Below are 288,358 nucleotides of genomic sequence, written 5' to 3'. Positions count from 1 at the left end.
ACACACACACACAGTAAATCTCTGTGTGCAATATGGCCAAATGCATCTGCGCTCAGGGCAGCTGCATGAGTCCCAGCATTTGTGGGCTAAATGCAGGCTGAAGAGACTTCCCGTCATCTCTCCTGGTGGCACGGCACGCAAGCAAAACACAGCTACTGAGGGAGGAGCCTCAGTCCTCTTCAGTAAAAATGGCGCCTCCCATGTAGGAGCTGAACGGCCTCACTCCGCCTCCAGTGATGCTGGCTCCTATGCTGTTGTTTCCGGGATTCCTGGTGGGTGGGCAAAGGTAGGTGTGCTGTTGGTGAAGGCTTCCCAGGTGCCACAGCGACTCTCTTGGCCCAAGGAAAGTTCCTTGCAGAAAGTGTGGCAGTCCTCAGCAGCGGGGCTTGCTTCTCTGGTTTTAGCCGCCAGAGCCCACACCTCAGCGAAGACAAACCAAGTGCTCAGCAAACACTGTCTGCATGAATGAAGCACTCACAGTGTGCTGGACTCTCCGGGCACAAAGTGCTCACACTCACTGGCTCAAGCACTCCCACAGCTTAGGAACCAAAACAAAGCGCTCCACACGCACTGACTAAAAAGAGGTGCAGCCACCATGAATTGTCCCTTGGTAGTTGAAAGTGGCAGGAATCAGAATCCCAAAGGACAGCTGAAAGTAAAGCAGAGTCTTTAGGTTCGGGCAGACAAAGAAGTGCTCACAATGCGCTAGGCAGGACACAGTAAGTAAGTAAGTAAGGGTTTTTTATAGCGCTCGATTGTCGTGGCATCTTGGCGCTGAAGGAAGCACTAGAATGAAATGAAGCCCTGAAAGATCAGATCAAAATGCTAAATTGGAAAGAGCCAGGTTTTTAGTAGGCCCTGGAATTTTGACTGAACAAGTTGGCTATACAAAGTTTTATGAACCAGGCACAAAGTCTTGAATTCTATTCGCTCCTTAACTGGGAGCCAGTGGAGTTTCCTAATGGCCCCTGATATATGGTTGAATTTAGGGATGTTTTCTGCCTGTCAGGAATTAAGTAAGGAGAGCCAGCGCGCTGTCCCGAATCCCACTTGCCTTCATCTGATGCGTAAGAACTAAGTGATTCACACAGGCAAGTCAAAAGCCATGAAGAGCTCCTGGGTTACAAGAGCAGGGAGAAAGGCAGCTGGCCAGCACATCAGATAGCTGCAGAATGGTAGTCTCTCTAGCAGCCAAGCAGGCCTGTAGGACAGCACAACAAAGCAAAGTCCAAGTGGTGGTCTCTCCTGACAAAACCTCAGTCCCTGGCAATGTGCAGTATTTAGAGCCAGGAGCGTCTGGTTACAAGTCCCACACAGTGCCTAAAATCATGGGGTCAGAACCCCTGTACTTATGCTCATAATGTCTTTGTTTTGGACGTAACTTCAAAACAACTTTGAAAGTTCACAACACCCTCATTCAATCCCCAGCCCTGGCTCCTGACAAACTTCAGGGGGGAAAAGTCGAATTGTGAAAGACAGGCACAGCCCTATTCAGGTGCAGGTAACAACTCCTCCCACTATTCTAGCTCAGGAAGACTTATCAGGATCTGTGGGGCACACCTCAGCTCCCTTTGTGACTGTCTAGAGTGAATGCACAAATAGGCCACTGTCAGTCAAAACCATATGTTGATTGGAGTCAGGCTGCAAAGCACGAAGAGTCAAAAGTACACACAAATGCTCACTTTCCAAAAGTGGCATTTCTAAAACATTAATAAAAATCCACTTTCACCACTAAGCAGGATTTATCACCACTATTCCAAACATACTGTTAGACCTGGCACCATTGGCGTGGGTCTCCCTTCCATTTTTTGCTGTTGCCTCATGTATTCTTGCTGGTATTAGATGCTTTGGGCACTGTGCCACTGCTATTCAGTGCCACAGTGCAAGTGCTCCCTATTCTAAATTGATGGATGGATTAGTGATTCCATGTTTGACTACTTTGGTTTACTTGTCAGACCCTAGTGTAGTGCACTGAGTGTGCCAGGGCATGTAATCCAAATACTGCTGGTGGGCCTGCAGCCCTTGTTGTGCCACCCACAGAAGCAGCCTTGTAAAATGTGTCTAAGGTCTGCTATTGCAGAGCCTGCGTGCAGTCTGGTACAGTCATGCTGACTGGGCAAGTGCACCCACTTGCGAGTCCCTAAACCTTTCCTTTTTTTCATATCAGTCACCCCTATGGAAGGCCCAAGGGCAGGGTGCATTGTAAGTATAAGGTAGGACAAGCCCTGGTGTGTGTGGCATGTCCTAATAGTGAATTACAGCCATTTTCGTCTTTCACTATTGCAAGGCTACCTGTTCTCCATAGGCCAGAATGGGCTGTTAGAATTGTTACATTTTATAATCCTAACAGGCTCATAGAACATGGTAGAAATTCGAGTTTAGTATGCCTGAACTCAGAATAATAAAATACATCTTTTAGTGAAGTTTACTTTAATATTCTGTGTTTGCAAATACCACTTTTAGAAAGTAGGTATTTGCTTGTCTAACCATTCAAACCTGCCTCTGCTAGTTTGTGTATTCCTATGTCTGGTTTCTGTGAGTGAGAGGACTGGGGAATTCCAGGAGACAGGCTGAGTCACCCAGTGGTGAATAGAGAGATCTGTATCTAGATGGGAGGGAGGAGTGCACCTGAACTCTGAATAGGGCTGTGCCTACCTCCCACAATGCATTGCTCCACCCCCTGGGGAGTGGCTGATTCCTCTGCCCTGCACACTGAAAGAAGAGAAGGAGTCCTGCCAACAAAGTGGTCCAGGGCTGTACTTGCCTTCCACAATGCTAGCTCCACCTCCTGTGAGGCGTCTGATGTGCATGCTCTGCACTGTGAAAGGAAAGGAGAAGTCTGGTAAACAGAGTGCTTCAGAACTAGTTTGAACTGGGTAAAGGCCCCTCTCCCCTCAGAACAAAGGAGTTCTGGGTATAAATATTAGGACCCTGATCCCATGAAATTAAATAACTTTTGGACTACAAGAAGAAACCTTTACTGAGGAGAGGAACCTGAAGAAACGGAGGAGAGACTATTCCCAAGCTGAAGGCCTGCATGGGGGATTGGCCTGCAGTGGTTGCCTTACTGCCAAAGGAAGGAGAAAGGAACTTTGTAACTTTGCTTTCAACTTGTGAAGGCTCTCCAAGGGCTTGGAAAAGAGCTTGCCTCCTGCTGAAGTCTCAGGGACAACAGACTTCACCACCAGAGTTCTTTTGGAAGTGCCTGCTGCTGTTTTGGGCCTTCTGAGGTACTGCGTGTCGCAAGGAGCTGGAAGCGCGACTCAACGAGAAGAAGCGCGTCGCCGTCACTGTGCCTGCCGTCGCAACTCCGGAGAAAGGAGGGTGTCGCCGCTGGAACTGTCGCACTGCACCGTATCGGAGAGAAGCGCGCTGCAATGAAGAGGAAGCTTGTCGCCGTCGCTGCTGCTGCTGCCGCATTTCCAAAGAATCTCGCAACGAGGTCGCAGCGCGTCGTGGTCGCTGTGCCTGCCGTCGCATCTCCAAAGGAGGGTGTCGCCGCTGGAACTGTCGCATTGCACCCCATGGACCAAGAGCACCTCGCATCCCCGAGAAGTGCGCCGCCGTCGGAGCTGCTACCGTCGCATCTTGGATGTCGCTGCTGTAGTTGTCGCATCGAGCGGAAGCTTCATGCATCGTGGAGAAGAGCGTCACTGCTGGAGCTGTTGCCGTCGCATCGTATGGGTGTCGCCGCTGCAGTCCACGCATCGAACCGAGGACTTCTCGCATCCCCGAGAAGGGTGCCACATCTGGAAGATCTTTACGTCTTTATTTCTTGGTATCCGAACTTTGCCGCATTTCCCATCGCTGCAACATTTCTTGTCGTGGAAGCGCAACACACCTTAAGGTACATTGACGCAGAGTGTCGCATCTAAGAACTGAACTGAACTAAGCTTAATCTACCATCTTAAAGTAAACATAGAGTGTATTTTTGTCGTTTATGGTCTTGTGGTAACTATATAAAGTCTACTTATTTTTTATATAAAAGCCTGTGTGGTGTCCATTTGTAGTGTTGTCACTGCATTTCTGTATGTGGTCACAACTGTTTAACTTACAACGCCTCTGAAATAGGCCTTGACTGCTCGCGCCACGCAACCTAGAGGGTGAGCAGGGGTTATTTTAGGTGTGTAATCCCCTTGTCCTGACTAGAGGAGAGGGTCCCTATTTTTCACAAGTACGTACCTGTGCCAACCAGAGACCCCCAAATCTAACATATACCAAACATGGCAGCGCTACTCCTTTCAGATTAGAAATTACTACTGAAACATATATCAGGGAATTTTCAATGCAAACATATGAGAGGAACAGCCTCACAGCAGTGAGAAAACAAATGGGCTGTTGTTCACTACCAGGAAATGTCACACAGCAAAGGCACATGCCCTACCGTTTACCTAAACAGCACCCTGCCCATAGGGCTACCTATTGCCTACATTAGGGGTGACCTACATGTAGTAAAAGGGGAATTTCAGACTTGGCAAACACTATAAATTCCAAGTGACTGTGGCAGTAAACTACACATGCAGGCCCTGAAGTGGCAAAGGCCTGAGACATGTTTAAAAGGCTACTTCAGTGCACGGCGCAAGTAGCGCTCCAGGCCCTCTAGTAGCATTTAATTTACAGGACCTGGGGATATGGGATACCACTGTACAAGGGACTTAGGGGTAAATTAAGTAGGTCAAACAGGTGTAGACCAATCATACCAAGTTTACAGAAGAGAGCCCATGCACTTCAGCACTGATCAGCAGTGCTAAAGTGCCCCAGGACCCTAACACCAACAAAAACAGTTCAGAAAAAAATACAGGAGGAAGGCAAAAAGGTTGGGAACAATCCTGCAAAAAGGGTGAGGTCCAACAGTGCTCTAGGTTCCCTGAGGTATTACAAACATTGGTCGGAGCTAGATAGGTCTAGTTTGGGCAGTTTTGGTGGAGCCCAGAAGCATCTTTATATGATCCAAAATTTACACTGGTAGAGCAGCATGGATATGTTGTAGAGTTGTGTGTATTTTACTTTGGAGAACAGGGGTCTTCTCTCTTTCATCGCTGCCTACCAGGAGAGAACATGGTGTAGGCAGAGCAGGAACTATGTGTCAGTTACCTGTAGAATATATTAATTAAAAGAGACCCTTTTAAAGAAAAGAGAGCGTACTGAGAATAAGGATTGAGTGAACCATTGAATGAGGTGGACCGAGAGAAGATGATGGGAAGATAAAGTGGTGAAGGTAAAATAGGAAGTGAAAGGAAAGATGAATGAGGAAAGGTGATACAGAGAGTTTAGGAGATATTAAAACAGGATGAGGAGGGAAGGGTATGGATGAAGAAAATGGATGGTGACCATGAGATGAAGGAGGGACGTGGGTGGAGATATCAGGTGATTGAGAGAGACCACACGATTAAGAAACAAGTGTGATTGGCAGCATTGCTTAATTTGTAAACTAATAAGTGGCGGCGCTCAGATGCCCTCGGCCGTAGTTATTCAATATTGGTGTGCCAAATAATAAAGCTGTGTAGCTTTCAATTCACTTCAGACCTCTTTATTCAACTGCAGCACAATCCCTGCCCCTTTATTTCTCTCTAGCATTTTCCTTCTTTCGTCATTTGTGTCACATTTTCTATCTTTCTCCTCCTTCGTCTTTCCTCTTTGTATGTTTTCCCTCTTTTGCTCTTGGGTTGTGTCTGATGAGGAAAATAGGTGGCAGCCCTCAAACATGAGTGCCAGTGGGCCCCGCCAGCATCCACCAGTTCAAATTTAGCACTGGGTGGCAAAGTCAATTGTTCACATGATCAGGGGGAAGTGGAGAGAGTTAAATGGCAAAAGACAGGTGGTTTAAGGGACAGTGTGAGGGCATGTCGACAAAGGGGGAGAAATAACTGGCAAAGACATTGGTTTAAGAAGAAATAGTTAGCTAAAGGAAGAGATGTGGTTAAGAAAGGTAAGTGATAAATCAGATGGGAAACAAAACGTGGAACATGAATGGGATGATAAAAAAGAGGAAGAAGAGAGATATATGGAGAAACAAGATGAAAGGAGAACAGTGGATGAAATGAGAGTATGTGATGAAGACATAGATAGAGATGAGTGTGAACAAGGTGGCAGTTGAACATTAAATTGTTTGAAAAAATGTTGAGAAAACAGATGTGTAGGTAGAAAAAGAAACAGAATGGCAGGGAGAGAAGTTGGTGGTGGAAAGTGTGGCTGTATGACTTAGAGTTAGATATAAATAGTTGTAGAGAGGGCAAAACAGAGCCAGAGATCAAGATGGGGAAAGACATGGAGCTGGAGACAAGACAAGTACGAATGATGAGGATGTTGAAAGTTAAAGGGTGGAGGTAACACATTTTGGAAATACAGGATGAAGAAATACAAGCTGAAGAACTACAGAATGAAGAAATATAGGATGGAGAAAATAGAGAATTAAGGACTGCAGAATGAAGGACTCCCTATTATCTACAAGGAATTCATAAAATGCACAACATCCACAGAGAATGCCATCGCATTCATGGAATGGAACACCTGTATCTAAAGTTGCAAATTTCAGAAAATGTCTCTCTGAATGGAGCCCTCACATACCGACTACCCAAACCATGAGCCACATTTACCAACCTCATCACCAACTTCATTGCTCTGCTTACCATCGACAACAGAGTCCACATTCCCCTAGAGTGACCTCAACTTTAACCTGGAAGACCGAAACATCCACTGCTTCACAACACACCTCGGAAGCTTGAGTTACATCTGACTCATCCAGCTCATCCCATAAGTAATACACATACTGCAGCACAAACACACTGGACCCCATCTTCAGCACAAGCGATAGCATCAAATACAAATCTACCACACTGCTCACATGGCCCAACCACTCCCCCATCCACTTCCAAATTAAAACACCTCAAGTTAATACCCCTACCAGGTTTAGCATTCCAATTCACAACTGGGGCAAAAATCACAGAAGAAGACTGATCAGCACCCTTAGCGGGGATCAACCTAGCTCTACAGACACCTTGATAAGGACATCAACAACTTCAATAGCTGGATCAAAAACTAAGCGTACTCCCTCACACCATCGAACCAAACAAGCATAACAGAGCAAACAGGCAGGCCAGCTGATACACAGAAGACCTCAGAGGCACCAAAAAAACACTGTAAACAGCTGGTAAGGAAATTTATAGCCAGCCACGGCACAATTGACAGAACTACCTACAAGGATGCACTCATACACTATAACCAGCAAATAAGAGATACCAAGAAAAAAGCATCAGTGGACCACATTGAAGGAAGCTCCAACAGCTGTAAAGGGATCTTCTCGATCATCGAGGATTTAGGCTCATCCTCACCAACTGTCAACAACTTCACTGCCACCCAACAAATCTATGACAACCTGTCTATCTCCTTCCACAGCAAAATCACAAACATTTACAGCAACTTAGCACACCAAACCAACACTAGAGAACGTGTTGCTAAACTACCCACCACTAACCAAGATTGCCTCCTGAATGGAAAGCCCTCACCAGAAACAACACAGCAGCAATCATGCAGACCATCTACTCAGGGGCCACAATGGACCCCTGCCCCCCTATGTCTACAACCTGGGAACCTTACTGTTAGAAATGGTGTCTCTAGTTGGTAGTGTTCAGTAAGGGAATCACACAGCTAAGATAAACCCTGCTCGTCCCATTGGTAGCTTGGCATGAGCAGTCAGTCTTATCTGAATAAAAGAAAGCCAAAATGACAAAAATCCAACATACACAAGTAAAGATATCACTTTTCAAAGGTTAAGCAAATTAAGTCTATAAAAATCTATAGATGTGTCACCTTTAGCACAAAGTACCTGGGAACGCAGCAAAATTCAAAGATGAAAACAGGCTCAGGGGAGGTGAGGCATCGGAATAACAAAATGATGCATCAGTTCCTTACTCCCAGTGGAAATAATACATCAGTTCCTTATTGCCAGGTAAGGTGTTGCATCTGTCCATTACTGTCAGGTGGGGTGATGTCTTGGTTCCTTTCTGAAAGGAGAGGTTATGCTTTGATCTCCAGACACGTGGCCTCGGATCCTTACTGCTGGGGAACGTCGATGGTGACAGCATTGAAGTGCAATGCTTCGAAAATCCAGACACACCGTGTCCATGTGATACAGCGAATCAGGCGCTGCATTGATTTCACAGACGTTAACAAGACAATGTGCAATAGCTGGAAAGCAGGGGCTTTGTCGGAGTCAGAGCAGGTACCACAGATGTCGGTGACACTGTGCTCGGGACTGGGGCTGCAGTGATTTTCGCTGCAGGCACTGCATCTATGCTTTGGCCGAACAGCGGTGATGCTTTAATTCTTCAGCTACTCAAGAAAACGGGCGCTGTGAGTCTATGCATGGATTTTCTCACTAGTTAGCACTTCCAAGGGCCCAGGAACTGGGTTTGGCACCACTTGGCATGTCATGGCTCTGAGCAGAAGAGCCCAGTTATTGGTAGATGAAGTCTTTGATGGCATTGGGACTTCTTAACAGGCAGCAAGCACGCATATGCCATTGGATAACATTGGAATCAGGATTCAGAAAACAAAGTCCAACACAACAAAACAAGAGGCAGAATGTCAATCCCTCCTACAGAAGCTTGCTTTTCTTACTGTCAGAACATCCTTTAGTCCTGAAGTGTTTTGATTTGAGAGTGTCAAAGGTCCAGTACATCTACCCCTTTCTGCTTTTAATGTAGGCAAATTTCAGAGGAAAGTCTTTGTATTGCACCATTCCTTTCCCTGAACTTGCTCCAGACACACTGCAGGGAGGCGGAGACAGCTTTGTGTGAGGACAGACACAATCCTATTCAGGTGTCAGTGTCAATGGCTCCTACCACTCTAGCTCAGGAAGGCCCAACTGGCCCCTCTCAGCTCCCTTTGTGGGACTGTCTAGAGTGAATACACAAGAGCCCAACTATCATCCTAATCCAGACGTGGATTCTACAGACAGGCAGAGAATGGTTAAGCAAGAAGGTGCCCACTTTCTAAAAGTGGCATTTTTCAAAATGCAATTTAAAAACCAACTTCACCCAAAGATGTGCTTTAAATTGTGAGTTCAGATACCCCAAACCACAAATCTCTATCAGCTCCCACTTGGAAATTACACCTGAAAGGTATTTCAAAACAATCCCCATGTTACCCTATTGGAGAGATAGTCCATGTAATAGTGAAAAACGAAATTAGTAGTATTTCACTTTTAGGACATGCAAAACACAGCAGAAAATGTCATACTTTTTAGATACACTGCACCCAGCCCATCGGACTGCCTTGGGGCCTGCCTTAGGGATGACTTGCATGTAGTAAAAGGGAAGTTTTCAGCCATGCAAATGGGGGCACTTGCCAAGTCGAAATAGCAGTTTAAAACTACAGACACTGCAGTGGCAGGTCTGAGACATGTATGAAGAGCTACTCATGTGGGTGGCACAAACAGTGCTGCAGGCCCAATAGAAGCAATTGATTTACAGGCCCTGGGCACACCTGGTGCACTTTACTAGGGACTTACTAGTAAATCAAATATGCCAATCATGGAGAAACAAATCACCAATGCAATTTATACGGGTAGCACTTGCACTTTAGCACTGGTCAGCAGTGGTAAACTGCCCAGAGTCATAAAATCATCAGAAATAAAATGCAGCACACTGTCAAAAATAGTAAAAGTAAGTAAAAAAAATCTTTATTTGGATAAAAAAAATATACTCTTAAAAGCATTACAAATTGAATCCACAAATCGGTACATTGTAATTAAAAAATTTCAAAACATATTTCACCACAATTGAACAGTAAAAATTGATCAACATATGTTACTCGCGTAGCACCTTAAAACTTAAAACAATTGTGGGATAGACAGCAATAACACTTAGTGCAAGAGCAGAAGAATTTGATGTACTGACATTCGGCAGCTAAAACTCATCATTTCATTTTTCTCTTTGTCTTAAAACTAAGTGCTAAGATGCAGCTTGGGTTGGGCCTCTGGGCGGGACAAATTGGGGGATTACTGCTCCTTCCGCCTTTGCTGTAAAAATGCGGTAATATATGTTGTAAAGGCGATATTTAGAGCAATGTTTTCTGGGCACAGGGAGGTGATAATTGCCTGTCTACAAGTCCGAACGCCCAACCTGTTCCACTCTGCTCTGAGTCTACGTTGGGCCATAAGTGAGGGGCATAAGCAAACCACGTGCTCTAGCGTGTCACTTGTCTTGCCGCACCCCCTACATGTTAGGTCTTCCGAGGTGCGGAGCCAAGTGGGCAGATCTTTTAAAAGTCGACAAACACCCAATCTGATGGCCAGAAAACTCCACTTTAAGTGCAATGAATAAGTACAGGAGAGATAGGTAGCCGGAGATATGCGCCCGTAGGAGTTCATGACTGACCATGCATGAATGCGTCTGCGGAGATGCACTTTATCCATGAGGAGTGAACACATTCTGACGCTTTTTTTAATACATGTTTTAAATGCTGTCGTGCTGGGGTTAAGGGCCCATAGGTCGCCAGCAGCTATTTCATGGAAGGAGTCTGTAAAAAGGCGGTCGTACGAACCCCCAGGGTTCTTCTGACTAATATCCAACCAAACTAGAGACTCTAAGGTTCCTATAGCTGCTTTTCTAAGTTTGTGACAAAAATTTAAATAAATGCCGGTGTTAGAGGCCTCGAGATTTAATAAGCCCAGTTCTAGCCTGATCTGGGCAGCAGAGGCAGATTTGGGCAGATGTAAAACTTTTTTATAAATCTTGGTTACAAGTTGTTTCAGAGTTGTATTTAGCTTACCCCTAAATATTTCGATGCCATACGTTAGGGTGGGTCTGATTTTTGCTCTCAGAATTTCCAATAGGAATGAGAGGGTTGCTTTTGAGAGGCAAGATGGCTGCCGTGGGGAAGGCTGTGTAGGCAGCTAGCTCCGTCGCTCCTGGCGTTCCATTGTGAAGAGAAGGAAAAATTTAGCCATTCTCAGTGATTAATTGCGCGAGAGCCGACTATGGGGTTCTTTGCCGATTTTGCGGATAATTTCAATTAACGGGCTCATCTTACCTGGCGACGGTGACCTTGGAACACGCTGGTCAGTTCCGACCGGCTACTGCCACTACCGCTGCTGTGGAAGCTGCCCCGGGCCGGGCTGCTTGGAGAGACGGAGACTGAGACGGAGACGGAGCTGCGTGGAACCAGAAAGGCGTTTACCGTTTCCTGATCGGAGGGTCGGATGCGGAGCTCCGCGGCGGCAGAGAGGCGTCGACCATTTCCTGAGTAGATTCTGGCATTGGTGAAAGCGTCCGATAACTGACACTGACTAGACCGGTGTTTGGCTCGTGCAGGACAGACAGAGCCACGGAAATAGAACGTATTAAAACCGGAGAAGAGATAATCACACCGCGCTATACTAGCATATAGCAACAACAAATTGCTACAAACTATCCCTGCGACAGGCGGAGTTCACGAATGTTGCTAAACTTTCTTGAGTTCAATCGGCGGTCCCTGCTGTGGCGTGCTACACTTTGTCTGTGTTGGGCACAGAGTAGCGTTTTTCCCGGCAAAGGTGGCTCACGGAAGAAAAAGAGGACGCCACTTCCACTTTCCATTGCCACACGCAGCAACAAGAAAAACGGCCCTGGGTTCGATTTGAAAAACGTGGAGCAAGAGAACGAGGAGATCGAGATGGCAGAGGCAACACCACTGATCCCTGGTAAAACCATCACCAAGCAGGGTAAGAACCTTAACAAGGGGGCCGCTATTAAATCTAATGAAATACCTGGCATAAAAAGCTCTGCGCTACAAACATTACCAGATTTGTTTGAAAAGCACGCTGCAAAAAAGAAAATACCTGATAATGATCATCAAAGTACTGATATGACTGTAACACAATCCTCTAATCAACCATCTGCAAGTGGTGATAATCAGAATAATCAGAATAACTCTAATAATCCCTCAACTCTGATACCTACTCTGATACCGATCGACTCTCTGAGGAAGGGTATTATGGGAATTGCAGTTCCAGTTCCAGGTGGAGCTATCACCAATAGAGCATGCTCTCTTCCATCGCTATCATTACTATCAAATGATTTGTTAAGCGATTCACGAAATGTAAAAGAAACCACTGTGCAACAGCATAATCAGGAGCTCCCTGAAAATTTTTACTCACTATCAGAACTTTCATCCGATGAAGCGACGGGTCTAAATAAAGACTGGGCAGACTTTAGCTGTGAGAGCCTATCTTCTGAGGGTGAGATTAGTTTGAGCCCTGATAATACCAATGCGGTACCATCATAAAAAAGAAGCTGAGGAAGAAGAGATCTCTTCGTGCAGACCGCTTCTAATTCACCAAACGACACGAATCTCCTATCTTCTAATCTAATATCTACCGCTTCTGTTGCCAATGATACTCCGGGGCCTAGCCATAACTCTATACCTGATCCAACTCTGCCACAAGATAACAATGAAGAGATCACATTGAAAACAATATTTGACACCATGATGAATCATAGGGCAGAAAGCAAGGCCGAGAATCAACGCACGCAAATGACATGTGCCAAAGTAAAAAACGCAGTACGACGTGCAATTAAACTATGCTCAGAGACCGCTGACAGGGTCACTGAAGCAGAGGCCAGGATATCTGTGCTAGAAGAAGAATGCATGGCCCAAAGACAAGAAGTGGGAGATTTCAAAGCACAAAAGGAGGATTTATCTGACAAGCTAGCTAGTTTGGAAAATCAGGCCCGTAGAAGCCACTTGCGCTTTTTGGGGATCCCTGAAAATAAAGAAGGAGGTGACCCGAGGAGGTTCATCATCAACTTATTAAACAACGCTTTTCCCGAAATTACTGATTGGGACTGGGCTCGGGAAATACAACGAGCACATAGATTCCCTTTCACAGCGAGGAAACCACAACAAGGTCAAGAAAATTATCCTAGGGCCATTTTGGTGTCATTTAATAACTTCCTTGCCCGTGAAGCGATTTTTGTAAACGCAAGACCAGATAAGAAAGCGGATGGTCTAGGCTGTCAGTTCTTTGTACGACCAGACTACTGCCAAGCTACTGTGGCTCAACGATGGCAATTGAAGCAATTAATTCCTGATTTTCAGAGGAAAGAAGTAGCAGTATTTCTTCAAGGTCCTGCAAAACTAAAAACTATATTCAAAGGCCAAACAAAATACTTTATCTCTATAATTAAAGCCAAGGAGTATTTGGATTCTCCTTGAATAATCATGAAGAATTTCGATGTACAGTATGATAAATTTAGAATTCGCGTGTAGTAATTATATTGTTTAATAATTATTTAAATGCAGGACCATTATGCTTCTCTATTCTATACTTTTCTTATTTCTCTTCTGAATTTTCTCCTTCTCTCTCTTTTTTCTTTCTTTTTTTTTCTTAGTAAGGACGCTATGGGTTAGGGACACGGCATCCATACGCTTCAGGAACTGAAAGTTCCTGTGCCTCCTATAGTGGGGAGGGTGGGGGGAGGGGTTCTGGGAATAAGGGTGGGGGTGGGCAAGGGTAGGGGTTGGTGGTGGGGGTGTAAGGCAGAGGTGTTCAACACAGGCATTCAAATGATAATACCGAAGAGCAAATGCTTGTGATGATGGTCAATAATTTTTTTCTTCTATTATTTTCGATATGTATAAAAAGGTAAAAATATGTACTATTAATATTAATGGTCTTAATGACTTAAAGAAGATTGCTATGTTTCGAACAATGCTCCAAACTCTGAATATCGATCTGCTATGTATTCAGGAAACCCACATTTCATGGGATAAACGTTTTCTTTTGAATAATTTGGGATTAGAAGTTTTGATTACATCTAAACAAATGGGTATTAAGAGAGGCGTTGCAATTTGTATGCGAAAGGGAGTAGGGAAATGTTTAAAAACATTATCTGATAAATGGGGCAGATGGGGGCTTGCTGAATTAAAAATTGGAAGCTGCAAATTTACCTTACCCAATCTGGACGATGCCGAACTGTTTAATACCATGAATACAGAGTTATCCATTTGGACACAACCGATAATAGTCTGTGGAGACCTAAATATACATATGTCAGCCGATTGGAACATTAAATCAGGGAAAAGATATACGGGTCGTAAGATCAAAACTTATAAAGCACTTAGAGACCTGGTACTAAGTAATGGGCTAACTGATGTCTGGAAAAAATTCCACTATAATGACCCCGGATATACTTTTTTCTCTATTCCTCATCGAAAATTTGTCCGTTTAGATTATTTTTTTGTATCCTCAGTTTTTTTGGAGAAAATTCGTATTGAGATATTACCACAAGTCATCTCAGATCATAACCCCATAATTGCTGAGATGCAATTTCCTACTGATTGTCAAAACCCCACTAGATCCTGGTCATTTCAGAGAAATTTATTACTAGATGAAGATTATCTTCAATTTATGATTAACATTATTAAAGATTACTTTCTAATAAACAATGATACTGCCTCCCCACAAGTAGTTTGGGATTCTTTCAAATCCATTGTACGGGGCGAGACAATCAGCTTCGCAAATTATAAGAGGAAAAAAAACCAAACAGATTTTAAGGATAGGCTAAACAAGATCAGGCAGTTCGAGCTGGAATTATCTACTGCATGTAAAAACAATGTTAATATAGAGGATGCACAAATACGATTAACCATTGAACGCTCAGGTCTTCGTACACATATTGCTGATGAAGTAGCTGCAAAATTTAAACAATACAAAACTGAACGTTACGAATTTAGTGAACGTACGGGAAAAATTTTAGCACAGCGCTTACGACAAAAATCTTCTTTTAACGAAATACAATGTGTTAAAGATATAAATGGGGTCTCTCACGAAAGTAAGGAAGGAATATTAGAGGCATTTCATGGTTTTTACAAGATGCTGTATAACGATCATAACAATGAAGTTGATAAGACTCTTAATCCCATAAATTATCTACAAAACACTAACCAACTTTCTTTGTGCACAGATGATATAGATTTATTTGCTAGGTCAATAAGCTGGGAAGAGATCGAAAAGGCTATTATGAGTCTTGCTGCTGGCAAAGCCATGGGGCCCGATCAGATTCCCCTTGAATTTTATCGGACATTTAGACATTTGCTGAAGCCAGCGCTGCTAAAAATCTTTAATGTAGCATTCCAAGACAAATCCCCTGATTCTTGGTCCACTGCCACTATAGTTGTTTTTGTTAAAAAGAATAAGGATCCAAAGGAATTAGGCTCGTATCGTCCCATTTCCCTTATTACGGCAGACAGTAAGATTTATTCTAAAATTCTCGCAAATAGACTAAATGATGTTATGGCAGGTTTGGTTTCGCACACTCAACACGGGTTTATTAAACACAGGGACACTACAGATCACGTTAAACGTGTTATTGCACTGTTGGATTGGGCTCAAGCAAAGGAATCCCCAGTCGGAGTGATCCTACTCGATGCTGAAAAAGCGTTTGACAGAGTAGACTGGGGGTTCCTTTGGTCTGTATTAAAATGGAAGGGTTTTCCATCACAATTTATTAAAGCTGTACAGTCACTTTATTCTAACGCAAAGGGTGTAATAAGACTAGGCATGGATATCTCCAGACCATTTTCAATCACTAGGGGGACCAGACAAGGTTGCCCCTGCTCTCCACTTTTATTTGCACTTTATTTAGAACCCTATCTGAATAGATTAATCACAGAACCTGGCATCCCACCTGTCCGACTTCATGAGGTAGACCACAAAGTCTTAGCATACGCAGACGATGTGGCCATTGTAACCTCTGATTCTTCTACCGCCTTACCTAAAATAATTGAAGTTGCTAGTGAATTTGGTAAATTCTCTGGATACAAACTAAATATTTTAAAAACCCAAATTGTACATTCTAAAACTGGTACACCCACTGATATTCCATTAAACTCTACTGCTACATACCTTGGTGTAACTATAACATCTAAAATAGATTACATTGTTGGACTAAATCTGGATCCTTTACTTATATCCACTAATAGAACTCTAGAAAGGATAAATAATTTACATTTATCTTTATTTGGACGGACTAATGTCATTAAGATGTTAATCTTTCCAAAGTTTCTTTATTTTTTCCGTACCATTCCCCTATTTTTCTCTATGTCCCTTTTCAATAAAATAGATAGGATGTTGTCCAGATTTTTATGGGGGTATCGCCGCTCAAGAAGATCTTTAAAGTGGTGTACCCTCCCGCAAGGGCGTGCTGGGTTGGGATTTCCGAACTTCAGAATGTACTATTGGGCTATCACTCTTAAAACAATTAAGGTTTTACTATTTCATGACCATGTTAATGAAACCCTTATGGCACCATCCATTTTCGAAATGCTTATGGGTGCTCATGTGCGCCAATGCTTATTGATATTTATGGAGCCGAGTTATTACAAAAAAACAAAATTTAAGGTTCTTCTTTCTGCTTTTTTGGTTTGGAGACAAATTAATAAAGCTTTACGGATAACTTCAAAATATAATTTTTATACACCTATCTGTTGCAATATTTCATTATCTGGGATTTCTCAAGATATCCCCACCCATCGACTTCGTCTGGGACAGATTCACTCAATTGGGCAACTGTACCAAAATGGGGTTCAAATGTCCTTCTCCGAACTTCAAGATACATTTGGCCTTTCCAGAAACAAATTTTTTAAATACTTACAAATTCGTAGTTTTCTGGAAAAAAAAAATCTCTTATACAGTGACGCAATGGAGACTAATGATATCTTGGAGAGTGGTAGGAGGGATAGCCGTATTGGCACAATTTATCAACTAATGGTTAACAGGCTGCATGATGATCTCGATCAACAAGCCCAGAAATGGGAAAGGAAACTGTGTATAGAAGGGATAGATTTGGCAAGGGCGTTCGAGATTAGCAGCAAAACACTAATCAACAGCTCTCTCAAAAGTCAACATTACATGGCGTCTTTAGATATTTACTACACACCGGCTAAACTGGTTAAATGGAAAGTTACGAAAGGCATCAATTGTAGCCGTTGTGGAACCTTAGCAGCAGACTCATGTCATATGTTCTTTAGCTGTTCTAAACTAATTGTATATATAAATAGGATAGAAAAGTTTTTGACCAATTTGCTTAATGTTAATATCAAATTATGTCCATCTGTGATTATTTTTGGCATATATTTTCCATCCGAGAGTTTATCTGCTGATCAAGAACATTTTCTTTTTATTGGAATGTCCATTTACCGTTTTTGTATTACCTCAAGATCGTTAGATGTTGATCCACCATCATTCGAGCAATGGTTGGGAAAGCTGTTAAATGTTTATAGAATGGATAAAGCAGTGTACAAATTGAAAGGACATAGAAAGAAGATATTTGCTAGGAAATTATGGTCTCCTATTGACAATTGGATCTAATTTAATAACGACCACATCTGTAAAAGAGATATCTTACGTTTTACATGTTTTATCTTTTTATCTTCTCTTCCTTTCCTTTATTTCTTACTTAGTTTAGTTATTAATGTATCAGCAACCATGCGAATGATTGTCATTGACTAAATGCTGTCCTCATCCTTGTATTTTGTATGCCTCTGCCATTGAAAATAAAAATATAAAAAAAAAAAAAAAGGAATGAGAGGGTTGGACCAGACAGCTCTTTATCAAGATTAGATAAAGTAACCTGAAGGGTCGTGGCTTTTGCTACAATTTTGTCGCGCTGCTTGGAGAAGTTACCCCTTGAATCAAAATGAACCCCTAAGTATTTGTATGAGCATCCTGTTGTTAGCTTATTATTGTTGTATGCCCACACACCACCGCCATTGCGTTTCCTTCCAAAGGACACAACTTGGGTTTTCTTTAAGTTAACCTCAAGTTGATTCTTGATTGTGTAACTGTGCAGCCTGTCCAAGAGCCTTTGAAGCCCGACCCGGGTAAGGCTGAAAAGAACCAGATCGTCGGCGTAAAGAAGATTACTTATTGCTACGCCTCCTACCTTTGGGGGGTGACTGTTTATTTCATCGAGTGTGATCGGCAAGTCTGCTATGAACAGGTTAAAAAGGAGGGGAGCCAGCACGCACCCCTGTTTGACTCCTCTGGTTGTCATGATTTTCCGTGAGAAGTGCGTGCCGGACCCCAGCTTCACCTGAACCCAGGTGTGTGAGTGAAGTTGGATTATCGCATCAAGTAGTTTTCTGGAATCCCCCATTTTTTCAGTTTAGCCCATAGAGCTGCCCTTGGGACCCGATCAAACGCTGCTTTAAAATCAACAAAACAGCAGTGCACAGATCTTGATGATAACAGTGTTTTGTCGATGATTATAGACAATGTGAGCAAGTTAGTCTGAGTCCCTGAATTGGCAGTAAAGCCTGTTTGGTTCATTGGTAGCAGATCGCGCCGTTCCACCCATGCCTTCAGCTCCTTCAGAAGAATGCCTGCGTAGTGCTTTGCCTCGATGTCAAGGAGGGCAATTAGTCTGTAGTTGCTTGGGGTGGCACGGGAGCCTGATTTGTGGATTGGGTGGATTATTGCTCCACGCCAGGAATCCGGAACAGTTGAAGACCTGAGCACAAAGTTAAACAAGATGGTTAAGTGCCCCGACCAAAGAGCTATGTTGGATTTAAACAGTCTCTGAGGCAGGCCGTTTGGGCCCGGGGCCCCATCCAGCCTTGCTTTTGACACGGCGTTGGCGACCATTTCTTCATTGATCTTGATATCGTCCGTACATTGACCTACGACCTGTCAAAAATAGGTAAAAAGCAAAAAGACAAGGAGAAATCATGCAAAAACTTTTGAGGTCTAGCAATCACGAATCAGCACCACCCTAACCCACATCCTTAACACCTCCATCACATCCAAACACTTGCCCAGATGAATGAAAACTTGCAGGAATCAAGCCCTCCTCAAGAAGCCAACAGCTGACCCAAATCAACCCATGTCCCTGCTCCCCTCCCCAGCCAAAGGGATTGAGAAGGCCATCAACAAGCATCTCATAACCACCTTGAACTTCATCTTCAACAACACTCAATCAGGATTTAGGAAGAACTACGGTACCAAAACAACACTCTTACCGGCCACCGATGATATTCAAATCATCCATGACCAAGGAGAAACAGTGACCCTCATCCAGCTCAACCTCTTTGCGGTCTTCGACACTGTCTCCAATAACACCCTCATCAGAAGACTCCTTGAGATGGGCATGCAAGGATCTGTACTCAAATTGATCTGTTTATTTCTCACAGGAAGAACCCAAAGGGTAAGGCTGCTACCCTCACATCAGAGACCAAGAAATTGATATGTCAAGTCCCACAGGCATACTCCCTCAGCCCCACCATTTTCAACATATACATGACACTGTTCGCCAACATCATCTGATCACAAGACATCACGTCATCTCCTATGCCGATGACACCCAATTCTACTTCTCCCTGACGGGTAAGATGGCCATCACCAGAACTAACTTCACCAACTGTTTGAGCATGGTATCAGAGTACCTGCAGACCCCTACAGGCCTGGGGACTACCAACTCCCTGGAGATAACATAAACTTTAAAGAGGGGTCCATGCGGACTCCAGGCCTCAGGGACCACAATCTCCCTGGAGCTTTTTTGTATTTTTTAAAGGAGGGGGGCCATGTGACCACCACATCCCTGGGGCACGCCCTTGAAAATCAAGGGAAGGGGGCAGTGCAGCCCCCTCCTGGAGCCATCTATGGCAATGGGGACCGCCAATCCATGGCCTGCCCCTGCTATGTCCCAGGGTACCGACCCCTGGGAAATAGCTGTTTGTTTGTTTGTTTGCTTTTGCTTGACTGCTCCCACCAAGCAAAAGCAAACACTCAGCTTTCCCAGAAGTGGGATCTTTCAAACCGCTCCCACTTGCTGGAAGTGGAGTTTTCATCTCTTTCCCTGCCAGCAGAAATGCAGACATAGAAAGAGATGAAAGTATTGCTCTTGCACGCAGGGAGAAGCATGTGCAAGAACAATGCTGGCTCCTGCAGGAAACAGGGAGCCAGCTCGGCCCATGGGGGCCTTGAGGCTCCCCCATGATCCCATGCAAACTGAGTGCCACGGGTGGAACCAGGCCACACAGGAAGACATAGCCGGGCCCCGGGCATGGGGTCCCCAGGGCCGAAATTGATCCAGAGAAGGGGGCTATTTGCCCCCCTCCCCCATTCAAATGTGGCTGGGCCCATGGGGATGGGAACCCCAGGATGGAAATCAGCCCAGGGAGGGGGGCACATGGCCACCTCCCCCAATAAGTCTAGGTCGGGCCCCAGTGTATGGGGTCCCAGGGCCATTCTGATGATCATTTCACAGAAATTAAACCTCACAGGAGGCACTTGCTAAAAATATGTGAGGTCTTAAGTAGTGCATTGCGGGGGTGTAAGTTATAGTTTTCTGGGGTAACTATAACTACTGAAATTCTATAGTTTTGTACGAGTGAAATCTAAGCCTAAATAAAGCCGGGCCCCAAGGGATTGGGTCCCCGGGGCTTTAATCAGCTTGGGGAGCGGGTCACATGCCCCCTCTTTTCTAAAAAATACCTGGCCCTAGGGGATGGGGTCCCTGGGGCAAAATTCGACCTCCCCTTCACTTATAAGTTTAAAAAAACAAATCAAAAGCTACCGTACAACGCTGGAGACCCACTCCCTTTCTGCACTACTTTGCAATCGCACCTCCCGGCGCACTATTGGTTGGGGGATTAAGTGTCCTTGGCTACTGAGGGCCACAGGACTTTAGTGGTCTTGTTCCCCCAACCAGTAGTGTACCAGGAGATGGGTTTGCAGAGTGGTGGAAAAAGGGGACATGGACACCACAACTACTTAGCAATCCAGCTGTGTGGGGATTACTGCAGGTACCAGGTACCGTAAGGACCCTAAGGAGTAGAATAGACTTCATCCCTGACTAGAAGTGTGCCAGGAGGCGTGTTTGCAGAGTGGTGGAGAAAGGGGGTGTGGCCACCAAAGACCCCTCAGCCATCCATCTGTGTGGTACTAAACTGAGGAAACAAAAGGGGTAGTTTGCCCCTTACGGACCCTCAAGAGTCAAAGTGACTTCCTCTCCCAACTAGTAGTGCACCAAACAGGTGCTTTTGTAGAATGGTAGAGAAAGGGGGCGTGGCCAGCAAAAACCTCTCAGCATTCCCACTGTGTGGGACTTACTAAAGGTAACGGGAGGGTAGCTGGCCCCCAAAATCCCTCAATAGTCAAGGTGACTTCATCCCCTACTAGTAGTACACCAGGAGGTGCATTTGAAGAGTGATGGAGAAAGGCAGCGTGGCCTCCGACAACCTCTCAGCAATCCTGCTGTGTGGGATTTACTGGAGGCAATAGGAGGGGTAGTTTGCCCCCAAGGATGTCCTTGGGGGCCAACAACCCCATCTCTTACCTCCAACAAGTCCCACCCACTGGGATTGCTAAGAGATCTTCAGAGCCCATGCCCCCTTTCTCCATCACTTTACAAACGTGCCTCCTGGCACACTACTAGTTGGGGATAAAGCCTACTTTACTCCTGAGGGACCTTAGGGGCCAAGAAGCCCTCCTGGTACCCCCTGTAAATCCTACGCTTCAGAATTCCTGAGCGCTGGTTGGAGACCCAGCTCTCTTACTCCACCACTCTCCAAATGTGACTACTAGTTAAACATGCATTTGCAATGCAATAGATCTCGCATTTGTAAGAGTTAGAGATATTGGCATTATAAATGTAACCGTTTTTTACTAATGTTTTTTGGAGTGGAGTGGATGTACGTTGTGTGTAGTGGAATTATGTGGTATGTTGTATAGTGAAATTATGTGGACAGTAAGTATGTTGTACTTAGGGTCTTATTTATGAAGGCCTTGCGCCACCGGTGCGTCACTTTTTACCATTTTAAAAGTGACGAACCGGCGGCGCAAGGCCTTCATAAATAAGGCCCTTAGTGTTTAGGAATTATGTGGAGTGGGGAGGATGTGATCTACGGCTAGAGCTGCCGACCTCGAAGCTGGGGAACTGGGGTCAAGTCTCTGCAACGACGCTCAACATTCTGAGATTCTGGGCAAATCACTTAATCTCCCTCTGCCTAACAAAAATTGCTGTGTCCTTCTGTAAAGAAAATGGTGCTCATGTAAAGCGCCTTGATACCTGATATCTTTGGGTCTAGATCGCGCTACATAAAACTCTTTAAAAAAATGTGTTATTGAGAGTAATTATGTGGTATGGTAGTCTGTGTTGTAGCGTGGAAACCTCAGGTTTAGTCTTCCTTGTTTCTATTGAAGCTCAGCTATAAACTCAATGAGACACAAAAAAGCAACCACAGAGGAGCACTTCTGGACCTTTTTAGAGGTATGAGCAGGGCCACTGGAATTATGCAACTGTTCGGCTGCGACGATTTTCACATAATTATACATTTTCCGTATTTGCCACATAATCCATCATCGGCCGCATAATATGCAGATTTGAATTAAAAAAACTGTTTCTAGCTCAAATGGCACAAACATTGCCAAAAATGCAGCGACCCGTGTTACAGCATGGTGGAAGGCCTTTTGTAAAGCTGGAATGGTAATCTATGACTTATTGTTAAATGTGGATGTTAAATTGGTGCTAATGGTGCACAAACCTCTCTTGCTTCTTTCTGTGCCTGTCTTGCTTTTTAGGCACTTCTCTTGCTTCTTTCTGCGCCTTTCTTCCTCTTTCTACACCTCTCTTACTCTTTCTGCACCTCTCTTGCCTCTTTCTGCACATCTCTTGCATCTTTCTTAACCATTCTTCCTGTTTTTTCACATTTCTTCCTCTTTCTGCACCCTCTTGCCTCTTTCTGCACCTATCTTTCCTCTTTCTGTACCTTTCTTCCTCTTTTTGCACATTTCTTCCTCATTCTGCAGTTCTTGCATCTTTCTGTACCCCTCTTGCCTCTTAGTGCACCTCTGCTGTTTCTTCCTGCATCTCTCTTGACTCTTTCTGCACCCCTCTTGCCTCTTTCTGTACCTCTGTTGGTGCTTTGTGCACTTCTCTTGCTTCTTTCTGCACCTCTCTTGCTTCTTTCTGCATCGTCTTCCATCTTTCTGTACCTCTCTTGCCTCTTTTTGTATCCCTCTTCCTTCTTGCAGCACCCCTCTCACCCTCTTTCTGCACCTCTCTTGTTTCTTTCTGCCCTCCTCTTCCCTCTTTCTACACCTTTCTTCCTTGTTCTGCATCTCTCTTGCCTCTTTATGCCCCTCTCTTGCCTCTTTCTGCACCGCTCTTGCTTCTTTGTACACCATTCTTGCTTTTTTTCTGCACCTCTCTTGTTTCAATCTGAAACTCTCTTGTCACTTTCATCACTTCTCTTGCTTCTTTCTGCACCTGTCTTGCTTCTCTCTACACTTCTCTTGGTTCTTTCAGCACTTTTCTTCCTCTTTCTGCGTTTGTCTTGCTTCTTTCTGCATCTTTCTTCATCTTTCTGCACTTCTATTGCCTCTTTCTGTACTGCTCTTGCTTCTTTTTGCACATTTCTTCCTCTTTCTGTGCCTTTCTTGCCTCTTTCTATACCCTTCTTCCTCTTACTACACCTCTCTTGCTTCTTTCTGCACCCCTCTTGCTTCTTTCTGCACTTTTCTTGCCTCTTTCTGCACATTTCCTACTCTTTCTGCACATTTCTTACTCTTTCTGCACCTTTCTTGTTTTTACTGCACTTCTCTTGCCTGTTTCTGTACTTCTCTTGCCTCCTTTTGAACTCAAATGAAAAGTACAAGCTGTCAGGTTTAAAGGTCTGCGTGCTCTCGTGACAGAGGTATATGTCTACTTGTATATGTATTCTCACATTTGTTATGCAGCTGAAGATGGTTGCTTAAAAAGTGGGTAGCTTCTCCTATAGGTGGTAAAATCTTCTCAGTTCTGCTATGTCATTCTGTTTCACAGGTAGATATGTCTTACGTATGTAGGTGTTATAGAGCCCCTCAAATATACTATTGAATACCCATGTGCCTTGTATTATGAGCAGAAAGAAATACGTACACCTTCTTATACACAAATTTAGAGAGTATGCTATTTGAAACACAGGTATTCAAGTATTTGTATGTTTATTTTTATGTAACATGTCTCTAGGTAAAAGCACAGACACACATGTATACCATCACAAACTTGGTGAGACAGTGATATGGTTAGGATTACTGATTTACATTTGGTAGGCCTAACATTCTGAGCAGCCGATGCATAGTGAACTTTGAAGAGAAATCTGAGCTTTAAGATATCTTGGGAGAAGGATTAGTGATTAGGCTGCTTTGTATGAGTCAAAGTAGGCCTCTTTCTGCATATCGGTTGCTTCTTTCTGCACTTCTCTTGCTTCTTTCTGCACCTTTCTTCCTCTGTTTGAACTTCTCTTGCCTCTTTTTGCACTACTTTTGCTTCTTTCTGCGAGTCAAAAACAGATATATGGGAAACACTCATTGCTTATGATGTTCAATCTATATACGACTATTCAGAGAAAGCCTGGTTTTTAAAATTCTGAACGTCTGTTCCAAAACGAATGCCCTACTATGGACAGCTTTTATCTGTATCAAACCCCTGACAGTGACTGGACCTTTTTTGAGAAATTAAGTTAAGATGACTTGAGAAGTGAGTATTGTAAATAGTATTCACTCTATGGACAGAGTTTACCCTGCACCACACTGTTTGCAGACAGTGAAACTCTCATGAGAAATACACAACAGTGTATTAAAAATTAAAAAACACCTAGCAGAAAAGATACTATTTGCTTAAAATAAGCAATGTCTTATGGTGCTAAAGATTGTACTACCTGCAGCCTTCATACAGTGGTTTACAGATAGCCAATCTTCTGAAGCAAAACAAGCACATGTACACAGCTTAAATACCTGGTGCAAAGTCTTCTATGTTACATAGAAATTGTCATGCTGAGACAATTGGCTGCTTACAATACTTTGGGGTCCATTTATGAAAAAGTCACACAGTGCAGGCAAGCAAGTCACCTTGATCAACTGCCTGACAAGGAAAGGACTGCACCTTATTTAAGGCAATATGGTGCATTCCTGCCTTTTCCACTGTGCTGGTGCCTTTTTGGCAGCCTAGCGCAGTAGAGGCCGGTGCTACAGAAGAGTGACAAGCGAAGCGACAGGGATGGAAAGGGGGAGAAACACATTTTTTTTAAAACTTGCCTGCAGCCAGTCACGTTGCGCTCTTCTGCTCCTCTTCTCACAGGCACAGGCTCACAGACTCCACAGTGGCCAATCCTGATCTCCTGTCATTAGAGCAGCATCAGGATTGGCCTGAGCGCTGAGGATTTGCTCTCCTTAGGGAGACTGGGATCCTGTCCCTGCTGTCTCCAATCCAGCTATGCAGCTGGGTTGGAAAGCGTTTCAGTGCGCATGACGGCTAACCTGAGACGGCCAAACAAACCATCATGCACCCTGAAGGCATTGCACTACCACTCCTCCTATGCCTGTCATCCCCCATGGCCCCACACCCAAAGACTGAACAGGAAAGGAAAAATAAAACAATAATAAAAACGTGTTTATTATTATAATTTTATTTTTATTTTCTTGCTGTTCTGAGGAAGCTGGCCGGGGCGAGGCTCCTCCGCCATAGCAGAGGAGCTGCGACTGGCCTAGCACCAATGCAGGCACAGCCTGCATTGCATTCAAGATTGTTTTTGTTCCCAAAGGGACACCTTCCTCCACAAAAATAATCCTGAAAGGCATATTCCACTATGTGTGCTGAAAAATGTAGTACACATAGAAAGAGGGAGTAACAAGGAGAATAATGATATTTCTCCTCATTGTGACTCTCCTGGGAAGGTGTATCTTTTTGTTATGTTATGTTATGGGTACTATCAGGCACTACTTGCTCCTGAAGGAGTATCTCGGCACTGCACTGAACAGGCATAGTACAGACTGTCTAGAGCAACCATGTTTTGAGCATCTTCTTAAAATTCATGAATATAGAGATGAAGACTGTTCAAATGATCAGGAGTCATATATGAGAAAGCTCTACTGCCAAACCTGGCAGTACGGATATGTGAAATCTGCAGAAAGTTCTTAACTATCTCCAAGATAAATAGGAGCTCAGGTTTGAACTTTTTTGTGGGCAGCCAAATAAAAGTTTTTTTAGAATGGGATCCGGAGATGACCACGTAGGTAAGTAACAGATCAACTGGGCAGCACTGTTCTGAATGACCTGTAGTTTACCCAGCAAAGTGTAATTTGCTGCAACCAACAATTGCTTCTCTCTACGCTTCTCTTGGTTCTTTCAGCACTTTTCTTCCTCTTTCTGCGTTTGTCTTGCTTCTTTCTGCATCTTTCTTCGTCTTTCTGCACTTCTATTGCCTCTTTCTGTACTGCTCTTGCTTCTTTTTGCACATTTCTTCCTCTTTCTGTGCCTTTCTTGCCTCTTTCTATACCTTTCTTCCTCTTACTACACCTCTCTTGCTTCTTTCTGCACCCCTCTTGCTTCTTTCTGCACTTCTCTTGCCTCTTTTTGTACTTCTCTTACATCTTTCTGCACTTCTCTTGCCTCTTTCTGCACATTTCCTACTCTTTCTGCACATTTCTTACTCTTTCTGCACCTTTCTTGTTTTTACTGCACTTCTCTTGCCTGTTTCTGTACTTCTCTTGCCTCCTTTTGAACTCAAATGAAAAGTACAAGATGTCAGGTTTAAAGGTCTGCGTGCTCTCGTGACGGAGGTATATGTCTACTTGTATATGTATTCTCACATTTGTTATGCAGCTGAAGATGGTTGCTTAAAAAGTGGGTAGCTTCTCCTATAGGTGGTAAAATCTTCTCAATTCTGCTATGTCATTCTGTTTCACAGGTAGGTATGTCTTACGTATGTAGGTGTTACAGAGCCCCTCAAATATACTATTGAATACCCATGTGCCCTGTATTATGAGCAGAAAGAAATACGTACACCTTCTTGTACACAAATTTAGAGAGTATGCTATTTGAAACACAGGTATTCAAGTATTTGTATGTTTATTTTTATGTAACATGTCTCTAGGTAAAAGCACAGACACACATGTATACCATCACAAACTTGGTGAGACAGTGATATGGTTAGGTTTTCTGATTTACATTTGGTAGGCCTAACATTCTGAGCAGCCGATGCATAGTGAACTTTGAAGAGAAATCTGAGGTTTAAGACATCTTGGGAGAAGGATTAGTGATTAGGCTGCTTTGTATGAGTCAAAGTAGGCCTCTTTCTGCATATCGGTTGCTTCTTTCTGCACTTCTCTTGCTTCTTTCTGCACCTTTCTTCCTCTGTTTGAACTTCTCTTGCCTCTTTTTGCACTACTTTTGCTTCTTTCTGCGAGTCAAAAACAGATATATGGGAAACACTCATTGCTTATGATGTTCAATCTATATACGACTATTCAGAGAAAGCCTGGTTTTTAAAATTCTGAACGTCTGTTCCAAAACGAATGCCCTACTATGGACAGCTTTTATCTGTATCAAACCCCTGACAGTGACTGAACCTTTTTTGAGAAATTAAGTTAAGATGACTTGAGAAGTGAGTATTGTAAATAGTATTCACTCTATGGACAGAGTTTACCCTGCACCACACTGTTTGCAGACAGTGAAACTCTCATGAGAAATACACAACAGTGTATTAAAAATTAAAAAACACCTAGCAGAAAAGATACTATTTTCTTAAAATAAGCAATGTCTTATGGTGCTAAAGATTGTACTACCTGCAGCCTTCATACAGTGGTTTACAGATAGCCGATCTTCTGAAGCAAAACAAGCACATGTACACAGCTTAAATACCTGGTGCAAAGTCTTCTATGTTACATAGAAATTGTCATGCTGAGACAATTGGCTGCTTACAATACTTTGGGGTCCATTTATGAAAAAGTCACACAGTGCAGGCAAGCAAGTCACCTTGATCCACTGCCTGACAAGGAAAGGACTGCACCTTATTTAAGGCAATATGGCGCATTCCTGCCTTTTCCACTGTGCTGGTGCCTTTTTGGCAGCCTAGCGCAGTAGAGGCTGGTGCTACAGAAGAGTGACAAGCGAAGCAACAGGGATGGAAAGGGGGAGAAACACATTTTAAAAAAAACTTGCCTGCAGCCAGTCACGTTGCGCTCTTCTGCTCCTCTTCTCACAGGCACAGGCTCACAGACTCCACAGTGGCCAATCCTGATCTCCTGTCATTAGAGCAGCATCAGGATTGGCCTGAGCGCTGAGGATTTGCTCTCCTTAGGGAGACTGGGATCCTGTACCTGCTGTCTCCAATCCAGCTATGCAGCTGGGTTGGAAAGCGTTTCAGTGCGCATTGAGGTTCCGTGACAATTGTAAGTGGTGCATTCGACTCGCACGAATATGGTCGAGTCTGGTATCTATGAACCGCAAATGACGAGTTTAGTAAGTGTGCGCAGTTTCACTGTGCTAACTTAACCCGTTCGTTTGTTAGGTGGGTTTTTCATCTGTACCCACGGGTTCCATCTTAGATACGGCATCCATTTTGTCTCTTGCCCTCAAGTAGCCAGCGGACGGACGTTGTCCGCTTCGCGACCCTGGGACTCCCAAGATATTTGCGGAAGACACATGTTCTTTGTAAGTGTCTTTATGACGAGGGGGATGCTACTGTAAGGCAGATGACGCCGCTCGAGGCTCATCTTGCTGCACGGGCTTATTGTCTCAGCCGTGCATCTCATTAGGCACGTCCCTTTGATGCCTGCATCTCGTGTTTCCCGTTACCTCCCCTTTTACACCCTTTCCGATCTCCCCACTGTCTTCCTCTTCCTCTACACCTGTCTTTGTTCCTATTTCGATCTGTTTTACTGCTGATTGGAATTTGCTAATGGTGGGAAGATGGGTTTTCACAGTTGGGAACCGCCAAATGTTTCCGCACTTATGTTTCGGACCTCATGTGTTTCAAAGTGACCAAAGCGACCCCTTCGAGGGATAATTGTGGGAACCGGGTTGTAAACTTTTGTGTTCAATGTTATCCTATGGGTAAAAACTGTATAAAAGGAGCGATCCACAGAACCAATTTGAAGCAGTCTCCCCAAGTTGCACGCTGTGTACTTGTCGTGATCTCTGTGTTCCCTGCAGCAAATAAACCTTGAATCTTTGACGTCGAAGGAAGTGTCCCGTGTCTCTGTGATTCGTATGCCGGAGCAGGTTACCCACGAAGGTTTCAGGTGTTGTGCCCTGGCACCGCTGGGTCCTACAGAACCCAGTCCTTCAGTTGGCGCCCAACGTGGGGCTGCATCAGTGGTACCGGTCCAAGCCCGACGATCGTGAGGAACTTTGTGTGAAATCTCCGAGGGAAGGTGCACTCCGCTTCATCGATCCTGTTGTCGAAATAAGTGGCCCGAAGACTTTTCCCGCGAAGATTCCCGCCTCCGGACGGCTGTGACGGACTGCTGCCCTGACTGTAGACCTGTTTTGGCGCCTGGCGTAGACCTTGGTATAGCGAGACGATTGACGGGCCTTCCTGGTGACGCCATCGATTTTTGAGTTAAGTATTTGTGGGTCGCTCCCATAGCTCTTGGTTGTTGACACTTTAGCAAGTGTTTTTTGTTGTACACGCTGTGTGAGTGTTTTTGTCGGTGACACTTTGCTAGCGTACTTTGTTGTGTTGTTTGACGACTGCAGCCGCCAAAACCGAGGGTTTTGTTCGTTGCTGGGACTTGGTAAATCCCGTAACCCTTGAAGTTTGTGAAACTCGGCTAGTGTGCAAGATGCCTGGTCGCAGTACTTTGTTTAGTTGTTTCAGACCTTGTGGTGCGGATTCCCGACTGGAGGACTCGTGTCCGATACCTCCGGTTGGAACTCCTACTTATGATCTATATAGCAAACATGGGCTAGGCCCAATTACCTTTAACGATTATTGGATTAAATATACAAAGAAGGACGGCGATCTTCGTTGGCCACCTCACGGTAGCTTCGAGGCGTCAATCTTAGATAATCTGGAAATGAAGTTGTTCGAACGAAAATCAAGGCCGGCCATGTTTGATGCCTTTCGGTTGTGGCGCAAAGAAGCCCGACAGAAAGAAATCAGACAAAATAAACGTAGTCAGCGAGATAATGTTGCTACCATAGTGAAGAAAGCTGAGCAGTTCCAGCGTGATAAGGAGGATAAGGATAAGAAGTGTTTGAAAGACTACAGCGTATGACCATAGATAAATGCTATCCTGCTTTGCCTACGGAGTCGGATAAGAAGGAAGAGGTAGTTGAGGATCCTTTAATGTCTTATCTTATGAAGTCGCCACCTCCGTACGTACAGGGTACCGCAGCTCCTGTGGTCCCTGCCGTACCTGTTCCTCCACCTGTTCCTCAACTTGCACCCGTTCTTCCGACTGTTCCCGCTCCTTTGTCTGTTTCTATTCCTACTGCTCCTCCGCTTCCTCATACTCCTGCTCCCGCTACTGCTCCTGTTTTGTTAACCCCTGTTGCTGCTACTGTTTCTACTCCTTCTCTTGTTAGCCCTGTGTCTTATTTTTCTCCCTCTACCCGTAGCCGCAATTCTCCTCTTGCGGCTAGCTTCTTTCATTCGCTCGGACCTGTTCATGGGTCCGCTGGTTCCGATGGTCCTCAGAGACGAAGTCAGCTTCCTGGAAACAGAGAACGCGTTGCGCTATATAATATGGCGATGGGTTGGATGGTAAATCCGCAGAGAAATCCACCACGTGTTGTCCTCGAAACGTTTTGTCAATTCAATATACCAACCCAGAGATACGTGTTTGATGAAATGTGTAAGTTCCTTTATGATCAGATAGCGGCCGATGCGCCTGACGAGGTGCTGACCGCCCTGTCTGAACTTCGGCTTCAGTTTTCAACTGGGCTGATAGTTGATACTAATGTTCGACGTGCTATCGAGCGGTTGCTATCTTTTCGCCCCGCTCCGATACCTCATGCATTGTTTGTCGAGGATATTGAAAAACAACCAGATGAGTCTGGCCAATATCCCATGCGTGAAGTTCCGCCGGTTTGGATACCGCCTAATCCTAATGCCGCTCCTCCGACAACAGTGGGCCATTTCGAGAGAGTGTGGATACACCTCCCGTGGAAACGTTCGGAAGTGTTACAGGTGAAGCAATCTTTGCCTGATCCACGCAAAAATCCTACTGGGTATTACAAAGAATTATCGCAGCTTGTAGACGCTACGGTAATGAATCTATCCGATATCGATATGTTGTTCGGAAATGTCGTACCGCAACCGGTATGGGCTAAGATTCGCCAGCAAGATCACGCAAATGAATTGGGCGGTGATTGGGCTGCCATTTTAGCGGCAGATGCTGGACAAGTTGGTGGTGCCAAACCCGATCAGTTGATAACTGCCCTTCCCCAAAGAATTATAACATTAATGAAAACTCTCATGCCGGCTATGAGGGTAAACTGGGACAAATTGTCAGCCTGTAAGCAAAAGAAAGATGAGAGTGTTTCCGACTTCTTTACGAGGTTTGAGGAAGCATTCATCGACCATAGTGGACAGGATATGGGTACTGAGGGTGGCCAAAGGTTGTTTGTGGATAAATTTGTTTCGAATTTATTGCCCGATTTGAGCAATAAATTGAAGAATTCGGAAAGTGCATGGGCCGTTTCCACCTCAGCTCAGATATTGGCTACGGCACAATACTATGAAAACAGAGAGAAAGAAGAGAATGACCGTGCTGACAAAAAGACGAAAGAGCTGAAAACTAAAGTGTTGTTGCAACAAGCGTATCCTCCGCGGTCAAATCAGAATAATTCACAACAGAATCGATCGCAGTCGCAATCGAATCGGTCACAGCCGCGTAATGATTCCTCCTCCCAAAGATCATCGTTAGGGTACAATCAATGTGCTTATTGTAGACAGGAGGGACACATTAAATTTAACTGCCCTGTTTTGAATGAACGTAATAGTGGTAACTCATCTAAAGGAGGTCGTGGTGGTTCGCAACAGGCGTCACGTGGTAGAGGTCATGGTGCTCAGAATGATCGCTCAGACAACTCATCTAATTCTAATAATTGTTTCGATCAACGTGGATCGTCGCAAGGACGATCTGCGCAGTACAATGTAGACGATTATTACGTCGATCAGGGAACTGACGATAGTAATTACTAGGACAGCCAAAGACAAGGAGAGGGAGTGGTATCAGTTCCGGTTGATCAGAGAGGGCCTTACGTCGCAGTTGCTACATCGGGCGTCGTTGAGCCTTTTCTGTTGGACACTGGTGCAGCGAAAAGTTCTATCATGCATTCAAAACTCCCTGGCGCACCTTTGTCTGGCTTAACAAATGTTTCCGTTGGATTCTCTGGCGCCCCCGTTAGCAATCCAGTTTCGCGCCCTTTGCCCCTTCAAATTGGGCCACGTGAGCTAGAAGCTCCGTTGATTTTAACCACGGGTTGTGGCGAGAATCTTTTGGGCCTGGATTTGCTTAAACGTTTGTACGCAACTTTGTATTGTTCTCCTGCGGGTGTAAAGCTTACGTTAGGAGAGAGGGTTGTCGCTCCTATGTACTTGTCTCTTGATAAGCTTCCACCGGAATTGAGTTCTCTTCCTGCGTCTTTGTGGGCGACGGGTCCAAATGACGTGGGCCTACTTGATATCTCCCCTTATGTTGTTCAGTTGAAATCTAATGTGCGATTGCCACGTATTCCCCAGTATCGTATCTCCCTTGATGGTGAACGAGCGCTGTTGGCGATCATCTATGATTTGATCGAGAAAGATGTCATTGAAGAGACTCGGGGAAACGTGTGCAATAGCCCTGTACTGCCTATTCTTAAACGCACAGATCCTACAAAACCGCCTGTTTATCGTTTTGTTATCGATTTACGGGAGGTGAATAAAATTGTGGTTCCTCAATTCCCTGTTGTGCCTGACATCACGGCGCTCCTGACTCTGATTCCAGCTACTGCATCATGGTTTTCGGTGATAGATTTGAAAAATGCGTTTTTCAGCATCCCGATTGCCGAAGAGAGCAGGGACCTTTTCGGTTTCTCTCTCGGTGGACGAAGCTTCCGGTTCAAACGCGCTCCTCAGGGCTACTGTGAAAGTCCATCGATTTACAGTCAAGCCTTGAAGGGTCAACTGGATGAGTTTAAATTGCCGGTCGGTGCGGCCTTGATCCAATACGTCGACGACTTATTGGTGGCTGCCGATACTCAGGACATTTGCAAAATTGCTACGGTGTCGTTGCTGGAACATCTCTGTGAGTTGAATCACAAGGTGTCCCCTTCTAAACTCCAATATTGTTGTCAAGAAGTAACCTATCTAGGTCACTTATTGTCAAAGGAGGGAAGGAGATTGACCCCAGAGAGAATTGCAGCGATTGCGCGAATGGCTGTGCCAAAATCCCAAAGAGATGTGCGTGCCTTTCTAGGTATCACGTCATACTGCAGGCAATGGATTCCTAATTTTTCATTGCTAGCGAAACCATTGGTGGCTCTTACGTGCAAGGATGTTTCAACCCCTTTACCATGGACGGAAGAATGTCAGAAAAGTTTTTCTGAATTACGTGATTCATTGTGTTCGGCTCCTGTGTTGGGTACTCCTGACTACAGCAAGCCGTTTACGCTATATGTTCACGAGAGGGAAGGTTGTGCTTTGAGTGTCTTAACGCAACCTTTTGGTGGTAAGCAACGTCCATGTGCATATTTTTCCTCGACCTTGGACCCAGTAGCTAGAGCATTGCCGAGTTGTTTGAGAGCAACTGCGGCAGCTGCGGTCTCCATCCGACAATCAGCAGGATTGGTCATGGATAATATGCTTACGGTGATGGTTCCGCATGCAGTCGATACTCTTTTAAATCGTACGAAAACTCAGCACTTGACGAGTGCGAGGTTGTCTGGGTACGAGTTGACGTTATTGGCAAGCCATATTCAGATAAAACGTTGTAATGTCTTAAATCCGGCAACTTTGTTACCAATTAGTGCAGAGTCAGATGAAGTAGTAGAGCATGACTGCTACTTGAGGACTGAAGAGGAAACGAAAGGTCGAGTGGACCTTACAAACACCCCATTGGAAGACCCGGATGGTACTTTGTATGTGGATGGGTCATGTTTTAAGTTGCCGAATGGTGATGTGACTACTGCTTATGCTGTGGTAACGTTGAATACTGTTGTTGAGACTGCAAGATTGAATCAGAATTCTGCCCAAGCTGCGGAATTGATTGCTCTTACTAGAGCATGTGTGTTAGCGAAAGGTAAACGTGTGAATGTGTTCACCGACAGCCAATACGCTTTTGGCGTCGCGCACAGTTTTGGACGATTGTGGCGAGAGAGAGGTTTCTTGACGTCGCACGGTACGAAGATTCAGCATGGCCAGCTTGTGAATGATCTTCTGGATGCATTGACTTTGCCTACGCAAGTAGCGGTTGTTAAATGTAGTGCGCATCGTAAAGTGACGGATGATGTTGGTCGTGGTAATGCGTTTGCGGATGAGATTGCTAAGGAGACTGCCCGGAACCTTAGCACTCGAATGTATGTGACGAGTTCGGTTAGGTGGCCTACGGAATCGAGTATGTGTGAAGACACCATTGAAAGTGTGAAAGAAATTCAGAATGAGGCCACCGAGACTGAAAAGGCGAAGTGGAAAGAAAGTATGGGAAAGTTGGATGCTAGTGGTTGTTGGATTGATTTGTCGGATCAGAAAAGATGGTTGTTGCCTGATGCGTATGTACTGGCCGTTGTGACAATGGCACATGGGTTAGCACATATTAGCGTGAAAGGCATTTGTAAATTGTTGTCGCCTGTGTGGAAGAATGATGGAATTACGAAATGTGCTGAACGGTTGGTGAAGAATTGTATGGTGTGTATGATGTACAATCCTGGCAAAGGAACCCCAACTCCTCCTGGCAGTTTTGCTCCCCCTTCGTATCCCTTTGAGGTGATTCAATTGGACTTCATCCATATGGAGCGATGCAATAACCTGAAATACGTTTTAGTTGTGGTTTGCGCATTTTCCCGATGGATCGAGGCCTATCCTCTCAAAGACAATACTGCTTTGTCTACTGCGAAAATCCTATTGAAGGAATATTTTCCTCGGTATGGAATGCCTAGAGTCGTGTGGTCAGATAACGGAAGTGAGTTTGTTGGAAGTGTGATGAAGAGTGTGTGTAAGGGCCTTGGAATAAATCAAAAATTCCACAGCGCCAATCATCCCCAGTCAGCTGGATTGGTTGAAGGGTACAACGGCACCCTTAAATTAAAGCTAGCGAAGATTCAGGCTACGACTGGTCTTTCGTGGCCTGATGCTTTGCCCTTAGCACTACTGTCAACTAGGGCGACTGTACACTCCCGAATAGGGCTTAGTCCCTACGAAATAGTGTTCGGCCGTCCTGCGAATGTGTGGGGGGTTCCTAGGCCAGGAATGTTTTCTGATCTTGAGTATCCAATGTTGATTGACTATTTACATGACTTGACTGCTAAACTGAGGTTAATTCACCAACAGGTTTACGACGCATTGCCGACGCAGACGGAGGGTCCAGGCCACCAGCTCCAGCCTGGAGACTGGGTGGTGACACGCAACTTTTCACGCAAGAATAATCTGGACCCGAGGTTCACCGGACCTTACCAGGTGCTCCTGGCCACGAGGACTGCCGTTCGTCTTGAGGGGCGTAAAAATTGGGTGCATGCCACCCATACGAAGCGAGTCCCTATCCCTTTACCGGCAGACCCGTGGGTAAGGAAAGGCATTGCGTCAACAGAAACAGAAACATTGCCGGCGTTTGTGCCTTTTAGCGACGCACAGCTTGTTGACGAATCCTCAGCGCAGCAGAAAGACACTGTCGAACAATTGTCAGCAAAAGACTCAAGACCAGAACAATCGACTGATCAGCAGGACGCTGTCTCTTCAACGGATCCTTTGTTCAACGAGCAGACACGTCCCGGGAAACACCGATATTCTTTGCGATCTCGCACTAAGGACAAATAAAAATATTTTGTTTTGCTGAATTAACGACTGCATTATCCCCGTTTCCCGTGATCAGTTTTGAGCATACGTATCACTATAATTTTTATATATATATATATATATATTGAGCTTCCTCCCTTGTATCTTTTTACTTCCACAGCCGAGAGACTTTGTGCTTGTATATACATATTGTGTATTGAAGGCCGTAGGGCCGCGCGCGTACTTCCTTCTGGATAGTAGGTCTTGACGCTAGGTTAAAGGCCGTCGGTTCCTAGGAACTCCTAGGGATTGACTATTGCTACACAGAACGAAGTGCGTCAAGAAACGTTGCGGACGGTCGTAGGGAATGGCATTCTCGAAGCTGAATGATTTGGAGGGAGCTAAGGCGCACAGACTCAAGCTGCAGCAACTCAGTCGTACCAAATGTTTTATATTCCAACTGTTTGTGTTATTTTTGACTGCTTCTGCATTATTGGCGGGTGGGGTGTACTATACGATGTCTTACTTCTTACCTGCTACACCTACTTCTACTCCTTACCCTAATCTTACCTCTACTGCTTCTCCCCATTCCTTTCACATGTTACCGGAACACGAGCAGGCTAGACGTGTAGAATTTCGCAACAATTCCTTTATTCAGCTCCTCCATCAGCATCAGTTAGTGGTTAACACTACTAATTGTTGGGTGTGTGGGTTGATGCCACCTACTACGGATAAGGGAATTCCATATCTGGTGTTACCGTATAGTTCCCAAGGGTCAGCTCGAGCATTCCAAACAATGTTTCGAAGCGCACTGGGTTTCCACCCCATTCGAGAACCACGTTCCCCCTACTCTGGTCCTACCTCGTATCAGAAGCCTTTGTCGATAGCCATAGAGGATTTAGATAGCGATATCTATGATCCCTCGCTTATTCCTGAAGAAGAGGTACAAGCCTATAGAGTCCTAAGTAGAGGCGAATATAGTGTGTTCACTAGCGAAAAGCAGCTTAAAAGCTCGCCTCCAATATGGGTCGTACCCCACACTGGTAATTTTTGTCTTATGGGTCGTGGCCGAAGATCGCAAGCCCGACTTGGAGCAAGTGCTTGCACTGAAAATTACATTCTGCCGATGTCCTCGTCCCCTGTGTTTCTGGCTGCCAAGGGTACATACTTTATTTGCTATGATCGTGCATATGCATGGTTGCCCGCTGACTTCATGGGCTCATGCTTCATTGCAAATCTGTTGCCTCCGACGTTCACTGTAGATGCCGATTATCACAAGACTAGAGTTGTGCGAGGCGTAATTAGCGAAGAGGATACTGCCGGTCAAGAGGCAGGAGACTTTTTCAAGGGTTTCCTCCCGTTTTGGGGACCTATGGTTAACAGTAGGAACCTGAGACAGTTGACTCGAGTGGTAGAATCGACAGCTAATATTACTGCCAGTGCCCTTGGTAATATCGCCACAGAACTTCAGGCGGAGAGACTTATGACGTTACAAAACCGTATGGTTTTAGATGTCATCTTAGCAGATCGCGGTGGGGTATGTAAGGTGATCCATTCGAGCTGCTGCATTTTCATTCCAGATAATGCTCCAACTGTCTATCAAGCCATCTCGAGGTTGCATAAGATCTCCGAATCCATACACGTGGATGTAGGGGGTTGGACGCTGCTAGGATGGTTTTGGGGCCTGATGTCGACTTGGGGTTGGAAAATTCTGATGATCATCGGAGTTGTGGTAGTGTTCCTGTTCACGTGTTGCCTTTGTGTGCAGTGTGGTCCTGCCTTATGTGGCCTTTGTGCTACAACGTGTATGAGACAACCATCTGCTACCGAGGGGACTCGGTTGGACAGAGCTATGCTACAGCAACATCTCGATGGTCTGATGAATATCAAATATGATTCCGACTAGTGCTTGCCTACATGAGGGCAAAAGGAGCGTCTGAGGTTCCGTGACAATTGTAAGTGGTGCATTCGACTCGCACGAATATGGTCGAGTCTGGTATCTATGAACCGCAAATGACGAGTTTAGTAAGTGTGCGCAGTTTCACTGTGCTAACTTAACCCGTTCGTTTGTTAGGTGGGTTTTTCATCTGTACCCACGGGTTCCATCTTAGATACGGCATCCATTTTGTCTCTTGCCCTCAAGTAGCCAGCGGACGGACGTTGTCCGCTTCGCGACCCTGGGACTCCCAAGATATTTGCGGAAGACACATGTTCTTTGTAAGTGTCTTTATGACGAGGGGGATGCTACTGTAAGGCAGATGACGCCGCTCGAGGCTCATCTTGCCGCACGGGCTTATTGTCTCAGCTGTGCATCTCATTAGGCACGTCCCTTTGATGCCTGCATCTCGTGTTTCCCGTTACCTCCCCTTTTACACCCTTTCCGATCTCCCCACTGTCTTCATCTTCCTCTACACCTGTCTTTGTTCCTATTTCGATCTGTTTTACTGCTGATTGGAATTTGCTAATGGTGGGAAGATGGGTTTTCACAGTTGGGAACCGCCAAATGTTTCCGCACTTATGTTTCGGACCTCATGTGTTTCAAAGTGACCAAAGCGACCCCTTCGAGGGATAATTGTGGGAACCGGGTTGTAAACTTTTGTGTTCAATGTTATCCTATGGGTAAAAACTGTATAAAAGGAGCGATCCACAGAACCAATTTGAAGCAGTCTCCCCAAGTTGCACGCTGTGTACTTGTCGTGATCTCTGTGTTCCCTGCAGCAAATAAACCTTGAATCTTTGACGTCGAAGGAAGTGTCCCGTGTCTCTGTGATTCGTACGCCGGAGCAGGTTACCCACGAAGGTTTCAGGTGTTGTGCCCTGGCACCGCTGGGTCCTACAGAACCCAGTCCTTCAGCATGACGGCTAACCTGAGACGGCCAAACAAACCATCATGCACCCTGAAGGCATTGCACTACCACTCCTCCTATGCCTGTCATCCCCCATGGCCCCACACCCAAAGACTGAACAGGAAAGGAAAAATAAAACAATAATAAAAACGTGTTTATTATTATAATTAAATTTTTATTTTCTTGCTGTTCTGAGAAGCTGGCCGGGGCGAGGCTCCTTCGCCATAGCAGAGGAGCTGCGACTGGCCTAGCACCAATGCAGGCACAGCCTGCATTGCATTCAAGATTGTTTTTGTTCCCAAAGGGACACCTTCCTCCACAAAAATAATCCTGAAAGATATATTCCACTATGTGTGCTGAAGAATATAGTACACATAGAAAGAGGGAGTAACAAGGAGAATAAAGATATTTCTCCTCATTGTGACTCTCCTGGGAAGGTGTATCTTTTTGTTAGGTTATGTTATGGGTACTATCGGGCACTACTTGCTCCCGAAGGAGTATCTCGGCACTGCACTGAACAGGCATAGTACAGACTGTCTAGAGCAACCATGTTTTGAGCATCTTCTTAAAATTCATGAATATAGAGATGAAGACTGTTCAAATGATCAGGAGTCATATATGAGAAAGCTCTACTGCCAAACCTGGCAGTACGGATAGTGAAATCTGCAGAAAGTTCTTAACTATCTCCAAGATAAATAGGAGCTCAGGTTTGAACTTTTTTGTGGGCAGCCAAATAAAAGTTTTTTTAGAATGGGATCCGGAGATGACCACGTAGGTAAGTAACAGATCAACTGGGCAGCACTGTTCTGAATGACCTGTAGTTTACCCAGCAAAGTGTAATTTGCTGCAACCAACAATGCATTTCCATAGTCAAGGCAACTAATTATAAGCACCTGGACCACAGTTTTCCATTATTTGTAAGGTAACTAGGGAAATACTTGTTTTAACAGCCACATTGGGCATAGCAGGTGCCACATGTGGCATTAACCTGGCCTCTTAAGTATGCCCCTGTCCGATCAAGTTTCACTCCTATGTTTCTCACCACTTGCTTAGAAGTGGGGGCTAATCCAAGATCCGAGTGCCATCAGTCAGCTGGCCAAAGCTGAGCATTTTGGAAACACACTCTCAGTTTTTTCGCTAAATAGTTAGAGATAGTTATTGACTGTCCTGTCAGCGATCTCCCTCATGCAGTGCGCAAATTATTTTTTTCACCATATCTGGGTCAGGACTGAATCAGATGAGGCGTTGAGTGTCATCTGTGTATGACACGATCTCTAGACCGCAGGATCTCACAATGTCTGCCAGAAGTTCAAAATAGATGTTATAAATAGTTGGGCTTAAGCACGAGCCTTGAGGAACTCTGTTGTTCGAAAGTATTTTTCTTGATTTAAATGGAACCAAACAAACCTGGATGGTACGGTTGTCTAGGAAGTCCCTGAGCCAGAGTAGTGCCCTACCATGGATATCTGCTTCATGTAGTCTACGGATGAGAATGGGGTGGGAGGCCATGTCAAATGCAGAAGACAGGTCCAATAGAACCAACATTATTAGGGTTCACGCATCAATAGAGAGTACGATGTTGTCAGTCGCTGCCACCAGTGCTGTCTCAGTACTGGTTTGTGCTGTAAAACCCAGTTGTGAATGCTCTAGGTTCCGATGTTCTTTTTGGTAAGATATGAGCTGTTTGTTAATGTGGCTGTCTAGAATTTTAGTGAGCAAAGATAGTAGCAAGACATTTTGGATTAGCAGAGGGCTTTTTGAGAAGTGGAGATACCTGCGCACACTTCCAGTCTGATGGCAGTTTGCAGAAGTTAATGAAAGACGCATCAATGATTTTACTGAAGGAGCCAGAGAGCCAGCTAGACTGGCTATTATCCTAGGTGAGCAGAGGTCTAGCTGGGAGCCTTATTTTGCCACAGTTACCATTCTACTCACCTATTCCACTGAGCAGGGTTCAAAAGCCTCCAGATTAGATAAGGCAACAGGGTGAGGCTGACTGAGATCCAGTGCCGTATCTGACGGTTCTGGGCATACACAAAAGCTTTTATATATGGCATTTATATTATTTTCTTTTTTTTAAAAAAATGTTATTAAAATTTTTATCCCATTTTTACAATGATTTCCAATATAGCACATAAAGCATTCAATACAAAAACAAAACAAAAAAAAATCATATTCATATTCACTTTAGTATTTTCTACATACCGTTATCAAATGTGATGTAATCATACTATTAATATTGCTTTCTAACTTTCTACTCCTTTCTACTCGCTCCAGCCATGAATACCCTTCCTTAATTCTTACTATTCTTCCAACGAGCTAGAGGTTGCCAAATTCTTTCACCCAATGCTTTCGCCCTCCTGCCCTTTCTTTCATAGATAGCTTTCTCCAAGTTATAGGTAGAGATCAACCTTGCTATCCAAAGTTCAAATGTAGTGGGGACCCTGTCAAGCCATGTTCTTGCAATTCCAATTCGATACACCGCCGTTATCATAACCAGAAATTCTATGTGGTGGTCCTCTGTTCCTCCCGCGACTCCTAGGATTATTATATCATCTGTCAATTTTCTTTTAATTCCCAATGAGTTTACCAAAAAGTTCTTGATTGCCCCTTTTAGTGTATGTAGTTGTGGACATTGAGCGAACATATGAACAATATCCGCCTCTCTTGAGTCGCAGCGTGGGCATGTGATTCCAGTGACCCCACCCCATTGTGCAATTCTGGCTGGCGTATAATATAGGGAATATATTGTTTTGTAGTGTTGCGATTAGAATGTCGCAGAGCATAGAACTGTATGCCCTAAATCCAAGGATGTCAGTAGATCCTCCAGGGAGGCGCCCACCTTTTCAACCCATTTGGTAGCGAATTTATCTCTATCATCGATTTTTAATGCATACAATTCTGCATAAAGCTGTCTAATTGTACAACGATTTGTCTTCTCTAAATATTCCATAATCCTACTATGTTCAAATCCTATTAGTCCACCTCTTTCATCTGCTAGATAACTTCTTAGCTGTAAGTATTTAAAAAAATTATTTCCCATTATACCATATTTCGTTTGTAAGTCCTGAAATTGTCTAATTGCCCCTCCATGTCCAGTAGGTCCCCTATCTTTTTAACCCCCTTATTGTCCAAATCCTTCATAATTGTATCCCTGAATATATCCCCTGGCAGTGAGTGATTATTGTATAGTCGTGTATAGTAATTATATCGGCCGATACCCAGTTTTTTTGCCACCACCCTCCAAACTTTATATGCTGCTTGTAGAGTCTTAAACTTAGTGTGTTTAAAATAATTGTATTCGACTGTTTTCAGCAGGCCATTCTCGGCTTCCTCCCGACTAGTGCTCTATATACATTTGTGTCCTGATTCTCGTTTCCCCCTCCACCTAATAACCCCTGTGTATACTGCAAAACTGCCGCCCAGTAATAAAGTCTAAAATCCGGGGCTCCCCATCCCCCCTTCTCCCTCGGAAGTACCATGTGTCGATACGCTCTTCTAGTCTTCCCTTGGGCCCAAATTAGTCTATTAAGTATTAATTCCAGTTTCCTGAACCATGATTGTTCAAAGAACAATGGGATCGCTCTAAATAGATATAAGAATTTTGGGAAAGTGACGTTTATCCTCCCCATTAACGTCAAATGTCAGTTGTGAATCCTTTCGGTGTTTCTTTTTACTTTGTCTAGTAGTGGATTCATATTAAGTTCTACTAACTTTTCTAAGTCGGTGGTCACCTATATCCCTAAATATGTGGCTTCGGGAACAATTCTATTATTTTGATGTATTGTGTATTTATTCTGCACAATCTGGGTTATGCCTTTATTAATTGAATATCCTGCAATCATTCCAAACTTCAAAGCCTCCTGCTCTATTTCAGCTAACGCTCTCCCTGGTTCTGGTGTTATAATGGCCACATCATCTGCATAGGCGAATAGCTTATAATCTCTCCCATGCAGTGTCACCGGGTAGATGCTACTATTGCTATCTAGTTTTCTTAAAAATGAATCTAGATATAAGGCAAACAGCAGGGGCGAAGCTGGGCAGCGCTGTCTGGTCCCTCGTTTGAGCTTCTATTTATTCTTAATCTTGCTGTTGGTACTTCGTAGAGAGCCTGAATTGCCTTGATGTAGCCCTCACCTATCCCAAACCACTTCATAACCCTCCATAAGTAGTCCCATGAGACCCTGGCGAAGGCCTTTTCAGCATGGAGAAATATGGCTGTGACAGGGTCTCGTGATACCTCCGCAGCATCCAGAATAGTTATCATTTGTTTAGTGTGTTGGGTCGTACCTTTCCCAGGGATGAAACCATGCTGAGAAGTACTAACTAGCCCTTCAATAATTTTGCTTATTCTTTGAGCTAATGATTTTGAAAAAAAATTTGTGTCTGCATTTAAAAGAGTAATTGGTCTGTAGGACCCTGGCTCTAATGCTGGCTTGTCTTTTTTCAGGATCACTATTATGTCTGCACCTGCCCATGAGTGTGGTATCGATCTACCTGCCTGTACCTGTCTAAAAGTCTCTAACATGTCTCCCCCCAGTTGGTCCCAAAAAGTTTTATAAAATTCAGCCGGGATCTGATCTGGTCTTGTAGCTTTCCCGCCGGTAAGTTTTTCACGGCCTCCCTTACCTCTTGTAGTGTTAATGGAAGATCTAGTTCCTCCTTCGCTTCGGTGCCTAATATGTCATGCTGTATCCCTACCAGATAATCTGTGATTTTTTCATCCACATTTCCTACGATTGATTCATATAGGTTGCCGTAGAAGCTTCTAAAAACCTCCTGTATCTCCTCTGGTGTACTAACCACATTACCTAACCTATCTTTAATTTCTTTTGTATCCCCTGCTGATAGGTTTTGTCGGGTGCGTATTGCTAGTAGGTGTCCAACTCTTTCGTTAAACTCATAACTCAGGTAATTCCCTGCCGCCTTCTGTGCCAAGCTTGTCCCTGCCTCTGCTTTATTTACTTTTATTTCTAATAGTATTTCCTCTAGTGGATCTCGCCTATGGATCGCTATAATTAATCTTTCTTCTAAGGCCCCTAGTTCCCTCATCCTGTTCTCTATATTGATCTTCTCTTTCTTGGTTCTTTGTAGTGTATAGCTTAATGTTTCCCCCCTGATTCCGGCCTTAAATGTGTCCCAGGTCATTTTAGTCATTGCTGTATTCATGTTATCTTCCCAATATTGGGGTATCCATTCCTGCATATGTCTTATATATCCCGGTTCCCTCAATAATCCTCTCTCAAATGTCCATATGTTGCTTTTACTCGTACTCCTATTGACCAATGGTAGATTTAACACCAATGGATTATGGTCCGAGACCACTCTAGGCCATTTTACTAATTTAGAATCACTTATAATTGATCTAGATATAAAAAAGTAGTCTAATCTGGCTACCATCTTATGTGGGGCTGAATAAAACGTGCTCCCTGTCCCTATTGGATTCTTTTCCGCCCAAACGTCTACTAGTGCATTATGCCGCTCCATATATTATATGGCCTTGCATGTTTTTTTCTTTCTTCCGATATATCCTCCTCTGTTCAACAAGCTCATCCCATCCAGCCCATTAATGTTAAAATCTCCACAGCATATTATAGGTTCAGGCCATAATGCGAGTTCTCCATCTAGCATTTCAAAAATTTCTGGTTCATCATCATTTGAGGCATAAACTGACACCATTGTATAACATCCACCTTGTGTTTCCACCTCCACAATTACCCATCTTCCCTCTTGATCTTCTTTTTTCCTTTTAAGTTTAACAGCCCCTGTTTTAGGTAATATTGTCACCCCTCTTGTTTTCGTTTCTTGCCTTGTATAGGCAAGGATGTCAAACCCCATTTGTTCCAACAGGAATTTTTCTTTTCCTGAAATGTGTGTCTCCTGCAGACATTTTATCATTAATCTAAGCGATCTCAACATGTCGACTTTCTGTCTTTTATCTCCATTGTTCAACCCATATACATTCATGGAGATTATCCTTAAGGCCATTTACATTTTCCTAGAATTTCCCATCTCCAGTGACATGCTATTTTCACTCTATCCATAGAAGCTCTTACTGATACATCCTTCTCTCTATTGTGTTCTTTTTTCACTTTTTCCGCTATTTGTGCTATTTTTCTCCATCTTTCAACCACCCCTTTCCCCACCCTCCCTCCCCGCATCCCTCCCCCAGGACTCCCGGCCCCCTTCTATCCCCCCTTTCACACATGACCTATATGTGACTGCTGTGTGGTGTAAAGTCGCGTCCCTCTCCCTCCCCTTTTTTCCCAATTTCATTGTCCTCCCTTTCTGGCCCTGACGCCTTATGTTGCTCCTCTATCCTGGCTTTACCAGTTGATCCATTATCTGTTTCCTCTTCCCTTGTTTTTCTCTGTCAGCTCTGTTAGGTATTCTCTGGCCTTTACCTCCGAGAAAAACATCCTAATATGACCGCCGACAATGGCCTTCAGTTTTGCAGGAAACATTAAATAAGCCTCTGCCCCTTGTTGCTGAAAAGGTGTTATCATTTGCCTAAGTCGCCACCGTCTCTCTACTTTTACATGACAAAAATTTGGGCGAGCAAAGAAGGTTACTCCCTGTGCCCTTTTTTTAGCATCTGGTCTGGCTTTTTCCATTATTTCTTGTCTTGCCAAATAGTTACCACAGAAAACTAACATAGCCCTAGGTAAATTGTCCTGTCTATCATCTTTCCTCTTTTTGTTTAACAGTGGGAACCTATGCGCTCGTTGTACTTCTAATTCCCATTGCCATGGTACTTCAGGGAAGGCCTCTTTCAGCAACTTAATAACAAAACCTCTAGGGTCCTGCCCCTCCACCCCTTCATCCAGTCCAAGGAGTCTCACGTTATTCCGTCTCTGCCGGTTCTCAAAATCTTCAATTTTCCACTGCAAGTCTTCTGCCACTTTAGTCTGTTCCATTTTGAATGCTTGCCATTCTGTAATCTCATCCTCGACTCTGCTAGTCCGTTCCTCTACAAGCCCAACTCTCTCTTCCACCTCCTCGTATTTTTTGTTCATTTTCCTAATTGAGGCTTGAATTTTCTTAGTATCATGTCTGGCTCTTCTGCTCTCTGTTCTTGCTTCAGCCTGCATTTGTTTTAGGGTATTAAACAACATATCCATCGTAGCGTGTTGTGAGTAAGCATGAGCGGATTTTGCGGATTGGCAATCCGCGAATTTTGCGGATTTGCGGATTCGCAATCCGCAAAATCCGCGAATTCCCGCGAATTTGCGGATTTTTTTTTTTTTTGTGTTCGCCCGTGTTTCTGCCAGTTCGCGAGGGTTTTTACAATTTCGCAATTTGCGAACTTACCTTTCGGGTCGCAAGTTTTGCGAACTTGTTGTTTCTACGTGTCCAGCCTGTTTGGGACACTCTTCTTCATCACTGCCACTCTCTGTCACCACTGCCACTCTCTGACTACTCATGCCACCCTCTGGCCCACCCATGCCACCCTCTGTTTCATCACTACACCCTCTGGTTGTCCAGTGTACATTATTTTCGGCAAAGCAAAGCACACCTTCCCTGCCTCAAGTGACCTGAATTAATTTGGGGCTGATTAATGTGTCACAGAATATTTTTTTAGCTGGCACCTGCTTCCTTAGTGCGCCCTGATTAGTGATCTTTTGCACTTGCTAAGTGCTTTCATTGTTGCAAAATTAGTTACAACACCTGCCCTGCCCCAACTGACAATAATGAATTAGGGGCTGATTAATGGATTTTAACTTCCAGCCTGGCTCCTGCTTGTCTCCCTTAGCTGTAATTCAGGACCTTTGTGGCATATGTGTAACTATTCTGAGGTTCAGAGCAGGGTCACATAATAGTTTCAACTGGCAACTGAACTCTGGAGGGGCCCCTCAGGAAGCACTACAGGAAATGGCTACTAATGATGTGCCTGAACTTTTGAACCTGGTAAGTAGTTACTTTCAGTTTTGCCAAGATCGTATTTCTGCAATTTTGCACTTATTCGCGGGGCGCGAACTCACGCTAACAGTGCGAGCAGTGCGAGCAAAATCCGCTGCTCGCGGATTTGCGGATTTTGCGGGAAATTCGCAAATCTCGCGGATTGCGGATTTCCCGAAAATCCGCAAAATCCGCGAGCGGAACGGATTTTCCGCCCACGCCTAGTTGTGAGGTTCCAGGATCCCCACCTCCTACTGCTCCACCTTCCCCTGATATAGTCTCTTGATAGGTACTTGCAGTCGCTGAGTAATCCCATAGCAGTTTTTTATTCGTCTTGTCTGGGGAACCTCCTCGCCTTACAGTCGGTTTCCTCTTTTTTTTGTATTTCTATCCCCACTCTCTTCTGTGTCTGAGCTAATTTCTGTTGTAGATGTGCCTTCCTCATCACTAGAAGTAGTGTCTGACCCTTCATTTACCGAGAAGAATTTATCCCCCTCTCTTTCTCTTAGTGATTCAATGCTTGCCAGGCTACCCCACTTTGCACAGTTAATCTGTCCCAAATTGTTTGTCATTTCCTCTTCCACTTGCAACAGTGCATCCAACATCCTTGCATTGTTGTCATTTCTTACCCCTTCTGCCTCTGTTATCGGCACCTGGCTCTCCTTTTTGTTCGAGCTGCCACATCCCTCTTCCAGCTCTCCTGACGCTGCTGCTCCCGCTGAAGCCGCGCCGCCCGCGTCTGAATTCCTTCGTTGCTTGGTTACCGAGACGCTAACGTCCTCGAGGACGGCTCCCGGCACCATTGCGTCTCCGTTGGCGTTCTTGCTGCTGCTCTTCTCCTGTGATTGTTCCTCCGGTGATTTTGCTGCTGCATTCGGTGCGGACCTTGCACTAAAGGATTCCGGCAAGGTAGGCTGCCTGAGGATCGCTTCTTTACCCTCTTTTGCAGCCGCTATCCTGTTGCTTTGATCGAGTGCGTCTTTACTTAGCCCAGACGAGGTGCGCTGTAACTCATCCCGCGTAGCAGTGGGTTTTGTTCCCATTTTCTTCTCCTTATCGACTTTACGTTGAAGGGTTTTCTGAGCCATAGTTAAAGCTGGTACTGGAGTCCCGTGTTTGCCTGGGAAGGGGATTTTAGGAATCGTGCCTGTTGCCTGTAGCTTGTTTGTATTACCCGCAATAGGCGCTGCTTTCTCTTTGTCTTTGTCCTTAACGTTCTTCTCTTTCTTTCATTTCTGAGACATCGTGGTATAGAATTCTTCCCAGTAGCTTCATGTAGTTTTAAACACTATTTTGAACGCTGACAGATCATTTTTCTAAGATTCCTTTCTGTGCTCTTTAGGTCACTGATCTCCGCCTTAGTTAGCCACCAGAGCAGCCTCATAACCGGTGCCAGAATTTCCTCAGGGCATCATCCACGTCGTCCAGGTCGGGAGAGGGAGTAGATGCGACTGACCACTACACCACACTGGCGGCCATCTTGCCCCCATGTCCCTCTGTCCATTTATTTAATTTTCTAAAATTTTTGCTAGGGAATCAAAGAAATTCTGGGATAACTGGGAAGTAGTAATGGAGGCACAGGTTTTCTAAAAGCTGTTTAGCATTTTTTAAAGCTCCTTAGCAGAGTTGCCCTCAATGTTGATTTTAGAGATATTATGTACTTTACGAGCATCTCTGATCTTGTTATGATGATTGCGGAGAATAACCCGGCAAGATGCTTTATCAGTGGAAACTTTAGTGGCCCGACTATGCCATTCTAAGAGTTTAGATTTCATTTTGTCCTGTTGCAAGTCATTGGAATGCCAGGGTGCCTGCTTTCTCTGAGAAGAGAGAGAAGGAGGGAGTTTCTTAAAAGGGGATATTTGATTAAGAGTATCTGTTAGAGATTTATGATAAACCCCCATAACGGCATTGATTTCCAAAAAGGATGACAGAGTAGCCACCGTAAAACATTCTGAGAAGCAGGTGGGAGTGACCATCTCCCCTGGACCATAAGCGCTGATGAACTCTTTCTTAGTTTTTGCAAAATTATTTTTTGTTAAGTGGAGAACTTAATCAGATAAACCTGACCATGTGATTGGGAGAGGTGGATCACTTGTCACATCAGCTACATATGTAAAAATAGGATCCAAGGTATGTCCTGCCCTATGTGTAGGGCCAGTGACTTTTTGTTTCAGCCCTAAGGTCTTCATATCAGCTAGGAACTGGGACACTCCTTGGCCATCAGTATTCTCCCCATGGTAGTTAAAATCACCCAATAGGAAACATTTATCAGAAGCTAAAATGTGGGGTGCTATAAAACCCGTTAGTACATGGACAAAATCTTTTTTGGAGCCAGGTGGATGATAAAATGTAATGCCCCCCTCCAGACTTTAGTAGTGGATATTGAGAATTTAAGGAGTCAATGATTGTAACTTGTACAGAATCTTAGAAGGTAATGGCAATGCCTCCTCCCAGGCATTTTTCACTATCTAGCTTAACCAGAGAATACTGCTCTGGTATTGCTAGTGAGGTATTAGGGAGTGCAGTGTCACATAGCCATTTCTCGGTAATGAAACATATCGTAGGGCAATGAGAAGATATAAGATCTCAGATCTCTATAGAGTGCTTTAATATAGATCTAATGTTACAGTAGAGCCCCTCTATGTTTCCTTTGCCGTCCTTGCGTGAACCTGATTTAGCCGGAGTTAGCATCCAGTTCTGGTAAATCTCGGAATGGGTCAAAAACTATGAAGTTCCGTAGGAACACGCAAACAAAGCCCATGGAATGACTTCACAGGGCAGAGTAAGGCAGCACAGTAATTTGCACTGTGTTGCGTTACACCAGATGTATTGGGCTACTCAGAAAGTGGCCTTGCATGGCTTCATAAATCTGACTTACGGTTTGCGTCGCTCTTGCACCATGTTGCATGGTGCAGGAGCGTCGGAAACCAGCTTGTAAATAGGCCTCTTAGTATGTTGAATATAGATTCTTTGCCCGGTTGCAAACTTTTTCTTCAGAGCCTACAGTCTTGTGTGGAGCATAATGGACACAAGTTGTCAACTGCCACATGCACACAGGGTTACTCTTCTATGCAAATATTCATAACATCTTCAATACCTTTACACACCTATGATGTGTTAGGAGCACATGCATTTTGAAAACACTCATACCTATTAGCTGACCCAGGCTTTACAGGCTGTGCAAAATTGACATTTCACTCGAACAAAACCATTGAAATTCCCACGTTATAGTTAGTTGTATCAGTGACGTTATCAGTGATGTCACTGACCATGTCATGAATGATGTAATATGTAACATCATCAGCAGTGGATTGCGGGCGCGCGAGTTATAGTTAGTACAACTAACTATAACGTGGGAATTTCAATGGTTTTGTACGAGTGAAATGTCCAACTAACTATAACATGCCTGAAACCTACGGTTTTTTCAGTGAATGTCTAAGGTTTTTTAAATGCTAATTCCTAACTATAACAGGCCTCAAACTTATGCTTTTTTCAGTGAATTTTAAAGGTTTTTTAAATGCTAATTCCTAACTATAACCTGCCTCAAACCTATGGTTTTTTTCAGTGAATTTCAAAGGGTTTGTAATTGACAATTTTTAAATGTATTTATTGTTATTTTTATTTTTTTAAACTGATTTTCTACATTTTTTGAAACTATTTATTTTTAGATATTTTATTTTTTTAATTACATTATAATTACATTATACATTACATTACAAAATATACTTTCTCAGAATGAATTACTTTAGTTTAAATACTTTGCAAATAGGCAATATACTTTTAAGTACAGTAGTTACAGTTGTTGCAATGGGCAACTCAATTTCATACACAATGCAACATTGAGGTCAATGTGAATTTCTAGTTAAATGTAATTAATTAATTTTTGGATTACTTTTATAACTCCAGGACTGGATCCTGAATTCAGTCCTGAGGCAACTGTAAACAGTTGAGTAAAAGTGTGTTGGTTACAGTAGTGATTTTTAAGAAGTTTTATTGTATTTCAAAAGATGACAGAAACTTTTTCACATAGAATCACCAATGTTATACTATCGGAGGAAATTCAGTTATCAGGTAAGTAGTTTTTAGTTTGTGAAAATAGACACTTAGAAACTTTTCTGGTGAAAACCACACAATGGACTCCTATGGAAGGAAATACAAGTTACTAGAAAGTACGGTTAGAATTACTTTTCAGGATAAGTACTGGGCTCAAAGAAGCAGCACTGAGGTCACTCCTGATAACAGGTGATTACATCGGAATTCGGAATTCTGCTGATTTTATTGGCATTTTTTAAAGTTCAAAAACTCCACACTTAGAAGAATTTCCAAGTGAAACCAGTCAATGTTCGCCTATGGAAAGAAATTCAAGTTAATGGTAAGTATGGTTAGAATTACTTTTCAGGGTCATTGCTGGGCTGAAAGATGCAGCACTAGGTTCTCTCCTGATAACAGGTGAGTAAATCGGAATTCGTAGTTCGGCTAATTTTACAAGAATATTTGTACGTTTCAAAAATCAACATTTGAAACTTTTCTGCTGAAAACCACACAATGGATTCCTATGGAAGGAAATACAAGTTATTGTAAGTACGCTTAGAATTACTTTTCAGGGTCAGTGCTGGGCTAAAAGATGCCACACTACGTTCTCTCCTGATAACAGGTGAGTAAATCGGAATTCGTAGTTCGGCTGATTTTACAGGAATATTTGTACAATAGTGAAGGAAGGGGGCAGGGCCTGAGATGACATGTGTGCAAACACGCTCTGTGGCACGTTTTAAGTTGCAGGATTAAGTGCCCTTAAATCCTTAGGTCCCCTGGGGGCCAACTAGCCCACCAGATACCTCTAGTATGCGCCAGATGGCTGCGTTGCAGAGCGGTGTTCTGAGGCCACGCCCCTTTTTACAAAACTCTGCAACGCAGCTATATGCTAGTGTGTGAAAGTTTTAATAAATGGATACATACTGCATAATTGTCTAAAGAATGCATTTGTCATATATGATGAATGTATAACTACAGAACTATAAGGAAGTGTTGTGCCATGACACTGTAAGCTCTTTAGCTACATCGTGCTCAGCTACTTCCGAAGTCCACAGATGCAACATATGAATATAAATATGTTAGAAGTCTGTCCTTCCCTCTACACTGCTGATTAAACTGCAAGAATGTGGTGGGTGAAACAGGCAACCTTGCACCATGGTGTAGGAATATCTGTCTCGTGTGGAGTTTCTTTTTGTGCAGGAAGACAAACCTTCCTGCACACAAATGTTCAGTAAAGGCATTTTTCTCCTACAATGTATACTGCTCATTGTAGCGTATATTTGGATGAAAAAAATGGGAACTGATGAAAATCCATAAGACCTTTCTTTTCGAATGACCAAAGCTGCACAAAACCCCCCCACAAACTCCCCAAGCGCCTGGAAACCCTCACGGGGGAGTAGTGTCCTCTATACATCCCTGATTGATTGATTCATAGCCACCACAGTGTGTCTTTGAGTGTTATCAACAGGCCATGCCATTTGTTTGGCTGTCTGTAACTCTTAAGGGTAGTGAAATGAACAGTGGTACCTTCTTTATTATACACAGAATCTCAGAGATGGCTTTGGTTTGGCTTCACCTCTGAGAGCTACTTTCATGGCGCTGGTGAACTACCAGTAGCTCCAAGGCTACTAGTTGGAGTCCCCTGGTATGGATAGTGACTGGGGAATTGTAGTCCTGAAGCACAAATATGAAGGTCATTACACCACTACATGCATAATGCATAGAACTTTAAAGCACTCCATTCCCTAAAGCCTGGCTCACTGCATGAGTACATGCTTACTGAGTGAATGATTACATATATATAAGTAAAGACACTGAGTGAATTCTTAATTGGTTCACTTTTACTTTACTGAATGAATTACTACATGGTACAAAAAGACATTTTTAAATTGCAACAGCAGTCACACTATATTAGCAGGAGTATATAGATACTGACCTGATGGACAAATGTGAAGGTGGTTACACAACTATATGCCTGGCTTACTGCAAGAGTATATATACTTATGTAACTGCAAACACATCTACCAACCAAATCAATCTCTCTCAATTTTCCAAATGGATACTGATTCATAGTGTTATTCTACACAAATAACAGTATCCCTTGTAGTGTATAAAGAAAGATTAAAAATATTAGATAAATAAATGTATTAAAACTCGTAGTAATGTAATTAAATAAATTAATACTCGGATATAAATTAGAATACTCAAAGTTTAATAGAGAGTATCTGTGGCACGGGATGTAGGGAAAATAGGGGTTTCGGGTAATGAAGAATATTAAATATAGTTTTATAAAAAAAGGGAAGTTACTAGAATAATAAGTCGAAAAAAAAGGGGAATGAATGTTAATACTCGTATTACAAAACAAGTAACCTATAGAAATGCTTTAATAAGAAAAACAAGTTTAAATAAAGCATTTTAGAAATTAAACAAAAGTTAAGAAGTATGGAAAGAGGCACATTTACATAAACACGTGACACACTAAAATAGTGCAAATGAGAACACCTTTCAACTGAAAAACGTGACTTAAAAGTGGGAGGAGCAATACATTGATCCCATAGACTGCTAAGTAACCAAAAAGTATATAAGCCACACCTGTGGGATAATTAGTATCGTTTCAGAGAATCAATACGGGTGATGAAACTACGAGCAAGGTAATGATTCGGGACTGCAGAAGCATCTAGACAATATAGGTAGCTACATCGGCCCTTGCACGTCTGCATAGAGTTATGTCGCCCAAACATCCATCGCGCACTACGCGGAATACAAAAAACTCTGCAATGGCAGCAGCAGCGGCGGCGGCCGCCCCCTCTATTTCTGTAGCCTCTACTGCCTTGGCTACCTCGGCCCCCGCGATAGCTGTATCAATGGCAGCACCTACTACAACAACCCCGTGGCGGCGGCAGCAGTGCTGGCCCAGGTGAATTTCATGGCGAATCCTGCTTCTTCCTTACAGCCCCTATCTTCGGACAACGCATCCCAAGATTCTGTGATTCTGAAGGGGAGTGACAGGAAGGCGGCAGGTAAGACGATTCTGCGCCCTCCTGTACTAACAAACTGTGGAACAATACCAAAAGTGTTTGCTCAGAAGGGCGTTTGTGCTGACACTGGTGATGTCTCAAAGACTGGGGTGGCTTCGGGGAAGGTATCAGCCCCTCCGCTTAGTGTCAGGACACAAGACACTTCCATAGCAATAAATGATGAAACTGAAACACAGGCGCTATCACATCCACCACCAGGGTTGTCTAAGGATGGAACCGCCCCCACCACAGAAACAGGGCCAGCAGCGCCAGTCCCCCCAACTGTGCCATTATTGGATAAAGTCAACTGCGATGACTTCGCCACTTCTCCTAGGGGCAATGAGACTCAAGGGACCCAGGAGATCCTAGAGGACCCTGAGGTAACAGAAGGAGCTAATGCGGAAGGGGGGGGGGCTACCCACAGTAGAAACTTCCACAATGTTGCCCGGCGCTTACGGGAATTCTAGAGGGACTCTGCTTGATATCTCTACGGCTACTGCCACAGCTTCTGCGTTGGGGGGCCCAATAGGCACAGGCACAGGCATGATGGAAGAAGATACTGGACTTGGGGTGCGTCAAACTGACGATTCCTTTCTGGAACTGGTTGAGGAGCAGCCCTCCTTTGAGGACCTTGATGATGAGACGGAGGAGGAGCTGGATAAATCTACAGATAACTCTTTGATCAGGTTGTCCTCACGGAGACGTAGAGGCAAAGCCAAGGCAAGCTACAAGAAGAGGGGGAAAGTTTTGTCTAACCTGACGCGTCCTGCAGGAGTAGTGCCCCTAGCTGCTAAAAAACTGGTTATTGACAAGAGTCCGCTAAGGAAATGGATTGAGGCCAAGGGGCTAGTCAAGAGCATGGCGCTAAGGCTTTCAGGGGTAACCCCACAGATAATGAGACATCACAGGTCCCCATACCGGGGCCACTCAGTGCGCAAACCCCCAGGAGCACTCCCTCTGAGTCAGCCACAGGAGAGAAGGATCATTTGTCATCAGCTGCAGGCTCTAATCAGCCGGTTTTTGTAAATATAAATACAAACCCAAATAAATCATCTGATGAGACACTGAACCCAACAGAGGGGACTGGGACGGGGAACACCGACCACTCCCAGCTGGATACTATATTAAAACTTTTGATTAGCCAAAGGGGAGAATCGGAAGAGCACTATCAACAACTGAAAAGTGACAACGTAAGACTGCAAACTTCCATATCAGATCTAACCTCCAGCTTAAGGGGCGTCACACAGGAGATAATAGAGCTTCAGCAACGCACAGTCGCGGTAGAAGAGGAGACATCACGGATAGGTTTCACTGCGGAGCGTCATGATGCCCAGCTAGCCCAACTACAGGGGAAAGTCGAGGACCTGGAAAACCGGCAAAGGAGATCCAACCTTAAAGTTTATGGAATTCCGGAAGGGCTAGAGGGGTCTGACCCAAGGGCATTTCTGGTGAAACTGTTACCTCAAGCCTTTCCAGAACTCTCTGACTGGGATTGGGACTCCCAAATACAAAGAGCACACCGACTTCCACTCGGCTTAAAACGGCAGGACAATAAATTTCCACGCCCGTTTTTAATATACTTTGGCAATTTCCTGCTCCGACAAGCCGTTTGGCAAAAAGCCAAACCTAACACCCCAATAACTATTGGCAATCTCTCCATCTTTACCCGCTCAGATCTTAGTAAAACCACGATGGACAAAAGATGGGAAATGCGAAAACTAATCGATCCAGTCAATAAATTGGGAGGTCAAGCATACTTGCAGGAACCCGCCAGACTTAAAGTGATTACGAATGGGCGTACAAACTTCTTTAGTGACGTACACGAGGCACAGGCATTTTTGTCTAGCATCAATAGGAGCAAGGACTGAAAAATTTTTTTTTTTTTTTGGGGGGGGGACTTACCCCTACTTTTCGCATATGATATAAGTATGTTAGACAGATAGAAATGGGAATGTGAAGGGACACAGGAAATTCAAGGTTGAGGGGGGGCGAACTGTTAATCACTAGGTATCACTAGGTATTACCAGATAGTGGTGAACTTACAATTTATTCTGTTAAATATATCATCATGGCATCATAGTTTGATGCTGCATTATTAATAGCTGCAACTTCAGGGGGAGGGAGACTCGGACTCTCTGCTGCAGGCGCTGCCTCACCAATGGCAGCAGATGGTGAGTGGGTGTGGGGGGGTGGGTCTCCGCAGACAGGGGAGGGTGTGGAAGGAGTGGGTATGGGGGAGGGCGGGGGGAAAAATGAAAAATATTTTCAACCTGGTAGAGGGACAGAACGTGAGATTTGATTTTGTAAAAAACTTTTTTGTCTCTGAACAGTACATGAAGAACAATTTATATGGCTTAATAGAGCTGATGGAATGGAGGCTGTTTATTGTAATTTTGCTCTATATCAGTGATGCATAATATTAAATGCTTGGCATGGAATGTCTCAGGCCTAAATAACAAACGTAAAAGGCGTTTAGTCGCAGAAGAGCTAAGACTCTATAACCCCCAACTTAGTATTCTTGTCGGAAACACATATCACAGATAAAGACAAGAAACTGCTGAATCAACTGGGATTGGAGCTGGTAATAAGCTCAGCTGTGGTTTCCTCAACAAGGGGGGTAGCAATCTTGGAAGATAAAAGATTTAAAGCAGAAATAATTAAATCAACTCACGACAAAAGGGGAAGGTGGGCGATCACTCAACTCTGCATCAACAATACGAAGTTTGTAGCCTGTGTTGTATATGGTCCTAACAAAGATGAACCCAGAATATTTGATCAGCTAAATATAGCATTACTAGACTGGGAGGGAGAATTAATAGTTATGAGAGATTTCAATTGTATCTTAAATTGCCAAATAGACACTACTCGGCCGGGTAATCACAAACGAATGTCCAAAACTAGAGCTTCTATTCTAGATCTATGCAAGATGCACAATGTCAAAGATGTATGGAGATATTTACACCCAAATTCTCCTGGCTACACATATTATTCAGCACCTCACAAGTTATGCTCCCGACTAGACATGGCCTTTGTTTCAGATTTCTTGATGAACTCTGCATCAATAGTAATCTACCCCCGCATTTCATCCGATCATAACCCCATCATGGTGGAATTTTCTATTTCTTCGAATCGCAAACCTCCCAGACCTTTTACGTTCCCTAGGAATTTAATATCAGATACGTCTTATATTTCGCAGTTAAAACATCATATAATAGAATTTTTAGACATCAACAGAAACACTACTTCATGTTTAATAGTATGGGACACTTGTAAGGCAAGCATCCGAGGGTTCACGCAATCTTATGTCCTGAAACAGAACTCTGAAAGACGTAAGAACGATGCAGCATTGACATCTGATATTGCTGCTGGAGAGATTCGGTTAGCACTAGCCTTAAGAGATAACTTACCTACTCTGGAAATCTGCGCAAATCTAAGCCAGCTAAAATGTAAGACCAAAGAAAAACTTCTAAAAAAAAATAGTCCTCAGATACATAAATATAAATTTTCTAATTATGAGGGTGGAGACAAAATAGGCAAAATTTTAGCCTTTAAAGTGGCAGAAGATAGAGTGGATTCCACGATTACTCAAATAACAGGACTTGACAACAAGAAATATAGTAAACCAAATGATATCACCCAACAGTTTGCTAAATATTACGAAGCTTTGTACACCCCGGAATGTACGTCTAACGGTTCTGTAATTGAGGATTACTTAAGAGAAAATCTAACGAACCAGCTAACGGCGACTGAAGTAGATGCTCTGGCCATAGGCATAACGAGAAAAGAACTAAAAGAGGCTATACTATCGCTGTCTGTAGGGAAAGCCACAGGTGAAGACACCATTCCATTGGAAATCTATAAACTATGCTTAGATGAACTAATACCTTCTCTTTTAGAAGTGATATTACATATTGGCAGGACAGGACTGACCCCCAGCTCCTGGAATAAAGCTAAAATAATATTTTTCCACGAAAAGGGCAAACCTAAAGAGGAGATGGGTTCATATAGACCCATATCCCTGATTAACACAGACGTAAAAGTTTTCGCAAAATGTTTGGCCAAAAGACTTGCACCACTAATGCCCAGAATTGTAAATATACAACAGCACGGGTTTATAGCAGGGAGGGACACATCAGCCCATCAACACAGCAATAACAGCATTTGACATAGCAGAGGTAGAGGCCACCCCTCTTGCTATGATAATGCTTGATGCCGAAAAGGCATTTGACCGGGTGGGATGGGACTATTTATAGCGCACACTGGGATCTTTGGGCTTTGAAGGGGAATTCTTAAATGGGATCCGTGCACTTTATGACAAACCAACGGCACACATTAGTTATGGAGGGCTTACTTCGCCGTGTTTTTCAATCTTGAGGGGCACTCGTCAAGGGTGCCCTTTGTCACCTTTATTATTTGCCCTCTCACTTGAACCGTTCTTAAAGGCCTTGGATACCCAACCTGGAATAACACCATTCAAGAATGGCACACATAGCCTAAAAATTACTGAATATGCAGACGACATTGCTATTTATTCGTCTGAAGTAATCGAGTCCCTAAGAGCTATTAATCTCGAAGCACTTAAATTCGGCACAGTTTCAGGTTATAAACTGAATACACATAAAACTCAAATAATAGCTAATTTTGCCCCCCCCGACACCACTACCAGAAATCTGTAAGGTTGCAACCTATCTTGGAGTTAAAATCACCTCAAACATTAAAGAACTTAACGCTATTAACTATAACGATCTAACGAAAACTACCATCTCGACTCTGAAAAAATGGCATCGACTTCCACTAAGTCTAATTGGTAGAATAAATTTGATCAAAATGAAAATCATACCTAAATATTTATATTTGTTTAGATCAATCCCTTTGATACTGAATAGGCTTTTTTTTTAAACAATTAGATGGGATTTTTGGTAACTTCATCTGGGGGTACAAGAAGGCTAGGAGATCATTAAAGGTATTGAAAAATCAGATCGGGTCTGGCGGCCTTAATTTTCCTGATTTGAAATTATACTTTTGGGCATCATTTGTAAGACGCATACGGTCATTATTAAATATTGAGGATACGTTATTTTACCACCATTTATTGCTAAAAGGCGACTCTAACCAATTTTTACTTCACATAACAGACCCAAATTACTACAAACGGGTCAAGTTCAAGACCGCACGTGACATAATAAGAGTATGGAAGGATATTCTCGATTACTGCAAAACCACTATATATCACTCTCAGCTGATTCTATGGAACAATCCTGGCCTACCGAGCATATTCAGCGATGGAGAATCCCGTAGATGGCAGCTGAAAGGCGTAACAGTTTTGGGTGATTTGTACAACTCTCAAGGCATGCTAGACTTTCCCACTCTAAAACACCTATATGGTCTGTCTGAAATACATAGGTTTAAATATTTACAAATCTATGATTTTTTTAGTGCTCAAAAATAAAATCAATAGCGTGTCGAGCGGTGGTATCTGGGATTGCTTAAATTCTAGGAAAGAGAAATCAATCATCAGCTCGACTTACAAATTTCTCATAGGCCTCAGACCTGACGACAGTGATATACTTGCTAAAAAATGGAACTCCAAACTTGGAACAAATTTTACAGGAAAACATATTATTCAATCTTATACTAATATTCATAACTCTGTACGGTCATCTAGTTTAAGACTCCAACAATACAGAACCACCTACATGCTTTACTATACGCCAGAAATTTTTTCGAAATGGCCCACAAGCAATGCCTTGGGAGATAAAACCAAATGCCCGAAATGCGCTGAATATGCGGCGAATTTGGTGCACATGCTGTTTTCCTGTCCAATGCTCGGGAAATATTGGGAAGAAGTGGGAAAAATTTTGGTTGCTAAAAACATTCTTAGCTCCCCTATAACGGCGCCTATGGCATTATTTGGCCTACATCTGACTAATCAACCACGCCCTGCATTGGCATCAATACTAATTTCATGTGCTAAATTAATCCTAGCAAGGGCCTGGATTAGCCTTAATATACCTAACGCCATGGAATGGTGGTATTTAGTCATTGAAATCAAAACAATGGAGTGTACTCTAGCAGAATTAAGAGGCATTCGGTCGCTAAACAAATTTGAGAAAATTTGGGGGGACTTAGATTGAACTGAATGACTTAAACACTAACTTTTACTGACAAGTGGATTCTGCTGGTAGATCTTAGCCTCCCTATTATGATATGATATTTGATTTATAGATTCCTGTGTATGTATGTGATATATTTGACCTTATTAATAGCATTTTTTACTTTACCTCTCTCTTCTGTATTTAATCAAACTTTTTGTAAAAATTAAGTTCATCCAAATCAAATCACAGGATGATGTAAAATAATTTTGAATGTATTGTTGTCTCGTACCAGGTGAAAATAAAATAAAAATATTTTTTTTTAAAAATAGACAATATATTTCATTTCCTCAGAGGGAACATATTGTTAATGTATATTTAAAAAGACATAAAACATTATGTCCCCTCCAGAGGAGTTGGATGAATTTCGACGGAGGAAGGAAAGAATATCGAAGAGAGGTAAATTATCTTAATGGGTATATGTTTTATATATTTAAGAAAGAAAGCAAAAATATTTAAATGATTATAGAATTACGTTTAAATAGAATATAATAACGAGTTCAGTAAGAAACCATTACAAGAAATATAGGTTATTTAAGAAATTACTATGTGCAAAGTAATGATTAGGAGCGATGTCATAATCTTCAATTTATCTCTCATTTCCACAGAGGGATCAAATTGTTAATGTATATTTTAATTTATATATAACTTTATGATCCTTCAACTGGAGTTGGATGACTTACAACCCAGTATTTTTTTTTTTATTATGCAATTATTTCTTAATGATTGAAAAATGTAGTATAAATAAGCTTTCGAGAAAATACTTTCCAATAAAGGAGAATACTTTTTATCTTCTAAAGTGAAAATGGGTTAAAATTATTTATATTGAGTAGGGCTTTCACCAATTTTCACTCGTGAAGAACAGGAGGATTATCTTCGCAAGCACGTTTTTTCAACAAAATAATATAAGTGTGTCTTCAAATGTTAATGTGAATATTAATACTTTTAATTTTAAAAAATGATTGTAAAATGTAATAATGACATGAAATGTACATAAAAAAAGAAAGATTAAGTAGTGAGGGAGTGTTTGTAGTAGCACTTCTATTCTACTTTATCTGAAAGTAAAAAAAAACCCTAACATTTCAAAAAAGGTGATGGGGCAACACTTATATAATGTAAACTTATGAAATGAGTGCTTATGATAAAACAAAAAAATGTTGTCCAACGTGTGATACCAATGATTGAAAAAAAAATTGCATTTCACCCATGTGATGAATATTAAAGACTCAATAAAAACAATTTGAAAACGTGTGCATTTTTCTTTCGAGGATTCTTTGAAGAATTATACATGTAATGAAAGGACAAATTACTCCATACTAAAGGAAAAAAGTCAGCACAATTATGATACAATACAAAATATAATAATATTTTTAAATACCTTTACAGTCTGCAAACTCGTAATCAGAGTACACAGTTTAAGTTAAAAACACCCTACCACAACTAGTTTTAGAAACGCATTGTAAAATAAAACGCGCCACAAAATGGGCTACATACATGGTGAGTGTACCGTAACGTCACATAGAAATAACAAGCCAATCAACATTAGGATCAGGAAGGTAGACTCAACAACACAACAGCCAATCAAAAGTTTTTCAAAATCTGCGCAAGGAAAGGGATTGGTCGCTAATACGTCTTCTTACAATGCTTCACAACTAATCAAAAACAGGTTTTGAAAGTTTCTCTTTTTAACATACGAGCAAATCAGATAACCTTGCAAGTACACACAGCGAGAGGCAATTATTAAAGATGACTTGCTTTCGCAAGACCCCGAAAGACTTCTTCAAGAATAAGTACGCATCTAATGATTATCCACACATCACAAATCATCTCTTGTCACTTTCTCTTCTTTTTGAGTGTATTGTGTGAGGCAGACTGCGTGATCCTATGCCTAGAGCCCTCGAAGGCCCTGGAGACTGCCATGCCTCAGGGCCAGCTCCTACAATGTCCCGGGGTGCCTCCCCCGGGACACTGCTGTTTGCTATGAGAGGGCGTGAGTCTCGTGCCTTCCGCACTCCCATAGCAAACTTAGGGGCCCATTAGGAAGTTGGGGGGGATCTCCACCGCCATGCAGGCGGAGGCGATCCGCCCGACATCCGTCACCGGCCGCCACACATTTCCCCCCACCTTATTACAATGGCGGGGGGGACCAGGGCGAACGTAAACACTGTTCACCGCTTTTCCGCCCCGGTCGCCTTGCGGCCGGGGAGGAAAAGGGTTTATATGGCTGGCGGTGTCTTTCAGACACCGCCAGCCATATTAGGATGTCAGGATCAGATGCCTTTCCGTGGCAGCAATGCCGCCACAGAAAGGCATGCGGTCTTCACTTTGGGGGTCCCATGTGGGTCCCCATGGTGAAGGCGAGGGGGAGGTGCACATGGGGGTACCTGAGGAACCCCCCTGCATTTGCACACGCAATGTGGCAGGCACCGCATGGTGCCTGCTGCTTTGTGTATGCAAATGCATCACAAGCATTTATAGCATTGCGGTGGTTGCTGGTGTGAAAACCGCCCGCCGCAATGTTATAAATGCATGATGTGCATGCCACTGTGGCGCCGCACAGCTCGCGGGCGGTCCCATTTTCCACGAGGATGGTGGGCGGGCAAAGTCTGCCTGCTATCCTAATGGGGGCCTAAGTTTGCATTTTGAAAGACACAATAGTGCAATCTGTTCTCACTTTCAAAATCCAAACCAGATTGCTTTTCCACATCCAAGATAGCATCTCCCCATGCGGAAAAGCACTGCCGGCTCCCAAAGAACGTGGGAAACCAGCAGGACAGTGGGGCATTGTGGCTCCCTCTACGGTCCCTAACATTTAAGACCCGGGGGATAGGGTCCCAGGAATATTAGAAATTACTGATAGGGACTACTTTTTTACGGTAAAATTAAAAGTCGCGCATCCACCTCAGTGTGGCCCCCTGGTGTGCACGCGCTGGATGCAAGACTCATAATCTGTAGGGTGCACGACTCCAACGCCTTTGGTGCACAACTTCTATGCGTTTGGGAGCCGACATTGCTTTTTCACATGGAGACCTACTAACATGCAGCTCGCCATGTGGAAAAGCAATCTCATTTACATTCTGAAAGAGAGAAAAGATTTCCTTGCTATGGGAGGGCGGGATACACACCCCAGGACACTGCAGGTGTCGACCCTCCCTCAATACATAATGCCCCGTGAGTGGTGCTCCCTGGGGCTTTGAAGATCATACTGCCCCCCCAACCATTTTCTTTATAGCCCCGGGGGTAACGGGGCCTCAAGTGCTCCAGAAGGGGCACACAGTCCTCCTCCCACAATGCCTAAAGCCCCAGGGAGTGGTGGTGCCTGGGGCTTTGGAGAACTTACAGCCCCCCCACCATTTTTTTTGTAGCCCGGTGGTAACGGGCCCTCGAGTGATCCAGGAAGGGGGCCACACAGTCACACAGTCACCCTCCCACAATACATTAACCCTCGGGGGTGATGTTCCTCCAGCTTTGGGAACCTTCAACCCCTCCCCCCACCATTTTTTTTTTACCCCATGGAGTGACGATCCCCGGGGCTGGAGAGCCCCTCTGGGCCACCATAAAATGTAATAATTTTGCTCCTGGTTTGTAGCACCCCGAGGTCTAATTTTAAGGGACCCCCTTAAAACGTAATAATTTTGCCCCTGGTATTTACCCCCCTAGGGGCTTATTATAAAAAAAGCTTGGTTTTGTTTGATTAATTTTAGAGCAGAATACGAGGAACCCTACACAGACCTAATGATTTTTTTTCTTTTTAAATGTGGGCCCTGGGGGTCCTCTGGGACCCCCTAAGCAAGTCTAGAGAGTAACATTATTTCTACCCTGCCCCTTTCTCCATTTTGCACACATATTTCCCTGACTTCCACAGCCACGCTTCTACCGAGGCAGAAAAAAAAAATATATATGTATATCACTTGGCCTCGTGACACCTCCTATGGCTTTGCGCAATAACGACGTGTGATGCAAATATATTTTATTTCAGTTTCTTGCCTTGACGTGTTTCGGCCGGACAAGTGGCCTTGATCATATATATATATTATACGTATATTTAAGGTACATAGATGTAGAGTTAAGAATAGTAAATCTATACTCATCAATTTGCACTTACCTTCTCTATTTTTTGGTCCTCAATATTTTTTATATGTCCACAGAGACAGATAGTCTGTCATTGATCTCCTGTCCACAACTAAGTCCTCTTTGTCACTGTCTAGAAGTAAACCCCAACAGCAGAGCCACTAACAGTCACGGGACACAAGATATAGTGGAAAGGACACAGTTGGTTGGGTCAAGAAGATGACAATTTTCTAGAAAGCAGCATTTTACGTATAGCATTGTTATGACTGCAGAAAACTGTGCACATAAAATGATAGGACAGTGTCTTCAGTTACAAAGTTACTACACATAAAACTACACTCATAGTTTGTCAATAGCAAACTTATACCCAAGCAGTATATATATATATATATTTGTGAATAAGGCCCTTTACATTTTATGTAAATAGCCCAAGGCCCCACAACCAATGCTAGTCATGTGTTGGCTTTTAATTTCTCCTCACTGACACAATACCAGAGAGTTCTAATGCTTTGAACAAACCTAAACAAGCATGATAGTTCAGTAACCATAACAAGATAACAAGAAGCTTTAAATCAGGTACAAGTGAAAATATTTCTAATACTAATTTATATTTACTGATGTCATGTAATTTATTTAAACATCTTACATAGAACATGTAAAACAACAATAGAGACACTGGCTACCCTACAGAAAGCAGTAAGCTGTTTTAAGCATTCAGTCTATCAACTAGTTTTTGTAAAGATCTCAATAGTGTGAAACAAAAATGTTGACAGCTGCATTGTAAATGGAAAGGGGCGACCAATCGGTCCCCCCGAACGTATGGTCGAGTACCACGATCCCCCCGGGAAGCCATCTTGGGCGGGAGGCGAGTCTCGGCTGGTATGCCCGAAGCGGCGTAGCCGGGGCGCGCCTTTTTCCCGCCCTAGAGTGGGCTGGCCTAGACACCAACACGGCCGGCCACGCCCTTGGAGGCAGGCGGGGGCGGGTTCACGCCCACCCTGAAGACGGATAAAAGGAGCGGAAGCTAACAAAGCATCCTCTTGTTCCTGTGCTCTGAAGCTGCACCTCCCCGCTGCACGTGAGCTCGAGACGGAACGAAGAGCAATTTTGAGCGTTGTAATCCCTCTTTTTGTCTTACAGATATCCCGTCTAAGAATGCCCAAGAAGGTCGGAAAGCGGGTCGGTACCGATGAGATGCTCCGTATGCTCATGAAGGAGATAGCCGATCTGAAGAGAAAGGTTGAGGCCAAGGACGGGGAGGGAGGACCGAAACGGCCTTTACCGGGAACAATTCCCGGTGGAAAGAGCAAGAGGCCCAGAAGGGGAGCACTTGGGGGGGAGACCCCGGTTCCCGAAGCTCCACGAGAAGAGCCAACCCCGGCGCCAAAGGAGGGGAACCCAATCCCTGTGGTGGTCACCCCTGCGAACAGGGAGGATATGCCCCCCGAGTTAGCGGCGCAATTAGCAGCGTGGTTGGGAAACGATAGCGAGGGCGCCACGGCTGACGACGCCCGGGCAGTGATGAGACAACTGCGGGAATCGAGGGAGGCTGCGAAAGCTCCATCTCCTGTTCCCCCACAGGTCCCAGCGGTTGGAAGTACAGCAGGCCCAAGTTCGGCGACAAGCGTGGGGTCTACTTCAGGTAAGCGGCCATTGCCGATTGCGGGGGGGGACTCTGCACCTTCTCGAAAGGAGAAGATTGCCCAGCACGTCCCACTAGAAGTCAAGGAGTTGATTTGGGCGGACAAATATGTAAACATGTTTTCATTGCTTACCGACCATTACGAGATCGAGCATGTAAAGAGTCAAAAGGAGCTCATGCATCCGAGTGTTTGGCGCGCTAAAATGGCCGCCTTTAAGGTTGATGAGACCATTGGTACTTGGGGCAGAGCGTGGGGAATTTTTACTTCCATCATGGGGGAACGCAGACCTGAGTTGTTGACCGAGTTACCCATCTATCAGTCACGTATTATGGAGTATTCTGTGGCATATGGGGGCAATCAGTGGTTCTGCTATGATAATCTGTTTAGAAAAGCTAAGGAACACAACCCGTTGTTGTCCTGGGACTGTTACGACTCTGTGTCTTGGCAAAAAATGGAGAGTACAGGGATGTTGAAGGTGCCATTAGTAGGGAGTAACGGGGGGGAATCCTCCCGCCAAAACTCTGGGACGCCCTTTCGGACAGGTACAGGTAACGAGTCCCACACGAAGCCGAGTGGCAACACAGGTAAAAGGGGGATATGTTGGAATTTTAACAGGGGCAAATGTACCAGGCCCCAGGGGTCATGCAAATTCAGACATGAGTGTGGGGGATGCGGGCAGCCATCCCATCCTGAGTCCATGTGCAGAGCCAAAACGGGTGATAACGGTGGTAAGGGAGGCGCCAAACAGGTCTAATGTAGTCCGAGGGGCGCCTTTACCGACCCCGATTGATACCATGGCAATGATTCCTTGGCTCAGCGAATACCCAGATTATGCTTCCGCTGGGGTGTTGCGGAACGGGTTTTCATATGGTTTCCGCATCCCAGTGGGGGATTTTCAGGGGGTACCGGACTGTAAGAATCAAATGTCGGTCTTACAGCACACGGCGGTGGTTCAAGTAAAGATTAGGAAAGAGGTGACTCGAGGTCGTGTCGCCGGTCCATTCGATTTGCCGCCAGTTGCTAATTTTGTGTGTTCTCCTCTAGGGGTGGTTCCCAAGAAGGACCCGGGGGAGTTTCGGCTGATACACAATTTGTCAGCCCCACATGGTCTTTCCGTAAATGATGCGATAGATCCGGAAGTATGTTCGGTGCGGTACGCATCTTTCGATGAGGCCGTCGCCATGTTGAATCGCCTGGGGCCAGGGACGCTGATGGCCAAATCGGACATCGAGTCAGCGTTCCGGTTGCTCCCGGTACACCCAGACGATCAGCGTCTCCTTGGTTTCCAGTTTCAGGGTCGCTATTACATGGATAAATGTATGCCAATGGGATGCTCGATTTCATGTGCCTATTTCGAGAAATTCAGTTGTTTTCTGCAGTGAGTATTCATGAGGAAGACAGGTTTTCAACATGTTATGCACTATCTCGATGACTTTCTGTTTCTGGGGGCAGCCGGGGATTCTGAGTGTGGACAGGCCTTACATGAATTTTGTGTCCTAATGAATCAATTTGGTGTGCCATTGGCGCCAGGTAAGACTGTCGGTCCCTCGACCTTGATCGAGTTTCTGGGGATCGAGCTCGACTCAGTGGAAGGTTGTTTTCGTTTACCTAAAGAAAAGGTGTTAAAATTCAGGTTATCCCTTGAGACATGTATTCGTGCAACGAAAGTGAACTTGCATCAATTACAACAGGTGGTGGGTCAGTTGAATTTTGCCCTGAGAGTAATGCCGATGGCGCGCCCCTTTTCCCGCTCGATTGCACAGTCCATGGTCGGCTTGAAGGCAGGACATCATCGTACGAGACTCTCGGCAGAGGTTCGCCAGGACATGCGCATTTGGATTGCATTCCTGGCGGATTTCAATGGTCGAATTGTCTAGAATAAACCAGCAGTGTCTTCCGAGGAGTTGGGACTATGGACAGACTCGGCGGGGAGTGTGGGTTTTGGCGCCATATTGGGTACACAATGGTCGGCTCAAAAATGGCCGTCATGGTGGCATGAGTGCGGGTTGACGGGTAACATTGCTTTTCTCGAACTATTCCCTATTCTGGTGGCCTTGAGAACATGGCCAGAAGGGTTTAGGGGTCACTCTGTGGTTTTCTGGTCTGATAACATGACCGTGGTTGAGTGTATCAATAATCAGGCAGCACGTTGCAAATTGATTCTCCGATTACTCAAGGAAATTGTGTTGTTGTGCATGCAACTAAATGTACTGTTTAGGGCGCGGCACGTGCCGGGGCTGATGAACCAAGCGGCTGATGCGCTCTCTCGTTTCCGTATGCAGGCCTTCTGGGGTTTTCGGCCCACAGCGGACCCGGTGGCGGCACCCTTTCCCGAAGCTCTCTGGTCTCTCGGTGCCCCGAACTACAAGACCTCGTGGGAGAGAGTTTAGCACCCAGGACGAGGAAGGCATATGAAGGGGCGTTCCGTTCCTATTGGGCCTTTTTGGGTACTTCCGGGAGGGAGCTTTGGGGTCTGGAAGAGTCTGTAGTAAGATTCCTGCTCTCTTTACGTCACGCAGGCAAGTCAGTAGCTACGGCCCAGAGGCATCGGGCCGCCATTTCCTTCATGGCAAGGGCTCATGGGATCCAGGACCCGACAGCGTCTTTCGTTGTACAGAAAGCGCTACGGGGGTGGCAACGCCTTGAAGGTCGCAGAGTAGACGATAGGCACCCGATAGGTTTGGATAGGTTGGCCCTGTTATTATCCGTGCTACCGGTAACATGTTCATCCCACTACGAAGCAGTGTTGTTCCGAGCCGCATTTGCATTAGCATTCCATGGGGCTATGCGGGTAAGCGAATTAGTGGCAAAGAACAAGCAGGATACGATGGAGGGACTGTGCCGGGAACACATTCAGGTCAGAAAGGAGACGATGACGGTCTCGTTTGTAAAGTCCAAATCCGATCAGGATGCAATCGGGGACTGTGTAATCATCCAGAGGATCCCCGGGTCCGCCATGTGCCCTGTTGGGTGCGTAGAAACATATTTAGCGCAGAGGGTGGCAGCATGGGGGGGGACCTTGTTAAGACACGCTGACGCCACCCCACTGACGAGGTTTCAGTTTCAGCGGGTGCTTGCGATGTCGATTTCTGCCGCGGGCTTGAACCCCGGCGACTTTGGGACCCATTCCTTTCGGATAGGGGCTGCTACGGAAGCTACAGCCAGGGGTCTGAATGTTGATCAAATAAAACGTGTGGGGCGTTGGTCCTCGAATTGTTATAAGAGCTATGTACGGTTGCACATGTTGTGAAGCTGTAACGATGTACTCACGCTTCTTGTTTTTTGTTTGGTTTTCAGTTGCGCAAGCCTACGAGGCGGGGCGGACTGTCCAGTCGACCCAACACCGGGGGGCCAGCGGTCAGACATTACCGGCTGTGAAAAAGGAGGTGTGGGTCGTGGGCCACTCATACGTGAGGCGTGCCGCAGACGTATTCAAAGCAGGTGACATGACTCACGTGGCTGGGGAATACGGGTACAGTGTGTCCTTCTACGGAAAGGGCGGGCTCTGTATTGACCAGTTTCAAACATTTTTCGAGGTTTTGTTAGGGCGGACAAGGTCACCGCCGTCTGTAGTCATAGTACATCTTGGGGGCAATGATTTGGTGACCACTGGTAGACGACTTCTTCTTGAGGCGATGCTTTCCACGGTAAGTTGGTTAGCGAGAAGAGTTCCAGGGTGCACAATTGCATGGTCCCATATGATCCCACGGAAAGTGTGGCGGGGGGCTATGTCTGTTTCTGCACTGAATCATTCAGTACGGAAAATTAATAATAAAATGAGTAGATTGTTTCGTTCAAGTACACTGCATTCTGTTTTGCATGGTTGTATTAAGGGGGACAGTATGTATTTGGGGGACGGTGTTCATTTGTCCCGGGTGGGGAACGAATTACTCATAGGAGACTTCATAGCATGGTTAAGGAGTTTACAGCATGACCTTTAGGTAGCAGTATTTTGTGGGGGGTCCGGATAGCCGGTCAACTATCCGGCCTGTGGCGGTAAGGTCATGATCGGTGAGCAGTAATTGGAAGATCCCTATGAGGGGGCGTCACCCATTACGGATGGGAGCGCGCGGGGGAGGTGGCCAATTGGCCCCTCAATGGGGAGGCGGTCCTGTCTAAGGAGAGGCCGCCGGAAGGAAAGGAAAGGTGGTCAAGGCCCCTTCCTGGATAGGAGGGGCTACGGCCCCTCCTGGGGAATTTCCCGGGGCCAGGACATCTGCGACGGCAGATGGGTAAGTTGTGTGGGGTGCGGGAGGGGGTTTACGCTACCTTTTAGACACCTCACACGAGTCCTCGAACGACCGTTAAATGGCGTCGAGTTTATTTGGGCCCCCGTCAAGTACAAAGGGAAATTGGTAAATGCACTTGAGGTACGCCTCTGTGCGGTCGCCCCTCTCACAAGTGAGGGGGGTATTTCTGGTTTAGGGATCTGACACCGGTTACGACCTTGCCGTTGGCCCTTAACGTTAGGATGTACAATTTCAAGTCAAATGTTTTGTAGGATGTTAGTTCGGCTAGGAGAACCTTTGTATTAGAGATCTGTTAAGGTTAGCCAACATCGTAATGTGGAAATGAAATTGTACATTATATGAAACTGTTATTTTAATGTTTTCTTTTGTTTCATATTTTAATAAATACGGGCGGGAAGGGTGACTCCCTTCCCGCCTTCCAAAAGTTCAAGAACTGTTTCCGGTTTCCCAATTCTTGGGGATTGTGTTGAGAGGGGGTGGCGGGTATCTCGGCCATATGGAAAGGGGCGACCAATCGGTCCCCCCGAACGTATGGTCGAGTACCACGATCCCCCCGGGAAGCTATCTTGGGCGGGAGGCGAGTCTCGGCTGGTATGCCCGAAGCGGCGTAGCCGGGGCGCGCCTTTTTCCCGCCCTAGAGTGGGCTGGCCTAGACACCAACACGGCCGGCCACGCCCTTGGAGGCAGGCGGGGGCGGGTTCACGCCCACCCTGAAGACGGATAAAAGGAGCGGAAGCTAACAAAGCATCCTCTTGTTCCTGTGCTCTGTAGCTGCACCTCCCCGCTGCACGTGAGCTCGAGACGGAACGAAGAGCAATTTTGACCCACCCACCAGCCCCTGAGGACAGCGATTCGTTGTAAATACAGTTGATAGTATCTTTGATTTTCTCTGCTTTCTTGCAGGTTGTGATGATTGTCGTGATAGTTCTTAACGATGCAATAAAGATTGATGATTGTCAGTATATTTTGCTAATAAAGTAATTTTGAACAAGGATTGATCAGTATTTATGCTTGATAATAAATGCTGTTTGCGTTAGAGATCTTAGTAACTTAGGTAAAACTGTCGTATTTATTTTGGTCGGGCGGTAAGGTCATGATCGGTGAGCAGTAATTGGAAGATCCCTATGAGGGGGCGTCACCCATTACGGATGGGAGCGCGCGGGGGAGGTGGCCAATTGGCCCCTCAATGGGGAGGCGGTCCTGTCTAAGGAGAGGCCGCCGGAAGGAAAGGAAAGGTGGTCAAGGCCCCTTCCTGGATAGGAGGGGCTACGGCCCCTCCTGGGGAATTTCCCGGGGCCAGGACATCTGCGACGGCAGATGGGTAAGTTGTGTGGGGTGCGGGAGGGGGTTTACGCTACCTTTTAGACACCTCACACGAGTCCTCGAACGACCGTTAAATGGCGTCGAGTTTATTTGGGCCCCCGTCAAGTACAAAGGGAAATTGGTAAATGCACTTGAGGTACGCCTCTGTGCGGTCGCCCCTCTCACAAGTGAGGGGGGTATTTCTGGTTTAGGGATCTGACACCGGTTACGACCTTGCCGTTGGCCCTTAACGTTAGGATGTACAATTTCAAGTCAAATGTTTTGTAGGATGTTAGTTCGGCTAGGAGAACCTTTGTATTAGAGATCTGTTAAGGTTAGCCAACATCGTAATGTGGAAATGAAATTGTACATTATATGAAACTGTTATTTTAATGTTTTCTTTTGTTTCATATTTTAATAAATACGGCCGGGAAGGGTGACTCCCTTCCCGCCTTCCAAAAGTTCAAGAACTGTTTCCGGTTTCCCAATTCTTGGGGATTGTGTTGAGAGGGGGTGGCGGGTATCTCGGCCATATGGACAAATTCAAGATATATAAAAGATGCAAAATAAAGGAAAGCCCACTACAGGGCTTATGAAAAGGGCATTCATATAGTGAACAATTGTTTGAATAAAAAAAATAAAAAAAATCAGTTCAGCCTGGTGTACTCACCAGGAATATTTGAAATAGTTTAGAAACGAGCTTTAAACCCAGATAGTGAGTCAAGGAGAAACTGTCTCTTTAAATTCTTTCATCAGACTTTTTTGTTTTAAGGAAAACATAGTGATATGTATATCCATATCTGCAAGTAACCCTTTTGAAAACCTATCTGTGAACAGGATTATATAATACTAACTCATTACAAGTGGTCCAGAAAATTCCAGCCCCTGTGCAAACCACTTTGTGCCAAATACCTGGAGTTACCACAGGGGATATGTACAATGAAGTGGCGGAGTGTGTCGTTAGCCTCCTGGGCTTAACAAAATGCTCTGCCACTTCGTAAAAGCAAGGCTGCACCATATTTACAAGAAAGTGATGCAGCCTTGCATTTCCCCCTGCAATGGTGCTAAGTTTAACAACTTAGCACCATTGCTAAAGTTCCAAATGTAACTTTAGCATTTTGTAACTTTCATGTGTGCTGCTTCCTGCCCATAAACAATCCTCAAATGCCATTTTGTGACTTTCATGTGTGCTGCTTCCAACACATAAACAATCCTCAAATGCCATTTTGTAACTTTCATGTGTGTTGCTTCATGCAGCACACATGAAAGTTGCAAAATGTTACAAAAGTTACAAAAAGTTACAAAATGGCATTTTTTAAAAAGGTTTGTTCATGTACAGGAAGGGGCAACTTCCTGTACATAAACAAGCAATTGCATTTTGCTTTTTCCAGGTGCGCTACACGGAAAAATAGAAAATGAGGAGAAGTAATGCATTTCTCCTCATTTCACCAACTTAAGACCAGGATTTTCCTGGTCTTAATTTTGGCCTTGTCTCCTATGTATGCCACCCTTGTACATAGGGTGCAGCATCAAATACAGTGGGTGCTGCCGTGGAACGCCCACCATAACACCCACTGCACGCCCCTTTTACGCTAAACATAACGTGAAAGGGTACCTTATGTACAAGGCAGCGTTAAGCCAATTTAAGTAGCATAATGCTGCATTGTACATGAGGCAAGGGCCCTATCGCCACAACAATGCCACAAAAAGTGACTTTCCCGTGGCGATAGGGGCTTGTACATATGCTCCAGAGTTTCTTTAGTCCAAGCCGTTTTAATCTCCATGAGCTTCTACTGTTCCTCGCTTTTTCACCACATTTCACACGTTCAACTTGTGATATCCAACTAAGCTACAGGCCCTCAAGCATAGATCGATCAAATGAGGATTTGGCGTATTGAGATTTGACTATGTGTCGAGCCTGTGATGGAACATGTATTGGCACCGGCCGGCTAACACATTAAGGGGCACATTATGATGGCGGACGGACCTGAGTCCGTCCGCCACCATAGAGTTCCCTCCTGTGCAATTAGGATGTGACTGCCACCCTGGCGGTCACATCCTCTATTTTTAACATTGCGGCGGGTGCGGCTTCAAGCTGCACCCGCAGCAATGTTAAAAATGCACGCATTGCATTTGTATGTAGAAAGTAGCAGGCACCATGCGGTGCCTGCCGCTTTCTGCATACAAATGCAGGGGGGTACCATAGGTACCCCCCATGTGCACCCACCACCCCCTTCACCTAGGGGGCCCGTAACGGGCTCCCGCAGTGAAGTTACACATGCTTTTCCATGGCGGAAAAGCCGCAGCGGAAAAGCATGTTTCAGAGCCCATCCTAATCTGGCTGACGGTGTCTGAGAGACACTGTCACCATATTAGTGCTTTTCCGCTGCGGTTGTAAGCCAACCGCAGTGGAAAAGCTGCGGACGGAAACCAGGACCCACCAGCCATCCTAATGTGGCGGTGGGTCTGTGGTGGGTCCGCAGAGGATTTTCCGCATCCTCCGGGCCGGCGGTGGCTTCCGCCGGCCCTGAGGATGCGGAAAATCCTCCATCCTATTGAGGCCCTTAGTTAAGAGTGGTCTGAATTAAGTGGATGGGTCTGCATGTAGCGGAATATATTTGGCTAGGTGTGTAACTTTCAGAAAACCACGAAGATCACTGCGATCGACAGCAGATACTGAGGTAGCTGTCCCTAAGTGGTGTTGGACCTTGCACAGGAAAGCAGCTCCCGTGCCATGGAATCAGTTGCCTTTTCCACTGTTTTCTTCCATTACATTTAGGGGTTTTCGAAAGGAATTCACAATTGTATTACTAAACATGGAATCGTCTAATTTGGATGTTTGTACATCTATGTTTTAATTTTCCTGCAATTGTTTATTGGAGTGAGTAAGGATTAGATCGAACCTATCAGACAGTGAAAGCTGTCTGGGTGCAAAAAGCCTACTATGAGCGTATTAAAAATTCACAAGGGCTTACAACCCAGGCATTGCTTACCATTATCAGACTTTATTGTCACTCTCCCCAGAATGCTTTATTTTCAAAGGTTTCTTTGTCCCAGCTTGTCTACCTTGATTGTTCGTCCCCTGGATTATAGACTCTCTACCATCTCTATGATTGGTTGACTTTTACTCTTCCACTGCTCACTTTCACGTGTATTTCTTCTCTTGTCACCTTCGCTCTCTGGTGTTCCATGGTGTTTTTTTTATCGCTGCCTCAGCCTTGTAAATCTGAGGCAGTGTCAAAAAGCAATGGGTGCTGCAGTGGAATACCTACACCAACACTCTTTGCCGCAGAGAACTGCGGCGGAAAGGGGCATTTTTACAAGTTGGCCCGAAGCCACGCAAACTAGCTTAGCGCCATATTGTAAATGTAGAAAATGGCTCTACGCCACCAGAGAGTCAAAAAAGTGACTCTCTGGTGGCTCTGAGGGCTTATAAATAGGCCCCTCTATGTAGCTCTCTCCATTTGTGCTTCTTAGATTGATCCCCGTGTTCCTCTCTTCCTCATGTGCTGCTTTTCCTGTCGCCACTAACGGCTCCCCGTATTAACTTCTCCATAACTCCCCAACCCCCTGTTCCTTATTTTTATTGCTTTCCAACAAAAAAAATATTTCTATTTACTCATCCTACTTGGATCCTCCTCCTCCTTCTTGGATTTGTAAACAAAATATTAAAGCAAATTGCATCTGAGTAATTCCATTGGTACGCATATGTATTCTTATGAATGCCTACTCGTACATCCTCAGGCATGCGCGTAGAAGTGACAGCCATGCTCACATGGCTTGCGCATTTTTATGCGCATGGCTTGCGCATTTTTATTTATCTATTTTTTTATTCATATATTTTTGTGTATTTATTGAAGAGGCTTCACAACATCCTGCAAAAAGCCCGATGTTGTAAGGCATCTCGAAAAGGCATTGGCAAAGCCAATAAGTCCTAATGGCAACACCTTTTGCTTTGCCCATGCTTCATTTCATGTTTCAATGTATTATTTTGTTTTCACACGCCCTATAAAATAGGCTAAAATAAGAATACAAACAACACAATTTGACTCATAAGCAGCATATTATGTTTCATGCCCAGTGCTTCTTAATTGTCTATGCAATGTTTATTAGCTTCCAATTTTGGCTTGAGGCAGCCAGTCTTACCCACGCTTGAAATCATCTTTCATCTCGTCCTAAGTCTCTTTGGTGGGAGCGCTCAACTGAAACCTGGATACTGACTCCGACAGTCAGAGTTTTCCCTGAAGCATATTCCACTTTGACATGAATTAAATCAGAACAGTCTCTGGCACCCAGTGGCTGCCATATCGCTGTCCTTGCTGTTCAAGTAAGGGATTAGTGGTCTGTTGTGAGTCATGCATTTCACAAAGCATAATCCATGGCTGAAATTAGCACTCATTCATAGGTCTACTGATGTGCTTTCTCCATAGTAATAACACTCTTTACGCCGATGAAAGGATCTACCCGCAATGGCAATATGCACCTGTAGAACCCGCAGAGAACAGGCATGGGATTGCACAAAAATGCACACTCTGCCACTTACAATAATCACTAACTGCTTCAAATGCAGTATTTTTTACACAAGAGTACCCAGTTGCTAATGACTTCAAATGCTAGCACAGGGACTGCTTGGAATCCCCCACAAACTCTCTGATATGAAATAGTCCTCCTGCTACCCCAAAGTTGGGTCTGAGAAATACTCCACTAGCTCCCTTATTTATCCAATTGGGTACTGTGCTAACAAGGAAGAAAGGAAAGTACAGTTCCATTGGTGGTATGACCATACTCTTATACTCACACCCCTCTAACACCACACGCAGATTCAATAATAACAAAAGGGTATGTCTCCCTCTAGTGGCATGTACTCTTCTCCAATGAGCTATCTTTTTCCATCATCTCTGATCCGTTTTTGCAGCTTTTTTTGATGGATACATCTGTGTTAATCATATTCTCTGAAATGTAATGGTGCTATGCATTATTTTCCACACCCAAATGTAAACTCTCATGCCTTTTCCAAGACCCTCTGGCTGGGGGGTGGCCATCAGCGATTTAATCGGTTGTGAATGTTGCTTCAGCTGTCTGTTCACTGACACTGGGTATTGTTGTCGGAAAAGGTAAACTAAAATTCCCTTATTTTACTTGACTCTCCTGAGGTAGCTGAGATCAGAGAACTTTTAAAGCATAGACAAAATGGGCGATTGCCCAGGGTGACTATCTTTTATGCCCCCGAACACCGCGAAAGTGGACTGTCTCTTTATCTCACTTCTGTGTATTTTCATATCTAAACCTTTAATATATAATTCAATATTGTTAGACAACATAGGGCTTGAATCAACAAAGAATGAGTGATAAAATTCTAAATTGTTCACAACAGTGCCCCAAAATATGTCTTGCCCATTGCATCCAAAATCCTTAAGATGACAGTGGTAGCTTTGTACTTTATGTGGCAGAACCAACAAGTGAGATGTCACCGAAGTGGTCATAAATGTAAGTAAAAATAAACTTGGGAATTTTTAGAAGAAGTATCTGAAAATACAACCCAGGCAGCTAGGACTACAGCTCACCCAGTGGGAGTTTTGGTCCCTAAATCAAGCAAGGAAACTTGGCCCCTAATCCTGCACATGAAGAGTTAGTTTTGCACTAACGTTTCTCCAGAGGACTTGAACGTAATTGTAGCAACTGGTACAATTTACAGACACTTTTATTACAAGCATGACTGACAGATCTTAAATATTCCAAAGGTGCATGATATTTTGGGACACCCTAATCTTTCCAATGGATGTTTGATAGGATCTTCCTGCAAGAGTGGCTTGAACAATCAGGACAATTGCAATACACTTAATAACATGAACACAAAGCTAAAGGCTTTCAATCAATTCAAATAATCTGGGTATTCATTTTGCATGATATTATTATCCATACTTATAAATTATAGTGTGTAAAGTCCCTTACGTGTGCCTCCACAACCTCCCAGTTTTCCACCATGTGTCATCCCAATATATTTGTAGTCAAATAATAAAATCAAGAATCTACTGTAAAGAACAATGCAATCAATCAATCAATCACAGGCATTTATATAGCGCACTACTTACCCGGAGGGTCCCAAGGCGCTGGGGGGGGGGGGGAGGGAGTGCTGCTACTGCTCGAATAGCCAGGTCTTGAGCTTCTTCCTGAAGGAGAGGTGGTCTTGGGTCAGGCGCAGGTCGGTCGGTAGGGAGTTCAAGGTCTTGGCGGCCAGGTAGGAGAAGGACCTTCCTCCCATTGTCATTCTTCGGATGCGAGGGACGGCGGCGAGGGCGTGGCTGGCTGATCGGAGAGGTCGTTTGGGAGCGTAGAAGTTGATGCGGTTGTTGAGGTAGCTGGGGCCTTGATCGTGTAGGGCTTTGTGTGCGTGGGTGAGGAGGCGGAAGGTGATTCTTTTGTTGACGGGGAGCCAATGTAGGTCTCTCAGATGTCCGGAGATATGGCTGTGTCATGGGATGTGGAGGATGAGTCTGGCTGAGGCGTTCTGGATCCGTTGGAGTCTCTTCTGGAGCTTGGCGGTGGTTCCGGCGTAGAGGGCGTTGCCGTAGTCCAGTCGGCTGGTGACAAGGGCCTGGGTGACCGTTTTCCTGGTCTCGGTGGGGATCCACCGGAAGATCTTCCGTAGCATGCGCAGGATGTTGAAGCATGACGAGGAGACGGCGTTGACTTGTCTGGTCATGGTGAGGGAGGAGTCCAAGATGAAGCCCAGGTTGCGTGCGTGGTCTGTCGGTTTGGGTGCGCTGCCCAGGGCGGGGGGCCACCAGGAGTCGTCCCAGGCGGAGGGTGAGGAGCCCAGGATGAGGACCTCCGTCTTGTCTGAGTTCAGTTTCAGGCGGCTGGTCGTCATCCACTCGGCTACGTCTTTCATCCCTTCATGAAGGTTGGCTCTGGCGGGGTCGTTGGTCAGGGAGAGGATCAGCTGGGTGTCGTCAGCGTAGGAGATGATGTTCAGGTTGTGTTGGCGTGCGATGGCCGCGAGGGGGCTCATGTAGACGTTGAAGAGGGTGGGGCTCAGCGAGGATCTTTGAGGGATGCCGCAGATGACTTCGGTGGCCTCTGACTTGTACAGTGGTAGACGGACTCTCTGTGTTCTTCCATCAAGGAAGGAGATGATCCAATCAAGTGCCTTCTCCTGGATTCCGACGTTGCTGAGGCGCTGCACTAGGGTGCGGTGGCAGACAGTGTCGAATGCCGCGGAGAGGTCTAGGAGGATAAGGGCCGCTGGTTCTCCGTTGTCCATCAGGGCTCGGATGTCATCGGTGGCCGCGATCAGGGCGGTCTCGGTGCTGTGGTTGGCTCGGAAGCCCGACTGTGAGGGGTCGAGGGATCCATTCGTCTCGAGGAAGGCGGCCAGCTGCTTGTTGACGGTCTTCTCGATGACTTTGGCTGGGAACGGGAGGAGCGAGATGGGGCGGTAATTCTTGAGTTCGGTGGGGTCCGCTGTAGGTTTCTTGAGTAGGGCGCTGAGTTCGGCGTGCTTCCAGCTCTCCGGGAAGGTGGCGGTGTCGAAGGAGGTGTTGATGATGTCCTGCAGGTGGGGTGCGATGACCGCGTCGGCCCTGTTGAAGACATGGTGAGGGCAGGGGTCGGTCGGAGATCCGGAATGGATGGAGTTCATCATGCGGATGGTGTCTTCGGTGCTGATCGGAGTCCAGGCGCGGAGGGTGGTGGTGGGGGGCGGTGGTTCGGTTGTGGCGTGCGTCTGTTGAGTGCTGAAGCTGTTGTGTATGTCCGCTATCTTGTTGTGGAAGTAGGAGGCGAGGGAGTTGCAGAGGTCTTGCGATGGGGTGATGTCGTTGTTTCCGGCGTTGGGGTTGGAGAGCTCTTTGACGATGTTGAAGAATTCCTTGCAGTTGTGCGCGTTGTTGTCCAGCCGGTCCTTGAATGCAGTTTTCTTAGTGGCGCAGATCAGTTGGTGGTGCTTCCGGGTGGCAAGCTTGAGGGCGGTCATGTTGTCCGGCGTTGGTTCATGCAAGGGCATGAAAAGGCTTATTTCGCAAGCTACACTGTATGCAGCAAAGTTATGACCCAAGTTAGATGGTATGTGCTGAAACAGAAGAGCTAATGATAAGGCTTCAAGAACATTGCAGGTTCACATATCAAACACATCTTGCATGTTGAATCAATCTCACTAACTCAGGACTCAAGAATGTGTTATTCTTAGCGATAAAACTGTCATAACAAGTCAAAATACCTTACATGACGCCTCCAGAGCAGTCATGACATACATGCCAGACTCTACTAACCAGTGTCTTCTCATATTAAGTAAACAACATAAAAAAACATTAGCAAATCAGTATTAAGTATCGGTCAAATAACAAACAAATATATTTGGTAAATGAATGCATTTTCTTTCTCGAAACATGAGCCTGTCATTTTCTGAGTAAACGTTTTTTTGTTCTCTTAATTTTTACAATAATGCCTCTTTTTCAAAATGACACCAGCTCATGAGTTACTTGGAGGAACACTCTCTCTTGCACCCCACTCAATCGGGCTTCAGAGCAGGACACTCCACAGAATCAGCCCTACTTTTTTCCACCGAGGGCTTAAGGAGCATAGTGGATGATGGAGAGACAGCAGCATTGGTTTTACTAGATCTAAGTACAGCTTTGGACACCGTGCTGAACTCAACGCTGCTGTCCCGGCTGTCTGACATGGGAGTGAAGGGACGGGCCCTTGCCTGGATAGAGTCCTTTTTGTCCAACAGGAGTTTCCAGTTGCACTGCCCCCCCTTTAAATCTTCTCGCAGAAACGTTAGCCATGGGGTTCCACAGGGCTCGAGTCTGAGCCCTACTTTGTTTAATATCTATATGGCACCCCTGGCCCGTATAGTCGGGACATTTGGGGTGGGCATTGTCAGTTACGCCGATGACACACAACTGATGTTTAAGCTCACGCCCGACCACAGAGAAGACGCCACCAAGTTCTCGAACTGCCTCTCATCGGTAGCAGCTTGGATGAACCACAATTGCTTACGCCTTAATGGCGATAAAACTGAGTTGCTGGTAGTAGGGAAATCAGCTACAGCATGGTCGCATATGTGGTGGCCTACGGAATTGGGCAGTCCACCTTGCCCGGTGGAGTCGGTGCGTAATTTGGGCATAACCTTGGACTCTGATCTCTCCTTTGAATCCCATGTCAACAAAGTAACAGCCAGGTGCTTCAGTATACTGAAAGCTCTCCGCAAGGTTCTTGACCGCCTACCCATTGACTCTAGAAAGACCATAGTCCATGCCCTGGTAACCCCCCACCTTGATTACGGAAATGCCCTGTTTTAGGTTTGAGCCAAAAAGGATTACACCAACTCCAGTGCGCTCAGAATTCCGCAGCTCGCCTTGTACTTAAACTACCCCGCAGGACATCAGGGAAATCCGCTCTGTCCAAACTCCACTGGCTTCCTATAAAAGAGCGTATTACATTTAAGTCCCTCTGCTTCGCCCATCGTATCGCTCAGGGCAAAGGCCCGGATTATCTTCAAAATCTCCTCACGATACATCGTCCCATTAGAGACCTGAGATCAGCTGGTACGATGATGTTTAAACTTCCCAATATTACCAGAGCCAGGATGGGCGGACGCTCGTTCAGATTTCTAGCTGCCAAATGCTGGAACGAACTTCCGCTAGGTCTCCGAATGGAGCTCTCTGAGAATATGTTTCGGAGAAAGCTTAAAACTTTTCTCTTTCCCTGGGCATAACCTTTTTCCGTCTGTTTCCTTCTGACCCACCCCTGTTCCTTCCTCTAAGCCATTCTGCAGTATTCAGCGCGGGGACACACTGTTTTTGGGTAACCAGGCGCTTTATAAATGGTTTTATTATTATTATTATTATTATTTTTGTCACCAAGGGTTCCCTTTCACTCCTGCTCACCACATGAATGTATACTGCCTCACGTTCTTATGCACTACTGTCTTCTGACCAAATTCAAACTCACATACCTAGGTGCAGCCTCACAGTCTCATGATCAACCTCACATGTATATCAAATTATGTCAGGGATGATTGCAAGAAGCTCGGGTTGATCACCATAAGTCAGGGATGATCATCGAATGGCATTGATGGCAGCAAATGTCAGGGACAGTCACAGTATGCCAGAAGTGGTCACTGAATGCCAAGGGTGCTCGCATGATACCTGGAATAGTCTCAGGTGCAAAGGTTGAACATTACATGTCAAGGATGCCCATCAGCTGTCTGATACATCTATAAAATGTTACTGAATGCCATTAAAGAAATGTTGACATTCTGAAAAGCATTGCCAAGGGAAAATGGAGAAATACTACTGAAAGTGCTGGTTCAGAGTTCACATACTGTGCTTAGGGCCTGATGCCGTAGGAAACGGCTCCGACCGGTTCCCAGGGCATCGTAATCTCCTGTTTGTATTAATTCCCAAGCGACCCATTTTGATGGAGTCGGTCGGAAATTAATCCAAACAGGATTCCCAAATGGCTTAAAATAGGCTTGGAGAGCCTGTCTGCCACTGGGAAAGGGGACTGTAATCCAAAGGGCGGCACTTTTATGCCCAAGGGATAACGATGGCAGATTCCCACAGCCTTTCTGTGCTGGCCTTTCTGACACAGAAAGGCTGTGATAATCCAACTTTGGGGGCCCTCAGCAGAGCCCCGATGGGTGCAAAACCTCCAGATGGTGGCATGGTGCCCCCTTTTTGATCCCTGCACCCAGTGTCAGGCACCTTGAGGTGCCTGCCACGGGGTGCAGTGATGAACTGCACCCCAGCTTTTTACAATGAGAGCATGCATTCCAGTCGGAAAGCAAGCTCCCATCGTAAAGAATACGATTGTGAACTAGCAGTATTCGGTCGCATCCAGCAATCTACTTACTGGGTTGGGACCGACGAAATGAGGTTGGTCAGTCCCAGTTCCCAAATGATATCTGACGGACTTCGGTCCATCTGACATCGTAATTGGGCCCTTAGTGTTATGTGATGGTATGATAGATGCACACACACAGATTTCACAAAAAGATATTGATGACAAAATGCCTTTGCAAAATTATTCAGTAATTACCTACTCTCTAGAGCAGTAGGGACCACATTGCCTTTTGAAGGAAGTTGAAAGATTCAAAACACTGGAGATACAAGGCTTAGCCAGTAATTCCTTCACACTTCATGGTACCTGTAATGCTCTAACATTTACCTGGGCAAATGAGCAATCCAAATCCTTTTCCAAACCCTGGCCTACTTGCAAAAATATTAGGATTTATAGAGGAATGGCAAATTCACTGGTGATTTTTTTAATGAAAGAATGGGGAAGGAATTACATCACAAACTTAGGACAGAAATGGAAATAGCATTTCTGTTTAGTGTATCTTTGGATGGTGTGAAAAAGTTGGGATCCTAATTGTGCCAAGGTAAAGGATCTGTGGTGTAGTCATGCAATGTGAGTGACAAAATAAGTTGTTGTTAAGGACTGGACATAGCGAAGGCCTCTCTAGTTTCCCTTTGATTACCTGAGGCTAGGATGACTCCTCCAACTAGCCATGATGTCAAACTGCATAGTAATATCCATGTGAAAGGTGTTGTGTCTCCCTTAGAGGGCCTCACGTAGGAAGAAAAATCCTTACCCTTCTGGGTAATTCTTGATATTGAAGTTGAAGTTAAGAAGGAAAGCACCAAAACCACCCGGAAATCAGTGTTTAATAAGATCCCAGCATAAGATCCTGCAAAAACATTGAATCTCAGAGGAATCTTGATACAGAAAAATAGAGCCATACATAAGAGACAAAAGGTAAATGGGTAAGCATTGAGTGGGATGAAAAATAAAGGAACGAAGGGTTACAACACATCATTCTAAAGTCCATGATTCCTTATATGTTATATAGGCAGGGAATAATATTTCAGGAAAAGAGGGTGGCAGCATATTGAATTAGGATCTTCAGTCGGTAAATACTCGAGAGATAACTATCTTGGGGGAACAGCCATTACAACGCGGTTTTTACCACGTGTTGCTGTTACATCGCATGCGTTACAACGCATGCGAAGCTACAACGCGTGGTAAAAACCACGCATACCATTACATTGCATGCGCTTTTGCAACGCATGCAATGTAATGGCTATCCACGTCGTTGTGAGGAAACTGAGGCTGTTTCCTCACAACCACGTAGTCCTCTGACGATGCAGGAAGCAGGAACCGTGAGCAGAGACGGTGACGCTGGAACCACGAGGAAAGAGGTAATGCTGATTGTGTTTGGGGTGGGGATAGTGGTTTAGGGTAGGGTAGTGTAGTAGTGTTTTAGGGTTTAGGGTAGTGTAGGGGTGGGAGTAGTGTGGGTAGTGTTGTGGTGTTTTAGGGTTTAGGGTAGTGTAGGGGTGGGAGTAGTGTGGGTAGTGTTGCAGTGTAGTAGTATTTTAGGGTTTAGGGTAGTGGAGGGATGTGAGTAGTGTGGGTAGTGTCTTAGTGTAGTAGTGTTTTAGGGTTTAGAGTAATGTAGGGATGGGAGTAGTGTTGTTGTGTAGTAGTGTTTCAGGGTTATTGTAGGGGTGGAAGTAGTGTCTCGTGTAGGTGTAGGGGTAGGTTTGTCACTTACCTTGCAAACTTTAGCTACGAGTATAGCTTTACCACGCATGCCTTTGAGTTGTGATGGTATGCGTGATAAAGGCATACTCATGGTAAAAGTATGCAATGTAATGGCATGTCGTTGTCATTGACTTCACATAGTAATACCCGCGTTGTAATGGCAGGCGTGGTATTAGTATGCGATGTAATGATATACATCCACTATCTTGTATAGGATTAGATATAGAGCTAGTTACATCCGCTCTTCCGGTAGAGTGGCGTTTCCATGAAATTACAGACTAAAGAAGAAGAACCCCATGTTTGATATCCTTCAGACCTTCACACTCTCCCAGCTACTTCCTGCACCCAGTGCTCGGCAACACCCTTTTAACACCATGCTGAAGAGTACCTAATGTTGGCAAGTTGGAAAGGGAGAACAAAATAGCACCACATGCTCAGTGTGAGAATCAAAGACATGCTTTCTTCTGCTTGCAAGATGCAAAGCCATGGCAACACGCTGCCACCAGCTATTCCTGTTCTGAGATGTATAAAAACAACTCACCAACAAGGGGGCATGAACTCAAGAAGCATCTTCTATTGAGCATCCACTGGAAGCATTTTCTTTCTAGTGTATTACAATTTAACCCCTTCACTGCGTCGGCAATTCTGCCGCAGTGCTAGGGGGTGGGGGGGGGCCGCGCGGCTCACCTGCGCTTGTGACGGAACCGCTCCGTCACGTGCCTCTGGTGAGCTGTGCTAGTGACGGAACGGTTCTGTCACGAACGCGCCCGCTCAATAGAAGGCGCCGCGCAGGCGCGAAATCAGCGCCACGCACAGGCGCGTCGAGCGGGCCGTGACGGAACCGTTCCATCACTAGCACAGCTCACCCGAGGCGCGTGACGGAACGGTTCCGTCATAAGCGCCGAACGGGTTAAAGGCACCATCAGAAAATTGAGGAATCACACATTTCTTGAACCTAGTACATCAGTTGACCGTCAACCTTGACAGGCGGTGGTTGTAAAGAAAAAAGAGGATGCAAAATATTAATGTATGGTTACAATTTTGAAGCAAGAAAGACAGAATGAACCTTCAAAGTGTGGGTCAGCTTCAGAAAAAAAGGTTTAGGAGTAATCTGTTAAGTAATAACAAATAGATCAAAACACAGTGGTCAAAACGTGACCAGCAAAGAATGAACAGGAAGAAATTGGGGAGATTTCCAAACCTTGAAACCGAAAATAAAAGAAGAAGCATTTATCTTGGCCTTAAGGTAGAGTGACATAGACTTTTCTAGATCATTTGTCTTGTTAGCTGTATCTTATGGTGAACGTGCGCTCTACTCGTGGCCTACAACATGACATAATCAGAAGCTGCTCAAACATGAGAATCGATAAGAGGTAAAGATGGGATTAAATCCTTGTGATCAGTAAAATGCCAAAGCCTTAGTAGCACGAGCAGCCACGGCCCGTGGAGGGAGTTTTGGTGGGGCAGAGAGGGGGGCGGGGGGTGCTAAAAACTGGAGTATGGATAATTGAAGGTAAGTAAACAATTTAATTAATAAAACGAACTTTGTAGCGCGCCCTGAATCGCAAAATGCAATGCAGGGCGCTTTATGAAATTCGTTTTATTAATTTAATTGTTTACTTACCTTCAACTATCCATACTCCCGTTTTTAGCACCCCACACCCTGCTCCCTCGCCCTGCCTCTCTGCCTCACCGAAACTTCCTCCACGGGCCGTGGCTGAGCCGGAGTTATAAGAAACCTCAGCTAGTGGCAAGTAGGGCACTGTTATCTTGAATGTTATCACAATAGCACTTAAGATATTGTTTCAGACTTTGATCAGTTCATGTTCACTGGGGATAATGGCTGGAAGAAAGAGCTTGTTCAGTTCCCAGGGCTTTGCAAATAACTTTCCAAAAATGTAAAGACATTGAGTTGCTCTGTCAGAAACTATTGCCTGTGTCAAACCATGAAGACAACAATGTCTGTTAAAAAGCAACAGGGAGCTATTTATTCTGCTGTCAGTAGCTTAGGTAGGAAAAATAGTCACTTTTTAAAGAAGTGTGAGCTGGAAACATTGGCGCATATTATCAAGGGGGTTTATCTCCGCTTTTTTGGCTTTAAAAGCCAAGAAAGCGGAGATAAAATTATCTCCCTATTACCAAGCTGTCGCTAACACCAGTTAGTGACAGCTAAAAGGAGATAGCGACCATCTTGGGCCCCGCTTTGCATGTCAGTGATATTTATCACTAATGAGATGCAAAGTGGGCGTGCCAAGATGTTAGAGACTGGAAACAGTCGCTAACATCGCTATCTCCTATTACCAACTTTTGGAGATATTCGCGCTAAGCGCGAATATCTCCAAAAGCTAACACCTGCCCTGAGCAGTTCTTAGCCATGTTATGCAATGGGAGGTGGATAACATGGCTAAGAGCATTTGCTCGATAATACATGAATATCGCTGACTTTTCAGCGATATTCATGCATTGCGGCCGTTTTTTATCGCATTTGCGATAAACCTTGCTAATAGCAAGGTTTATCTGCGATAAAAATCGCCGATGTGCGGCGATAATTTTTGTCTCTAAACAAGTTAGAGACAAAAATTATCGCTAGTTGTTGGTAATATGCCCCATTGTTACTTGAAACCCATCCGAGGGTACAAGTTCTGTAATAAAAGTAGCAAAGCATATATTTCATAATTCAGGAACCACTGATAAATACTAAAAATATTCAACCAGTTTAGAAATCAAAGGCTTCTTTTGAATACAGGCTGGGCAAGAAATACAATTGAACATCAGAATGCACTCTATACCACTTAAAAGACTGAAGCACAATATCCAATGTAGGTTTAATTCCTCTATCGCAGAGTCATGACAAATAATAATTACATGTATTTGCCTTTATATAGTTCAAATCAGAATTGCTTGTTAACAAAAATACAACTTATTTTATCATGTCAATGAAGATTTAAGACAAGATCCTTTTGCCTTTTTACCCTTTTCAGAAATGACTGAACCATCCCAAACACACTATAAGTGGGAATTATAGGTTGATCAAATGCAAATAATGCCTCTTGCTAAGGCTTCGGCCAAAAGCTTTTTTGAACCAGGAATATAAGCGCTCGTAATGTCATATTGAGAAAATAAAATGTCAATCCTGATTGGTTCTATATGGAAGAATCCGAAAACATTGCAAATTCCTATTATCAGTCTGAATGTAAAAGGTTCTCTGGTGCCCATCAATAAAGCTCTCAGTGTAAGTTATCTTCATGGCTAATAACTCTTTCAAGGACTGAATAGTTCCTTTTTCTTTCTGACAGAATGTGCAACAGTTGAAAAGCACATGGTGTGCTCATTTATCACTTACAATTGCAAATACACAGCCTCTACCTCTCTGTTAGAAGTATAAATCTCTATAGTGAACTTCCTAGGAGTATTAGGACAACACAGAATTGGTTCTATGGTGAACATCTTTTTTTGGGTTGTCCAATGCCTTTTCAGCTTGAGCAACCCAACTAAAACCTTTGATATTTTCTTTCTCTAGAACCCTATAAATGTCATTATTTATATATACATGAAAATCTCGATGAATTGATGATATAAATTGGCAAAAGCAAGGAAATGTGGTTATTTAAAAAAAAAGGGAAAATATTAATCATTTCGTGTAAGTTTGTTTTGGCAATGTTAGGGTCTTTGGTGTGTGAGAGGATCAGTTGAGTGTCGTCAGCGTAAGAGATGATGTTGAGGTTGTGTTGGCGAGCGATGGTCGCAAGGGGGCTCATGTATACGTTGAAGAGGGTGGGGCTGAGTGAAGATCCTTGTGGCACGCCACAGATAACTTATTAAAAGGGTGAAAGGAGGGGTACCGAGACCCAAAGTCAATGTAGTTTGGCCTCGTTCAACCCTCGCCTGTGGTCAACATGTTTCATGCCCTATAGGCAATTCTTCAGGACCTAATTGTGCTCATAAACTTAAAAGGAGCCCAGAATGGGCAACAGTGTATGCAATATACAACCTGGTGGGTCAGTAACCAGAGCAGGCCGATGGTCCTGCGTAAAAATCAGACCTAGAGGAATAAGAAAAAGTGTTATATACAAAAAAAGTACATGCTAGTTGTTGCATGACAAAACCATATATAGTCTAGACATATCAAACGGGCGTCGGTGATCACCCAGGTACAGGGAGGTCATGTGGTGTGAGCGTAAAAGAGAGACTAGGGGTGCTTGTAGCATTGTTATACAAAACTTGTGTATCAACATCTTATTGCTAACTGGGACTGATAGTCTACATCTTTTTCATATGACAAGTTCAGTCAGTTAGTATTACGAAGGTGAGGAGTCATTAGAGCCAAAAGGGGTATGAGTTGGCATCCCAAGTGTAGAATGTTAGAGCTTGGATCTTACCCTATTAGACCATGGGAAAAATCCCGCAGACTGTTCTTGTGGGACCTGTGCTTCTAGGTGATTACCTGCAAGGTGGAGCAAGGAGAACGACTGGGTTAATGAACCCAGTCAGGGGGCAGATAGAGGTCTGGAGCCGACCAACAACCCGTAGGAAGTCTCGTCCCACCAAACAGCAGGTGCCCATCAGAAGTACCTCTCGAACCAAGGGGCGGCGCCAGCGGCGACTCCGCAAGTGAAGCCCGAGATATATGCTTTCTCCACTGGGGACCGTAGGGATGATGGGCGATCCAGCCCCAACTGGTGCACCAACCGTTAATGGTGCCTCCGGGCATAGCAGACCGAAACCCTCGGGGACGAAATTTGTTGTCCACTTGGTAACATCCCAATCAGGCCAGCAGGTGGCACGCAACGGGGCGACACTGCGGAGTTCGCAAACCAGCGCCGCTTCCCCGGGTGAGGGCAGTCCTAAGTCACCGGAGAGTGGCTGGGAACCGAGACTCAAACGGTCTCGCTAGAAGGTCCGTGGACAGGGAAAAGAAAAGAGAATGCATATCCATTCACACAGGCTTACCTGGTCAGCTCAAGGCCAGTGCCTCTAGGAACCTACCCCGACACTCCGGCGTGTTACGACACGCAGAACAGCTGGTAGCGTTCTGGGATTACCGCCGCCATTATATACGGAGAGTCCCGATCCTCGAGGACGTATTGTGGGGGCATGTCCCAGGGGACGTCACCGGGCGACGCAGCCAATTGGATGCCTAATGTGTGTGGGATAGGCTAGAGATTAAGTCTATGTGATTTAGCGCCACAGGGGCGCGCCATATTGGGAAGGGGTTGCGTACTCAAGACTGGCAGAAACGGAGGACCCCGTCATGTTTATTGGGCTCCTGATGCTATAGTTCGCCAGACCCCGCCCTCATTCGGAAGGTTATGTATGCATAGTGTAGTGGGGAGCTCATGCTTCGTCTCATCCTACTCTCTGTAATAGCAGAGGAAAACTCTAGACAACAGTTAATCGAGTTACTTGGCTAATAAGTTCCAAGGGACAGAATCATTAAGTCCACGGGTGTCCAATTGTAATCGGTGCACCCACCTCTGTTCGATTCTATAGAGTGCTTGCTGACTGATGGAAGGGTGCCATTCCAAAACAACCCATTGCATGCTTTCGGCAGAATTGCCATTTTGTTTACAGTGTTCATACAAACGTGTATGTATCTTAGCGCAGCGGATGTTATATGGTTTTGTCATGCAACAACTAGCATGTACTTTTTTGTATATAACACTTTTTCTTATTTCTCTAGGTCTGATTTATACGCAGGACCACCAGGTTGTATATTGCATACACTGTTGCCCATTCTGGGCTCCTTTTAAGTTTATGAGCACAATTAGGTCCTGAAGAATTGCCTATAGGGCATGAAACATGTTGACCACAGGCGAGGGTTGAACAAGGCCAAACTACATTGACTTTGGGTCTCGGTACCCCTCCTTTCACCCTTTTAATAAGGCAGTTAGCCACGTGAATAAAGTTGTCTTAGTGGACTAAACTAACCTTTTTTAAATACACTTTCCCTTCGCTCACTACTTCACCTTCCCAGGCCCCTCACACGCACTCAATAACAGCAAGGAACAAAAGATCTCCATAAAAGTGTATCACTTTGTGTTACCCGTCAGGCATTGCAGCGCCGGCTTGACGTTGGAGCAGGAAGCCGTTGATGAGGCAAGACAACCATCGTGCGGGATGAAACAAGTCATCCAGCTAATTAGTTGTGTGAGGCTTCCTAGTTCCGACAAGGGACCCCTTTGGCTCCCTGACTACTGATTTCACATTCATCCTTAGAGAGAGAGACTACCCTGCCACACTAGCATTACCTCCTGGAGAACTTTGTACATTACTTTGTTGCATGTTCTTAGGACAGGTACACTGGACCCCCATAAATATTGTCCTTTTTAGGTCCCCCTTTGTTGTTCACAATCAAAGTCAAGCTGTCTTCTACTCACATAGTTTGAGCCCAGCGGATTGTGGTGCTCCTGCTGAGCCCTCTTCTAAGGTGTGACATTGCTTAATTTGTGCCTGAAGTTGCTAATGGTACAGAGTAATCCTCATTATTGGGAATCCGAACCTATTTTTCACCATCAGACTGTGACCTATGTAGAAAAAGGTAGGGCCGATGACCTTTTTCAGAGTTGCCCAGCGTTACCCGCCTCTATACCCACTCAAGTTACCAAACAAAGAGGCAGGCGCTGGAGACTGGAAGGCAGGAAACAGAAGTTTTATTCCGACGGAGCAGAACACATCAAATCAGACAACAGGGTATCTTCTCGAGGTGCTCTAACCGCATCTCTGAGGCCTGGCCTCTTATACACAGGTTTATGATCTTTATTGCATGTCACACATTCTTGCAATGCTTTGAAGTATGAAAGGACATCCTCGGAATCCCCGTTTCAGGCCCATTCCCACACACATTTACAGTTGAAGTCCCCACCCCGGTCACAACAGGTGATGATTGTCGCACAGCTGGACATTCCGCCGATTTACGGAATGTATGTGGTTGATCGGATCTCATGGGGTGGGGGCTTTGATCAACTCGTGGATCCTTTGATGGGAGAAGCTTCCTACTGTATAGGGGGCAATAAACAGTATCCGCAGGGCCAGGTGGCGGCCTGGGAATGAGTAAGATAAACGGGCACAGAGGAAAGGGGGGTTTTATCAAAGGACCCGGGATCATGAAAGGAATGAAGGGAGGTGTCGCGCTGGGAACAGGATGGGGTTCCGAGGCAGAGTTGTGCTGAAGAGGGGTTTATGGCCCAAGGCATGTGAGAGCGGGGGCTGTCAGCGCGCGGGGGATGCCTGCGAGGTCAGGAGAGAGAGAAAGACGCGCTGGCTGTCGGTGATGGGCAGAGAGGCCATGGTATTTAAAATGGCTGCCGCTTACCCGCACGAATGGGCTCGAAAAGGGGGCAAGATGGCGCCGATAATGTTGACACTGCAGTCTAGGTTTTAACAGTCCTCCCTTTTCAACATATCTAGCCAGCTTGTCTACTCGATGTCAATCTGCATTAAATTCCTAACCTCGGCATCATATAATGCTCCCATGCGTTCCTTTCCAAAGTCCACAGTCTTAGGGCAAATACAATTCGTACATAAAGAACACAGAGGTGGCAGGCATTGAATTCCTAAGCATAACCCACATATTACAACGACAGGAATCAGGATAATGGTAAACAGTCTCCAGCCCCAGTTCTTAACAGTGCTCCAGAACCATCCACCAAGCGACCATTCTTCCTGCTCCTGGTGAACTTCTGAGGAGAGTCTGTGGAGGTGTTCGATGGCCTGGTACACTGAGGGTAAATTGTCCGGTATATATGTACAGCAGCTGGACCCAATAATGCGGCACGCTCCACCACGGTCCGCTAGAACCACATCTAAAACAAGGCGGTTCTGGAGAGCCACCAGGCGGACCGCTTGAAGCTCGGCTGTGTTGTTTGCAAGGATACCAGCTGTGATGTTCATTGTTGTCTCGACTGCCTGAGTCAGATGTCGGATGGCACGGCTGTTTGCCATCGGGCCCCAGAGTGGAACAAGTCCCTTCATAGCATCGAGGAACTGTGCTCCCGTTGAGCCGGCTTGTTCAATGTCCTTGGCTTGTTTTTGTCTATGGTGATTCGCTGGAGCCACATAGGTCGGAGGAAGGATGAAGGAGATAAAACAAGTGCCCCCCAGCCTTTGGGGAGCCAGGAGTAAGCCTTTGTGCCACAAACGAAGTACATGTTTGGAGAGGATACAAAGGAAGGTGTATCGGTAGAGTCCAAAGTTCTGGTGAAGCGGCAAGCACTGCGGCCCACCAGCTGTGTCCCAAGCCCTTCTATGCACATATGGCCTGTGACGTTGATGACAGATAGAGCCACAGTCAGAGTGGCAGCTGTTCGTTTCCGTAGGTAGGAGAAGGTGGGTCTGGTTGGATTGGTGAACACCTGCATTTCAATTCGTTCTTTAGCAGGGATGTCCAGGTGGATAGAGTCGTTGGAGGTCTGCGGGCAGAAATGTGTCTTTGTTTTGTTTAGCCAGACCTCATGAAAGAAATGCGTCATGGTTTTGCTGGAGGTGGCATTGTCCTTATAGCTCTCTTGCAAGAGGATCAGCCAAGCAAGGCAAGAGCCGTGAATTGAGAAGGGTGAAGGGATGAAAGGTATGGAATGTCCAGTGGCGTGGGGTAGCAACCCACAGATCCAGCAGTTGGTGGCATTGGTGGCAAGATTGTGCTGGTGCAGCAGCTGCACAAAGGAGTTGTTCCAAAACTCCTTTCGCCTTTCTCTGAGTTGAGGAGAGAGCGAGATCAGATAATGTTCCTTCATGGTGGTAGGCTGTGCAGTGGTCAGAAATGTTTCATGAGCAGGTGCATTTTCTTCCACAATCCAGAGCGTGGTCATGAGGAGAAAGCAGAAAAGGATTGTGATGAAAAGTGCAATTGTCTTTGAACTGTGGATTCTGTCTGTCTTTGGGTTTCTGTAGTGAATTTTTGGATGTCCGGTTGCTTCCATCACCTTCTTATCGGGCGCTTCCATCACCTTCTTATCGGGCGCTTCCTTCACCTTCAAGGGAGCTCGGTAGCGCGCAGAACCAAAGACCTCGTCTGGCTTTCTCTCCTGACAGCCCTTGTTGTGTTAGGCCACCGATCTGAGAATTATGACTTAGTCATTGGTCTGCTTAGCCGAAACTCTCTCCTTTCGACGCAGGTTATACCCTTCTTTGGATGGCACGGTAGGGTCAGGAATCTTTGCAAGTTCAAGTGTTTCTGTGTCTGGGTAGCAATTCAGCCATGGTCGGTCTTTGTTCAGGAGCTCTTCCGGGGTGGTCACATCTTCGGTTGTCATCAGAGTCGGGGGAATCCTCTTACAATGGTGCGCATGCACCCAGGTCCGCTTTCCTTCCACTCGAAGAGCTGTTCGGGTGGCTAGTAGGACTTGCCATGGGCCCGTCCACCGGGGTTCCAGACTCTTGGCGCGCTGGAAATTCTTGATCAAGATGTAATCCCCGGGTTGCAGGTTGTGTCCGGGACCCCTGGAAGCATCAGGGATGGCATGCAGCACCTGTTGGTGAATGACAGACAGAGTTTCAGTCAATTTGTGCAAGTAATCAGACATTAGGACGTCCGGGACGTCATGAATGGAAGTCGGTTTTGGTGCAGACCAGACGCTCATGGGTCGGCCGAAAACGACCTCGTAAGGTGTCAAGTGGTGTTTGGTGGGGGTGGAACGCATCGATAGCAATGCCAGTGGGAGAGCGTCTGGCCATTTCAGTCCTGTGGTAGTCACTATCTTGGCTAGCTTTAGTTTTAGTGTGGCATTGTGTCGCTCGACAAGTCCAGCAGACTGGGGCTGGAAGACTGCGTGGAACTTCTGTTTGATACCCAGCCCCTTTAAGATGAGCTGGATGACTTCGGCTACGAAGTGGGGGCCATTGTCGCTCCATAAAATTCGACAAAGGCTGTAGCGAGGGAAGAATTCTTTTAACAGTACTTTTGCAGTGGCCATAGCAGTGTTATCACGGGTTGGGTATGCTTCCACCCATTTGCTAAATGCGCACACCACGACAAGTACGTATTTCAGGCCTTGGCATCTGTCTAGTTGGATGTAGTCCATCTGCAGGACTTCAAACGGGTGATTGGGAACCCCAAACCCTCCTCGGGGTACCACAGTTCCTTTCCCGGGGTTATGTTGCAGGCATATCAAGCGGTATAGAGACAAAATATCGACTCCAAAATATCGACTGGACATAATATCGAGTTTTAAATATAGACTGGACAAAATATCGACTGGACATAATATCGACTACAAAAATATCGTTTTTCAGGTAAGTGAAGTAATATCGACTGTATAAAATATAGATAGCAAAAATATCGATTTTTTAATAATATATAATATTTTATAGTGTATTTTTATGTAATAATATGTGTGAATAGTGTGTATTAATGTTATAAAATATTTTATTAAATGAATTTTGTTTTTATAATAATTGCGTAATGTAATTCTGTAGCGGGTTGTGGGTTTATAGGGGAATAGGGTGGGAAGTAATTTAATAATTAATTAATTAATATATGTTTGTTAATATTTTTAATTAATAATTAATTGATAATTAATTAATATTAATCAGTTAATTAATTAATATAATTTTGAACATATTTTGTATTAGTAAATAATTGTTAATTAATTAATTGTAATTAGTTAATTACATTAATTAGAGTAAATTTTTAATATATATAATTTTGTGTTATTTTTAAGTAATTAATTTGGAAAAAATAATATTAATTATTAAAATAATTACAGCTAATGTTCTAATATATTTACTTTATTGTTATTGTTAATTAATAATTAATTGGTAATTAAATAATATTGATAAATTTTGGGTAAAGGGGTATTTTTAGGGTTCAGGGTCAGTTTTCAGTTCATGGGTAAAGGGGTATTTTTAGGGTTCAGGGTCAGTTTTCAGTTCATGGGTAAAGGGGTATTTTTAGGGTTCAGGGTCAGTTTTCAGTTCATGGGTAAAGGGGTATTTTTAGGGTTCAGGGTCAGTTTTCAGTTCATGGGTAAAGGGGTATTTTTAGGGTTCAGGGTCAGTTTTCAGTTCATGGGTAAAGGGGTATTTTTAGGGTTCAGGGTCAGTTTTCAGTTTTTGGGTAAAGGGGCATTTTTAGGGTTCAGGGTCAGTTTTCAGTTTTTGGGTAAAGGGGTATTTTTAGGGTTCAGGGTCAGTTTTGGGTTTTTGGGTAAAGGGGTATTTTTAGGGTTCAGGGTCAGTTTTGGGTTTTTGGGTAAAGGGGTATTTTTAGGGTTCAGGGTCAACAAATAAGATTGTAAAAAATTATTTTTATTATTTTCATTTATTATTTAATTATTATAATTTAATTTAAGTCGTTTTAAGTATATTTTAGTAATTAAAATTTAATATTAATTTAATTTAACACTGTTTTTAATAAAGTCGATATTTTTTACATCTATATTATTGTTAACGATATTTTGTACTCGATATTTTTGTACTTACCTGTTTGTAGATACAAACTCGATAATTTGACTGTCGATATTTTGTCCACGATATTTTGGCAAGTCGATATTTTGTCCCTCGATATTATTTCAGTGATCCATATCAAGCATTGTTGGACCAGACGTTTGGCGGAGTCTGTGATTTTGTCGTTGTGCCAAACTCTGGAGACAAGTTCAATCATGGGGGCTGATCCTATGTGAGCAGGGGAGTGTGCCATAGTCAGTATGGGAATCAGGTATGAGTCAGGTAGCAACCATTTGTTCGTGTCCTTTGTCCGCCAGCAGCCTTCATCGTCTTTCAGTCCCACCCGTGCCCATTCAGTCAATTCGTGTTGTGTGCTAGCCATTTGAATGTCCCTAATAGTGTCCCTAGCGTCGGTCCATTTCTCTGCTTGTGACCTGGTCACGTACATGCGTGTCGTCGTCCTATTTTCAGCGGTGGTTCGAGCAGTGACATCGGCTAGTGCATTTCCCTGTCCAATAATGTCTGTCACTTTCTTGTGTGCCTGGCATTTGATAACCGCAAGTCTTTTGGGGAGAAGGACAGCTTCGATCAGGGCGGAGACTAAATCTCCATGTAAGATGGGGGTGCCGTGTGAGGTCAAGAATCCCCTTTCCTTCCAAAGGAGCCCAAAATGGTGAACCGCCCCGAAGGCATACTGGCTGTCGGTGTAAATGTTCGCTGTGGTTCCTGCTGCTAGGATGCATGCTCATGTCAGGGCAATCAGTTCTGCTGCCTGTGCAGATCGTTGCGTGATGCGGGCTGTTTCGACTACAGTTCGGGCCGTGGTGACTGCATAGGCAGCTGAAGTGGTGCCATCGGGGAGTTTGATGCAAGAGCCGTCCACCCACAGCTCTCCGTCAGGGTCAGGAAAAGCCGTGTCTCTGAGGTCAACCCTACTTCTAGACTGTTCGTCCGTGAGGGTCACACAGTCATGTACAGGGGGCACATTGGGATCGTTCTCTGGTAGGGGTAACAAAATTGCCGGGTTCAGTGTGGTGCATCTTTTCAGGGTGATGTGGGGTGTGAGCAGAGTCAGTTCATACCCAGTCAGTCGTGCACTCGTCAGGTGTTGCGTCTTGGTTTGGTTCAGGAGGGTGTCAACTGCATGGGGTACTAATACCGTGAGGGAATTCGAGAGCACGATCCCCTCACTCTGTCGGATAGAGATAGCAGCGGCAGCTACAGCTCGAAGGCAGGCAGGTAAGGCTCTGGCTACGGGATCAAGAGTGGCAGAGAAGTAAGCGCATGGTCGTTGCTTTGAGCCAATGAGCTGGGTCAAGACAGATAAAGCACACCCCTCCCTTTCGTGAGTGTAGAGGGAGAAGGGCTTCGTGTAATCGGGGGTACCTAGGACAGGGGCTGAACAAAGGGCATCTCGTAGTTCTATGAAGGAGGATTGGAATTCAGGGGTCCAAGGGAGGGGGAAGGGGACATCTTTAGCTAGCAGAGAAAGCAGCGGTTTCACAATGAGGCTGAAGTTTGGCAACCACTGCCGACAGAAGGAGGTGAGGCCTAGTAGGGAGCGGACCGGTTTCTGAGTCTTAGGGACAGGGGTTTCAAGAATGGTTTGGATCCGGTCGGGGGTAAGTTTCCTTCCGTCTTTGGACAGAAGGTGGCCTAAGTAAGTGACCTGGGGTTGGCAGAATTGCAACTTCTTTTTGGAGACCTTGTGGCCATTTTCCGCAAGGAAGTGTAGGAGTTGAATGGTGGCTGTGACTGCTAGTGGTGTGGTGTCGGCCGCCAAAAGGATGTCATCGACGTATTGTATCAACACCACTCCATCGGGTAACTGGACCTCATCCAGTTGTCTCTTGAGGGTCTGACTGTAGATGCTGGGGCTTTCTGTGTAGCCCTGGGGTGCTCGACAGAATCTATATGAGCGGGCTTTTAGGGTGAAGCCGAAGAGATATCGGCTGTCTGGGTGGATGGGGATAGAGAAAAATGCGTTTTTGAGGTCAATGACAGTGAAGGTGGTGGCAGTAGAAGGAATCAAAGTCAGGATAGTGGTGATGTCTGAGACCACGGGGTACTGGGGTACAACCACTTTGTTGATCTCTCGAAGGTCAATGATGAAGCGGTATGCTTTCTCATCCCCCTCTCCTTGTTTCTTGATGATGGGCAAGATAGGGCTGTTGCAAACGTTGCTAACCACTTCCTCTACCACTCCTGCGTCTATCAGTGACTGAATAATCTTTACCAATGCCTTCTCACCCTCGGGCGATATCCGATATTGTGGAAGTTTTGGGAGTATTGCGTCCGGTCGAACAGTGATGTGCACTGGGTCAATCATCATGCGTCCTACGTCCGAATCTGTCTTGGCCCACAGATACGGAGGCAGGGTGTCAAGTAGAGACGTGTCAGCGTCATTGATAGAAAACATGCATCGGGAAGGGCAATGTCTAAGCAGAATGGGGTTGTTGTACAGAAAAACTCGAACTCCGTCTTGGGAACATCTAATAGTCGCTCGGAAATGCTTCAGTAAGTCAAGTCCCATAATGGCGTCAGGAGTATTGGCGGAAAGCAAAAACGTCGTGTCAGTGGTATTGTTCTCTAAGTCGAAGGGGATCGGAGTGGACAAAGGGTTAGTGGAGGGCGTTCCATCGAAACCTATCGATGTCACAAGTGAGCCAGACAAGGGTGCCCTTGGAATCAGTCGTTTAGATAACGCACTACGTGTTGCCCCAGTGTCTACCAGAAATGGAGACTTTGTACCCAGGACCTTAGCAGTGACATAAGGACCTTGCTGGTCAACATAGAGCTCGACTGGATCCCTCCCTTGCCCTTGGCAGTCCTATGCGAAGTTGTGGGCATCGTCGCAGTCAGACTGTTGGTACTGATTCTGTCTGGGTCGGTCAAACGTATTTGGTCTGTTTGATTTATCGTTAGTCGTGTCATTTGCGGGCCCTCGTTGCTGTCCTCTATTTCTCGGTCCACCCGCTACGTCCTTATGGTCCCTATTTCTGATCATCTCCAACAGGACCGGGCACTGGGATTTCCAATGGCCGAATCCTTTACAGAAGGCACACTGGCCCTCGCTAATGTCTGTACGTCCAATGTGGGGTGTCGAGGTGCGGTCTTTAGAAGGTGCGTTCCTAGGGGCATTTGTCTGGTAGTTTCCTTTGTATTGCTCTCGTCCTATAGTCACCCCTTGCAATTGTGCAATCATCACCCTCTCTTTTAAGTCTTTCTTCTTTTTCTCTGTTGCTCTATCGTTTTCATTTTTCTGGTGCTCGTAATATTGGGCCATCTGAAGGATAGCCGCAGGTTTGGAGGCCGCCCAACTACTCTCGCTGGCCTGCAGTTTCTGGGAGACCTCCGGTGACAAACCCTTAACATAATTCTGGACAAACAGATGGTGTCCGGTTGCAGTGGTCATGTCCTGGCCGCTGTAATCGGAGAACACCGTTTCAAACCGGGAGAAGTAGTCCGATACATCTTCCTGGGGTTTCTGACGACAGGCCGTTACTATCGACCAGTCCACTTTCTTTTCTGGAATCAGGGTTTTCAATTTCTGTATAATTTTATCTGGGAGGTCTAAAATGGATTTCAAAGGCTTCTGTCCAGGTTCTCGTTGTTTATCTATGCCATCGAGTTGTGACCAGGTATGTCCGAACAGCTCAAGGTGGTCGACTTTCCGGATTTGCTTCCACACATCAGCTGGTAGACATAACCCGAAAAACAAGTCGATGTCAGCCAGGGTCATAATCGTTGAACCTAGGGCTGTACCTAATTCAGTAGAGAAGGCAGTGGGGTTTTTACGTAAATCAGGCAGAGATTTCCGAAACGTCAGAATCTCTTGACGATCCCATGGCTGGTAGACCCAGTTGTACACTACCCTCCCTCTTGCATCTTGGTGGTTGACGTCATCGTGTGTTCCTTGACCTCGTGGAGGAACCCAGTAGGGGGCAGCCTCTCTTATTGGCATCATGGTGCTAGCTCGCTCAGTCTGTGGTTCGGTTGCTATGGGTGTCGTGGGTTTAGCTTCCGATTCCTGTTCAGTGAGGTGGCGGAAAACCTCAAGCGTACGCGTAAGGAGGTCCGTCACATCACACGCACCCTCATCCCCGATATCGACCTTCCTATACAGAGTCGTTAGGCTCTCGGGACCTTTGTCTCGATATCGGTCTTCATACGCATTCAAGACATGATAACACAGTCGTACGGCAAAATGTCGTCTGTGGCTCCCTGCATATGAGTTGAACATATCCGTGATGTGCTCTTCACTTTCCTTTCTTTCTACCAATGTCCTCACTATCTTGTCAATCCTTGCTTAATCTGTTTGTTCTTGCGGAATCAGCCTTTCGGGTCTCGGGGTCATCTAACACTGTTGCTTGTGCTGTATCTAATACAAGGGGTTCGGCCGGCACAGAGGCCATGGGGGCCGAAGCTCTGGTACTACTCACGTCTGTGCTTGGGGGTAGCGGGTGCTGTGCTAAGGGTTGGGAAGGGGCATATGGAGGGGGCATGTAGATGATCGGAGGACCTAACAAAAGATCATCGTTGGCTCGCTGTTTCAAGGGTAATTCGGGATAGAGCGTAGAGGGCGTTCTAACCGGACACTGGCTTGATGTTTCTACCTCTAGTTTCTGTTTGGCTTCTTCTCTTTCCTTAATCTCTTCTTCTAATTTCTTAGCAGCTAGGTGGGCTGCCTTTCTCAGCTCTTTTCCCAACCTACTCTCATTTCTCTTTTTACGCTGTTCGGTTTCTTTTCGCCACATGTCGAGACTATCAAGCATAGTGGGCGTTGTCTTGTGTTTCCCAAGGGCTGTTTCTAGCGCGCTTATTTTATCCTCGTTGAAGGATCCTATCAGTGGCCACTGACTTTCTCGATCCTTTTTCGTATATTTATGCCACAGCTTGCTATAAGCTATAGCGATCAATCCATGCTTCATGAACATGTCCTTATTAGGGGTGCCTTCGAGTGGAGCCGGATGGTTCATCTCTAATAAGCGGTCCGGGCTAAACAGGCTACCAATCAGTGGGGAGAAGATAGGCATGACGGATTACAACGGGGACAAAAGTCTGCACTACCTATCTTATCACTGCGTGCAAAGACTAGACAGAATATTTCTATTCTTCGTTGTTTGCAGGGGGTGAATACCTCAAAAAGAACCAATATCGAACAGTCAATGTTCGGTCAATCAAACAATCAATGGGGAGAATAAGTAGGCACAACGGGTTACAACGGGGACAAAAGTCTGCGTTACCTACCCTTTCACTACCTGCAAAGAGAGAACCTGTTCTTCCCTGTTTGCAGACAGAGAATCTCCAGAAAACAATGCGCGAACAACAGTTCGGGCCAAACAATCAATCAGTGGGGCAGGAAGATAGGCACGACGGATTACAACGGGGACAAAAGTCTGCGTTACCTATCCTTCACTGTTTGCAAAGAGAGAGCCTGTTGTTTCTCCGTTTGCAGACAGTGAATCTCCAGACAAATCAACAAAAGAGTAATACTAGTATTATCCAAATCAAACAATCATTTCGCAATTTGTCGCGTTTACACGACCTTACCCGGACCGCATGGACAGTTTCTTGTCTTCCGAATCCAGCGCCCGATCGTCCTCTATTCTTCGTGATCTTCGCGGCACTCCTGATGGTTCCCAGTCAGGACCGTAGATCACTCGAGAGAGGTCTGTTCGGAACCAGTGAAGTTCGGATGATCGGCTGTCAGACGAGGGTCTATCGGACAGGAGCTCTCCCGATCGTTGCAGTCGTTCACTCTGTCGTCAGGACCTCTCCCACTGGATCCACGAGTCGCTGATGGGCCCCACGTTTGGGACGCCAATTGTAGAAAAAGGTAGGGCCGATGACCTTTTTCAGAGTTGCCCGGCGTTAACCGCCTCTATACCCACTCAAGTTACCAAACAAAGAGGCAGGCGCTGGAGACTGGAAGGCAGGAAACAGAAGTTTTATTCCGACGGAGCAGAACACATCAAATCAGACAACAGGGTATCTTCTCGAGGTGCTCTAACCGCATCTCTGAGGCCTGGCCTCTTATACACAGGTTTATGATCTTTATTGCATGTCACACATTCTTGCAATGCTTTGAAGTATGAAAGGACATCCTCGGAATCCCCGTTTCAGGCCCATTCCCACACACATTTACAGTTGAAGTCCCCACCCCGGTCACAACAGGTGATGATTGTCGCACAGCTGGACATTCCGCCGATTTACGGAATGTATGTGGTTGATCGGATCTCATGGGGTGGGGGCTTTGATCAACTCGTGGATCCTTTGATGGGAGAAGCTTCCTACTGTATAGGGGGCAATAAACAGTATCCGCAGGGCCAGGTGGCGGCCTGGGAACGAGTAAGATAAATGGGCACAGAGGAAAGGGGGGTTTTATCAAAGGACCCGGGATCATGAAAGGAATGAAGGGAGGTGTCGCGCTGGGAACAGGATGGGGTTCCGAGGCAGAGTTGTGCTGAAGAGGGGTTTATGGCCCAAGGCATGTGAGAGCGGGGGCTGTCAGCGCGCGGGGGATGCCTGCGAGGTCAGGAGAGAGAGAAAGACGCGCTGGCTGTCGGTGATGGGCAGAGAGGCCATGGTATTTAAAATGGCTGCCGCTTACCCGCACGAATGGGCTCGAAAAGGGGGCAAGATGGCGCCGATAATGTTGACACTGCAGTCTAGGTTTGAACACCTAGAGAAAGGGAGAAAGAGAAGTAAGATTAAGACATGAAAACAGTGACAAATGGAGAAAGCAGGGGAGGGCAATAAATAAGAGCGAGATAAAAAGTTTGCTAAATTTATGTAATTTGCTATTGTGCACCTAAGTGACATTTTTACAAAATTAATGGAAGTACCCGAAATGCAAATCCATCATTTCCTGTTATGTTTTGAAATCTGGATTTCCAGTGGCACACTGTGGGGTTCACACTGAGTCAGATGTATCAGTCTTTACTTGAGTCTATCACATTGCTGCCTATTTATAAACGTGCTAGGTGGGTTCAGCAAGAACAACCACCATAAAAGGCGAGCACTCGTGGAGGGCATATCAGGATCTTTAACCCTTTCCATGTTCAATACCAGCTCAACTCGTCATGCAGTACAATGCTTGTGTGCTCATGACGAGCTGAGCTCATTATGATCCATGGAATTTTACAATTTCCAGCACAGGAGGGGAATTGCTGTAGCAGTCAAGGTGTTAATTTGTGACACGGCCTTTAAAGTCTGCCTTCTGTAATTATAATAAAATGCAAAATTATCAAAACAGTACCCATCTGTAAGTTGATAATAGTTTGTTGAGCACCTGTGGAAGAGATCAGTTACATATTTTAATACTGAGTGTGTCTCTGCACGTAGCTGCTATCTATCTGAATGAATTTGACCTGTTAGGGCGAGGATTTACTGTTTAATGACTATACATGGCTTAGCATGTTAAGTTCACACTGCTGGCATCTTGCATATCACAAGTTCAGATGCTGGAAAGATCAAATCATCTATACTTTGTTCTGAGATTATTCATCAGTTTAAATTCTATTAAAAAGAGTATGATTACCTATTTACAGACTCAGTGCCTAATTTGTAAACAAAATAAATGCCAGGTTCTGGTCAGAAGGCTACCAGAGTTTGCACCATACATTGCCCCTGCCATGCTGCTAGTGATAGTGAAAGAAAAACAGATGATGGACAAAATGCAGAGCAAATCAAACATATACCCCTAGACAAGAGATCTTGGTTACATCCATTGTTCTTTTGCTCACCATGCCACTGCAGCTTAGACCCAGCCGTATGCAAGTCAGTCTTGACCCTGTGCCTCATGGGAACAGTCCAACCCGAACTGCCAAACCAGGTCCTCCCTGGACCGGAAACAGGCATCCTGGGACCGGCATCACTCCTCATCAGCCAGGCTAGCTTGAATCCAGAGGCACAGTGAGCCCGGGACCCACGTCTGGGCATACCAGACGCACTTAGGGCCAGAAAGCAAAAGACACAGAGGATGGATGGAATGCAGAGCAAACCAAACTTTCACCCCCAGTCAAGAGATCTGGGTTAAATTCATTGTTCTTTTGCACACCATGCAACCGCAGTTTAACAACACAACGACTAACCATCGCACTCTTACAAGTGTGACAGTTCAGACTATTTTGGACTCTAAAGCTATAGGAATGGCTTGGGTGGCAGGTAATAGTAATTTTTTATGTATATTGAATTAAGAATTAACTGTTGATGTGGTCATCTCTAAATTAGCCAGAAAGCACTGGTGTTGACAATTAAGTTCCGGTGCTGATCAACGGAAACCCACCTGCTAAAAACAAGCACTGTTTATAGTGCATGGAAATAGTAAAACAGTGGCATTCTTTACAATACGTTATTATGCAGCCATGTTGTATGTGATATTAACATGCTTTGAGGATATCTTCCTCAAACTGGATCGTGGCCTGGCTAACTAAGGACTCAGACAAAAGCCCAAATGTACAATCAGTTTGCCCTGGGTTTGCATCACAAAAGTGATGCAAACCTGCGAAAAATGTTTTTTTTTATTTTCTCTCCAGTTCAAAAGTTGTATTGTGCTGCAAAGTTGCCCCAAATTATCGTAAAACAGCGTTAAGTGCTCCTAAGCATTACTGTGCGTCTAGAGGCCATTCCATGGGTGGTACATGGGTATTCCCTTGCAACCACCGATGGGTTTTGATGCAAAACCCCATCTACTACCATAAAAATAGTGCTACTTTGAGGAAGGCGTAACAAAGGAGAAATACTTTTTTCTCTCCAAACATTTGCCACTTTGCATGTGTGTTGCACTGTGCAGCACGCATCCGAAGTGGGAAAAGTTTTAAAGTTAGTCCGAGTATAGTGTTTGATGCTGGTAGGTTAACCTTCAGGTGCAAAACCTGTGCTAGACATGATACAGACTCCTTTGCACTGGGGTGCATGGCTCTAGGTGGCTTGATTGTGAGCTGGCACTAGGGAAAGCGCTGAATAGTGCATTTCATGGTAAATATAGCACTTTCCTGCTCTTCCTCTCTCACACAACGCATTCCTGCTCTTTCTCTCTCACTCAACGCGGTGCTGCAACTTTGGTTGCTACGTTGTGCGATACATTTGTAAATCTGGACCACGGATTTCACTTTCCTCTGACAGTGCACCTACTTCAATCACTCCACCAGCCTACAAACTGTCAGTGCGGCCCACAACTTTTTCAGAAGTTACTCTTCTGGTTGAGAGGGGCATTCAGTGGGTGTATAGAAAGGTTGTTAGGAAACTAAATGAAATCCCAGCCCACCGGCCTCATCAACCATATAATTCAGAGGAAGACACTTATCCTTGTTTGGGTCATAAATGACTACCATGCAACAACACACTTTTGCATTGCACTTGTAGGATAGTAAACAATATGTATTGATTGTCATTGCATTTATTGTTCACCACTATAAGAAATTTCTGTCTGTCATGAGGCAAAGTAGCAGCAGCTAGCGAAGAAGAGATGATATGCCTCATGTTTTGTATGGCAGCCTTTACTTTATCCCTCGTGGTAGTGGAGGATATTACATCCCACACCTTGACAGACAGAAGGCCACCATATTTAGAGATCACCACCAGCCCAGCAGTCAATGCTGTACATTCAAAGGAACTAATATGACGGCGGTCCCTCTGAAGGTACCAAACGTTTCGTGGATGGCTGCTGTCAGTATTGATGGCCATTCAATAAACATTTTGGGCCATATTTATGACCCCGTTTGCATCAATCTTGCATCAGGCAATGTGGTGCAAGAGCGATGCAAACCGTAAGTCATATTTTTAAAGCCATTTTGTGTGACTTTCAGTGGCTCCAAAATATGGAGTAACACAGCACAAATCACTGTGTTGCGTTACTCTGCCCTGGGTACACTTTACATGGGCATTGCGTGGGTGATCCCATGTAACTCCAACGGCTTTTGATGCATCTCCAGATTTACAAGACCTTGTAAACCTGGAAATGCGCCAAAAAGATACGCCTCCCCAGGTGAGGCATAACAAGGAGATATATCTTTATTTCTCTTCATCTTTTCCTGCAGCACACATAGAAGGAGGAAATGGCTTTCAGTGTAGAAAGCTGCCCCTTCCCTCACAAAAACAATCCTGCCTATAACACAGACACCCTTGTGCCATGGTACAAGGGTGCCTGAGTTAGTGCTATGCTGCCACAATGGAGCCAGTGCCAGGGAAAAGGACATGAATGCACCATATTGGGTAAATACAGCGTAATTTTGCCCTTTCCCTGTGATGCAGGGCAGCGCAGCAAGGTGACTTGCTGTGCTGCTCTGCGTCCAAAAACTCATAAATATGCCCCTTTATTCTTTAAAAATTAGTTTTGAAAAACAAATGAAAAATTAACCCCACAAAGAGGGAGATTTTTTCCCTTGATGTGAGGGACAGTATTTTAATTTTTTTGTTCATCACCAACAGGTTTTATCAGAAAGAAAAAAAAGACTTAAGACTATCAGCCCTAAATAGGTCGGCGGTCTGATGCCTTTACTTTGATGGCCAGCACTCCATCAGGCCTTCAGATTAAGTTTTCCATCAACACTGACAGTGGGTTCATCGCTGATGGAAAGCTGACCGCCTGCTGAACTCTAAATACGGTGGGAGGACTGAGAGTTTGGTGGACAAAAACCCCTGCCACATTTCTCACAGATTACTGTGTCTGCCAAACTCTAAATTAGACCCTATGTCACGTCTTGTCAATCCATTCCTCAACCAACCCTACTCCTTCCTGCTGGACCCATTGAGCTAAGCAGCGTTATCAAACTATGTCCTAGTACTAATTCCTACCCCAGGCAGCCCAAGTGGGTCAGACCAGTGAGGAGCTACCTGCAAAGAATAATACTAGCAATTTTTTTTCAATATTGGGGTCGGATAAGGAGAAAAGCTTCACTGTTCAATTCATATTAAGTGAGAAACTTTGCAACTGTGAAGCCAGGCAAAGTCTCCTTACTTTGTATGAATTTGCCCAAAGTAAAGTAATTCTACCCAGATGGCCTGCGGAAAGGCAGACTTTCCTGTGACAGGATGACTTGTGTGGGACATCCGATGGCAGGAAAGTTGAAGGTGGGTAGGGTATGCCAGAGAGGACCAAATGACTTCTCGAATCTGGATGAGGGGGGCTGCAACAGCCAGGTCAGAAAAGCTTTAGTGCAGTAGTAGTTAAGTTTTGGTGCAAACAGCAGCATATAAGTTGACTACTCTGAGCCCTTTCTGCTGAATTAGAGTAGAATGGCACTATGTATATGGTCGAGAGAGTCAGGTTCCTACAATTCTTCGACCTCAGAGAAAGACTTCTTAATGTTCTTAAAGCCCTGTTGCCACCCCACGGTCCAGTTCACTTTCTTGGGTTGTTTTTGAATTGTCAGCACAGTAAATGATACCACAAAGAGCCTTCAGTGTCTTTCAAAGTTCTGAGTCGGAAGTATGTCCTTACCCTTGCCTAGGGGTTGGGAGTTTCCCAGTCCAAGATTGTGGAGTTTTATACTGTAGACAATGCGCTTTTTCACCACTTAATTGGTGTCCAAGACATGCTCTCCCCTACCTGGCCCTTTCATGGTGCACTTTATCCATTGTAATGTGCCCCATTACTTCTCTGAGGTATATGTGGTGAACCCCATAGCTACACCTGAACACTGCATTGTGGATTAGGTAGGTGACGTGAAAGGCATCTTGTCAGGACACAACTCACCAAAGATTGCAAAGTGAATAGTTTAAGTTTCAACTGAGATAGCACAAACCAGCAACAGGCATGCCCTTTGACAGTACGTGCAGGTATGGTTGAAAAGGTGGTCCGAAACTGGCCAGCTGCAACTTTTTAAGGAGCTCCAAAACTCTGGGAGATGTTGTGAGTCCATGTTGGTGACTGCCCTACTAGTTGACCACTGTTTAGGGGTTACAGGATATCCTATCCCTCCCCCACCCTGTCCAGCATGTGGAGGACGTGTGTCTTAGAGTGTGATATCCGCTTCACAATAACATATTAGTTTCCATTTAGATGTCACTATGGTATAGACTTGCAATAACCATTCTAAGAAGCCTTTGTCAGATCCTAAGAGCAGATAGGCACAGACTCGCATTCCTTATTGTCTAATGAGAGGTTAAACGATGGCCTACATTTCCATTTTGCAGCTGGATGGAAAAGTCTATCCATTGGCAATAATATCAACAAATCGAGTGGAAAAGCAGCAGTGTTTATTGACGATCCTGCATTTTGGTCTATAAATTGCATATTGCATATTTATCTATGGCACTGAAGAGTCTAAGGTGCTTTCCTTTGGTGGGCTGCCTATTATGGCTATCATGAGTGCAGGTGATGTGATTTTATTAGATCATAGTAAAACAGATCTAAGGCTCCTTCTTACCGGATTGACGGAATATTTTGCTGAAAATACACTCTAGATATGCCAAAGCAACACAAAAGTGATTTATTTTGTAGGTATAGCGAGCGATCACTGTGGTAACTTGGGGACATTACAATTGATCAAGAGACTTCTGAAAACTCTTTTGGCTATTGTATAGTTCGATCATGGTCAAAACTCTGAGTAATGCTATTTGGAAATCTTCTAGGCAGGTCCAGAGCCCCATTGGTGGGTCCCCATTGACATTTGGTCATGGACACGATTTTCCTGCACTCTTACATTGGATGATTCCATAGAGATCTCAGTTAACCAAAAAGTAGTTATTGCCCAAGTAAACATTATACAACTGTATTCCATCTAAGCAATGTGCTTCTCAAGAGTCAACTACAATTGATTGGGTCTAACCCATGTATCCTCTGTTTCTGACCAGGCTTATCTACTGTCCATGTCTACAATGCCATTTGTGGAGGTGAACTCATTGAATGATGTCACTGCTGCATAGTTGGATCATGAAAACTAAAATCCAATGTAATCCATGGGTTGATAATAATACTCTTCTACTCTTTAATTGAAATATTCAGTTATCGTAGTAAACTATATTCTCAAAGATCAATAGAGACCTGATGATTTTATAAGGGTAAAGTAATTTGTGAAAGCTAAACAGTCAGTTGAGAACCATAGAAGGAAGAGCTGTTGCTATCGTCCGCTGCAAGCATTTTTCAGAGGCTTATGGATTCATTATTGAAAGGCGTCAAGGGTGTACAAGCGTTTCTGGATGATAATCTGATTTGTGGTTGAGATATTGTAGAACATAATACTGTATTGGACAGAGTTGCAAGCATTTTAAGTAGCAAAGGCATGGCTATCTCCAAAGAAACTTGCACATTTTTGGCCAAGGAACTGGACTCTTTGGGTCACACAATAACATTTGAAGGTATTAAGCCTAAACAAGATTTAATTGATGCGAATGGGAAGGCACCAGCTTTGGCTGAAAAGGACTCACTGAGATCGTTTTTAGGTCTCAGTGAGTATTACGCCAGATTTCTTCAAGGGTGTGAAAATTTTGTGGCACCTTTAAGGTGTCTTTCAAGGAAGCATTAAACATTTTTGTATGCGGAACTGCAGGATAAAGCATTTTTGGAAATCAAAGATATGATTATAAATGCTCCCTGTTTGCATCCTTTCAACTGTACTGCTAAGTGTGCAGTTATTGTTGATGCCAGCTCAGTAGGGCTAGGAGTTGTGCTCACACAAATACATCACAGCAAAGAACGTACTATAGCATTTGGGTCAAGAACTTTTAGTAAGTCAGAAAAACACTACAACACGATATAGAGGGAACCATTAGCATGTGCTTGGATGGTGGAGAAATTTCAAACGTACCTTTGGGGGCAAGTTTTAGACCTGTATACAGATCATAAACCACTTTCATTCCTAATGTCTGGTAATGGTACAGGTGCTGCTTTTGCTAGATTGATACGATCGTTATCTAAAATACAAGAGTACACAATTGATGTGAAGTATATTCTAGGTGGTAAATCTACAGAGCAGATTGCTTGTCATGCATATCATTTAGCGAGGATGAGGAGAAGGATGTGGTTCATGATCAAGAGTGTGTTGTTTCTGTTATTGATGCTTTAACTGTAGGAATTTCAGCACAACACTAATGCCCTATCAGCAGATGTCTGCTGAATTATCAGTGGAGAACGGTATGGTAACCAGACAAGGTCTTTTTGTACCACCTGAAACGTTAAGACTAAAGTTGTTGACTAATGCGCATTCTGGACATCCTGGCATGACGAACACCAAAATATTACTCCACAATTATTACTGGTGGCCTGGTATGGACAGATATGTAGAACAGTTTGTAAACACATGTCCAGATTGTTTAATTTCTGATAAACAGTGGAAAGTAAGCAAGTGTGAAACTGGAATTAATCCTCTTCCAGAAAAGCCTTGGTGCAAATTGGCTATCGATCTTTCAGGTCCATATCCTAAGTTACCCAGAGATATAACATTTCTCATTGTTCTCCTAGATTATTATTCTAAGTGGTTAGTTTATGACTTTGTCTCCATGCCTACAACAGATGTAGTGATTCAATGTTTGGACAAAGTGTTTGCCATTTAAGGGAGTCCGAATATTTTGGTCTCTGATAATGGTACTCATTTTGTATCAGAGAAAATGAAGGAGTTTTTACATAGACATAGTATAAAGCATGAGAGAACTCTGTATTTTCCAACTGCCAATGGTTTGGTCTAAAGATGCAATAGACAGTTTAAAGAAGGAATTCAGACTGCTTTACCTGCAAGCATGAATGTACGCAAATATTTACGGTAGAACATTTGGAGTTATTTAAACACCCCTCATTCGGTTACAGGGTTTTCTCCTTTTCTTTGTTTAAAAGGTAGGGAGGCTAAGACTGCTATTATGGCTACTTAGAGTAGCAATGTTTCTTTTCAGAGGGATATAGAGAAACATAGTAGTGTTGATGATTGTGTCAGGAAAAACTTTACTTGCGAATATAAGGTTCGGGATCCATCTATTCTAGGTCTAATGATGATTCTTAGGTGTTGTTGGATAAAAAACTAAGTCAAATAATCAAAGATGAATCCCAATTTCCAGCTCCTGTACAAGTTATCAGAGTAACTCGTTCTGCAGTACTGCTTAAAGATCGTGGATGGTAGAATAAGGGATCTCTGTTTAAAATCAAACCCTTTCAAAAAGAAATTATTGAAAATGTTAAACACTGTACTAATGATTCGGATGAATTGGGTAGTAGTTGTGTGACGTAGCAATTTGGATGTCGTGGGGAGTGCGAAGGTGCTACTAGTGTGGGTGTGGATTGCAATGAAGGTGATTATGAGAGTGGGCCAACTTCAAGAAAGGAGGACAGTTCTGATTACAGTTCTTTCGTCGGACCTGGACATGAAGATTGTGAGGCAAGTTCTCTTCAAGATGCTTGTGAAGCAAATTTGGGTGTTCAAGGGAAGGTGTCTGAAGACATGTGAACTCAGGAAGACGCAACTGCTTGTACTGTAATGGGTAGGGTAGCTGTTCCTAGTTCTACTACAAACAGGCTTAGAAGAAGAATTGCTTTACTTTCAAGGTTTAAAGAGCTTACATTGTATTAAGTTTTATTTTTATTTGTGTTTTATTTAGTTACTTTGCTTCTGTTAAAAAGGGAGATGTTGTGTTATCATTACTGTATTTCTGTGTGTATCTTTAAACAGCTAGGGATTGTTCCTACCTGAGTGTTTGCATTTGAAAAGGCAACATTGAGTTTAGTTGCCATGGTGCACGCTGTCACTTCGGTTTGCATTTCCTTCGGGGCTGTTCCTGCCTTCTGACTCTTCGTGGGCTCATCTTGTTCACTACAAGAATGAAAGGATTAGGATTTCTTCTGTACCTGCCATCCTGGAGTGGTTCTTTCTCTTTTTCTGTATTCATCACTTCAGCAGAGTAGCCACGAAATTTACTGACACAAAACTATTTAGTGTCAGCTCTTGTGCATCAGTTTCACCACACTTTTTTCAGATTTAGATAGTTGCTACCTGACACGCGCAAGTTTAGAAAGGCTGGCCAAGTGCGAAGTTACAGCTGCATATGTTGTCCTTGCGCAGCTAAAACTGAGAGTTTGAAGCTTCTTATATGCATAGGCCCATTTACACTGGGTCTGTGGCAACAGTTATGTATTACAGTGTCAGGCAGTGACATGAGTGCAGGGATGACCACTCTGCTGAAGTGTTCATTTGAAGATGAAGAAAAAGGCTGACATCAAAAGCAAGCCACCTTTGTGCTTAGTTCCTTGAGTGAATTATTTTATGACTAAGGAGAAAAATCATGACACTATGATCATGAGATGAAGGCTCTCTAAGATACACATCATTAACATTTTTGTATTGTTGTATGGGCCAGCCACCCACAATAAAACTTTGCTTATGAAACTTGATTGTTTTGACATACAATTGTTTTAAGTTATGGTTTTAATTAAGAAAGGTATTGTTGAATGGATAGATTGTGATTTTTCTTTTGGTTTGTGTTTACTTGTAAAGACAATTAACTTGAACTACTCAGTTGCTAGGGGCAGTGTTGGCATAGCAACCTACCACTTCAAATTTCTGTTGGGTATCTACTGAATGAACAACCATGGTGATGGTGGCAATCAAAGTTTCTGAGCTGACTTACTTGCTATATATATATGTGAATAGCGTGTTGAAATTGGCATGCGCTCCCGTGTCTTTAGGTGAAGATATCATGAATATTCAGTCCATACGTTTAATAAAAAAGTATGCCTTCAACTGATGATCTACCTGCATCCTCCCCAAGTACATTAAGACAGTCATATGAATACCCAGAATTACTCCGGCACTTCAGAGCCCTCTTTTAGTAGGTGTGCAGTGCCATTGGGCTAAAACGGCTAAACCCTCCCCCATATGTGAAGTAGCCTGGGCTGCATATTTGTAGGAGGCTCTCCCAGGGACTGCCTGGGCTGAGTAAGGTGTGGGAAGCAAGCAAAGGGTCCAATGTTTTATTTCCTCCTCGAGAGGCACTCTAAGCTTCTACTACTGTTGCTGGGTTTCCTCACAGGAGGGTGTGTGGGTTCAAGTGACTCACAACATCCCAGGACACAACCCCCATGGTCGGCTTCAGTGCTCGTGCCGCCCAGTGTGAGGATCATTTCCGGTGCCCCCGCACCCAATGAACGCCCCCTCAATTCTCTCACTGCCCATCATCTTTCCAATCATAAATTATTGCTAAACAAGCGCCCCCTCCCATGAGGTCGGCGCCCCCCCCACAGGTCAAGCCCCAGTCGCACTGCCCTAAAGCCGGCCCTGTACTTATGAAAAGCAATGCCTTTTTGAATTCACCATTATTTTACTGGAGTGACAATGTTTGTCTATAAACACTGGGATGACAGAAAGATCATTTGCACTTCTGAATTTATCTTTGCAGTCTTCCCAACTTGACTGATACCCTTTGAGTTCATCCAAGTGAAGAACATCCTTTCCTCCCAACGCCATCTTGAATTCCAGGGTATGCGCTTTTGCTTGTGTTTTTTTTTGTTTTTTCAAACATCCTCACCCCCTGTGTCATGTATTGCATAACAAAGTCAACCAAGTAGATGCAATATCAGGCCATACTGATACAATGCAAAATAAAATGACACAGCACAATATTATACAATGCAAAATCAAAAAAACGGAAAAGAATATATTATGATAGTGTTCAAACTATAGGAGGAAGAAAAATAAAAATGTAATAAAGTAATACATCGTACCATATACAGCAGTACCAATACTGTGTTTCGTGCCTTGCACATAATGGTGTATGGATGAGGGAAAGGATGGACGGCTGAGTGGAAGAGTTGATAGATGGATAAGTTAAAGGTTGGATGGATGGATTGAAAGGGTGCATGGGTGCGTGAAAGGATGGATGGATGGATGAATGATTGACAGGATGGATTAAAGGGGGATGGGTAAGTGGGTGGATGATTGAGTGAAATGGTGGGTGGATAGATGAATGGATAGGTTTGATGGATAGATTTGAAGATAGATAGGTTTGGATATGGATGGGTGGATGGATGGATGGATGGAAGGAATGCTGACAGACAGAACGATAAGACTGACTGGATGACAAAATGTAAAGGTGAAAAGGTGGATATGTGCAGGTGGATGCGAGAATGAAAGGAAGAATAGATAGATACTTGGATGGAAGAGACAAGCAAGCTCTTCTGGGGAGGGTTGCAATGACTTGCTTCACTTGCTTGGTGCCATAAGAGCTCATGGTCCAAAGTGGGAGGACTTCTACTTTACTGTCTACTCCCTTGCATACCTACATACTTAAGCACAGCGGTGGCTCCTCCATTATTGTGGAGGAGCCCCCCCCCCCCTTCCAGCAGAGGCAAACGTAAAATAAAATGAAAATAACCGCTTTATGATAAATTAATTTTTGTCAGGAGCCAAGTCTTGGGGGGTGGGGGAGCATACGAAGAATGGTGTGGGAGTGGTGGACACTGCTGTCAGTGCACATGTTGGTTTTGTCAGCTGTCTTAGGACGGCCAAACCGACATGCACACTGACATCTCTCTCCAACCCAGCTGTATTGCTGGGAGGGGAAAAACAATGGGCACTGGCTTCCAGTCCCCGATGGAGCTCAAAACCAGCCAGCTCTGTCCAATTCCAACGCTGCTTTCCCGGGTATTACCAGCATGACCGCAGCATCTGAATTGGCCGTAGGGGAGTCAGGCAGCCTCAGCCTGTGCACAGCAGAAGAGTGGTGAGCGCAGGTAAGTTCTTTTTTGTTGTTTGTTTTTTTGATTTATTATTGAACCCCCCCCCCCAGCCCCCCCACCCCCACCACGTTCTCCCACTTCTTATCCCAGGCTCTTAGTTTTATGACACTGCAATGAGTTTATAAGTTTATAATCAACTTCAAACATCGATGTTTCAACCCATCCAACAACTCAAAAAAAGTATTCTGGACAAGATGGTGCAAGTTCTCTGAAGCAGACTGGTAATGCCGACTCTATACATAAAACGGGGCGGTGCACGGACACCGCTTATGTGATGCTAGACCCTGAAGTACTGTTTTATAAGCTTTTAAACATTTTTTTTATCATGATTTGAACTTTGTTTGACTTCTATTTGAAATGCTCTGGGGATTATTTACAAGCCCCTTGCGCCACTTTTGCGTAATCTTTAACATTGGAAAAGTGACGTACGGGTGGCACAAGGGGCTTGTAAATCTGCCCCTCTGTTTTTAATAAAGATTTTTTTTATCCCTTTGCAGCATTTCTTGTTGTTTACTGCACTACTAGGTGTTTGACTGCATTTTGCATTAGCGTTTGAAGGGGGAATTTATTTTTAAGGATTTTGTTTTTGGTGAAATTGCACCCTGCACTATACTTATGGTGGGTTGGAGAGGGTTTTTGACTAGTTTTTGACCCTCCGGCCACCATCTTGGGCCAGTTAGCGGTTGAGTGCCTGAAGCACACAGTTAATGCCTGCACTCTATATAAAGTGGGCTGGTGCAAGGCAAGCCCACCTGCGCCCCTCCACCCTCAGCACCGGCCACACTGCCTATTTGCACTCTTATTTACAACAGATTATCTACACGGCAGTGGAACTTCTCCCTTTGAGAATTGAGCCCTATTTTTCTGCAAGGCCTAATTCTTTGAGTTGTCCCCTTCCTCAAGTGTGCCAATACTGCTGTGCTACTCTACTGCCACTTGGTACTCCTTGTAAGGTTCCCCCCTCCTTGTATCACTCAACGCCCTCTAGGCAGACAGGGGACTTATGCCCTGTTGTATAATATTTGGTTGCTATATAAGAATGCTCTGCATATTTATGAAATTTTACGGGAGGATAATGCTGATATGTTTATTCTGATGGAGACCTGGATGTCTGATAGTGCGGTGCCCGATGTTGCGCTCGCTGTTCCAGCTGGTTACACCATATTGCATCTGGATAGAGTGGGGAAAAGAGGTGGCAGGTTCCCTATCAATCATAAACACCTACTGAAATGCACCACGTTTGATAGTAAGTGACTTGTGAGTGAAGAATCCATGGGTTTTTGTATTTCACTTTCTGGTAGTTGGTGTGTTGATTTATCATCCCCCCGGTAATGCTGTGGAATTTTGTCCTCTTTAGGTGAGTTCCTCTCAAGTTGCATGATATTGTATTTTAATTTTACAGTCTTGGTTGATCTAAATATTCTCGTGGACTCACGTTCTGATGTACATGGTCAACTTGTTTTTGGAAAATACGTCTTTCTGGCAGTGGCGGCTGGTGACATTTGAAAGTGGTAGGGCTTAAAATCATTGTCATACTGCACCGCAGCGAGCGAGCGTAGCGAGACATGAACAACCTACAGGGGGTTCTCTCACAAGGAAAGAAGCTGTGCGCAAAATTTGATGCTCAGGCAGCCGAGTCTCAGTGATGGCCCCAGGAACAATCCGACAAAGTCACAGAGGGAGGGTAGCATGAATCCCCAAGGAACAACCGGCTCAGGAGTGAAAACATGCTGCTTCAAAGGGGCTCGGGGACGACCACCAGGGAGGGAAAAATCTACATGAACCAGGCTCTTAGTAAATTTCCTAACATTCTCGGTGAAGGAGCTGATTCTGAGTAGGGCGCTTACAGATACATCATTGCAGATCAACTCAGTTAAATATTCAATTCGTTCGGATGTAGGCAAGGTAACAGCTCAGCGACAGTGGGAGTTAGGATCACGTATGCAGGAACTGAGAAGTTTTGGTGCTCAAGTCATGATGAAATTCCCAGCATCATTACGAGTTGTTTGGAACAACAAGACTTATAACTTCATTTCCCCACAGGAAGTAGACCGTTTTCTTGAAGCTATGAAGGATCACCAAGAAGTTCAGCAAGCGCAAAGAGAGGCCCGAAACTAAATATATGTAAAAAAAAAAACACACATAAATAATACAACAAAGAAGAGAAAAAAAATATGAAGAAGGGAAGGGTAGGAAAAGAAAAGAAAAAAGAAAGGAAAGGGGAAAAAAAAGAGGGAGTTAAAATAAAAAAAAAAATTAAAAAAAAAGGAAGGGAAAAGAGCAAGAGGGAAAAAGGTAGAAAGGAAGAAAGGGGAAAGGAAAGAAGAGAAGGGAGGAGAAAAAAAAAAAAAAACTTTATTTATCACTATTTTCTTTTTTCTTTGCACTTAAATACACAGATATGAGGTGGAGATAGAGGCATTGACACAGTATATTTAAATACACGAAGGTGCGGCAGAGACCAGGCCAGGGATAAGGCTCTCAACGGCGATAAGATCGCCAAGGTTCAAGAGGGGGGGTTCCTCAAGGGAGGGGAGGGGGGGGAGGGGTTAAAAAATATAAAAGAAAATTTTCCTCATATATTAATGTTATCTGAAATGGCTATGGAAACTATAGTAATAGCAAATAATGACGACAGAAGGGTTGGAATAAACGCAGTGATGGCCATCTTTCTCTTGTTTCTTCTCTATGATCAATGGCGGGGATAATTTAAAGTTTATAAGCTGGAATGTGGACGGGCTTAGAGAGGATAAAAAGCTTAAAAGAATCTGTGAGTTTTTGAGAAAATCAGAAGCTCATATTATTATGCTAGAAGAAACACATCTAGACCAGAAAGAATGTAAAATAGCCTTCAAAAATCAAAGATGGATACAAGATCTCCTCTGCTCCAATCAAAGCAGCAAAATAAGGGGTGTGGCTATCATTGTTAGAGTAAATAGTGGGGTAAGGGTGGAAAAGTACGATACTGATGACACGGGAAGATGGCTGACTGCCTTCATAACTATTAATAACATGAGGTTGACATGTGGAGTGTACTATGGGCCGAACCAGGACTGTCCAGATGCATTAATTAGCTTAAAATCTAGTCTATTGGAGCAAGATACACCTATTATCTTAGGAGGTGATTTTAATTTAGTTTTTGATTCGAAACTTGATCGTACTTCTAGGGCTGTCTCTCTCTCTCTACCTAAATCGAAGAGAGAGCTTAAAACTATCATGAAAGAATTTAGTCTTTTAGACGTATGGAGAGTCAAAAACCAGAAAAATAGAGATTACTCATTTTACAGCCACAGGCATAAACATCATTCGCGTATAGATTTTTTCTTAATCGATCAAGAGCTCTTATCTAAAGTCATGACCACTTCCTATGTTCCAGCAATATTATCGGACCACTCAGTAGTAACCCTGTCTATAAAGATTCCACAGGGAGGGCAGGCCAGAAGGTGGACATTAGACAGATCGATACTACAACAGGAGGAAATCAGGGGAGATCTGAGGAGACAAATGGAGGAATATTTTATGTTTAACAAGGCCACTGCTCCAGAACAAATAGTGTGGGAAGCTTTCAAGACCTACTTATGGGGTCTATTTACCACTATAATGATTAAGAGAAGTAAGAATAGGAAGGAAACAGAGAGGAATTCATTACAGGAGATTAAGCAAAAGGAGCAACAGCTGCAGAAGGCTTCCCTTGAACAACATGCTAACATACACATCTTACAACAAGAGTTAGAAAATTTGAAAGCGAAATATCAGGCGAATCTTGATAAGATCATCAAAGAAAAATGGGATTCAAGTAAACTTAGCAACTTCTCATATGGGGAAAAATGTGGCCGCCTTCTTGCATGGAAGGCTAGGTCTGATAGAGCAAGAAATCAAATCAATGGCCTTAAAGTGCAAAGCTCTGGTGATGTCTCCTATGCTAATGAGGTAATATCGGAAGAGGCAAGAAGATACATGCAGACCCTATATTCCGAAACCAAGGATAAATCTAATCTGGATGTAGATGGATGGTTGGAGGGGGTCAGACTTCCGCAGTGTCAGGAGGACGACTTTGACTTTGTAAGATCTGAGATAAAAGAGGGGGAAGTCCATAATCAGATGAAGAAGATGGCAAAAGGAAAAGCTGCGGGCCCGGATGGACTCCCTGTGGAGGTATATCAAATTGGTGCGGAGATAATTGTCCCAGTTCTCACTTCTTTGTTTAACAAAAATATATCTGGCTGGTGAACCTATTCCAAAGACCTGGTTGGAGGCCTCAGTTGCTTTGATCCTGAAGCCGAATAAGGACCCCCTGACTATTGAATCATATAGGCCAATCTCCCTGCTGAACACTGACTACAAAATTTTTGCAGGAGTCTTGGCGGCGAGGCTGGCCAAAGTGATTAAAACTATTGTACATGAGGATCAGAGGGGTTTCATGCCAGGTAGGCAGATTAACGAGTTGACTTTTCAGGCCATCACAGCAATAGACTATGCTACTGATAAGAAACTTCCGTTGACCATTGTAGCAATAGATGCCGCAAAGGCATTCGATCAGGTAAATTGGGATAATCTCTGGGATGTACTGTCCGGATTCGGCTTACCAACTAACTTCATCACCTCTATAAAAGCACTGTACCTGAACCCAAATGCAAGGATTTTTGTAAATGGGACGCTCACAGACTGGGTTCAAATATCAAGGGGTACTAGGCAGGGGTGCCCCCTTTCCCCCTTATTGTTTAATTTATATATTGAGCCATTAGTGAATAAATTAAGGGCAGATCATTTAATAAAACCCTTTTCCATAACCGATCTGGATCTAAAATTCGCCCTATATGCAGATGACCTTTTAATGTTCACTTCCAATCCTGAAGTAGCAATACCTAGACTTTTTGAACATGCAGAAGCTTTTGGAGAGACCTCTGGATATAGAATAAATAAGGATAAAACGGAAATCATGCAATGGAATCAGGAGGTAGTGTTGCCTGAAGCAAAATTAAGGATGAGGTACCTTGGGATCCAGTTAGTCCAGGACATTACTCAGATATCGAAAGTTAATTTGGACAAGGTGTATAAGGAAATCTGTGGACAATTACAGCGTTGGTCCGGGCTCCCATTAAACATCTTCGGGAGGGTCAATCTTATAAAGATGATTATACTACCAAAGGTAACTTTCCTGTTTAACTCAATACCTTTATCTTTTGATACAAAGGCGGTGGGTAAACTACAAGGAAAAATAGGTTCATTCATCTGGAACTCCAAAATGCCCAGAATTTCTGCTAAAAAGTTAAGAAGACAATTAAAAATGGGAGGTCTGGCGCTACCTGACATCTTGCATTATGCCCATTCCTTCCACTTTAAAAATTTCAGAGTTATGGCAGGTAAGGCAGATGCATCTTTTTTGGGACGTTTGTTTCAGGCAATATTGCATGGTATCGCCCAAGGCCACGAATACTTCTTATTTAAGTTTGGAGACCCCAGATTTTATAAAAAGGTCAGGCTAAAGGTTTTAGTCACGGCTCTGAAGAATTGGGTTTTCTTCAGGAAAAAATTACAAATTCCATACTATGCTTCTCAGGCCCCAATATGGGACTCTCCAGGGACCCCAGAATGTCTTAGAGACCAATTGTCAACCCCTCTCAAATTAGCAGGGTTAATGCAGTGGAGAGATTTACAAAATGATCAACAGTTATTGGGGTGGGATTCCCTCTTCATGTTGACGGGAGGAACCCTTACAAGATTTAAATATTACCAGCTGTCAAGCTGGTGGTCTACGGAAATATTGGATTGTACATCTAACCCGAAATTTGATTTTGTAAATAGAAAGGGGCGTTGGGAAAAAGAGCTCGCTTTTTGGTATGAGGCATTGATGGAAAAAGAGGGAGTTACTGATTTGGAACTTCAGAATCTCTGGGGAAATGTTGTGGGGCTGGATAGTAACAAACTGGTAGACTTGTGGGGGGATTCTTTTAGCCTGGTGAACGGAATAGTAAAATCAGCTCCTCTTAAACGAAACCATCTGTTCACACTGTACAGGGTGTATTTCTCCCCAAAAAGATTGACAAGGATCACAAACCTACAATATAGCTGCCCAAGGTGCAAATCTTTAGAGGCAGATGACTTGCATATGTTTGTAGAATGTCCTAGCCTTAACCTGTTTTGGAAAAAAATTGAGGGTTTTTTGATGGATGTGCTAGGAACACGGATTGTGGTCTCACCGGTAATGATTCTGTTCGGTCTGGAGACGGATTACCATCTCGCGAATCAGCAGACTAAATTTATTTTCTATGTGATGTTATTGGCAAGACGAGAAATATGTAAAGTATGGAAATCTGAAGATGCTCCCACTTTTTCTGAATGTTTAAGGTATATTATATATATTAGTGAGTCTGATATAGCATGTGATAATTCCTCAGAGTCTAAGATCTGGGAGCTCCTTGTGGCATGGCGGAACAGATGAGAGTATTCCGATGATTTCACCTGGGTACTGTCGGTGCTTAGTCCTCAACCAATCCGGGGGTCGCCAAGTCACAGAGGCTGAGGTGGATAAAGCAAACAGTAAACACTAGAGGGGGGTATCTTTTCCTGCCTTCACTGGCATCGAATTCTGTGGTCGTAAAATCGAGATGCCAGGGGGGGGGGGGGAGAGGATCTCCGTCTAGAGCACCCAAAAAATTGGTATATGAGGAATACAAAAAAAATATTTAAAAAAAAAAAATTAAAAAAAAAAATGAACCAGGCTCAGGCAGCCTGGATGGTGACTAGACTCGCCGGTACACGGCGGTGACTGGCAGAGTCCAGACCACCACAGGTAAGAAATTGGCCACGTATGGGGTTTGGTAAACTCCACCCTAGCTCATAAATGTGATTTTGCAGGGGCTGGAAAACGCTAGCATAATCATAACTGAGGCCCAAAATACACCAAGGTCTTAACAAAGGTTTAAAAACAAGCCAACCCCTGACCTTAACCATCACTGCGCCTCTCCCTGCCACCCACCCCATTCGGAGAATCCTCTGTTGATGTAGTGCAGCTGTCTCTGCTCTCACAAAACACACATTTAAAAAAACACTTGCAATAAAGTTTCATGTTTGCGGTTAGAATTCATTTGCATGTACTGGTAAGCTCACAACAAAAGTGAGCTTTGCAGTCGTGAGTTTAGAATTGCAGTCCAGTTCAAGGAAGAGCAGACCAACGAGCGTCTTGCTGTAGAGGAGAGATAACCTACAAAGTCAGACCAGTTTATCATTAGAATGTTCCCTGCTCCGCGTGTGCAGTTGGTGACCTCCCTGGGGGCATGGTGGTAGCACTCAAAAAACAGAAGTATGCATGCATGTTTAGTACTTTCCAGGGGTTTAGGCACACTTAAAATGAATAGGAATGCAATGGCTTCTATACAGGGCCACTGGAATTATGCAGCAAAGAAAGATTACATTTAACGATGGGGTTGACTAAACTTTGCAAAAAGAAAATGTAAATTATATAGCACACTGCTGCACACACTATATAAGTATTACTTCCCTCTTGTGACATTGCAATGCACATTAATACTATATGGCCAAATATCTCACCTCATTACTACCAGCTTAACGTAAATACAGCCATCAGCAACTCAAAGGTGACCACTTAATTTTTTGCAAAAAATGCATGTCTCTGCGCACCACCACCTGTGCTATCTTTTTACTAACTTCAGTCGTTTGAGCTTCAATAATTTTATTGAAATCTGCAAAATATGCAACTGGTAGATAACATCCATAATGATGTGGAAGACGGAGCTGGCACGAAATCGATTGTCTCCAGTGACTCTCGCTATTGTGAAATTCAGAGATGTACTAATAGACTGGTGAAAGGCCAGAAGGAGTCGAGTTGAGCAAGTGAGTGCCAGATTCGGCCACAGGGAGAATTGCATTTAGGCAGTAAATATGGATAGATGGCAGAGGTTTGTAAAGCATGGCAATCTACAAAACATACATGTGGCAAAGACATTTGGAGCAAGAAATGCTGCACCTACCATTGAGACCCAACCATTGTTGCAGTGGAACTGAAAGTTTTTTGTGTTAGAAGTCAAACATTACCTCACATAAGTCAAGCCTGCGGCTGCGGGCGAACATTTGAGTGAAGATAGACAGAGGTTTTTTAAGGCACACAAGGACACGCTGCTTAAGTGGCCTTAGACTTAAAAGCAACAAGAATGCACAAAACGTCAGAAAACCACAAGAAAACATGGTTTTCTGACGATTTTCAAGGCCTGCGCAAGGTGACATAAAGTATAATTTACACGCTCGCCCAGCAGCCACTGCAATTCTTAACTTACAAACCGTTTATAAATTAAGAATTGCAGTGGCTGCTGGGCGAGCGTGGAAATGATACTTTATGTCACCATGCACAGGCTGTGAGAAACGCGCCTGAGTCAAAAATACACACCTGACAAGAAATGCGTTTGTGGGTAGTCTATCAAATATGGAGTCTTTGAAGAATGCACCCCTAAGCATGACATTCGCAGTCAAGGAAATGTGTATAAAAACTTCAAGCCTATGCTGCTGCATGATTCTTGACATAATATGTAATGTTTCCAGGCGCAGGCCTTGACATACGCATCCCAAGAAACGCATGTTAAATTAAATGTAGGAAGCAATAAGTGCACCGCCTGCTGAAGCTTGCGCCCCTCCAAACGTCCTCCATAACACGCATTCTACAATACTTATGCAAATTGTTGTAAATTGACAGCGCATCTCGGTGGTATTGGAATTCGTGGGTGACATAGAGGCTTTCAAAACCATGGTTGGTGGCACTTGAAACGGAGGAGCCAGCAAATCTTTTTCCCCTTGCTGCTTCTATTGCCCCTTACGCTGTACCCCCCTAGTGTAGATAAAGTGATTAAAAAAGCAGACCCACATGCAGTCGTGGCCGGCATTACGGGCGGGGGGTGGAAATGGGGTTGTCGCGGCGGAGGGGATGGAGGGGGAGGTAGGATAAATAACTTACCTTGGCTTCCTGCTTTTCTTAAGTCCCGAGACTCAAGACTCCCGACTCCCGCCATCGCTGCATTTGAATTCCTCTGGGCTCATCGTCATCAGGAAGGCGGCAGGCAGCCTCCCTCCCCTCCACCCCCGCGTTGTTGATTGGTGCGGCCGCTGCCCCACCCGCCTCATTTTCTCTCTGAATGCTGCAGCATAGAGAGAGAACAGGGAGAGTTGGCGGTGTTACTCGACGGCAGGGGGGAGTGGCTTACCCACTGTTGTTAATACTGTCTGTTTGGGCAGCCTCAGGCTGCCCAAACAGACAGTATTACCAACAATGGGAAAGCCACTCCCCCCTGCCCTCGAGATCCACACCCCCCACTCACAACCAGGAACCTCTGCTTTCTCGCCGTGCGAGAAGGCAGAAACAAATTGTAGTTATTACGGTAATAGCTACCATTTGTTTCTGCCTTCTCGCACAGCGAGAAAGCAGGGGGGGGGCGGTGCCCAAATGCCCCCATGGAGCATGCCACTGCTTTCTGGGATATGCAGTAGTTTGTTTCCGAGCCCACACAAATTTCGGTATCTGAGGTAAAAACTTTGACTTGTTCTGACAATGCCTTTGTTTATTTTTTCAGGTTTTTAGACCATGTTCCTCCAGGTCGTAGGACACACTGTGCCTTATGACATTGTGATTGACTTAGTGTATCGTCAGCTGAGGTTAGCACCGCTCTGAGTTTGCATCCTCCTGTCATGAGCGGGGACATGGAGGGTGATATCATGGCTGTTAACTCCTGGGTTGTCCAGGCAGCTGATGGTATTGCACCTTTCAAATGTAGAGTGGCCGAATATGCTATATAATGGCGGTCAGCCCCTAGGTTTAATGAGGAGCTCATGGTGCTGTGGAAATCCTGTAAGAAATTGGAAAATATTTGGAGGCAACATTACCTCCAGGTTGATAAATACAGATATAAGATGGCCTTAATTGTTTAATATAAGCTATCAAAAAAAGCTCAAACTGAAATCCTTGCTGCTCAAATAGATGCATCAGATAATAAACCCGGCGAGATTTTTTAAATTGTAAAGAAATTCACCCATCCAGGCGCCCTACTTCAATATGTAACACCTTCACCTAAACTCTGCTCTGAACTCAGATTTTTTTTAGACTAAAATCAAAACTATTGTTGATTCCCTTCCTCTGACAGATGAGGTTCCACTGAAGACAGATGGCCCTTCACCCCAGCAGGAGGTTTTAAGACCATTTAAGGGTCAATTACTGCAGGACTTTGTCCCCATTTTGTTGGAGGATTCTGCGCTTGCCTGTAGTTCTTGCAAATCTGGGTCACTGGATGATCTCTATCCTCCTAACATTTTGGTCACTAATTGGGATGCTTTCAACTCGTTTTTAAACCAGCTATTGAATCAGTCACTTCATTCAGCCAGTGTCTAGTGGTTGGAAACAAGTGAAGCTAATGCTATTATTAAAGAGATCATAGGCCGATAAAACCATTCTTGCTAACTATCGCCCCATCTCTCTACTCCCAGCCTTCACCAAGATATTGAAGAAATTCATTAAGAAACAGCTTTCTTCCTTATTTAGAGGACCCATCCCTATTGGGATTATGCCCTAGCTTCAGCACCAAGACCACTCTGGTGGAGATGGCAGACACTATCATGCTAGCACTGGATCAGGGGAAACAGGTTTCCCTGGTTCTTCTAGATCTATCTCCCGCTTTTGATACAGTCTCCCACTCTAGTCTTTTGCAGTGTCGCTGGGCTTTGGGTGTGTGTGGTTCAGCCATGGTGTGGCTACATTCCATTCTGGCAGAGAGGTCTCAATCAGTGTAGATGGGCCCCTTTTGCCTCAGAACCTAGGGCATTGGGCGTTGCTGTTCCCCAGGTTTCGGCATTGGGTCCTACACTGTTTAATGTGTATATGACTTCCATGGCTACGCTGATTGAATCATTTGGGGTACATATTGTCTAGTATGCTGATGATACGCAACTTCTTCTTACACTAGATCACAAACCTCCCAATGCTATCAGCAATTTCAAGGCATGTCTGACTGCTGTATTTCAATCGATGCGAGATAGCAGTGTCCAATGTAATGCTTACAAGACCATGATTTTGCTTTCTGGGTTCTCCCGATCTAGGACAATGGCCTTTGCCCACAGGATGTTCCCCCCTCCACCGCGTCCAGCAGTGATAGCACCCAATTTGGGGGTGAAGTTTGACCATTCTGTGTCTTTTGCACCTCAGGTGGCTTGGGTGGTAGGTACCTGCGTTGGCATGTTATAAATGTTTTAAAAAATTCCTTGCTTGCTCCCTCTTAAGCAGCAAAAAATTGTGACTCAGGCTCTGATCACTTCTAGGCTGGACTACACAAACTCCCACTACTAAGGGTTGCCAGCCTATCTCCTGAGCAATTGGTGCAGAATGCTTTCACCTGACTTTTGGTGTGTCTCCTCAGAAGAGCTCATATTCAGACAGCCCTAAAACATTTACATTGGTTAACGGTAATATATCGAGTAACGTTCAAAAGCTTAGGGCCACATGTGTCAAGCATTTTTGGATTCATAAATGGGCCAATTCTCAGAATCGTCCTGTTTGCGAATGCAAAAAATGCTTTTCACATGTTTCCAACCCAAATTTGCCATTCGGTAACCTGTTACTGGATCGCAAAATGGGTTTGCGATTCGGTATTTGGAAGGGGGATGTTTATGGCGTCCCTTCCAAATACTGAATTGAAGCAGTAAGTATGAATGTTTTGTGAATGTCGTAAAACATTTGTATTTTACCACCTACTTCACGTAGGTGGTAACCCATTTGTAAATGGGAAGGGGTCCGTAAGGGACCCCTTCCCCTTTGGGAATGGCAGCAAAAATGCTTTTTCAGGGCAGGCAGTAGTCCAATGGACCACTGCCTGCTCTTAAAAAATGAAATGTAAACTTTTAATTTCCTTTTTTAAATACAACTCATTTTCCTTTAAGGAAAACGGGCTCCATTTAAAAAAAAAAATGTTTACTTTATTTAAAATCAATAACAGACATGTTGGTCTGCTGACCCCAGCAGGCCATCATCTCCGTCATTTTAGCAATTCGTAGTGGTCGCTAATTGCGACCTAGCTCATTAATATTCATGAGGCAGGTCCTTTGCGGCCCCCTAAGAACCGCAGAAAGTGTTCAACACACTTTCATGCATGGGTTTGCGATTCGGTATTTGGAAGGGGCATGTTTATGGCGTCCCTTCCAAATACCGAATTGAAGCAGTAAGTATGAATGTTTTGAGAATGTCGCAAAACATTTGTATTTTACCACCTACTTCCCGTAGGTGGAAACCCATTTGTAAATGGGAAGGGGTCCCTAAGGGACCCCTTCCCCTTTGGGAATGGCAGCAAAAATGCTTTTTCAGAGCAGGCAGTGATCCAATGGACCACTGCCTGCTCTTAAAAAAGGAAACGTAAACTTTTAATTTCCTTGTTTAAATACAACTCGTTTTCCTTTAAGGAAAACGGACTCCATTAAAAAAAAAATGTTTACTTTATTTAAAATCAATCACAGACATGTTGGTGTGCTGACCCCAGCAGGCCATCATCTCCGTCATTTTAGCAATTCCTAGTGGTCGCTAATTGCGACCTAGCTCATTAATATTCATGAGGCAGGTCCTTTGCGGCCCCCTAAGAATCGCAGAAAGTGTTCAACATACTTTCATGCATGCCGTTTTGCGATTTCCAAATTACAAATCACAAGGATTCGTAATTAGGGAATCGCAAAACGGTTACTTAATACATCTGACCCTTAGTTCTCACTCACAGAGCTTTCCATTGGAAGGACCTTTAGTATCTGTCCAACAGATTTATTCTGTGTCAACCAATTATAACTCTTTGGTCCCCCAATGCTCTGTTGGTAGTGAGCCCTCGGTTTAGATGGAAAAAATGGGGTGGCAGCTCTTATTCATAGTTGACCACCAAGGAATGGAATGCTATTCCTCTGCAACTGCAGGCCACTGGTGCCATTTTGCTTTTTAAAAAATCTCTCAAAACTTGCCTCTTAGGGTCTGATTTTTAATGCCTCTTTCTATGGGTCTAGACTTCACTATTAGCACAGGGAGACACACTCTCTGGAATAACTGTGGCACTTTATAAATGCCTTAATAATAATGATAATAATAATAAAATAATATAATAAACCATGAATCCACTGCCTTGTAACATACTGAGTTATTTGGAACATTATTGTAGTGTCATTGTAGTGCAATAAAACAGAATTCAAACTTTAAGTCTGTTGTTATGAATTATTGCATCACTTTGTCAACAATGACATGGGATTGTTTTTCTTTTTAAGAAACACTTGCAGACTTTTGCACTTTTTGTCACATCACTGTCGCTGTGCCATTTTTGGAGCCCCTATCACATCATAGATTTGTATTAATTATTCATGCAGTAATTATTACATGTGTGTGATTGTACTGCAAACAGTGCTTTTGCCACAGAAGATTAGACAGTGAAGCACTTCACCCAAGGGAGCCATTGATTATTGCTTTTCACCATCTTATGAGTGTTCAACTATCCAGCTCAATCTAGCATACTGTTACACCTGGCATCCTTGGTGTGGTTTCCCCTGACGTTTTGCCTTCAGACCTCCTGTTTTTGCTGACTTGGGCTTTGCTGGCCTTAGGATTCTGCACTCTTTACCACTGCTAACCAGTGATAAAGTGCTTGTGCTTTTTACCTAAAACATGGCAACTTTGTTTTATTCCCAACTGGCATATTTAATATACTTATAAGTCCCTAGTACTGCACTACCTGTGCATAGGGCATGAAATTAAATGCTAATAGTGGGTCTGCAGCACTGATTGTGCCATCCACTTCAGTAGCCCTGTAAACATGTCTCAGGTCTGCCATTGCAGAGCCTGTGTGTGCAATTTTAAACTGCCATATCTCTTAGCAAGATAAAGCTCTTGCCAGGCCCAAACCTTCAATTTTAGTACATCTAAGTCATGCGTAGAGTAGGTCCTGGACAGCCCAAAGGATAGGGGGCAATGTATTTAAAAACCGGGACATGTACTTTGCAGTTTTACATGTCCTAGTAGTGAAAAACTCTTACATTTGTTTTTCACTACTGCAAGGCCTATATCTCCCATAGGAAAACATTGTGATTACATTATTACACTTTATATTTGTAATTACCAAATGGGAAGATAAACCTGGATCAAGTTTGGTGTCTCAGGAATCCTAATTTATAATCATAACTTATGGTGAAGTCTGATTTTAAATGTCAATTCTGAAAAAGCTTCCTTTAGAAAGTGGGCATTTTATGTCCTCAGACATTTGCCAGTCTGTCTCTGATCACATGTCTGGGCATTGTTGGCAGTTGGACTTTGTATATTCCATCTATACAACAACACACAATGGCAGCGTAGGTGTGCATTGATGGGCCATCCTGACAGAATGGGAAGGAGAAACTGGGTGCAGCCTCACTTACAGCTGAATAGGCTGTGTCCTGTCCCTATAAAAAGGACTGTCTACCCCTATGTAGTGAGTCTGGAGCCAGTACAGGAAGGGAGGAGATATGTGCACCTCAATGGCATCTCCTTTAAATGTCCCCCATTTGAAAGGCACCACTCAGTATGAGTACTGGAGCTCAGACACCACCACTTCAGTAAACTTCAGAACCTGTGGATACTCTTCCAGGAAAAAGTACTACTGTGATGCTCAAAGGAATGCCATTCTGTGGGACTGCTGCTATGCTGTTCTTCCTCTTGCTTGGTTGAGAAGGTCTGGACCTGCATCTCTTGAACCCAGAACCCAGAGTGATTCCAAGGGCTAGTTGGCTGGCCTTCTGGTGTGAAGCCACAGGGACATAGGCTTCCAACAACCTTGCATCTGCACTTGGACTGTGCCATCTGTGAGTCTACCTCGCCAATTGGTGCCACCCCAGTCCTTGACCCTTGGAAGTGGGCTTAGGATGCTTACCAGCAGAACCAATACATCTTCTCTGCTGAGTGGCGCACAATCAATCCAAACCTAAGCATTTCTTTATCAGAGTGGCACATTCTTGAGCAGAACAATGCATCACTGCTGCTGAGTGGATTAGGCCCCGACGCAGAAAGTCTGCATTGCCCTCACAGTCCTCAGAACCAACTCATCGCCAGCTGTGTGCCACATCCCTGATGCCCGTACTTTGCATCCCATAGGCCCATTGACAGGATTCTCGATTGAAGATGCAACAGCACTTCAGACGACAACAGCCTCATTGCATGTCAGAACCGATGCATCCCTTTGACTGCACAACGCTTCTTTGCCTTGGACCCACGTAACGATCCACAACCCAAATTTAAGGTTGTTTTTTCAGCAGGCCTAACCTGGTCCGTGTAGCCACTCTGTCTCTGTTGTCCTGAACTGGTGACTTTGTCCCAGTCGGTGTGGCCAGCTATCCCTTGTTACTGCTTTGTGCTTTTTTGCTTCTTTTTTACCCTAAAACATTGAAATTCAATATCTCCAATCTTCCTGATTGGATTCTTATCATTTTGGTCTTGTTTTATTTATTAAAAAGTATACTATTTTTCTAAATTTACTGTAGGATTTTTGTGTGTGGTGTTTGTCACTGTTTTACTGTTTGCTCTCCAACTAAAACTGACTGCTCTGTGCCAAGCTAACAGAAGGTGAGCACAGGTTAATTTGGGGTTTTTTGCCTTACCCTGACTAGGATTGTGGTTACTCTTTGACCAGGGCTTAAGCCCGAATCAACCAGAAACTCAATTTCTAACACAAACCAACTAGTAAATGTGGGTAAATATGTGTGATGGTGCATGTTAAGGAGAAGAATGGAGAAACTTGAAAAAATATAGGAAAGAAAAGCGGGGCATGAGAACTAAGGGGGCTGTCACTAGACCACAGAAATATGGTCAGCATGTATACGATTGAATGAATGAATTATTCATTGAATGACTAAAAGAAAGTGGATTTTTAAAGCACAAAAATATACAGGCAAAGGATGTCCTTGAACTAATAGAGGAAGCATTGTGACAAAAAAGAGGCATAGAAGAAGGCACCATCGGAATCTAAAAGTTTAAAAAATGAGTGCCAGTTGTTTGCAAAAAGTGGCAGACTGTAGAATGAAGGTGTAATGGCATAGAATTCCAGACTTTGGCATATCTGACAGAAAAGACACAGTTATCAGTCCAAACCCCCTGCAATCTGGAAATGTCCAGAAGATTGGCAGACCAGGAGTGAAGAGGTCTGGTGCGCCGGTACCAGGTTAAAATATAGTTCACATAGGCTGAGGAAGGTAAATAGAAAGCTGTTGTCAAAGGCGAAGAGCTTCGAAAACCCTGTTTTTTTTTAAAAGTTAAGTGATTTTAGATGACCCGAAATTCCAGAATGATGTGTAAGACTTAGGATCATCCGTGGGGGAGCTTTTTAAATGTAGGAAGGTACCATGTAAGGGTAGTGACCATCCAGTAGGTCTGGTCTCTACTAATTGATCCTGGTTCCTTATGTACAAACAGCAAGAGTCAGTGAGCATGCGCATGCAGTCAATTGTTTAGGGGCCTCCTGCTAAAGTTCACGGTGAAATGGAACCAAGCCCGATCTGAAGTGCACAGCCTGGCCATGATGGTGGAAGTCAAAGATAAGCATTCATGGTGGTGAAGGAAACAGACATGAAGAGTCGGGCCTGTCACTGATGTGCCTGTCATATGGCATATGGAATCATATTCAGTGGCGTGTCAGTGATTGCCTACAATCTACTTCAAGTTGGCACTTGCCCCCACTGGGTGTCTCTGGGCCCGATTCACAGAACTAACTTACGACAAAATCCTAAACTTACTACTTTTTGTATTCACAGAAGTTAGGATTTTGTCTTAAGTTTGTCTTAAGACAAGCTTAAGACAAAATCCAAACTTCTGTGAATACCAAAAGTAGTAAGTTTAGGATTTTGTCTTAAATTAGTTCTGTGAATCGGGCCCATACTGAGCAGTAGGTCAGACTGTGTACAGGGGCATGCATGATGGAACTGTTAGTATTTCATGATTGTAGGTTATTAGTTTAAAAATTCCAGGTTCTGGTTAACAAAAATCAAGAAGATGCAAAGTGGAGGTGGCAATTATGGGAGCGGGTGAAGATGTTGCACACCTGGCAAACAGCCATTTAAAACTGTTTTTCAATTGCACAAGGTGGTCTAGTCTATGTTGACATGTAACATATACAAGAAAACCTTCACATGGTTTGAGGAGATTTTATTAGTATCATTTTTAAAGACAAGAATCTATAACACCATTTGCTTGCTTGTGAAATAATTTTATTAGTAGCATCTCTAAAATTCTCCACATGCACAACAAGTCCCTTGCACATTCCCTAGCAAAAATAATAGGTACAGGATGGATGTCGAAGTGGGAGTAAATCTGATCATTCCGTGTGGCTTAATCACACAGAATTACCCAAACGTTCCATGGGATTATGTAGAATTAATTGAGAAGAGCAATTAAGCATTAACACTATTTTCTTACTGCACAAATGCCCTTTTGCAGGCGTGGGAGGCATTTTGTGCCAAGATATATCACTAAATGCAACCGAATATGAATAGCAGCATGAGCAGCCGCTTGCACTCGTTAAATGTGCAGTTGTGTTAGGATTTTCCGCCTACTTATTCCCAGGATTTATAACTAGTTTCCTAGTGCAAAATTCAGCCTTACGTCCAAAATGGACGTGAGGATACATTTTGCGCAACGAAAATTGCACTTAATGCAACAGAGTACGAACAGTTGCACTCACAGCCGTTCGTGTGCACTAAATATGCTCTTGGGGTAAGATTTTTTCACCCAATTTACTCTTAAAAATGCAAGTGGGGGTAAACGAGTTGTCAGTAATTCTGAATTAAAGAGTAACATGGAATTACCAAAATTGCTTATATTACTCCGGCGTAGTTTAAATTTCTCTTGGTCTAGAAAGGTAGAAGTAGCAGGAGAAGAAGCATAAGGTATGTCAAATAGAAGGGGTGAAAAACAATGATGAAAACCTATTTCTTTAGTAGAACAGGCACAACAACTAAGAGCAGCAGTGGAAATGTTTTTCTTGCTCACAGATCAGGCACAGATGGGGCATGAACAGTTTACGCTTTTCTTCCTCACAGAACAGATGCAACTAAGGTGGCAGCAATGCAAGCTTCCCTCCATTATAGGATAGTTACTGTCTAGGAAACATCAATTGGGGCGTAACTACAAAATAGACATACAAAGGCAAGATTTGTATCTATCTTTGCATGTTTGATATTTCTAAAGTGCAAACCTGGACTGGCCAAGCACTTTACAGGGGGTGAGCCCCAGCGTGGGTGGATAGTTGGGAGGGGACAGAGGAACTAGGTAGACCTACAGGGAAGAGGTGAGAAGCTGGACTTGAAGAGGTGATTGCTTAGTTCTTCCTGAATAATTGGTACTGTTCTAATATTAGAGTGGATGTTATAGACAGATCCTGGAGGCATAGTCTGAGATGTTTTCTCCCTCTGACCCATGCCCCCACCACATCTTCAACAAAGCTGACACCATCATCGCACCCCACCTCCGGAACGTCATAAACAACTCCTTCACGTCCGCCACCTTCCCCGAGAGCTGGAAGCACGCAGAGATCAACGCCCTTCTGAAGAAACCCACAGCGGACCCTAAAGACCTCAAGAACTTTTGACCAATCTCTCTTCTTCCCTTCCCTGCAAAAGTCATTGATAAGACCGTCAATAAACAGCTGACCGCATTCCACGAGGTAAATGACTCCTCAACCCATCCCAGTCCAGATTTCGAGCAAACCACAGCAACGAGAACACCCTCATTGCAGTCACCGACGACATCAGGACCTCTCAGACGCCTTTGACACTGTCTGCCATCGAACCCTCACAACCCGCCTCCACAACGCTGGGATCCAAGGAAAAGCCCTGGACTGGATCACCTCGTTCCTCTCTGACAGGACCTAGAGAGTCCGCCTCCTTCCCTTCCACGGCCACCGAGATCATCTGCGGCGTACCGCAAGGCTCTTCGCTCAGCCCAACCCTCTTCAATATCTACATGAGCCCCCTCGCCGCCATCACACACAAACACAACCTCAACATCATCTCCTATGCCGACGACACCCAGCTGATACTCTCCCTCACTACCGCCAAAACCAACCTCCAGGAAGGAATGAAAGATGTCGCGGAATGGATGAAGCTCAGCCGTCTGAAACTGAACTCAGACAAGAGAGAGGTCCTCATCCTAGTACCGTCCCCATCGCCTGGGACGACTCATGGTGGCCCACAGCGCTGGGCACCTCACCGACACCGACGGACCACGCACGCAACCTGAGATTCATCCTGGACTCCTCCCTTGCAATGACCAAGCAAGTCAATACCATCTCATCCTCATGCTTCAAAACCCTGCGCATTCTCTGAAAAATCTTCCGGTGGATCCCCACCGGAACCAGAAAGACTGTCACCCAGGCCCTCATCCCCAGCCGACTGGACTACGGGAACACCCTATACGCAGGAACCACAGCCAAACTTCAGAAAAGACTTCAGCACATACAGAACGCTTCAGCATGACTCATCCTCAACATCCCTCGCCACAGCCACATATCTGCCCACCTGAGAAACCTGCACTGGCTCCCCGTCACAAAAGGATCACGTTCAGGCTCCTCACCCACGCACACAAAGCGTTCCACGACATGGGCCCCGAATACCTCAACAACCGCCTCACGTTCTGCACTCCGACCCGCCAACTCTGCTCTGCCAGCCTCACCCTCACCACCATCCCACGGATTCGCAGAACTACCACCGGAGGAAGATCGTTCTCCTACCTGGCAGCCAAGACATGGAACTCTCTCTCCGTACACCTACGACTGACCCAGGACCACCTCACCTTCAGGAAGCACCTCAAGACCGGGCTATTCGAGCAGCAGCATCCCCCCCTCCCTTCAGCGCCTTGAGACCCTCACGGGTGAGTAGCGTGCTCTATAAATGTATTGATTGATTGATTGATGGTTTCTGCATTGTTTAGTTTCTACTCGAGAGATGTTGGAGGTCCTCGTCTAGCATTGATCTGCAGATATTGTTATTTAGTTAGCTACGTAAACATGGGTCTTATAAATTATGCACTGATCTTTAAGATAATCTAGGCTTTCAGGTAATGGGGATTCAATATAAATCCTGTAGAGCGAGGACGACATGATTGGTGAGACGATGGTTTTCTTCAGCCCCTTAATGAGCTGTGCTGCAGCTTGAACGATGCCTTTCAGGGAAGGAGGGTGGTCTGCCGGATGCCGTTTAGTCCAGCTAAATTGGCTAGAACTATGAGACAAATGTTCTAAGCGTTTACCAGTGGCAAGCGCTCCAATTTGTCATTTGCAACCATTCAAATACCTTTTCCTATGTATTCACCTCGTTTTGGGAGACTGAAAGGTGTCTTCCACTCATCTCATCGTTTTTTCCTCTTTCTACGTGTGCTGCATTGTGCAGCACACGTAGAAAAAGGAAAATCCCCATGAATTGCTTTTGTGCAGGAAGATACCCCTTCCTGCAGAGAAACAATCCTGGTGACAAGGGTGCCATGTGCAAGGGTGTCTGTGTTGGGGCTTGGCTGCCGAAACAGGCCCAGCGGCGGGAGAAAGGACATGAATGCACCGTATTGGATAAATACGATGCATTCCTGCCCCTTCACTTCGACATAGGGCAGCACAGAAATGTGACTTGCTGCCCTGCCCTATGCCAAAACTCCATAGATGAAGCCCAAAGTGTACTGATGGATGTGTTCTGTTATCTGCACTGGTGCAAAGTTTCTGTTCGGCTGGGTGTACGATTCCACCCCTTCCTAACAGGCTCCTGGGACGGCACATCCAGCCAGCAGGAGTGCGCCATTTCACCTGGTTACTTTTCTGTTCCATTTTGAGCACATACATTTTTTTTTTCAGCCTGAGGCTCTTCTTTCCAGAGATCCCTGTGCAGCTGGGCTCTGCCTTCCAGGGCTTGAGCTAGAAACGACATGGAAGGGAGGTGTTCGCGCCAAGGACCGTGGGGATTCCTGGAACAGGTGCGCACAAATGACCCTGAGGTATGAGGAGGAGGCGGGAACGAGAGGCTGAAAGGTCCTCCAGCCCTTGGGGACCCCTCTCCTACTCAGCCATCTCTTCAGAGGCTTCTTGCGGAATACAAACACATCCTGCAGCGTCACCTGGGCTGCTCTCTCTCTCTCTCTTTCTGTGTGCCACACACACACACAGACAGACACACGCACACAAACCGAAAGACGAGTACCGAGCCTATAAAACCATTCCCAGGAGCAAACCGAAGACAGCTTTAAAAGGAATCAATGCGAGAGATCTGTGAACAACTAATGAAAAGGGATAGAATATTTCAATAATGTCACTATTAAACAGTGTCAAGTCAGCATGCACCAAAGCACGTACATTACGTTGCTTTATGTAAAGGTTACTTTCCTCTCTGATATGTTTCATTGCGTTACCTTATGCTCTTTTCATGTCATGTCACATTGAGACATGTTGTGCCACATACTGTGCTCTACCATATGTTAGGCTAAGTTATAATACGTATTTTTCGTTGATCTATGTAAGGTTTGCTGTTGATATTGTATTTTACATTATTTAAACTACATTTTATGTTACATCTGTGACAACTGCTTCAAAGCACTTGTGGTCCCTTAACCCCAGAAAAAAGAAAAAACAGCAAGGTCGAGAAGTCAGGGGTGTGACACAGATTCGGGAATAGATTACTAGATGAAAAGCGAGTTTGTGAGACTTTAAAGTTGCTTACGGACACTCACTACTCTGGTCTGGAGCTACTGCTCCTCAGAGCCTTTTCTTGTTATCTGCCAGGATCTCCTATTGGATAATGGATCCAATGGAAAGTTCTGGGAAGTCTAAGGGCGTTCTGGGAGGTCTTCCATGTAAAATGTAAGTTCAAGGGGAGGACAAACTGCAGGAATGGAGAGGGTGTTGGGAGAAGTGATGTGTGTGGATTAGGTATGGGTACAGGGGTTAGAAAGATGGACATTAGTATTGAGCGTGTTATATAGATAAGAAAGTATAAAAGTGATGGGTACCATGCTTTAGTTAACCTCCACTGCTGGGCAGCATTCCAGTCCATTGTTTTTCACCCACTGTACCAATCTATACAGAGCCAGGTATATGCAAATCAGCTTTGGTCATGCTCCTTCCTATAAGCTGAACTGGCAATCCAAGTCCCCTCAAGATAGACCACAAGAAGCATCAAGACTGTTTTCAATGTACTTTGGTCTCTCAGTGAATTATATCTTGAGTCTTATGGTATAGCAGGCGTGAGATATATACCCAATGCCAAGTAGATCCTTTTGTTTGATTCCTCTGATTTTCACACTGCATAATCAATTTCAATAAATTGTTTATTTAAAGTTCGCTCAAAGGATATACATGGGTCAAGATAAATGTACCGACACTTGACACTCAATGTACTCCCCATCCACGCCTGGTTCCATTCATCCAAATTAACCTGTGCACTCTCTTGGAGTAAGACCCCACATATTCCTCATGTACTTATCTTAAACTTCGTAATTCATTCTCATTACTCTTTGTCATGTAATATTTTAAAAGAATTCACATAAGTTCTAATATATTTTTCAGAAAGCGTTTTTATTTCATTTAATCGATTGTTCTGATATAAATCTTTATACCCGAAACAGAATTCTATATACATGTCTAATCTAAATGCACTTCACACTGTATAGGTGTTTCTTGATTAGTATTTATGTGCTCACCTACAATTTGGAAAAAACATAGCCATTGTTAAATTCTTTCTTAGACCTAGCTACTGCTTCATGTTGTATACGGTTCAACGCAGTGACAACTAAGGGCCTCCTTTATTAAAAGTGACGCATCGCTGCGTGAAAACAGCGATGCGTCACTTCTCAGTGCTCTCTCCTTGCGACATGATGGATGCGTCACTGTATGACGCATCATGTCGCAAGGTGTTACAGATACTTCAGTATTTCTGACGTACCTGCAGGCGCAAAAGTGACGCATTGCTGAATCGTGTCACAAAAGTGACGCAACTCCAGCAATGTGTCTTTTTCACATGGGGCAAGCCCCATGTGAAAGGGCCTTCATCAGTCTTACGCCTGCTGTGAAGCAGGCGTACGTTTTTGACGCATTTGCACCCTAGACGTACACAGTGAAATCTTGTAGATTTCACTGCGTCACTTCTACGAGGCTTACTTACCTGGGAATAACCACCCTGCATACAATATACCTAACGCAGGTATAATGTAGAACAGGGGTTTACAAAGTGACACATCTGCTTAGATGCGTCACTTTGTAAATAGAGTGCAACAGGACGCATGTTTTACGCCGCCGATGCGTCACAAAAAGTGACGCAACAGAAGTGCAAAACTGTCCCGAGGCCTCAGAAATAAGGCCCTTTCAGCCTGATTCATCATTCTCCCGTTTTGCGAGGCCCTAATAGCGATTCATAGCGAATCGCTATTAAGGACTCGCAAAACGGGATTCATGTAGAAATTGTATGAAGTTATGCGATTCCTACATATTCCTTATTTGCGATTAGCAAATTGCTAATCGCAAATAAGGAATAACTCGCCATTCATTCCTATGGGCCAAAAGGCCCATAGGAATGAATGGGGAGTATTCCTTATTTGCGATTAGCAATTTGCTAATCGCAAATAAGATTGCGATTTGAAGGGTGCCAGGGGTGTCCAAAGGACACCCTGTAGCACCCCTCAAATGAAATTTCACACAGGTGTTGCACACACACATGCCCAAAGGACATGTGTGTGTGTAACATGCAACTCAGAAAAATGCATTTAAATGCATTTTTCTGAGTTTTCGCAATTTACCACGAGGTCTGACCTCGCGGTAAATTGCGGCTAGAAATTGCGAATTCGCAAAATAAAATTGGATGATGAATTGCATTTAAGGAATCTCAAATAGAGATTCCTTAAATGTAATTCCTCGCAAAAATGCGAGATCGCAATTAGCGATTTTTACATTTGGGATGCTGAATCCCAAATGCAAAAATCGCTCTCGCAAAGGGCCAGATTCTCAGAATCTGGCCCTTTGCGAGCGCTATTTTCTTTGATGAATCGGGCGGTAAGTTTCTTAAAACTCAATAAACATGTTTCAGTAGAGCCTAACCTTGTGTAGTGTAATCTGATGAGCACATGAAACAGTCCAATGTGTAAAATGACAGACAGGTTTGGAAATAGAAAAACCTTTGAACATTCTATTGGCTGAATCTTCGGCGTCTTTCATAATGTCATCAGATTCACAAAAGCCCTTAACCGCAAAACACTGCAATTTAAGAGCTGAAATAAAAATATTTTTGTTCAACCCCTCCAATAGAAATTTAAGAATAGCAGATGCAGAAGATACTGAAGATAGATTGTGAGATGAAAAACCAAACATCACATTTTGCCCAATGTCTAGAATAAGATTCAAGAGTTGCAGCTTTTCTAGAACCATGCAGTTGGAGCTGCCATGATGATTGATATAAGCCACCATCACAGTGTTGTCGGACCTTACCAAACATTAGAGACAAGAGTTTGAGGCTTGAAATGGAGAAGGGTTCTATACTCCCAGTCAGCTCTCACCAGTTTCAAGATTGTAATGCTTCTAATGGGTTCCATGTTGTTTGAACTGACAACGACCCCAAAACTGCGCTCCAGCCTATCATGCTAGCATCCGTTGTCAATGCAAGAGGTGGGTCGTCTTATATTGTGTGAATTCAACTATCATTGAAGATCCTGTGGATTTCTGATGTCACCTGCATCACCTGGTCCATATTCCGCGACCTCCTGACAAAAACTTGTGGAAATGCCACAGTAAGGGCCTAAGATGCAGCTTTGCCCAGGGCACTGTAAATACTCATGCACCCATGTGCCCTTAAATCTCTATATCCATTTTTTTTGCGGAAGCACTGTTTTGGGACACAGATTCTGGGAATAGATCCTGGCAATATATTCTCTAGGTGGTCTATATTATTCGTTGGAAAAAGGCTTTGCACAGCTGATTATTGAACGTTGCTCCAATAAAGCTAAAAAGAATCAATGGGACTAACTGGCATTTTGGAACATTTAGCAGAAAGCCATTATGGGCTAGAATAAGTAAGGTCTTTTCTAGATGTTGATTCAGAAGAACACTCATCCATGACTACAGCATCCAATCCTCAAGATAAGTAAACCTTAACATTTCCTGTAGATTTAGAAGGGCAAGCATGTGGCCACCACCTTCATAAAATATTTCAGGGCTTATCTGAGACCGAAGGGGAGAACCCAGAACTGTCAATGGCACTCCTTCACGCAAACCTCAGTAACCTTTGATGGGACTTGTGCTTTAGAATATGAAGGAAAGCATCCTTCAGATCCAGAGTGGCTAAAATGTGATCTTTCTGCATCAATGGAATTATCCTCTTCAGTATCTCCATTTTTTAATGGAATTTTCTTCACAGATTTGTTCAACTCCTTTCATTCTATGAAAATCCAACATTTCCTGTCAATTTCGGTATAAGAAACACAATAGCATAAACTCCTTTCCCTTTCTCCTTCTCCGGAACTGGGATGATTGCTTTCTTTGGGAAGTGTTTCTAAATCCTCTCTGAAAAAGCTTTCAACTTCTCTTGGCACCTTGTTAAGGGAGTGGGAATGATCCCCGAAGGAGTTTGAGAACATATGAACTCAATCTTATACTCCTTTCTGACAACATTTGTCTGTTGTGGACTTGTTCCAGTTCTCCAGAAAGTAATGAATTCTGCCGCCAACCTCTAACCTTTGACAACTTACCTCCTGGTTGCAGGCATGGTCAGGATTGCTAGTCCTTATTTGAAGAATCCTGCTTCTAATCTTTTCTGGAACTTGATCTGAAAGGAACTAGGATGAAATCTAGAACCAGTTTCCAAATGCTGCTTCTTCATAGAGACATCTGCCTGAAGGATGACTTATGTATGAATGGAGTTGAGGCTTATGGCTGTTCTTTACAGAATGAAAAGGAATGCTTCTGTTCCTTATAGATTCTGTGCAGCGTATCCTCTGGCTCTGATCACTGTGGAAGCTTGAAAGGGCATTCTTAAGGCTGCAGATCTCTGTGCTGAAACAGTGTTTCAATCTTTGAGAAACAGGGTTTGATCTACTGCAACTGAAGCTCAACATGCCAAAGCAGATGCTTGCATGGCATCAAATATACGTCCGAAATTCCACATGATCTTCCATATTTTCCAAAAGATATGAACATGCTTATATATCTTACATGGCTTTAAATAGTTCTCTACAGTCAGCAAGGAGAGGTTTAGCAGTATAAGCCCCATATACACTAGAATGTAAATCCAGATGAGATCTTTAAAATACCTATTTAAAAGCAGCATCCACATTCTTTTCAGCTGAGTTTTTCAAGATTTTCTCTTCAGCCATAGATTAATTTCCAACTAAACTATTCACGACTATACCTGTATGAATAGTGTCAAGCAATTTCTCACCCATCCCCTCTAAAGGATACAACATAACCACAAATCTAGGAAGGTATATTTTTTTTCTTGGTCCTTACATTCATTCAATATAACACAATTCACATACTGATGAATAGAAATGCCCATACTATCAAGTCTTTTAAGTTGCCTTTTGGGAACACTATATTTCCTTTAATGTAATTCAATGTTCAGGTAATAAGTCAGTTGAAATTTACTTCCACTTCAGCTCACAAGGCAATGGGGAGGAGTCATCAGAAGCCTCCTATACTGGGAGATCAGAATACATACTGCCTTGATCTGGTAGCTCAGTCCAATTCGTTTTTTTAGGCTTAAGGGAAGTCAGGTTCCCATAATCAGCCACTTCTTAATCCTTTCATCCTCTTGCTTATTTCTCTTAGGAGGAGGTGAAGATGATCTGTCTGACGATGAAGAAGGTAAAGAGACACTCCTTCCCTTTTGTGGGTATTTTCCCATGGTCATAACGTTTTGCACATTATCCCTTTTCTTACCGTAATATCTAAAAAAAGTGTAGAAGTGCCATAAACTACTTTTAAATATGAATAAAAACCAACAAAATTAATCTTGTTCATTTGACCTACAGAGTGTCCCTAAATTGAAAGTATATGCATGTGCAGAACGAAAAACACATTTAGGGAATGCGCAATCAGAAAACAGCTCTGCACATGCGTGATCATAATATGACTCCATGCATTTAGAAAAAAGGACTCTGTGCCTGTGTGTAAGGAAGGATGTTTTGAGTGAAACATCAACAAACCAAAGGTAAAATTGCGCCAAAAGATAAAGGGCCTGATTCTCAAAGGTAAACTGAGACGAAAGTCTAACTTTAAGACTTTCAGTATTCTCAAAGGGCATTTACGAGTAGTAAAGTTAGACTTTTGTCTCTGTTAAACATAAGTTTTGTCTTCAGTTTGATTGACACCAAAAGTCCTTAGACTTTACAAATACCGAAAGTCGTAAAGTTAGAATTTTGTCTCAGTTTACCTTTGTGAAAAGGGCCCAAAGTATTCAAACCTGTACTTTGTCGCACTGTATATACTCAAATTGACTATTGGAAACAAATTGTAAAGTCATGCCCTGCATTAGTAAATATTAAAAAACAAGCAACCACTTCCCTACTTAAAATCGAAGTGTCAGGGGTTGGACACATGGTAGAGTTCTATCCCTAGCTAAAGGGTCCAGTCATTTCCCCACATAGCTGCTGCTCACCCGATTGCACTAGGATTTGCTTAAGCCCAGCAAGGAGCAAAACCACCAGCCCATAATGAAGACTGTAGGCCTGCTAATGTCTCAGCACTCGTGGTCTTCTTACATAAGACAAGAAACAAAACTTGAAGTGCTTGGGGAATGCCACTCTTTTAAAGCACCAAGCTAAGGGTGGTTGAGTTCAATTAAAATATTCCTGTTTTGTTTCCTGCCTCTAAGATTGGTAATAATCGACAGGTAGTAATTACTGGTATGAGGACCAGGGGCCTCATTTATGAAGGCCTTGCGCCACCGGTGCGTCACTTTTTCCCATTTTAAAAGTAACGCACCGGTGGCGCAAGGCCTTCATAAATGAGGCCCCAGGGATTTAGATGTAATGGCTTTTACTTTATCGAACCAGAGCAACACACAAGAAATGCATCAGCTTGAATGAAAGTAATAGAATGGAGACAAGCACTACACGATTACACACATACACCACTGAGCATAGTGAGGATTAGAGGTGTGAAAAGGTAATAAATCCAGCCTCCATATAATCAAACCAGGGGGCATATTTACAATAAGCTGGTGGAGTGCAGTGTTACACCTAAATTGGTAAAGCCACAGCCAGACAGTTTTAAAATGCAGGGATGCACTGTATTTACAAAAATACGGCGCACCCCTGCATTTCTCCTAGCACTGGCGCTAAAAAACTGTCTAGTGCACACACCCTAACGCCATTTTGCTGGGTGCCTGTGGTGCAAGGGTGATTTTTATGTGCAGGAAGGGACACCTTCCTGCACCTAATCAATCTTTACAGGCGATTTACTCTATCCATGTGTGTTGAAGTACATGTGTAAAAGAGCAATACACGAGGAGAAATAAAAAATGTCTCCTCCTACTGCCTGTTTAACCCCTTCCTTGCTGCCGTCGGCCATTGGCCGACGGCAGCACTACCTCCCCAGTGCTGCCGTTTTGCGAAAGTGCCGCACTGCGGGAAAATCGCGGCCGCAGTAAACGGGTTAAGACCAGGTATTTCCTGGTCTTATTTTTGGCGCTGCCCCATACCTTGTAAATACAGGGCAGCAAAAAAAAAAATTTGTGCTGTGGCGGAACGCCCACTGTAGCACCCATTGCACGCTCCTTTCATGCTAAGTGCTGCTTGATTAGGGGCATTATTTACAAGGTGGCGTTAAGCCACAAAATGCTGCCTTGTAAATAAGGCAAAGGAGTTAATGACACCACAACTTCAAAATAAATTACCTTCTGGTGGCGTTAACTTCTTGTGCATATGCCCCCAGATTTTATACACTTTAGAAAATTAGAAGATTGATTTAACAAGTAGAAAAAATTACTTTATTGCTACAGAATAGGAAGCTGAGGGAGATGAGCAAAATGAACAATGGATTAGGGGTTGTGTTCGATGCAAATAAGATCCAATGGTTGACTGAGCTAACACGTCTAAAACTCATTAATAGCATTGAATCACATTTTGGACGAATAATAAGATTAATCACGGAATGACCGTTAATGAGAACTGACATAATAAGATCAAGAAATATATAAATATTGGTTTGCAATACTGATTAATTGAGGGCAGTCTTTTGTGTTCAGTGGGATAGCACAAGGTGAGCCTGTCTTCTGCTGCCAGCATTATTCTAAGTTGGCCATTTTATGCATGGGCTTGTTTACGTCACACCAAATCTCAGCTTGACCTTTGGGAGCCCTTCCTGGGGTCCACTTCCAGGAGAAAAAGAAAAGGAAGCAATTGGAACATTTTTTTCTGGTAGTTACATATGGAGTATTGCAAGCTTGGAATGGTGTGTAGCTTCCTACAACAATCCAGCAGCTGCATGGGATCTGATGTAGGATAATACTTTAATGTGTTTTATCACAATCATGCAGTTGTGGAAAGATCGCTGTAACCCCAAAAAGGTGCAGTCGGATGATACAGAAAACCTGGGATGCAAATAGGCCAAGGAATGAAGAGAATATTGAAGGGGCACAAGGAAAGAAAACTTACAACCTAAATAGTAGTTGATGGCTTTAGAAATACACTTGTGTGCTTTGAGAAGAAGGAGGAAAAGGGTATCTACTAAAGAGTATTACAGAGGGCCTGCTTATCCTTTACAAGGGGTATATGGAGTATTATAGGTCTTAATATGTTAAATCATCCAAAGAGGGTCCCTGGTATGTGGGTGTGAAAAATGTCAAAACTGAGAAGGAAAAGACTTGCGGGAATTGTAGACATTTTATGACCTTTTTAAGCTTTTCAAGATATTTCCGCATAATTTAGTCCCTGAAAATTATCAGGGTACTTCAGGATAGTTCCTCACTTGTCACCCCTCAGGGGAACTCTGTAAAAATAAATTGCTTAGGTAAGGAGAAATGTTCAGAGTCAGGCATTTTGGCTATCACAGATATAGAGTTAACTTCAGAATATTGCCAGTTTAACCTGCTAACTGTAACCTGGCTGTGCTTGCCACACTAGGGATTCCATATTTCGACTAGTTTTTGCAGACGAGGTTTCATGTTTTTCTATCATTCACGTACATTCCTAGAATGGTAGGGCAGAAAATAAAGTGGTTTGCAGGGAGCTGCCCAATGTCTAGATGATTTTACGTCAAGCGGTGGGAGGAAGAGAACAAGTGCAGGAAGTTTATTACTATTTTTAGGAAAATCCACGTGGTTTGGGTGGTTTTTGGGACCAGAACAGGTTAGCCCTATACATCAACTTCTTTACCTGGAGGTTGAAATGAGTTCCCTCATGTAGTAGTCACAGAAGTCATTGCACACAGTTGTAGGTTTCAGGGCAGTGGCAATGTAGCACATTTTGGGCACAAGGATGACACTTAAGCAGCTACAGTCTGTCAAAAGAATAAAACCTCTGTGACACAGCAGGATGGATCTTTTTTTAATACTGCTGGCCAGTGTCACAGTGTGTCACATCACGGTTCACACCTCAGATCTTTTTCAGGAGGCACAAAATAATTTTTAAAAGTAAGAGGTGATTCCCAAAATGAGTTTTAGAGGGTTTTCTTGACTCGGTGTGAGAGTAAGGTCATTAAACGTGGAGCTCTATGCCCAAGCAGCACGCAGATTGGTGCTAGGAAAGAGTAGCATACCATATATTTAATGTAATAGTGCCACTTGCTACTAATGTCAATCTAAAATGTGCTATCTGCATTTATCTTGGAGGATGCAGGTATTAAGTTCAGGTTTCTGAGCATAATGTTATGCTTTGATCACTGCAACACAAACAGATGATGGACGGAATGTCACAGATCTGGGTTTAAACAAATGGCATTGCCTGAAGAGGTGCACTCCACACTGGGCCAGTTCTCCCTGACCTATCAAAATGTGCTGCCTGTCGATTGGCAGTGTGAAGTCTGGAAACGAGGTATCAGTGAATTTTGCGAATCTGGCGTTTGCGAATTTTGCGAATTTGCGAAATCGCAATCCGCAAAATCCGTGAATTTGGTTTTTGTGTTCGCAAGGGTTTCTGCCAGTTCGCGAGGGTTTGGTACTAGTTCGCAATTGCGAACTTACTTGTCGGCTCGCAACGGTCGCGACTATGTTGTTTCTACGTCTGGTTCATCATCACAGCCTCCCAGCACCCTCTGTTTCACCACTGCCACCCTCTGTTTCACCCATGCCACCCTCTGTTACATCAATGCCACCCTCTGGTTCATCATCACTGTAGATTATGGGGGGGAAAAGCAAGCACACCTGCCCTGCTTCAACTGACATGAATTAATTTGGGGTTAGTTTATTAATGTGTCACTGTTTTAAAATTCCAGGTCTGCACCTGCTTCCTTATCAGTAATTTGTTGCAGTGCAATTTTTTTTTCCATGACCTTTGTGGCTTACTTGTAGCTATTCTATGAGCCTGCTGTGAGGGTCAGAGCAGGGTCATACAATTGTTGCAACTAGCAACTGAACTCTGGAGGGGCCCCAGTCAGGAAGCACTACAGGGAATGGTTACTAATGATGAGTTTGAACTCTTCCACCTGCCGAGTGCTTTCAGTTTTGCAAAACTCGTTTTTCTGCAATTTCGCGGGATTCGCGGGGCGCGAACACGCGCGAGATCGGATTCGGAAGCCGCGAATTCGTGCGAATATGCGATTTCTTTTTTTGCGGCATGTTAGTTCGCAAGGTTTTGTGCGTTTTCGCGAGCCGCTTGTAGAGCAAGGCGCGAAGTTACCCTCGCGGTCGTTCAAGGGCGCGGCCATCTTGTTTGCATGACGTATTTCCGTTTCCGGGCGCGAAGTGTAATCTCGCAAAGTGTGCGGCTCGCCAGTACAATTTCGCGAGTGCTAGCGAGGAACATCTCGCGCGAACTTACCCGCGCGGTCATGAACGCGCGCGGCCATCTTGTTTCTCATTCATTGCTATGGTTCTGGGCATGCTTCTTGTATCCTCTCTAAATCTCTGCCATCCTTTGCTTGTTTGAAGTTTTTTTTAATCTATTTTACTTATTATCTATCCCGCTATTTTTCTAGCCCTATATTTTTGTGTTTACTGCTACTTTTTGTTAATTTTAAACTACTTTTTTAAACTCTTTTCTTTTCTTCTCTTCCCTATTCTATTTCTTTATTCCTTTCCACCCAGACCATGGTGAAGGGAGCCGGGAAGCATCCCGAGAAGGGGAAGGGTCCCGCACCCCGTGCCCGGCTCCCGTGCAGGCGTTTGAGGGGGGAGCTAGTGATGCCACGGGAGATCTTTAGCGCGGAGGAGGTGGGCGCACTAGTGTTCTATGTACAGCGCCACCTCCCCAGGACCATCATGGCAGGCGGCAAGATCGGAGGCGGGTACGGGATGCGGGATCGCCGGAAGCGGTGGGATAAGGTGTGCCGGGACATGTACCACCACTCTCGGGTCCGGCGCACCTACAACCAGGCCACCCACCGCTGGACGGATGTCCTGACCCGTGAACGAGATCTGCTCGACCTGCTTGGCCTCGAGATCCCCGGGCTTGGTGAGTAGTAGTAGTAGCTATTTCTTTACTACTCTGTTTTCTCCTGCTGTGTTATTATATTGCAATTTTTTTTTTTTACCAAGAGCAATAATGCTGCTCATTACATTGTAGGTAAATTATATTTCAAATACTTCTGTGCATTTCAGGTGCACTGCTCTCCTTCTCAGTAGTGTTGCTACTATGCATTTTGTGTTCATTTCATTGGCCTGTGAAATTATGTATGAGTGTAGTTTAAAGAACTGCGTAATGCTACACACTTAGGTTCAGATGTTTAATTACCGGCGCATCCCTGCAAAGTAGCAGGGATGCGCCAGTAATTGTGCGCCACGCCACTATCACCCATGGTGCGCTGTATTTACAATGCGGCGCACCATGGGCCCAAAACGTCACCAAAGCGTTACGCATCTGTGCCGTAAGGGCGGCGCATTGCTGGAGTTGCGTCGCAATGATGGCGCAGCTCCATCAATGCTCTGGGGTGCCCTATCTCCCCAATGCTGCGACAAGCCGTACGTCTGCTTCAAGCAGGCGCAGGGTTTGAGTCACGCATCATTCTCGTTAAAGCGAGTGATTGAAATCTTGTAGATTTCCCTCAGCCACTTTTAGGATGCGTTCCTGCGCAGGAACGCCCTCCCTTGCGCCGGAACGCCACCTGATGGCGCAGGGCTTTACAACGTGATGCATCTCCCATGTGCGTCACGTTGTTAATATACGCCGCACCATTGCGCCTCTTTTGTGCTGCCGCTGCATCACAAAAGTCACGCAACAATGGAGCAAAAGAGCCGCAAGGGGCTTCTAAATCAGCCCCTACAGGCTCAAGTCCAGTCCTTCCTTTGTACACATGGCGATAAGAAGAAATAGTGGTGGTGTATTGATAGTTTGAGTATTTTAATGACTGGTTAATGTAGTAGGAAACTTTAGTGTTGTCACTGATCTGCAATCACAATGGACTTTGGCTGTCACTTCGCGTGCTGCGGACTACTGCCTGCCAATCCTAGGCAAACCGTTTTAGTACTTTCTGTAGTGAGTTACATAAGTAGTTTCCAATTCGACGGTCTGCAAATCAAGCAATACTAATAACGTAGTAGACCACATGAGATTGGTCAATAATATATCCCGTGGAATAGTTGTCTATTTGCTATTTCGCCAAAATATTTTGTTAGTTCTTTTGAAATGTTTGATTTGGTTGACAAATATCATCCATGTTTTCTGTTTTCTTTCTTTCATGTTGTACATCAGCTTCCCCCAGGGGCAAGAGGAGGACACAGGAGGAGGAGGAGGAGGAGGGTGCTGTTGAGGATGCAGGCCAGGATCGGGCAGGCGAGGGCTCCTTTGCTGGCCCCAGTAAGTTTTAATTTTAATATAGAGTACTTATTTTTTCCCAGCGTTCCTCATTTGATTTTTTCTAAATCGTCTTTGATATTCTTGTAGACTGGATCTAAATTCTTATCCTGCCTCGACTTTGACTCTGTGTGGTATTACTAGATTATTCTTATTAGTCTGTCTGTGTAGCTAACTAAGATTGCACATTTGGCAATTCCATTGGACTCCCATTCTAGTCAGCAATAGCTCTATGCACAGAGTGCAGTCCTCTGCGATTGTCCATAATGTCTTTTCAAGTCTTCTAAATGTTTATGCTTTGACAATTGCCAACAATAAAAAGGTGAATGACCACCAAGAAAGAATAAGATACTACTTTACTTTTGGTTTGGATAGGAGGACAATCCATTCTACTACTGTTGCAGGGACAAACCTGCACAAACAGAACTATGGACACTAAATAATGCATTGCTTAGCTTATCAATTATAATAGGTGCTGTTAGACTTTCCACATACCTCAGTGATAACAGACTTTGAAGTTGAACCCCCAATCTCCTTACTGACTAGATAGTGTGGCAGAGTCATTTAGCTCCCAAAGTCAGCGATGATTATGATTATTCCCCAATGATGTCAGAGGCACTGACTCATGCTTGCAAAAATTGCAAAACCTTTAGCTCATCCACTCTAGTCTGGAGGACCAAAAACCACAGAGTCTATTTAAGTTTAAAAGCTTTATTAAAAGTAAACACATTTATTAAAATCAAGTTTGTCATAAAAGTAAACATTTAACTGAAAATGGAAAAGTGCTTAGTGCTGACGAATAATTGGACACATTTCTTGTGGTCGAGCCGAGCTCTCACCTGGTTTGAACTTGATCCTGCTCGTGTTCTTAGAAGTCAAGCTTCTGTCTGTTAGGAGAAAAAGTGGTGCGTGTTAAAAATAAAAAGCAAGCATTCATCAGTTGTGCCAAAAAGTGCAGCAAGACAACAGCCTTCCCTGGAAAAAGGGACATTTTTACTTTAGAGTAGACAGTCACAAATTATTAAATTGTATACTGTTTTTTTCACATTTCTTTCTTCCTCCTAGACCAAATATTATATAGTAGTGAGTGGTGTATTCTAACATTATTAAATGTACTTTGTAGGTGGAACATCTGGAGGCGGGGCCAGCGTGGAGGTGGTGGCGGCATTGGACGAGGAGGACAACTCTGGGGAGGAGGCGGTATAAGTGCCGGACAATGACATGCCTGTGAGGGATAACACGGTGGTGGCAGGCAGAGGTAAGCTATATATTCCTTACTCATTGAGATTGAAGACTGCAGAGTGTGCTTTCTGCACAGGTGTATTATAAATAAACCAGGTAGTAGCCTCCTCTAAATGTACTTCGACTTAGCTGTAAAGTTTTTGGCGAGAAGAATCCCAATCAGATCTGAGATGAACTTGATGGATGGGATGAATGAAAAGCGAAAGAAGGGTGTAAGTAAGTGTGGAAGGACGAGAAATGTAATGATGACTGGCAAAGAAGAATGTTATGTGTTTGCTTGGTCCCTGAGGTGGCTGGGAAGGAAGGAATATGGTATGGTGCATGGCTGGGTGAATGATGAAGCAAGGATGGTTGGAAGGAGAACAGCCTGGGTGGGTGAAACAGAAACTGTACGTGTGCATATACTTTGAATGGATGGATGCCTGGATCATTCATGGTACTATCTGACTCTTAGATAGCATATGTGTATCTAGAGAGAGTAGACGGTCACTGGATGAACTAAGTGTTGCTTTGAAGAGCATGTAACACCGCACCCGCACGTCCGTTCCAGTGTAGGAAAGGCAAGGAAAGAAGTTGTAATTTTGTCCAAATACTACCATGAATAGTAGCAGTAGTTTGTATTGCAACTGCAAGTACAGCATATATACGGTTATTACGGTGGACACTCCCTACCTCTCTTAATAACTTTAGTTTAGTAGTAGTACGTCATTCATGTGTGGGTGTATCACTGTTTACTCAATAATAAGCAAAGCACCTAAAGTCATCCCATATGTCATCAAATACATCCCATGTGAAGTGATAGATAATCAGATTATTTAGCTTCTTCATTTTCCTTTTCTAATACTCATTTGCACTGTAGGGTGAAAGCTAAATTAATTAAGCAGTAGCCCTTTTAACAGAGTATTCTCAGTGCCACCCGTAATAGAAAAGTAAGAGCTTCACCACCTTCATGTACTGGACCGGTACAGTAACGCAAGTCTGTCTCACTCACCATGGTGTGCGTCTGTTTTTCTCGGGTGCAAGTTCACTGCGCTGGCATTATGCCGGCTTGCATAAGATAACGTACCAATTTTCCTAAACAAGAGAGAAGAAGAAGAATAAGACTGGTGTACTGTCACAGTCGACTGTAATGGAAGTCCATAGTGCTCATAGAATTTGTTCCTTAAACTCCCACTAATGTTAGAGCAAGGATGAATAAGTCGGAGGTTACATAGATACTGTCCTCAATAGTTATGTACTGTGCTTTCAATTTGCTACTTGTACTGTGACAACATTCTGCACAATCATTTTGTGTTAATCTTAAGGAGCATTGGTTACAGACTATGTCTTTCTTTCTTCATATAGTTGCTCCTTCCAAATCCATCAAGGAGGAAGGAGCTGGCTCGAATGGCCCGGCAATGGAGGCTGGATGCCACTGTCACTGAATATCGGCGGCTGGTGGCCCTGGAGGAGGAGGAGACGCAGTCTGGTACTACAACAACGTCCACTGGGACAGCTGCATCCTCCTCCGTGCGGGCTGCCAGCCAGCGCAGTGCTCCAGCGGTACGGAGCCGGGCTACCAAAGCCAAACACCACCGCCAAGCAGCAAAGACAGCAGCTGCCCCCCACAGGATTTGCAAGGCACGCTGGTGCCGCTTATCACTCAGACTGTCCTACCTGGAGCAGGAGGTCCTGAACTATAAGAACTTGGTGGAGGGCCTCCGCTTCGAACATGCCACCCTCCGCAAGGAGCATGATGCCCTGGCTGCTAAAGTCAACAGCACCCTGCCATAGTGTCCCTTGCCCCTTTTTTAGAGACTTTTGGGGGGTGGGAATTGGGAGTTGGTTTTTTGAGGACTTTTGAAGGACAATCGTTGGGGTTAGGGAGGGTCTTGCTGGAGATTATTTTGTTAGGGCTATAAAAATATACTTTTTTAAACTTTATCTGACCATACCTGTTTTTTGCTGCTTTTGATTCTGGTGGGTGGGGGTTTAACAGGAAGTTTGTTTTCCTGAGTAGTCCCAGGACTTTAGTAGTACTACCGTCAATCTCTCGTCTCTCCTAATACTCCATTATACTACCTCCAACCAAACGCTTATCTTACCTGCAATTTCTGTTTGAAAGTAGGGCTAGGCCCAGGGCTGGCTCCATGGGAAATGGCGATTAAGGTTGCAATCCAGGGCTGCTAAAATGTCCTCCTCATTGCTGTGGTACTAGTGGTGTGACACAGTGGCAGTTGCATGGCTATGGAAAAAAAGAAAATGAAACCTGGTTTGTCCTTACTGTAGCATTACAACGGTACGATAGAGAATATAGCAGGTGACAGTACACTAGACTACAACAATGCCACAATGTAGCCTAACAAATGGTAAAGTATTGATAGTATAACTTGTACTTGTGTAGGATTTCTTTGACATTGGCTACTACTACAAGAAATAGTACTGAAGCTGAGTAAGTCTAGAATAAATCCTCGGATTCCTTCACCAGCCTGTTGCTATGACCTTATCCTCCCCAGCAAGTGTGTGGAATTATTGATGTCATTTAGTCACACATCAAGCAAAACCACACAACCCCGGGGGAAGAGGGTTAGGGTTTGTAAAATGGATAGGAATGGGGGTTTCTTTTTGGGTAGGTTTTGTTGAGAGAAAAAAAAAGCACAGCATGGACAAACAATAATTGAACATAAAGAAATTTTTGGGTACAAAGCTAACCATAAATCTTTTACGTGACATAAAGGAAGTGCATGCACTACTGAATGCATTGTTACAGAAAAGTAAGTAGTACTTTCGACAACCGTGAATGACAGAATGCGACAGTACAGGGCTACATTAAATTAGGTTTAAAAAATAGCCGAAGTAAAACTTATAGAATGGCTGTAGGGATCAATTTAGAAGCAGAGAGAGATCCAAGAAATGCAGTCACACACACTCATTGAATAAAAGAATGGATACTGTATCTGTATTGTTGTAGTTGTCCTGTTGAATTTGGTAAGTAAGTTGCATGCAGCAAACAATTAATCTTATTAGCGGCACTCCTCCGTTCCAGCTGATGCTTCGTCCATCAATGTTGGTGACCAGAAGACACCCTGTCCACTGCCTGCCTGGCGGATGCTGAATTGCGGCTCTCTAATGTGAAGCCTGACTCCATCCTTTTTTCCCCATTGCAGACTGAAACCCGGCCTGTAATTATTGAACGAAAAACAGCACTGATAAATAAATATAAGGTATGTACGCTGTGTAGTGCAAAAAGTCACACTTTGATTTTCCTAATAGACAGTACAACATTTTTGAAAGTGCGTACTCTGTCTGAGTCACCTTTTCAAGGATAAATAAGTATGGGCAAAATAATTTAGCGGATCTTTCCCCTCAAGCTAGGTGTACTGTAAACTGTGTTTTAGAACAAAATTAGACCTTCCCAGCAGTGCTTCCACCCAGACCCTTACTAAAGCCAGTTGCAAAAATGTAGAAGACCCCCAATCAGATCTCAAACAAGCATTTACAATGCAATGGTCTCGGCATTATTAAAGGTAGAGCTATTGGCATTGCTCATGACTTTTTTTTTTAAATCATAAATAAATGGCATTGTCATTTACATTGCCAATAGCTTAATCGCTCGCAAATGCATGACCTATTGCATTTACACACACACAGAGCCACCCCCACACACAGAGGCACCCCCCACACACAGCCCCCCCACACACAGAGCCCCCCACCCACACACAGAGCCCCCCACCCACACACACAGAGCCCCCCCACCCACACACACAGAGCCCCCACACAGGACCGGGGGGAGCAAGCAGGGCCGGGGGGAGCAAGCAGGGCCGGGAGGAGCAAGCACAGCCAGGGGGCAGGGGAGCAAGCACAGCCAGGGGGCAGGGGAGCAAGCACAGCCAGGGGAGCAAGCACAGCCAGGGGGGCAGGGGAGCCAGCACAGCCAGGGGGGCAGGGGAGCCAGCACAGCCAGGGGGGCAGGGGAGCAAGCACAGCCAGGGGAGCAAGCACAGCCAGGGAGGCAGGGGAGCCAGCACAGCCAGGGGGGCAGGGGAGCCAGCATAGCCAGGGGGGCAGGGGAGCCAGCACAGCCAGGGGGGCAGGGGAGCCAGCACAGCCAGGGGGGCAGGGGAGCCAGCACAGCCAGGGGGGCAGGGGAGTCAGCACAGCCAGGGGGGCAGGGGAGCCAGCACAGCCAGGGGGGCAGGGGAGCAAGCACAGCCAGGGGGCAGGGGAGCAAGCACAGCAGGGGGGCAAGCACAGCCAGGGGGCAGGGGAGCAAGCACAGCCAGGGGGCAGGGGAGCAAGCACAGCCAGGGGGCAGGGGAGCAAGCACAGCAAGGGGGCAGGGGAGCAAGCACAGCAAGGGGTCGTCCATGGGGTCTGGGGTAAACCCGCAGGCTTCAGAGGTGGCTAATTGTCAGATGCAAACGTACAGACGGCCGCCTCTGCTGCTCGCTTCACGAACTGATAATACTGACCGACTGCGGCACTCTGCTCCCGGCATCTCTTTAGCGCCTTGTTGCCAGGCAGATCGTGCAAATGGCACTATTTGAGCCTGCCTGCCTTCTCAATTGGCTGGTGTGAGTTTTCAACTTTCGTTCAACAGAAGGCCTTGGCAATCGTTTTATATGCCAAATCATTCTCCGCGCGCCAACAGGTCCTGGGCAAAATCAGCCTCGCGCGAGGGGCAGAGCTTGGGCAATAAGATTGGGGGTGGGGGGCTTCTGATTTACTGACAGTCACTCTGGCATATCATTTCAAAATACATTTATTCTAGAACAAGCAGGGCACATATGCCGAAAGCAGTGCAATGATTGCATGCAAGGCATGTCAATGGCTGCTTGTTGCCACCCTGTCTATGAACGACCGTTACAAAACAATGTATGCAAAAAGCTGTTAAATGCATCCGTACACTCGTATTATCACTAGTAACCTACGGAAGAAACATGGAAAAAAAGACATTTGGCCAAAGGCCGTGTGAACGGACCTGCGCACACATACAGCCCTTGCAAACATTACAATCCAGCCTCATTTGCATGTGCCCAGGGGGTCGATATGGTTCACACAGCTGCTCTGTGCGAGCCTGTTCATTAATGCATTCATTTATAAGCTTTACAAACACGTGGTTGTACACTGGACGCAAAAGTTGAGAACCGAATTAACAGAGACCCTTGCAAGCGACACATGCCAACATTTGGTAACGCTCAAGGCGAGGCTAAGGGGGCCAGGGTGTGCAGGGGTCTACTTTCTCCATATACTTACAAAGTCGAGCAAAATAAACATTTTCGACAAAGGTCTGCGGATCAACATACGCTTTTTAAAAAAAAAAATCAAATTAGAGGGCTTACAGTCCCAGATTTATATTGGAAAAGCAAAACTTCAAATTGCAAACATGGAACATTATTCGGACAAAAAAAGAGAAGTCTGTTTCTTAAAACTAGAGCGCGGTATGCTCTGCGTGCTCCTCATGCAGAATAAAGCGCTACACAAAATATTACATTACAAGTGAATCAATGCTTGCAGATAAAAAAGCTGCTGGTACATAAGGAGGGAATACAAGGGGGCACATACCATGAGAGCAGGCAGGCAAACATCCCTGCAGTTCAGAGAGAGAGAGAGAGAGCGCAGGGTGGCACACATCCCAGACGTTTGTAGTGATGGGCAGGCAGGCACACATGGCAGCAGTTTGTAGTTAAAGCCCAGGCAGGCACACATCCTAACAGTTCACAGACACAGAGGATAGTTGCACGCATCATAGCAGTTTGTAGTGACAAAGCAGCCAGCCATAGATTCTAGCAGATAATCAACAGAGCTGGCAGACACGTAACCAACAGGCAGACAGACAACCAAGCATTTCAGAGACAGAACAGGCAGACACGTATCCCAGTAGGTGGCAGAAATGGAGAGGCAGGCCAGAAGTTCACAGAGAGAGTAGGCAGGCACATTTCACAGCAGTTCAGCGATAGAGCAGTTAGGCAGACTCCTAGCAGTTCAGAGATAGAACAGGCAAACACACCTCCCAGCGGGTCGCAGAGGTAGAACAGATAGTCTCTCATTTCAGCAATTCACTAAGAAGATACAATGGGCAGGTAGAGCAGGCAGCTTCGCACCCATCATTTCACAGAGATAGAACAGACAGACACGATGCCAGCAGGTTGCAGAAACAAGTCAGATAGACACACCCGCAGCAATTCACAGAGATAGAATAGGCCAGGCAGACACCCACCCCACCAGCTCGCAGCGGCAGAGCAGACAGGCAGGCACACATCACAGCAGCGCACATAAGTAGTGCTTGCATGTACGCAACTCTAGCAGTTCACAGAGGTAGAAGAGGCAGACAAACCCCCAGCAGTGCACAGAGGTAGAGAATGCAGGCGCACACACCCAGCAGTGCATGGAGGTAGAACAGGCAGCACCCCGCCAGGAGTACACAGAGGTAAAGCACGCAGGCGCACCCCCAGCACTGAACAGAGGTAGAGCAGGCAGGCACACTCCCAGCAGCGCACGGACGTTCAGCACACAGGCACCCCCCCCCCCCAGCAGTTCACATAGGTACAGCACGCAGATACCTACCTGCCCCCAGCAGTGCACAGGGGTATAGCATGCAGGCACACACCCCCAGCAGTCGGCAGAGGTAGAGCAGGCAGGCAAACCTCCATCAGTGCACAGAACCTGAACAGTGAGGCACACACTTAGCAGTGCACAGACTAGGGGTAGAACAGGCAGGTACACTCACAGCAGCACACAGAGGTTCAGTACGCAGGCACCCCGCCAGCACTAGTGCACAGAGGTAGAGAACGCAAGCAGGCACACCACCAGCAGTACAGAGGTACAGAGGTACAGAACGCAGTCACCTCCTAGCCGTACGGAGGTACATCACGCATGGCCCCCCCCCTCACATCCGCCAGCGGTGCACGGAGGTAGGGTGCAAAACGCCATCAGTACACAGAGGTAGAGCAGTGAGGGGCACCCCCATCAGAGCACAGGTGTACAGCAGGCAGGCATACCCCCAGCAGTAGTGCACAGAAGTAGAGAAAGCACACAGGCACCGCACCCCCAGCAGAGTGGAGATGAGGCAGGCTCACACCCCCCCCCCCCCAAAAGTGCACGCCGGCACCCCCCAGCAAAGCGCAGACGAGGCATGCAGGCTCACACCCTAGCAGTGCACAGAGGTAGAGAATGCACAAAGGCACACCCCCAGAAGTGCACGCAGGCACCCCCCAGCAGAGCGGAGACGAGTCAAGCTGAAAACACCCTCTTTTGCAAGGTATACAACCTGCGATTCCAAGGGGTGGCCCGAACCGTGGTTATTATGAACAACACAAATGCGACCACACTCTCCACTACAATCAGGATTCAACTACTGACATCCCACTAGCAAGCCATGCGCAGTCCGAACGAGTTTGGGTGTGGGGGAGGAGAGGAGCATGGCTTTAGGAAGCTGGGCGCAATTAAACACAACACTTGTTTCTCCGCGACAACTGAGCCTGACCTCGCATGTACAAGAATTTTACTCCACATCTCTCGGCAGTCCTTATTTTGTAATTACGCGTGTGCCGCTACCAGGGGGCACGGCAGGCTGCTCCCTCACCACCCATCCCCCCCGACCGTGCCACGCGCTGTTCAGACGCACGAGCGGGACTCAGTAAAGGATACAAGAAAGGCAGGGGCATACAGGAGTGACCAGTGCAGCACGCAGGGACACACTTTAACAGTGACATGCCGCTTCAATGTTACCCTTGCTGAAGACATTGCTCAGCCAACGCACGAACACGGAGACCCCTGCAACGCCGATCGCAATAGTGGCCAACAATAAAGCCATCCCCCATGGTTAGCGCGACCCCTGACAATGCATCCTGGGTGACTTTCGTGCCGATGAGACTCAGCCCTGGAACGTAACGCCCACCAGCACCTCACTCACAACCCGGTGGCCGACTTAAGCCGCGTAACTCGGCAGAAGTCCGAAGAATCAGGAGCTCGGACTTGCTGCCCACCCCGCAGACAGTTACAGGCACAGCTGTGACACTGGGCGGGGCAGCGGAAATTAGACAACAGCTGAATCTGGCTGTTGTGTGTAACCAAACATACAGCCCGTAGCCCACTCCCTTTCATGTTACCACGCATAGTATGATCCGTGGCCCGTGTGTCCAGTAACGGCTAGCTGCCGCCCCATGTCTAGAGCCTGCATCAGTTGAATGCACCATGGTAGTTTGTGTTTGCCAGTAAGAGTGGCGCTGGCATGCGGCTCTACTGCCTACATATCTGAGTGTTGTCCAAGTCTGGCGCACCAGGGAGGTCTATGGGCATCGTGACAGGGCTGCACTGGAGCTCGAGGTGCATTGTGTCTCAATAGTTGGCAATGGGGACACTGCGTAGTCCTAGCGTCTCCTCATGCCTAATTGCTAAACTTTCCGCTATGGCCCACGCAAGCATAGAGTGGCGCCAAGCTTGCACATGAGGAGGGTCAGGCGCTTTCCATCTCTTACTAACCAGCCGCTTGGCCACTATCATCCCCACATATAAAAATCTGGACAGGACCTTCGTGCTGGGGCTTCTACGAAAATTGTGCAGTAAATATGTAGGCCAAGTGAAGGGTAGCTCCCGGTCAGTGCACTCGTGCAGCAGGGTGGCCAGTCCCCTTCAGTATTCCTCCACCCTGCGGCAAGCCCAGAACATGTGTAGCAGATCGGTCCCGATGTTTACTTAGAAACAAACGACGGACCGAATTTCAGCAGGCAAGAAACACGGGAAGTAGCTTTAAACAGTGTTTACGAATCTTCTGCCTGTTCAGTTTGAACGATAGCCTTAAATGGCTTATGGATGCACATAAAGTTCATTTGCCGTCTACCGTCAAAAATAGAAAAAAAATAGCTAATGATTATGCGTTTTTCTCTCACGCTGACTTTAACCGAAGGTGTCCGAGGCTTCACAATAGGAACAGTAATGATACATAAGAAGATTACAAGTGAACAAATTACAAAAGCAAAAGTTAAGTTACATGAGGCAAAAGACAGGAAACTACTTAAATGAAATGGGGAACGCTCGAGAAAACAGCAGAGAAATCAAGACAAGAAAAACGGCACTCACCAGCTGTTTGGGGAGGCGGCGGCGGCGGCAGCGGTCGGGCAGAAATGGCTGCCTCAAACCTTCCGAAATTTTTCGGATTCGGGGGCGTGTTTTGCTGTCCTGAGTGACGGACTACGTCACGAGCTAAAGAACAGCAAAACTTACGCCCCCGAATCCGAAAAAGACGGGGCTACATTGGAGTGACTGATCTCTCCTCCAATGGCTGGCCTCCTTTTAGGAAGCCAGCCAATGGGGAGAGACAGAGCAGGGAGGCGGGTTCTGAAGGCCCACTAGAGGACATTAATTCTCTGACCGGAAGCTGCTTCGCAGCTTCGTCCCGAGACCTAAAAACGAGGCCTAGCAGAAAACTGGTGACAAAACGTACTTCGAAAGTAAAAGTAGGCCCAAATACCCCCTTACCCACCGTGGATTGTATTCAAACCACTTGCAAGCAAGCAAAAGTATCCATAGCCAGCATCGCTCCAAGACTCGAAAACCTCCCACCCAAACACATGCAATAGAAATACTGCTAACCCTAACGAGCCCTAAGTTAAGAATAGTGGCAGAGGCTTTCTTTAACTATGCCAAATCCCCCCTTTCCCACCATGGATTTTCTTCAAATGACTTGCAACCAAAATTACAAATTCTCTCAAGTGCTCTAAGACCCCAGAACTCAGTTGCAAAAATCTAGAACACCCCAAAACACATGCAATCCTGCTGTTAGGGCTAACCCTAACGAACCCTAAGTTACAAAAAGTGCCAAAAGGCTTTTCCTTATGGATTTTGTCCCATCCACTTCTATCTAGTATTAGACCTTCCCAGGAATGCCCCAAGACCCGCCAACCCACCCGCCAAAAGGCACAACACCCCCAAACAGCCCAAAAGCAAAATCTCATACTTACAATATTTCTCGGCCTTCGGTCCAAACGCGCTGTGCAGCTAGGCCATAACTCCAGTTTTCCACCACGGATTTCCTGAAAAGCAAATGCAATCAAGATTAGACTGTCCCAGCAGTGCTCCAAGACCCCAAAACTCACCCACAAACACCCGGAACCCCCCAAATAGCACCTCAAAAGCAAGCAAGTCAGCAAAAACAAAAAAAAAAGTTCTGCCTCCGATTTGGTCCAAACCACTTATATCCGGTATTAGAGCTTCCCAGCAATGGCCCCAGAGCCGTCAGCCCAGGAGAAAACGAGTAGAAGACCCCCAAACAGCCAAAGAGCAAAAGTACAAAAATGGGGACTTAGTCATTTTTTTGCCAATTTCCCAAATCACTCCGCGCGCGCTCTGCAGCTAGGCCCTAACTCCCCTCTGCCACCATGGATTTGCTTCAAACGTCTTGCAAACTAAAGTATCCATAGCCAGCAATACTCCCAGATCCCGAAACCCACCCACAAACACCAGGAAGCCCCCCAAACAGGCCCCCGAAAACGCTACATAGAGCAAAAAGTCAGAAATAGCAAGAAAAAAATCAGCGTGGATTTTGTCCCAACCACTTCTATCCGGTATTAGACCTTCCCAGGAATGCCCCAAGACCCGCCAACCCACCCGCCAAAAAGCACAACACCCCCAAACAGCCCAAAAGCAAAATCTCATACTTACAATATTTCTCGGCCTTCGGTCCAAACGCGCTGTGTAGTTAGGCCATAACTCCAGTTTACCGCCACGGATTTCCTGAAAAGCAAATGCAATCAAGATTAGAGTGTCCCAGCAGTGCTCCCAGACCCGGAAACTCACCCACAAACAGCCGGAACTCCCCCAAAGAGCACCTCAAAGGCAAGCAAGTCAGAAAAAACACAAAATAATTTCCGCCTCCGATTTGGTCCAAACCACTTTTATCCGGTATTAGAGCTTCCCAGCAATGGCCCCAGAGCCGTCAACTCACCCACAAAGAAGTAGAACACCCCCACAAGTGCTGAGTCTTTCTTCATTGGGCGTAAACCAGCCCTCTGCTTTGATGAAAATAGGAGTCTGGAGGAGGAGGATAGAGGAGCATGTTCTTCTGAACTTGTGAACCTGAGGAATGCAGACTGCGGCACCTTCAAATCAATAAGCAAACAAGTGAAGACAGTTCTGCTGATGGGCTTGTTTTTGTGATTAGGTGATTAAAGTTTGAATTATATTAACTGTGCACAACAAAGAAAGACAGACACACAGGAATAAAAGTGAATAAGGACGAAAAAGAAAGTTATTGATTCATTGTCTCATTTTCAGGGCTCGGTGTCACGGTCCACGAATAAGAATAAGGCTTCGTCATCATACTCTGCGAATTCAGGCAGGGTGCGCTCAGTGTCACCTGACAGAGAAGAAATTCCCTCATCTATGTTGCTGTCCACCTCGTCTTCATCCGGCGTGCTTTCTCGTATTCTGTAATCTGGTGGTATGAGGTGCTGATTCATCTTGATCATTGTTAACCTCTCCACATTTTTGGGCGAGAGGCGGCTCCGTTTTGAAGTTACAATGCCACCAGCAGCACTGATAACACGTTCAGAAGACATGCTTGCGAGTGGGCAAGACAAGTAGTTTAAAGCCAGGTTGGAGAGCTGTGGCCACAATTCTTTTTTCCCATGCCAATACGCCAATGGGTCAGCATTAACATAGACCTCTGTTAAGTCATTCAGATAGTCCTTCACCATCGACTCAAGGTCCTCTTCCAAGGTTCCTCCACTTTGCTTAGCTGTTGCTGTGACCTTTTGAGAACCAAACCCAAGCCGAGCTAGCCAATCCTCTTCAGCCTCCAATGTTACTGTTGTGTCTGGTGCAGATGATCCGATTGCCGGCGTCTTTAACGGCTGAGAGGTCACTTGTGCCGCAGCCACAGGTGCAGAAGTGGATTGTTTTGACTGGGGATGGCCTGCTGATGATGATGTACTGCCTTTTCCTTCAATTTTCTGCTGTTCTATTTCAAACCTCTTGGCTGAGAAGGCTAACCACTGTTTGTACTTTGTAACATCTTCATCAGCAAAAGGAAAGAATGCTCGGCCTGCCAGCGCCTTTTTGTAGCGTGGATCCAGAATAGTAGCACAAATGTAATGCTGGTTTGAGTGGATCATTTTAAGACGTTCATCACCTTGTAGGCGCTCTAATAATTTCTCCGCCAAAACAAAAGGGTCTTGATTTTTTTCATCTTTTTGAAACACAGAACAAACCTCCTTCAGTTGGTGCTCCAGCATGTACAACAATGGGATAGCTTTTCCCAAATTACAGTCCTCCTTGCTGACTGCACGCGTGAAGACCTCAAAAGGACGAAGCATGCGTGTCAGGCTTTTAACTATGTCCCATTGCGCCGCACCCATCCTCAGGTCCTCCTTCTGAGCTGTACCCTGTGTTAAGAAATAGTGATCGAGTACCGTATACTGCTCATACAGACGCTCAAGCATGTAGAAGGTTGAGTTCCAACGTGTTGCCACCTCCTGGATGAGTGCTTTCACTGGCATTCGACGTTCATATAGCAGGCTCCTCAGATGCTTCCGGGCCTTAAAAGAATGGCTGAAATGCTTGCACATTTTTCGGCAGGTGTCCACTACCCCATACGCTGCACTGTCTTTATCACTCAAGAATTTTTGGACAACCAGGTTTATACAGTGCGCCAAATACGGCACTCTGAAATAGTCACCCAGCTCCATGGCCTTAACTACATTGGCGCCATTATCCGTGGAAACATAACCAATCTGGCGTTTTTTTGGGGACAGCCAGTCAAGGACCTTTGTGTTAAACTCATCCAAAATGTTTTCTGCTGTGTGACGTTTCTCCAAACCAAACATGGCTAGTGTTGCATGTTTCCGAGCAGCTTTAAAAACTTGGTCCGGGTCAACACCTGCGTTTAGCTTTGCTTTAACCCCTGAAAAAGAGACCCAGTGTGCAGTGATGCACATGTAATCAGCGCCTGCGCCACTGGTCCACATGTCTGTTGTCAGATGTATAGTGTGAACAGCACTCTTCTGCAAAGCTGCCCCAATCACCTCCAGAACATCTTCATGTAGTGCTGGAACCGCAACTCGGGCAAAATAGAACCGGCTAGGAACCTTCCATTTAGGGCAGAGCGCTGCCACTAATTCTAGAAAACCAACCCCTTTTACAAAAGAAAAAGGGAGAAGGTCCAGAGCTAGCATTTTAGGCAGCTTAGTGTTCTACAGATGCGTCAGTGGGTGGTTGCGTTCATATTGCGCTTCTGTAAACAACATCTTTTTAATGTTGCCCTGGACCAAGCATTTACGGGATAATGATGATGATAATATCTTCGACCAAGTTACGCTCGCTGATGAACTTTTTCGCATTGGTGTCTCACTCTCTCCCACACTCTTAGTGTGGCTCACATGGGGTGTGCTGCTGACAGGGGTACTGGGTGTAAGAGAAGTGTTTGACACGTCTTCTTCCTCCTCGTCATCATCAGATGAAAAATCAACGTTTTCATTATGTGCAATTAGGGCTTCCTTGATCGCCTGTAGGTGCGCAAACCATTGGACAGGGTGCTGTCTCTTAAGATGACCTCTCTGGCCTCCGGTACCATAGTTGGTACCAAACTTACCACGACTAACTGCAACCTTACAAATGCTACAAATGGCGAAGTTTTCCCTTTTTGGGCAAACACTAAAGAAGTCCCAAGCTGGGGACTTGAATTGTCTGTGGGGGTCGGAGGAGGCGGCGATACTGGTGGCGGTGGTCTTGCTGCTAATGCCAGTTGAAGTGGAGGATGTGGATTGCCGAACTTTAGTACGTTGTGCACTTTCACCACCACTAATTGAGGTCGAGGTGTATGGAGGTCCCTTCTTGCGAGGAAGAAATATGGAAGCGGTAGGTGTTGGTGTACTAGTTAACTCCAATGATTGTTGTGTTTCCATTGCCTCCTCGTCGACATCATCATCACGCTCAGCAGCTTCTCGGGCTAGGGTCAAAATGTCTCTTTGCTGCATGCCCGCTGGGGCTGCAGTGACCTTTATGATGACTGGCTCGTCGTCGTGAGAGGCTTCATCAGCAACAGTATCCGCCACTTCTTGTTGAGCCTCATCACACTCCATAACTATGAGTTTTTTGACGACCTTCTTTTTACGCTTAAGTACCTTTGTCAGATCGTGGTGTGCCTCACTCTCAGACGGCCGTGATGGTTCCCAATCTTCATCCAGATCATCAGAAGGAGGTGGGCTTGAAGAAGATGTAGACACCCCCCTTGATCTTTTCCTTGCTAGGGATGTGGAAGACAATGAATGATCTTCAGGAGGAGTGGCTTCCTCAAATGATACCTCGGTTTGATTGTCGATTTCCTGATGTGCCCCTACTTCGGGAGGAACAACTATTGTGGGCACTTGTGACCCTCCATGCACTTCTGCTTGCGCATCTCCTTGCGCTGCCTCTCCTTCCACATGTACTTGGGCTTGTACTTGCACATGTGGTTGTTGTTGTGGCTGTGGTTGTTCAACACTTGTCAGATGAGTTACAACAACCTGTGTTGATTCAGGGACATTGCTGCTACTTTCTTGCGATGAGCCAACATCACTTGTCGATGGTGATTGAAGAAGTACACTGACTGCCTCTGCAGCACTCAAGGGCTTGGACTTAAGTTGGCGTGGTGGTGGTGGTGGCGGCACTGAGCCCAATGGAGTGGGGGTGCTGCTCCCAGCTTGGTCCCCAGCAGATCCCACTGCTGCTGCAGGCGTACTTTTCTTTTTACTCCCAAAAAACGTGGCGGCCGGCACACCAGCCTCCTTGGTAACTTGCTTCTTCTGCTCCTTACTGGCAACTTTCTTGCTAGAGGAGCTACGGGGAACTCTTTTTGGGGCCATCTTCTTCAGAGCAGGTCAGAACAGCAGGCCGCAGTTGCACGAGTTGCAGAGTTGTCTGTGGCCAGACGTGACGTCGCGTGACGTTATGCTGCACACACACACCGCTGCAGGACTTCTTCCTGGCACTGGTGGTTCTCTTGAGTCTTGTGCACCTAAAAGCAATGGAAGACAGAGGAACATCAGTTCAGTTATACACCCCAAAAAAATCGAAAAAACACAGAAAAATCAGCACAATCCCATGCCCTCCATGATGTTTAAATTCAAGACACCCCACAGAAAGACTAGGCACATGCACCACTCACTATCCCTGGGCATAAAGGTTGAAAACTAGGCAAAATGGTTGCAGGCCTAACAACACTGACTGCATTCAAAATGGCCACTTGCCTCCCAGCACATGGCCTGCCTGTACCAGGACTCAAAATGGCCCCCACCCACATGGCCTGTCCCCATGAACACCCCAAAAAATCGAAAAACACAGAAAAATCAGGACAATCCCAAGCCATCCAGGCCCTCCATGATGTTTAAATTCAAGACACCCCACAGAAAGACTAGGCCCATGCAACACTCACTACCCCTGGGCATAAAGGTTGAAAACTAGGCAAAATGGTTGCAGGCCTAACAACACTGACTGCATTCAAAATGGCCACTTGCCTCCCAGCACATGGCCTGCCTGTACCAGGACTCAAAATGGCCCCCACCCACATGGCCTGTCCCCATGAACACCCCAAAAAATCGAAAAACACAGAAAAATCAGGACAATCCCAAGCCATCCTGGCCCTCCATGATGTTTAAATTCAAGACACCCCACAGAAAGACTAGGCCCATGCAACACACACTACCCCTGGTGAAAAGGCCACAACAACAGGCCAAAAAAACAAAAACCACAGAAAAATCAGCACAATCACAAACCATCCAGGCCCTCCATGATGTTTAAAATCAAGACACCCCACAGAAAGACTAGGCACATGCAACACTCACTACCCCTGGGCATAAAGGTTGAAAAGTAGGCAAAATGGTTGCAGGCCTAACAACACTGACTGCATTCAAAATGGCCACTTGCCTCCCAGCACATGGCCTGCCTGTACCAGCACTCAAAATGGCCCCCACCCACATGGCCTGTCCCCATGAATACCCCAAAAAATCGAAAAACACAGAAAAATCAGCACAATCCCAAGCCATCCAGGCCCTCCATGATGTTTAAATTCAAGACACCCCACAGAAAGACTAGGCCCATGCAACACTCACTACCCCTGGTGAAAAGGCCACAACAACAGGCCAAAAAAACGAAAATCACAGAAATATCAGCACAATCCCAAACCATCCAGGCCCTCCATGATGTTTAAATTCAAGACACCCCACAGAAAGACTAGGCCCATGCAACACTCACTACTCCTGGGCATAAAGGTTGAAAACTAGGCAAAATGGTTGCAGGCCTAACAACACTGACTGCATTCAAAATGGCCACTTGCCTCCCAGCACATGGCCTGCCTGTACCAGCACTCAAAATGACCCCCACCCATATGGCCTGTCCCCATGAACACCCCAAAAAATCGAAAAACACAGAAAAATCAGCACAATCCCAAGCCATCTAGGCCCTCCATGATTTTTAAATTCAAGACACCCCACAGAAAGACTAGGCACATGCAACACTCACTACCCCTGGGCATGAAGGTTGAAAAGTAGGCAAAATGGTTGCAGGCCTAACTACACTGACTGCATTCAAAATGGCCACTTGCCTCCCAGCACATGGCCTGCCTGTGCCAGTACTCAAAATGGCACCCACCCACATGGCCTGTCCCCATGAACACCCCAAAAAATCGAAAAACACAGAAAAATCAGCACAATCCCAAACCATCCAGGCCCTCCATGATGTTTAAATTCAAGACACCCCACAGAAAGACTAGGCCCATGCAACACTCACTACCCCTGGTGAAAAGGCCACAACAACAGGCCAAAAAAACGAAAATCACAGAAAAATCAGCACAATCCCAAACCATCCAGGCCCTCCATGATGTTTAAATTCAAGACACCCCACAGAAAGACTAGGCCCATGCAACACTCACTACCCCTGGTGAAAAGGCCACAATAACAGGCCAAAAAAAACGAAAATCACAGAAAAATCAGCACAATCCCAAGCCATCCAGCCCCTCCATGATGTTTAAATTCAAAACACCCCACAGAAAGACTCAGTGCACCCACCACTGTGTACCCCTGGGCAAAAGGCCTCAAAACAGCCCAAAAATCGAAAATTCCAAAATTGTAGTTGCAGCAACTGTAATGCCCCAAACAAACTTACTTGTGAAATTTCTAATCCAAAAGTGATCCAAAGAAAGTCAAAAAGGCCTCAAATCCAAACATCCAGCAGCATCCACAAAAAGTAATCCTTCCAGCTCCAGATCCAAATGAAAAGTGACCAGGAGATGGACAAAGCACTGGGAGGAGCCTGCTGAACAGGAACAGGAAGTTGAAGACTGTGGGGCACTTCCTTCTTCCCACCCCCCCTCCCCAAAATGGACTCCTCGCAAAAAAAGTGCAGGCAAATGTCAACCTGAGGAGTTATTCAGATAAAAATCATAATTTCCAGAAGGTTTATGCTGCTTGCTGGTGGATTTCTTGTGCAGAATTGCAAATTTTGTATTTTCGCGAGTGCGAGATTGTTGCTGCTCGCCGCATCTACAAGCTCGCAATTGCGAAGTCCCGCGATACGTGATCACGGCGTACTCGCGTTGACAAACTCTCGTTGTGCAAGTTGGAAAGCCGCGATTACGTAATCGCGCTCGCCAAATTCCCGCGGGATCACGCAGCAAGATCCAAAATGGCGCAGCACTCGCAAAATATCAAGAAAAACAACTCGGCAAACGCTGAATGACGGTAAGTAAACGCCGCGCGCCGCAAAATTGTATCACCAAGAAAAAAAAATCCGCTGCGTGCGAATTTGCGGATTTTCGGTAAATTCGCGAGCGTTCGCGGATTGCGAATTTACAGAAAATCCGAAAAATCCGCGAGCGTAACGGATTTTGCGCCCATGCTTAATCAGCGTAAGGCCTGTGAATGAGCCCCACTCGGCTGTATTATTTTCAAAATCATTCTTCTGCATTAGAAGTGCCAATAAAAATGCCTTCGCATCTGAGCACTTTGTACGACTGCGGTGGGGTCCAAAAAATTAATTTTCTCCATGTTGATTTTCATAGGAAACTTTAGACATGGCTACAGCCCGAACTGCTGAACGGAACTACACCAAATTTGACAAAAAACTTAGCCTTGGTCTAGAAAGCACTCTTTTTGTTAAATGGTGTGAATCCGTTCTGTAGTTGCTGAGAAATTAAAATATTTCTCAGATATCCATATATCCATAAGTCCACGCCGCAGCCCTGGGGACTGCCACCTCCCCGGGGCTATTTAAAAAAATGAAGTGTAGGGGGGCTCAAGGCCCTCCACACTGCCCTGTGGACCACCACCTCGCCGGGCCCAAATTAATTTGCATTCCCCCGGGGACCACCAACTCCCCGGGCCTACAAAGAAGATGGGGGGGAGGGCTGCGCAGGCCCTCTCCAGGAGGCCTCTATGGCCCTGCGGAGCACCACACCCCGAGGGCCGGTAGCAATGTCCCAGGGTGTCCAACCCGGGACATTGCAGTTTGCTATGGCTTAAGAGCAGCGTAGCAAACACTGTTTTGTTTTATGGAAGCAAGAGTAGGGAAAATGCTCTTGCTTCCAGGAAGCGAAGCAGAATTGCTTTTTGGGCAGAGGGAGTTGCATGTTAGCAGCGCAGGCCGCCTTACCCATTTTATTTTTAAACATAAGGCCTGGCCCCAGGGGATGGGGTCCCCAGGGCCTAAATTGGCCTCACGGAAGGCAACCCCCTCCAAAAAATAAAAAAATAAAAACACGGCAGGCCCCAGTGTTTGGGTCCCCAGGGCCCAGGGAAAAGGAGCCACATGGCCCCTCTTTCTTAATTTTTTTAAAAACTAAATTTAAAAAATGGGTGGCCCCCAGGGGATGGGGTCCCCAGAGCTGAAATCGGCCTATGGAGGGGAGCTGCATGGCCCCTCTCCCCTTTGACAAGGAAAAGAAAAAAGCAAAGTCCCAGCCCCGGGGAATGAGGTCTCCGAGGCAGAAACCGGGCTCAGGAGGTGGGTCACGTGGCCCCCCTCCCATTTAATAACAATTATAAAATAAAAAATGGGTCAGGCCCTGGGTGAGGGGTTTCCCGGGGCCAAAAATGGTTAAGGAAAAGGAAGCCACGCAGCCCCCTTCCTAAAATAATAAATTAATCAAAATAGAAAAAAATGGGTGGTCCCCAGGGGATGGGGTCCCCGGAGCTGAAATCGGCCTATGGAGGGGAGCTGCATGGCCCCTCTCCCCTTTGACAAGGAAAATAAAAAAGCAAAGTCCCAGCCCCGGGGAATGAGGTCTCTGAGGCAGATACCGGGCTCGGGAGGTGGGTCACGTGACCCCTCCCATTTTATAACAATTATAAAATAAAAATGGGTCAGGCCCTGGGGGAGGGGTTTCCCGAGGCCCAAAATGGTTAAGGAAAAAGGAGCCACGCAGCCCCCTTCCTAAAATAATAAATTAATCAAAATCGGAAGCCTGCAACTTGCCAGAGGCCCCGTCCCCTTTCTCCACTACTCTGCAAACGTTCCTCCTGGTGCACTCTTGGCTGGGGGATGATGTCCCCTTTGCTGCTGAGGGTCCTTGGAGGCACCTAACCCACCTGCTACCTCCAGTAAGCCCCATACTGTGGGATTGCTGGGAGGTGGTCAGAGGCCATGCCCCTTTTTCCACCACTATGCAAATGTGCCTCTCAGCACACTGCTGGTGGGGTTTGAGGTCCCATTGCCTTCTGAGGGCCTCGGGAATTAAGCAGACTTCATCCCCTAAGCAGCAGTGACCATGAGGCACATTTGCAGAGTGATGGAGTAAGGGGGCATGACCTGCGACGACCTCTCAGCAATAACAGTGTGTGGGCTTACTGGAGGTAAAAGGTAGGCTAGTTGGCCCCATGTACATAAACACATCTACCTCCTCTAAAGCCACCCTCTTCATTCTGATTTTCCCCCTGTACGATCGGTGTTCGTTAAAAGACATAAGTTTTGTTTTATCGGCAAAATCTTAAGCCCTCTAATGTCACTGAAATCTTCAAAACCAGGCCAATGCACGCTGTAATCCACTGGAAGTCTTGGAAATGACGAGGGTGTCATCAGCAAACATAAGAATTGGGACCTTGGAGCCTGGAAGGGGTGTCAGTAGGTCTTTAGGCTATGAATCTAGTTGCCTCATTAATAAAAAGGCAGAACAACCTGGGTGCCAAGACGCACCCTTGGCGCACTCCCTTTTCCACCCTCAATGGCACTCTGATTTCCCTCTGTGCTCCCCAAAGTATATGGGCAAAATTGCTCTTGTGCAGGCACATTAAGAAAACCAGCAGATTGGCCGGCATACCCAGATCCCGCAGCACCTTCGATTTTAAATCCACAAACACTGCGTACATACTGCCTTTACCTAACACCACTGTTCGCCAGTATATCAGAATAAATCTAAAAACTTGATCCACTGTACTAATATGGGCCTGAAAACCAGCCTTATGAGGAGTCAAGATACTGTTGTCGTCAACCCATTCCTGTACCTTTCCAGGGGCAAGGCTGCCACCACCTTTTGGATCGTATTAATAAGACTAATGGGCCAATAATTTGCACGCAGCGATCTGTCCCCCTTCTTGTGGACTGGTATAATATCAGCCCCCTCCCACGAATCAGGAATGGGGGCACCCTGGGCCAGACCATTTGCTATCAGTGGTATATACCTGTACCACTTTTCCCTGTCATATAGAAAAACATCCGCGGGAATACTATTGATACCAGGGGCTCTACCACCGTAATGGCTTGAAGAGCAACCCTTACTTAAGAGAGATCGCTAGGTCCTTTAGTGGAGGTTCAGGAATCCCTACATCATCTAATAAATACTGTTGGGAAAAATATATGATGTCATGAGTGATGTCACTGACCATGTCATGAGTGATGTAATATGTGACATCATCAGCAGTGCATTGCAGGCGCGCAAGTTATAGTGAGTCCAACTAACTATAACGTGGGAATTTCAATGGTTTTATGTCAGTAAAATTTCCAGCTAATTATAACTGGTGTGAAACCTATGCTTTTTTCACTGAATTTAATAGGTTTTTTAAATGCTAATTCCTAACTATAACTAGTGTGAAACCTATGGTTTTTTCAGTGAATTTCAAAGGTTTTTTAAATGCTAATTCCTAACTATAACGTGTGTGAAACCTATGGTTTTTCAGTGAATTTCAAAGGTTTTTTTAATGCTAATTCCTAACTATAACATGTGTGAAACCTATGGGTTTTTTCAGTGAATTTCATAGGTTTTTTAATAGCAAATTGTTGGGCTACATCTGGCTGATATTTGGGCTACATTTGTTTTTTTTGTCTCTGGTGGCCATCTTTGGGCTACATTGGGCTACGTTGGGCTACATTGGGCTACATTTGGGATCTAACATATATATAGCCAAATGTAGCCCAATATATATTTTTTCAAAGTTAATTTTTGTAAAAACCACTGGAGCATATATCTTGAGACATAGCAAAGGCACATCGGGGTACCCGTCCCTACAATTTTGCCAAGTTTGGTGGAAATCCATTAAGCCGTTCGGGCTAAAAGTGAGTTCGACCGCCCAATGGAAATTAACATGAGGAAAACACGTTTTGGGACCCCCCTTTTATCTCGGCCCCCGCTTGACGAATCCCCCCACATTTTCAGGGAAGGAGCGGAGCAGAGATGGCCACGAACTTTGAGAAATTCGCGAAGATTCGTCCAAAGGCGCCAAAGTTCTTCCCAATAGAATGTTGTGGATTTCCTATGGAAAGTAGATCCTAACTATAACTACCTACTGGCGACCTCCAGTAGGTAATATATATATATATATATATATATATATATATATATATATATATATATATATATATTTTCTCTCCTCCAGTGCCGGTTTGCGCACCTTGGGCTGTCGTGGAGCGGTCCTGGATAGGCCACCGACCGGCCTTCAACATGTACCAAACTTACCTCTTTTGTTCCGAAGTAAGCCAGGACACCCAGAATGTGTTTGCAGAAATTTATTCAGCAAGTGAAAAAGTGCGACGCGTTTCGCCGATATGGCTTGCTCACGCTCGTCAGACAAACAATGACGGACATTTTTAAAGTGCTCAAAACACTGAACTCAATATTCTAAATGTGCTTGGTTTACAATTAATTTTCATGTTTTTTCATATCTATTAACATGAGGCACGACATGCAAACTTTTGCTTATATTTACGTCGTTTTATATTTAGACGTTTTAAGATGGGTTGTAAATATGACACAAGGTTCAATCATGACATTTATGCTTTATGTACGTAATGAATGTATATTTAACACCTGTACAAGATGGCAGCCCGCATTACCATGGTGGCTATATACGCACATTGGGGGTGTGTTTTGAGCACTTTAAAAATGGCCGTCATTGTTTGTCTGACGAGCGTGAGCAAGCCTTATCGGCGAAACTCGTCGCACTTTTTCACTTGCTGAATAAATTTCTGCAAACACATTCCGGGTGTCCTGGCTTACTTCGGAACAAAAGAGGTAATTTTGGTACATATATATATGTATATATATATGTATATATATATATATATATATATATATATATATATATATATATATATATATATATATATATATATATATATATATATATTTATATTTTTATATTTATTAAGGTACATATAAGGGGAGTTAGGTATCAATAATGTATACTTTCTCCCCTTTTGTAATTTTAGATCTCATATTTAGCCCTAATTATTTGTAGACTTCGATACTCCAGCTTCGATATTCAGGGGTGATACCAAAGTCATGTCAGGTTGCCACATTCTCTGGTAGTCATTCACACTCTCTCTTTTTTCTGTTTCTGTCTCTCGCTCTTGTCTTCTGTCAATCTGAGTGCTCCTAGTTCACAGCAGACTTTTATCACCTATCTATTCATCCTTCACATTTCTGCTCTGTAGTATGTAGAGAGGATTGATGGACTAATGGGTTCCATGTGTACACAAGAAATGTTTCTCAGTTACTGTACATCAGTATAAAACAGTTCTTTAAGTAAAAGGCTAGGTTTGAGAAGGAGGACGATATAATCTTGCACCCATCTGTAATATTATTTGTAATTATTGACTAAGTTTTCACAATGGTGGCGATATAATGTTGTACCACTGAATAATAATAAGGGGGAATCATGTAGTTTGTTCAACCATATGGATCTATATGATGTGTGTCAACGAAATTACGTACACCGTACTGCATTTGCTACACTCATTTTTGAAAAACATTGCTCTAAAAGTAATAAGTAGGGCGTTCTTCATGTATTTCAAATTTCTCATTTCCCACGCTTTGTGCAGAGCTGTGGTTATAAGCAGTGGCACTTGAATTATGTGATTCCGCAGCTAAAACTTTTTCCATATAATTCTGGATTTGCCATTTAGGGCCAGATGTAGGTAAATCTCATTTACCAATTCATAAATACCGAATTTTATCGATTCGGTATTTATGAATCTGTAAATGAGATGTAGGTAAAAATTCTGTATTTTTTACCGAATTGGTAAGATTCGTATTTACCGATTCGGTAAATACCGAATCGGTATTTGCTATTGAATCCTATGGGCCTTGAAGCCCATAGGATTCAATAACAAATACTGATTCGGTATTTACCGAATCGGTAAAAATACCGAATTGCTAAGGGAGACAGGGTGTCACTTTGACACCCTGTTGCACCCCTGTAACTGGCTTTTGCTCCATGTGGCACACAGACATGCCCTTAGGGCATGTCTGTGTGCCACATGGCCCAGGTGTACATGCACAGATGTGCATGTACACAAGAATTCGTAATTTACCATGCAATTGTATTGCATGGTAAATACCGAATTCTTAAGTCCCTGTAGCACTGTTACAAGTGCTACCTACATCTTGAAATACATATTCGGTAATTTTACTGAATGGTAATTTTACCGAATCGGTAAACTTTACAGAATCAGTAAATTTACAGATTCTGTAATTTTAACGATTCGGTAAAATTACTGATTCAGTAAAATTACCGAATATGTCAGTTTTCTGTGCCCCTACATCTCCATAGCACTTTACCGGTCGGAAACGGCCGAAAATCGGTAATTTTGGCCGATTCCGACCGGTAAAGGGCTACCTACATCTGGCCCTAAATCCTTTATCTTCTGCATATTGTGCAGATTAAAAAAAAACAGTTTATAGCTCTAACAGATTTAAAGTTACTAGAACCACTTCCACACGTGTTGCAGTGCAAAGGCAGACATGTTGTCCTGCTGAGGTATGTCACCTTACAGTTGTTGACTGCTGTATTTTGGTGTTAACGTGAAATTATTGAGGTGAAACCCTTGCCCATACACCGTTAACATAGGTAAACACGACAGAATAGGGGTGGAACACTGCCTAAAAATGTGCTGCATAACGTTGCATAATTTAGCCAACCCTCCCACATTATTTGTTAGTACTCTGCCACATAAAAGTCAATCACAGTGTTGGACATGGCCCTGATATGTGTATACCTCCATCAAGAGGGCTTGTGCGGGAGCCTGGTTTGTTCTAGTGGTATTACTCCTCACCTAAGATATCCATCATCATATCCATCATGTTCAAAGATGCAGCAGCCTGATAAGTGAAACAGTGATTCAGTGAGTGAGATAATTCCACCCCAATAATAGCTACCACTCCTTACAAGCAAGAGCAGGAAAATGCGGGGAGCAAGCATGTATTGACTGTGCATGTGTGAGCAATGGCCCTGGCACTCTCTCTGCCTCACTTTCCTTCACACTGCAACTCACAGCGGTCTCTGCAATGGGCGTCCGCAGAAATGTTTCCAGGGGGGTAGCACATTTTTAACTTCATCACCATCCCCCTTGCACCCTTCTCCCCTCTGCCTTGCACCCTTCTCGCCCTCCCTCTTGCACCCTTCTCGCCCTCCCCCTTGCACCCTTCTCCCCCTTGTACCCTACTCCACCTACGCCTTGCACCCTTTTCTACCTTGCACCATTCTCCCCTCTGCCTTGCACCATTCTCCCCTCTGCCTTGCACCATTCCCCCTCTGCCTTGAACCCTTCTCTGCCTTGCACCCTTCTCCCCCTCTGCTTTGCACCCTTCTCCCCCTCCACTTGCACCCTGCTCCCCCTTTGCATCGCACCCTTCTCCCCCTCCACCTTGCACCCTTCTCCCCGTCTGCCTTGCACCCTTCTCACCCTCCACCTTGTACCTTTCTCCACCTTGAACCCATATCCCCTTTGCCTCGCATCCTTCTCCCCCCACCTTGCACCCTTCTCGCCCTCCCCTTGCAACTTTCTCCCCTCCCCCTTGCACCCTTCTCCCCATCCCCTTGCCCCCTTCTCGCCTCTGCCTTGCATCCTTTCCCCCTCCCCCTTGCACCCTTCTCCCCCTCTGCCTTGCACCCTTCTCAACCTCCCCCTTGCACCCTTCTCCCCATCCCCCTTCTCCCCTCTGCCTTGCACCCTTCTCCCCCTCCCCCTTGCACCCTTCTCCCCCTTCCCCTTGTACCCTACTCCACCTCCGCTTTGCACCCTTTTCTACCTTGCACCATTCTCCCCTCTGCCTTGCACCATTCTCCACTCTGCCTTGCACCATTTTCCCCTCTGCCTTGCACCATTCTCCACTCTGGCTAGCACCCTCTTCCCCTCTGCCTTACACCCTTCTTCCCCTCCCCCTTGCACCCTTTTCCACCTCCGCCTTGCACCCTTTTCTATCTTGCACCATTCTGCCCTCTACCTTGCACCATTCTCTCCCCTGCCTTGCACCCTTCTCCTCTCTGCCTTGCGCCATTCTCATCTCTGCCTTGCACCCTTCTCCCCTCTGCCTTGCACCCTTCTCCCCTCTGCCTTGTATCATTCTCCTCTCTGCCTTGCACCCTTCTCCTCTCTGCCTTGAACCCATCTCCTCTTTGCCTTGCACCCTTCTTCCCCTCCCTCTTGCACCCTTCTCCCCCTCCGACGTGCACCCTTCTCTACCTTGCACCCTTCTCCCCTCTGCCTTGCACACTTCTTCCCCTCCCCCTTGCACCCTTCTCCCCTCTGCCTTGCAACCTTCTCGCCCTCCCTCTGCATCCTTCTTCCCCTCCCACTTGAACCCTTCTCCCCCTCCACCCGTGTACCCTTCTCCACCTCCGCCTTGCACCCTATTCTACCTTGCACCATTCTCCCCTCTGCCTTGCACCATTCTCCCCTCTACCTTGCACCCTTTTCTACCTTTCACCATTCTCCCTTCCGCTTTGCACCATTCTCCCCTCTGCCTTGCACCCTTCTCCCCTCTGCGTTGCATCCTTCTCACCCCCCCTCGCACCCTTCTCCCCTCTGTCTTGAACCCTTCTTGCCCTCCGTTTTGCACCCTTCTACCCCTCCGCCGTGCACCCTTCACTCCCTCCGCCTTGCCCCCTTCTCCCCCTCCACCTTGCACCCTTCTCCACCTTGAACTCATATCCTCCTTTGCCTTGCACCCTTCTCCCCCTCCCCCTCTCCCTTTCCCCCTTCTCCCCTCTGCCTTGCAACTTTTTCCCACTCCCCCTTGCACCCTTCTCCCCCTCCGCCTTGCACCCTTCTCCCCCTCCGCCTTGCACCCTTCTCGCCTTCTCTCCTTTGCCTTGCACCCCTCTCCCCTCCCCCTTGCACCCTTCTCCCCCTTGCACCCTTTTACCCCTCCCCTTGTACGCTACTCCACCTCCGCCTTGCACCCTTTTCTGCTTTGCACCATTCTCCCCTCTGCCTTGCACCATTCTCTCCTCTGGCTAGCACCCTTCTCCCCTCTGCCTTACACCTTTCTCCCCCTCCCCCTTGTACCCTTGTCCACCTCCGCCTTGTACCCTTTTCGACCTTGCACCATTTTCCCCTCTGCCTTGCACCATTCTCAAATCTGCCTTGCACCATTCTCCCCTCTGCCTTGCACCATTCTCCCCTCTGCCTAGCACCCTTCTCCCCTCTGCCTTACACCCTTCTTCCCCACCCCATTGTACCCTTCTCCACCTCCACCTTGCACCCTTTTCTACCTTGCACCATTCTCCCCTCTTCCTTGCGCCCTTCTCCCCTCTTCCTTGCACCCTTCTCCCCTCTGCCATTCACCATTCTCCCCTCTGCCATTCACCCTTCTCCCCTCTGCCTTGCACCCTTCTCCTCTCTGCCTTGCACCCTTCTCCCCCTCCGCCTTGCACCCTTATCGCCCTCCCCCTTGCACCCTTCTCCCCCTCCCCCTCTCTCTTTCCCCCTTCTCCCCTCTGCCTTGCAACTTTTTCCCACTCCCCCTTGCACCCTTCTCCCCCTCTGCATTGCACCCTTCTCCCCCTCTGCCTTGCACCCTTCTCGCCTTCCCCCTTCTGTCCTTTGCCTTGCACCCCTCTCCCCTTGCACCCTTCTCCCCCTTGCACCCTTTTACCCCTCCCCTTGTACGCTACTCCACCTCCGCCTTGCACCCTTTTCTGCCTTGCACCATCCTCCCCTCTGCCTTGCACCATTCTCCCCTCTGCCTTGCACCATTCTCCCCTCTGCCTAGCACCCTTCTCCCCTCTGCCTTACACCTTTCTCCCCCTCCCCCTTGTACCCTTCTCCACCTCCGCCTTGCACCCTTTTCGACCTTGCACCATTTTCCCCTCTGCCTTGCACCATTCTCAACTCTACCTTGCACCATTCTCCCCTCTGCCTTGCACCATTCTCCCCTCTGCCTATCACCCTTCTCCCCTCTGCCTTACACCCTTCTTCCCCACCCCATTGTACCCTTCTCCACCTCCAACTTGCACCCTTTTCTACCTTGCACCATTCTCCCCTCTTCCTTGCACTCTTCTCCCCTCTGCCTTGCACCATTCTCCCCTCTGCCATTCACCCTTATCCCCTCTGCCTTGCACCCATCTCCCCTCTGCCTTGCACCCTTCTCCCCTTTGCCTTGCGCCCAACTCCCCCTCCGCCTTGCACCCTTCTCGCCCTCCCCCTTGCACCCTTCTCCCCCTCCCCCTCTCCCTTTCCCCCTTCTCCCCTCTGCCTTGCAACTTTTTCCCACTCCCCCTTGCACCCTTCTCCCCCTCCGCCTTGCACCCTTCTCCCCCTCCACCTTGCACCCTTCTCGCCTTCCAGCTTCTCTCCTTTGCCTTGCACCCCTCTCCCCTCCCCCTGGCACCCTTCTCCCCCTTGCACCCTTTTACCCCTCCCCTTGTACGCTACTCCACCTCCACCTTGCACCCTTTTCTGCCTTGCACCATTCTCCCCTCTGCCTTGCACCATTCTCCCCTCTGCCTTGCACCATTCTCTCCCCTGCCTTGCACCCTTCTCCTCTCTGCCTTGCGCCATTCTCATCTCTGCCTTGCACCCTTCTCCCCTCTGCCTTGCACCCTTCTCCCCTCTGCCTTGTATCATTCTCCTCTCTGCCTTGCACCCTTCTCCTCTCTGCCTTGAACCCATCTCCTCTTTGCCTTGCACCCTTCTTCCCCTCCCTCTTGCACCCTTCTCCCCCTCCGACGTGCACCCTTCTCTACCTTGCACCCTTCTCCCCTCTGCCTTGCACACTTCTTCCCCTCCCCCTTGCACCCTTCTCCCCTCTGCCTTGCAACCTTCTCGCCCTCCCTCTGCATCCTTCTTCCCCTCCCACTTGAACCCTTCTCCCCCTCCACCCGTGTACCCTTCTCCACCTCCGCCTTGCACCCTATTCTACCTTGCACCATTCTCCCCTCTGCCTTGCACCATTCTCCCCTCTACCTTGCACCCTTTTCTACCTTTCACCATTCTCCCTTCCGCTTTGCACCATTCTCCCCTCTGCCTTGCACCCTTCTCCCCTCTGCGTTGCATCCTTCTCACCCCCCCTCGCACCCTTCTCCCCTCTGTCTTGAACCCTTCTTGCCCTCCGTTTTGCACCCTTCTACCCCTCCGCCGTGCACCCTTCACTCCCTCCGCCTTGCCCCCTTCTCCCCCTCCACCTTGCACCCTTCTCCACCTTGAACTCATATCCTCCTTTGCCTTGCGCCCAACTCCCCCTCCACCTTGCACCCTTCTTGCCCTCCCCCTTGCACCCTTCTCCCCCTCCCCCTCTCCCTTTCCCCCTTCTCCCCTCTGCCTTGCAACTTTTTCCCACTCCCCCTTGCACCCTTCTCCCCCTCCGCCTTGCACCCTTCTCCCCCTCCGCCTTGCACCCTTCTCGCCTTCTCTCCTTTGCCTTGCACCCCTCTCCCCTCCCCCTTGCACCCTTCTCCCCCTTGCACCCTTTTACCCCTCCCCTTGTACGCTACTCCACCTCCGCCTTGCACCCTTTTCTGCTTTGCACCATTCTCCCCTCTGCCTTGCACCATTCTCTCCTCTGGCTAGCACCCTTCTCCCCTCTGCCTTACACCTTTCTCCCCCTCCCCCTTGTACCCTTGTCCACCTCCGCCTTGTACCCTTTTCGACCTTGCACCATTTTCCCCTCTGCCTTGCACCATTCTCAAATCTGCCTTGCACCATTCTCCCCTCTGCCTTGCACCATTCTCCCCTCTGCCTAGCACCCTTCTCCCCTCTGCCTTACACCCTTCTTCCCCACCCCATTGTACCCTTCTCCACCTCCACCTTGCACCCTTTTCTACCTTGCACCATTCTCCCCTCTTCCTTGCACCCTTCTCCCCTCTTCCTTGCACCCTTCTCCCCTCTGCCATTCACCATTCTCCCCTCTGCCATTCACCCTTCTCCCCTCTGCCTTGCACCCTTCTCCTCTCTGCCTTGCACCCTTCTCCCCCTCCGCCTTGCACCCTTATCGCCCTCCCCCTTGCACCCTTCTCCCCCTCCCCCTCTCTCTTTCCCCCTTCTCCCCTCTGCCTTGCAACTTTTTCCCACTCCCCCTTGCACCCTTCTCCCCCTCTGCATTGCACCCTTCTCCCCCTCTGCCTTGCACCCTTCTCGCCTTCCCCCTTCTGTCCTTTGCCTTGCACCCCTCTCCCCTTGCACCCTTCTCCCCCTTGCACCCTTTTACCCCTCCCCTTGTACGCTACTCCACCTCCGCCTTGCACCCTTTTCTGCCTTGCACCATCCTCCCCTCTGCCTTGCACCATTCTCCCCTCTGCCTTGCACCATTCTCCCCTCTGCCTAGCACCCTTCTCCCCTCTGCCTTACACCTTTCTCCCCCTCCCCCTTGTACCCTTCTCCACCTCCGCCTTGCACCCTTTTCGACCTTGCACCATTTTCCCCTCTGCCTTGCACCATTCTCAACTCTACCTTGCACCATTCTCCCCTCTGCCTTGCACCATTCTCCCCTCTGCCTATCACCCTTCTCCCCTCTGCCTTACACCCTTCTTCCCCACCCCATTGTACCCTTCTCCACCTCCAACTTGCACCCTTTTCTACCTTGCACCATTCTCCCCTCTTCCTTGCACTCTTCTCCCCTCTGCCTTGCACCATTCTCCCCTCTGCCATTCACCCTTATCCCCTCTGCCTTGCACCCATCTCCCCTCTGCCTTGCACCCTTCTCCCCTTTGCCTTGCGCCCAACTCCCCCTCCGCCTTGCACCCTTCTCGCCCTCCCCCTTGCACCCTTCTCCCCCTCCCCCTCTCCCTTTCCCCCTTCTCCCCTCTGCCTTGCAACTTTTTCCCACTCCCCCTTGCACCCTTCTCCCCCTCCGCCTTGCACCCTTCTCCCCCTCCACCTTGCACCCTTCTCGCCTTCCAGCTTCTCTCCTTTGCCTTGCACCCCTCTCCCCTCCCCCTGGCACCCTTCTCCCCCTTGCACCCTTTTACCCCTCCCCTTGTACGCTACTCCACCTCCACCTTGCACCCTTTTCTGCCTTGCACCATTCTCCCCTCTGCCTTGCACCATTCTCCCCTCTGCCTAGCACCCTTCTCCCCTCTGCCTTACACCTTTCTCCCCCTCCCCCTTGTACCCTTCTCCACCTCCGCCTTGCATCCTTTTCGTCCTTGCACCATTTTCCCCTCTGCCTTGTACCATTCTCAACTCTGCCTTGCACCATTCTCCCCTCTGCCTTGCACCATTCTCCCCTCTACCTAGCACCCTTCTCCCCTCTGCCTTACACCCTTCTTCCCCACCCCATTGTACCCTTCTCCACCTCCAACTTGCACCCTTTTCTACCTTGCACCATTCTCCCCTCTTCCTTGCACCCTTCTCCTCTCTGCCTTGCACCCTTCTCCTCTCTGCCTTCAACCCTTCTCCTTTCTGCCTTGCACCCTTCTCCCCCTCCGCCTTGCACCCTTCTCCCCTCTGCCTTGCACCCTTCTCGCCCTCTGCCTTAAACCCTTCTCGCCCTTCTCCTTGCACACTACTCCCCTCTACCTTGCACCCTTCTCACCCTCTGCCTTAAACCCTTCTCGCCCTCCCCTTGCACCCTTTTCCCCCTTGCAACCTTCTCCCCTTCCTCTTGCACCCTTCTCCCCCTCCACCCTTGTACCCTTCTCCACCTCTGCCTTGCACCCTTTTCTACCTTGTACCATTCTCCCTTATGCCTTGCACCATTCTCCCCTCAGCCTTGCACCCATTTCTACCTTGCACCATTCTCCCCTCTACTCTGCACCATTCTCCCCTCTGCCTTGCACCATTCTCCCCTCTGCCTTGCACCCTTCTCTCCTCTGACTTGCACCCTTCTCTCCTCTGCCTTGCACCCTTCTCACCCTGCCCCTTGCACCCTTCTCCCCTCTGTCTTGCACCCTTCTCACCCTCCCCCTTGCACCTTTCTCCCCCTCCCCTTTTACCCTTGTCCACCTCCGCCTTGTACCCTTTTCAACCTTGCACCATTCTCGCCTCTGCCTTGCATCACTCTCCCCTCTGCCTTGCACCCTTTTCTACCCTGCACCAGTCTCCCCTCTGCCTTGAACCATTCTCCCCTCTGCCTTGCACCCTTCTCACCCTCCCCCTTGCATCCTTCTCCACCTTGTACTCTTCTCCGCCTCCTCCTGGCACCCTTTTCTACCTTGCAACATTCTCCCTTCTGCCTTGCACCCTTCTCCCATCTGCCTTGCACCCTTCTCCCATTTGCCTTGCACCCTTTTCCCCTCTGCCATGCACCTTTCTCCCCTCTGCCTTGCACCCTTCTCCCCCTCCGCCTTGCACCCTTCTCCCCCGCCACCTTGCACTCTTCTCCCTCTCCCCGTTGCACCCTTTTCCCCCAACTTGCACCCTTCTCTACCTTGCACCCTTCTCCCCTCTGCCTTGCATCCTTCTCCCCTCTGCCTTGCACCCTTCTCCCCTCTGCCTGCCCCTGCACCCTTCTCCCCTCTGCCTTGCACCCTTCTCCCCCTCCACCTTGCACCCTTCTCCCTCTCTCTGTTGCACACTTCTCCCCCCGACTTGCGCCCTTCTCTACCTTGCACCCTTCTCCCCTCTGCCTTGCATCCTTCTCCCCTCTGCCTTCCACCCTTCTCGCCCTCTGCCTTGCACACTTCTCGCCCTTTGCCTTGCACCCTTCTCGGCCACCCTCTTGCACCCTTTCCACCCAACGGAGGGGGCTGCCACCTGGAACAATGGCACCATTTCAAAAGCATGATGGACTAGGGCTGGCCCTGACTGGGCCCACGCCGGACGCACTGGGGATCCAGGGGGGGCAAGTGCCCCTCCTTGCCCCTCCCTGCAGATGCCCATGGTCTCTGCAACGTCTGAGTCCTATCCTTATTCTCACTGCAGTCCAGAACCACCATCACCACAACCATCACACTGCTACTACGGTCCTTCCGACCACACTGCAATTAACACCACCACATTACCATTAATCATTCAGTGTCCCCTGAATTGTCTTTGCAGGGTCAATACTAACAATGGGTGCAGGGTTGAGTTCCAAAATGCTTTGATCGTTACTATTGCTACACTGCGACGGAGTCCCCCCGAAGGCACCTGCCCCCTCGTTTACCACATTATCCAACATTTCAATACAGCTACTAATTGTGACCACACCCTTAACTGGCAATTTAGCATTCCTAATATGTCCCAGTGAAAATCTTTTAGTATTTAACAGTTCTTGGGATAAGCGCTTTTCCAGGATGGAGATTTCATTGGATATGAGTGAAGTAGTTCAAGTGATATAGTTATCCAGAGTTCCTGCTGTGTTGCTGATCGCAGGTACGGTTTTGCTCCTAAGCTCGCGGCCGGCCATCTTGTAAAGCAGGAACCCCCGGTTAAGAAAAAAGTTTTAACTTACAGTTCTTATAGCGTCCCCCTTAGGCAGATGAATGTGGAAGCCAAGAGGTATGGCCCGGTCCGGTCTCTGCCGGTCTCGAATGGGCTAAAACGGGCCCAACCTTGCCCCGGGCTTCGCCCGGCGCGCGCCCGCGTCGCAGTATGCTGAGCCAATATTATAGGGAAATAGCGGTGGAGGCGGGAAGAGGACGGAGTGCTGCGGCGCGGGCTGCCAGTCCTCGCAGTCCCGCTGGTACTCCAAACAATGCCCCAGAAGAGTCTCACAAAAGTTCTGCCTCCAAGCGGTACCCGCGTGGCGCTGTTTTGTCCTGCCGGGTGCGGTGAGAGCAGGAAGAGGACGGAGCGCTGCCGCGCGGGCTGCCAGTCCTCGCAGTCCCGCCGGTGCTCCAAACAATGCCCCTGAAGAGTCTCACAAAAGTTCTGCCTCCGAGCGGCTCCCGCGAAGCGGGGGCCGCGAGGCACTGTTTTGTCCTGCCGTGTGCAGTGGGGGCAGGAAGAGGACGGAGCGCTGCCGCGCGAGCTGCCGGTCCTCGCAGTCCCGCCGGTGCTCCAAACAATGCCCCAGAAGAGTCTCACAAAAGTTCTGCCTCCGAGCGGTTCCCGCGAAGCGGGGGCCGCGAGGTGCTGTTTTGTCCTGCCGGGTGCAGTGGGGTCAGGAAGAGGACGGAGCGCTGCCGCGTGAGCTGCCGGTCCTCGCAGTCCCGCTGGTGCTCCAAACAATGCCCCAGAAGAGTCTCACAAAAGTTCTGCCTCCGAGCGGTTCCCGCGAAGCGGGGGCCGCGAGGTGCTGTTTTGTCCTGCTGGGGCGGTGGGGGCGGGAAGAGGATGGAGCGCTGCCGCGCGGGCTGCCGGTCCTCGCAGTCCCGCCGGTCGGTGGTCCAAACAATGCCCCAGAAGAGTCTCACAAAGGTTCTGCCTCCGAGCGGCACCATTAATACTACTGTCATTAACAAAAGGACAGTCACCATCATTATGAATAATCCACCACCACCATTAACACAGCCACTATTTCCAACACCATTACCACCACCAATACCACCACCATCACCTACACCTTTATCCACTACGGACATCCATCACCACCAATTGGACCCCATTACTTACACCATTACCACTGCTATATTAACATTACCATTTTTGCCAGCACCACTATTACCACCATCGCAACACCACATCATCATTACTGCTATCAACATCACTTTTATCACCAATATAATAACCACCACCATTACCATACTTTAATTACCACAAGCACAATCACAAATAAAATCAGCACTAGTACCACACAAATATCGCCACCGTTATCACCACCCCTATTACCACAATCATTATTATCAGCGCTATAACCTCCACCTTTACGACCTTGACATTTCAATACCACCACCATTATCAATACAACCAGTATTTCCAACATTACTACCACAATTAAAACCACCACCACAATCTGTGTTACCAACATTAACACAATTATTACCTTTACCACCATTGCCACTCCCACCAACCACAATCGTCACCACCACATTACCACTATAGCCTCCATCTTTACGGCCTGGACCTTTTAATACCACCACCATTATCAATACAACCAGTATTTCCAACATTACCACCACAATTCGAACCACTACCACAAACTGTGCTACCAACATTAACACAATTATTACCATTACCACCATTGTCACTACCACCAATCACAATCATCACCACCACCACCATTGCCACCACATCCATCTCCACCACTTCTACCATCACTGTCAAATTTAGTATAACTATTATCATAATCACTAACATTACCATTAGCAACATTATAACCACTACCAGTACCAACACTGCCAACTATTAACACCACAAACCATTGCTATCAAAATTACAGATATTGTCACCATTAATGTCAACAATTCTGCAACCATTATGGCTATCACTATGACCGCCACCATCACCACCAACAACAATGCTGCCATAACCGCTACTTCTGCTACCACCACTACTATTACCACCACTACTACAGCTAACCACTCTGACGACTAGTACTACCACCATCATCACTACTTCCACAATCACCAGCACCACTATTACCTCTATCGCCACTACTATCACCATCACTACCACCACTTTCACCACCACATTCACTACACCACTGCTTTTACCACTACCGCCACCAACACCACCACCACCACCCTCATTAGCCCCACTAGCACCACTACCACTGCTACCACTGCATTCACCATCCCTGTCATTATCACCACTCACATTACCATTAGAAGCCATTCACCCACCAAAATTATCACCACTACCATGTTTACCACAACTGGCATTATCAGCACCATTAACACCACAACTACAATTGCCTACAAAGGTACAATAACTACCACCATTAACATCATCATTACCACAACCATTATCGCCATCGTGAACATCACTGCCACCACCACCACTACTTCTACAACCACTACTACTCACCATCACAACTACTACCATCATCACCACGACTGCTTCCAACATCACCACTAAAAACACTACCACCACCAATACTAGTAGCACCACCACTATTATAATCACTATCATCACTATTATCACTACCTTTATTGTGCTTCTTCACCACAACAATAACAACTACTTCTACTACTTCAATATTTCTACTACTACTGCTAGCAGCACTCCTATTACCATCTTTACCACAACCTCAAAATGTTGGTATGTGTCAGTGTGCCTAAGAGCATTGTGCATTTGACAGTGTTGCGTATAAGTAACACAGAAAAGGACAGAAGGGATGATGTGGTGGACATGTGTGTGAAAGCCTTTATATGGTTCCAATCAGTTATATAAAAATGCAAGACCTATTGGCTTTGTGAAGTCTGGATTTCTCTGCTGTCCAAAACCTTAGCCAAAGAAGTTGTCGAACAAAACAGAAGTCCTCATCTTAGGCACCTCCCTCTCCGCCAGGGACGACTCTTGGTGGCCAGAGGCCCTTGGAAAAGCACCCATCCCGACGGACCACGCACGGAACCTGGGCGTCATCCTGGACTCCTCACTCTCGATGACCAGACAAGTCAACGCTGTCTCATTATCTTGTTTCAACATTCTTCGCATGCTCAAAAAAACATTTTGCTGGATCCCCACCGAAACTAGAAAAACGGTCACCCACGCACTGGTTACAAGCCGCTTGGACTACGGAAACACCCTATACGCCGGAACCACCGCAAAACTCCAGAAAAAACTCCAACGCATCCAGAACGCTTCAGCCAGACTCATACTAGACATCCCGCGTAAAGACCACATTTCTGATCACCTGAAAAACCTCCACTGGCTTCCCATCAATAAGAGGATAACATTCCGCCTCCTAACCCACGCACACAAAGCACTTTACGAACTTGGACCCGAATGCCTCAACACACGACTTTCCTTCTACACCCCCTCCAGCCAGCTACGATCTGCCAACCAAGCCCTTGCTGCTGTACCCCGCATCAACAAAACCACCATGGGAGGAAGATCCTTCTCCTACCTGGCGGCTAAAACCTGGAACTCACTTCCCATTCACCTTCGCCTCACTCAGAACCACCTAGCATTCAGAAAGCAACTTAAAACATGGATATTCGACAAGTAATTCCCCACCCTTCTACAAGCGCCTTGAGACCCTCTGGGTATGTAGTGCGCTATATAAATTAATTGACTTGACTTGACTTGACTTTAGTTCATCCATACGTGAGAGTGGTCTCATAAATCAGGGGCTTGTGAGATCACGTTTTTTGCAACAGTGGCTATTGTAATAGTTCTCGTGCACTGTCTTATTTAAATACAGATAACTGTAAAATCACTTTAATGAAAACGCCTCCGTGTTAATTCATGCACTGCACATCAGGATATGGATTTCTTCCTCGCTCATAGGACAGCGATGAGAGATTTTAATAAGAAAGCCCACGCACGGAAAATGTTAAATTGTCAAAAAAAACATAATTATTATAATTATCTTTATTAATCAATAAATAAAGCTTCCTGTTTTCAAAAGCAAAGCTATGAATGCTCTTCAAACAACAAATCCATTAAACGTGATGCGCCTATTGAGTGGAAAGCGCAGTCTTTCAGATTCAAAAGGGGCTTTTAAGAGAAAGCAGGGTGGGTGGGGGCGTAAGTGCATTGAGGTGTAGAAAGCGAGGTGGGACAAGCAGCAGAGAGGAGTGACATGGAAATGTCAGGGAGCAGAAGGAAACAGGGAGGTTGTACTGGAGAGATAAATATTAACGGGGGAAGTAAACAGGGGAGAAGTAAGGGAGGTGCATTCAAACACGGCCATGCAAAGTTTGCATTCTCGTATGTAAGCATATTAAAACCAAAGCCATGTTAGGTGTTAGAAGACTCACACGGCTTTTTGTGTCCTGAGCTAAATACTATTTTGCATTTAGTCACTCGCTTTCATTAGCAACAATACCTTTTTCACCCCCTTGTTACAATTTGATAGCAATATGGCGCTATGTTGGTGGCAATGGTAGACACGTGCCTATAATGACCTGACGATGAGCCCAGCCCTGGCTGGCTCTGTGAAGATGAAGTGAAGGCCAGGAGCATCCTTTCCTGAAGAAGGTCTACAAATCCGTCAGAACTGCCAGATCTGTATGACTACAACAGCTTTCCTCGAGGCCTATCTACAGGCTACTCTCAAGATACTCAGTTGGCTGCACAAACAGTGAGACTGCTTGTTTGCTATTGTGATCCCCTTTAACTTTACATATTGTAATAGTGTGATAGAAACTTCCACTGATGGATGTGGTGTGCTTTCGGTTGCGCTGTGCCTGTGCTGTGTGTTGATAAAGATTTCACTACTGCTGGATGTGCTATGTGTATGTTGTTAGCTGCAGTGCAAAAACAAAAAAAGTGATTTCTGCAGCCAATGAGTGCAATAAATCATTTATTCAGTGATGGTTTAACCCGTTTACCGCGGCCCCGATTTTCCCGCAGTGCGGCACTTCCGCAAAACGGGCGGGGCCGCGTCAGCCATTGGCCGACGGCAGCACTGGGGAGGTAGTGCTGCCGTCGGCCAATGGCCGACGGCAGCAAGGAAAGGGTTACTTACTTTTTTATTTTGTGAAATAGTCTCTCATGCACTCCAATAGAAGCACACCCTAGGAGGTGACGTGATACACAACTCCTCCAATAACATGAAGTAAGGGAGAAATGCTCCTCTAGGCAGAGCCAAAGATCACTTTTGATATATTTGAAAGAATTAGCTATAGCTGCTCATGAAGAGGGCAGTGAAAATGGAGAGACAGATGCGATGCATGGAGAAGGCACTAAGACAATGGTGGACATTTGTTAAACTGTAATTATGAATCCCTGCTAGACCACATACACCATATACTCCAGGGCTGACCAGCACACATGGATTTCAGTTCTCCAAAATACACGGGGTAATGAAAGTGACATTATACACTCTTTGACCTGGCCACTCTTGACATCACTGGATGTAACCTCACATGACCTTGGCACATTGACATAGAAATTTAACAACCTACAATAAAACAAATCATGGTAAAATTACAAAACATACTAAAGCAGATAGAAATGTTGTAGTGTAGGCTATGTTCAGTGTACAGTGGAGGGATGCATTGTTTGCAAGACTACATCAAGAAGTGTAGTTTATGCGCATCGGGACAGATTATAGCTTCTTGAGAGATGTTCATTGTACAGTAAGTGGATTCTGGAATTATTCTGAAAAAGGATTTGATTTCCAGGAAAATGAAAAATAAAATAAACCACGCATTTCCACGGTTCTATCCTGGTTGCCCAACAACCATCTTAAGCTTAACCCAACAACATCAAACTTTTCTTCATCCAACTGAATGAAAAGTCCTTTCCTGTAGATATCTGGCTGGACAACCTCACTGCATTAAACTGCTAACTGTCCATTTCCAACTCTGTCAAACTGTGGGGATTACAGTTGTCAAAAAACTTGAACTTGAAAGAGCACATTAATGCCTCAGGTTGAAGGGCCTTCTACACATTGAAGCACCTTAAAAACATCAAAGCCTTCATCCCCATTGAAGACCCAAAGACTGTGGTGCAATCCTTAGTCGTTTCCAAGCTGGACTACGTTAACACAACGCTAAGAGGTGCCACAGAAACCCATTTCGCACCTTTTGAAAGCCACACTCTACACAGTGGCCAAACTACTGTCAGGGGAGAGTCGCTCTGAGCACATCACAACCACTCTCATGACACTCAACTGGCTACCAAGCGAGGCAAGATGTATTCTCAAACCTGCTTGCTTAACCCACAAAGCTCTCTACACAGAAAAATCAGGCTACCTCGCAAACAAACTATCAAAAGCTGGCCAAAAGAGACCGCTTCAAAGCTCTAACAGTTTACTCCTGATTCCACCCGAATTTAAGAAAGAAAAATCTTGCACCTGCTCCTTCTCTGGGAACGCTCCCAGAATCTGGACTCGCTGCCTCAGGAGCTGCATGACATCCAATAACTCCCTTACTTCAGGAAGAAACTTAAACTTCTTCTTATCAATAAATACCGAAACCCTCCCCCGTAAACCATCTGACTGGCCTGATCGCCCTACCCCACACCCTCCAACTAAATCTGAGCATTACTACCTCAGGGAAATACTATTGGGCACATGCATCAAGGGTTTTTGCATTCGCAAACGGTGCCAATCGCAAAATTTGGCTGTTTGCGAATGCAAATCCCTTTTTTGGGATGTATTAAGGTTTTTGCTTTTTTCGCAATTTAGGAAGTCGTAATTTATTTGCGATTTCTTAAATTGCGATTGCATTTAAGAAATCGCAATTTTGCAATTTCTTAAATGCAATGCATGATTTTTTTTAAATTGAGAAATCGCAAATAGGAAGTGGTAAATTACCATGAAGTTAACCTTCATGGTAATTTCCAAAAACTTTCAAAAATGCACAAAAGTGCACTTTTGAAAGTTTCATTTTACACACACATGCCCTTGGGTCATGTGTGTGTGAAAAAAGTACTTAAAGGTACATTTCAGGGGTGCAGGGGGGGGGTCCTTTGGACCCCCTCTGCACCCTTGAAATTGCATTCTCATTTTGTGATTCCTTAATTGCGAATCGCAAAATGAGAATGCCTTCACATTCATTCCTATGGGCCTCTAGGCCCATAGGAAACAATGGAAAGGGATTCCTTAATTGCGATTCGCAAATTGTGAATCGCAATTAAGGAAAATAAAGAAATCGCAAAAAAATTGCCATTTCTTAATGCATAGCTGTTTGCGAATTCTTAATTGCGATTCCTTAATTTTCGCAATTAAGAATTCGCATACGGGAACATTGATGCATGTGGCCGTATGATTGTACTCTCCAACTTCGCAACACCCTATCATATTAACACTCAGAAATATATTGTACATATGTCCTTCTGTCTAGATTACATCTCTTGTATATACTGTTGCTATGTTTTTTTCCATCTCCATATGTTTTTGCCTAATTGTTGCTGTGATAACTCTGAAATCACTCCTATAACTTCAGGTCTGCTTCACGCTATTGTCCTGATATACTAATGTTTATCGTATAATTATTTTATTTACTGTTGTTATGTATTGTTATTTACTCTATATGTAACTTGTGTAATTGCTGGTGTGCTAACTATGTAAAGCGCTCTGATACTTTTGGGTCAAGTTCCCGTTATACCAAAATCGATACCGAAAGTAAATAAATAAATTCATCTTATCAAACTAAAACGTAAGAGTTGACTTGACATTTGATCCCTGGTTGTGCCTGTTCCTCCAGTATCAACTTTGGTAGAAACGGGAGGAACAGACACTTGTTTGCTGTTTATGCAGTCTCATTTTTAAAAATATTGTCCTAATTTCAAATACATTTTCCAATTACACTTTCATATTAGATTGTACCAGGAGCCCCCCCGAAAATATGCTGACAGACTGAAATATCTTACTTCTGTTTCTGGAAGTAGTATCACCACACAACACTTCTTTTTTTGTTAGTTTGAAAAAGCTTTATTGAATTTATAGTGAAAGTAGTACAGAGTAAACAAAATTGTACATTTAATCACAATTGAACAGAAACAATGTAATATATAGTACATAATAGGAGACAAACAATGAAAAGTGAGATATACAACAATAGAAAAGAAATAAGAAATATAAACTGCAGTAAATGTTCGTATTTTGTGTGGATTGTAGAAAGAAGAGAAGAAGGAAAGAAATAAAGGGAGAAGCGCAGAAAAGGAAGAAGAAGGTGAAACATCAGCAAAATGTGAGCTGGAGGTTGCTTAAAGATCACTCGTTTAGGGCATACCTTTTATTTCTCATTAGACCATCTAGGACGCAAGCCAAATAGGCCACATATGCCTTTCATCTAATCTCAGTATCATGAAATTGGACATGATGTCCTGTGATCTCACCATCAGGCTAAAATACATGTGATACCGGTTCTAAGGCTGTTCATATTGTGTTAATTAGTGGGTTTCAAACCTGAAAAATCCTACCCATTTGTTAACTCAGACGGCGCGCATGTGTGCTATAAAGACAGCAGCCCTGCGGCCAGAATGGACGATTTTAATCTTTTCACAAATTGAAAGTGATGTTCTTCCCTGATGTTACAATTACTGTGCCAGGGTTCGCAGAAATGCAGCCTGGGATAGCAAAGGGCAAGCCAGGGAGGTCATAATCGAAGCTTCAGACAACCCTTGATTGACATCCACGGATACTGCTCCAACTTTTGATCAGCAATTCTGTCTTCATGCCCTATAAGGTAGAGAGATAAACCCTTCTCAAACAAATTTATACAAGTTTGGAAAGTTCACTTCTGCAAAGTTTTCCCATTTCCACCAAATTTGCTAATGTAGACTTTTCCAGCCTAAAACCTAAACAAGCATTGGAATAGCCAATAGGTCTCGCCTTTGGGAACTTATAAGTGTTTAGCCAAGCAGCACATTATCTTGGTTACTACTGTTACTTCATGTGCCCCTGGTGAAAGGCCCAACAAACAAATCGGGCATTCGTGCTACTTAATGAATACCGGAAATGCAATTCATGCTTAGATGGGTCGACTCTGCAACCTAAAGGAATTTAAATGAATAAATAATAATGTTATTCCATTAATGCCTTTATTAACTGGGTGGGTTTACTGTGTGGAGATCAGACCATCAATGTGTTAAAGGTCCTGGTTAATTCTGCGCGTTTTGTTATGGCACTCACATAATTATAAAAAACTTGGAAGCTCTTGAATCCACTTTATATCAAGTTCTATGTTCACGAGCAGCCTCATCTCATTCTACTACACACGTCTTTGTTTATGGGAAACATCCTTTACAATGCAAATGTTACCACGCAGTGCTATAACAACGCAGGTTTAACAACGAAAACCATTACAACGCATTACGCTGGGGGGCACTCTAGGATAGGGAATAGATTTGATTTACTATCCAACACCTTCCCTAGTGTCCACGGGGACTGGAGTTGGAATAGTAAATTAAACTATCCACTATCCAGCACCCCAAAGCGCTATGCGTTGTAATGGTATGCATAGTAAAACCTGCGTTGTAACAGCATGCGTGGTAAAAGCATGCGTTGTAACGTCATACATCCCTTTGTTTATATGTAAGGGAGTACTGCCTGGCCCAAAACATGGTCTTCAAATGTCCCATCGCAGTGCAGAGCAGTCGCTTATGGGGCTAAAGCACAGTATACTCGATTTGTAATTATTTACTTACAAAAAAAAATAAAAATCAATGGGCTTAAAATATATTGCAGTAGCTGTGTATGGAAATGTTGACAAGGATTGAAAAACAACTGTTTGCTTGTAGGTAGAAATGCACATATAGGAATAAATGCATAATTTGGAATCAACAAAGTTATACAAATAATGTAAACATAGCTCAGTAACCAGTTTTGCGCATGCCACTGCCGCAGATTTGCCCTTTCTGTACCCTCATAAATAATCACTGGTTCTACCAACCAACTCAGTACTGGCTATTTGATCAACTGAACAAAGATGAAAATCTGAGCAAGGTAACCGGGAGAGTAACATGCTATTGGTCCACATAGTTTGTGGATATACCCAATAAAATGTTATACCTACGTTGGAACCTGTGGCAGAAAGCCTTAACAAAGAAATGTTAACAGGCACACAGACCCGCACATGTGTTACTCGGATTGAAGCCTGGAGCTTTGAATACAGACACATCTCTGCAGTGGGCGTATCCCACCCTGATCTACTAGACAGATGATTTTTTTTCTAATAAGACATTTCAGATAATAAGTGAAAACCATGGCTGTTCTCTGAAAGACATAGCTCCCATAATTAGTGTTCTGGAAGAGCATGGTCTTGTGCCCGTAACTCATTGGACATTTCCACCATGCCGTAGAAACAAAAAATAAAGGTGCGGTGTGGAACATTTCAAAGTGCCAGTGTCTACTTTGCACAGAAAAGTTTGGCGCACTGTTGGTGTCCCTGTAGAAATTCAAACACTGCGACTACTATTTTTAATTGAATCTACTGAGAATGAAACACCAACATGCCAAATCCTACTGATGCCCTTCTTCAGCGAAAGTGCATCATTGAAGACACCAGTGTAGTTAACTCCTTCGCTGTGGCAGCTATTCCCGCCGCAGCGATAAGGGGGCGGGGGGCAGCGCGGCGCTCACACGCTGGTGAAGGAACCGCTCCGTCACCAGCCTCGGGTGAGCTGTGCTGGTGATGGAGCGGTTCCGTCATGGCCCCGCCCGCTCAATAGAACGCGTGGCGCAGGCGTGAAATCAGCGCCGCGCAGGCGCGTCGGGCGGGCCATGACGGAACTGCTCCGTCATCAGCACAGTGCCACCGCGGCTGATGACGGAGCGGTTCTGTCATCAGCATCTATGTGGCTAACGTAAACTCATCAATCTCCCAGTCCACATCCTCTTCCCTGTCATCAGATACCGCTTTCAGTTCCAGCAGGACATCCTCGTTATACCAGTTCATGGCTGCTCTCTGCAGAGAAAGCGCAACAGCCTACTCACAGCTGGAGAGGGGAGGTGCCATGAGCGGAGAGCAGGAGGCTTTCAGGAAGGTAGAAGGGAGAGCTGCTAAAGGAGGGAGGAGACTTTTAGGGCTGAGGGAGAAGCTGCCGCCAGACTCGAGTAGGAGAGAGTCAGTGGTGAGGAGAAGCCTGACTCAATGGTATATGAGGCATCCGAGGTGGAGAAGATGAGGAGGCAGCCCGTAGTGCACAGAATGAGAAAGGAGTGGGCTGGAAGTTAGAAACCAGATAGAGGATCAACAGTGAATGTGAAAGCAGCGTGCATAAATGAAGAAAGGCGCACAGCCACTCTGTGTGACCAAATCGAGTAAGTCAATATAATTACACATCCGAAACAAAACCAAGGCAAACAAGAAAAAAGTGCACAAAGGACCATAAATAAAAAAAAGAGTAAGTCCACAGTAACAGGGGCAGTCGTCTGGGAGGGTTGGAAACACCAAATGGTAAGACTAACTAAACATATCCACCAAACAAAAGCAGCCCTTTACGAAGGGCACTAACAGGAGCCAATAGAAAACATGGGCAGTACTTTAAGCCCATATTCAGATACTACATGCCTCACAGAGCTTCGCATGCGTGCTGCTAGACTTGACTAAAAAACTGCCCTGCTTTCCATTCAAAGGATGTCACACCCATGAGGTGAGTGACATACACAAACTTACTAACTGACAATCAATAAGAGATATTTTATGCAATGTTGGTGAGGGAAAGCAGGAGGGAATAGAGGCAGGGCCATGATTTGGATAGAGCATAGGGGTATATTTTTGGAGCTTTTATGCAGCGCAACAAGCCTCCTTGCTGCGTGAAAGGGATAGGCTAGAATGAGCCGTATTTATTATAATAAAGCACAATATTGTCCTTTCCTTTGCTCTTGTGCCCTTTTGGCTACCTGGCACCAACAGAGGCACCCTTGCGCCGGGGTAAAAGGGTGTCTGCATTGTAAGCAGGATTTTTTGTGCAGGAAGGGGCACCATCCTGCACAAAAACTATTCCCTGAGGCGTTTTCATCTTTCTATGTTTGCTGCAGAATGTACCACACATAGAAAGAGAAAGTTATGAGGAGAAATAAAGGCATTTCTCCTTGTTAGGGCTCCCCTGGGTAGGTGTTGTATTTTAATGCATGCATGGGTGGATGTGTGGAAACACCCATGCTCCCCCCATGGAACGCCTCCCTGGAGCAGTGTAACGCAATTCAATGCAGTGATTTCCACTGTGTTGCGTTACTCTAGATTTATCAAGTCAAGGTGGCGTTGCATGGCTTAATAAATTGTACTTAAGGGGTGCATCGCTTTTGCACCCTATTGCGTGGTGCAAAAGTGATGCAACCCTATGATAAAGATGTCCCATAGAGTTTAAGGGGCAGTGTAGGGAGGTCAGAGAAGACTCAGCAAAAATAATCTTTGAAATCCCACTTGTGGGACACCCCCGCGCCGCACGGCCACCAGCTGCTGCGTGTGCCCCTTGCCTCGCTGCTGCCTCGTTTTTGCCTCGTTCGCCGGCTGCCGCCGCTGCGAGCGCTTTTTCCCCTTGTTTTGGTTGTTTTGTCAGGTATTTGTGCTTGTCTCACTGATCTGTTGTTTTCTCTGCTTTTTTCCCGTTTTTGTCGCTATTTTGTGCCTGTTCAGTATTGTAACGTGTGTACCCTCCTTCCTGGTTGTCCGCCTACCGCTCCGCCCCCCGCCCTCCCTTCCCGCCACAGCCGCTTGTCCCCGCCCCTTTTTCTTCTGTAACCCTCCCCGCTCCCGCCTCCCAGCTGCCCCGCCCACCCCCGCACTTGGCCTTAAATGGCGACCGTGCGACGCAGGTGAGTGTGACCCACTTGTGGGACACCCCCGCGCCGCACGGCCACCAGCTGCTGCGTGTGCCCCTTGCCTCGCTGCTGCCTCGTTTTTGCCTCGTTCGCCGGCTGCCGCCGCTGCGAGCGCTTTTTCCCCTTGTTTTGGTTGTTTTGTCAGGTATTTGTGCTTGTCTCACTGATCTGTTGTTTTCTCTGCTTTTTTCCCGTTTTTGTCGCTATTTTGTGCCTGTTCAGTATTGTAACGTGTGTACCCTCCTTCCTGGTTGTCCGCCTACCGCTCCGCCCCCCGCCCTCCCTTCCCGCCACAGCCGCTTGTCCCCGCCCCTTTTTCTTCTGTAACCCTCCCCGCTCCCGCCTCCCAGCTGCCCCGCCCACCCGCGCACTTGGCCTTAAATGGCGACCGTGCGACGCAGGTGAGTGTGACCCACTTGTGGGACACCCCCGCGCCGCACGGCCACCAGCTGCTGCGTGTGCCCCTTGCCTCGCTGCTGCCTCGTTTTTGCCTCGTTCGCCTGCTGCCGCCGCTGCGAGCGCTTTTTCCTCTTGTTTTGGTTGTTTTGTCAGGTATTTGTGCTTGTCTCACTGATCTGTTGTTTTCTCTGCTTTTTTCCCGTTTTTGTCGCTATTTTGTGCCTGTTCAGTATTGTAACGTGTGTACCCTCCTTCCTGGTTGTCCGCCTACCGCTCCGCCCCCCGCCCTCACTTCCCGCCACAGCCGCTTGTCCCCGCCCCTTTTTCTTCTGTAACCCTCCCCGCTCCCGCCTCCCAGCTGCCCCGCCCACCCGCGCACTTGGCCTTAAATGGCGACCGTGCGACGCAGGTGAGTGTGACCCACTTGTGGGACACCCCCGCGCCGCACGGCCACCAGCTGCTGCGTGTGCCCCTTGCCTCGCTGCTGCCTCGTTTTTGCCTCGTTCGCCGGCTGCCGCCGCTGCGAGCGCTTTTTCCCCTTGTTTTGGTTGTTTTGTCAGGTATTAGTGCTTGTCTCACTGATCTGTTGTTTTCTCTGCTTTTTTCCTGTTTTTGTCGCTATTTTGTGCCTGTTCAGTATTGTAACGTGTGTACCCTCCTTCCTGGTTGTCCGCCTACCGCTCCGCCCCCCGCCCTCCCTTCCCGCCACAGCCGCTTGTCCCCGCCCCTTTTTCTTCTGTAACCCTCCCCGCTCCCGCCTCCCAGCTGCCCCGCCCACCCGCGCACTTCGCCTTAAATGGCGACCGTGCGAACGCGCAGCGGTCACGCGCAGCGGGCGCGCCGATTGTGCGCCGAAGGCGCGCCAAAGGTAAGACCGTCTACGCCCGTCCGCGCCTGGACCGCGCCCAGTGCCAGGACCTCTGGCCCCCGAAGAGCCCGACCGACCCGCCTGACGTACTCAGCCGCCACCCTCACCTCTCTCAACACCGCCCGACACCCAGAATGCCACCAAGCCACTCCAAGACGCACCCACGGACCATTCAGCTGCCACGCCTGCAAGTTCTCCTGCAGCCGGACCAGCCCCGCACCAGCACCCGCCAAGTCGAACTCCAGCAGCACCCACCTCAAGTGCATCCTCCTCAACACCCGCTCCGTCCACAGACACGCCATCGAACTCTGGAACCTCCTCGACACCACAGCCCCAGACGTTGCCTTCCTCACGGAGACCTGGATGAACGCCTCTTCAGCTCCCGACATCGCCATCGCTATCCCAGAGGGCTACAAGATCGTCCGGAGGGACCGAAACGCCAACCAGATGGGAGGAGGCATCGCCATCATCCACAGGAACACCATCCGCCTCACGACCAGCACCGACAACACCCTGACCAGCGCCGAACACCTGCATTTCCAGATCCACACCAACCCGAACACCACCCTCAGAGGCACCCTGATCTACCGACCCCCTGGACCACGCACGCAATTCAGCGACGACATCGCCGACTTCATCAGCCCGCATGCCCTCACCTCCGCTGACTACATCCTCCTGGGAGACCTCAACTTCCATCTGGAGAACAACAACGACCACAACACCAGCACCCTGCTCGACAACCTCGCCAACCTGGGACTCAAGCAACTGGTGTCCACCCCCACCCACCTCGCCGGACACACACTCGACGCCGTCTTCTCATCCAGCACAGACATCGACTTCAGCCACGCCACAGAGCTTCAATGGACGGACCACAGCTGCGTCCACTTCACCTTCAAGAGAACAACGACCCACCAACACCAGCAACACACCGCCCGCAGAAGCTGGAACAAGATCACAGCAGACCAGCTCGCCACCTCCCTGAGCCAACACCCTCCTGCCAGCTCAGCGAACCCCAGCCAGGCCGCCGATAACATCACGAAGTGGATCAGCAACTGCGCGGACGAACTCGCCCCGCTGAGGACCCCGCCTAGCAGACCCGGCAGCAAGAAGGCCCCATGGTTCACCGACGAACTCAAGAGCTCCAAGAAGAACTGCCGAGCCCTCGAGAAAGTCTGGAAAAGGGATCCGACACCGGACAACAGGACCTCCTACAAACTTGCCACCCGGAAACACCACCAGCTGATCCGCGCCGCCAAGAGAACAGCATTCAAGGACCGGTTGGACAACAACGCACACAACAGCAAGGAACTCTTCAACATCGTGAAAGAGCTTTCCAACCCCAACGCGGGAAACAACGACATCACCCCATCGCAAGACCTCTGCAACTCCCTGGCTTCATACTTCCACAACAAGATCGCGGACATACACAGCAGTTTCAACAACCAACCAACGCACACCACGACCGACCAGCCAGCCCCCCCCACCACCACCCTCCACGCCTGGACCCCGATCAGCACAGAAGACACCATCCGCACGATGAACTCAATCCACTCCGGATCACCAACCGACCCCTGCCCCCACCACATCTTCAACAAGGCCGACGCTGTCATCGCACCCCACCTGCGAGACATCATCAACACATCCTTCGACACCGCCATCTTCCCCGAGAGCTGGAAACACGCCGAACTCAGCGCTCTACTCAAGAAACCAACAGCGGACCCCACCGACCTCAAGAATTACCGCCCCATCTCGCTTCTCCCGTTTCCAGCCAAAGTCATCGAGAAGACCGTCAACAAGCAGATGGCCGCCTTCCTCGAGACGAACGGATCCCTCGACCCCTCACAGTCCGGCTTCCGAGCCAAACACAGCACCGAGACCGCCCTCATCGCCGCCACCGATGACATCCGAGCCCTGATGGACAATGGAGAAACAGCGGCCCTCATCCTCCTAGACCTCTCCGCGGCATTCGACACGGTCTGCCACCGCACCCTAATACGGCGCCTCAGCAACATCGGAATCCAGGACAAGGCGCTGGAATGGATCATCTCCTTCCTCGACGGAAGAACACAGCGAGTCCGCCTACCACCATACAAGTCAGAGGCCTCCGAAGTCATCTGCGGCGTCCCCCAAGGATCATCCCTGAGCCCCACCCTCTTCAACGTCTACATGAGCCCCCTCGCGGCCATCGTACGCAAACACCACCTCAGCATCATCTCCTACGCCGACGACACCCAGCTGATCCTCTCCCTGACCAACAACCCCGCCGCCGCCAGAGCCAACCTACACGAAGGGATGAAAGAGGTAGCCGAGTGGATGACGACCAGCCGCCTGAAACTGAACTCGGACAAGACGGAGGTCCTCATCCTGGGCTCCTCTCCCTCCGCCTGGGACGACTCCTGGTGGCCTCCCGCCCTGGGCACCGCACCCAAACCGACAGACCATGCACGTAACCTGGGCTTCATCCTGGACTCCTCCCTCTCCATGACCAGGCAAGTCAACAGCGTCTCCTCGGCGTGCTTCAACATCCTACGCATGCTACGGAAGATCTTCTGGTGGATCCCCACAGAGACCAGGAAGACCGTCACCCAGGCCCTCGTCACCAGCCGACTGGACTACGGCAACGCCCTCTACGCCGGGACCACCGCCAAGCTCCAGAAGAGACTCCAGCGGATCCAAAACGCCTCAGCCAGACTCATCCTCGACATCCCACGATCCAGCCACATCTCCGGACATCTGAGAGACCTTCACTGGCTCCCCATCAACAAGAGAATCACCTTCCGCCTCCTCACCCACGCACACAAAGCCCTACACGACCAAGGCCCGAGCTACCTCAACAGCCGAGTCAACTTCTACGCTCCCAAACGCCACCTCTGATCAGCCAACCACGCCCTCGCCGCCGTCCCCCGCATCCGAAGAGCAACTACAGGAGGAAGGTCCTTCTCCTACCTGGCCGCCAAGACCTGGAACTCCCTCCCGTCCGACCTGCGCCTGACCCAAGACCACCTCTCCTTCAGGAAGAAGCTGAAGACCTGGCTGTTCGAGCAGTAGCGGCACCCCCCCCCCCCCCCCAGCGCCTTGAGACCCTACGGGTAGGTAGCGCGCTCTACAAGTGTCACTGATTGATTGATTGATTGATTGAAGTAATGGAGGTAGAATTTTGTAAGGGATATTATGATGGAAAGGGTATGGGACAGAAGACATGTAGGTGATGAGTGTCTGAAGTTTAACGGGTGCCAAGAGGTGTCAGTCCACTAGCTGCCCCTCCCAGCTGTATACATGGTTTCCCATTCTCAATTCTAGAATAGTTCCCGAAACGACCCTCCTATTTGGCAAACGTTACTAGCTTCTTTTTATTGCTACATTTTTTTATTCACAAAGTTGTAATTCGATTACCTTTACAACTTAACACCTACTAATAAGCAAAGTGTTGCATGTATGTATGTATACAATATTTATATAGCGGAAACCTAGTTAAAAGGCAGTGTAATGCTGTGCAGGGTCAAAGTAAAGCATAAAGTCAACCATTGAGAGCAGTAGCTTTTTGTGGGGGGTTAATGCATTGCTATGTAATGTTCTATAAAGAGTTGCTTGGCAGATAGAAAGCAGTAATGCTTTAATAGCACGACTAAAGGTAGACATGTTATGTTATGTTAAAAGGGTGCTTCTATAGCGCACGGCTACTCCGAGGAGTGTCCCGGCGCTGCTGGAGCCTCACAAGACAAGGAGGGGAAACAGAGGGAAAGTCAGGCCGGAAAAGTCCTGAGAAACAGAGCAGGGATGGAAGAGACTTATTGCTGAAACAACCAGGTCTTCAAGTCCTTCCTGAATGTCAGGAGATTGGAACAGGACCTGAGCGCAAGAGGAAGATTTGAGCAGTGGGTGACAACTACTGTCCTGCACAAAAGACTGTAAGCCATTAAAGAGAATTTATTAGAATGGCTTGCAACTATATTAACTTTAAAAGCTGTTACATCAAACAGTCTTGACCCTGCTCCCCTCCCCTTGGGAATAGTCCAGCCTGAACTGTGAATGGGGATTGATGTTTGATTTGTTCAATATTCTGTCAATCATCTGTTCTATTTGCTTTTGTTGCCCTAAGTGGGAAGGTTACGCCAGGACTTTGGTTCTGTGCTCACTGTGCTACTGATTGAAGCTTTCCTGGCTGACATGGGGTGATACCAGAAACCGGTCCCAGGATGCTCGTTCCTGGTCCGGGGAAGACCTCACCTGGCAGTTTGGGCTGGACTGTTCCCATGGCTAGTTTTAAACTGGGGTGGCAAGGTGAGCAGAAAAACAATGGATTAAACTCAGGTCTGTGACTGGGGGTAGATGTTTGATTTATTCAGCATTCCGACCATCATCTGTTCTTTTTAATCTCGTTACTGGAGGATGGTTTTCTTGCAGTAAAGCAGTTTTAAAAGGACCATCTGTTATTAAAAAAACGAGTTTAATTATTTTTCTAGCTGGTTCCATTTCTGAAAATCAGTATTAGTATTTTAATCTGTGCTCTGAATTCCTACATAGTACAGCTAAGCCTGCTCCAGTGAAAATAGCTTTTAGGTCCTTGTTACTGTATGGTTATGGTGACAATAATGTATAAAAGTCCTTCTTTTAAATATCATGCACGCTACCTTTGAGACCCACAAGGCCTACATTGGGGTAATTTAATAATAATATGTATAAGGGAGATTTTTAACCTGTCTAAAAGGGTTATTTTAACATGTAGCACTTAGGTTTAATGCTGCAGCAGTCAGCCACCATGGTAGGCCTGAAACCATGTTTTCCTTTGTCACATTAGTTAATGGAACCAGCAATAGCTGTGGTCCACATGTTACATTTGACTTATCATGCCATGGATGGAGTTTAGCGAATCAGGGATCAGCCAATCTCAACATGTATTAGGGTTCAGAACACATACCATGAACTGGACATCCATGTCTCAGTGTGCAGTCTAAATTCCAGCAATAAAATTCAGCAAATAAATATGAATGGGGAGAGGAGTTGGCCTAATGACGGTCGACCTCGAATCAGGGGAACTGAGATCGAGTCTCTGCAATGACCCTGAACATCCTGTGATTCTGAGCAAATCACTTGATCTCCCCGTGCCTAAAAAAAAAAAAATGTGTCCTCATGTAATGCAACTGGTGCTATGTAAAGCGCTCTGATACCCGATTCGGGTCAAGTTCTTGCTATATGAAACTCTGTAAAAAAAAAATTTTTTTACGACAATGGGCATTTTCTCACAATTTTTTAAACTTGTAAAAAAAACATAAATGCCAGGGTCCTTTATGGGACGCCACTGTACCTGTACCACTCATTTCCCCTGCCAGAGCTGCCAACGACAGAAGCAACACAAGTACTAACCATCACACTGTTACAAGTGTGAGGATTGAAACTATCCCGGGCCACCCAAAGATATAATAATGAGAATGACAGATGTTATTCATTTTTAATGTATAATGACTTGTTAAACACTGTTGTTGTGCTTACCTCAAAATCTGAAATGCAGCTCCACCATTTGGTGGATTGTCATTAGAGCCTTTGCTGGCAATTAAGTGCTGGAGCACTGGAAAACACTGGCTCAGATTAAGCACCTTTAAGGGACCTATTTAATCTGACATTTGGTATTGCTAGGTTATCCCTGTAATGGATCTGGGCCATCCTGAAGACAAACATGGCAAATAAAAGCTTACTGCCACTTAGTCTAAACTTCGTTCACTAGGATTGGCGTGCACACACAAATTGAGACAATTGTTCAAGTTAAAACTATCTTTTTATTGTAGCTTAAATATGTTGCCATTTTTCTGCTTGTTTCTCATAATATTTCACAAGAATGATGTAAATGTTTTATCTAAGAGTTCAATCATCCAAAATTACAATGATGGTCACAAAACGGAAACCAGAAAAAAAAGCAAAATGATATGCGCTAAAGTAAAAGGAACCTATAATTTGAACATTAGTGAGATGTGTCACGTCATGAGTGCATTTCAATCAGACGAACATGGTGTAAAGTTTTGACAGCAGTCAAGCAGTCAGGAGAGAATGCTGATTTTTAGACTTTTCTGGTGTGGTTACAGAGATGGTTTTATCTGAATCTCTAGGCAATATCCTGTCTCATATTTGCTACAAATAACTCTTTTTAAACAGATCTGGCTGAAGGTCATGGGTAAACACAATGGGGCATATTATCAAGGGGGTTTATCTCTGCTTTTTTGGCTTTAAAAGCCAAGAAAGCGGAGATAAAATTATCTCCCTATTACCTAGCTGCCGCTAACACCAGTTAGCGACAGCTAGTAGGAGATAGCGACCATCTTGGGCCCCACTTTGCATGTCAGTGATATTTATCACTAATGAGATGCAAAGTGGGCGTGCCAAGATGTTAGAGACTGAAAACAGTCGCTAACATCGCTATCTCCTATTACCAACATTTGGAGATATTCACGCTAAGCGTGAATATCTACAAAAGCTAACACCTGCCCTGAGCAGTTCTTAGCCATGTTATCCAATGGGAGGTGGATAACATGGCTAAGAGCATTAGCTCGCTAATGCATGAATATCGCTGACTTTTCAGCGATATTCATGCTTTGCGGCGATTTTTACCGCATTTGCGTTAAACCTTGGTAATACCAAGGTTTATTTGCGGTAAAAATCGCCGCAGCGTTACGGTAAATTTTTGTCTCGAACCAAGCAATAGCGATAATTATCGCTATTGCTTGGTAATATGCCCCTAAATTCCATGCAGTTCTCCCTTTCTACAGATGGTCAGAGCATGCATTACAACATTTCATGAAACACATTCAGGTGAAAGAAAGGGTATTGTTATGAGGAAAACGGTGACATTTATATTGGACGAGGGTCAGAAGTCTGTCAAAGAAATTCTGCGCTCAGGCCACTCGAAGTCTTTAAGTGTTTATTGACAAAAGAAAATAGACATGTGAGTCACAGCATTTGACAACAAGTATGATCCCACTGCAGCTGTATATATGAGAGCACTGCTAAGCAGAGAAAAGTCACAAATATTTTGGGCACATTTACTATATTTTGACGCATGTGTCCAAATTAAAAGGGCAAGAATGCCCCATATCTACAAGATCTGGCGCATTCTTGGCCTTCTCCCAATGCCCCGCTGCACAAACTGCAGCCATGCAGCAACGTAGACACCCTTGCATCATGCTGCAAGGGTACCTACGTTGCAGGGATGATTGTTTATGTGCAGGAAAGCACACCTTTCTTCACATAAACTACCATTAAATGTGATGTGCTCCTTCTATGTGTGATGCAGTACACATAGAAGAACAAAAAACAAGGAACAATATATAGTTTCTCCTCATATCGCCGTGCCAAGACCAGGTATTTCCTGGCATTCGTTTTTGGTGCTGCCTCAGCCATGTAAATTTGGGGCAGAGCCAAAAAGCAATGGACCTTTAATGGAGAGGATTGCAGCGGAATGGGCCATATTTACAAGGTGGCCTTAATCCACTTCCAGTGGCTTAGCGCCACCTGGTAAATAATGGGGAATGGGGCTACGCCACTTGAGCGTCAAAGAAAGTGGCGCTCCGGTGGCAAATGGGTCTTGCAAATATGCCCCTAAATGTAATAAAGTGCATGAGCAGAGAAACATGGCTGCAGCATTTAAAGGTACTCTAAGGTATTGGTTCCCATTGATTACTCCTCTCTTTCGTGCTATTTATTAACACAGCATGAGATATATCTACGTGATCATTAAATTATTAAATTCGAGGCTTGTGTCATACTCTAAACAGTTACAGGTACTCTAAGGCATTGGTTCTCATTGATCACTCCTCTCTTTTGTACCGTTTATTAACACAGCATACGAGATACGAATAATCATTAAATTATTAACTTCCAGGTTTGTTTCAGGCTCAATACATTTTAAAGAACCATATCGATTTCTTCAGCCTTCAACTCAAATATACAGTTACCTCTAACCACAAAAGCTACTAAAAACTAAAGAGTTACATCGTGGGGTATTTTTGGATATACCAAATGTATTTCTTATTTACTGCACATATTAGCAGCAAAATGCTTTCACTTTTCTGCTTATTGAGTGAGACATTCTGGTGCAGGAATTGATACGGAGAAAGCTGTTCCCTGCCAGATGTTTGGTAATGGTTATATAGCGCCAATAGAGCACTGCAGTCAGGAAATAGGAGGATAAAGGACGTTTTTATTTGAGTGTCTGAGGATTGGCATTGGTGGTGTGTGGGCGAGGTCCAGCCTGGTCTCATCGCAGACTCTAAGGGCCATATTAGCAAGGACTTACGATGATTATCGCAAAGCGGGCTTAGCCCTGTATTTTTTATCACCGGCTATCGCTGGTTTACATCGCGGAGATAATGCGTTATTATCAGCATTTATCTCCAAGGTGATAATAAACCAGCAATAGCGACGATTCTCCAGCAATAACGCGGGTATTTCAGTGATGAATTCCCATCGCTAAGGAAAAGGTCGCTAATAGGCAGGTGAGGATTCAGCCATAGAATCCACCTCCTATAGGAAACTATGGCTAAGTCAGGTTTGTAGCAGGTGTTAAAATCCAGTGATAAACGCAGTTAGCATGCTTTTTTTATCGCTTCGCTGGCCTTAGTAATAGGCGGAAGGTGTGTTTGCGACTGCTTTCAGTTGCTTTCAAGTTGGGAAATCCTCCTTTGCATGTCATTAGCGATAAATATCGCTGACATGCAAAGCGGCACCCAAAACGGTTGCTTTCACCATAAAGCTGTCACTAACAGTTGTTAGCGACAGCTTGCTGATAGGGCGATAAAAATATTGCTGCTTTAGCGGCAAAAAGTGCAGCTAAAGCAGCGATACTGCCCTTGCTACTATGCCCCTGCATTTTGAGAGGACTAGTGTCTGTCTCCCACATTGCCCTGTTGGGCCGCTTAGCTTTTTTTAAATAGAAATAGCTACAGTGAGTTTTAAAACAAATGCTGTGAGCCATGAAGCTACCAGACTTTCTACATCTGTGTTAACCAGCCTAGGAAATTTACCAACTGTGGATGACATAGAGAGCCGTGAGCCTACCAGGAAGAATCAAGAACTTGTGTACCCGGGGACCCCAGACCACCAGGGGCGAACTGACAAAAGAATCTTCAGCTGACAAAATCAAGAATATCTATGATGGGAGAGCTGGAACAAATTGCTTGTTGAACCCGTGTTGCCCTCCAGTGTACCCTTCTCTTCCACTTCTCACTACTTCTCTTTCCATGGCGAAGAAATGCTTCAAAGTGGCAGAAAGGCTAGATAGTAGCCATACACATATATAATAATGGAGGAGTCCGAAGGGCCCTCTCAGTGCTGAAGCCACTTAACTTGTAGCTTCAAATTAATAACAGCCACGATTATGAATTGAGGGACACTGTTAAGATGATTGACACATTGTCCTCTTTTCTTTTTGCCTTTAATGTTTATTCTCTTGTTGAATTGTAGTTCTGTGATGGGTGCTCTAACATTGCCCATTGACTTTTAGAATATCTCAAGACCTAGCTACTTAATTCCTTCTAATTCCTTCTTTCTTGCTACTCAGTAGCCAGAGCCAAGACACCCTTGGGTATTTGTGAGCTAAATAGTTCATTTAATATAACATAACAAAGCAAAACAATAGGTCAGAATTTGATGTTCAGTTCTTAATTACTTGTGCCCTTTTTACCTAGCATGTCGAGTAGTTATTGGCCTCCCAGAGCTTACTGTACTCAATGCCATGCAAGGATCTCCCAACCAGTTTTCTTCTATGATGTGATCCCTTTCAGAGGTGTAAATAGAGACCAACACATCGGGCACCTCACAGTCCCCATCTGCTCAAAGGGATCCTTTCTGCTTCGTGAGCCTGTATTGCTGGAAACAGCGTTTACAATGCTGTTAAAACAATGCAATGCTATTACAACGTGGTTGTTACAACGACAGCGTTGTTAGTACGTTATACCCTTACATTGCATTACAATGACCTGCTGTAGGGGGTGCAAAGGTATTGGATATAAAATCCAACACCTTCCCTGCTTTTGCACAAACTGGAGTAGGAATAGTAAATAATACTATTCCTTAGTCCAGCGCGCCCCCTACTGCAAGTCATTGTAATGACTTCAGATGTAAAGGTATTGCGTATTAACAACGCGGTCGTTGTACTACCGCTTTGTGATAATATGTGATGTATTAGCATGCGTTGTAACATGCTATTTTCCTGTATAGCACCATGAGAAATGACACACACGGACACACCAACGCTCCGGGGGGAATTTCTTTATGTATGTGTGTTATGATCTATAGGAAAAGCCATTGCTCCAAAGGGAGGCAGAATTTCTTTTCCTAATTTAGACTATGAAAAACAATTAAATAAAAAATGTTTTGATGGAAGGCTGTGAGCTTATATTTTTAACTCTAACTTACTTCTGACTTATTCTTGAATCTACTGCATACAGACACGGTGGCAGGGTATATCCCGCTGCATCCACTACCAATGTTTTTAAAGTCCTAACACGGTTGCATATAGTTTGCAGATAGTCAATGCCCACCTCCAGAAACCAGCCACCCACAATTGGTTTCAAATACAATACATGAGCACAAAAGGAGGGAGAGGCATTGAATCCTAGGCAAAATATCATAGGGTTTAAATCCTACGCAAGAAGAAGACTGTGATGACAGAAATAGTAGTCCTTTCACAATGATGCTGTTAAACATAAATTAAATTTGGGTGAGGGAAAGCTTTATGAATCAGGCCAAAAATAATTGAAGTGGTAGCAATTTCAAATATGCTTTTATAGCATGGCTTATCGTCTACGATATTTATTGAGAGAAACGTCACCAAGCTGATGTTAGTTGTGCCTAATACCATCTACAACACTATTGTTTCATAAATCGGTAAACATCTTTGTTGTGAGCAAGTAATTTTACATGGCAACATCAGACTGATTTACAAATAAACAGTGCAATGTCTGGGGCCTCTGGGATTGCAGCTCAGACACTGAAATGATTACATTTCATTTAGGAGTTAAAGAATATATGTTGGGAGTTGTTCACCCAATTCCAGTCATTCCAAGGTCCTAGATTGCATCAAAGCCCAGGGGGGCAGAAGCAGCACTGTGAAGTCCTTGTTTTCACTTGATTGCCTGTGCTTGCTGTTTTCCTGTTGGATTAAAAGCAGGGAGCTTCAATGAAGGGGGTGGGAGTGTGTGGGGAGGATGCCAGATCAGATCAGCCATATTGGGTACAGGCATGAAGGTGAACTGGAGAGGACATGGAGGCAACATATTGACAATAAACTGCCTCGAAGCTAAGATGGGTTATTAATAATTAACACATTAATCATCCTGTGTTCAGTGCACGCAATTATATTTTTTGATCTTGGTCTCTGCCTTCTTTCTCTACGGATGAGGACTGGATTTCCGCGCTTTTCCCAAATAATTCGGCCAGTGTGTTGAAATATGGACCCTCTAATTTAAAACTAGCATTTGTGAATGAACCGAAATCATACTACTTAATTTGAATTGTCTAGTTTGATTAAAGACACCCGTGTGAAGGTGGCGAATAGTCCCACAGGCCCCAATAATAATGGATATATGAGAAATTCTCACAGTCATTGTAGTGGGGTTCTCTTGTGCTCTCCATTCACAGTACAGTTTTAAGAGATTATAGAAGAAAGATATTTTTTTTTAAACTTACATTTTCAAACAATAAATATGGGTATTATAATTATTATTACTAATGTACCAGTATTTCTATATGTTTACAAACCTAAATATTATTGAAGCAGACATGCTACATAACCATGTTTTAGAGTAAGTGCTGAGTCAAAGAGAGAGTATCCTATTTAAAAACAATTGGCAGAAGGGAGCAGTTGAAAGAAGATGTGGTTTAAAATGATCATGAGGGTCGGAGAGTGAAGACTGGAGAAAGAGGAATCTAACAAGCAGCACAGAGGTGTGAAAGAGAGCTTCATATAGGAGATGTAGTCCCTGGGGTATTGAAGTGACAGAGAAGCCTTGGGGTAGCAGTGCCAGAGGAGGATGGGAAAAGGAAAAAGGAATTAGAGATGAATCAGAACGCAGAGGGAACAGTGTGCGCGAGTCAAATAGTGAAAAACCCATCAGACCCCACCAAGATGTCCCCCCAATTTTTCTTTCACAACCCCAATGCGACAAATTGTCTGGCTTTTTTTGTAAAAAAAAAGTGGCTGATATTCAAGCCTCCTTTACTTCAGAAGATTCCTCAGACAGCAGTAGAAGTGTGGAAAGGATGGTAGCTTCCAGGATCCTTCTTGCCCACAGCACCATACCAACATCCCAGACAGCTCTCTGGATGGTTCAAGAGAAATCTCACCCTGAGCTTATCAGGAAACCATCAGAAGATGATTAATGGAGATCACCTCATAATGTTATGTTATGTTAATAACACTTCTATAGCGCACAGATGCCCCAGCCAAGGGGCGTCCCGGCGCTTCCGGAAGGGTACCCAGACACAACATAGCAGTATGAGAGTGGAAACACACAGATCAAGATCCTAACAGATGCGTTTTGATGGCTCTCCTGAATTTCAGCAGCTCATCTATTTCGCGGATGTGGGATGGAAGAGAATTCCACAGCTTTGCAGCCAAAACTCGGAAGGAACGACCTCCCGCCCTGCACAGTCTAAACCGTGGGACCAAGACCAAGTGTGGATAAGTCCTGACCTTCCCTGTGTGCTGAGTACATTTACACCTCTAGGCCTGGGGACATTTACAGAGCTACCTCTGTTTCTGGGTAAGCTGTGCCATAAGTGTTTTAACATCTAACACAGCATCTGAATGTCTCTGAAAGGAAAGGGTATGTTCCCAAGGCATGGAAGTACGTAATGGTCAGGCCGTTGGTAAAAAAAGACAAATTTAGACATCTCCAACAGGGTAAATTACCGACCTAAGTCCATTCTTCTAATACTGACCAAGATCTTAGAAACACATATAAATACGCAGCTGACAATATTTTTTGACTCCAATGATCTTCTCCATTATTCCAAATCAGGCTTTAGAACTGAACATAGTACAGCGGCAACCCTACAAGGAGTTACGGATAAACTTAAAGCACAGTTGAACAGAGGCATAACCGGTACTCTGATTTTATTGGAACTAACTGCCTCATTTGACACAGTTAGTCATAACCTCTTAACGCAGAGATTAGAACACATAGGTGTGTGTGGCATCACCTTGCAATGGTAAAAGTCCTTTCTGCAGGACCACGGTTTTCAAATTCATATGAAACTGCACTGCTCACAGATCTATCCCTTATCCTGTGGAGTACCACAGGGCTTGACACAGCCCAAATGTGTTTAATGTTTATGTACATCATCTGGCAATGTATGAGCTGTGGACTGACTCTGTTCTCATACGCCAATGGCACCCAGATCGTCGTCTCTCCTACTGCCCAAGAAAACCAGAATGTAGGTGTCTTAAATACCTTGACCTCAAAAGTGCTTGCCTATATGAATAATAACTCACCTGGGATTGAATGTGATAAGACTGAAAGCTTGGTGCTAGGCAACAAACCCCGGTTGTGGGGCCCTCATTATTGGCCTAAGATTCATGGGGTGTGCCTTACTCCAATGCCAGCTGTCAAGAATCTGGTCATCTGGATACATAGCAAGCTCTCAATGAACATCCAGATTACCAAGGTGGTGGCTTCCTGCTTTGGAACGCTCAGATGGCTGAAAATTATTCTCGGCTGCCTTTCATCCTCAACGCAAAGAGCAGAGATACAGGCGTTGATCCTCTCTCAACTGGATCACAGCAACATTCTATATGTGAGTGTTACCAAGGGTGCTATCAAGCGACTGCAGCTAGTCCAAAATGCTGCCTTGAGACTGCTTCTAAAGCTGCCAGACTGGCTGTCTGTGGAAAGAATAATTCATTTTAAAACAATATGCTACATTCACAAACTACCATAAAACACTGGACCTAAGTATCTCAGACACCTGGTTTCACCCTAAAAACCACATCGCTCCCCACAATCTAGCAATTCCAATTTTTCTTCATTTCCTTCAGTTAAAAGAACACCTCAAGGCAGCCATATGTTCTATGACCTAGGACCCAAACTGTGGAACGCAATGCCTCACTCAGTCAGTGAGATCCTACCAGTCTCTCTGCATCTTTTGAAAACAACTGAAAACCTGCCTGTTTGATTAAATTATCCCATCACTCTGAGAACGTGCTTTGTGAAGGTCTGGGCCGGGAAACCCATTGCGGGTAGCTGCGCGCTCTACAAAACATCAGTTATAATAATCTATCCAATCCACCAGTGATCCCTGATTAAGAATTACAGAGATGTGTGACAACAGCAGAAAGGATGTGGCCTAGCGTCCAGAGCTGTCTTTGGTGCTGGGAAGCCAGGTTTGCATCTCGGCGTCCGATCAACATGCTGTGATTCTGGACAAATCAATTAATCTCTACCAAAACATGAATGTGCCCTTGTGTAAAGTAGTGTGCTCATGTAAAGCACTCCAATACCTTTGGACTGAGTTCAAGCTATATAAAACTGCAAAAAAACAAAAAACTGTGTTGGGCCAACAGCTTTGGGCAGCAACATCCTTGAATGTTCCCCTCAGTGCCCAGAAATGTACCCACTAGTTGGGATCTGCTATTCCTGGCTATCTTCTGTGTCTTTGTGCCGCGTGAAGAGTAGCAGCCTGACCCAGGCAGCATTGAGCAATCACATCACCAGTGGTTCAACAAGATGCAACAACTGGATTCAAGCCCCTTGGTGCCGTTGAATACATATCGTCCAATTGAGCGTGTTGCCTTTTGCTATAAAGCATTATATTGGAAGAGTGGGACACTCCTTATCCACACTAATATGATAAAGAGAGAGCCCAAACCTTTGAGGCAGGTAAATTCAGGAACCACAGCACCCAATAAAGCGTTGGAAAGGGCAGTTGCAGCAGAAGGACATAGGCTATGCAGACGCCCACCATATACATCGAAAAGATAAAAGAACCATGCCAGCAAAGTAGTCCCTTGTGGGCGTATCTGCGTTGTGCTGTGGGCGTGTGCTGGGGGCGTGACAAACGCTGGGGGCGTGTGATACGTTCGCCCTTCATGCCATGTCTCATATCGTGTGCTGTGGGTGTGCGCTGGGGGCATGGGCGTGTGTGGGGCGCGGGATTACGGAAAAAAAAGCAAGCATTGTGCCCAATATTTCATTGCTTTTTCTTGCCATGTTCAGTACATTCCAGCTCCGGGTGTTCTTGCCCCGCGCTCCCCTTTACACCCTAAAAACGAATTCCACCCTGCTCCCTTTAAATACCCCTGCACCCCATAATCATAACCCACTCTTACTCCTTAAAATACCCCAACACCCTAACCCATCTTAACCCTATATATATATACCCTGTCCCCCAAAACCCAAACCTATCCCTAAACCCTAAAAATACCCCTGTACCCCAAACCCCAAACCTAGCCCCGAACTCTATAAATACCCCTGTACCTCAAAACCCAAACCTACCCCTGAACCCTAAAAGTACCCATGTACCCCAAAACCCAAACCTAGCCATGAACCCTAAAAATACCCCTGTACCCTAAAACCCAAACCTACCCCTGAACCCTAAAATTCCCATGTACCCCAAAACCCAAACCTGGCCCTGAGCCCTTAAAATACCCCTGTACCCCAAAACCAAACCTTAGCCCTGAACCCTAAAAATAACCCTGTAGCCCAAAACCCAAACCTAGCCCTGAACCCTAAAAATAACCCTGTACCCCAAAACCCAAACCTACCCCTGAACCCTAAAATACCCCTGTACCCAAAACCCCAAACTTAGCCCTGAACCCTAAAAATACCCCTGTACCCCAAAACCCAAACCTAGCCCTGAACCCTTAAAATACCCCTGTACCCCAAAACCCAAACCTAGCCCTGAACCCTAAAATTATCCCTGTACCCCAAAACCCATACCTATCCCTAAACCCTAAAACTACCCCTGTACCCCCATAATCCAAAACTATATCTGAACCCTTAAAATACCCAAACACCCCAAAACATATACCTCAGTACCCCAAAACATATACCCCTATACCCATACTTACCTTATCCAAACATTTTAAAAAAAACATGCTTTTACCATTCATGCATTTACAACTAATTTCGTTGTAAATGTATGCGTGATAAAAACATATAAAATGTAATGCCATGCGTTATAATAGCATTGCGGAGTCATGGTACTTTTGTAATGAAAGTATGCGGAGTGATGGTATGCGGAAAGAAAGTTGCGGAATAAATGGGTGTTTACCCTCCCCCGGTAAGTATATTGGTGGCAAGGCGGCCCACATCTCCAGCAACATACTCATATTTTTTCACCACCCATTTAAAAAATGCACAGGTCTCTCTCATTGATGGCCAGCACCGACATACACTTTGACGCACCTCCCGCCACAAGTTCTAGAATTGCAAACTTTGGAGCTGGGGAGCTACGTTCGAATCTCGGCATCAGCTCAACATCCTGTGATTCCAGGCAAATTGCTTTGTCTCCCCGTGCCTACCACAAATGAATGTGTTCTTCTGTAATGTAAATTGTGCTCATGCCATGTTGTCAAGTTCACGCTATATAATATTGCAAGGAAAAATAAAGTAGGTAAACTCAAGTTCACACACTACTGAACGCGCACTCTTAAGTGCATCAGCAGTGCACTGTGAATCGGAGCGTTTCACAGGCCTGTCACAGATAAGAAATGCTATCAAAACGAAATCCTACAAAACAATATACTACAGGCCGGCAGCAATTCATACCCGGACAACGTCAGGACGGGCTGCTAGTTTAATTATATTTTAGTTCCAAATTACAATCAAACTATTCTAGCGTGCTGCAGTGGTAGACATGCTGTCACTGCATGTCAGACATAGAAATCACCTTAATTCAAGTGTTTACACTTGACCACTGTGCACTATGGCACTGCGTATCTGCTTGTTGTACTGACAAAACTACGTGAAAGTTTTCAAGTCATTTCAATATGTTCTTAAAAGTTCGACCACATGATACATAAAATACCAATCAATCATGTAAACATAATAATGAACATTATCCACAGATACAGTGAATTCAAAAAAACATTTTAATCTGTTGTTAACATAGAAACTTCTTCATGATGCAGATGATACAGAAATGTAGCATGCCTAATGCATTTCAGGCCCATTGGCCCTTCTTCAGGGGATTCAGTCTATGAATAATGAAAACATACATTCCAAATCAAACACTTGCGTTGATCGGGGACATACCTTTTTCGTTTTAACTCTCTCCCATTGGTGCTGCTCAATCTGTTTGAGTTACCCCTGTCAAAAGCACCCAGAAAAGTGAAATGGATGAAACCATAGTGAAGAATAAAAAGTGAGGATGTGTAAAGTGATAAGAAAAAGTGAAAGTAGGATGCCAAAGCTTCCCTTTCTCCCATACTCTTTCTTGTTAAGACATACCACCAGTGCTTCGATTCACCTCAAGGCAAAATATGCCAATAATCAACTCGCAAAGACCACCAGCAAAGCCCCTTGGGTGATTCTTCAGCTTCTCGCTATAATAAATGATAAAAGAATACTCATGGTCACAACTCTGCCAAGACCACTAACAAAAAGCATTTCTTCACGCTGCTATAGCCAGGTTCCAGCCCCTTGGTACCGTTGGATACATATCGTCCAATCGAGCTTGTAGCCTTTTGCTATGAGGGCCACTCCTTTCAGAGATGATGTGAGTCCCAGTCATCCAGGCTTGTTTGAGCATCACAGAGTCCCATCAGCTCAACACCAACTAAAAGATCAAACGAAATGTCTTACTCATAAACTCTGTCAAGTCAAGTCAAGTCAGAGAATTTGTATAGCGCACTACATACCCAGAGGGTCTCAAGGCGCTTAGGGAGGGGAGGAGGATTATTTGTCAAATATCCACGTTTTAAGTTGCTTTCTAAATGCTAGGTGGTTCTGGGAAAGACGAAGGTAGGAGGGGAGTGAGTTCCATGTTTTAGCTGCCAGGTATGAGAAGGATCTGCCTCCCATGGTGGTCTTGTTGATGCGGGGTACAGTGGCGAGGGCTTGGCTGGAAGAACGTAGTTGACGGGAGGGGGTGTAGAAGGATAGTCGTGAGTTGAGGCATTCTGGTCCGATGTCGTAGAGTGATTTGTGTGCGTGGGTTAGCAGTCGGAAGGTGATCCTCTTATTGACGGGTAGCCAGTGGAGGTCTTTCAGGTGGCCAGAGATGTGTTCGTTACGCGGGATGTCTAATATGATCCTGGCTGAGGCGTTTTGGATTCGTTGGAGTTTCTTCTGGAGTTTAGCGGTAGTACCTGCGTAGAGGGTGTTTCCGTAGTCCAGTCGGCTCGTGACCAGAGCATGGGTGACTGTTTTTCTGGTTTCAGTGGGGATCCAGTGAAATGTTTTTTTGAGCATGCGAAGAATGTTGAAGCAGGATGAGGATACGGCGTTGACTTGTCTGTTCATTGAGAGTGAAGAGTCCAGGATAACGCCTAGGTTCCGTGCGTGGTCTGTCGGGATGGGTGCTTTTCCAAGGGCTTCCGGCCACCAAGAGTCGTCCCATGCAGAGGGGGATGTACCTAAGATGAGGACTTCTGTTTTATCTGAGTTCAGTTTCAGACGGCTCTGTTTCATCCATTCGGCAACTTCTTTCATTCCTTCGTGTAGATTTGTTTTGGCGGTGCTGGGGTCATTGGTGAGAGAAAGGATCAGTTGAGTGTCGTCCGCGTAGGAGATGATGTTGAGGTTGTGTTGGCGAGCGATGGCCGCAAGGGGGCTCATGTATACTTTGAAGAGAGTGGGACTGAGTGAGGATCCTTGTGGTACGCCACAGAGGACTTCAGTGGCCTCGGACTTGAATGGTGGAAGGCGGACTCTCTGGGTTCTTCCGGTGAGGAACGAGGTGATCCATTCAAGTGCTTTTCCTTGTATTCCGATGTTTCTGAGGCGTTGTAGAAGGGTGCTGTGGCAGACTGTGTCGAAGGCTGCAGAGAGGTCGAGAAGGATTAGGGCGACTGTGTCTCCGTTGTCCAGTAGAGTTCGAATGTCGTCAGTTGCTGCGATGAGGGCGGTCTCAGTGCTGTGTTTTGCTCGGAAGCCGGATTGTGAGGAGTCGAGGGATTTGTTGGCTTCGAGGAAAGCGGCGAGTTGGTTGTTGACAGCTTTCTCGATGACTTTGGCTGGGAAAGGGAGGAGCGATATGGGGCGATAATTTTTGAGTTCGGTGGGGTCCGCTGTGGGTTTTTTCAGAAGGGCGGTGAGTTCAGCGTGTTTCCAGCTTTCCGGGAAGGTGGCGGAGTTGAAGGAGCAGTTGATGACGTCTCGGAGGTGCGGTGCTATGACGGAGTCTGCTTTGTTGAAGATGTGGTGAGGACATGGGTCTGTGGGGGATCCTGAGTGGATAGAGTTCATCAGGCGGATGGTGTCCTCAGTGGAGATTGGGTTCCAGTCGTTAAGAGTGTTCGAGGGGGGAGAATGTTCAGCATATGGTTGGGTGGGTTGGTCTCCGGGTTGGTTGTCGAAGCTGTTGTGGATGTCTGCAATTTTGTTGTGGAAGAATAGAGCCAGGGAGTCGCAGAGGGCTTGAGAAGGGGTGATGTCGTTGGAGTTGGCCGAGGGGTTGGTGAATTCCTTGACGATGTTGAAAAGTTCCTTGCTGTTGTGGGCGTTGTTGTCTAGTCGATCCTTGAATGCTGTTTTCTTAGCCTTTCGGATTAGTTGGTGGTGTGTGCGGGTGGCGTTTTTGAAGGCGTCCCTGGTGCTGGTGGTTGGGTCTTTTTTCCAGGCCTTTTCAAGGGAGCGGCAGAGTTTCTTGGACTTCTTAAGATCATCGTTGAACCATGAGGCCTTCTTGCTGCCAGGTTTGCGTTGACGTTTTTTCAGTGGTGCTAGGATGTCGGCGGTGTTGGATAACCATAGGGTGAAGTTGGCGGCGGCTTGGTCTGGGTTAGAAGAGTGGGCTGGGGTATTTAGAAGGAGCGATGAGGAGATCTGGTCGATGGTGATTTTGTTCCAGTTTCTTTGCAGAGTTGGTTGGGGGTGGTTGATGGGTTTTGGCTTGTTGTAGGTGAAGTGAACGCAGCTGTGGTCAGTCCAGAGGAGATCCGTAGTGTGGCTGAAGGAGACATGATTGCTGGAGGTGAAGATGGGGTTGAGTGTGTGACCTGCGATGTGGGTGGGGGAAGTGACCAGTTGTTTGAGTCCGAGGTTGGCGAGGTTGTCCAAGAGGGTGGTGGTGTTGCGGTCGTTGTTCTTTTCAAGGTGAAAGTTGAGGTCTCCCAGAAGGATGTAATCTTTGGAGGGGAGCGCGTGTGGAGTGATGAAGTCTGTGATGTCTTCACTGAATTTTGCGCGGGGTCCTGGTGGTCTGTAGAGGAGGGTGCCTCTGAGTGTGGTCTTGGGGTCGATGTGGATCTGGAAGTGAAGGTGTTCGGAGTTGGCGAGATTGGCGTCAGAGCTGGTTGAGATGTGGATTGATTTTTTATGGACGATAGCGATTCCTCCTCCTGTGTGGCCGGTACGGTCCTTGCGTGTGATCTTATAGTCTTCAGGGATGGCAATGGTGATGTCTGGGGCGGAGGAAGCGTTCATCCATGTTTCCGTTAGGAAGGCGACGTCCGGAGAGGTGGTGTCTAGTAGGTTCCATAGGTCAATGCCATGCCTGTGGACCGATCGGGTGTTGAGCAGGATGCATTGTAGGTGGTTGGGGTGGGGAATCTGTGGTGTGGTCGCAGCGGAGATGTTGTTGGTGCCGATGAATTTGCAGGAGTAGCAAGAGAAAGGACCATGGGTGTGTTCAGGAGCGGCTTGGACGCAGTTGGGGGCGCGACCGGGGTTAAGGGCTAGGAGGGTGGCGGCATCGTAGGTAATGCGGGAGGGCTGGGCAGCGCGAGGGGCAGGGGGTCTGGCGCTGGGCGCGGTCCAGGCGCGGACGGGCGTAGACGGGCTTACCTTTGGCGCACCTTCGGCGCGGATTGGGCGCGGTCGCTGCGCGTGGACGCTGCGCGCGGGAACTCCTGTCATATATGGAGAGTGGAGGGGGAGGGGCGAGTGCGGCTCAGCTGGGAGGCGGGGCGGGCACACGAGGACTAGCACAACAAACAAAATGGAGGCGGAGGGGGGGGGGCACAGCGGAGCGCTAGCGGCAAACGTGCTGAAACAAATTTAAACAGCACAGATAGAATACACAAAGCGCTACTACAGCAAAGCGCTAAGCCAGCATACAGCACGTGAGAATAGAAGGCAATGTAATCAGCAATTCAGCGCTACGATACCAGCAGTCTGCAGGGACACTGGGAGCGACCACTCAGCTCGTGGGAGAGGAGCGAGTCACGGCGCCTGTGGGGAGGTGAGCGCTATTTCAGGACAGTGGGAGGGCGGCTCAGCTGGGAGGCGGGGCGGGCACACGAGGACTAGCACAACAAACAAAATGGAGGCGGAGGGGGGGCACAGCGGAGCGCTAGCGGCAAACGCGCTGAAACAAATTTAAACAGCACAGATAGAATACACAAAGCGCTACTACAGCAAAGCGCTAAGCCAGCATACAGCACGTGAGAATAGAAGGCAATGTAATCAGCAATTCAGCGCTACGATACCAGCAGTCTGCAGGGACACTGGGAGCGACCACTCAGCTCGTGGGAGAGGAGCGAGTCACGGCGCCTGTGGGGAGGTGAGCGCTATTTCAGGACAGTGGGAGGGCGGCTCAGCTGGGAGGCGGGGCGGGCACACGAGGACTAGCACAACAAACAAAATGGAGGTGGAGGGGGGGGGCACAGCGGAGCGCTAGCGGCAAACGCGCTGAAACAAATTTAAACAGCACAGATAGAATACACAAAGCGCTACTACAGCAAAGCGCTAAGCCAGCATACAGCACGTGAGAATAGAAGGCAATGTAATCAGCAATTCAGCGCTACGATACCAGCAGTCTGCAGGGACACTGGGAGCGACCACTCAGCTCGTGGGAGAGGTCAGCCCATCAAATGGGAACACTCTCCTCAGTCACGCAAATACTCATTAACGTTCAGATGTTGCAATTTCTTTATTTCCTGGAGGGTGTACATGATTTGCTTCTACCAGGCCTTCAGACAGGTGTTTTGCATGGTGGTGACCATCAAAAACCTGCTGTAGTCTGCAAGCTCCAACATGCAAACACACATATATGGCTGTTGGAAAGCGGTGGTTCCCATGGGAAGGATCAGGAAACAGGCAAGGGAAGAGATCAGAAGTGACTGTGAAAAGCAGGGAGTGAATGGGAAAGGCATGTAGCTGGAAGAAAGAAGAAAACAGTTCATTAAGCAAAGTGAATAAAGTAGTGGAATGACATACAGAATGGGCAGGAGCTGAGGGAAGGGCTTAGTGAGGGGAGATGCTTGAAAGGGGTGCAGAAACAGAGGGTAGTGGGAGCTAGAGGCAGATGTACAAAAAGAGCTGAAAACAGAGGGGCAGATTTACAAGCCCCTTGCGCCACGTTTACGACGCCTTGCGTGATGCAACAGCGGTGTAAACGTGGCGCATCCCTGCGAGGCATTTACAACGTGACGCATCTAGGGAGATGCGTCACGTTATAAAGCCAAGCGCCACAATGGGGGCGTTCCCACGCAGGGTGGGCGTTCTGGCGCCTGTGCGCCTCGCAAAAGTGCCTGCGTGAAATCTACAAGATTTCACGCAGGAACTTCCGCGACGCTGCTACGCCAATTCCCTATGCCTGCTTGAAGCAGGCGTAAGGACTGACGCAGCATGTTAAGTATTGGGCGGCCCTGAGCATTGCTGGAGTTGCGTCGTGCTTGCGACGTGACTCCAGCGGTGTGCCACCCTTACGTCACGAGATACGTCACGCAAATGCCTACCCTTGCGCCACGGCGCACCGCATTGTAAATGCGGCGCATCTGCCATGACGCAAGGGTAGTTTTGCGTAATGCATTTGTTCTGGCGTATCTCTGCTGAAATGCAGAGATGCGCCAGAACTCGTAAATATGCCCCAGAGGGTTTGGGATGAAAGAGCTATCCATGGAAGGGGAGGCAGGGAAGATGGCAACAGAGTGAAAGACATGTACACAAGGGGGGCGATGCAGTAAAAGGCATGAAATTGAGGCGGGTCAGGCAAAAAAGACGACGGAAACTCTGCGAAAGCAAGTGGTATGGTGATTTAATGAAGAAGCTGAATAGGGGCATGAAGGAGGAAAGGCAGAAGCAGAACAGAAGATTGAAAATGAGGAAAGCAAAGAGCAGAAGAGAGTGGTGAGAATGAAAAACATACTAAAATCATAAAGAATAATTAAAATGCTTTTCCTTTTCTCTTCTTTCTTCTTCCTTCTTTCTTCTTTTCTGTCTTCTGTCATCTTTCCTTTTCTTTTTCTCCTTTATCTTTCTGTTTTCTTAATAATGATGCCACCCATGGGTTCCTATGATTCAATAGTGCCACTCTATTTCTTGATTGTCATTTTTGCTTTACACAATTTATTGGCTATTACTGTCATCTCCCGATGAACTTGTGGATTTTTCCTTATTCTTCATATTGGTATCATTATGAACTGTACCTAACTGTTTTTATCTTTTTAAAATCTTAATAAAATTATTGGAAAAAAAAGAAGAATTAAAATGGAAACAAAACGGAGAATTTGAAATTTTAAAATCCAAACAATCTGGCTTAGTATAACCTTCTACTGGAATAACTGAGCATAATATGCTAAACAGGTACAACTCACCCCTGCAGGAGACCGCAGGAGTACGGTATAAACAATATATCTATCACTGTCATGTGCAAGGAAAGCCAGGGAGAGAGCAGTGAGCAAGGGGAGAGGTGAATGAGGCTCCGAGAAGGGCAGATGGAGGAGGGGGGAGTAGGGTAAAACTGGAGGAACCGTGTGGCAAAACTGACTGAGCAGACGTCGCAGGAAGAAGAGGAAAGTGAGGGCTTGAAAAAGGCAGAGTACGCAGAAGAGGGAGTGAAGAGAAAGACCAAGAAGAGGCTCCAAGGAAAGAACAGAGAGGAAAAGAAAAGCGAGAGCCAGAGCAGGGAAAAGGAAAAGAGTGCTTAATGTGTAAAGAATGAATACCGGTGCCCAGAGCATAACAACGGCCCTTGTAGCCCATGTGGAGATGGGGTGGGGGGCCCTCCAGAAAGTCTGAGTGAACCGATCGAGGGGCCCCCATTTACTCCAATCTGTGAAATATGGGAAACCTGGGATCCCTTCGTCAAATTCTGCAGGGTAGACCCATTCTTTTGAGTTATGCCACTGTGGTGCCCAAAGCTCTGCCCAAAACTCTGCTGCCAGTGCTAAGAAATGCCCAGCTGAATACCAAGGGTGTGTAGCCTTAAATCCCCTCATTCGTCTTTAATCCTCTTCCAGGCACTCCTGTCCCATTATCTCACTCTTGCAGGCTCCTGCTTCCTCCCTTTGTGGTCGTTTCTCAGTCTTTCTTTTCATTCTTCTTCTTTCCTTTTATTTTAGTTTTCTCTCTCTTGCTTTTAGTAAATGTCTTATGAGAAAAACATAAGTATTGTTATCCAAAAACGACTGCGGGTGGGCCCTACCGGCAACCACCGGCTCAAAACAAGCACCGAGGGCAGGGCTCTACCAGGAAGGGTCCACAAAGAGATAATGGGGCAGATAAGAAAGAAAAAGCAGGAGGATCAAGAGCAAGAATGAAACATAAAAGAAATGAGAAACGGGCTGCGCTAAACCCGAGGAAACGTTGAAGGAAGGAATGAAAAAAGAGGAGAAAATGAGTGTGGCAGAGTGGCGGGATACATTGGCATGACATGGTGCAGAGCCGGTCAGATTAACTTAAAGTTACAGTGAGCGAATGTCTTAAATTGTGAGGTTAAAACCTGAGAAAAATACTAATGTTAAGACTTTCGGTATTCAAAGAAGGCATTTAGGAATGCTAAAGTTAGTAGTCCTAACTTTACTACTCCTAAACCGAGAAAAATCCTAACTTTAGGACTTTCGGTATTCACAGAAGGCATTTAGGAGTCCTAAAGTTAAGACTCCTAACTTCTGTGAATACCAAAATGAGTAAGTGCCTTTTGTGAATACCAAAATGGTAGTAAGTTTAGGATTTTTTCTTAAATTAGTTCTGTGAATCGGGCCCCTAGGGTTTAATCTGATGCATCTGATTAAAACACGCAAACCCCAGAAAGTAATAGTGGCCCTTTGATTGAGAGGACCCTCCATTGCAGGTCAACTCTCGAAGGTACCCAGAGGCGCAACTAGAGTCAAATTTCGGGGGGCTAAGAAAAAATTTCGGGGGGGGCTGATTCTTCAAGCAAAATGCAGAGTGGAGCTGCAGGGGCTCTAAGCAGGGGAGGGGGACAACAAAGCCTCATTAACAAGCAAAAGCTCTTTAAAAGACCTGTGAAGTACTCGGATGTGGCTGTGTGTGTGCCCGGGAAGCTGTCTCATCCTGGTCTGACACACACGATGGGGGTGGGGGGGTGGAGGGGGGGCTGAAGCCCTTTTAGTCCAATGGGCGTTGCACGCCTGAAGGTACCTATGTGGTTCTGTATCCTCCTAGCCCCCATGATCAACTAGTAAAACATATGGCAGCGGTGTCATACCCATCACTTCGCTCTCATTTGGAGGCTGTTGACATCATTGGGCGCGTCTTCCTCGACCCTTTAAGTCAGCCAGTGATTTCAATGGAATCCCTCGCATCGAAAACATTTTGCACCCTCCAAATATGTGTGGCTTCCATGAACATCAGTAGCTTCCCCCCTCACTACATCTTGATCACAACCTCCTCGCGCACTCAATGGCTGAGAAGGAGGCGCTGCCCGATAATGTCAATATCTGCCCTGCCTGCTGGCTAGCATCTGGCTACGGCTGAGAAGGTGCGCAGGACTTCCACTGGATTAGAGCAACCCCATCCCAAAAAAGTCCGGCGTCAGCAGAAGCATCTCATTGGCTCCCGGTCAATATCTCCCCTCCCCTGCTGTGAGGAGCTCCAGGTGAATAACCTCTCTTCGTGTTCAGGTCAGGGCTCCCCCCTCCCTCTGCCTGCAGGAGAGGGTCTCCGTGGAGAAGGCGGAGGGGCTCAGGGCTTCCCGAGGCATTCCTCCTCGGAGAAGGACGCTATATTTCAGCTGAAGGTGACACCGGGTCAAGTGAGCACCTGTTCTGTGCAGCAACACTGACAAAGGCTGGAAATATGGCACACAGGAGGGGCGGGATGATGAGAAGAATGGAAGGCAGGAGAAGCTGAGATCACAGAAGGAAAGCGCTGAGATAGGATGAGGCGGAGAACAGTGTGTAGAGAGGAGAGGTAGAGATGTTCATGGAGAAGGGGAGGGGAAGATCGAGGAAACAAACGAGAGGTTCAACATCTGATGTAAAGATACAAGAGAAGACAGGGAATGACGGGGGAGGCCACAAATGAAGGAAGAAAGAGAAAGAAAGAGAGATGAACCAAAGTCAAAGAAAAACGAAGAAGAACATAAAAGCTAGAAACATGAAAGGAAAAAGGTTAAAGGAAGAAAGAATGGACATATATATGACACACTCAGCTGAAGATCCTTTGGCTCATCAGTCATGCATGCATACAATCAATAGATGAGACAACTACTGGATGAGGAGAATGAGAGAAAGCATTACAAATGTACTCTTGTCTGTACAGTGTGCGCTTCAATGCAGTGTTGTGCTGGGATGTGATGGCTTCAAAGTCATTAAAGTCAGTTAAATAAAGCACTGTGAAAGTTTCTTAATAAGATTTTTAGGGAAACAACCTTTACAACGCAACTTTTACAACGCACTACCATTACAACAAAACTTTTACAACGCAACATCCATTACAACGCATGCCATTACAGCGCAACTATTACAACGCATGACACTACAACGCATACCACTACAATGCATGTCATTACAACGCAGTCATTACAATGCATACCATTACAACGCATACCATTACAACGCATAGTACCCTTACACTATCCAACACTTACCCTACTGTTGCACCCCCTGGAGTTAGAATAGTAATTTTTACCCCTACACTATCCAAAACTTACCCTACTGTTGCACCTCCTGGGGTTAGAATAGTAATTTTTACCCCTACACTATCCAACACTTACCCTATCGTTGCACCCCCTGGAGTTAGAATAGTAAATTTTACCCCTACTCTATCCAATACTTACCATACATGCAATGTAATGGTATGCGTTGTAATGGTATGCGTTGTGAAGGTAGTATGTGTTGTAATGGAATGCGTTGTAAAGGTAGTTTTAAAAAAATTGTTGTAATGGCATGCATTGTAATGGAATGCGTTGTAATGGATGTTGCGTTGTAAAAAATGCGTTGTAATGGTATGCGTTGTAAAAGTATGCGTTGTAAAGTCATACATCCAGATTTTTATATAGGATTTCCCAAGTGAACCTGGATATCCCTGTCGTCACAGTAGGACATATTCAACTACTGTAGCTCTTTCCTGCTCCAGCTTGTGTACCGCGGGTTCCACTTTTCGCAGCCTACAATTGTGAACTCCTTCTCAGCCTCCACATTCTGGCACTCGGGTAAACTCATTCGTAGGCTCCCATTCCGGCATTTTGACTCTCGTAAAGTCTTCAAACAATGGGAACCTATACACGTGATCCAACTTTTCCTTAATCAAGGACAGCAGTTTTGTTGTGCTGGTCTCCCCAGTGTCACACGTTTTTATCTGTTGGTACATTCATGATGATAAGGTTTCTTTTGCCCTTTTTTTGGCATTCATTGTTCGCATAATTCACTGGTGTCTTCAGTGCTCTATCACATATCAGGACATTTCCTGTGCTTCAAAACTAATACAACTCCATGGTGTTTGCCTTCAGTATAATTTTTGTAAAATGATGTTTTAGTGAAGGAGACTGTGTTGTGGCACTTGACATGGAGTTGCCTATGAAACTAGCCGTTAGTATTATCAACAAGGGGCACTGAAATGTGGCAAGGGATGTTTCATGTAACTTTTTTGCTGCAACAGTGTCTGAGTTAGCCTGGTCTGACAAGTATTGCTTATAGGGAACTTTGAATTTATGCTTCCCCACACTCACTTGTCCTGGGGTTTTGCCGCTTCTTTTCTTTTTGACTGTATTAGAGATGCCTGCTCATCATGTGGCAGGATAATCAACGTGATTGTTCCTGTGTTTCCTTCACTTACTGCCTCTCATGTTGTGCCCACCTTATTGCATGCACTAGCCACCAATACTTTTTTATACCTTGGTTGGTCATGAGTATTGGTACTCTGCTGCAGCTGTATACCATCAATGCCAGTTGTGATTGTCAATGCCCTACTTTTCTCTAATGATGCTTCCATTTCTGATGCTCCTTGTTTGGGTCTCAGGTTCATCGATGATTGCAACATTTATTTCCAATACAGGATTGATTGTGAGCAGCTCTTCCTTGCAGGGGCCATAGGTGGCAGGCAGGTTTTATTCCTGATAGTGCACTTTTATCCGGGTGGCTATACTTTCATGTTGTACGGATCTTGGTAATGAGGATTCAGTTGCATCTCCATCCGGGCTCTCACAGTTGTGAGTGTGTCACTAGTATGCTCTTATTACGCTGATATCCTTTTCTGCACCTCCACACCAATGGGTCCTTCTGCCGTTAGCTCTAGTGCATCTCTTGTAGAGGCCAGATGACTCTGAATTCCATGAAAGGGAAGGGCATCATCACCCCCACCATCCCTATGTCATGCACAGACATGTTTGTGGGACCCTTCACATCAAGGGACCCCAAATGACCACTTGGGCAAGCTATACTAACTCAACACCAAGGACAGCTAACCACTTCTGCTTGGCAGCAACCCTATGTGCTGTTAAAAATGTTCCCTTAGTGCAACTCTAATAGCTGAAGCCTTCGTTTAGCTCATTACTAGAGAAATGTAACCATGTTTTTTCCACCTCTGCCATGTTAAGGCTCACTCTCATGTCTGGCATTGTAAACGTCAAATTCTTGAATATCTTGCTCAGCTCTGAACGTTTACATTTTTATATCAATTTTAAGGCTGTGCAGTATCCCACAATTTCAAACACGTGCCCCTCCCCCAGCAGAAGGCCGGAAGAACTAACTATCTTCTTGGAAGTTCCAATCACTAAGACAAAAAACCCTGGATAGACTGACAGCATTGGCATGGAGAGTACCAGGGCGAAGCTTTAATGTGAAGTCCATTCCCTGTAGGGAGATGTACCACCTCAACAGTTTCGGATTTGCATCCCTCATTTTCATCAACCATCTATGGGGCTGTGGTCTGTCTGAACTAGGAGTAAGCCTCAAACAAGAATGATCTGAACTTGTTCAGCGCTCAGACCCAGCCGCGGTCGGTAGTAGGAGTTTCTGCAGGGCGGTTACGTGGAGAGGGGGAGGGGCAGGTTGGGGGGTAGTAATGTATGGATTACAGAGTTTAACAGGTAAGTAAACATATAAATATTTCGTTGTGTGCACTGCATCACCAAATGCAATGCAGTGCGCGCAACAAAATTCATTTTATTTATTTATATGTTTACTTACCTGTTAAACTCCGTAATCCATACATTACTACCACCCACCCTGCCCCTCCCCCTCACCACGTCACCGCCCTGCAGAAACGCCAACTACCTACCCCGGCTGCTCAGACCCCTGTAAATGATTCCCTCTCAATTGCATTGCAACTCTGTTCTTCCTTGGTTAGAGGCCTCCTACTGACGAAGGCTAAAGGTTGATCTAAGCCCTCACACTTAGCAGTGACAAGACAGCCCCAATGCTATGCTCTGAGGCATCCATCTGAACTGGAAGCTCTTTAGAGAAGTCAGAGGCCTTGAGCACTAGTGATGGCTTCCTTCATGGTATGAAATGGGTTTTGTTCACACCTCTGTCAAGATCACCTTTTGGGGCACTTCTTGGAAATCAGCACAGTTACAGGGGCAATTATGGTGTCATAGTCCTTAAAAGTCATCTATAATTCCCAGTGAGGCCCAAGAAAGCTCTAATCTTGGCTTTACATTGACTTCACCAACTTGGTGGCCCAAGTAAACAACAGATCCCTGACATATGTGGCACTTCCCGGCCTTGATAATCCTGCTCGCCCATTGCAGGGTCTAAAGCACCTCCTGCAGGTGGTGCTGGTGGTCATCTCGATGGAGTGCTGAAAACATCAATGTACTCCAAGTAGGCTGAACTGAAGGTTTCGAGCCCAGCCAAGACCCAGTTGACCAGCATCTGGAAGGTGGCAGAGTAATTTCCTAATCAAAAGAGCATCACCCAGAACTCTGGGGTGGTGACTGCTGACCTCTCTTTGGCCTGCTCAGTTAGGACAAACTTCCAGTATTCTGTCAGGAAGTTTACAGGCCCGAACTGATCAATCAACTCATCAGCTCTTGGAATAGGGTATCAGTCTTGGTGGCTGAATTGAGACTCCTGTAATCCACATAGACCCTCACTTCTCTGGTGGTGGCCGGCGGGGCAGTCTTGGGTACCAGTACCACTAGACTCTGCCAGAGAATACAGGAAGGCTGAATCATATTTAAATGTATCATCTTTGAAACCTCATTCTTGTTGCTGGCTCTTACTTTATCAGACAGACTCAAGGTTTTATTTTTGATAGCCTTGCTGTGCCCTGTGTCGGTATCATTGGTTACCCAGTCAGTGTGCCCTGAGGTTTCAGAGACTCTTCAGAGTAACTAGTGACATCCTCTCTCCTGTTCAGGAGTCAGTGTGGGCAGAGGATGATACCCTCCACAAATCCATCTTGCTCATTAGAAGACAGGATGTTTGGGAGAGGTTCACTCACCTCCTCCTCGTCTCCATTTGGCACCAAGAGCACAGTGATTTCAGACCTCTCCAAATGGGGCTTGAGAAGATACACATGCAAAACCTTTAAGGGGTTCCTGCATGTCTTGAGGCCCACTGGGTAGGTGACCTCCCCTTTCCATTCTTCATAATACCTGGTACTTCAGTGCCCATGGCTCCACAGGCTCCATCACCTAGACCTTTTGACCAGGTTGAGACTCCATCAGAGTGGTCCTATGGCCATATCATTATTTTAATTCATGCTGGCTGGCTTCCGTGAGAGCTTTCACAAGACTGAGAGTTAATCTGACAGGATAACTAAAGAGGAAAACAGTGACAGCCGTGCTTTTAATCTAGGAGCAGCAGCAGATAAACATGGCCGTACGGGCGGACTAAAGACTACACACCCCCCTCTCCCCCCCCCCCCCTCCCCAGTTGGGAAGCTTGAGAATACACCGCTTCTCTTCTGATTAAAGAACACAGGTACATTTTGGCATGCAATACCTTCTGATATAAGGGAGAGACGAGGTCCTTAGACTTTTAACTAAAAGTCATTATTCTTTACATCCCACACAGATTATTCATAAGGCCCTGATGAGAGTTCGGGAACCCTATTGGCCCTAACTCGAAACGCGTTGGCATTCCAACGGGAACAGAGTAATATATTGAGTACACATTAGGATTAATGAAATAGTTCTCAATGTTCCTGGCCATTCGACGTTGTCTTATGATAAGCCATGAAATTGATGTTTGTTTGAAAATGATAATTGTAATGTATATGATTTAAATATTTGTTGGAGGTTTTTTTTCCAGTTTTTTTTCCAGTTTTTTTTCCAATTTTGTGAATAATTCTTTTGTTATATGTAATGTATGTAAATGTATGACATTTATATATATGCGCTACATGAGAAGGTGTACCCCTTTTTCTGCCTAATGTACGTTTGAAATTTTGCTAAAAATAAAAATCAAGTGGTACAAATCAAGGTACCTGATCGAACGAAATTGAGTATTAGTTTGGTCTTGATTTGATTAATTTCGTTACAATAAATAAGGAGGGGCAGGCAATTTGTTGTGTTTTCCTCTGATTGCAAAGGGTCCAGCCGGCCCCTGTCCCGCCAAGGACCTAACTCCCTTGGGTGTCAAAGGATAACTAAAGAGACATTGAAAGGGACCAAACTCCACTCCCTTCTGAGACACTTCTCTGTAATCAAACAACAGATATTGTAAGAGGATGTCTCACTTACCTCTTAATGGAACTGATAGGCCCATCATCCTGCCTTTTCAAGTCTTATTGAATCTCTTTCAAAGAATGTGTGCAGTGATGAGTTAGGTGCACAGTGCAGGTTGTGTACAGAGCTAGGCCAGAAGACGGGCCCTGTAGCCAACCACCACTGCACGAAGGCATGGGCAGCATTTTGCAGGTGCTACCAATTGCAGTGGGCGGGCATAGGGCCCAGTCCTACCCACACCCTGCAAAAAAAAAAAAAACGACAATCCTAAGCCTCACACAAAACTAACAACCATGAATTTCATCAGTGATGCAAGTGGTGATGTCATAAGTGATCAATGATGCTTTTGTGACGTCATCAATCATGTTTTGTTTGATGGCATAAGTTGCACAAAAGGATGAAGAATAACTGGTGAATTTTTGTATGCTTGCTGTGTATGTGTTTGTGCTTGCGCATGCGTGTGTGTGTGCATACATGTGAGTGGGTGCGCACATGTGTGGAGAGGCCATGGCTAATGAGAGGCAGAGCTTTGAGTGGTACATGCTTCCCCTTCTCTATCTCAAACAATGGTAAAAACCAGCATGCATGCCTGTAAGGTTTATTTCATGCTGTTTTGTTGGTAGTAGTTAGTTATTAACAAATATAATTAACCAAGACCAGAGAAGACCTATGAGACCAAGTAAAAAATAGAAACTTATCAACTTTTCTTAGATCTCAAGAATGGTTATCAAAAAACGTTGTAACTTTCTTCATCCCTACTAAGTGCCTAATTACTGTACCAGGGGTCGATTATCTCCAGGGATGCAAATGTAATGGGATTCCAAGTTGAGTATTGAGAATCCCTAGAGTAAAGACACAATCCAGGGAGAATATAATTTTAAAGGTTTGATTCTCCCGAGCCGTTTTGATTCTCTCCAAAGTTTCCTCTGAATATTGTGGCTTCTTTCAGCAGTTGAATCTTTGTGGGGCTCATGGTAGGTGTGTTGATAGTTTCAAGAGCGAAATAACTGACCTTAGCACCAGTGAACTCTTGGAGAAAAGGCAGAGCCAGCTTAAGAAAGTAGTAAGAAAAAGATGGTGGGAAGAATTATATGAACTAAACGATGAATGAGCCAAAGAAAACCAGGCTAGAGGCACAGCCAGCTGGAGAAAGAAGGGTGAGGTGCAGAGTGGGTCTCATATATCTTTGTGTCCTAATATTCTGCTACATGGAATATGGGTCTGCTAGTGTTTAATTTGTAAAATAATTAGTGAAAAAAGCTAGTGCTGCATTCCAAGGCTACCTAGTCTTGATTCCACCTCATGCTCCTCTAATCCACCGCCAGACACTCCCTGACCCTTATCTCACAGTGTTCCTGCATTCTCATCTTGTCATGGTTCTTCTGCATTTCTCTTCCTCCTCCTTCCCCCTGTGTGTGACTTCACTCTCTTGCTCTGAGCCAAAATCTGTTGAGGTAAAATAAGTGTTGGTCCCCAAATTGAATGCCGGTGGGTCTTAACTGTGACCATCAGCTCAAATCAAGCACTGGCTCTACGCGTCTGTCACCCATGCTAATATAAATAGTGCTAAGCAACTTAACGTGCCGCTGAAGGTATCTCCAGAAAAATTTAAAGTGCAGATGATGCAGTATTTTCGTCAGGATATGGAGTGGAAATATAGAGATTGGGTTGCGGTACAATGGGTCCACACACCAGTAGCGGCTCGCACAGGTAGGAGCGGTGAGGCGGGGCGTGGCGAGTGGGGATGGTGGAAGTCGACAGATGACAGGTTAAGTAATAATAAATAAATACAATAATTAATCAATAAAAACCACTAACCTTGCGCTCGCAGCATTGCCGATAATGCGTCGAGCGCAAGATAAGTGGTTTTATTTCTTTATTTAATGTTATTTAACCCATAGTCTGTCGACTTCCACTACCTCCCGGCTCACCACTCTTACCTGTGCGAGCCGCCACTGCCACACACAGCAAAAAGAGCAAAACAACATGGAGGAAGACGGAGATTATCAGAACTGCTAGTAAAAACGTAATAAGGAAATAGGAGTGGAAGAGTTTGAGTTCTGGCAACTAAGACAGTAATAGAACGCATTCTGTTTGCTATTAGAGTCTACAATCCCCAACGAATCTAGCGAAACTCCAAAGATAGACCCGCACTGACTTTTATGGCAATCTGGCAGTGCCCTGGGTTGTCAGAGTAATCTATGGGCTATTTTTGGATGTTTGTGGGTATATTTTAAGCCCAGGTGGGCTGGTTTTTATGTTGATTTGCCTGAAATTACAACAACCTTTGCCTGCTGCAAGAACGAAGGCATGCAGTCTTCCATAGCTTGTAAAACCTACAGAACTTGTCTTTACAAGTGTAAAACTGTTCTGATTTGCAAAGGCGGTCCTCTCTTTTTTAGCTGGCTCATTAGCTAATGGCGGCACCTTTAAATGGGGGCCCGGGCACATTTTCTATCCCAAAGAGGTTCCTGAAAATAAAAGAGATGGCAGCAGCGTGTCGTAAAAATCTGTTAGGTATGTCAGGAATCCCTTGTGCATCCCCGGATGTACACAATACATACTGTAGTTTATTTGAACCCCGAAGGCTCCGTAACCTCAGGGCTGTAACCAAGCAGGCTAAAGTCTGGTTCCCGATATGAGAATACATAACCGGAGAGCAGCTGGCATTTCCCAGGCAACAATCTGATGCAATGTTTGATTAATGCAAAACTAGGAAACAAGAAGCATTTACAAACCGGGCACTTACCATATTTCTAAACCTCATATTGATGTGGAAATGCCATGTAAAGTTGTGCTGTGAGGAGAAACATCTGCTGCAGCTGTTCGCGCCTGGTTGAGATGAGAGCGGAGGCGGAGGCCGTAATTTCAAACATATATTAGGGACAGATAAAAAAGAATAGGGGCGGGAGAGAAAATGAGTAAAGTGGGGGGGGAGTACATTTCTTCTCCTACATCTCACCTGGCATATGGTACACCTGCATTTCAGCTGAAACTATTTCTGCTGTTACACTGGTAAGCAATGGACCAGCCAAACGCATTTTGAAATTTAAAGGGAATCCTAGAAGTACAGTGAACATAGAGAAAAGACTATCACCAGCACTAAAAACATGAACACACTGATTCCTGTCTTACAGTGGCGGGTCTCAGCAATTTCAACAGGTACAGCGCCATGTTTGGGATACCAGGGCACGTGGCCTTTGCACCTTTCCAGGGACCTGGAGTGCATGATTTCAACCTCTTTTTGCAGGAGCTGGCAGCCTGGCACATGTGTGCCTGGCTTGAGTGTATTTACATAGGAGGTGACAGCGTTTCTTCAAGTAATCATAACCTGATAGGTTACAACAACTCTGAAGAAACAAAGACCCACCCCAATACCCAGCAGTATCTAAATGACAGCCATTCAAATTTTACTTCCTTTCAACTGCTACATATCCGCATTTCGCTTAGAATTCGTCTCTCCGCTGAATTTAATTTACAATCCTGCCTAGGATTTTCTCTTCTGATCTCATTAGCTTGCAGGAGGGCAGTTATCAATAGTGCAGGAATTGCAATGTAATAGGGCCAGATGCCCATGGGGGCCCATTGTACTGTTTTCGTTGCTGCATTTTTTTCTATCAGAGCAGCAGAGGGTGGCTCCTTTCCTTACTTGCAGTAGAACCGATGCACTTCATGCTAGGCCGCTGTCAGTGAGGGTACTCCGTTTATATTGCTGTATTGTCCTCAACAGCTTAATAAATAAATGATCTTGTCCTTGCTGCTGTCATAGGACATCGATGGGGTTATGTACAAGAGCAACATTATAATTCGTTCTTGACACGCAAAGGTCGCAGTCCGTGAGTCAAACAATCTCATGAATGCTATTGGGCATTGTGACACACAAAGGTCACAGTGCCTGAATGAAACAATTTCATGAATGCTATTGGGCATTGTGACACACAAAGGTCACAGTGCCTGAATGAAACAATTTCATGAATACTATTGGGCATTGTGACACACAAAGGTCGCAGATCCTGACTCAAACAAGCTCATGGTGCTAGTGGGCATTGTGACACACAAAGGTCACAGTGCATGAATGAAACAATTTCATGAATGCTATTGGGCATTGTGACACACAAAGGTCACAGTGCCTGAATGAAACTATTTCATAAATGCTATTGGGCATTGTGACACACAAAGGTCACAGTGCCTGAATAATGTCAGGAATGTTAGCGGGTATTGTGACACACAAAGGTCGCAGTTCCTGACTCAAACAAGCTCATTATGCTATTGGGCATTGTGACACACAAAGGTCACAGTGCCTGAATGAAACAATTTCATGAATGCTATTGGGCATTGTGACACACAAAGGTCACAGTGCCTGAATGAAACAATTTCATGAATGCTATTGGGCATTGTGACACACAAAGGTCACAGTGCCTGAATAATCTCAGGAATGTTAGCGGTATTGTGACACACAAAGGTCGCAATCCCTGACTCAAACAAGCTCATGAATGCTAGTGGGCATTGTGACACACAAAGGTCACAGTGCCTGAATGAAACAATTTCATGAATGTTAGCGGGTATTGTGACACACAAAGGCCGCAATCCCTGACTCAAACAAGCTCATGAATGCTAGTGGGCATTGTGACACACAAAGGTCACAGTGCCTGAATGAAACAATTTCATGAATGTTAGCGGGTATTGTGACACACAAAGGCCGCAATCCCTGACTCAAACAAGCTCATGAATGCTAGTGGGCATTGTGACACACAAATGTCACAGTGCCTGAATGAAACAATATAATGAATCCTAGTGGGTATTGTGACACACAAAGGTTACAGTGTATGAATCAATCTCTGGAATGTTAGAGGGTATTGTGACACACAAAGGTCGCAGTGCCTGAACCAAACAACCTCATGAATTTTAGAGGGCATGGCTGTTAGCTCTGTGATGCTAGCATACAAAATTCTTCTGGTGTGTTGCCGATCCGGAGACTCAGTGGCGTCACTAGGGGGGTGCGGGGGGGTGCGAACCGCACCGGGTGACACCATTCACATGGGGTGACACCATTCACATGGGGTGACACCATCGATTCTACGTCTCTCTGCAGTGCTATTGTCCAATTACATTTTAGCTAGAATACGATGTCAGTGTCCGCACGTCAGCGACGTTGGAAACGTCACTCACGTGACGTGGCTGCTCCCGGACCCACTGTTTTCATTGCCCACGCCCACCACTACACGTGCGTAAAATGTAAGCACTGCCATGTTTCTTCGCCCATCATCACCAGCGCCAGCAGGTAAGGAAGTGGGGTGGGGTGGGGGCAGGGCGGAGCGCGACTCCTCTGTGGCCTGCTCGGAGACTAGGGTCACGGACGGAGATGTACACTTGCCGGCCTCTGTCACTGAGAAAACCATATTGCCCTGCCTTCTTTCCCTGTGAGCCTTTTCCTTCCATTTATCATAATAAACTTAACTTCCCTTTCACTTATCTACCGTGAGTGCCTCTGATTACGTCAACTACACTGGGTGGGACTCACTAGCGGTAAAAGAGCTGTAGGCACTGCGGGTGGGACTCACGAGTGGTAAAAGGGCTGTAGGCACTGCGGATATTGGTTGAGGTGCACTGGGAGAGCTATGTGCAAGAGAGAACGCCTTCACCTGCTGCCTCCGGGCAGCCCGCACACAACCTATCAGAGCCTCCTTCGAACCTGCAGCCTCCCCGGGTCTCTGGCCCCGTGCCTAGAGGTGCGTTCAGTGGGTCATGCACCGGCTGCGTAGAGGAGCCTGCAGGGCGGAAGTCAGAGCTTCCAGGCGGGTCTGTGTGTCCTCTGGCGCCATCCGTCCGTCTTGGCTTTTAAACCAAACAGCTCTTTCTATTCTGGGACTTTTAGTTTCGGTTTGACGTCTCAGCATGCACGCGCTGCTGGATGAAAACATAGCACCGGCAGCAGGTGAGGCACTAGGGAGTATAGGATCTCCACTCCCTACCCAGGCTGGGCATCACCCTCCAATCCATCATCCTTCCCCAGGCTGCTCGGCTCTGACATCCCGCATTCCTCGCCCTCGCCCCGATCACTCTCACCCACCTTTGCACCCTGTCCCTCCCAGCTCTCAGGCCCTCTCAGCCGATCCCTCTCACCCACCTTTGCACCCTGGCCCTCCCAGCTCTCTGGCCCTCTCACCCAATCACTCTTACTCACCTCTACACCCTGGCCCTGACCGCCCAGCTCTCACTGTGCACCGTTCACTAATGAGAGCAATATGCTCTGCGGAGCTTGATAGAACTGTACTATAAGAGCTGCGCGCATGTTGCGTTATTGGAGCAAATGAATGTGCTACGGTCAGGGATTGAGGTGCACCGGCAGAGCTGTGTGTGCTCTGAATGAACCTGTAGATTCCACTTGGAAGTGTCTGTGTGCGAGCGCCAAGACCAAGGTCTAACAGGTGTTTCGTTCCAGACAGTCCTCTTGATGAACAGACCACAAGTCGAAAGAGTGTGTTTGTTATATATATATTTTGCTCTGACCCAGTTATCAGCCTTTGAAGCACGAATGTGAAAACTCAGTGTGCGAATTGAGATAATGAGAAAAATCAAGATTGACGCTGCATGTCTTTCAAAACATGTTTCCATAGAAAACAACACAAATAGAATTAGTGAGGACTGTGCCGGGGTGTAACAATAACCCTGGCAGCCCTAGCAGTGGGGTTTTGGGGGGGGGGGGGGGGGGGCGAGCTCCAGGGGGCCCCCTGGCACTGAGTACCGGTGGCGGGCATCAGGTCTAAGAGGCTAAGAGCTCCTGACTGGGTCCAGAGCGTGGCTCCTACCTCTACTTACTTTGGTGGGGGCACACAGTTTTCATTACGCTGCTGGACCGTGCCACGTGAATCGTACCTCTTCTGCCGGTAGCTTTGGGCTGTATGACCTGTGCAATGACTGTATGGTCCGAGTCCTGGGCATGTATAGTCTGTATCGCCTGAGTGATGACGTGCAAAACCTGTGTGATAGTGGTTGGTATCTGTCCCGAGCCGGTATGGTTTGTAGCGCCTGATGATGACATGCGATACCTGTAAGGTATCAGTCCTGAGTCTACGTGGTCTGTAGCGCCTGAGGCATGATGCTTCTGTTTACGGTCTTAGCAAGTGGTATCTGTGTATTCTGTGGAAGTTATACTCCTATCTTTGGCTCTACCTGTTACAAGTAAGTATTCTGAGCCTGTAAAGGCTCTATGAAGATGAGGGATAGCTCTGCTGTCTGTGTGCTCTAGCTGTAAAATAGCTTAGCCTAAGTGGCAGCCCTGCTATTTAAGGGTTTAGCCTGTAAGACTAAAATCTGTGTAACATGAGGGATAGAGTTCCTCTTCTCCCCCCCCCCCCACCCCGTGCCTTTAAGGTGTGAATACGCTAAAGGGTAGCTCTGCTGTCTATTCCCTGAGACTTTAAGACATGTATAAATAACCTAAGGGGATAAGTTTGATGTTTATGGCCAAAGCTTACAAGATCCTAGACTGTAAGAGCTGAGCCTATAATCAGTTAAAATTCCAAAGTCTTATAAAAATCCACTGTCAGGTCCCGGACCTTGAGGGAATAGGGGCAAATGAGAGGTGGGGACTGGGGGTGACAAGGGATGGGGCAATGTGGGAGTTAGCACTGAAACCATTCTGTATGGGCCCCTTATTTGGCACTGGCAGACTCGGAGGAGGTCAATGATGGATTCATGGGTTAAGTCGTGAGGGGGTGACACCATGAGTTACCCGCACTGGGTGACACCAACCCTAGTGACGCCACTGCGGAGACTAGCGCAACAAAATGCAATATTTTTCTCTCTGGTGGCCACTATGATGTATTAGGAGTCAGATGATTAAATGGTGAGGCAATAAGAGTGACTCCTACCATAGACAATTTTAAGGATGAGACGCTTATGGTGTCTGCTGGAGACATTGCATGTGTTAGGGAAAGGATCACAAATGTTTGGTGACTGCCTCATCAGTCGTTTAATCTTTCATTAGAAATGCCCTCCTAGACTGTGCTGGATTGCAGCAGCTGATTGTCAGGGCTTCGCCCTTGCCCTTATTTGAACCCACCAGGTCCTAATTGAAGCCGGTGCATTAATTATTGCATCCCCTCTTTTTGCATTAGCCAGATGATTGCACACTTGAACGAGCATCTGTTTCTGTGCAGAATTACCACTTATAGACTGGCACTGGTGCCATGGCAATGATGCCAGGGGGCACCATTGGTACAAAGATCTGTCTTAGGCTCGCCACACCCCCAGCAGGGAGAGCCACTGGCTCGCCTATCATTGGTTAATCTGAGCCATGGGGGGAGGAGGGTGGAGGTGTAGGGGTCTGGTTGGTCTGATATTGGCATTGCCCTTTTAAGCTTTACATTTTGAAGTCAAGCCAAAACAAAGTAGGTTCTCTGAAGTTGACCCAGCAGGCCAGTAGCCTCCCCAGTCACATTTTTCATTGAATCCTGGTGTCAATAGTTTGTTTCCTAATTAAAATTGCCGGATCTAAAATCGATAATACATGGGATAGGCAGCACAGGACAAGGTGCTCACACCACCCATTGAACCACTCGGGATATTCCATCTCTGCACAAATGTAATAAAAAACTTGATTAAAAAAAAGTCCAACTGCAGTGTATTTATTGCTATTTTTGCAATGGTGCCTAAATCTAGTAAGGGATCAATGCTGCCCTCGACATAAAAATGAGTCTTACATAGATAGGAACTATGCCATGGGAAGGAACAAATCTGTAGGAGTAGGGGAAGGTAGTGGCAGGTGTCCGCGCCAGCGCTGGGTGGCACTGGCAGCTCTATCACCCCATCGCGGACCCTCACGCTTTTTTTTTTTTTTACAAATTAAGCAGCTGCTCATTCAGAGCATCCAATAGACCGCTGCTTTGCACAGAGAAATGGGCGCGAAAGAAACAAATATACCGGTAAAGACGAGAGTCTTCACGCACAGCTGCTCCCGGTTCTGTGGTTCCGAGGCAGCCCTTTCCCTCAGTTGTAGAAAATACAGACGCGCAAAATACAAATCTATCTTTTTTGCTGTAATTGGGAAAACTCCTGTGAGCAGTGCATTTTAAAGCCCCATCAGCCTTTCAGCACAGAACGAGAAATTTTGACTTTTTGTCATCGAAGACATTTCATAAGCGTGAATCAGCCCACACCCTCGAAGGGTAATAGTGGGCTATTTATTCAGTGCACACAATCGATGAAAATCGTTTGAAAACATATTCAAGAGACGTCATTATTACAGTCACCGAATAAAATGATCCAGAGGCACAGTGACGTCATCATCCACAAAGACAGGAAAAAGCGATTTAATAAACATGGGCCACTTACATGTACGTGCCCAATTATTGCAGGTAGAAATGTTTAGCCCATTGCCTGAAGCTTGATTTCTGATGACGCGGAGGTGGGTCCTCCTGAGGGCTATTCAAATTTTGGGGCACACCTAGAACCCGATTGTTTTTCTGATCTGCATGGTTGCTCTGGTGGAAGTCTCCTAAAAGTTTAGATTCAGCTGAAAGACATCCAACTCCTTTTATAGTCAAGGTCGTCTTTTCGGACCTCTCCAGCTGGCAGCCATAATCAGGTCTGTTTACCTATAAAGGTAAGGGACTTTGGAAGACTCGTGCATGCAGAATTAGATTTTTCTGCTTACATATTACCCAACTTTCGAGCACTGCTGAAAGTTTACGTTAAGGGATGAAGTGTAAGCCTGCTTAATACCTGCTACCCAAGCCATTCGTATAGCTTCGGGGGCCTGGAACAGTCTGAATTGTCATACTTGTTAGTGTGATGGTTAGTGGTTGAGTTGGTATTGTCATTGGCAGCACTGGCAGGGGCAATGGATGGGGCGAGCTGCAGTAGCCTACTGACGAGGGCCCTAGCTCTTATGATTTTGTACAAATTAAGCACTCAGGGGCAGATTTATGTCGGACTTCGGCACTTTTGCGCCGCCATTGCGTCACTTCTGTGACGCAGCGGCAGCGTAAACCCTGCGCCACGTTGCGACATACCTACATCGTGACGCATCTGTGGAGATGCGTCACGGTGTAAGGTCCTGCGCCACATGAAACCTGCGTCAGGTTTCAGGTGGGCGTTTTCACGCGGGGGGGAGCATTCCGTCGCAGGAAAGCCCCTGAAAAGTGACTCCGTGAAATCTACAAAATTTCACTGAGTCACTTTCCCAACGCTGATGTGTCAAAACCCTGCGCCTGCTTGAAGCAGGCGTAAGGTTTGACGCACCACGTTAGAGATAGGGCAAGTTGGAATAGTGCTGGAGTTGCGTGCCGCACGCAACACAACTTCAGCACTGCGCCAACTTCACACCCTAGATGCGACACGCATCTGTTTATTCCTGCGCCATGGTGCGCCGCATTGTAAATGCGGCGCATCATGGGTGGCGCAAGGATAAACTTGCGTGCCGTATCTTTCCTGGCTCATCTCTGTCCATTTGCAGAGATGCGTCAGGCAACATAAATCTGCCCCTTAGTAAGCTTACACTCAGTGCGCCACTGCGTCTCAGATAAGTGTGACCTATAGAAGTATCACTACAGACGCGCATATACTTTTACCAGAAAGGCCAATAACAGGATGCTTAAGTATTTGCACATCTCATTGCTCGGACTGGAATGTCCTGTGCATGACTCTGAGAGTGTGCAACTTTGCCGCCAGTTACTCAAGAAACATGTTTCTGGCATACTGACTCAATCAATCAATCAATCACTCAGAGTTTTCTATAGAGGAGCTAATCACCTTCAACGGTATCCAGGCGCTAGTGTGATGTGATTCTTTTCGAACTGTCAGGTTTTGAGTCCGCTCCTGAACTTCTCGAGGGCTGTTGATGTTGGGTGGTGGATGGGGAGATTGTTCCAGGCTTTGGCTACGAGGTGGAAGAAGGAACAACCTCTGGTTCGGGTGCAATGGATGCGTGGGATGTTGGCGGGGACCAGGGCAGCAGACCGAAGGTGTCTGGTGGGCCGGTGGATTGTCAGATGGTTGTTTAGATATCCGGGTCCGGGGTTGTGGAGGGCTCTGTAGGCGTGCGTGAGCAGCTTGAAGTGGCATCTCTTCTTGACGAGGATCCAGTTTGAGGCTACGAGGTGGGGGGTGAGGAGGGCCAGCTTGGGCAGGTCTTTTTCTTTGACCTCAGCACACATGGTAATTATGCATCTAGTCTGGGGGCCCAGCATATTAGGGATTGTGACATAGAGGGGGAATCTATGGCCCAGAGGGTACAATATATGTACACTCCTTAATCAAGTGAGACTGACTACCATCAGCAGCGCAAAATGCTCTTCTGGACTAACAGCGGTGGCTGCAATGTATTAATACGGCAGGAAGGGCCTTTTACCTCTAACATGCGCAAGGAGAGCTGCCAACTGGCTCACCTCATTGAAACTGGTCTTCTTGTTTGGACTGGTCTGTTAGTGTCCTGTCTGAAAGCCCTATTGCTGTATCCAGTTGTGTGCTGATGTAGCAGAGTGAGTAAGGAGTGTGTGTCCTGGTTGACTGTGGACATCAAGGAGTCTTGTTTTGATTTCTTTGGTGACAATGGTTTACAGAATGTTTAAGGTAGCCTGCCAGGCAAGGAATGTCTACTGCAGGGTTCCGTCCACACATCCTGGAAGCCTCAGTGATAAGCCACAATCTAGGATGGACAGGGGTCAGCAGATCCCTGAGAAGTGCAGATAGACTCTGCCCGCGTCCCGTCCTTGGGTTTATACTGACACCTCCATCAGGTTCATTGATGAACAGAAAGAAGGATTCACCCTCAGTTGTGCCCGTGCATTGAGTTTCTGTGCACCAGAGACAGCCAGAGACATCCCTGCTTCCTGTTGACGCTCAAAGACCAATCCTGTGGCTGTCCTGTCTGGAATGTATAAGCAAAAAAGCACAGCTGCCTGAAACCAGTCCCAGGGATGTGCCTGTGGAATTCACAATCTCTGTCCAGAAATACATCATCAGAATGGGGCCAAAACCATGAGCCAATGCTCCAAGACTTCTCGTTGAGAGGTGCCCTGGCAACACCCCTACAAAGTGTTAGAGGGAACTCGGTGATCCAAGTCTGGGGTCTCTGACTGGCAGGTTTCCAGCCAGGAGAGTGGAGTTCACCTGGAGGCCAAGCATGCCTGCGCTGCTAATGTGCCTGCGAAGAGGAGCCTGCCCCAGGGCCGAGGAAGAGCAGTAGTAGAGGAGCTTCTGCAGGAAGAGGATGCCCAGGGCAGAGCCTGGCTCAGCTGTCTTGAAGAAATGGAGCTGACCAATGGCCTGGGGAGTTCAGCGTGATTGCCATTATGGATCCAAGCGTCCAGTCCCCAGAGCGGGGTGACCTGTTGATGTGTGACTTACCCGTAATTCCACAGATCCCTTATAGCACTCCAAAATGTGGCACGTGGAAAAGACTGAAACTACAGCACTGTTGCCAAGACTACGCAAGACAGTGTCAAAGTGTGGCCTTGTGACTTTACCTTATAAAAGAATCCTTACTACCTCACCAGCCCAGCAGAGTCTCTGAGCTGAAACCCCAGTCAGAATAGTGATGCAAGGAAGGCATTGGCCAGCAAAGCTGTCCCTCGAGGCCATTCAGAAGAATAGTCAATAGTTTGTTTCCTAATTAAAATTGCCGGATCTAAAATCGATAATACATGGGATAGGCAGCACAGAACAAGGTGCTCACACCACCCATTGAACCACTCGGGATATTCCATCTCTGCACAAATGTAATAAAAAACTTGATTAAAAAAAGTCCAACTGCAGTGTATTTATTGCTATTTTTGCAATGGTGCCTAAATCTAGTAAGGGATCAATGCTGCACTCGACATAAAAATGAGGCTTACATAGGAACTATGCCATGGAAAGGAACAAAGCTGTAGGAGTAGGGGAGGTAGTGGCAGGTGTCCGCGCCGTCACTGGGTGGCACTGGCAGTTTCGGCCCTGCCACCTCTATCACCCCTTCGCGGACCCTCCCGCCTTTTTTTTTTTTTTTTACAAATTAAGCAGCTGCTCATTCAGAGCATCCAATAGACCGCTTCTTTGCACAGAGAAATGGGCGCGAAAGAAACAAATATACCGGTAAAGACGAGAGTCTTCACGCACAGCTGCTCCCGGTTCTGTGGTTCTGAGGCAGCCCTTTCCCTCAGTTGTAGAAAATACAGACGCGCAAAATACAAATCTATCTTTTTTGCTGTAATTGGGAAAACTCCTGTGAGCAGTGCATCTTAAAGCCCCATCAGCCTTTCAGCACAGAACGAGAAATCTAGACTTTTTGCCATCTAAGACATTGAATCAGCCCACACCCTCGAAGGGTAATAGTGGGCTATTTATTCAGTGCACACAATCGATGAAAATCGTTCGAAAACATATTCAAGAGACGTCATTATTACAGTCACCGAATAAAATGATCCAGAGGCACAGTGACGTCATCACCCACAAAGACAGGAAAATAAATTTAATAAACATGGGACACTTACATTTACGTGCCCAATTATTGCAGGTAGAAAGGTTTAGCCCATTGCCTGAAGCTTGATTTCTGATGACGCAGAGGTGGGTCCTCCTGAGGGGTATTACAATTTTGGGGCACACCTAGAACCCGATTGTTTTTCTGGTCTGCATTGTTGCTCTGGTGGAAGTCTGGTGCTCCTAAAAGATAAGATTCAGCTGAAAGACATCCAACTCCTTTTATAGTCAAGGCCGTCTTTTCGGACCTCTCCAGCTGGCAGCCATATTCAGGTCTATTTAACTATAAAGGTAAGGGACTTTGCAAGACTCGTGCATGCAGAATTAGATTTTTCGGCTTACATATTACCCAACTTTCGAGCACTGCTGAAAGTTCACGTTAAGGGACGAAGTGTAAGCCTGCTTAATACCTGCTACCCAAGCCATTCTTATAGCTTCGGGGGCCTGGAACAGTCTGAATTGTCACACTTGTTAGTGTGAGGGTTAGTGGTTGAGTTGGTATTGTCATTGGCAACACTGGCAGGGGCAATGGATGGGGCAAGCTGCAGTAGCCTACTGACGAGGGCCCTCGCTCTTGTGATTTTTTACAAATTAAGCACTAAGGAAGCTTACACTCAGTTCGCCACTGCGTCTCAGATAAGTGTGACCTATAGAAGTATCACTACAGACATGCATATACTTTTACCAGGAAGGCCAATAACAGGATGCTTAAGTATTTGCACATCTCATTGCTCGGACTGCAATGTCCTTTGCATGACTCTGAGAGTGTGCAACTTTGCCACCAGTTACTCAAGAAACATGTTTCTGGCATACAGACTCAATCAATCAATCAATCAGAGTTTTGTATAGAGAGCTAATCACCCTCAACGGTATCCAGGCGCTAGTGTGACGTGAGTCTTTTCGAACTGTCAGGTTTTGAGTCCGCTCCTGAACTTGTCGAGGGCTGTTGATGTTCGGTGGTGGATGGGGAGGTTGTTCCAGGCTTTGGCTACGAGGTGGAAGAAAGAACAACCTCTGGTTCGGGTGCAATGGATGCGTGGGATGTTGGCGAGGACCAGGGCAGCAGACCGAAGGTGTCTGGTGGGCCGGTGGAAGGTCAGATGGTTGTTCAGATATCCGGGTCCGGGGTTGTGGAGAGCTCTGTAGGCGTGCGTGAGCAGCTTGAAGTGGCATCTCTTCTTGACGAGGAGCCAGTGCAGGCTACGGAGGTGGGGGGGGGGGGGGGATGAGGGCCAGCTTGGGCAGGTCTTTTTCTTTGACCTCAGCACACATGATAATTATGCATCTAGTCGAGGGGCCCAGCATATTAGGGATTGTGACATAGAGCTGGAATCTATGGCCCAGAGGGTACAATATATGTACACTCCTTAATCAAGTGAGACTGACTACCATCAGCAGCGCAAAAGGCTCTTCTGGACTAACAGTAAAAAAAAAATGTAAATTGATACTTGTATAGCGCACTACTCGCCCGCAAGGTTCTAAAGGCGCTTGTACAAATACCGCTGTGGAACCCATCGTGGCTTTCCCTGTGAGGCGTCCACTCCTGGGCACCCCTAAGGTGGAGGCCAGGCATCCATAGCGATGTGGGGGCCATTGTGGAGATTAAGCAAGTTATTGCCCAGAATTGCAGAGTGGGACTCCATGATTGGAATAGGCACGAGGCGAGAATTATCAGGTCCGTGGAATTTAGAGCCCAAGACCCGCCGAGGCGGGGAATTGAACCCTGGTCCCGGGCTAGACCTCTGCATCAGGGTCTGCCCTCTAATCATTGAGCCACACTTCAGTGGTGGCTGCAATGTGTTAATGTGGCAGGAAGGGCCTTTTACCTCTAACATGCGCAAGGAGAGTTGCCAACTGGCTCACCTCATTGAAACTGGTCTTGTTTGGACTGGTCTGTTAGTGTCCTGTCTGCAAGCCCTATTGCTGTATCCAGTTGTGTGCTGATGTAGCAGAGTGAGTAAGGAGTGTGTGTCCTGGTTGACTGTGGACACCAAGGAGGCATGTTTGGATTTCTTTGGTGACAATGGTTTAAAAAACGATTAAGGTAGCCTGCCAGGCAAGGAATGTCTACTGCAGGGTTCCGTCCACACATCCTGGAAGCCTCAGAGATAAGCCACACTCAGGGTGGACAGGAGTCAGCAGAAGTGCAGATCGACTCTGCCCGCATCCTGTCCTTGGGTTTATACTGACACCTCCATCAGGTTCATTGATGAACAGTGTGAAGGATTCACCCTCAGTTGTGCCCGTGCATTGAGTTTCTGTGCACCAGAGACACCCAGAGACATCCCTGCTTCCTGCTGATGCTCAAAGACCAATCCTGTGGTTGTCCTGTCTGGAATGTATAAGCAAAAAAGCACAGCTGCCTGAAACCAGTCCCAGGGATGTGCCTGTGGAATTCACAATCTCTGTCCAGAAATACATCATCAGAATGGGGCCAAAACCATGAGCCAATTCTCCAAGGCTTCTCGTTGAGAGGTGCCCTGGCAACACCCCTACAACGTGTTAGAGGGAACTCGGTGATCCAAGTCTGGGGTCTCTGACTGGCAGGTTTCCAGCCAGGAGAGTGGACTTCACCTGGAGGCCAAGCATGCCTGCGCTGCTAATGTGCCTGCGAAGAGGAGCCTGCCCCCAGGGCCGAGGAAGAGCAGTAGTAGAGGAGCTTCTGCAGGAAGAAGATGCCCAGGGCAGAGCCTGGCTCAGCTGTCTTGAAGAAGAGGAGCTGACCAATGGCCTGGGGAGTTCAGCGTGATCGCCATTATGGATCCAAGCGTCCAGTCCCCAGAGAGGGGTGACCTGTTGATGTGTGACTTACCCGTAATTCTACAGATCCCTTATAGCACCCCAAAATGTGGCACGTGGAAAAGACTGAAACTGCAGTACTGTTGCCAAGACTACGCAAGAAGGTGTCAAAGTGTGGCCTTGTGACTTTACCTTATAAAAATAATCCTTACTAACTCACCAGCAGAGCAGAGTCTCTGAGCTGAAACCCCAGTCAGAATAGTGATGCAAGGAAGGCATTGGCCAGCAAAGCTGTCCCTCGAGGCCATTCAGAAGAATAGTCAGTCTCTGTCTTTTTAAAATAGCCCATGATGGCTTCTGGTCCAATAGCATAACTAGAAGACTGGGGACGATTTCCGATGCTAGGAGCAAGCCCAGAGTCTAAAACATTGGAGATCAAGTCTACTCAGGATCCTTGTATCTGTATGAAAGAAAAGGGTGTCTTGATATGGGCAAAGAGGGTGCAAAACTAAGGCTTATCCACCATCAAAGTGTCTGCTTCTTTGAGAATACACGAAGTCAGCATCTTTTTTTTATGGAAGCCGCAGTCACTTTATTTATCAATGAATTTTTTTAAATTAATTATTGGATTTATCTATTTGTCTATGTATGCATTTATATATATATATATATATGTATGTATGTAAGTATGTATGTGTGTAGTGTTTTTTTATGGCAACCATCCTGCTTCGGGGCTGAAGTGCCATCGATTGGACTGGTAAAGAATTGTCCCAGCATGCTCTCTGCTGCTACCAAGCTCTACTGATACCTCCTGGAACAGTTTTATGTACTCATGGCTTTGAACTGATCTATGTATCGCAAGTGCCGTTCATCCTCTCCCAGGTGTCTGGGAGCCCGAGGCAGGTCTAGAGTTTAACTGCTTTGGCGGCTTTTGAACGTAAGGACTGCAATTAAGCTGCAGAAATGCAGGTGTCCCGTCAGCAGGAGTGGCTGGAGCGTCCTGTCGCGTCCCTTTCAGCTCCTGTTCGTCTCCTTCCCAGAGCCGGGCAGGGTCATTCAGAGTAGCCCAAGATGTTTCCCACTGACCTCAACAGGAGGGGTCAAAGACCATCACATGCTTGTAAATCAAGACTATGAGGTATGAGTAGTGCTAATCGGACCATTCATGGCCTCCATTCTCAATTCTCTGATTACAAACTATGGGGCATATTACCAAGCAATAGCGATAATTATCGCTATTGCTTGTTTAGAGACAAAACTTTACCGCTGAGCTGCGGCGATTTTTACCGCAAATAAACCTTGGTATTATCAAGGTTTAACGCAAATGCGATAAAAATCACCGCAATGCATGAATATCGGTGAAAAGTCAGCGATATTCATGCATTATCGAGCTAATGCTCTTAGCCATGTTATCCACCTCCCATTGGATAACATGGCTAAGAACTGCTCAGGGCAGGTGTTAGCTTTTGGAGATATTCGCGCTTAGCGCAAATATCTCCAAAAGTTGGTAATAGGAGATAGCGATGTTAGCGACTGTTTTCAGTCGCTAACATCTTGGCACGCCCACTTTGCATGTCATTAGTGATAAATATCACTGACATGCAAAGTGGGGCCAAAAATGGTCGCTATCTCCTACTAGCTGTCGCTAACTGGTGTTAGCAACAGCTAGGTAATAGGGAGATAATTTTATCTCCGCTTTCTTGGCTTTTAAAGCCAAAAAAGCGGAGATAAACCCCCTTGATAATATGCCCCTATGTGATCTTGTACAAATTATGGGGCATATTACCAAGGGCCTTATCACCGCTTTAGCGGGACTTTTTCCCGCTAAAGCAGCGATAATTTTATCGCCCTATTACCAAGCTGTCGCTAACACCAGTTAGCGACAGCTTGTAGGCGATAGCGAGAATTTTGGTGCCCGCTTTGCATGTCAGCGATAATTATCGCTAATGACATGCAAAATGGGCGTGACAAGATGTTATCGACTGTTTTACTTGATTGTTATTACTCTCTCTTTCCCTTTCCTCCAATTACCTTTGCATTGCCCATGTAATATGTATTGACACCTTGTTTTCTGATCAATAAAATTATTTTCGAACTCAAAAAAAATGTTAGCGACTGAAAACAGTCGCTAACATCGCTATCGCCTATTACCTACAAAGGCGAAGCGATGGAAATATTCGCGCTAAGCACGAATATCTCCAAAAGCTAACGCCTGCTAATACCAGATCTTAGCCATGTTATCCAATGGGAGGTGGATAACATGGCTAAGAGCTGTTTCATGCTAATGCGTGAATATCGCTGTATTGTCAGCGATATTCACGCATTTCGCCTGATTTTTATCATTTTTGAGATAAACCTTGCTAATAGCAAGTAATCTCAGCGATAAAAATCGGTGAAACGCAGAGATAATAATTTGGCCGCTATCCCTACTTAGCGATGAATATCGCTGCTTGTAGGTAATATGCCCCTAAATGCATTTTTTTTAATGGTTATTAGCGTCCAAAGATTCCTGGCAACCCTCAGAGTCATGGATGATTGTGGTGAAATAGAATATAAATAACACGAAAATAGGAAGGCAATAATTACGCTGCTCGCTGCCCTTGCCTAGGACCTAAATAGGACCTGTTCTTAAAGGGGCTACCCGCTGAATGATGTCACACTAGATCTCAAAACCACCGCTGACGTAATCAAACAAACATCCTAGAATGTCTGTTGTTGGTGATTGTTATAGATGCAGGATTAGCCACTTCCGTGCTCATGACGGCTCCACGACGTCATGAGTCACGGGTGCCGTGTGCTCATTGTGGCGTGGAGCCGTCATGCAACTGCCGCTCCGCCCATGCGGCACTAATTCCCCGCCTGTGCGGGTGAATTAGTGAGTGGGCGTCGTCATGACGGCTCCACGCCGTAATGAGCACACGCCGCCAGTGACTCATGAGCCGTCATAAGTAAGGGAGCGCCACATAAAATGTTGTTTCTGGTGCCAAAATCTTCGAGCACAGCGTGAGAAGGGCGAAAAGGACATGTAGGTGAGGGGAGGAAGCAAATGCAAAAAATTTAAAGGGCGAAAGATAATCCCTCCCAGCCCCCAAAATAAAAACTAATTTAAAACACAGCAGTGTATTTAAGAGGGCACCCTGTAATTACAGAAACATTTAATTATAAGAACACATTCCAAAATGATCATGTGATGAATCGTTGATCTGCCTCCTGGTCGACGCTATCACCAAGTATAAGTTGAATAGGAAGGCAGCCTTGATGACACAGCCACTGCAAACAAGAGCAGTCCAGATATTCTGCATAAAATAGCAATTTTCAGGCTCCAGGGAATCCACTCTGTCCACAATTTGCGGAATGCAGTGTTATTTGGAAACTCTTCTTTCAATACCTTGGTGTGGAACAGCTGTAGAGTATTTGCTGCAACACAACTGGCCCAAACGATGGCATACTGGGGGACCTTAAATTGGGGCGGGTGCCTTCGGGTCTAAGACCCTGCAATAATTGAAATGCGCGCAAGCCAAAAACCTCTTGTGTTTGATTTAATAGTCTGTAATGTTGCTCCATCTGTAATATGAATCCTGGCTATATATAGGAGATTCAAGACCTCTACTTCGCATACTAGTTCACTTATGGGATTGTCATCAGGGTGGAGAGCAGGAGTGTCTTTAAGTTCATGGTTTAAAGCCATTACTTTTAATAGATCCCTCTCAATACAGTAACATATTCTGATGCATTATGCGGAAACACTTCCCTGTGTTAAACAACTGCACTTTTTTGAACTTTGAAGAGATTCTCATATTTTAACATGATGCTTGTTGCATGATATCAATCCATGCTAATGTTTTCAAGGCTCAGTTCATGGAGGGCTCTTATTGCCATGCCATACTCTTGACTTAGCTCAGGCTCAGCTCAATACTAATTTGTTGGCTCTCCAACCTCTAGCAATTCCTGCACATTCATTGGTGCCGGCACCATGCCAAGTGCACATTAGGTGTGAGAGAAGCTAGGGCGTGGCTTCGCTAGGTAGCGAAATGGCTCCATCGGCCGAGCTAAACAAATCCAGCATTTATCCGTGCAAAACGCCGAATGCAGTGAACCACACAGAGCGGGAGCAGCAGGGACCGTGAATAGCCACAGCGGTGCCGGTCCGACAGCCGTACCCCCACAAAGACCACAGTTACCGCTTGTGAACATCCTATGCCGGAGGGAGGCCTGAGCGTCTGCAGAAGCCGGGACCTTGCGTGGATGCTGCCCCCGTGGCGCGGACTGCCAAGCCGTGACTTTTGAAGAGCGGAGACAACTGAGCGGTGGTCCCGTTGGCGGCGGTGCCCGGGGCACTGGACGGCGGGTGCGGCATGGGGCCACAACTGAGGAGGCCCGACACCGGAGGTGAGATCGCGTGACTCACACTCATGCACCCGGGGGTGTGTGCCGCATAAGGAGAGTGGAGTGGCGCTGATCCCGGGGGGGGCCAACAGAGCGTGCAATATCGGCGTGGCCGCCATTTTGTGAAGGCTGGAGGCGGCTGGTGCGCGGCCATGACTGGATGCCCCAATCTGTAAGCGGGACGTCCTAGTGCTATAAAACCACTGCAAGTGACTGTGAAGGCGGTCGGGGGACACAAACACAAGTGGAGGAGCACGAGGTGTGTGGTGTGATTTTAACACTGCTCTGCGGCACGAGTACATTGCAGGAAGCCTGGCTGGGATATACCGGTGGTGATATCTGGGTCACGCAACATACCACTATAAAGGGCACAAGTGCTCAATTTAGCCAAGAAAAAAGATCTGCTGGTGGCTGTGGCTGGTCTCCCTGACGCATTGAGCGCTTCCCTGCTGGTCAAACCCTACAGACTGAACAATTTGGAGTGGGATCTTAAACATATTTCAGGGATCCTGGGAGGTATTGACTGAGGCTGCGGCTGGACTCGAGAGACCCGTGAAGGCGCGAAGATAGGAGGGCCATGCTCAAGCTGCCACTATAGAGGGGTGCCTGCTGTCTAGGGACACATAGACGTGCGCATAGTCGCAGTCCCAGTGGCGTGCTACTGCGACAGGCAGAGTATCACAGAACTGGGGCTGGAGCTGACCCCACAGGATATCGGAGCTGGTGCGTGAGAAGGGGGAGGTGCACGGGGTGACCCTTTCTGCAGGTGCTGTGAGGAGGCTCGCGGGACAGGTTGTCTTGGCGAGTTGGTGGTGGAGATCCATCAGTGAAAAAATATCATGAAACCCTGTGGTATGTTCTTGGTCAATTAAGTAAGACCAATGTATTTACTATGTGTAAGAACTGTGTAATGTATGGAGGGTAGGGGGACAAGTTCCTAATTGGATTTTATGTAAAGTACATCTAACATTAGTACCAATGGGTGACACAGGAAAAAAAGTTTGAACTAGGGTATATATAAAAATATAGTGCAATTTATTTAGGTACCTCCGTGTTAAGGGTTACACTCTAAGTTAAAAACATGAGATTAAAAACAATACATTTCATCATAAGAAAACAATTTCCATAATCATAAAACAGTCAAAAAACAAAAGTCGACGCGGCGTTTCGGTGGTTGTAAAATGGTTGCACCTTCTTCAGGACGTTTTGACTAGAGTAACTTGAAGTCTTAAGATTGAAGACTTTGTTGACGACAAGACTTTCCTTTAATATTGTCTTGGTTTGTCGGGGATCTTTAAGGTGAAGCAAGGCCTTATTGGGGTTTCTTTCTTTCTTATATCGGCACAGAGGAGCCACCGTTATTTAATTCGTGGTTGTTATCCAGTATAACATTACGGATTCCTTCTTTGCATTGGAATCACAGAAAAGAAGAACGTTTCATCTATTCTGTTGGGTCTGCGGTAGAAATATCGTAGGATGAATTTAGGGAGACAATCTCTCTTTTTTGAAAGCCTCGTTTGCGTAAAGCGGCCTCCCTGCTCCTCTGTGTCCGGGTCTTCATAGGGAGATCCATCAGTGCCAGAAAATGCTGACGACTATGAAGGTCTGCCCTGTTGCACTCTCCCAGGACTGCGGGCATAGAACACATTCAGCAAGAGCGTAAGCTGTTTCGCAATAACCAACACTCCACACTGGGGAAGCCGGACATGAGGCAACCTCGGATTAACTTTGATTAAAAAATCCAGCAAACCAACCGAGTCTGACATGGGTAGTCGGGACACTGTGGAGGATGCGGCAGCCAGTTAGCCGCCAGAAGACGACATCCGATCGATGTTCCGGGAACTGAAGACCAGCCTTCAAGGCATCGATTCCAAAATGGACACGCTCGCGGAACGTATGGATAAGATCACTCAACGGATGGACAAGCAAGAAGGACGTGTGAGCGTACTGGAGACTAGAGTGACGGAGACTGAGGAGGGACTGACCGATATGTACAAGAAATTAAGAGGCATGGACAAAGTATTGGCTATAATCCAACAAAAGAACGAGGATTTGGAAGCTAGATCGAGAAGGAACAACATACGAATAACGGGAATTGCTAAAACAACAAACATTACAAACATGGAGCAGTATGTAAAGATTATGATGAGAGACCTCTTCGGGTCTGATCTGTCCCAGATGTTCCCAATTGAAAGAGCCCACAGATCATCCCTGGGCCCTAGGACACGGCCGGGAGCGCCGGCAAGGCCGTTACTGGTGAGAGTACTTAACTACAGGGACTGAGACACAATACTCCGCCTAGCGCGAGAAAAGGGCGCCATACAATATCAAGGAAATCATATTGAAATGTACCCTGACTTCACACTGAAAGTGCAAGCTGCCCGCAGGGAATTCATCCCTGCAAAGAAAATATTTCAACAACTGGAGACCAAATAGGCACTGATATTCCCGGCCAAGCTGCGTATTCAGGGACATGGCAAGCCGACTTTCTTCACGGATGCTAAAGCAGCATTGGCATATGCGAAACAAATGGCAAAGGACCACAAGCAGCGGAGTACCCTGAGTGATGAGCAGATGGAGGGCCGACTCAGCGACAACGAATGAAAGCACATGGACTAGAATGTATACAATTGAGTTGTGCAGATCGATTGAGGTAACGCAGATCTGAGCTCTGAAGACTACGGGTAAGATGGGAGCATTGCTCTTGTGTGGAGATGTTCTATTGCTTTATACACATTAAGACTGTCACTGGCAAAGTACGAAGTCTGTTATTGATGGGAGGTTCCTGGATGTTTGGGCATGTCGATTACAGCTCCGCCACCCTGCCACATGTGCAGGGGAGAATGCCGACGACCTTGCGTGTCCCATGGGATGATTCCCTTCTGTTGGTTACTGATTATAGACTGGTTATTGTTATAGGTAAAGGGTGGGAGGGATACACAACCTTATTGGGGCGTTGGTGTGGGAGGGGAGGGGACAGGTTTATTTTTCTACAATATCACTGAACTGCCACGAACTGTAAGAGTTTGCAAATATGCTGAAAGTCTGCCATGTACTATGATATACTAATGTTTGAAATGTGAAGGCGCTTGGCTGTGTCTGCATGCGCTGACAAACTCCAACAGTGCGCTACCTGGCAGCAGGTATGCGACAAGCCCGTATCTCAGCGAATAAGGTATGCCACAACAACTTAACACAAACTCACTAACATGCCTTACGTGGAACGTCAGAGGACTAAATGATTGCAGAAAGACGAGACTGATCCACTCTTATCTCACAAGACACCTGGTGGATATATGTTTTCTGCAGTAAACACACTTGACAAGCGCATCGGCGGGAGGCTTAAGAACAAAAGATGGGAGGTGGTAGTGGAGGCCGGTTATTCCAATTACTCTAGGGGAGTAGCGATACTCATACGCAGGGGACCACATTGGCATACACATAACACTGTCGTAGACAGGGAGGGCAGATATATAATATTGCAGGGTGAGCTGTGTCACACCCCGATAGAAATGATGAACACTTATTGCCCAAATACAGACTGTCCAGAATTTTTTCAACATATATGGCAGAAGATACAGGGATTGGGGCACACTGCGATATTGTAGGGAGGGAACTTTAACATAGTCCTGTCGACACAGGCAGATAGACAGGGCTCATCCCGTGCACATCACCCAAAGGCAGCAGCAATGCTACATGACTTTATAGAGGACCTTCAGTTAATAGACTCCTGGAGAGCCATACACCCATTAGTCAGAGCAGGCACCTGTGTCACACATCATCGAAATGCGTGGTCACGTCTGGACTTCTGGTTGGTCTCTAAGGACCTTCACACTTGGCTGACAGATGCAGCGCACCACTCTCACACTTTTTCAAATCATGTGGCCGCTTAGATACGACTGCGCATACCTCCTGCATACACCTAGCCATTTGCCTGGAGGTTCCTGTTGGACCTGGTGTTTCGCGAAGAGCTGAGAAACAAGATGACGGAATACTTCATGCTGAATGAGGGCATGGTAGACTCACTGGGTATACGCAACACACTTAGCAGGCTATAGCGAGAGAAAAGAGAGCTGGAGCACTTGCAAATGCTTAGCCCGTCTCCAGAAGTCACAGCAAAGTTGAGGTCTAAATTAATAGAATTTCAAGACGAAGCAGAGATGGAAACAGCATACCTGCATAAGCATGTTCAGGCTAGGCGATACAGTGAGAGTGAAAGAACGGGTAAATCACTGGCAGGCCTACTCAGCACACCTAGAGGGGCGACTCACATAATGAAGCTACATAAGGACAGTGGGGAAATAGCTAGAACACCACCGGACATATTGAGTGAAATTACCCTGTTCTATAAACGACTATACACCTCTCAAACTGACCCATCACAGGTGGACATAGATCAATATTTAGATGATGGTTTAATAATGGTAACCGAGAGTACATGGAGTTGCCCATTACGGCAGAAGACGTGAAGCAAGTCATAAATACCATGCCGTCAGACAAAGCCCCAGGGGCTGACAGCTTAACTGCAGCATTCTATAAGGAATATGCTGATATCCTTGCCACCAATCTATTACAGGTCTACCTCAAAGCAATGGAAACGGGTGTACTCCCTCTGACACTTCGCGAGGCCACTACAATAACCATATTGAAGCCGGACAAAGATCCGACTAAATCGGATTCGTATTGTGGCGCGCCTAAGGCAAGCCCGTCTGCGCCCGTCAGCGCTAAGGCAGGGCTCAGGGAGAGCCATGCTGCCGGTTTTAATCCCATGCACCATATTGGATCGTGTATCCAGTACTCCAGCTCGGTACTTAGGTCCCTGCGAAGCCCACGCTGTGCCACCTATCCCATGTTTACCGCTGACCCGGTGAGTGCTCTGGCTTGTCCAGATTGTAGCTTTCTTCCTACCATTCAGCTTCGGTCGGAGGCACTGTGCATCAATTCTCGCCTTCCGGACAGTTTTAAAGCTTGCCTCATTAATTCCAGATCTCTTAAACGGCACCATGCTGACATTTCCAATTTGATCTTGGACTCTAACCTTGATCTCCTATTTGTTACGGAGACCTGGTTAGATGCATTCTCCAATCCTATAGTTACTCTGGTCACCCCCACTGGGAACAAAATACATCGGTTTGACCGCCCATTGGGGAGAGGGGGGTGTTGCTATATTATGTAGAGACTGCTGGGTTCTTCAGGGGGAAGCATCCACTAATTGGGTAGGTTGTGAGGCTTTGGATTTCAGCCTGCAACTGTCGCCCCATTTCACCTTGGGTGGCTCTTTACTATACCGCCCTCCGGGTCCTGCGGGAGCCTTTTTGGACACATGCGGTGACACCATAGTGGAGAGAGCCAGTGGAGAGAGCCCTAAGGTTTTCCAACTTCCTTCTGTTGGGCGACCTTAATCTACATCTGGACTCGGCAGAGTCGTCGGACGCCGCTGATTTCCGGGATATTCTCCAGTTAGCTATGCTCTCCCAGTGGGTGAGTGCTCCAACCCATAAGGGGGGCCATACTCTGGACCTCATTTGTTTCAACTTTCCGGTTTTGGTCCTAAAACCCCTCCCGGTTACATGGTCAGACCACTTCCCAGTATTCTTTTCGTGGACGGCCTTTGCAAGAACGCCAACCACCACCCTGCCACCGCGCCCCGAAGGTCAGAACCATTGATACTGTGCTTTTGAGTGCTAAGTTGGTGGCTTCGCACCCGACCCATGGGAGCACCCTAACGGAGAATGTTACTATGTTTTCGAATTGAATTAGTGATGCTGTCATGGGCCTCTCGGCCCCCGTAAGTTGGGGAGAGAAACCCCCTCCAAGCCTTGTTTCACCGCAGAGTTGAGGATCTCAAACACTCTTGTAAGGTCTTGGAGAGAATATGGAGGGCCAGCGGCTGTTGTCCTCTGGCCAAACAGGCTCTTAGGGACAAACAGAAACTGTACTATTCAGCCATCTCCTCGGCAAAAAGCACCCATTTTGCCGCTCGCATTGATAGAGCGAACAATAATGCAAAGGAATTCTTTGCCATGGTGCAGAGTTTTGTGGCGCCCCGTGCACAGGAGATAGTGGCTACGCCCTCAGTCATCTCTGCAAATACTCTGTCCAATCACTTTAGGGAGAAAATCAGGGATATCCAAGACTCTTTTCCCAAAAACCTGACGCCTCCCCGGCCCCAGCGGGGGCTTAGTGCGGCGAAGGACCCAGACCACTCCTTCTCGGCCTTTTGCCCCATTGACCTCTTGGCCTCCCACAAAATCCTTGGGGTGTTGAAATCTGGTTCCCCCAACGATCCTTGCGTGGCTCGGTTGCTGGCTAATCTAGCACACGTTCCGCTCGCTTGGAAGCAGGCCCTTTTACTTCCATTACTTAAGAAGCCCACCCTTGACCCCTCGCTTCCCGGTAATTATAGACCCATATCTCTTTTGCCTAGTTTGGCCAAGGTTTGCGAAAAGGCGGTCACTTTGCAGTTAACCAACTATGTGACGAAGTCGGGCGCGCTACATCCTGCACAATCGGGGTTCCGGGCCGCCCATAGCACAGAGTCGGCACTGTTGGAGGTGGCTGAGGCTATCAGGGACTGTTTGAATGCCGGCGGGAGAGCAGCTCTGGTGATGCTTTATCTCTCGGCGGCATTCGATACGGTTCCCCGCTCTCTCCTCCTTGATGGACTTGGTGACTTCGGCATTGCAGGTACGGTGTGGAGCTGGCTGCAATCCTTTTTGGAGGATATGTCACAGCAAGTCTGGCTCCTCCCTTAGCCCCCTTTTGTTTAACATCTTTGTGACTCCCCTGGTTTACCTGGCGGAGTCACTGCGGGCTAGCGTGATGGCCTATGCGGACGATACACAGTTATTGTTCACCTGAAGAAGGGGCGAGGACTCGGTCAACACGGTTCAGCGCTGTCTTTCTGCGGTGTTTCGCTGGTTGGCCAATGCACAACTCAAGTGCAATGAGGAAAAGTCGGAGTTGCTCCTGTTTGGAGCGTTTCCTGCGGGTTTTAGAACCAGACTGTGGCCTCGGACTTTCCACCCCCCCAATCAGACAAGGGCCTTGCAAAAAACTTGGGGGTCTGGTTTGAGGAAAATTTGAATTTTGCAACGCATGTGAAAAAACTCACAGGGACCTGTTTTGGCATACTTAAAACCCTTCGTAAATTCCTCCCCCTTCTGCCTGTGGAGGCCAAAGAAACAGTAGTCCGGGCATTGATCCTTTCTCGGCTGGATTACTCCAACGCGCTCTTAGTGGGATGTCCAGGCTATCTGATAAAAAAATTACAGGTAGTCGATATTGTGGCTGCTGGACTCCTTCTGGGTCTTTCTTCCAGGCAGAGTGTGCGGGTCCATCTCCGCCACCTTCATTGGCTCCCAGTTGAGGCCCGTTTGAAATTTAAAATGCTGGCCATTGTCCATTGGGCCTTGTATGGATTGGGCCCACTCTATCTGCAGAAGCGCTTTTCTTTCTATATCCCTTCCAGGACTTTGCGGTCCTCGGACCAACTCCTTATCCAGAAACCGCGCTTTTCACGCCAGAGGCTAGGTGGCTGCTCTTTCACCCGTAAGGCTGGCCTAGCCTGGAATGAGCTTCCTCTTGCTCTCAGGAGGATTTCGGATCCGGCTGTCTTCAAAAAGAACATAAAAACACTACTGTTCTGAGCCCATTCTCTTAGAGTCTCTTCCTGTTCAGCTGGTGGGTGGGGGTTCAGGGTAGCAGCGCCGTGATACTCTGAGTAGCTGTGCGCTTTAGAAATGCAGTATAACATAACTAACATAACAAATAGCGAATAGGCTACAGCCCATGCTACCGCAGATAGCTCTACCAGAGCAGTCTGGATTTATACCAGGCCAATCTACTGCCCATAACCTGAGGACGATCTTTGGCATACTCGATTATTAGGCTGCAGCGGTGATCTTGGACGCCACTAAAGCATTTAACTCTCTGGAGTGGAAGTTCCTCTTTACCTTGGTGACTCGTCTAGGCCTCAGTCCCATACTTATCAGCCAGATCCAAATACTATATACAAACCCGACTACGAGGGTTAAGATAAATGGGCAGATATCTAAGCCTTTTGACATCACTAGAGGGACAAGGCAAGTCTGTCCATTGTTGCCTTTGTTGTTTGTCATAGCTACAGAACCGCTTGCAGATAGGCTCCGGCAATACCACACACAGAAGAGCATTGGGTTCACGTCCAGGGGACTTTTAATATCGATGTACGCGGACGACATGACTATATACCTGACTGATCCTAGAGACAACTTCGACGCAGTGATGAGGGAACTGATAAGATATGGCGGACTGACCAGAATCCAGATTAACTGGAAAAAATCTGTGATGCTGCCGCTTACAGATACCACTGTCCCGTTTGAATCTGAATATCCAATACAATGGGCAGAAGGGGAAACGAGGTATCTAGGTATTTACATAAGTAGATCCTTGCAAGAAATATGGATGGCAAACTACGGCAAGGCAATGGACTGGCTAGAGAGCAAGATATTGAGATGGAAGGGTCTTCCAATATCCCTGACAGGGCTCATAGCTATTACAAAAATGGTAATCCTACCCACATTTCTATACCTGTTCGTGAACATCCCGATGCCGCTGAATGCACATTTTCTGAAACGGCCTAGATCAAATATATTGGAACATGTGTAGGCAGGCAAGCAACCCTGAATCTCATGGAAAATACTAACGTTGCCATTCAGGCAGAGTGGGTTGGGGGCTCCAGACTTCGAGCTGTATGCCTACAGTGCGCAAGCCCAGTTTCTGCACTATTGGCACCACCCTACACCATTCCAACCGCACGTGGCAATAGAAATAGACAGAATCACACCACTCCCACTCAACACGGCCATATATAAACCATATAAACGTCCACACCAGGAAATAGACACAGTGGAGGCAGTGAGATTGGCATGGAAGCGCATTGCGAAGAGGGCAGGACAGGAGGTGCTATATGCGCCATCTATGCCCATAGGAGATAATCCCCTACTGAGCCCTCAATTAGACAAGGCAATTAAACTAAGGGCACAATCACACAAGCTAGAGAAAGGAGTGGCTTATTGCCAGGCGGTGAATTTTTAACACTAACAGAGATGTGCGATCCACAGACGCCTACTGCGTCAGATATGCTCTTTTATTATCAAATCAGAGCAGCATGTAGATCCAGGTATAATGAGTTTCCAAGCGCGCCGCCTGCCCTGACTGCGCTGGAGAATGTTTAAACGAATCCAACACCCGCAAACATATAACACGCATATATAGCATTACACAGGGAGAATCACCAATCACATGTGCTAATTCTAAGGTGGAAGACGATGCAGATTTAATAATTGCTGACAAATAGAAATGCGGAGCTCAGCATGCCACGTTTACTCATTTGGCCTGGGATTGCAGACCCATAGCGCAATATTGGGCAGACATCTTTAGGCATGTAGGACACATATTAAATGCCTCCTTGCCGGTGACGCCGATGATTACACTGCTAGGGTATGTGCAGGAAATTCCGAAAGAACGCCCTAAACTCACAGCTATGATGCAGTTGTTAGCGAAAAGACAGGTGGCAGTCCATTGGAAGAAACAGAGCCGCCCTGCGATAGCTGAATGGGTTAGGGCTGTTACGTACTGTAATAATCAATTATCAGTTTACTGGAAACTAATGCCAAGTAGATCTAGGCCAGCCGACATTTGGGAATCCTTAGCTAACCGGCTGCAATCGGGTGGAGCAGACCTCCAGAGGGACTAGCACAAGTGAGGAGGCAAAATAGACCCGTATGGCCGGACACCAATGGTGACATGATTGGAGGAAGGGTACGTATGTGCCACGGCACACCAACTAAATGGGACGCAAGTTGATGATTGAGCACAGACTAGTTGAATGTGGGCAACATGGCAGACTGAAGAATTTATATTTGAAGGGGCTTGCCTCTTGCTTTGATGGTATGGCAGTTGGGGCGGAAAAGGTTCAAACTAGTTCTAATGTTAAGACATAATTAACTACATTGCAGTTTGCTTACAGGATAAGTTGCATACTGACTGAAATCCACTGCCTGCCCCTTGGGATGTTGACTGAAAAGCTGTGTATATTCAATCTGACAAATTAGCCACTCATCTCCGGGTTGTAGGCGAATGGCAGTGTAACCTGAGAAGAGTGCAATAAAAACTTTATAAAGAAAAAGAAAAAGGTGTGAGAGAAGCTTTAATTGTGCGGGATAAGTCTTATATAGACCCTGATAATAGGGATATTCATGCTTCAGGAAGTTTTCTCCCTATGCTCCATTTAACTAATGTCTTCATTTTCCCAGAAGTAATGGTATAAACTGTCTCCCAGGCATCTTGTAGATTTACTGATTAACCAGTTGCACACATTTACATGTCTTTCACATAGCAGGCACCCTAGCGAGAAGAGTTGTTCTTTGGCTGACTGCCTATTTCTTGCCTTCACAGTATAGGAGATTTTAACCGTACCCCCGGGAGCGGCACCTCAATCTCAGCATTAACCATTCATGAAGGGCAGTTTTTTAACAAAAAGCAGGGGAACATGTTTGTAAATATAAAGAAAAATTGAAAGTTGCTCCCAATTGACCCTGCCCACTATAACCACTCTTTAATAACAGATTGTTGCTGCTGTACTCTGCTTTCGAAGAGCTTGATACTCTGCTTGACAAGTTGTGTCCATTACCTTCTCCTCACCTCAACCAGGAATTTATAGAGCGCGCTACTCACCCGTGAGGGTCTAAAGGCGCTGGAGGTCTTCAGAGGTCTTCTGAAGAGCCAAGCCTTGAGGTCTTTTCTGAAGGCTTGCAGTGTAGGGCTTCATCTGATGCTGAGGTGGCGTTTGTTCCAGGTCTTGGCTGTGATGTAGGGAAAGGATCTGCTACCATTTTGGCTCTGTGGAAGCAGGGGATTTCGGCCAGGGCTAAGTTGGGGGAGTGGAGGTTTCTCTTGAGGGCGTGGAAGGAGAGTCTATTGTTGAGGTATTGGGGTCCGGTGTTGTGGAGAGCTTAGTAGGTGTGTCTGAGCAGCTTTCTAACGGGGAGCCAGTGGAGGTCACGGAGGTGCTGGGGTTCTGTCGTGGGATGCTGAAGACGAGTCTGGCTGCGGCGTTCTGGATGATCTGAAGTTTGTGAAGGAGAGATTTGTTGATTCTGGCATAGAGAGCGTATCCATTGATGGAGCATGAATATTTAGGAATGATTTTGGTCGGTCAAATCCTGCTCATTGTGTGAATTACTAAAACCTTCTTTAAAAAAACCACATAACTATCATTGTGTCTTATTGAACACTGTGAGTTTTTAAAACTGCATCATAAAAGCATGCAAAAGAGTTGCAAACTGGTGAAACTGAGGGGCATATATATGAACAAGCCCTTTTGCGATTCCTTAATAGCGATTTTTAGTGAATTGCTATTAAGGAATCGCAAAATGCTATGTATGTTGGAATCACAATAATAATTGCATTTCCTTAATATTCCTTAATTGCGATTAGCAAATTGCAAATCGCAATTAAGGAACACCTTCACATTCATTCCTATGGGCTAGGAGGCCCTTAGGAAGGAATGTGAAGATTCTCAATTTGCGATTCACAATTAGAGATTTGCAAATTGATAATGGAATTTCAAGGGTGCCAGGGTGTCAAAAGAACATCCTGTTGCACCCCTGAAATATGTATGTGTGCACATGTGCCAGACATACATGGCCTAAGGGCATGTATGTTTGGCACATGGCACTTTGAAAAAAGCAAAATAGTGATTTTTTCAAAGAATTCGCAAATTACCACCAACTGTCAGTTAGTAGTAATTTGCGATTTCTTATGCCAAATTCGCACAATTTAGGTGCTTTCTACATCGCATTTGAGGAATCTCAATTTGCGATTCCTTAAATGTAATCACAAAATAGAGAATCGCTAATTTTGCGATTCTCTAATTTGCGATGCCCTTTTGGGATGATACATCCCAAAAGGCTTTTTCCCATTCGTAAACGGGCCGATTCTGAGAATCGGCCTGTTTGTGAACGGGAAAAGTGCTTGATACATATGCCCCTGAGAGAGTTATGACAGAGAGAGAGAATAATTATTAATGTGTTATGATAATAAATGTGAAATCAAATAATGTAGCTGGTGGGTTTTTACCAAAATATTGAATTGAGAAAAATGCTCTATTGAAATGAATTTTGCTATGTTTTCTTAAACGTAAATCTGAAACTGCAAAGAGAAGTTGTGTGTTTATTAATTAATAAAATATGATTAGAATATGATTATGAAAATAATTAAGTAGTGTTTATATATTAGTTTCCTTATGTGTTTAGGGTTTTTCCAAATGTTTTAAAGTTAGCACATTTTTGGGTTTCCATGTACGCCTCAAAATGTATTGTCTTTCCATTGTAGGCCTCAGAGAAATGTGTTGTGTCCTTCATTATTTCCTTTGTATAAGAATAGAAAATTGCTGACTGGATTGCTCTAGTTACAAGTATTATCAATGCAGTTTCTTTCTTTCAGTCTGAATATCCTCTCTCTATGAATAATTGTGTCAACTTTGTTGCAAGCTAACTTGGAATTTAGCACATGGACATGTTAAGTTACAAGTGTGCTTTCTATTTCTGAGGTGAAAATAAATATTGCTCATTCTTAGAAAACTGTAGACAAGGAACAAAGGTATTACGTGTACGTTCCGGACGATTTGGTCTGATGAATGATCATTCCACGATCACACCATGGATCTCAACCAACAGAATCATGCAAAGATGAGCAGAAGTAACTTTGTGGGCTGGATTGGTGAACATTTTGAGGTATAAAAATTTTGTGGGAAAAGGACGTAGACACCTATTTTCCTTGCAATTCTTGGGCGTGACATGCTGTTGGTCCAAACTTTGGCTATCCTAAACTGAACTCTCCTGGTTTTCCCTGTACTCCTTCGGTTGGTGAAATTGAGAAGTTGAGATTGGCATTTCTTCATTACAGGTCCTCATGAAGGAATGACTTCCGTCTCTAATTATCTGAGTCCCTATTAGTTCTTATAAAGATCTATAGGAGGACCTCATGATTTGTAAGTAGAAAGTAGAGTTTCTATAGGCCCAAACCCTGTGTTGTTGTGAATTATATTACTGAGTTTTGAGTTTATGGTGTGGTGGATATCTTGAGTCTGTGCCCACAATTTTCCACCACTTCCGCTGGATCAGTTTTCTAGTAGCAGAGGATGGTTATTTTGACTAAGAACACTAGGTAATGAAGAGACGGAGTTAAAGACATCGACAAATTATAGAAAATTGTATCTGTGTTTTATGTTGTGGTCTGTTGTTAACCTTAATGGAAGTAACAGGTCCATTGTTGGCTTAAGATCCTGGGATAAAGGCTAAGGGCGGTGTTAGTGTGGCATACACTAAGCGTGTTGTCTACTGTTGAAGTGGTGCTGTGCAAGGAGTTATGCCAGTGCTAACATAGGGAATCTTGAAGTGTGACAAGTGAGGATTTTTGAGGTTGCTTCAGAAAGTGCATCTGGAGAACTTTTGAAGATTTTCATTTAAGTGTTAGCAAAATTGCGCTGGTCGAGATTTTTCTGGAAGCATAAGAAATTCTCAGATGGTGTGGTTCTATCGTTTTTTTCTTTTAGTTGACCGGACAAGTTGTTTTATGTTGTTTGTCTTGTTAAAGACTTTGTAAAAGCACTGACACTAACTTTGTAAAGGGAGGGTCTGTCGCTGGAGCTAAGCTGACGTCACTAGGTGCCACACTGGTATTGAACGGTTGATGAGAAATCGTCACAAGGGGCCTTGCTGGTATAGGTTGGTTGGGGTTAGTTGTGCTGGTATTGGACAGAAAAACTGGTTTTGATTGGTGGCAAAAAATCATAACACGGAAAGAAGTTGTTGAAAATGTTCTTGTAAAAGTTTGATTTTTAACATAGAAGGTTATGAACTTTTTTAAATAGTTGAAAACTTTGTTTAGCAAACATGGCTTCTAAAGGAACCCCTGCTTCATATATGTCACTAGAAATGGGTTATCACACGTGTACATGGTTGGGGAATTGGATTAAATACACTGAACAAGATGTAATTTAGTATTTCCAGAGAATGGGACTTTTTAACACTAGAATTTTAGAAAATGTGAGGAATAAAATGAATAATTTGAGGCAAAATCCTAGACCTATGCAGTATGAAGCTCTTGAAGAATGGGAACATGAGGTATACAACAGAGAAAGAGAAAAGTTTCAGAGTAAATAAAAAGAATACTGTGAGTAGATATTCAGAGGCAAAGTGGGATTCCCAGAAGAAAATGTGGAGAAAAGATATAGCTGAAGGGAGATTAATGTTTCCAGTTATAGTAGCTGAGCTCAGTGAGGGAGAGAAGTGTAAAGAGAAAAAGAGGAATGTTGAGGAGTCAACGTTTAGAAATAATGGGTTAGTTGTTGAAGAAGTTGATGATATAGATGATGATTTTTTGAATGAGTTACTTATGAATAGACCTCCACATTATCATGAAGAACAGAATCACGTGGAGTCAGTATCCCTTCCAAGTGTCCCAATAGTGCATGCAGAATAGGCATATGAGAAAACATCAAAAAAAAAGAATCAGATTCCAGTTAGAGAAGAAATGATAAGAAAAATTACACCAATGAACTCAGATGCTTTGTCAGTTCCAATAACTATTGGTCCTATTGTTCCATTATACAATAATGGACAAGGAGTTTCACAAGTACATAATTTAACAATTCCCATTAGAAATATGAGTGTGGGAAATCAAGGATTGGAAGAGAATAGTGGAGCAAATTCAAGTGTTGTTATAAGAGAAGGGTTAGAACCATGAATTAGTATTTCAGAAAAATCATCTGAAACACCAAAAAGAGGTGTACATATACATCCAAAAAGGATATTGCAGATGGAAAGATGGATGGCTCCATCATCAGGAAGGTCAAAGACAGGTGGAATTAGTGAAGAGAATCAGAGATTGGGTACATCCTTAGGTCCTTCCTCAGAAGAAATAGATGAGTAGATAAATGAAATACCACCTTGTTGTAGTATACAGAATAATTGTTCGAGCATAGATGTGAGTAAATTAAAAGAAATGATTCTGGGAACAATTAGTCCAGAAAGGTTAGGTAAATATCGGGATGAAGAATGGCTTTTTATGTGTAAAGATATTACACGTAAAGCGAGGAATACACATGTAAAATTTGCTTAGATTGCACAAACATATGGAGTTGACATAGAGAAGTCCTGGGCTGGGAGAGAGCGAGGGCGTTCACACTTTACAATTGTATAGGCTGTGTACAGCCTTCACACAAAAGGGTCCATTAGGATGGCGGGACGTGCCACCGCGGTGCTGGCGGGGCGGAAAAATGCCTTTTTCCGCCCGCGAGCTGCGGTACTCACGTCCGTCATATTAGTATAGCAAAACATAGGTCATTTCCCCGTCTGCCGCAGAGCGACGCACACTGCCATCAAAGTGCACCCGCCACCGCGGTGGTGGGAGCCAATGGAGACTCACCGCCGTGCAGAATGACGTCCGCCCGCTCCACAAATTAGGATGGCCCAAACAGGCAGGCGCACCACAGCGGAGACACCGCCCAACCAGAGATGGCGGAAACTCGACAGCGGAGCGCGATAGCAGAGACCCGGTCCACACCACTCGGTCAAGACCGCTATGGACCCAGCCCTACATGTGTTTCCGGTGCTGTACTTACTACACCACTATTATCTAATGGGCCGCAGCGGACACTGCCGCAGGTACGCAATTACACAAATCCAACACACCACACACGGGCTGACACAGGGTCTAAAACCATAACCATGCTGGGGGCAGCAACACATCCACAAGGGCACCCACACATGACCAACCTACCACCATGTCACCACACTGCATCCTGGACACACATCAACCGCGAACCTGCAGCAACGTCCCGGTCCCGTCACCGCAGCAGTCAAAACATAAGCACAATGCACAAGGCAGGGCCATTCCAAGGCATGGGCAGGGCACAAAGACCACAGGGACACACCTCCCCCAACCACACATCAACACACCCCATCAAGTCACAGGCCAGGTGCCCATCCTGGGCACCCCCGTGCACAGTAACAAGCAACAAGCACAGCAACAAGCAAGCACAATACACAACCTGCACCACACAACAAACAACCAGGGAGACAGCCACTGCAGGAGTGGTTAAAAAGGAACACACAACACCAGTGCCTCACACACTGAAGACTGCCAATACTTGCCAGCACATACACACACAAACAAACACACACCCTGGGTGTAGCCATAAACAGAACACACACACACACAGGGATGTGCCTGAACTGATGCCTGCCCAAAAACAACACACAAACACTACAGGAACACACACAGAACCACATCAGAAACACACGTACCCTGTCAGACAAACTGTGGAAAGGCAATGGGAGCACAGACACAACAGGAGTGCACAACCTCATCACACAGGAACAAAACACACACAACATACCACAAATCACACAAGAGGAGCACCAGCACAGAACAACACTGCCACATGAAACCAACCACAGATGCACATGAAATCAAAAACAAAAAAAAACCACAGGACATCAGGAAATGCATATCAGGCAATGCCAAGGGCAAATACACACAGCACTGTATGCACAACAAGCAGTGTGTACACAACAAGCAGAACAGTCACACACAGACATGACTGACACAACTCAACACACACAACACCAATCAGCACAGCACAAACACAACAGCACACCCAGGAAGTGAAGCAATACCACAGCCAACACACATACATCCAACACAAAAACAACAGATGCATCACTCTGGGACACAAGAGCAGAACCATCGTGACCAGAGCACTGGGCAGCACACACAGCTGAAGTGCACATGAGCAATCCTCACTGATTAATAGCACAAGAACACCACACATAAACCATTGGGGCAATATCCAGAGTTGACCATATGCCCTGGCCCAAGAACTGCACCACAAAGCACAGTGTCACAAATGAAGTGATGGGGAGGCGCACACACATGGAAACCAAGGGGACAGCTGACATCAAAGTTAACCCACTTGCTTGTCAGTAGTAGACATGGAAGGGGTGTACCATACACAAAAAGAGGGAGTGCAGTCCCACAATGGGTAGTCATAAGTGGCACACATAGGGGATGGCATCACACCACACACACCATGCCACACAGGAGGAGAAAAGGCACCATGTGCATGCAATGCATGAAAAACACAACCACAATGGCAGTGTGGAGCAGCAGGGCCACACAGTCCACACAAACACACTCAAGACACATTGATGATCAAACATACACAACACTGATGTGCAAGTCACACACTTTGAACACTCAAAAGTGATCAAAACAACAAGGAGGAGTCACACAGAACAGCACAGACACACCAACACACTGCACAGTGAACAACAGATAACTCCCACATGTGCAAACAACCATATCCACAGGGCACAACAATACAAACAACAGGCACATAACTCCTGGGTGACACATGTGTGTCTTTCACATGCCAGGGGCACACACACATTCACCCCCCTACAAAGTCACACCATTCACACTGCACACCTCTTGACTACCCAAGAGCACACATCTCATGTAGGCCATGGGACCAGGACTAAGAACCAACACAGGATGACCATACACATATACAGCTGGGCACACATAAAGGAATAACACACATACATCATAAAAGTGCCCAGCCTGCATGCAAACCTGTGCACAGCATCACACCCTGTGCTGGCAGTGTACCTAAATCTGACATCCGAACAATGTATTTATTTATTTATTTATGAGATTTTTATTGCGCATACAAATACCCGAAGGTGTCTCGGCGCATGTTGGGCTAGCGGGAACCGGAACAGAATTCACTGGTTAAACAGCCATGTCTTTAAGAGCTTACGAAAGCTCATCAAGTTGGGGGCGTTTTTGATAGTGAGTGGCAGAAGATTCCAGAGCTTTGGCGTAGCAACCAGAAAGCGTCTGTCTCCCCAAGTTGCTGTTCTTGTGCGGGGTACTGGTAGGAGGCAGGTGTTGGCAGATCTCAGCAGCCTTTTAGGGGTGTATAGCTGAAATGCCTTGGTCAGAAACTTGGGTCCGACGCCATGCACTGCCTTATAGGCAATGCAGAGGGCCTTGAATTTAATTCGGCTCTCTACTCTGAGCCAATGAAGCTGGCGAATGGCGAGAGTAGTAGGCTGGCGGCGGGGAATGTCTAAAAGAATTCTAGCATCCGCGTTCTGTATAGACTGTAGCTTAGACAGAACGAGTTTCTGAGAGTTGAGAAATAGGGCATTTCCGTAGTCAATTTTGGAAAACACCAGGGTGTACCCAGCAATAGCAAACCACTAAAAAGAGAACTGCATGACAGGTAAAAGAGCCATCACAGATAACACTAGTATCAGTGTCTGAATGGCCTGAAGACCCTGTCACCCCTGTATAAAAATGTGATGCGGGCAATGTTGAATTCACACATAGAGCATGGGACACAGGCAACCAAATGCACACACCAAAAGAACTTTAATCAGCAAGGACACTGACAAAACAGACAACAGGAGTAGCTGTCTTTATTCACATATTGCACAGATGTGACAGTAGATTGACCGTAGACAAGAGCAAGGCACAAAATGCTGATCATATGCAAGAGAATCTGCAACGGCAAACTCCAAACAGGAAGGCCAGTGTCCAGGGCAGGTGGCACAGCAAGTTCATGAGAGGCTGCACAGGTGAGAGGCCAACACAGCAGAGCAACAGGGCCATTGTCCATGGCACAGGGGAGAGACCAACACAGCAGAGCAACAGGGCCAGTGTCCCTGGCACAGGTGAGAGTGCAACACAGCAGAGCAACAGGGCCAGTGCCCAGGGCAGGGGAGAGTACAACACAGCAGTCAATGTCAATATCAGTGGCCAGGGAGAAATGCGGAATCAGGACATGAAAAGCTGCACAGTGAGTGTGTTTGACTGTACCCTTCCATGACCAGCAACACACCCAGGTGGCAAACAATGGGCAGGACTACCTGTATGCGAGACAGGTGTATGAGGGGTACTGCCACTCACATTTGGCTGTCAGATGGACTTGGAGTGGGCTGTGTGTCGGGGACAGCAGGAACACTTGAGTAGGGAGACAGAGGCACAGGTGATGTCGGTCTATCTGTTGTCTGTGAAGCTGGAGGGCTGTTTGGACCAGGTGGCATAGTGGCACGTGGAGGTGGAGTCATGCAGACCTGTGACACAGTGTGGGTGGGAGAGGTTGGAGGGGTGCCCTTCCACTTTTTAGGAATATGAAATGGCTTCCCTGTCTTCGGGTTAATGGGAACTGGTGATGACACAACAGGGACACACACCAACTGTCCCGCATCAGGTGCAAAAACTGACACTACCTCTGGTGATGTGCTGGATCCTGCGGAACGCTTTGTCTGGCTATGGCTCTGGACCACCTTCCCCTGTTTGCCAGGTGTCCCACCTACAGTGCCCTCATTTGCCTCTTTGCCAGGGGTGCCCCCTACAGTGCTCTCCATTGCCTGTTTGCCAGGTGTCCCACCTACAGTGTCCTCCTTTGCCTCTTTGCCAGGGATGGCCCCTACAGTGCCTCCCTCCACCTGCTTTACTGGGCTTGGAATTGGAGTTGATGTGGTGAGGGGATGTGGCCCTGTGCCCTTCCTAGGTGTACTTTTGCTATACAACACCTCCTCAGTGGTCACAGACACTGCACGCCTAGCTTTGCGTGAAGTTTTAGGGCCTGGAGAGTCCTTTGATGGTGATGCATCTCAGGCATGTGAGCCTGATGTCAGCCTCATTGCTTTCTTGGCCTTGCTCTTCCCTGACGGGCTCTTGTCCTTCTATTCTGGGGTGGCTCTGATCTTCAGTGGGGATGGTGTCTGTGGCCGGGACCGCTTGGGTTGTGTCTGATGTGTGCTCCGTGTGCTGTATTGAGTCTGTGACGCATGGGAACCCTGGTCACTGTCATCTGATGTGGCCACTGACTGAGGGGTGGACAAAGGCACCTGAGCAGGAATGGGAGCATGTGCTTGTTGAAGGGCAGATGTCACAGTGGATGACAAAGCTTGGACTGTCTGGTGTAGCCCACCCACGTCAGAGTGTATGTCCTCCATGTAGGCAACCACCTAGACTAATTTCTTGTCATGGTCACTGAAGGCATTGAGCAGGGTGGTCTGGCCCACACAAAGATGGCGTAGGAGCTCAACAGACTCAGCACTGAGGGCAGCAGGGGGGGACAGGTGCAGGCTCAGCGGTGCCAGGTGTGAATGTAACTCGTCCCCTCTTACTGACATGGACACGGCCAGCACCAGATGAAGTGGATGGGAGGCTGGGCACTGGCCGCTGTGTGGTAGATGATGTTGCAGACTCCCCATCCCCAGTGCCTGCCAACATGAATGAATCCCTGCTGGCATCAGATGATATAGTTCTCCGTGTCTCAGCCACGGATTCCTCCTGCGCACTACGGTCCCCTTTAGATGCGCTGGTAGGCTCTATGTCACTGGCCTCTGGTACAGCTGTGGTGCTACTCTGACCACCACTGGTTTCCAGCTCACGTTCCCCCGTGTCCACTGGCGATTCTGATTGAGAGGGAGATGCAGGGTTGTGTTATTGTCATCATCTGGACAAAGCAATCCAATCAATGCAGTACAGGGATGCCAAAATCAACATGGTGACCACCACACCCTGCAATCACATTACAGCAACACACTACATAGACCACAACAGTGCCTGTAACCCTGAAAATCTGCCATGACTGAGCCATGTTGAGGCCACACAGCACAACACCATGCCCGTGGATGAAGTGTAATAGACACACAACTTGCCCTGCCCACACCTATCATGTCTCAGCACTCATTGCCACTGACAGACCTTCAGGGAACAGGTGGGGACAACACACACACCTATTAGGACATGACAGTCTACAACGTCAAGTAGGCCATACCAAGCACCATGTGTTACTCTGGGTCACCTTGTTGTCAGATGTGTGGGCCTCACTGATCATGGTGCTTGCAAAGTAGGCATACATGAATTCACACTCAGATAGTGAATCCTGCTGTTCAACCCCTAATAGATTCCCCACACTATCCCAATGCAGAAGAACCATGTGGATCCTAACATAACTGGCTATGAGAAAGCACAGCAGGGAGGATCAGCTTTGTAAGGCCAGTTTCTCCCAATGCCTGACACTAGCACACATCCCAGCAGCCACTAACATGACATAGCACAGCACCACCACACAAACTTCACATGGGCCACCGCTGCCACAGGCCCTGTACACATGCTTCCGCTCCCAGCAAAGTCCCCCTCCCCAAATACTCACCCCTGCCTTTCTGGCAATGCTCCTTCAGACGTGCATCCAGCTCAGGATTAGACACTGCCAAAATGCGGACCATCAGTGGTGTTAAGTTTCGCCGAGCCAAACGCCCAGTGCGCGGATCTGCTCCAAAGTCATCTCAGCCACGTTCTTTGCCAGGCGGCTGATGTCGTCCCACCTCTTGTGGCAGTGGGTGCGTTGTCAGTTGGATACCCCCAGGGCTCGCACCTTTGCTGCAATGGCCCTCCACACGGCCTTACGCTGGTGTACCTTGAGCTGCAGGTATGGGAGAAAAGAAGGGTAAATGACCAGTTACACAGTGTCATGTACCAACATCTATCATTATTGTGGCAAGACACAGACTCAAGACCTATTGTAATCTCCCTCCATCCCAAATTGGGGGACACCTCACAAGTGCATTCTGCATGGGCCAAACAGATGTGATTGCATGCAAACATGAGGGCGTAGAGTGTACCTGATATTCACACACACATGCAGGATGACTGCACTGACCCCCCTCAGTGGCTCGCAGAAATCACCAGTCCAATGCATGTCTCACACCCCCCTGCCCTACAGCTACCTTCATGTTAACTTACCACTACAATGGGGCCACCATACAGCCTTGGGTACTGTGCCAGCGTCTCGTCCACTAGGACCTCCAGCTCCTCGCTTGTAAATGGACTGGCACAGATCTTCTCTGTCCTTGCCATCCCTGTGGACACGGAACACCTGTGGTTGATGTGAGTGGTGAGGGGTTCCAAGCAGCAGGCTCTTGAGGCAGCAGCAGGAGAGGGTCCCAGGCAGCAGACTTTTCAGGCAGCAGCAGGAGAGGGTCCCAGGCAGGAGGCTCTTGAGGCAGCAGCAGGAGAGGATCCCAGGTAGCGGGCTCTTGAGGCAGCAGCAGGAGAGGATCCCAGGCAGCAGGCTCTTCAGGCAGCAGCAGGAGAGGGTCCCAGGCAGCAGCAGGGGAGGGTCCCAGGCAGCCGGCTCTTCAGGCAGCAGCAGGAGAGGGTCCCAGGCAGCAGGCTCATGAGACAGCAGCAGGAGAGGGTCCCAGGCAGCAGGCTCTTCACGCAGCAGCAGGAGAAGGTCCCAGGCAGCAGGCTCTGTGAACAGTGGAATTGTGAGCCTCACTCCCACAGATTTATAGCCCTCTGGGGTCGTTTGTAAGGTGCAAAGCTGCATCAATTGGTTGTCCAGGTCTACCTCATTCAAACCCATCCAATGACCGCCTCTGCTGTGGCGAAGCACGCCTTTCGCAATTTTCAAATGTGCATCATGCCACCTCAATCATCGCTCCCATTGACTGTATTCAATGCTCCATGGCGCCATGGCCAGTCGGTCGGTACCGCGATTTGGGTGGCTGCACATGCCCACCGCCATCTACCCATGGCTCCATGCCAATGGCTACCGCACTTGTGAAGGGGGTGGTGCTGGGCTCACACCGCCGTGGCTAGGCGGTAGCTACCGCGATTTTGGGCACATGCAATGGCAATGTCCATCGTGAAAACTGCATCAGTACACAGCAGCAGCATGGTTAAGGGCACATCATTGTGCACACAATGCCATTATTCAATATAATGCACAGGTGGTTGCACATTATGTGTGACGCACATTGGTATGTGGTGCCTGCAATGTAACTTATGCATTTGATGTTTGATGAAGCTTAACAGTGTTAAGCTGATGTCAATGAAGTGTGACTAATCAATGTGTTGTGGGTCAGTGCTGACCTAGGCAAGGCTTGTCTCACTGTATGTGTTATGACTTACTTGTGCTACCATATCAGCTCATGCACACAAGTGACAGTTTTCCTGATACTGTGATCATTGGGCTTTTGATGTGTCCCAAGTTCACATGATGCATTAAGGTGTGACAGGTACAGCAGATGGGTATGAGCCAGTCATGTTCATTTGACATACTTTGTGGATGGTACGGTACGAGGCATGCACATGTGGGATGTGCTGTTCTGTATGTGTGCATTCCCATATACCTATGTGTTGTTTGCGGCTCTTGTGTATTGTAAATAGAGAGATGTGCCCTCTGTGTGTCTTAAAAGTCCACCCATGTAACCTGATGTGCCACTCATCTCTCATGGCAGTCTTTGTTTTTGCGTGACATCCTTAACGGGATGTGGTGTGGCCACCTCATGATGGTTGTAATTGACATTTGTCCATTTACATCTGAACTAGGAGGAGACCTAATCTCATACGTCACCTGACAGTGCTGGAGGACATGGGGGATATAGCAAACCTTCGCAAATTCCGCATCTACAGACCGACCCTGAAGACCCTGTGTGATCAGTTGGAACCCCACCTGCAGCCTTGTCACCACTACCCAACTGCATTCACACCCACATACCAAGTGATGGCAGCCCTCCACTTTTTTGCAACTGGTTCCTTCCAGGAGACCGCGGCCGACGCTGCAGGGATGTCGCAACCCATGTTCAGCATTGTGCTGAGGGATGTTCTTGCAGCCATGATGATAAATAAGGATTGATACATACATTTTCCCAGGGGAGCAGAATTGGCCGGTGTGAAGGGTGACTTCTTTCCCCTTGGGCATATCCCCCATGTTGTTGGTGCCATCAATTGCACCCATGCAGGTCTGGTGCCAACACAGGTGACTGAGCACATTCTTAGAAATCGCAAACATTATCATTCGATAAATGTGCAGGTGGTGTGCCTTGCGAACATGACCATTTCACATGTGTGTGCAAGATTCCCTGGCTCAGCCCATGATTTGTACATCCTGAGGAACAGCATGGTGCCCTGGAGGATGGCAAATCCGCTTCCCAAGCGTGCTTGGATTGTGGGTGAGTATGCCTAGTGATATGGTATGCTGTGTGTGTGTGACCTGCTGCCCTCTGCCTGTGCAGCATTGCAATGTGTGTTTGTCATTCACAGGTGACTCTGCCTATCCCAGCCGTCCATGGCTGCTGAGCCCAAGACGAAATCCCAGGAACCCAGCTGACGTCAGGTACAATGATGTCCATGGCAGGACCCGACGTGTCATTAGGCGGACTTTTGGGCTGCTCAAGTCAAGATTCCGCATCCTTGACAGGACTGGAGGTGCACTGGCATACTCGCCTGGGAAGGTCTGCAAGATTGTTGTGTCATGCTGTATGCTGCACAACATGGCCATTCACAAGGGAATTCCCCTGCTCCTGGATGATAGTGAGGACCCAAGTCCCCCGCCTGTCCAAGGACCTGTGTCCAGTGATAAGGACAGTGGAGAGGAGGAAGGAGTTGACATGCGTCAACAGCTCATCACCCGCTACTTCACTTGAAGGTGGGTGAAGAGGTACGACTTGTACATTGTCTGGTGTGATTGCTTTTGTTGTGAAGGGCTATGGGCGGATGTAAGCATGGGCGGATTTTGCGGATCCACGATCCGCGAATTTGTGTACTTGCGTATTCGCGGATTCGCAAAATCTGCGAATTTGCGAATATGCGGATTTTGCGGATTTTTTGAATGGGGGGGGTCTTCTGTGCGAGTTCAAGTGCCTCTTGTGTGTATAAATGGTCAGAAACCGATCAGAGCAGCAGATGAAGAGAAAGTAGCTCCTGGTCACAGGAACAGCACGAGGATTGCGCTCGTGAAAGTCAAGGATACAAAGGCCTCTATCCAGCATCACAGCTGATTTTCGACGGTAGATTTGGGAAGAAGGCACACCTGCCCAGCCTTGACGACGCTCACGATTGTTTTTGGTCTGATGAATGAGTCACTGAATTTGAGCTCCAACTAGTTCCAGCGACCATATGTGTGTTACTATGCAATCGCCCCGAAGGGTGCAGTGATCCCTTGAGTGAGCTGTCCATCATAGTGGGTAAATGGCGGGAAGACGGTGCACACCGCGAGTGTGTGAGCGGGGCCAAACGGGCGGGGCTTCCATGCGAGTTCACATGCCTCTTGTGTGTATAAAAGGTCAGAGACCGATCAGAGCAGCAGATCAAGAGAAAGAATCCCTGGTCACAGCTGATTTTCGACGGTAGATTTGGGAAGAACGCACACCTGCCCAGCCTCGACAACTGTTGGAAAGGGGAGTCTCTGGTTGGCGCAGTGCAGCACTGGCGACAAGCAGGGACCCTCTCTTCCACGTCAGGGCTAAGGGTTACCTTCAAGACAACCTCTGCTTACCCTCTAGGTAGTGTGGCGCAAGCAATTTAGGCTAATCTCTGGGGCACATGGGGTTAAACATTTGCAATACCGTACCACCACAACCAACCCACCACACCATGACACCAAACTGTATTTGTAAAAATATATTCTCTTTATATACTTTTTAGAAGCAGGCTTGTAAATACAGTCTTGGTTCAATTCAAAAACGGTTCCAGTGATTCTTTACATATGCCACAGATCTTATTAGCAATTGTAGTTCTTATTCAGCTTATTTCTCTATTTCCCCAAAACAATAGTATCTGGGGCTGTCTTGTTTGACGTTCTCACGAAGGCGGGGTGCCTGCTGACGCCTCGCTGCACCTCCGGTAATTAAAGGGGCCCGCCCGGCCCGGGCTCACGCTTCTGGCGGGAGCGGTGGCAGGTCGGCTCGAGTCTGCCTCCCAGTGCGAGCTGCACGGCTGTGCGCGGCTGTTGGGGGAGAGAGCGGGGCCCCTGGGAGCGCTCAACACGCGGCTCCGGGGGCTGCGCTGGTCAGAGGGCGGTGCGAGCGAGGCAGGCCAAATGCTCGCACCGCGGGGCAATCAACAGTACCTTTTCTTGGCTGCGGTCGTCAGGGCGCAGGTCGGAGCGGCGATCCGTGTCGCGGTGTCTTCCTCCCGGGGTGGAGCGAGCGGCGGTTCGGCTCTGGCTCGGAGGTTGGCGTTGCGGCGCGGGCTGGGCCGCAGGGACAGAGCGCCTTGGGGTTTCCTTACAGAGGTGGCACACGCAGTGGGCGGCAATCCGCAGAGCACGCCGCAGGCAATCCAGGCGGCGTTCTTGCACCACACGCCGCAGCTGTTTCTCGGACAGCGGCCGGCGAGTTTAGGGGCACAAGACACGAAGGGGTGCAAGCAGGCACCGGGCACGGCCTTTCTTCACGTTGCGAGTTGCGGCTCGGGGCCAGTCACGGTGCTCGGATCAGCTGGGTTGGTCTTTGCGATGCTTCTGGGCCTGGCAGGCGGCAGTCACGGTGTTCAGAGGGATGGCAACACCCAGAGCTTGCTGAAGAGCGCGATGGTTACAGCGCGCTCCGCTTTTCCTGGATAAGCGTGCAGGGGGATAGCAGCGTTTCACAGCGGTTCCTCTGTTAGGGGGTAGCGCCCACTGTTCCTGGGGCGCTGGTCAGGAGGCAAGTTCCACAGCAAGCCCTTGGAGATCTTTTAGCAGAGTTTGGCACAAAGTTCAATAAAGCAAAAGTCTCTTGTAGTCTTTTCTTTCCTCTCCTTCTGCAGCAAGGCACCAGACACAGGCCAGAGACAGCACTCCTCCTTGTAGTCTTCTTCCAGGTCCTTCTCTTCGGGCAGAGTTTCTTCTGTAGCGCAAACAGGATCTAATTTACAAGGAGCAGGGCTCCTACTTTTATACCCCATTTCCTTTGTCTTCTCAGGCCAGGGGGGCCTCTGCATAATTCCTTTCAGTCTCTGAGCACTGGATGGTTGTACTCTGGCTGTTGCTTTCAGTGTGAGGGCAGGCACATCAGACGCTCCACAGGAGGGGGAGCCAGTATTGTGTGACCAGGGGCAGCCAGGAGTACCTTGATGATGGTGCTTCGCCCTTCCTGGGCCAGGTGCAGGCTGAGTCATCAGTCGCTCCCCAGGGGTGCGGAGCCAGCATTGTGGTGGCAGAGCACAGCCTGATTAGAAGTCCAGGGCCACTCCTACCTCCCACTAAGGTGTAATCCTTGCATTCACCACCTGTCATCCCCCAGCCCTGTCACTCACACATCCCAGACAGTCAGATACACATACTAGCAGAGGCGGGCTGAAATGGTTAGGCAAGCAAATGCTAACTTTCTAAAAGTAGCATTTGCAAACAAAGGATATTAAAATAAACTTTACTTAAAGATGTATTTTATTATGCTGAGTTCAGGCATACTAAACATGATTTTCTATCATGTTCCCTGAGCCTGCTGGGATTATAGAGTGTAATAATTCCAGCAGCCCATTCTGGCCTAAGGGGAGCAGGTAGCCTTACAATAGTGAAAAACGAATTTGGCAGTAATTCACTATTAGGACATGTCACACACATCAGAGCATGTCCTACCTTACACTTACAATGCACCCTGCCCTAGGGCCTACCATAGGGGTGACTAATATGAAGTTAAGGGAAGGTTTAGAGGCTGGCAAGTGTGTGCACTTGCCCAGCCAGCATGACAGTACCAGACTGCACGCAGGTTCTGCAGTGGCAGACCCTAGACACATTTTAAAAGGCCGCTTCTGTGGGTGGCGCAACCAGCGCTGCAGGCCCACTAGCAGTATTGGCATTTACAAGCCCTGGCCCTCCTGGTGCACTCTACTGGGGACTGATAGTAAATCCAATGACCCAATCAGGAATATCAATTACAGATACACTTTGTACAGGGAGAGCATATGCACTTTAGCACTGGTCAGCAGTGGTAAAGTGGCCAGAGTCATTAAACCAAACAAAATAGGTCAGAGAGAGTATTGGAGGGAGGCAAAAAGTATAGGGATGACCCTGCCAAGAGGCCCAGGTCCAACACAACCCCCTTCCAGCCAAAACGCAGGGTAGACCAATCACCACTGTGATGGGCTTCCCTGCTTAGGGCGATAGAACATGGACCTGGCCCGCAACAGCAGGGGCACATTCCAGTTCTACGCCGATCAGAACCTATTTTAAATCCTCTGTACATACTCTCAGGGTCCACCAAGCTACTCCATGGGGCACCCTTCTCTTCCTCTGTGGACACCACCTGTGCAGCCTCTAACCTTAACTTGCTCACAGGTGTGTCCCAACAGACAGTCATCAAATCACAGTGGCCACTGACAGTAGTCAGGGCTGAGAACCAGGCATCATGCCTCTCAGGGCTCCCAATTCTCTGTGGCCTCAGAGAGTGGGGGGCAGTAGCCCCAGGTGCTTGGCACCCTTTGTCCACTCTCCCTCCTGTCAGGTCAGGTATGTCATCCTGGCACTGACCCACCAGCTCCAGGCCTGTACCTGGCAGCTGGACCAAAAACTGGGGTGGGCTCTCCCACACCCGGTCCTCCTCCTTGGGGCTCTGTACCCTCCCACCTGGAGTGGTACCCCCTTCCAGAATTGTCAGGGCACCTGTGGCAGGTGACCTGCACAATTCGCCCACCAGTTCAGGGGTGCTATCCTGCAACTGGGGCACCAGGTCAGGGAGGACACCCTGCACCTGGCCCTCTATCCTAGGGTCTAAACCCTCAAACTGCACCGGGGTCAGAGGCAAGGACTCCCTCCCTCTGCACCCCCTTCCAGAGTACTGCCCACTCCCAACTGGAGTGGTATCCCTAGAAGCGACATGGGCCAGGACACTGATTACAGTGGTCCTGCCCTCCAGGTCAGACAACACCTGAGCCTGGCTCTCCAACTCAGGGACCCAACCCTGCAGTTGAACACTTGCCTGGTGCACCAGGACTTCCTGGGGAGCACGCATGCCCCCCCTGAGGGTGGCACATAGCTAATGTGCCGTGCGATAGTCTGCCTGGCGCAGATCTCCCAACCCCTGTCCATCTGACAGTGCGGGAAGATCCCCCAGGACAGAAGAGGTGTCCCCATGGTCATTCACTGGGGACGCAGCCCTGCTGGCTGGCCCCTGACCCACTGGTTCTTCCACTGGGGACTCCTTCCCCCTCTCGCCCCTCCTTCTGGACTTCTGCACCCTCCCAACTGGAGTGGTACTGCCAGACACCAGAACTACTGGAGCTCTGTTTACAGAGCCTCCATGTTCTCTAGCCACTGGGGGATCCCCCTCAGCGGGTGACTCATCCGGACAGCCTAGGCTCCCCACCTGGTGTTCCCTTAAAGAACCATCCAGGCTCTGAGACTGAGGTTGGGCACTACCGCGACAAAACCCATTCTCACTCCTTCCCCTCAAGGACAGGACGTGAGGCCCTACACCCTCTCACTACTACAGGACCTAGCTGGGCTACTCTGCGCCACTCCCACCACTCTGGGCTGGAAGATACCAGAGCCACTCCCCACAGGATCACACCCCAATGCCTCTCCAGACCCTCTTGAATCCACCACACGGTCTGCCTCCAATGTGAGCTCCCTGGGGTCAGAGAACTCACTCTCAAACAGGTGTTGGCATAGCTCTGGAAAACTGGGACTTAAAGTATGCTCTCCCACAATTGGATTACACAGCCCCCTAGCAGGGTTAACCAAACTATCCTCCACATCTCCATCCAGCGCCTCACACACATACTCCACACCATTCTTCTGAGACTGGCCAGACAGTAGAGGACTGTCTCTGTCACACAACCCACACTCTTCTGGGCGGTCTTTACACTCACCCACCAGGACCTCAACCATGGGGGAATCCCTCCCACCACTAGGACCATGAACTCCTACGCCAGCTGCCCTATTCCCTTCAGGGACGCTGCGCACTACTGGAGCTACCTCATGCCCTTGAACCCCCTGGTGTGTGTTAACCCCCTCCAAGTCAGGTGCCATATCTCTAGGTGCGCGCACTATGCTGTCAGCACTAGATACCTGAATGTTGCTGCCACCAGCTGAGCTGGACTCCACCTCCAACTCAGCAAAGCTCAATCTCTGAGCTACACATATTTCTTGTTGCTGGGCTGAAGCCCTCCTGGCTTCACGCCCCTCGAGCTCCAAGTCAAGTTTCCTCATTCTTAAGTCATGCGCAATCTCCATTTTTATTTCTTCCAGGGCTAACTTCCTAGATTCTAGCTCCAGTTGGCAATTCAATTTCAGCTCCGCCAACTTCATTTCATGTATTCTGGCCTCCTTCCTGTCCGTCAACTCCTCTGGCGACAGGGCTCTACCAAAATCCATGATGCTTCTTGCTGGTTCAATTTCCATTCCGACTGATCCAGGCATGACTTCAAAACAAATGGGGATTCTCTCAGTAAAACATAAATCACCAAAAAAATCTGTGGCTTAGTTACTGGACGGTAATCACTATGCAATGGTCAATAATCACTGCATGGACACTGCAAATGTAAATTCGCGATCCTCACCGCTGCGTCCAATGTTGGAAAGGGGAGTCTCTGGTTGGCGCAGTGCAGCACTGGCGACAAGCAGGGACCCTCTCTTCCACGTCAGGGCTAAGGGTTACCTTCAAGACAACCTCTGCTTACCCTCTAGGTAGTGTGGCGCAAGCAATTTAGGCTAATCTCTGGGGCACATGGGGTTAAACATTTGCAATACCGTACCACCACAACCAACCCACCACACCATGACACCAAACTGTATTTGTAAAAATATATTCTCTTTATATACTTTTTAGAAGCAGGCTTGTAAATACAGTCTTGGTTCAATTCAAAAACGGTTCCAGTGATTCTTTACATATGCCACAGATCTTATTAGCAATTGTAGTTCTTATTCAGCTTATTTCTCTATTTCCCCAAAACAATAGTATCTGGGGCTGTCTTGTTTGACGTTCTCACGAAGGCGGGGTGCCTGCTGACGCCTCGCTGCACCTCCGGTAATTAAAGGGGCCCGCCCGGCCCGGGCTCACGCTTCTGGCGGGAGCGGTGGCAGGTCGGCTCGAGTCTGCCTCCCAGTGCGGGCTGCACGGCTGTGCGCGGCTGGTGGGGGAGAGAGCGGGGGCCCTGCGAGCGCTCAACACGCGGCTCCGGGGGCTGCGCTGGTCAGAGGGCGGTGCGAGCGAGGCAGGCCAAATGCTCGCACCGCGGGGCAATCAACAGTACCTTTTCTTGGCTGAGGTCGTCAGGGCGCAGGTCGGAGCAGCGATCCGTGTCGCGGTGTCTTCCTCCCGGGGTGGAGCGAGCGGCGGCTCGGCTCTGGCTCGGAGGTTGACGTTGCGGCGCGGGCCGGGCCGCAGGGACAGAGCGCCTTGGGGTTTCCTTACAGAGGTGGCACACGCAGTGGGCGGCGATCCGCAGAGCACGCCGCAGGCAATCAAGGTGGCGTTCTTGCACCACACGCCGCAGCTGTTTCTCAGACAGCGGCCGGCGAGTTCAGGGGCACAAGACACGAAGGGGTGCAAGCAGGCACCGGGCACGGCCTTTCTTCACTCTGCGAGCTGCGGCTCGGGGCCAGTCACGGTGCTCGGATCAGCTGGGCTGGTCTTTGCGATGCTTCTGGGCCGGGCAGGCGGCAGTCACGGTGTTCAGAGGGATGGCAACACCCAGAGCTTGCTGAAGAGCGCGATGGTTACAGCGCGCTCCGCTTTTCCTGGATAAGCGTGCAGGGGGATAGCAGCGTTTCACAGCGGTTCCTCTGTCAGGGGGTAGCGTCCACTGTTCCTGGGGCGCTGGTCAGGGGGCAAGTTCCACAGCAAGCCCTTGGAGATCTTTTAGCAGAGTTTGGCACAAAGTTCAATAAAGCAAAAGTCTCTTGTAGTCTTTTCTTTTCTCTCCTTCTGCAGCAAGGCACCAGACACAGGCCAGAGACAGCACTCCTCCTTGTAGTCTTCTTCCAGGTCCTTCTCTTCGGGCAGAGTTTCTTCTGTAGCGCAAACAGGATCTAATTTACAAGGAGCAGGGCTCCTACTTTTATACCCCATTTCCTTTGTCTTCTCAGGCCAGGGGGGCCTCTGCATAATTCCTTTCAGTCTCTGAGCACTGGATGGGTGTACTCTGGCTGTTGCTTTCAGTGTGAGGGCAGGCACATCAGATGCTCCACAGGAGGGGGAGCCAGCATTGTGTGGCCAGGGGCAGCCAGGAGTACCTTGATGATGGTGCTTCGCCCTTCCTAGGCCAGGTGCAGGCTGAGTCATCAGTCGCTCCCCAGGGAGGCGGAGCCAGCATTGTGGTGGCAGAGCACAGCCTGATTAGAAGTCCAGGGCCACTCCTACCTCCCACTAAGGTGTAATCCTTGCATTCACCACCTGTCATCCCCCAGCCCTGTCACTCACACATCCCAGACAGTCAGATACACATACTAGCAGAGGCGGGCTGAAATGGTTAGGCAAGCAAATGCTAACTTTCTAAAAGTAGCATTTGCAAACACAGGATATTAAAATAAACTTTACTATACTATAAGATGTATTTTATTATTCTGAGTTCAGGCATACTAAACATGATTTTCTACCATGTTCCCTGAGCCTGCTGGGATTATAGAGTGTAATAATTCCAGCAGCCTATTCTGGCCTAAGGGGAGCAGGTAGCCTTACAATAGTGAAAAACAAATTTGGCAGTAATTCACTATTAGGACATGTCACACACATCAGAGCATGTCCTACCTTTCACTTACAATGCACCCTGCCCTAGGGCCTACCATAGGGGTGACTAATATGAAGTTAAGGGAAGGTTTAGAGGCTGGCAAGTGTCTGCACTTGCCCAGCCAGCATGACAGTACCAGACTGCACACAGGTTCTGCAGTGGCAGACCCTAGACACCTTTTAAAAGGCCGCTTCTGTGGGTGGCGCAACCAGCGCTGCAGGCCCACTAGCAGTATTGGCATTTACAAGCCCTGGCCCTCCTGGTGCACTCTACTGGGGACTGATAGTAAATCCAATGACCCAATCAGGAATATCAATTACAGATACACTTTGTACAGGGAGAGCATATGCACTTTAGCACTGGTCAGCTCAGCAGTGGTAAAGTGCCCAGAGTCATTAAACCAAACAAAATAGGTCAGAGAGAGTATTGGAGGAAGGCAAAAAGTTTAGGGATGACCCTGCCAAGAGGCCCAGGTCCAACAACAACGCTCACAATTGTTTTTGGGCTGATGAATGAGTCACTGAATTTGAGCTTCAACTAGTTCAAGCGACCATGTGTGTGTTACTATGCAATCGCACCGATGTGCGCAAGGGTCCCTTGAGTGAGCTGTCCAAAGTGTCCATCATCCTGTAACTATTTTAGGATGGCACCGGCAAGCTGCCAGCGCTATCCTAAAATAGTTACTAAATTAGCTTCATCAGGAAGCACTAATAGATAAAATAAAGCAGGTGCTCGAGCACCTGCTTTATTTTATCTATTAGTGCTTCCTGTTGAAGCTAACTTAGTAACTATTTTAGGATGGCGCTGACAGCTTGCCAGCGCCATCCTAAAATAGTTACAACAACTTCAAGCTTGAAGGCTTGAACTTTTGCCCCCCAAATCCGCCGCTCGCGGATTTGCGGATTTTCGATAAATTTGCGGGAGTTCGCGGATTGCGGATTTACCGAAAATCCGCAAAATCCGCAGGCGGAACGGATTTTGCGCTCACACTTAGGCGGATGGTACAGACAGGCACATGTTGAGTCACCTGTGTGTGGAAAGGTGGCAGTGACATTGCATATGTGAACGTATGCAGAACTCTGTTTTGTTGACACTTGCTGCACACTGTGTTGTATGACTGTAGACTTATGTGTATGTTTTGTGTAGTGTTATGTCTGTGATCCCACACTGAAGACAGTGACTGTTGTTCTGTTGTGTCTCCCTAGGTGCTTCAAAATTATCCTGGCCTACATACTTTATATCTTTTGGATACATTATGGACATTTTCAAAACTGTAAATATTGCACTAAAAACAAAACAGCACAAATTCTGTGCGTAAGGTATTTTATCTGTAAAGTGGACATGTGAAGGGTGCGGGCATATTTACATGAAGGTGGTGATGGAGCAGTGAGTTGACAGTCATAGTAGATGAGATGCAAGAGTAGATACCACATGGATGTGGTGACCCAGTCCAACAGACAAGTGCCATTCACAAGGCAGCTTGGGCGGGGGGACCTGCTGCATGGCCAGCGGTATCTGAGGACTCATCCATCTCTGTTGGAGCAGGGGAGGATGGTGCACTGTCATCCTGCAGCACAACAGAAGGGGCAGAGGTGTTGTTTGAGATGCAGGCCTGTCCCTCAGCAACGCCGCTTGCTGGGCCATGAGGTCCACCATTTGACCAATGCGTGTGTCAATGGACCTCATCAGCAGAATGAGCTCACGTAATAGTTTGTCAGACCGGCCACTTTGTCCCTGGACCTGTTCATATGCACTGATGACTCTGGTGAAGTGGTCCAGGGATGGTGTGCCAACCTCCTGAGGTCTGGGGGTGACCCTGGCCCTCCCACCTGCCCTGCAGCCACAGACCTGTTGCCTCGCCATGGTGGATCCACGCACACTCTCCCTGCCCTCCACAGATGGTGGTGTGTCCTGGTCGTCCCCTGGGACAGGGAGGGTGCTGGTGGTGGTGGTGGTGGTGGTGGTGGCCGGTGAGGCACAGGCCATGACTGCAGGGGTCTGCTATGTTGTTGTTGGTGCAGCAGACGTGGTGGTGGGGAGGATGGGGTCTTGGGACCTGTTGGTCCTTGGCACACCAGATGGGCCGGCCAGGAGCTCATTGTCCAAACTATCCTGTGAGTCAACATCCGAGAGTCCATGTACCGGGGGGTGGAGACTGGCTCCGCTGGTCGTTGTTTTCCTCAGCAGAAATATCTTCATCACCTGTGGATTAGATGGGAAATGGTCAGTGTTGGGCAATGTGCAAGTATTCTGTTAGCTGCATGTCATCCTCAGTCTGTACACTACATAATTGAAACAACTTCACTATTATTGTTAAATGCAATACTGGGTGTTATTACATGGTGCAGAGGAACATCAATTAATCATACATGTCAGGTATCGATGCATTGCATGCAATTGGTGCTCTGTGTAGTGATGCAGTTCTCACAACCACAAACAGCCAGACCAGTGAAGATGGCTACCTACCTGTAAGGCCTCCATCTTGCTTGGGAGTGGGACAGGGGGCAGAGTGGGAGTAGGAGTGTATGCCTCCCTCCCACAAACAGGCCTCCCAAGCAAGATGGCTACCTACCTGTAAGTTTGTTTGATGAACAATGCAATGGCTTCCAGGTGCTCCTGGGTGGTGTGGGGGAGGCCTCTATCTTACTGGGGAGTGGAACAGGGGGCATTGTGGGAGTAGGAGTGATGGCCTCCCACCCCCAAACAAGCCTCACAAGCAAGATGGCAACCTACCTGTTAGGTGGGGGTAAACAGTGCAATGTCTGACACATGCTTCTGGGTGGGGGAGGCCTCTATCCTGTTCAGGTGTGGGACAGTGGGCATGGTGGGAGTGGTAGTGCAGGCCTCCCACCCCCAAACAAGCCTCTCAAACAAGATGGCTACCTACCTGTTAGGTGAGGGAGAACAGTGCAATGGCTGACACATGCTCCTGGATGGGGGAGGCCTCCATACTGCTGGAGTTGGAACAGGGAGCATGGTGGGAGTAGTGGTACAGGCCTCCCACCCCCAAACAGGCCTCCCAAACAAGATGGCTACCTACCTGTTACGTGAGGGAGAGCAGGGCAACGGTTGGCACATGCTTCTGGGTAAGGGAGGCCTCTATCCTGCTCAGGTGTGGGACAGGGGGCATGGTGGAAGTAGTAGTGCAGGCCTCCCACCCCCAAAAAGGCCTCACAAGCAAGATGGCTAGCTACCTGTTAGGTGAGGGAGAACAGTACAATGGCTGACACATGTTCCTGGGTGGGGGAGGCCTCCATGCTGCTGGAGCGTGGAACAGGGGGCATGGTGGGAGTAGTGGTACAGACCTCCCACCCCGAAACAGGCCTCCCAAACAAGATGGCTACCTACCTGTTAGGTGAGGGAGAACAGTGCAATGGTTGACACATGCTTCTGGGTGGGGGGAGGCCTCTATCCTGCTCAGGTGTAGGACAGGGGGCATGGTGGGAGTGGTAGTGCAGGCCTCCCACCCCCAAAAAGGCCTCACAAGCAAGATGGCAGGTTACCTGTTAGGTGAGGGAGAACAGTGCAATGGCTGACACATGTTCCTGGGTGGGGGAAGCCTCCATGCTGCTGGAGTGTGGAACAGGGGGCATGGTGGGAGTAGTGGTACAGGCCTCCCACCCCGAAACACGCCTCCAAAACAAGATGGCTACCTACCTGTTAGGTGAGGGAGAACAGTGCAATGGTTGACACATGCTTCTGGGTGGGGTGAGGCCTCTATCCTGCTCAGGTGTGGGACAGGGGGCATGGTGGGAGTGGTAGTGCAGGCCTCCCACCCCCAAACAGGCCTCACAAGCAAGATGACTAGCTACCTGTTAGGTGAGGGTGAACAGTGCAATGGCTGACACATGCTTCTGGGTGGGGGAGGCCTCTATCCTGGTCAGGTGTGAGACAGGTTGCATGGTGGGAGTCGTGGTACAGGCCTCCCACCCCCACACAAGCCTCCCAAACAAGATGGCTACCTACCTGTTAGGTGAGGGAGAACAGTGCAATGACTGACACCTGCTCCTGGATTGGAGAGCCCTCCATGCTGCTGGAGTGTGGAACAGGGGGCATGGTGGGAGTCGTGGTACAGGTCTCCCACCCCCAAACAGGCCTCACAAGAAAGATGGCTACCTACCTGTTAGGTGAGGGTTAACAGTGCAATGGCTGACACATGGTCCTGGGTGGGGGAGGCCTCTATCCTGTTCAGGTGTGGGACAGGGTGCATAGTGGGAGTCATGGTACAGGCCTCCCACCCCCAAACAAGCCTCAAAAACAAGATGGCTACCTACCTGTTAGGTGAGGGAGAACAGTGCAATGGCTGACACATGCTCCTTGTTCGGGGAGGCCTCTATCCTGCTCAGGTGTGGGACAGGGTACATGGTGGGAGTCGTGGTACAGGCCTCCCACCCCCAAACAAGCCTCCCAAACAAGATAGTTACCTACCTGTTAGGTTTAGGGAGAACAGCACAATGGCTGACACATGCTCCTGGGTGGGGGAGGCCGTACAGGGTGCCTGGTGAGAGTCGTGGTACAGGCCTCCATCCCACAAACAAGCCTTCCAAACAAGGTGGCTAGCTCCCTGTTTGGTGATGGAGAACAGTGCAATGGATGACACATGCTCCTGGGTGGGGGAGGCCTCCATGCTGCTGCAGTGTGGAACAGGGGGCATGGTGGGAGTTGTGGCACAGGCCCCCAACCTCCAAATAAGCCTCCCGAACGAGATGGCTACCTACCTGTTAGGTGAGGGAGAACAGTGCAATGGCTGACATATGCTCCTGGGTGGGGGTGGCCTCCATGCTGCTGGAGTGTGGAACAGGGGGCATGGTGGGAGTCGTGGTACAGGCCTCCCACCCCCAAACAGGCCTCCCAAACAAGATGGCTACCTACCTGTTAGGTGAGGGAGAACAGTGCAATGGCTGACACATGCTCCTGGGTGGGGGAGGCCTCTATCCTGCTCAGGTGTGGGACTGGGTGCATGGTGGGAGTCGTGGTACAGGCCTCCCACCCCCAAACAAGCCTCCCAAACAAGATGGCTACCTAACCTGTTAGGTGAGGGAGAAGAGTGCAATGGCTGACACATGCTCCTGGTTGGGGGAGGCCTCCATGCTGCTGGAGTGTGTACCAGGGGGCATGGTGGGAGTCGTGGTACAGGCCTCCCACCCTCAAACAAACCTCCCAAACAAGATGGCTACCTACCTGTTAGGTGAGGGAGAACAGTGCAATGGCTGACACATGATCCTGGGTGGGGGAGGCCTCTATCCTGCTCAGGTGTGGGACAGGGGGCATGGTGTACCGCAGGCCTCCCACCCGTAAACAAGCCTCACAAGCAAGATGGCTATCTACCTGTTAGGTGAGGGTGAACAATGCAATGGTGCTTGGGTTGTGCAAGGAAGTACCTATCAGTGTGTTGGTTGCCATTTGTTTGTACTTACCAGCCTCCGTTTCCCCGGATACTCCTGTGAGACTATCTGGATGCAGTATGCAATCACCTTCTCCTCCAATGGTGTGAATGTTTTGTGTGGGATGGGAGGGCCACTGCCAGTCCAGTTAGCCAGCTCCCAGTTCTTGCTCCTCCTCTCCTTGACAACCCTCTTCAGATCATGCCACCGCTTCATTATCTCCTTCTTGGATAGCGGGGTGGTCCCTACTGCATTGACCCTTAGGACTATCCTTTCCTACATTTGTGTCCTTGTGGCTAATGGTGTCTGTTGGACCAGTCTACCAAACAGTTGTGGTTCCACTCTAACTATCTTATTGACCATGACTGTCAACTCACCCTCTTTGAATTTTGGCATTTTCCGTGCTGCTATGGTGAGTGGTGTTTGCAGTGTTTGTGGGTGCAGGGGTGTGTGTTGTGTTGATGTGTGAGGTGTGTTATGTGCTGGGGGATTGTTGGTGCTGGTGTGATGGTGGTAGTGATGGTGGTAGAGGTGGTGTTGGTGAGGTGTGTGTTGTGTTGTTTTGCCTCTCCTGTCAGATGTGGTGTATGTCCTTCTCTCCTGGAGTGTTGCAAAGGATTGTGGTCAGTAAAGGGGCTGGTTTTATACTCAGCTGTGTGGGTGTGTCCAAATGAGCTTTTGCTGTGAGGTGTGTTGTGTGTGTTGTCCTGGGAATTGTATTTAATTTTTGGGCATTTGTTTTATCATTGGTATGTGTTTTTTGCATTTGTAGGGCATGGCTACTTTGATTTGTGCTCAGTTAGGCATCGTTGCAGAGTTTTGGCATTGTCCGCCATTTTTTTCATGTACCGTCCGCTGCGGTGGCTATGCTGCAGCTCTTCCGCTGTCCCTCCCATTCACCCCTGTGTGCTACCGCGGTGGTCGGAAACATTAGGATCCTACCGCGGGACCATCAGTGAAATCCTAATTTCCCGTGTGGTGTCTCCGCTTTGCTAGCTGTGGGTTGTAGCTTTTCTGCTGCGTTTCCGACCGCCGCGGTTGGTTTCTGGACATCAGCGCCGGCATCGGGCAGTTTTTGTTAGCCCGCTACCACCGCGGTCGGTCTTTTTTGGTGGTTGATCCTAATTTGACCGCTGGTTTGTCCGCGGTCCCGGTGGGCGGTTGTTTTCCGCCTTCATGGCGGTCGGGGTGCTTTTCCGCCCGCTATCCTAATGGGGCCCAAAGTGTTTATTTACCTCCTAATGATGTCTGGAGCCAGGCTGGGTTGAAAGGGATTGTTGCACACTGCTAAAAGGTCTTTTGAAGTGCCCCCTTGAACAAAGACAATTTTGAGTATAAGTACATGGGCTCTGACCCCATGATTTGAGACACTGTGTGGACTTGTAACCAGCTGCTGCTGCCCTACATGCTGCACATTGCCGCCAGACGACTGCTGTGCTGCCAAAAGGGAACAGTTTTTGGACTTTTTGCTTTGTTGTGCTGGCCTTCTTTATTTATTTATGAGGTTTTATATAGCGTTGGCCAGACCCGAAGGTATTGGAGCGCTTTACAGCAGAAAGGAGAAAAATCATATAAAGGAGATAATAATAAATATAAATGTTCTGTTCAAAAATTCCATTGTGCTGTGCGTCCGAGGTGCGCCATTGAGGTATGAGGTCCAGAGGTAGTCTCGATGCATGGACAAAGTCTTAGGCTAAGTCTTCCTCCGAGCGGTGGTAAGGGGGAAGGGAGAGGGGATGAGGTAGGGAGTGGAGGAGCATTGCCGGGTGACTGGAGAGTGGAGGCTATTGAGTTACGGATTTCAGTTCGGGAAGGCATGGTTGAGGTAGAGGTCTTTTAGGAGTCTTTTGAATTTTTCAAACGAGGGGGTAGTTCTGATATCAACAGAGATGGTGTTTCAGATTTTGGGTGTGTTTCCTGCGAAGGAACGTGCTGCAGTTTTTTGTTTGCGTGTTTTCAAGGGGATGAGTAAGAGGGAGTTGGAGCTCCTGAGGTTTCTAGACTGGACGGCTTTCTTAAGTTTAGAGGACTTGT

The 288,358-nt window shown here is 46.3% G+C and overlaps 1 pseudogene; it reads left to right on the top strand.

The window, feature by feature from the left end:
- The first annotated feature begins 54,067 nt into the window (after positions 1–54,067).
- On the top strand, positions 54,068–55,389 carry LOC147710402 (uncharacterized; annotated as a pseudogene).
- Positions 55,390–288,358: the final 232,969 nt, after the last annotated feature.

The sequence above is a fragment of the Lissotriton vulgaris genome, chromosome 5 (assembly GCF_964263255.1).
Source record: "Lissotriton vulgaris chromosome 5, aLisVul1.2, whole genome shotgun sequence".
In the NCBI taxonomy this organism is placed as follows: domain Eukaryota; kingdom Metazoa; phylum Chordata; class Amphibia; order Caudata; family Salamandridae; genus Lissotriton; species Lissotriton vulgaris.
The sequence above is the reverse complement of the archived record's forward strand: the minus strand, read 5'-3'. Positions and strand labels throughout refer to the sequence as shown.